The following is a 278,785-nucleotide window of genomic DNA, read 5'->3' as shown; positions in this document are numbered from 1 at the left end:
AAAGATGAATTTCACTGCCCTCAACCCAGTGATACATATACATATACTCAGTCGTTAGATCACATTTACTGCGTATGGTTTATCAAATTATGTCGTCAAACCGTGTCAACAACTTTTAAAATTAAATTTCCAAACTGTGAAAACAAACGTTATAGCATTTTAAACATACTAATTTAACTTGAATACCCATTTCAAATTCATAGATTGTGGCGAAAATGTCGTCAGCCGTCACTCTGTCTAGGTGTGCCACCATGCCTATACAAGGTGTTTAAACACGATGATGAGATTATTTATATTTGGTATAGAGTGGACATTAGATTAGTGTCAGTTTATGTTCTAATAATCACAACCCAGTACCTAATAAGGTCAATTACGTCAATGAAGGAATAACATACGCAAAAACCTGTTTTCATTTCAGTAAACATCATCACCTATTTCTGTCAACGACACAAATTAACATCAAGTACCATGGGATGTAGATGCTCTACCAAAGGAAGTAAGTTAAGGAGAAAAAAGTTGACGACCGATATTATTATAAGCCATACAAGGACTATTGCAAAAATAATGCGGTCGATTAGAGGACACGAAGACTCGCCATCAGCCCTAGTTCCAGGACGTAGTTGAAACTGTGACATATACGCGCGTTGTTGTTCCTACGACTGGATATTTACCCTAATTTCCTTGTCCCCAGACTGGAATGTCATCGAGCAACAAACAACTTCCTTCAGGTCCAGCCTTTTTGTCTATATTGATAAACATTAAAAAGATAAATGATAAATTGATAAATGATATCATATTTATTTTTAACAGCATGTCGACGACAAAGCCAAAGCACTAATTACGGGATCTTCAAATATGTTATTTCGAGTATGTCAGTGTATAAATCAATAACCGGACTTCCGATTGCCATGCTGTTTTATGATATTTAATAAAATAATAAGGGAGTATATCCATGAGTAATGAGTTTTTAATGTGATATGTAGTTAAGTAATAACAAGCATAAAATACAACGCTGAAAAGGTTGATAATTGATGTCGCTTGTGAGGAATAATTAGAATTAAAAAAGTGAAATACAACTGTTTGTTTACACATATGACCATTTTGACAGTAAGAAAACCATAGAGCTAACCTATACTACAGGACGTACATCGGTGTGACATGAACATATTTGCTATACAAACGGAGACTATTCTTTGCGAAAAAATTATACAATATATTTCAAATTTACTTATGCAAATTCTGATTCAAATTTACTTATGCAAATTCTGATTTTTCACTGCAATCCCACTGTGTAGCTTTACCAAACACAATTGACGTTCGTCAGTACGTAAACTGCCGTCTGCTTTATTTTGACACCATTATATACGTCAACATGGTAGTACACGTGATCACGGGAAATGGTTGTTTAAATGGCTGTTCCATTTTTGATGATAATGAATTGTTTATTGGTTATATATGGAAAATCCCTTGCAATGTTATTGTGATATTGTTATTAGATTTAAATATAAGAATTGAACTGCATTCATTTGGTAATTATGAGTGTATGGATGGCAAATAGACAGCGACAAATTCAACAGGAATCGCTTCATTAAATTTGCTGCTGTCCAGTTGGCATTCACACTCCCGTAATTGCTGAATGAAGTACAATGCTTAAAAGTACAGATCAAACCTGATATCCATGATGGTATCGTTTGTGGTATGTTCTACTCACCTTTAGATAGAAGTGTTGCCCTGCCATAAAGTACAGTGAGAAAATCACGACAGGGACAGATGGATCTGAGAATTAGTTACATGTTATATAATCATCGACCCACCAGAGTGCCATTAGACCATTTTAAGAAGTTTTAAAGTTCTAGATCAAAAAACGATAAATATCATAATCTACAACTCACAGACTCAAAATTTCTAACTCGCTTACATCTGGTGGCTATAAAAACACATTTCTAGTTCATCGTCATAAAAACCGCTACTACCGTTAGAAAGAGCGATAATTTCCCTTTCAAAATCATCCTACACATCTATACAAAGTGCCGTCATCATGACGATTTAAGCCGTAAAGATATACGAGAGAGAGAGAGACCGTTATTTCAAGCACGTATGGTGTATTTCGAGTTTCATAATTTGTACAGTATGTTTATTAAAGCATTGAGCTGCATTCAGTTGGCAATTATGGGAGTATGGAAGCCAACTGTACAGCGGCAAATTTAATGAAGCGTGCTAGCCCTTCTTGTTGAGTTTGCCGTTGTCCAGTTGGCATTTATACTCGCATAATTATAGATTAAATGCAAGTCAATGATAATATTTACATAGACAACTATGTTTGGTAAGGTTACATAGTGGGGTTAAAATAAAAATGTAAAATATATCAAATGACGCTGCAATATACCGATTATCTTACCCAGTTTTGCGTTTTATTATTAAATGCAGATTTTACTTATGCGTGCCTTATGAAATATTTATGGCATGCAACATACATGACACCTTATATAAAATGACAAAACAGTGGTGGGATGAAGTGTAAGAATGTGTTTGTAGTCTCATATGTAACTGAAATAAACGTACCGTATTTTCAATGTCATTTAGTTTAAGGTTTTCTATTTACACACAACGTAATTACTAAGGTTTACTAAAGAAGAAAAATCTTGGTGGTAAGTACCTGATATTTGTTATTTGATCTTGAAAGTCCTTATAAAGCCCCACAAGAAGAGAGTAAATCTTTTAGCTATCGGACATGTCAAAGTGTCGACACCTCAGTTGCTTTAATCAAACACATAGCTCAATGTTACGACAGTCCCCCTGGCATGGCTTACCTCTGATTGTGCTATGAGGTCGTGGTCGGCATTGCGGTGCAATTTTACGTTGTACTTTTAAGCTCCAGAGTAAGTCGCATTTGTTTATAGTACAAAATATGTAAGTGCATTGACATCTAAAGTTCATAACTGTTTTGAAATAATCATGACAGGTATAGAACAAGGTACTCAAAGTATGACATATTTTACGGCATATTAATGTAATAAGTTTCTCTCGATGTTTTTTTCATACATATTGTGACACAAGTATTAGTAAAAAGGCGTTAAACAATCATACAATACTTCAAAACAAATTATAGCTCAAAATGGGATTTTAATTTTAATTAGCTATTGTGTTAAGATAACCATACTTTCCACGATGGTATCCATGTTGCACAAGCTTGCAACAAATTAACTGATTACCAAAAGGCCATGGTACACTTAGTTTACATAACGATTACACTCCAATGTCTGTAAGTTCTAAACAAACACTTTCCTGTATAAAATCAACAAGCATTCAGGTTTGTTGAAAGCATTTGTTTAATCTAAATCTGAAACTGTTTTAAAGGAACACGTGCTAGCTACACACAGATTAACGTCGTTACGTTATTCAACACTCAAAACTGTACTTGTGATCTATAATACCTAATTCTGAAAGGTTTCCTACTCTAGAATAAAGTAGTGGCATTGATTCATTGGTGATAGAATGGTGACGCCACTTAAAAATGTTTATATTTACACGACATTTCTCTTCAAACTGGTAACAACCCCCTCTCTCTCTCTCTTTTGGATACACCATTTAAGGATTAGCTGAGAGACTAAGTATCTGACTGATATTGTTCAATCATTGAAATACTCTAAAATAGAACGACTTATAAAAATAAATGTATAAATGAAATGTATTAAATACTTCATACTTTCTTCTATAGACCTCCTGTGAAAATGTACATATCTGAAAAGACATCTTGCAATTAGTAACTAAAACAGTAAAATCCATTTAAAAAGTAAAGCGAAAACCAAGATCATTTTGCGTGATCAAGGAAGTTATGCTGGTATTTAATTTACTCTGGCATATATCTATTAGAAAATCTATTGTTCAGGAATTATGATAATTGCACTTCCTAGCTTTCAACAATAATAAAAGAAACACAAATATTCTATTGATACATTTTCTGAATACTACCAGGAAGACAAAGCTTATATATAAATTAAAGTGTTTCAACCAATAACTATGTTCCTAATCACTTCACAATTTATGGGAACGATAATTTATTGATCATCGGATTTATTTTAAAGTAAATCTTATAAAACCGTAATGTCATTATAGTTGTATTATACGTTTTAATATTGTTAAAGTAAAATTAAAAATGAATCGAAGAAAAATCATTTTTAACGCTTTAACTGTACCCCATTTATTTGATATTATCTAACGCAAACAGCATATAAAACTTTGTACATAACACAGCATTCCAATCAAGATAAAGAAAGTATGTATGAACTGTGCAATCTAATACAATACAAACGCATAGGACGGTGTTGAATAATAATGTCTTTCAGAGTCATAAAAACAGTGTTATATCTTGCAAAAAAACAGTTTACAGAAGGAATATTTTTTCTAACAAGAAAAATTCGATTGATCTCTGTCTGTGATATTGCTTACACTGTGGCATTAAAACAGCTCTAGACTGATGACACGCTTTCCCACGAGTAGACGTCGTAAAAACTAGGACTACAAAAACCTTGAGGAACCGGAATCATTGGATAATGGAATTCGATAGAGAAGACAGGTAATGTCCCCAGTAACTATCCGATAGATAAAGACAGTTTGGATTCCATTGTGACGGTTGTCATGTCAACACGAAGTATCTTGGTACCATGTATTGGTGATGTAAGTCTCAACCTTCGATTACACACGGCCTGATTACCGGCTGATCTATCTGTATTACATACCTATGTTTATCGGTACATCGATGCATCAATGTGAATTGAAGTGTGGCGCCTTCGTCTTCTTGTCATCTTATATGTACTAATGACTGAGCAGAAAAAAACACGAGTAGCTCATGATTCACCTTTATAGACACACAATGTAAAGGTAAGTGGATGCTTCTGTAGGGAATGTCTTGAGTCTTGCATAATCTAACACCTCGAAATCACCTAAAATATCTGAATAATAAAACTTTATTTAAAGAAAATTCACATCAAAGATTAGAACTAGATTTTATTTATTCCCTTTCATTTGTAGTATTTTCATTGTTTTAACCAAGCTTTATCTTGCTACGGATTCGATTTAAATCTATATAAATGGATTTGAATTCCTAAGAGCTTTGGAAGTGTATCTATTTACGTTTGTAATCATGCAAGCTAGCTATTGGCTTTTAATTCTAAAACAGTAATGGCATATAGACAACCACACGTGACAGACCGCTAATTGCTTGTTAATATGTTTCTGTATTGATTTCTTATTAACTACATTCTGTATACAGTAGTCATTATACAAATGCGAATCACTGCTATGTATTTGCATCAGTGTTCCTGGAACACGTACATGTTCAATTTCTATACATGTAGATGCATATGCAATCCGAAATTATGGATAATTTTATTCGCTAAGGGCAATTTTATTTCGTAATAGTTGTTCAAGTTTCGCTATTCAACTTAAGTGTGGTATAGTATAACTCAGGTATTCTCTGACCCATGCAATTGAAATGTTTGTTTTTTTCTTCAAATTTCTCGTATTCGTGTTGCAGACTTGAGACAAGCTGATTAACAGATTTCTGGATATGAATCAAATTTCGTCTTTGTGGGATATCTGTGCATTTAGACCCCTTTCTAAACTTAACACAGATGGAATTTTACTTAGATTTTAATGTATACATCTAACAAAAACATCTATCTAGCACTCCTTAGTGTTTTTTCATCATTTTCAGTTCTGATTACAGTTTCATTATTATGCCATTAGTTTTGTGTTTACCAGCTGAAAAACTACTAAGTCAAGAATTCTCGTTGTTCAGGCTGATATGCTATTATTTCTTTTGAATATAAAGAATGATTTGTTCTTCAACGTAATATGAGGTCAGCTTTGCTTACAGTTTCTTCTAAATATGTGTTTTGGACCTGTTATCGTGATCTTGTAGATATTTCCTGTATTTCCTAGGAGATGCCGATTGATGAGAGAACACTAACTACATGTACTTACGAACACCGGGTGATTTACCTTGTTCTTCACAGCAGTCTCTCATCACATATATACAATGATTATATTTAACCCTCGTATAATACACTTATATTGTGCAGTAGAATTATCGGTTTTGTTCTTATATCGTCATTGACAGTTAAATAACATATTTAGTCACCCTCATACACATTCGTACATTAATTTTCAGTATCATCCTGGCAGTGGTTTAAAATAAATTTGTAGAAACCAGAGTAAATGAAATCGAAAACATCAGCATATTCAAGATCTCAAAAAGGAAAAAAGTTTTCAACAAATTTCAAAACAAAGAAACAATTTATCAAATTTCGAAACAAAGACATGCTTTAAGTTAACTATCCATAAGAAGCTAACTTAAAAACACAAAACCGCTGTAACCGACACTGAAAGGATCGTCATTCCAACCTGATTGTCCCTTAATGAGTCTCCGGCCAGTCGTTATGTAATAGTCAATATCGGGCGTGTTGTTATCTGATTAAGGCTTTGATCTCTCTCGTCTGCGTCATTGTCATATCAATTGACGTCTTATCAACAAGACCACATTGCATATTTGTATGCCTATATAAGACTTCTAATTAACTTCCAGTCCATTTCAATCATGACAATGCAAAACATCAAATAATGCGTTACGAGGATTTACGAAGCTGTGTTCTTGCAAGAATATACTTCCTGATTCCCTGAGAGAAGTAAGGCGGGTAGTATAAGGTACTGTAAACGAGATAATATTGTTCACAGTAAGAGAAACATTAACCTTCGCCGGCGGTGTAGCATATGTATTGTATGTCGTTAGTATGACAATAAAAACCTCAAAAAGTCAATTATGCGCTAAAATGTGATTTTGTCAAAACAGGTGTGAACTATGTCTGACTAACTGTTCTATTTGATTCTCTGATGAACTAAAAGGTGAAGGACTACTGGTAGAGTGTTGGAGGTATTAACCAGACGAGTGCAACAGCCCAAAGCTACTATAGCTACAAATCATGTACCTGTTAGTGTTTACAAAAGAATGTTCAATCCTAACGTACCTGTTTATTTCATCGATCAATATGTCTACATGATCTGTAATCATGAAGGAATTAAACCGTTGGAATTGAAACTCCCACACAGATGTTCTCGGTAACACCAGAATCAATTTCTTTGTTTCAATTAATCAGCATTGTTAGATTGATCTACGATTACACCACAAACATGGCATTAAGCAATAACTCAACTGAAGGTTAATGAAACCGTAATCAACTATTCGGTCTTACTTTGTACTATATTGTTGAGATAAACGTCAGATAGAAATTCAGAATACAAACAGTGATTATAAACATACTTCTTGTCGGGTATCACATGGAAGTTCATCATTAGTCGATCCTTGTCTTGTCTACACACGTGTCGGGTATCACATGGAAGTTCATCATTAGTCGATCCTTGTCTTGTCTACACACGTGTCGGGTATCACATGGAAGTTCATCATTAGTCGATCCTTGTCTTCACACGTGTCGGGTATCACATGGAAGTTCATCATTAGTCGATCCTTGTCTTCACACGTGTCGGGTATCACATGGAAGTTCATCATTAGTCGATCCTTGTCTTCACACGTATCGGGTATCACATGGAAGTTCATCATTAGTCGATCCTTGTCTACACACGTGTCGGGTATCACATGGAAGTTCATCATTAGTCGATCCTTGTCTTGTCTACACACGTGTCGGGTATCACATGGAAGTTCATCATTAGTCGATCCTTGTCTTGTCTACAAACGTGTCGGGTATCACATGGAAGTTCATCATTAGTCGATCCTTGTCTACACACGTGTCGGGTATCACATGGAAGTTCATCATTAGTCGATCCTTGTCTACACACGTGTCGGGTATCACATGGAAGTTCATCATTAGTCGATCCTTGTCTACACACGTGTCGGGTATCACATGGAAGTTCATCATTAGTCGATCCTTGTCTACACACGTGTCGGGTATCACATGGAAGTTCATCATTAGTCGATCCTTGTCTACACACGTGTCGGGTATCACATGGAAGTTCATCATTAGTCGATCCTTGTCTTGTCTACACACGTGTCGGGTATCACATGGAAGTTCATCATTAGTCGATCCTTGTCTTGTCTACACACGTGTCGGGTATCACATGGAAGTTCATCATTAGTCGATCCTTGTCTTCACACGTGTCGGGTATCACATGGAAGTTCATCATTAGTCGATCCTTGTCTTCACACGTGTCGGGTATCACATGGAAGTTCATCATTAGTCGATCCTTGTATGTCTTCACACGTATCGGGTATCACATGGAAGTTCATCATTAGTCGATCCTTGTCTACACACGTGTCGGGTATCACATGGAAGTTCATCATTAGTCGATCCTTGTCTTGTCTACACACGTGTCGGGTATCACATGGAAGTTCATCATTAGTCGATCCTTGTCTTCACACGTGTCGGGTATCACATGGAAGTTCATCATTAGTCGATCCTTGTCTACACACGTGTCGGGTATCACATGGAAGTTCATCATTAGTCGATCCTTGTCCACATGGAAGTTCATCATTAGTCGATCCTTGTCTACACACGTGTCGGGTATCACATGGAAGTTCATCATTAGTCGATCCTTGTCTTCACACGTGTCGGGTATCACATGGAAGTTCATCATAAGTCGATCCTTGTCTACACACGTGTCGGGTATCACATGGAAGTTCATCATTAGTCGATCCTTGTCTATCCACGTTTCGGGTATCACATGGAAGTTCATCATTAGTCGATCCTTGTCTACACATGTGTTGGGTATCACAGGGAAGTTCATCATTAGTCGATCCTTGACTACACACGTGTCGGGTATCACATGGAAGTTCATCATTAGTCGATCCTTGTCTACACACGTGTCGGGTATCACATGGAAGTTCATCATTAGTCGATCCTTGTCTTCACACGTGTCGGGTATCACATGGAAGTTCATCATTAGTCGATCCTTGTCTACACACGTGTCGGGTATCACATGGAAGTTCATCATTAGTCGATCCTTGGCTTCACACGTGTCGGGTATCACATGGAAGTTCATCATTAGTCGATCCTTGTCTACACACGTGTCGGGTATCACATGGAAGTTCATCATTAGTCGATCCTTGTCTACACACGTGTCGGGTATCACATGGAAGTTCATCATTAGTCGATCCTTGTCTACACACGTGTCGGGTATCACATGGAAGTTCATCATTAGTCGATCCTTGTCTACATACGTGTCGGGTATCACATGGAAGTTCATCATTAGTCGATCCTTGTCTTCACACGTATCGGGTATCACATGGAAGTTCATCATTAGTCGATCCTTGTCTACACACGTGTCGGGTATCACATGGAAGTTCATCATTAGTCCGATCCTTGTCTACACACGTGTCGGGTATCACATGGAAGTTCATCATTAGTCGATCCTTGTCTTCACACGTGTCGGGTATCACATGGAAGTTCATCATTAGTCGATCCTTGTCTTCACACGTATCGGGTATCACATGGAAGTTCATCATTAGTCGATCCTTGTCTTGTCTACACACGTGTCGGGTATCACATGGAAGTTCATCATTAGTCGATCCTTGTCTTGTCTACACACGTGTCGGGTATCACATGGAAGTTCATCATTAGTCGATCCTTGTCTTCACACGTGTCGGGTATCACATGGAAGTTCATCATTAGTCGATCCTTGTCTTCACACACGTGTCGGGTATCACATGGAAGTTCATCATTAGTCGATCCTTGTCTTCACACGTGTCGGGTATCACATGGAAGTTCATCATTAGTCGATCCTTGTCTACACACGTGTCGGGTATCACATGGACGTTCATCATTAGTCGATCCTTGTCTTCACACGTATCGGGTATCACATGGAAGTTCATCATTAGTCGATCCTTGTCTACACACGTGTCGGGTATCACATGGAATGTGGAAGTTCATCATTAGTCGATCCTTGTCTACATACGTGTCGGGTATCACATGGAAGTTCATCATTAGTCGATCCTTGTCTTCACACGTGTCGGGTATCACATGGAAGTTCATCATTAGTCGATCCTTGTCTTCACACGTGTCGGGTATCACATGGAAGTTCATCATTAGTCGATCCTTGTCTTCACACGTGTCGGGTATCACATGGAAGTTCATCATTAGTCGATCCTTGTCTTCACACGTGTCGGGTATCACATGGAAGTTCATCATTAGTCGATCCTTGTCTTCACACGTGTCGGGTATCACATGGAAGTTCATCATCATTAGTCGATCCTTGTCTTGTCTACACACGTGTCGGGTATCACATGGAAGTTCATCATTAGTCGATCCTTGTCTTGTCTACACACGTGTCGGGTATCACATGGAAGTTCATCATTAGTCGATCCTTGTCTTGTCTACACACGTGTCGGGTATCACATGGAAGTTCATCATTAGTCGATCCTTGTCTTCACACGTGTCGGGTATCACATGGAAGTTCATCATTAGTCGATCCTTGTCTACACACGTGTCGGGTATCACATGGAAGTTCATCATTAGTCGATCCTTGTCTACACACGTGTCGGGTATCACATGGAAGTTCATCATTAGTCGACGTTCATCATTAGTCGATCCTTGTCTTCACACGTGTCGGGTATCACATGGAAGTTCATCATTAGTCGATCCTTGTCTACACACGTGTCGGGTATCACATGGAAGTTCATCATTAGTCGATCCTTGTCTACACACGTGTCGGGTATCACATGGAAGTTCATCATTAGTCGATCCTTGTCTACACACGTGTCGGGTATCACAGGGAAGTTCATCATTAGTCAATCCTTGACTACACACGTGTCGGGTATCACATGGAAGTTCATCATTAGTCGATCCTTGTCTACACACGTGTCGGGTATCACATGGAAGTTCATCATTAGTCGATCCTTGTCTTCACACGTGTCGGGTATCACATGGAAGTTCATCATTAGTCGATCCTTGTCTTCACACGTGTCGGGTATCACATGGAAGTTCATCATTAGTCGATCTTTGTCTTCACACGTGTCGGGTATCACATGGAAGTTCAGCATTAGTCGATCCTTGTCTTCACACGTGTCGGGTATCACATGGAAGTTCATCATTAGCCGATCCTTGTCTTCACACGTGTCGGGTATCACATGGAAGTTCATCATTAGTCGATCATTGTCTACACACGTATCGGGTATCACATGGAAGTTCATCATTAGTCGATCCTTGTCTTCACACGTGTCGGGTATCACATGGAAGTTCATCATTAGTCAATCCTTGTCTACACACGTGTCGGGTCTCTGTGGTTGTGGGACAAAGCAGAACTGTATCAATTGGTCTGCGTGGTAGGTTTTGGGTAAAATCTATAAGGTATACTAGAATATGATCTGATAATGTTTATGTACAGTTTTAGAAATGATTCTGTTATCGTTTAAAATGAAAAAAGTATTATATTTCGATTTAGATATGCAATAACATTCATTTTTAATAAAATGCAGTATAATATTTCTAAAATTATAACACAATGTCTAATTTTAATGAGGACGCAATTATCAAACTATTTAACATAATCAACTTTTCAAAGTTTGACGTAACTCGTAAACACCTTAAATTAAATATTATATCATATTAGGTGAATTTTTGAATCATTGTCAGATTTTTGGCCTGTAACTATGTATAAACAGGCATGCTTCAGGCAGGGCAATTTTAGAAAATATGTAATACAACATTGTCATTGATATGTGGTATATAGTATTAAAAATCAAAAGAAAAGTAATCACCGTAATGAGAAAATGAGAATAAAACACAGCATCAGCTATGCAAATTATATAAATATGTAATATGCATTTGTATGTATGTATGTATGTATGTATGTATGTATGTATGTATGTATGTATGTATGTATGTATGTATGTATGTATGTATGTATGTATGTATGTATGTATGTATGTATGTGAGGGTGAGGGTGTGTAAGGGTGTATGCACGTATGTATGTATGAATGTATGTATGTATGAATTATGTATGTCTGTATGTATGTATATACAGTGTTTATTGCATGTTTGCTTGCATGTAAACGTATAATTAATAAGTGTGTACTGTATGCATTTGTTAAAAGTGTATATTGTATATTGTGTAGGTGAATATGTAGAATAAAAAAAAATCAGTTTAAAAAAAAAAGAAAATTTGCTGTTGGCTGGTGGCTAAGTGATTCTCTGCTGCTCTGGGTGAAAAATAAACTAAAAAAAAACCCAAATTTTTCAAAGTTTTATAAAAATATGAAAGAAGAAACACAAATGGCTTATAAATACCCATATGAATATAACCCAGGCTTTATACTTAATATATTTCAATTAAACGTTTGGGACGTGCTTAATTGGCCCTCAACATTTCATCCTTCATGAGTTCTGTAAACAAACAATTACTCAAACCCAGGTAGCCATCACAGACACAAATACAGATATACATTCTATCGTATCGAACGGACGTCCCTTGTTGACCTGTTTATCAACAGCCATTCATAAAATGATTAAGCCTGTCGATTTCCATTAATGATGTGAAAGCAAAAACGTTTTTCATTAACCTATAACTTAGTAGTTGACATTGATATCTGATATGTGGACCGGCTACTTCGGATTCTATGATTCGTTATGTCTCTTTGAGTGATGTAAATGGAGTCCAAGAAGCAATTAGCCGGATGTTAGAGAACTAATGATGGACGTCTATCCGGGTTTTTCTCTCTAAGTGACTTTTCATGTTATAACGATCTCGTAAAGTGACAGGAAAACCGGGAAATACAATCGTTTAGAAATAAATGGAGTATCTTAGCAAGGTCATTTGAAGGTAGTTGGGTATGACGGCATCAATATAAGGTGTGGTGAAGGCAATGTGTGTTGTGGTCATCTTAGGGAATATGAATAGTTTATAGCGTCTAACACCCTCTAGCCTTTGTAAGGTAACCAACGGTTTTGTCTTACATATCTTTTTTAAGTTTGCATGGTTAAGTTGCTATGTATACCTCAGTTCACAACTGTTTATATTCTACTATTTGAAACGTTTGATGTGATACAGGAAAGTCGGAGTTCTCGGCGAGCTTCGCCCTGCTTTGTACAGAATGTTGTAACTGTGGAATAGGGGGCCTCAAAACCGCAACTCAGGGCCAGGGCTGGGGAGTGTTACAAGGAGAGAATCGTAGTGAATACCCTTGGCTAGCGTAGTTGGTTTGGAGAGTATTGATAGAATGTCTGACCTTTCATCACACCTGCGTATCTAAGGATATCATTGGATATTTTAATTAGTATAAATTAAAAATAAAGATGAAACTTGAATGAAATAAAATCTGACACTTGTTATATAAGAAATTGTTCAGTCAAACAAAAATATCATGTTTCGAATGTTTGTGGTTCTTATTTTTCTTTTGGAAACACACTTGACCTTGAGTCGATATTCATTCATGATAACTTAGTCTGGCGATAATATTAGTAGCCATTTTAGTACATTAAGTCATTCATATAGATTGCAAACGCGTTTTATTATGATTACATGTTAAGGCCGGTACATGTAATTAATCAAGACAAAAACAACGAGATATTGACTTTTAATATTACCCGGTGATTATCCCTGTGGATAAATATAAAACAATGTATGTCTACTCCGTAAACAAGGTTCCGTCTCTAAATCCCTTATCTATATCATACCATTAATGTGTAAACCAGCGTCATGTCATTTTATGTCTAGATCTAAAGGAGAACGAGCGTGGTCTTTGTGAAATATTAGATATTTATATAAAAAAACAAAACCATGATACATGAATTTGCATATATCATGCCAGTGATATCTATCCAGTTTGCATGATTTTAACTCACATTAAATTTAATATGATTTACAAATCAAGCCGTTTAATACTCGCAGATTTCTCAAAGTAATTAGGTTATATATTATCATTGTGTTGGGAGATTCGTTATGGAAATCACAAATATGAATTGTGAATTTGGTTTGATTACGTCCTGTTATAAACCTCTTCTAATAAATATTATAGTGCTTATATATTGAATCCATATGTCTTTACCTGCAGTATACTAGTGTATGTACACTTGTTCCCATAAAACTTGAGGAAAGTCTATCAAAATAACAATAGTACGAATGAAAGTGTTTAAAATATTGATATGAATGGCTGAATCGATACCTAGGTACCTGTTGGAATCTCGTTTCTCTTTCTATAAAAGTCAATGTCGGCTTTCAACATCATTGACTCTGCAATAAAGGTGTGTACGTGCTATGGGACACTTAGGACTAGTTAGCTATGGTGGAACTTTCGCACTGGATTCACACTCATAACATGGTCACAAGATTAAAGTACTCAGGTGATATAGACCAGCTTAAAGCACTAGGTCACAGCCTGCTATAACGATAATCCCGTCTCTATAGGGTATCGATCCCACGTACAGTTATTAGGGAGGAAATCGGATGAGCATAATAAGTTTATTTAACGAGGTATAAGAAGACATGCTCTGATTTGATGTTGGTGAGAATTCTGATCTGGTAGACGACACAGCAGAGACACTGAAACACCGGAACTCTAACTTAACCCGCCACGATGTTGGAGGTCCAAGGTATTGATATACTTTATTTTGTCAATTTAATGTATCAGTCTTAAAAAACTTACAGTACGTACACTAAGGACAACTCCCATCAAAATGTTAAACATTGTTTGGTGAAAACGCGGCATGGATAGTCAAAAATCTTGTTCTTAAAACTGTAACTTAGGTAGAATGTATGTATATGCATCTAGTTAGGTTTTTGATTATTTTGACATAGTGAAAGATATTTCTTAGCATTTGAATCTGATTTATGTATTTAAAATGATAAATTATGTGGACAAATGTTACTTCTATCAAATTTACGCGCCGCACTAAGCCATAACAGGAGTGATGGTAGCATTCTTATAACAGAAAACAGGGAAGTTAAACCGCGGTAAAAAGGTGCAAGGCACTATAAATACGTTTATGTACAGTACACGTGGAAAATAAGGCATATATCACACAATATGTATTTAGAGCCTAATAGTACTTTAGATCTAGATTTGTGTCTGAAATGCAGCTGTTGTTTTCAGATATTATTCCCGTTTCGATTTTTGTAAAAGTTATTTGTGACAAAGACATACGCTGTGGTAAACATTATAATGTTCTACATAAACGATCAGTATTATTACAATTATTGAATAATTTGGCCAGGGTGTTTACAATACATGTACGATACAACATTACATGTATATGATATTTAATTTTGTTATATATACCCACACTGCCGTCCTAACCTAATACAGTATAATTTATTATACCATGCTATAAAGACAGCATAAACAAATTCCTAATACGATGTAATACATTGAATGAAAATGTACCAATATTCAGTAATTCCTAAATCCAGGTTGAGTAAAAGACCATAACTTTGAACAATTTATAAAAATTAATACTATTATATATATACAGTTAAGCCAGAGATTTATTGTTGACAGATGGGTTCTTGAGTTTTGTACACATAGTCGGGTAAGATAAAAACTTTCGACCTTTTAAAACATTATTCCCAACCAGTCGATGTAATCTTCTCGTGAACTGTAAGAAATGGAAATCTCCATATCGGGTCCTAATTAAGGATAATTTATAAAGTTGGAGTTTTTCTCCATAATGTATACTTTGGAAGAGATATATGGCACCAATTCATAACACTTTTAAGACGAGGATTGTAATATGTTGTCGATGCTAAGTTAACCAATGTTCTACTAAATTTTGAGTTGTGATCAGTACATCGTGGTATTATTATTTATTATCAATTTTCGTCGACCACCCCATAGATTTCCAAAAGTTAGATTTAGTACAATTTGAATGGCGAAATAGTGAACATGTAGACACGGCTATGTACTAATATAGAGCAATTTAAATAGAACAATACACATCTCGTGGGTTCATCTTGATAAGGTATTATATGTAGTCATTACCTGAGTATTGGAAGCATGGTTAGCTTAATCGAACATTTGTGGAGATATGTAGTTACTTCAAAATCGAATTGTAAAATTAAAACCAAATGCATGATTTTCAGAATTTACTAACAACCCTTAACATCTTATTCATTGTCTTCAAACTGCTTTTAGTTAAGTTATTTAATTGTGATTCTGTTTGATTAATAAAGCTTATATAACATTGATATCAAACCATACAATTTGGCAAAGCACAGATGCGTTACTTAATGTCATTGTTAATAATTTCACATAATGCGCTGATCATACTTAATCATATTCATATGGGAAGTAGATAATTCCAATAAAACCGTGGGACAAAATATCTAGGCACAATGCGTAATCTGTGAAAACGTGAGTATTTACACTTAACCCGGAGTTTAAACACTAAAATCTGAACTATTTAAACTAAAATCGGATATTTTTACACCAAAACCGTGAGTATTAACACTAAAACCAACAATTTTAACACAAGTGGAAATATTTACATAAACACGGGTATTTCATATCATAAGCGCGAGTATTTATACGAAATCGGGATATCTTAAATCAATATTGTAGTATTCTTGATATCTTTATTGAATTTCAGTTTAAGATTTATCGATTAACATACCTATTAATGTTTTACACGCGTGATGTTGATTATATCGGTCTGTTAATGGGGGCATATCTACAAAGGTAATAGATTAAAATAGCTCCATAATACCAGCATTCAAAGTTATCTCATCATACATGGTATAATGTGATTTGCTTAATAACAATGGCAAATTAATTATCTTTTTTAAAGAGATTATTGAAGACGTCATAATAATAAATTAATTGGGAGATTTAACGATTTGAAAACTTTTTATAAATGAAATAATGCTCTTACTACAGCATTGTGTGTATTCCGAACATTATTATATTTTCAATCACAAACTCATCTAACGAAGTTGAGTTTATAATATAAGCGGAGAATGCGGTCAAAAGGAGATTTTTAGGATGAACGTAACAAGCAACAGTTCATGTGATGCTCAAAAAAAGACCAAACATGTTGGAGGTCAGATAATTTATCTGCAATAATATATTATTTAAAAAATCAAATAAATAATTACAGCAAGGATTTATTATCAGTACATTATTCAAAGGTACATATCCAATATCCTATTTATTTATTTATTTTGTTTATGTAGCGTAGCAGAAGTTACATCAAAAGTCAAAATACACTATATCAATTGACATCTTCTTTAAATCCATTGATCTAATATAACATTATAAACCAAATATGGAGGAAGTTTGTTGCCCAGCGATGACAGTATACCGTAAAACAAAACAGAAACAAAAGATAGTTATTGACGTTTGGTTTTGTTGATTAGATGACTCATCCTATTAACAACCAGTGTCATTTAAGGACTGTCCCATCTGTATGTAATATGTGGCGTGTGTGCATGTCTGATGTTTTGGGAGGCTGTGGTATATCAATATAAATATATTGTTACCTCACTCTCTATTTAAATGTAAGTAAAATATTTTTGACTGTTTTCACAAGAATTGAAATTAGTTACAGGAAAACAAAACCTCACATGCTATTGAAAAGTAAAGAGTCTGACTGTTGATTGAAGAAGATTCATTTTCACGCGTTTAAACGTTGAAGTCATAAACACCGGTGCGTCAGACCCAAACATGCTTTTGACGACCGCCATTCTGACCGGAAGCTCATACAGGTTTAAGATTGCGTTACAGTGATCTGATGAAATTCTCCGGCCGAGGATATTTTGGTTGTTATTGAAAGACATGGAAAATAGAATTTTGCAAGGCATTTATACAAACCTATTGAATGTTCAAGTCCACTATTTGTTTTACTGAACACCGAATCATTATGGTTCTGGGTTATTCAAGTAACAAAACAGTTTTTTTCATGCCTATCAGTCAACGGTCAAAACTCTTTCCTCTCAGCGTTGGGACCAACCACTCGAGAAAATAGCTTTGACTGTTGATTTCTACACCTGATTTTTTTTAAACAATTGGATAATATAGTCATAGGTCAGGCGATACCTCTATCGCTTTATGCTTTATTGAAATTTTTAGCTATAATGCATAGCCGTATATGGTGTTTGTATTGTTTTAATTTTGCTGCTTTTAAATTAATAAAACAAAACTATGTCCGTATAATTTAGGAATAAGACGATTTTAACCGTCAATAATTACCTGAAGTGGGTCTATACTTAGAAAAATCAAATATCTATGAAAACAATAAACACTATTTTTTTTATTGACAATGGAAAACTATAAGTGAGTTATAAGTACAAACATAATGTAAGCCTACTGAAAGACTGTTGTGTACTGATATATATTAGTCTACCTCAATTTACCAGGTCCCGCCAATTAAGTTCAATTACCATATTTGGTTGAAGTAATTAGTTGTAACGATTGAGGTCATTGTAAGTTTACCTGTGATAATTCATGCCCCTCAACAGCCCTATAACCGATCGAGGGCTATTAATGGTTTATCTTAATCTTCGTAAACCTTAAAGCGTGCTGCATTTAACCGGTGATATCTAGATTGGGTCGGTAATGTCGAGGCTTTCTCGTACCAATAACACAATAATAATTGAGCTAATCGGGGGCTAATCATAAGGTAGCATTTGTGGAAACCTATATTCATTTCATGGCATTATTCCAACACTTTGAGATATACATGTAATGACTTTTCTTACTATCCTGCAAAGTATTGAATTTATAAAGTGCTGCTCTTAGTGGATGGAGTTGTGAGGAGGTTTCAGATAGACAGTGTAAAGGTAGTCGGATGCTCATCGAATGTGATATGACTGTGATATATAGCAAGCACATGATCACTGTGCGCTGAACTGAAGACGCTTTATATGATTTGCCTACTAGAAAAGAGAATACAAACGGTTTTTAAATTTTAAATTTGGGACACTTGTAGATTAACTGCATCCAATCCTCACGACACAGATATGGAAGTTTTAACTTTAAATACAGGTATGTCAACCATTGATGATAAAAAAACAGACTGCTTTTAAATTCACAAACAAACGACGAAATTTTAACTACAATTCGTCTATTTCGGTTATTTTTCATTGGCCATTTTTCACATTTTCACAAATATCGACATAAGAGAACCTGATGTCGACTTAATAAAGGGAAAGTCATATCTGTCTTTTGTACTGACTAAAATAACCCCTAACCCTGAGATATGATGATAGGTTCTTTAATTATTTCATTTATTTTTATTGTCTTAAATAAGACATTTTAAATGCATCGTCAGAGAAATAACAAAAATAACTAAAACATTTCCCCTGGCTCTAAAATATTGTGATTTTTTTTCATTTATTTTTATTGTTATGTTGGAGTTTCTTTAATAAGACATTTAAGATGCTCTGTCAAAGTAATTTAAATATTTAGTTATTATTTTTCCAAAGTATACAAACATCAACTACTTCTGTATATATTTATACCGTTGCGTCACTAAGGACAGAATACCGTGACGACCAGACTGGTTTATTGAAGTAACCATAGCAACATGTGGATAAAAAGTAATTGCGTACCAAGTTTGACCTGCATACAATCCCACACATTGGGTATAATATCGAAATTCCATAAAGTATATGGTATGACGTTACGTGTGACCTCAACCGAAGCATTAAGCTATTTATTACATATCATTAGATACTAATTTCTATACGTACCACCATTAACACTATTATGGGATAACCAGGATGACACATGGTTGATCATAGTTTCTCTAGTAGGTCGGTTATATTCATTTGTTTTTCGATTTTAACAAGATTTTAATGATACTGTGTTCATCAAAAGAATCGGACAGAATTTATTTTATTTATTCATATGCATGGTGTAGCTTCTTCGCTAAGTACTACATATTAAAATTGCAAGGACCTAGTTGCATGAGCATTAATATTTTTCTATAGTTGGTCATTTATTGAAATAACCTGTAAATAAAAAGTAGTTTTATTTTATTAGCTAGAAATATGTGTCCGATATTGTCCGATCAACAGGCCGTTTGTAGCCACGTCTCGTGCTCGCACGTAATCCCATTCATGTCGGAGCAAACATAGGATACACAATACAAAATGCAAAGTCACGTGCTGTCTGATTGACGAATGTTATTATTATTATTATATATAGTAAATATAGAAATAACTAATTGTCGACAGTAAACGTATATTTATTCACCTAAAGAACAAACGACACAAAACGGCATTCATTTCATGTCTTCAGAAATTAGAGTTCCTGTTAAGGACATTTCTTGATATGGCATTAAGCTATAGAGTGATATTCATTATACACACACCATTAAAATCAAGGACAACGAAATCAGGTCTTAAATTTCCAGATTTCCAGCATAATGTCAAGTTTTGTGTTTTCCATGATCGGTGTGTAAATAAGAAGCAGTTTGTCAAACAAATATACCGTGAATTACGTAAATGGCATACGGGACATTCTGTCTGAGCTAAAATGCTCGACATGAATGAAAATCCATGCGTTCACTCGATTTATGTCGATCTGTATAGCATAACAAAGACAACAGTGATACTACACACAAAAGGAGACACTGTTTATTGTTCCGGCACAATCAGTGCGAACTTATTGTAAAAAAAAAATAAAAAAATAACGAAATTTAAAAATAACAAAAATGTACAGATATATAAACGAATAGGTAATGTCAATATGAATAACTGAAGATTCTTCTAACCACAACACACATGTAGTGAATTACAGCACACATGTAGTGAATTACAACACACATATAGTGAATTACAGAATCTATTGTCTTTGAAGTTTAAGCCGAGTTATTTTTAAGCTATTCGATAAGTTCACCAATCGGGTACTGCCTCCGCAATACTAACTAAGCCGTGCGCCATTACGCATCGGGGTCATAAATACAAAAGGTTAAGGATGAGGCATTGTCAAGCTAATGCAAGGCTTTGACGTAATAGCTCTTAAAATTAGTTTCATCCAAAGAGTGTTATGCATATAGAATATAAAGATAGCGGCTTGAGATTCATATTACGTATAGTGTAAAAACGGTTGTGACATAACAATTTTTATTCACTGATATATTCTGTATATAAACCCTGTGTAACACATCCGATATGAGTTCTGTTTACGTATATAATGTAATCATTCTTTTTCATCCGTCTAATTGCCATCCTGTCTAAATGGAACTTTGTTATCGGTTTAAAGTCATAGGACATTAACAAAAGAATTTGCTATCAGTGTATTGGCATTCTACCTCCACAGTTACTACTTTAGATGCTTTATTTGATTTCATTTTATTGCATTTAGTGTTTACATATATATTAGATAATTTATAGCAGTAAAAGCTTTCATTTTCACAATTAAAGGATACTGGAACTTAATATATCAAAGCCTACATGTATGTTCTTCAAAGTTTGTATAAGTGTTGGGATTCCTGATCGTTTGAATAGAGATCAATACATCTTTAAGGGTTTGCTGATAACACGCGATTTTGATTAATATCAAACGCAGTAACACCGCCGATTATAGGGTACATTGGATTTCTATTATTGACAGCCATGCACAGCCAATATACGCGAGCTGGTCACGAGAACTCGCTCAGCATGAATATGTATACGAATGTGCCCATTGTGTTTCAGTCAGATCACAGATGGGCATCGCTCCATCAACATAGTTAGTGAGGCTAGATGGGTGAACGCTTACAGACAAAGACAACTGTACACTATTTGATATGCGTCAGTCCACTTAATATACTGATAGACTGACAATTCTTACAAGATATAACAATAACTTTTGTGTAACACTTTGTCAATTATTCAATATGGATGACTTTGGTTATTCTTTCAGACTGGCGTGGTGGAAACGCAGAACCAGCTATAAGCATGGATGGGTCATTGCCTCCCATTGGCAATCTAATGCATGTATCAAAGGAATCTAAGAGGACAAACGGTGATTCGCTGGCACTCAAATTTCCTGCACTGAACGTGTCTGAGAAAGTCTCAAACGGAAACAATACGCTGATCTCTCCCAAAGGTCCGACACAAAGCATCGTCAAGACCACAGCTCAAGACACGCCAACACGCGTAAAAATCAACTACCTTGCACGTGATAAAGCCCTATCAATTTTACAACAATACAATTCTATTGTGTCAGATGACACGTCTCTCGCAGTAAGAAATCTACCACCTGTTAAGGTATCCATTCGCGGCAAAGGATCCAAGGCGGGCAAACGTCCATCGGATAAGGCGACGGCCGCCAACAAACCTACAGCCCCCGTTTTCACAGAGGGTATAAGCTCAATAAGTACTCGACAGGGACCGTCATTTCTGGTTTCAAAGGAGAGTGTGCTTCGTGCAAATCTTCCTGACGACATTTCAGTGGCTCAGCATAACAATCAATTTGCATTCAACATCAAACAGAAGCGGCGGAAGCCAGTAGCTAAGGATGGAGTGGGCTCATCCCAATACAAACAGTTGAAAATGCTAGGATTTGACAGTCTGCCTCCTGTTGATCTTGGAGAATACATGAAGAAACAACTTCTACAGAAAAGGGGAAAGAAAAGTGAAGGCAAACCGAGTGATATGTCTGGTAGGTCAAGTTACGGTACTACGCCAATACGTAGAAGTGACAGACCAAGTGTAGCGTCATCGGTCGGTACTACTCCGGATATGTATCATAGTGGACGACAAGCCCTTAAAACGTCTTTAAAAGCTAAAGTGGACACGAGACTGAAGCGTAAAACGCCTACAAATGCGAGCCCATCCTATCCCGGAAGTAACTATCGCGGCAATCGACTAAACGTTGTGTCTTTAGGACAGAATCAGTCGAGCCTCCAAGATAATCCAAGTCCAAGACGCTTCGTACCGGGAACTTATCCCCAGTACGACTGGCGGACGCGTGTCCACGAGGAGTACAGAAGGTTAAAATTTGTGCCCATGGATCCATCTATTAACGGTGTTTGTTCATTAGCCCCTATCAAGGTGGGGCTGCATTATCAGGAGCTTCCTCCCCTTAACTTTACTGATGATGTTCCCAAACGTTTCACCACATATGATGGGGTAAGGCGAATATTTCGCGACGATGTGATTGGTGATCGACTCAATCCATTGAATTACAGAAGGAATCCGTACAACAGGGGCATGGGTAGGGTACCTTCAGCTAATAGTACGAGTACTAGTACTAGTAACTCTAATAATGTGATGAATCCACCACCTTCATTTGTGTCTAGCAGCGATGAAGAAGCATGGCCGAAACCTGTTGAAACGGTTCGTGAAATGCAGCCTTTGAAAGAAGAGAATCCTTCCGTCGTAAGTGAACAGGCGGCAAGTACAACGCCGACTGTTAAACCTACAGATTCCTTGAAAAAGAAAAAGGAACAAGTATTGACTCCACGGGAAATAGTAGAGAAAAACAGAGTTGTAAGGCCGAAAAAGCAACCCTCTGTTGGAAATGTAGTTAACTTAGGGACGGAACTTGTACCTAACAGTTCAGAGAATAAAGGTCTTGGAATACCACCAGCGGCTGGAGCTGGCTACCTTTCACCTTCAGGGGGAAATGGTTTCCTATCTCTTCCCGTCGTACATATGGCGAGCGAAGCACGACCTCCAATGATAGGAGACGGTGAGGCAAAGCAAAAACAGAACAGAGAAGAGGAAGACTCTATGTTTAGTGACCCTTCTGGTGATTCTGGCTCACAGAAAGTGACAGTACATACTGTCCAGCTGACACCCGACCAGATCCCTCCCAGACCCAATGTGACATCCGTGACTCCTGTTATCAGTGTCACCAGTGATTCCGGTGTTAACGAGCCTGTTGTGTTCAGAGATTCAGACTCAGAGGATTCATTCGGCGCGTACAACCGCAAAATGGCTCTGGCCAGTAAAAACATGCAATTCGTATCTCCTCTAGATCCCAGTGCAGGAGATGCTAAAAGACAATAACAATGTGTCAGTTTATATATATATTACCTACATGATTAAATTCCTAATTAATTGCATGGCAATAATTTGACTTTGATGTTGATAACGGTGATAATATTCAGTGGAGTTATCCCTCTATAGGTAAGGCTAATCTACAACACTGTATACATTGTCCATTTTCAGTGATCTTATTTTAGTGGGTTTGCATACACTGTACTAATGTACAGTAATCGTACTTATACTGGCGCGATAAAAGTGTTGTGCGAAAGTGATAAATTCGCGGATGCAATAAGTGCAATCTTATTTTTAAAAATTTCTGTCTCTGGAAACATCAAAACCAAAAGTTCCGCTAAAACAAGTTCATTTACAGTACTGCAGCCTGGCTTGACTACACGATATATGTGAATTCGCAACTTTACTTATATTTACTTCTGTAATATAGTCGGAACACGTTTCATGATTTGATGAGAAAATAATTCATATTTCTAGATGATAACTTAATATATCACTTTATCTATCTGAAATAACCTAAAACAATTTTTATAAAACTCTATGAAAAATAAAACTATCAATTTTACAATATATCCATCAAAGGTTCAGAAATATTTTTGCTCATTATTTGTGGGTATGACTATGGACCTATAAAATAGCCTAACTCGCTGCTAATGTTAAAATAGTTACATGGTACCAAGATATATCTGATTGACTGGGATTTTTGAAATAAACATGTTTATTGTTTTATCAAAGTTTATCATCGAAGTCAGTTGATACTAACCTCGGTATTTAGTCTTTATCAATCCCTTTCTGTCCGCGTGTGTTCATCTCATCTTTTATAATTATCATTTCATCATCATATCCTTAACAAGAACTTTGGTATAAGTTTATAATCGTTAAGCCCATGTATTGTTATGATAGGTTTTGACCTAAATAGATCCGGAATCATATTACACTATTTAATACATATATCTTTACATCTGGTGACCACAAATCGCATTATGTTGATCGTCCACTCGGTGATTATAGAAGGGTCTACCGTAGGATATTTGCCACAGTGCACTTTAAATCGAGTTGGCACTGTTCTGTGACAGAACAATGTACAGGTAGCGTATTAGTTAACCAATACTGCGGTTAATTGTACGTAAAAACTTGAACAAACAATGAAATATACTCCATTCTATCGGTATTATATATCATAGTTATCATACAACAGAATTTCTTTTAGTGACACTTCCAAAAAGTTTATTCTGATCCTTTTCTTCTAAGAATATTCTGAATGATATTTATATTATTTGATGAATTCTACCATCTTCATACAAAGAAATGAAGAAATCATGCACATAATTAAAATACACCACATGCATTGTTTTGGATACTTCTGTTTAGTTACTTTACAAGTACTATATTTTTACTTGCGTTGCGGACGATTAGAAACCTCTAATAAAGATCGTCTCAAAATTTCACATAATAGTTAAAATAGAACATGTACAAACCTAAATCGCGACATTAAATCTGCAAAAAGTTGCAAGTAATAATATTAAGCCACAACAAATACCATTGCGTCACTTCATTGTTGTGACGTAAAACATACTCAGTTCTGATATAATATTACAGTGTGGTTCCCATGACGATAGATACCCCCGTTTTAGACTTCAGGGCCTTGACTCTAAGGAATTCAATAACTTAGAAATCTTCATATACAAATTTAGCAAGAAATCAAGAAGGCCTCTTAACTTAAAATGTTTTCCTGAACTTGTGTAATGGTTTCCTTTCTTTCCTATGGGAAATTATAAGTTAAAGAATTCTTTAAATTTAAGGAAAGTTCGCGACACTGGGTCTGATCATTCTGTAAGTATGGTACTCCTGTTGTTGATTCCATGAGGATTAGTAAAAACATCACGCACCTTGTAGTTTGAAATGAAATTTTAAATCATGTCATATTGTTTATGTTGATAATTTATCATCATGTTGATATCCTGTTTAGCTGTTTAATTTGATTATTATAAAATAAAGTTGTTTTAAAATTTTGTGTTTTCTCGATTTTTGTAACTATTTCAAGTAGAAACAAAATTATGAATTGGTAATTTAAAATCTTCCGACATTTTGGAAGATATCATTCTTAATTTAATAGACAAATTGAATAGTCATTCTCAAATATTTCAGATGAAGGTTCTAGTCCAATTATAATAGAAAGTACGCTATAAAAGGATATTTTGGTATATACTGTGCCATTTTAGAACAGAGTTGTGCCTGGTCTACAATTAAAAATTAATGATATATTGTGTATTGGATATAAATAGAGCCAGTATTCCCCAGAGGAGACGCAACGTTGTGAAAATTACCTCCACAAGGTCACAACCATGTCTGGTAAATACTGATAATGTTACAAAAATAGAACATTGACGGTTTTGCACGATCTCGAAAAAATATAAATGTTTGTTGAGCGCTGATTTGTGATTGAAGATTTTGCGTGTTGAACGTTACACATCCTTTTAGTAGTTTATCCACAGTATGTACTGCGGTGCTATGGAAACGTATACGTCATATCGATCGGTTCCTTCTATAGTTGTACACAACAAAAGTCGCTTCGTAAATCTATACATGACCAAGACATTAAAGGTTGATTAGGTCTTTTAATCATTCATTAATATTTTAATTAATTGATCCACATTCAGATGTGAAATGTCAAATAGTTCTAGGCAACCTGCGAAATAAACAATGCATAACGGGCTTTCCTTTTCGTTAAAATTGATTCATGAATTTAGAAATGTTTTTACCAATGACGTTACAGACGCACATATAGTTGAACTTACTGATACAACGACGTCTTCCGTGATTTAAGTCCGATATTTTCAATCGTACACGTTTTTCATTAACTCAAATACAACCTAAAATAATGTCTACCTTTAGATGCGATACTGATAACATCTCTCGATTTTCAAATTTTATCGCACTGCACAATATTTAGTTTCCTCCATATTCCATGAAATATTGATGAAAACACGATAATACATATCAAATATATCTTAAAAAGTATATATATTGAGCGCGTTGCGCTCTCTCATTTTACTGTTGTATTAGTATCACAATAATTTGATCTAAAAGAAGACTAGTTACGTCGAAAAAAAAAAAAATCAATATCCTGAGATAGTATGATTGAGTTACTTATCAGTTAAAACGAACCCCTACAATCACACTTCGACAGACGGTGGCATACAGATTAGCCATTATACACGTCACACATATACAGAAACAATAGCATTAAGATACACACTACTTGTTATCAATCAATTAATCAGGAATCCTACAATCACCACATGACACCTATGGTTTGGTCTTATCTCTGTATTTATGGTATCGTACGTTTGAACAAAAGATAATTTCGTATGTTTAAAAAGGTTTCTTCTGCGGTTGTGACAGCAACATATAGTTTCTTATAAAGGTTTTTTTTGTACATTACAAAAATGAATGGAGCAATGCACAATGAAAACAAAGTGACTCGGAACTGGTTCTGAGTTCCGTTTAGCTTGTACGGAACTTGGAACTCGGAACCAACTTCAGCCTCCCGAACAAAGTCTGTATGCTGTTTTTTTTCAATTTTTTTTTATTGACAACAATGCAAATTACTTGAATATATCTGTCTATGCATGATGCAAACAGAGCATAATTACTTTGACGGTTCCTAGTCTCCAATTGGCAGAAATTTTCCAAAAAAAATCTGGTCAGTGGCTTTTGATTTGTAAATATATGTTGCAAGAAACACCTTAATAATGATTGATTTAATGATCACATTGAACGAAATTTAAATCATCATAATTGTTATGAATTGTATCAAAAATTCTAAAATAAAATTGACGAAAATTTATTCTTAACCTAATTATCTTTTTTAAAACCGTAACGCTTATCATCGCTTATCGACAACAGTTGTGCACACATATACATAACTTATATTTTCAAATAATCCAACTACTCACCAGGTGCTATTTCTGATGTAACCAATGCAATACCTACAAAATGTATTATAAATTGGAGACATTTCGAGAGGTAGAAATGTATATATCATACTAGCGCTTAAATATCAAGCTTATTATTCTTTAATCAAACAATAAGGACATCAAAAATTAATAAAAAGATATTCATAATCAACAATAATTGGTAAAAGGATGTGCCCTTAGAAAGAAATACGAATCAATATTACTGAATATTATCAAACCCACACACCTAGATAGTACCACCATGGGTAGATTTGGATTATTTTAAGTTGTGTAAAGTTACCTGTCCATTTCTGATCAACTATCTGGCCTAATATTGACTGAGACAGACGTCATGCCCAGACGGGATATGTACTTTAGCTAACCACGCGTGTGGCAATCATATATCGCTAGGTGTCAAACACGCAAAGCATGTGCATATGGTCAATACTGATATCGACAGACAAACGCTTCCATCTCAAACAACCTTACAGCACTTATAGGTATTGCGATTCATTTTTAATTCGTAACCTTTAGAGCAATTTCACGAAAGGGGGAGGTGATCATAACACTTTTTGGTTCTTAGTTTCATTTCGAGTTATCTAGAGAAGTCGACCTGGTTAGGGGAGATATCCACTTATTGAACGTAAAACTCGTGCGTTTGTACTTTTTCCTTTCGGGAAATTTTGCTTTCTTAAATTACAAAGCTTACAGCTGAATAGTATCGCTTATCATTTTTACCGATTAATTTGTATGATCTAGATGAATTTCTTTCGTGTATTAATTAATAAGTATAATACATTTTAGCCGATGTTTCTTTATATAATTGAATTATTTGACATCAATGGAATCGTGTTTCTTTTCTTTCTCAATTTCGCACTTGCTATTGCAATTATGACTTCTTGATATAAACTTAAGTAAATAACTGAATTAAATCATCAAAAGCAGTCATTACTGTTATCCTTTGGAAATGTACGTCACAAGGAGATGACGCCATATTTATACTTCAATCAGTTTTCCTTACTCTTAATATCACTTTTCAAAATTGACATTACTTTGTAATCATGGACACTTTGAATTGTTACTTCTGAGTATCAAAATATGGCAAATAGATATTTTTACTAAATTTTGCAAATATCGTTCGTCTTGTACCAGGGGAGTTAACTCATGTTTCCTTACACTGATATTCTTTTCTTTGCAATCAATGTCCTAGCACAGCAATGTACTAAGGGTGAATGAACCAGTTGACATGTAGGTTCATTACTATCGCTGAATCAGTACTGTTTCCAGTTTCATAATCGAAGCATCTTAAAAGAGTTGAAAAGTTGTAATCTATCTTTTTTTCTGACATCTGAGGCGCTAATATTTGTCATAAGAGATCTAAGAGAACTCCTCTGCAGTTTAATATCATTAAAAAAGCCTCGCAAAAATAGAAAGGACTTCCTTCATACTTTAAACCAACATTCTATCATGTGCAATTTACTTTCTCAAATTATGCTATCCTGGTTAATTCGCGAATGTTTATCTCCACGAATTAAGAAAGGAATTGCCATTTAATGTTTTAATCCGCGAATGTTTATCTTCGCATACATGTTTTGAAATGGAAATCGCTAAACATGTTACAGGAATTAAACCTCATTTTAAAAAGAGATGCTTTACGATATTTATGATATGTATGTGAGCTATAGAATGACTGAAATTAGAAAAACTCAATGTAGAACAGCTGTAATTATTTCTATTAATTTTCGGTCGATATCCGTAAATACGGTGGCTGGGAGCAGACATAAAATAAATAAAATTATTGCGTTCGAACGAAATATTATTGCGTGGGAACGAAATACTATTGCGTTCGAACGCAATATTATTGCGAGGGAACGATCGTTCGAACGAAATATTATTGCGTTCGAATGAAATAATTATTGTGTTCGAACGAAATAGTTATTGCGTGCGAACGAAATAATTATTGGGTTCAAACGAAATAACTATCAAGCTCATTATCATACATGGATGATATGACAGTAATCATGCCACCGTAGTAATATGATATGGCCTACAACTTATGAAACGGCACCTTATCTAAAAAAGATGTTTTCCTTATTTTTAACGATTTCAAGTTTTGTTTATTCAAAAAAATATTTGTAATGTATCTATCTCGTATGATAATAATTTGTACGTACAAGATACTGTAATAACTTGTACATACTTGTAAGATATGAAGTAATACGTACAAGATAACAACATATATACAAGATACAGTACAAGAAACAACAATAACGTACAAGATAACAACATATACACAAGATAACAAATATACAACACTATACGTACAAGATAACAACATATACAAAATAAACATACGTACAAGATAACAACATATACGTACAAGATAACAACATATACGTACAAGATAACAACATATACGTACAAGATAACAACATATACGTACAAGATAACAACATATACGTACAAGATAACAACATATACGTACAAGATAACAACATATACGTACAAGATAACAACATATACGTACAAGAAACAACATATACGTACAAGATAACAACATATACGTACAAGATAAAACATATACGTACAAGATAACAACAAATACGTACAAGATAACAACTATACGTACAACATATAGACAATAACAACATATACGTACAAGATAACAACATATACAACAAATATACGTACAAGATAACAACATATACGTACAAGATAACAACATTATACGTACAAGAAACAACATATACGTACAAGATAACAACATATACGTACAAGAGATAACAACATATACGTACAAGAAACAAATACGTACAAGATAACAACATATACTACAAGATACAATACGTACAAGAAACACATATACGTACAAGATAACAACATATACGTACAAGATAACAACATATACGTACAAGATAACAACATATACGTACAAGATAACAACATATACGTACAAGATAACAACATATACGTACAAGATAACAACATATACGTACAAGATAACAACATATACGTACAAGATAACAACATATACGTACAAGATAACAACATATACGTACAAGATAACAACATATACGTACGTACATAAGATAACAACATATACGTACAAGATAACAACATATACGTACAAGATAACAACATATACGTACAAGATAACAACATATACGTACAAGATAACAACATATACGTACAAGATAACAACATATACTACAGTACAACATATACGTACAAGATAACAACATATACGTACAAGATAACAACATATACTACGATAACAAGTACAAGATAACAACATATACGTACAAGATACAACATATACGTACAAGATAACAACATATACGTACAAGATAACAACATATACGTACAAGATAACAACATATACGTACAAGATAACAACATATACGTACAAGATAACAACATATACGTACAAGATAACAACATATACGTACAAGATAACAACATATACGTACAAGATAACAACATATACGTACAAGATAACAACATATACGTACAAGATAACAACACATATACGTACAAGAAACAACATATACGTACAAGATAACAACATATACGTACAAGATAACAACATATACGTACAAGATAACAACATATACGTACAAGATAACAACATAACGTACAAATAACAACATATACGTACAAGATAACAACATATACTACAAGATAACAACATATACGTACAAGATAACAACATATACGTACAAGATAACAACATATACGTACAAGATAACAACATATACGTACAAGATAACAACATATACGTACAAGATAACAACATATACGTACAAGATAACAACATATACGTACAAGATAACAACATATACGTACAAGATAACAACATATACGTACAAGATAACAACATATCGTACAAGATAACAACATATACGTACAAGATAACAACATATACGTACAAGATAACAACATATACAACTATGTACAACATAGTACATAACAACATATACGTACAAGATAACAATAACGTACAAGATAACAACATATACGTACAAGATAACAACATATACGTACAAGATAACAACATATACGTATAACAACATATACGTACAAGATAACAACATATACGTACAAGATAACAACATATACGTACAAGATAACAACATATACGTACAAGATAACAACATATACGTACAAGATAAAAATTAGTCATAACAACATATACGTACAAGATAACAATGTACAAGATAACAACATATACGTACAAGATAACAACATATACTACATACATACAAATACAAGATAAAAACAAGAAACAACATATACGTACAAGATAACAACATATACGTACAAGATAACAACATATACGTACAAGACAACAACATATACGTACAAGATAACAACATATACGTACAAGATAACAACATATACGTACAAGATAACAACATATACGTACAAGATAACAACATATACGTACAAGATAACAACATATACGTACAAGATAACAACATATACGTACAAGATAACAACATATACGTACAAGATAACAACATATACGTACAAGATAACAACATATACGTACAAGATAACAACATATACGTACAAGATAACAACATATACATACAAGATAACAACATATACGTACAAGATAACAACATATACGTACAAGATAACAACATATACGTACAAGATAACAACATATACGTACAAGATAACAACATATACGTACAAGATAACAACATATACGTACAAGATAACAACATATACGTACAAGATAACAACATATACGTACAAGATAACAACATATACGTACAAGATAACAACATATACGTACAAGATAACAGCATATACGTACAAGACAACAACATATACGTACAAGATAACAACATATACGTACAAGACAACAACATATACGTACAAGATAACAACATATACGTACAAGATAACAACATATACGTACAAGATAACAACATATACGACAAGATAACAACATATACGTACAAGATAACAACATATACGACAAGATAACAACATATACGTACAAGATAACAACATATACGTACAAGATAACAACATATACGTACAAGATAACAACATATACGTACAAGATAACAACATATACGTACAAGATAACAACATATACGTACAAGATAACAACATATAACATACACAGATAACAACATATACGTACAAGATAACAACATATACGTACAAGATAACAACATATACGTAAATACAACATATACGTACAAGATAACAACATATACGTACAAGATAACAACATATACGTACAAGATACAACCATATACGTACAAGATAACAACATATCACGTACAAGATAACAACATATACGTACAAGATAACAACATATACGTACAAGATAACAACATATAACAACATATACGTACAAGATAACAACATATACGTACAAGATAACAACATATACGTACAAGATAACAACATATACGTACAAGATAACAACATATACGTACTAAAACTTGTACAAGATAACAACATATACGTACAAGATAACAACATATACAGTACAAGATAACAACATATACGTACAAGATAACAACATATACGTACAAGATAACAACATATACGTACAAGATAACAACATATACGTACAAGATAACAACATATACATACAAGATAACAACAACATATACGTACAAGATAACAACATATACGTACAAGATAACAAACAACATATACGTACAAGATAACAAACAACATATACGTACAAGATAACAACATATACGTACAAGATAACAACATATACTACAAGATAACAACATATACGTACAAGATAACAACATATACGTACAAGATAACAACACTATACTACAAGATACAAGATAACAACATATACGTACAAGATAACAACATATACGTACAAGATAACAACATATATACGTACAAGATAACAACATATACATACAAGATAACAACATATACGTACAAGATAACAACATATACGTACAAGACAACAACATATACGTACAAGATAACAACATATACGTACAAGATAACAACATATACGTACAAGATAACAACATATACGTACAAGATAACAACATATACGTACAAGATAACAACAACACACTATACGTACAAGATAACAACATATACGTACAAGATAACAACATATACGTACAAGATAACAACATATACGTACAAGATAACAACATATACGTACAAGATAACAACATATACGTACAAGATAACAACATATACGTACAAGATAACAACATAACTACAAGATAACAAACATATACGTACAAGATACAACATATACGTACAAGATAACAACATATACGTACAAGATAAACAACATATACGTACAAGATAACAACATATACGTACAAGATAACAACATATACGTACAAGATAACAACATATACGTACAAGATAACAACATATACGTACAAGATAACAACATATACGTACAAGATAACAACATATACGTACAAGATAACAACATATACGTACAAGATAACAACATATACGTACAAGATAACAACATATACGTACAAGATAACAACATATACGTACAAGATAACAACATATACGTACAAGATAACAACATATACGTACAAGATAACAACATATACGTACAAGATAACAACATATACGTACAAGATAACAACATATACGTACAAGATAACAACATATACGTACAAGATAACAACATAAGTACAAGATAACAACATATACGTACAAGATAACAACATATACGTACAAGATAACAACATATACGTACAAGATAACAACATATACGTACAAGATAACAACATATACGTACAAGATAACAACATATACGTACAAGATAACAACATATACGTACAAGATAACAACATATACGTACAAGATAACAACATATACGTACAAGATAACAACATATACGTACAAGATAACAACATATACGTACAAGATAACAAACATATACGTACAAGATAACAACATATACGTACAAGATAACAACATATACGTACAAGATAACAACATATACGTACAAGATAACAACATATACGTACAAGATAACAACATATACGTACAAGATAACAACATATACGTACAAGAAGACAACAACATATACGTACAAGATAACAACATATACGTACAAGATAACAACATATACATACAAGATAACAACATATACATACAAGATAACAACATATACGTACAAGATAACAACATATACGTACAAGATAACAAAACATATACGTACAAGATAACAACATATACGTACAAGATAACAACATATACGTACAAGATAACAACATATACGTACAAGATAACAACATATACGTACAAGATAACAACATATATACGTACAAGATAACAACATATACGTACAAGATAACAACATATACGTACAAGATAACAACATATACGTACAAGATAACAACATATACGTACAAGATAACAACATATACGTACAAGATAACAACATATACGTACAAGATAACAACATATATACAAGATAACAAATATACGTACAAGATAACAACATATACGTACAAGATAACAACATATACGTACAAGATAACAAACAATACGTACAAGATAACAACATATACGTACAAGATAACAACATATACGTACAAGATAACAACATATACGTACAAGATACAACATTACGTACAAAACAACATATACGTACAAGATAACAACATATACGTACAAGATAACAACATATACAAGATACAAGATAACAACATATACGTACAAGATAACAACATATACGTACAAGATAACAACATATACGTACAAGATAACAACATATACGTACAAGATAACAACATACGTACAAGATAACAACATATACGTACAAGATAACAACATATACGTACAAGATAACAACATATATACGTACAAGATAACAACATATACGTACAAGATAACAACATATACGTACAAGATAACAATATACGTATAGAACAACATATACGTACAAGATAACAACATATACGTACAAGATACAACATATACGTACAAGAAACAACATATACGTACAAGATAACAACATATACGTACAAGATAACAACATATACACAAGATAACAAATATACGTACAAGATAACAACATATACGTACAAGATAACAACATATACGTACAAGATACAACATATACGTACAAGATAACAACATATAGTACAAAAACATATACTAAAGATAACAACATATACGTACAAGATAACAACATATACGTACAAGATAAACAACATATACGTACAAGATAACAACATATACGTACAAGATAACAACATATACGTACAAGATAACAACATATACGTACAAGAAAAAACATATACGTACAAGATAACAACATATACTACAAGATAACAACATATACGTACAAGAACAACATACATATACGTACAAGATAACAACATATACGTACAAGATAACAACATATACGTACAAGATAACAACATATACGTACAAGATAACAACATATACGTACAAGATAACAACAATACGTACAAGATAACAACATATACGTACAAGATAACAAATTAACGTACAAGATAACAACATATACGTACAAGATAACAACATATACGTACAAGATAACAACATTACGTACAAATAACAACATATACGTACAAGATAACAACATATACGTACAAGATAACAACATATACGTACAAGATAACAACATATTACGTACAAGATAACAACATATACGTACAAGATAACAACATATACGTACAAGATAACAACATATACGTACAAGATAACAACATATACGTACAAGATAACAACATATACGTACAAGATAACAACATATACGTACAAGATAACAACATATACGTACAAGATAACAACATATACGTACAAGATAACAACATATACGTACAAGATAACAACATATACGTACAAGATAACAACATATAATAACGGACATGACAAACAAAATTATGTATTGGTCCTTATACGCTGTAGTAAATAAAAGCATTATATGTGCTTTTATATTACTGTATATATAACTTTAATACATCGGGTTATTATGTTTCAATATTTCCATTTAAATGTGTGCAAATTGTGTTACAACGAACATTATTTTGTGTCAATACTTAGTCAACTAATTTTAAAAAGTAAAACAATGAATTTCCATGACTTTTTTCTATAATCTTAATGTAAATCATTGAAGGCAAATACTGAAATAAAATACAAAACAAATAATATATGCAATAAACTTCAAATTAATGGTTTTAAAGCAAAATATACTATATGAATTACACTTTATTAAGAAGATTTACACAAAACCACTTTAAATGACCAATTACAAAGAATATTGATATGAAATTGAAGACTGACACATTTGAAATAGCTACAGGTGAACCGTTTATATTTCGTTGGAATGCAATAACTATTTCGTTCCCACGAAATAATAATTTCGTTCGAACGCAATAATATTTCGTCCTCACGCCATACTCTTTCATTCCCGCGCAATAATATTTCGTTCGCATGCAATAATATTTCGTTCGAACGCAATAATATTTCGATTGAACGCATTAATGTTTCGTTGGAACGTAATAATATTTCGTTCGAACGCAATAATTTTATTTATTCCATGTCCGCTCCCAGCCACGGGATATTAATCTAGCACCAAACAACATTTCGGTCTATGAACTTTTTTCCTCAAAAGCTCGGCGAGAATGTAGTGTCTGACATGCTGTACGCGGGTGCGTCAGCAAATCGGTAAAAGTATTAATCATACAATCGTGTTTTCACAAGGTCACCCTACAGTCTGTATCATCACGTCGGGGCAGCGGTGGCCGAGGGATTATGATGTACCGACATATTTCCACATGCCCCCAACCTCTGTGATGCGGGTTCGAATCCAATGTGGCTCAGTTGCCAGGTACTGACCGCTGGATGGTGGTTTTTCTCCGGGTACTCCGGCTTTCCTCCACCAACAAACCTGGCACGTCCTTACATGACCCTGGCTGTTAATAGGACGTAAAACTAAACAAACCAAACCAAATCATCACGTCTGACTGCAATACATTTAATATTGTAGACAGAGTATATTCTTGCTGGTGTTTAATTTTTTAGCTATATGTATATGTATATTTCGGGACATTTCTATTTTCGTGATAGATATTATATTACTGTTAAAGCGACTAATACTTTAAATTTCACCGTTGAAAACAGAAACAAAGCGTTATGGAACTGATCATATTTTCTAAAACTTACACTTTCTCTCAATTACAAGATTTAAAATTATAGAAAAGAAATATGTTTAACGTTTAAAGTCGGTAAAATATTTGCTATCAGCTGAACGGAGAAAGCCGAAGATATACCACGTGTAAAGGAGAAGATCGAGCTTAAACAACTTTCGCGTAATTAATGCTAAATGTTCTTTCCTCTCGCGTGTGAATTTCCACGCTTACCGTACATGTGTCATTAGAGTCGGTTCTACAAAGTTCAACACTTGAAAATTAACTATTTTTTATATTCATATATGGTATTGCAGATATATTCAAAGAATTTCGAATGATTGCAGACGATATCTTTAAATTATCAGCTTCGTGTCATAAGCTGTCTGCATAATAATTCAATATTCAAATAACAGTTTATCACATTAAGAACGACACCGGATTTAAGTATCAGTAGTAGTAAAATGTTGCATTAGTATGTTTCAAAGTTTACGTAGCTGATTTCGCCGGTACCACGAGATATGATTATTTTACCGATCAATAAATATATCTTGCCCTACCTACGTATTTTATAAAATCATTAGGTAAAATATGTAAAGTATAGAAAATATGGGATAGTACATGTATTATCGCCACTATCTCTCTTCGCCTGGTACCTATATTCGATTCAGTTGTTGAAATGAATAACCTTCACTGTCATTCATTTTTGAAACGAAAATGAAAATACATTTTCATGTTTATGTTTTAATGATTTAATGTGGATTTATTTCCAGAGCAAATTAATACATATGAACATTGTTGATGTTGTGACGTATTGTTTCGAGTCATTTACAATTTGACTTCTAGGATATTACAGAAAAGCTCCTTTAGCAGGGAGAAAATTAATTATAAAGTACATGTATGTATCTTTAGCTTGTTTAAATTAATAATTTAAAAAAAAAATCTAAAAATAATTACTTTTATTAGACACCGTTGATAAATGACATCCACCTACCGTAAATTGGGATGTTTTGGATGTGGTCATATTTTGACTTACTTGGCGTTTGGCATGAAAGCGCCAAAATTAACACAACAAAATTTGGCTACGTATTTATTTGTTTGTATATAAAAACCAATACATCTACGTGTCATGTATTAGGTATGTGAACACATACTCTCGGGTAAATTACTTTATCATGTTACATAAACATACATTTAAGGTATGTGCTGTCAACCGGGAAAATAATGTACAGTATGTCAATGTACATTACATGTGCGAGTCTCCTTTGTGCAAACATGTATATAATTAGTATGTGTGATTAATAACAACTTTTATAGAAGACTAATGTTTCAAAGGGCCGTCTTTGTATCGATAAGGCTTCAAAACTAATTACGTCCATTTTTCATTGTCGCGGGATCTATATGACAGAAAAAGTAAATCTTCATAATTATTTTCTTATATCAAACCAAGTTATGCGCCAAAAAATTACATAGCATAGGGAAACGCAAAATTTAAACGCACCAAAATTAAACCATCCTATTTTGATACAAAAACGCCAATTTTTCCCGACACCAAAATATCCCAATTTACGGTATTTGATCGATTTTCAATTTACCCAGCCATAATTTAATATACCGTTCTTGGACCAAAACGTACACAAATCTTTTGGATATTGGCTGACAAACGATATATTCTCAGACCAAAGAGCAGTCACCCCACGAGAATATGGCTGCCAGCCTGTGGTGTAAGGCCTACCCGTTCGGACAAATGATAGTACTTCTCGTGTCACCATCTTTTGAAAATTTTGATCAGATGGAGCCAGTGGTTTAATGTAGTCTTTAATGGTATCCAGATATGCAAAAGAGTCCCACATGTGGAAAGAATACACTGAAGGAAAGGGCAGTCCGAATATATGAACAGGTTTCGAGGGCCGCGACGTCACAATATATCGATATACTGGTGATTTCATACCCGAACTGATGACTCTGGACATTTCATCATTTGGACATCCCACGCGGATGTCTGCACCCATTCGTGTGTACTCATATTCTGCTGACGTTACATTTACGGGGTATAACTTCAGAGCTTCCTCGGCTAAACTTGCACCAAACGTTCCTATGTGGGATTTCACTTGTCGTTGATAGTCAGTCCAATTCCATGTCTTCATTGCCAAATGGGATGAACCATAGTCGATTTCATTAGCTGTAGTACCTGACAAAGTAACAAAAAATATAATCAGCGAATAGCTGATCAGAAACTCTGAGATTTCGTACATCTTATGTGATTTCGAAAAATCAATACAATTATACAAGCATATTTATTGAGGAAAAAAACCCATTATAGTTAGTATGTGAAGTAACTGATCGTATGTAAACTTCCAAACCTTTGCTAAACTGTATCTACTGCATATTCCAGTGTCTAATATTGGCTTTGGTGAAGCCGAAAAATTACATAAATTCTTCCAAATCTCGTAGCAAAACTCTGGTGGAAACTAAAAGGCAAACAGGGCATAGTATGATTCACATATCGCTCCAACCTCTAAAACATCGGTAACATGTCGTCACATTTACCTGTTTGTACATTTTCTATTCAAAATATTATTTTGAATTGAGTTTAATAAATCTATTTTCGATAAAGCATAGTTTCTGAACCATCGCCAAATGCCTCTGTTGCATCCTGGACTGACTTTCACCATCATGTAAAATAGCAGCAGACTTTAACTTGAAATGTTATTATTTCTCGGATTGCAATAAGGTATAAAGGCTAAAAAAAATAAAAGGCCACACTATACTTAAATTCTTTTGTATCTAGAAAGGAAAATATTCTTTAAGTACAAAAAACAATAACCTTTAACCACTATATATAAGTGCACACTCACCTATCATTAACGGGACATCTATGGCTATACCTTTCTCCCAGGCCTGATATGGCTGGTAAGTAACAACATATCCTAGACACAAACACAGGAAAGAAATTTAAATTTCATTCTTTACAAACAGAATTATATTTGGTTGTGACGCGATGATGTAGATGAGAGCATTGTATTACAATGGCGGATACATGTTATGGTTCATCGCCTCCTAATATTTTAACTGGCTATATCATATAATTATTGCAAACATTTAGGGAATGTTGTGTTTTAAGAGAACTTCGAATAGTCATTTGGAAACATGTAATGCATCATAATGTACTGTATTGACAAGCATTCTATTAATAGGACTAATTCGCGTACCACGTGATACCCGATAACGTTTGTGCGGTACCAGTACATGTATCTCCAGTGTTGATGGAACGTAACTAGTTGTAAGCTTCCCGCTGAAATGACGTTATCGCAGGATATCATCTTTTGACGTCATTTCATTACCAATAGAAACAATAGTCCCGCAAAAACGTAATCGGGTATCACGTGGCACATGGATTGAACGGTATGGTTTTTGGCTAAAACAAAATATATTAATGTGACTTGAGTATTTATTGCGAAATAAAACTATATATTTATAAAACGTAAAGAAACTATTCGCACCATCAACAACACATATTGCGCCGTCGAATATATTCTTTGTTGGAAGGCTACTCTGCTCCGCCATTCCCCAATAGGGGTAAACGTCCCATGGCACAGCTTTGACGATTTCTGGAGCCGGAAGTTCATACAGACAACTTAGATTTGTACACCCGGTGTTTTTCAAGAAGACAGTATTGGCAATGGAGGCGTCCTGAGCTGTTTTGTTGAAGACTGCTGAGGCACTTAGCATCCAAGCCTTATGGAATAACCCTCTGGCTTGCTCTGAAGCCAGCAAACCAACTATACTTGTTCCTCCAGAACTCTGTCCAAATAGCGTCACCTGGTGGATTTATAAAATACACAGATTTTAGATGTTGGTACAGGTATGATGTTAATCATTATGGGAAGGCTTCGTTTGTGCTATTATATACTGAGTAATGTTACATTCTTTAATATTTTGTTATTCTATCATCAAAACATCTTTTAAAACTGAATGTATTAAGATAATTAAAATTCCTTATCTTCCCTGGAGGTTACATTAACATAGTTATAATTGTTTTGTATCTGGGGTATTATCGTTAAAGTTGGAATTACAACCTAGACATTCTAGTAGTTTACTTGTGCTATTATCTAAAGGATAAGGCTGCAACTTTAAGTATTAAAAACAAAAGTCTTTATAACAGGCTTTAACAGAATCATGGTCAATTCGAATTGTAAGACTTTAAAACATGTAACTTACTGAATTTGGATTTCCACCAAAATTCTTGATATTATCCCGAACCCATCTCAGAGCCAATATTTGGTCCATGAATCCATAGTTTCCGGATGTATTGGTCGGTGAATTTTCTGATAACAATGTCAAGGCCATAAAACCAAACGCATGTAGACGGTAGTTCATACTAACATACACTATGTTGGTGTCATGTGCTAGCTGTTCTGAGGGACAGTAAGTAGGCCAGTTCCCATTGGATTCCTGTAAACTTCCTCCATGGATCCAGACCATCACATGCAGGTTAGCACTGCTGTTAGAAGTTGGCGTCCATACATTTAGGTAAAGGCAATCCTCATGTCCAATAATCAATGTATGATTTGAAGGATTCCTCTGCATACATGTATTGCCATAGTCATAAGCTTTGAATGTGCCATTCCAACAGTTTTTAACAGACCGGCTGATCGGAATAGGGTATTTCCATCTTGGTGCATCACCGTATTGAATACCACGAAATGCATATCCAACACCATTAAATTTCCCTTCCACGGGTCCACATTGTGTCTCGACTACTGTTGACGACTGTCCGTAGACAAATTTAGTAATTATAGCAAGCATAATCGGATACAATGACGACGAAACTCGAGACATGCTGATGTGCACTATATCACGACTAATATCCGTATAACTTATACAGTTTGAAACTATTGTATGCTCTTATCACCAGCTTGTTATCTACATACTAACATCTTTTCGGCAAAGTGAGACACTTGCTGATATACATGAACTTTAATCTGATTTTTTGCTATCCTTTAACTGTGGCAAAACTTATCGAAATTCAAGTTCAATCATCAGCTTTTATACAGATTTGAGATTTTGTAACTTCTAAGAACAGCATAAGAGAGAACACAACATTTTTTTGTTATATCAACAAGGGGTTTGGAATAGAATAATGTGACACTGCGACAAAATAACTTACAAATGCGACGTAGTATTTTAGCTATTTTCATATCTTTTTGTCGATAACGCAAGTAGCGACAGTGCCTCTACTCAAGGAGCCTCGCCAATGAGATAAAATTACATGACAGTGTGACATTAAAATTGTTGTGCTTTGTTTTATTGGCTACAGTGGCTAATTTTAGCCATTTCTTACTGTCGCTTACCAGAGTCGCCAATGAGCGAAGCAAAAAGCGACAAAGCGACAATGCACCATGCGACAATGCACAATAAAAAGAACAGTTTGTTTGTCGTATAGTATACTGTCGCCCTGCTCTTTGCGAATTGTCCCATTTCGCATGGCCGTCATCAGCCACCATGTTGGCGGGATATTTTGTCGCTACACGTGCATGTAGTGTCATTCTACGCATTGTCACACTGTCGATCCAGGCATTGTCTAAGCCTAGTAGACAGGAATTTCCTACGTGTTGATATTATCAAATTATCTTATAGATATGGTGGTCGATTTGGGACATCTTTATTCGCGGTGCGACAATTGAAGTAACGAAAATGTGAGAGGCAACAGTGTAACTATACGCGGAGCGACCATACGTCTCCACATTGTGTCCCAACTACAGATGGCGTCTGACTGTGGACATATGCACGTACGGACCATACGTCTCCACATTGTGTCCCAACTACCGATGGCGTCTGACTGTGGACATATGCACGTACGGACCATACGTCTCCACATTGTGTCCCAACTACAGATGGCGTCTGACTGTGGACATATGCACGTACGGACCATACGTCTCCACATTGTGTCCAAACTACAGATGGCGTCTGACTGTGGACATATGCACATATGGAACATACGTCTCCACATTGTGTCTCAACTACAGATGGCGTTTGACTGTGGACATATGCACGTACGGACCATACGTCTCCACATCGTGTCCCGACTACAGATGGCGTCTGACTGTGGACATATGCACGTACGGACCATACGTCTCCACATTGTGTCCCAACTACAGATGGCGTCTGACTGTGGACATATGCACGTACGGACCATACGTCTCCACATTGTGTCCAAACTACAGATGGCGTCTGACTGTGGACATATTTAGTATGGATAGCAAACTAAATGGAAATAATGAATACGACTTGCTAATGTGCAGTTATCATAGTTAATGTCCTAATTACATATGTAGTTTGAAACAATGCCCTTATTACTTGCTTGTTATCTGCATACATATACAATGTACACACTCATGTGACTCTTTACGGCCGAGACACTTGCTGATACACATGACCTTAATCTATTTTATTTATCAAAATTAAAGTTGATTCATCAGCTGAATATGTTTGTGCTTTGTCATCTTATTAAAACTAAAATTGCAAATGTCAGAGAGGGCAGTTTTTGGTAAGTTTGAAAAGAGAATTAGAACGAACATTAATATATGTTTATTTTTTACTTGGTTTGACCTCCATTGATGCAGATATAGGCACTAAGAAAATGTCACCTACTACTAGACTCCATCTATTTCGTTTAAGTGAAGCTTTACCAAAAGGCAAAATAATTTAACTACAAATGTTTATAAGCTTGAAGCTTGTTTTGTAATCCAAAGTATTCAATATTTTCTGTGTACATGTAATGAAAGAGGAATGAAATGCTTTTTCAACAAACATGAATAAAGTTCAGTGGCGTAGGAAGATGAAACGTAATGGGGTGGCAAAGGTCCTCAATATTTTGTACCCCCACCGCACCTACAGGAGGAGATTAATTCAACACACAACCATATATACTTTATATACTTTTTTCATATATCATTAAATATAATCCTTGTACACATTTATAGACAGTGGGGTCGCTAAAAGGAAATTAACGAAAACTGGCCAAATTAGCGTGTGAGATTTTGGGGTCTGGGGGTCGACCCCGGGAAAAATATTACGATTTAGAATGGCTGAGATGAATTTTACAGTGTATTTTGATGATTTTGCGAGCGCCCGAAAGCGCGAGATTTTGGTGTTATGGGGGTTCGGGGGTCTTTCCCGGGAAAAAATATTACGATTTAGAATGGCTAAGATGAGTTTTACAATGCATTTTGATGAATTTGCGAGCGTCCGAAGGCGCGAGATTTTGGAGTTTGGGGGGTCCGCGGGTCTCCCCCGGGAAAATTTTTTTAGAATGTTTAACGATGTATTTTAATGATATTAAAGCGTTCTTACCATGGTAATTTTTCGATTTAAAGTAACCTGCATTTAAAAATGATAATTGTGATAATTGTGTCGTCATATCATTGTGCAGCCCTGCTCGATCTGAACATACCGGCTTCACACCATCGGCACATTGTTTTGTAACTCAAAATAATAATGAATTAATTGTCTTGCTAAGACATATAAACAAAGTAATCTTTTAAGAGACATTTTTGAAATACAAATGCAGTACGTAGAATCCCTTAATGGACATTTTTAGTGTAGTTCATGTGTATTGAATTACTACCATTAAAGGTTTGAACATTATGTGCTTGAACGTTTTAGGAAATGCGCCGCGCAGCGGAAATTTTTTTAGAATGAAGTACGAAAATTGTGCACGAGGACTCTTTTTTCTTTCAAATATGCATTTTTAGAACATTTCAGTCGGCGAAAATGGGGGGGGGGGGCAAAAAGACATGTTTGCCCCCCCCCGTCCTGGGGAACGGGGGGGGGGGGGGCAGTTGCCCCCCCCCCCTGCCCCCCGCTTCCTACGCCCCTGAAGTTCATTCATTGCAAAACAAAAAATCAGTAGATGACTGCGAATGCGGATGCATCATGGTGAGATTTGCGAGAGTTGGTTAGTATTTTTCCAAATTAATATCCAGTTTCAAACGCATGAAAGGCCTTACTTTTACTATCTATAGTTCTCTTTATTCAATGCAGTAAAATATCGATTAATCATATTCCTAAAACGTGGACCTCCTATGCAATTGTACCGAAAATGATATTAACGTAGTTGATAAAATATTTTATTTCTAATATCGGCTAGACTAGACTGCCTATGAATAAGAATCAGAATGCTACCCAGTGTTTACGGTGCGTATCTCTCATCTGGTTGAGCGACCGCAAACTTGTCGGACGGTTCAGTGTTCGATTTGCCACTATGTCAAAGTATCACGTTTTTGACAAGTAATAAAATTCTCCCTTTTTAACCATTTTGTTCTTTTTAAGTGAAAGTTGTTTTTTTCGTTTAAATGTATCGTCATCTTGGTATTTTGGAATATAAACGGGATGCAAAGGTTTTTCTGTGATTCGCTTTATCTCCTTCATTTCCTATTACATCAATGCACATAAAGATGTTTTCAGCGATATATAATATAACGTAACTAGATGAAAAGTGAGGAAAACCGAATATGCGTTAAGTAACGGATACCAATCAACCAATCATTTATGTGTACAATGTTCGAATGTATTCTCAGACGGGTTATAGGTCAGCTCGAAAGGTTACGGTGATAATTCTATGATGAAAACAGTCATTTAAAATATAAAGTGAAACGTAACGATGTCAAAATGTAAATACATTATAGAAAAGAAATTTCTGGAAATGCATATCCAAGTGTTTTGCTGCATGTCGCATTTTCTAAGTCTTTACATGAAGAATTATATTTTACAATAATTACTTAATCATCTGTTAACTGTCATAAATGAAATGAACTAATACAATTCATCTATAAAATACTAATATAAATTTACGAACTGCCACTGTCTGACAATCACATATTTAATTGATATTCAATTTATCCATCCATAATCTAGTATGCCATTCTCGGACCAAAACGCACACAATTCATTTTGATACTGGCTGACAACCGTCATATTCTCGGACCAAAGCGCAGTTACCCCACGAGAATACGGCTGCCAGCCTGCGGTATATGGCCTTCCTGTCTTGACAAATGATAATACTTCTCGTGTCACCATCTTTTGAAAATTTTGATCAGATGGAGCCGGTGGTTTGATGTAGTCTTTAATGGTATCCAGATAAGCAAACGCGTCCCACATATGGAAAGAATACGACGAAGGAAAAGGTATTCCTAGTACAAAAACAGGTTCCGAGGGCTGTGACGTCACAACATATCTATATACTGGTGATTTCATACCCAAACTGATGACTCTGGACATTTCATCATTTGGGCATCCCACGCGAATGTCTGCACCCATTCGTGTGTACTCATATTCCGCTGACGTTTCATTTACCGGATAAAGCTTCAATGCTTCGTTAGCTAAATTGGCGTCAAACGTCCCTAAGTGTTTTTTCACCTGTGTCTGATAATCAGCCCAATTCCAGGTATTCATTGTAAGGTAAGTTGGATTAAAGTCAATCTCATTAGCTGTAGTACCTGACAAAAACAAAAATAAAAAATCATTCACCATAAACATACTCATAAATTATGAAATACACCCCTTGAATTATTAACAACTTATTATTTCGAATTTTGTGTATCTATCGATCAGTTTTTGATAATGAGTTATATCAGTAGATTATACACAGAATGATAATGTACTTTAATTATCTAAATATGTGAAGTACTTGATAAGTTACATGGTGATATAAAAATGATGTGCCCTATTTTCTGTTGACATCGATACTTTATTGTCTGTCGTCCTAGCCGTCTGTGTAGCATGAATTGTTTCATTGCCGTTTGCTTGCCAATTATAATAAAATAATCCTCACATAGGTGATAAGCGAAAACAAGACTAGAGCCGTTATTTAGACGTGTCAGATATGAATAAGATACTAGATAGTCTGCTTAGTAATTAATGAAAATATTCTTTAAGTAGGTTCTATAATTATGTAATGGTGACAGGTTTTTTTTTTATTTTCAATTACACTGTTTCTAAGATAACAATAATGATGACAGATAGAAAGCATTCGTTTTCGTCTCGAGATTAAATCTATCGTATCCATAGACTGATACATTTAAAATGTCATATTAAAACATACGTCGTTATTTGCTAATGGTTATCTTAAAGTACTTTTTTAGGAATATAGGTGCGTTTCTTATATTCAAACAGCATGACTTTTACTTGAAATTTAATTATTTCTCATGTTGCAAAAATGTATTAAGGCAAAAAATTAAATACCAAAAGGCCGTAATATGCTTTAATCTTTTGATATCTAGAATGGAAAATATTACAAAGCAATAACCTTTAAGCACTCTATATTAGTTCACACTCACCTATCATTAGCGGGACATCTATGGCTATACCTTTCTGCCAGGCTTGATATGGCTTGGAGGTCACAACATACCCTAGACACAAACACAGGAAGGAAACTTCATTATTCACAGGCATATTTGCATGAAAAGTAAGAGCCGGTGAAATCGATGAGACGATTTTATCACTGTTTATTCCAATGTTCATACCGACGATGATATAATCATTGTTAGTTATTGTACAAAGTTGTCTTTAAAATACATCGAAAAGTTATTTGGAAAAATGTAATGTGACATTTTTCGCGACAACATATACTTTTCAATTATTATCGGAAAATGAAAGACTTAAATAGTGAAACGATTACGTACCATCAACAACACATATTGCGCCATCAAAGTGATTTTTAGTTGGAATGTCTCCTTGGTCCGTCATTTCCCAATAAGGGTACACGTCCCATGGCACGGCTTTGACAATTTCTGATGCCGGAAGTTCATACAGACAACTTAGATTTGTACATCCGGTGTTTTTCAAAAAGACAACATTGTCATTGGAGGCGTCTTGTGCTGTTTTGTTGAAGATTGCTGAGGCACTTAGCATCCAAGCCTTATGGAATAACCCTTTGGCTTGTTCTGAAGCCAGCAAACCAACTATACTTGTTCCTCCAGAACTCTGTCCAAATAGCGTCACCTGGTGGATTTATAAAATACACAGATTAAGATAACATAAACAGCCCATTTTAAGTAAGAAAATGATTTTTAATCGACGTTTTACTGCATCGAGTGCTCGTACCCGCAACAGCATATCAATATTTTTTTATATTCCCAACAAATGTATTAGTAGTGTTTCGGCCATCTTTAATACTATGAATACACCCGGAAATTTACTATACTTCAAAACTAACAATTGGCGGTATTTTTTCTTCTCTTTTTTTTAGCACTCAAAGATGAGACATCGTCAGACGTTTTCAATGTCAGCATCGTATTTGTCCAAACCCTAAGTGGCAATACATTCACTCTCGTCCGTCATTCGCATCCTTTTTGCGTATGATTAAGACTCTTCTCCCGTCACTTTCAGATCTAACAAACTATTTAACTCAAACTTTTTTTATTGGTATCAGCAATCACATAAATCAAATATTCTTTCTTTCACTACTATTTTTTCTTCTTTTCACTTGAACCCTTTCATCAGCAATTACGTCATACAAATATTCTTCTTTTCAATATTATCTTTTTTCACTTTCAATCGTGTTTTCCCTCTCACGTTTATATCCAGAGTTCATGCAACGTACGTATAATTAGTAACACATATTCCTTCATACCTACTCATACATAAACACATTCTTCCATGCTTAAAACCAACGAAGTTATGCTATACATAAATATGTACCTTACATAAAATATATCCACTATTTATTATCATTTTTCTTTCCTTTTTGTTTTTTTCTCATTTATCCCCCTTTTGTATTGTTAAAGGTTTCGATGTGTTGACCTTGAAAGTTTGCTTTTCTGTCTTTAGTCTCTTTTCATCATATTACTTTTCGTCGTTCTTTGATTTCATTTCTATGTGACATTTTTATACAATGTGACCAATGATAGATCTTGCCATATTCTGCTAATATGATATGAAAAGTATGATTACGGAGAAAATCATCCAGTAAAAATGATGGGCGAAGTGCAAGAGTGATTGGACGATCCCCTACCGACAGATTGCACTTCCCTCAACATTCTGCTCATGACATATTAATTTGTGATACATATAACATTACATTGTATACGTATGTACATACACTGTATGTACCAAAGTATAATATTATGATATAGTTTCCATCTAAATGTTTTATGTTGATTATCTTTCAATTGGCTGAAAATAAATTTCATCAGATCTAAACATGGTTGTGTATATTCAATATTAAAGTCTCTTTTCCATAATTCATTAGTTATAGGGAGAATGAATGTGTTTGAAATGCCTATCTCATATATTTCTTTATTATTAGACATAAAATTTCGATTAGCATGGGTATTTTTTTTTTTTGAAACAGGGTATATTTTGCTTGCTGATTTACCGCTGTATTTTCCAGAGTTTTCACTGATTAATTTTCTTTTCCATTTCGCTGGGATTGCTTTCTTTATTTTGGTTATTTCACTAATCCAGTTTCGTTTATCCAATAATTTTGTGTAAATAATAACTTCGTCTATCCTCATTTCTTCATTAATCACATTGTCAACTGTTTTAAGTTCACTATCTGCCCAATTTTTTTTTAACTATGACTTTATTATTTAATTTGATATTTTTGTTCCCCCAGATAATCAGAATATCTGCATAGTTTAAGAACTGTTTTTACTATCTCCTCCTAATTTCAACCACGAATTCAATTTTGACTGATAGAAGTCAGGAATATTCATATGTTCAAGAATATTATTTATGTTTCCCATATTCATCTTAAATATGAGTAAGTTTCGTCCGAATGAGTTATAAATTGCTTTGGGAATAAGTTTCCAGTTTTCGTTAGAGTTACTTATTAATCGTTTAACCCACTTAACGTTTAACATATCGATGTGCGATTCAATATCACGAATACTCAACCCTCCCTATTCATGTTTTCCTATTAATGTTTTCCTTTTTACTCTCCTCCTTTTTCCCATATAAATTCAAATAAAGCCTGTTCTAATTGCTTTAATAAGCCTATACTTATTACTTGTACGTTTGCAAGATATGTGATTTTTTGGATTGATAGCGACTTTATTACTCCTAGTTTTACGAGTAAAGCTAATTTTCTTTTTTTCCCCAGTTTTTAATTATTTCATCGATTGGAGTTTGTTTGCTTTCCCAATTCAGATGATTACATACCTTTCTGTTAGTTCCAAAGTAAATACCAAATCTATTTGTTTGTTTCCCCTTATTTCTGCCCAACCACAATTCTTCTGTTTTACTTTTGTTGAGTTTTAGGTCAGATAATATCCCAAAAACGCTCTATTTTCTGAATTGCCTTAGTTACTTTATTATGCTGTAAAAAGAGTGTAGAGTCATCCGCAAGTGGGGCAATCTTAATGTGTCTGTTTTTAATGTTGAATCCGCTAATATTGTTATAATTTCTTATCTGGATCGCCATTATTTCGACTGCTATTACAAAGAGTAGGCAGGATGAAGGGCATCCTTGTCTAACTCCTCTATGGATCGGATATTCGGCAGCTAACCAGTTATTGTTTTTAATGACACCCCTAATATTTGTATAAATAGTTGAAATCCAGTGTGAGAAAGCGTTTCCGAAACAATTGGCGGTATTTACATTGACCAAAACATAACATTATTTTGAAAATAATCGGTTTTCCGGAAAGTGTAGAATTTTACTGAGGGTACGGTGTACCAAACAAACATTACATTTTCCTAGCCGGTCATGTGAGATATCATTTAATCACGTGGTTTGTCACTCTGAGTTTAGTTTGTCAAGGAATAAATAGAGTGGGAAATCTTTTTTATGCAATATATAGTGTAATGTCATATAGTTTAGAAGTTGGTTATAAATGATCACCATACCCTTTAAAACGCATATAATCGCTGCCACTTTCTCCGAGTTTAGAGAAGCGTTGGCGGGTGGCTCAGACGTCACGACATATTAACACAAACCCTTCACTTCTAGGTCGCAAGAGTTCGAATGCCATGTGGTGTAGCAGCCAGCCATGTGATAATTTAATAAGATGGTTACAGGTTTAGCACACCATATTAAGAATAACCAACTTACTGAATCTGGATTTCCACCAAAATTCTTGATATTGTCCTGAACCCATCTCAGAGCCAATATTTGGTCCATGAATCCATAGTTACCCGAGGTATTGGTCGGTGAATTTTCAGATAACAATGTCAAGGCCATAAAACCAAACGCATGTAGACGGTAGTTCATACTAACATACACTATGTTGGTGTCATGTGCTAGCTGTTCTGAGGGACAGTAAGTAGGCCAGTTCCCATTGGATTCCTGTAAACTTCCGCCATGGATCCAGACCATCACATGTAGGTTAGCACTGCTTTTAGTAGTTGGCGTCCATACATTTAGGTAAAGGCAATCCTCTTGTCCAATAATCAATGTATGATTTGAAGGATTCCTCTGCATACATGTATTGCCATAGTCATAAGCTTTGAATGTGCCACTCCAACAGTTTTTAGCAGACCGGCTGATCGGAACAGGGTATTTCCATCGTGGTGCATCACCGTATGGAATACCACGAAATGCATATCCAACACCATTAAATTTCCCTTCCACGGGTCCACATTGTGTCTCTACTACTGTTGGCGTCTGACAGTAGACATATGTACAAACAATAGCAATAAAAGCAAGATGAAATAGAGTCTGAGCACACGACATATTTATGTCAACGCTTTCACGTTAGATATCGACGACCGTGTGTACTTTGTAACATCAGCGATATAAACAAGCCCTTATCGCTTGTTTGTGGCTACATTACAGTAACACAATCTTGTGACTCTACCTGGATGATGTATAGTCAGTAACTATAATACATATGGCACCGATTTCTCTAAACAAAAGTGAAGACTTCAGTCAAATCTAATGTTGTTATCCTTATGCAACATAGTGTAAAAAACTTTTCTGATCAGTACAATTTCATAAATATAAGAAATGGTGGCCTGCATCCATGCCCATTGTAGTCGATTCCGTACTAAATATGAATAATCTGTGTCCTGACTATCTAAACAGTAATATCCTAGTACATCACATTCAAACGTGGTTTTGAAGCTTTTGACCAATCGGAATGCAGTATTGACCATGAAAATATCATTGTGATTGTTATGGCATTGGTTTCTGCACAAAATGACGTCATAATGTTTGTAGAAATAAGACGTTATGCTCACAAAATTACGACGCAGTAATCGCAAGGTCAAATATCTTTTGTACAATATACTGTAATAGTGGAATAACCTTTGGCGGAACTAGTAGTGATGGTCTTCTGTAAATGGAAGCGAGAAAACAAATGGAATAAATATAATATTCCTTGTTTCTTAATGAAGTTTCCACCCCAATGAAATATAACTGGTATTCATCAAAAAACAAGGAATATCCTCTTTACATTTCAAATATTCGACCACATGTAAGAAAGGATTGTCTTAATGTGAAATCGAATGAAAATAAATACCATTTTTATAATATAATTTTAGGCATTTTTTATCTGAGAATGCAGCAGTTAATTCATTCTTTTTTGATGTTTTTTTAACTGTTACTAACTAGAAATGTATCATTGCTATGAATGCAGTTAACAAAAGATTTTACAGTGGATTTCAGATAAATAAAGGATTCCTATCGGCGAAATAGTTATCTCTCCTAACCCATCAGGCTTATCGATGTCAAGAAATATGTTTTGCTCTTATTGCTTATTTTGTGCATTGAGTTCATACTGCTAGAAACCATTTATGTAATTATTAATTATTAGAATCATAGCTTTCCTACATTATAAGCATCGAGTTTATAACAAGAAAAACAATATTTAGCATATAATATATGTGACTGTGGCTACAAAATATATCTCAATGTCATTCTCCATTGCCAGGCGGAAAATTCTAAAGTAAATGGTCACGTAAAACGGTTTTTAAGTTAAGATTCATGGCAAAATGTAATTCTTGTGGATCCTGTTGTGATTTCCGTTTCCGGTTAACGAAAATTTTTTCCAACTTTACATATATGGATGATTTACATAGATTAACGTTACCGAAACACCACTATCGCAAGGGCTCGCTGCGCTCTCTAATATAATTTTACGCAAAGCCTATCGGAGAGCGCAGCAGTTAATCCGTTATTTCGGTTTTTTTAACTGTTACTAAATAGAAATATGCCAGGTTCCGTAAATAAAGGATTTCTAACGGGAAAGAGTAATCTCCTCTGACGCATCAGTCTTATCGATGTCGACATGTGTTTTGTTCTTATTACTTATTGTGTGCGGTGAATAACTGTACATAATGCTAGTATTCCTGGAAAGAGTTATTTTCTCGAGACATAGGGACATAATTATTTCATTATACCGAACAAAATTCAAATGAATTCATAAACTTGTTGTTTGTCTGGTTAAAGAACTCGTAAAGATGTTTCCCAACAACGTTGCTAAATTCGTCGGACTACAAAAATAATCATATGACCTATTTCGCTCATCAAGCGTCACATTGTCGCACTCCAATTTATGGTTTTATATGGTGACATTTGAAGAACGATTGAATGTTGTTAATGCAAGAACAGCAATCTGGTCTGTCACAACGCGATGGTATTATATATAAATGCTACCTGCATTAGACGGTGAAAGTGATATCCCGAGGGGTGACACTAGGCACTGTCACCCTCTAATGCAGGTAGTATTATCTTATTATACCAAATGTCTAGAAACAAAACTAGTTTTCAAGTATTTGTATTCTATTGAAATATTTAAGTTAATTAGGCAAAGTCGAAAACTCACCGTAGGCAGAAATATAACAATCACATTCCATAACGCTTATAACTAGCTGTACAATGTAAATAACAAACTCAAAGTTAACATTTGAAAGTATATTCTTGTTGTCGTATAAGATGCTATCTATCACACGTTTTGACAACTCATGAAGTTTCTCCACTTTTATTTATTATGAAAGATCGCATAAAATTGCTAATTTAAAGATATATTTTTATATATTCCGTAAATCGGCGATCAATTTGAAACCGTAGCAGTTATAGATTTAATTAAGATAGTACCTTGAAGGGATGATACCTCTATCCGGGGAAAGTTTCCAGGTCATCGAAATCAGTGATAAATCATTGACCTCGGAACACTTAAAACACTACAGTGTATAACATCTTAACAAACCCGTCGATACTTGGTTGATAATTCCTGTGAAACCTCGCTAATTCGCCAGAGACCTCAACTATTTTAAGAATGTGTGGTATGCAATATCTAGCTTTCGTCAATATATAGCGCCTAAGGATTAAGCTGCTACGGTGTTTGGGAATATATAAAAAAATTACAGGAACAATAGCCTATTGTTGGTTTTTTTTTTTTTAGTTTTTTTTTTGTTTTTTTTTATGTTGTGTTTTGAAGAATAACAATATTTCGATGTCGCAAAATTATAAAGTATACTTGGTGATTAACAACTAAACTTTTCTGGCGTTTTTCCAGAAACATGTCCATAAGTTGAGAATTTCTTCCATATTTTGAAACTTATGCTGACATTGCTTTACTTTGACCTTATTATATTGATCATGTTTGTTTTTGGTTTTGGTTGGAATTGTTTGCACATTAGATTTGTTTGCTATTCACCCTGATATTTTTCAAGCCATTACGTCATTTAGTTATCTAGAGATTATATTTCATTCTCGAAACTAAACTTCATGTAACACTGTTTAGTAAAGGTAATAACAATGTGAAACAAATAACAAGGGGATATGTGTTAACACTTTCTAATTTCATATACGTTAGGAAATGCTCAGTTACCGTCATTACAAATTACGTGGATAACATTTGGTTAGAAACATCGTTAAGATTCATAGGACACAATGTATAAAACGAAAGTGGGTCAAAAGAATAGTTATGCTCATTAACTATACATAATTCGAATTATACTTTTTGCCTTGAATAGACAAACTTTCTTATCTGTCTGCAAAGTCTGAGACTTCCTGAATTCAAATAATTCTAACAATGTATGCCGAGGGGTACTGAGCCATTCTAGGTGCGCCAGGTATTCACCAGTTCGCGCTCCCTTGATGGGATTAGTGTAGAGAACATCTGAGACAACTGCTTATGAATGTGATTTAGCGAGGTCAGGTACAATGAAGATTAGACAATTAGATATCTCTGGTAGATACCGATGATTACAGGCAGGAGAGGAGGAGGAGGGTTGAACTGTGTATGTAGGTGTATATACTGGGGGAACGAGCCTCAGTGTATCGGCACCTGGTCGGCAAGGGAGTATAAATAGTGCAGAGTGCGAAAGAGAATATAATGGCATCGTCAAAGCTTCAAGAACAGCCAGAGGTGTGTATTGTCCATTAGTATCCGTGTACTTCCCATTCCATGGAGTTGTAAGGTTTTAGGATTTTTGGACAGAGATGGTGCTATAACTGCCTATCGAAATTGTGTCGTTACTTGTGTGACTTATTCGTGTCGCACCTGTGCCGAGCTCTGGAGACATCATGAGTGGTGGGGGCGGGCTCAGTGACTCTCCCACGGGCACAGGGGCGGGACTACGGCCGTACCTGAAGAGGAAAAAATCATCATTTGGCGATACGAAGATCGCTGTTCTTGGTCATGAAGGAACTGGAAAAAGTGGTAAGTCGTGATATATACATTTCTGATCAACTTTAATAATTTATTACATCGGGTATAAAATTATTTTTTTCCTTTAAAAAACTGCCAAGTGTTAATGAAAGGATGTATTTTTTGGTTTATTCTCTGTGAATAACTAATAAAACACAATAAACCAAACACCTAAACTTTGTACCTTTACTACTGAACCATGCATCCACTTTCCATCTTGTGCATCTTTCTTTCACACAACCGTATCATTACAGGGGCATTAAACTGCCAAGTGCCATATTGATAATTACATATACTGGCCCATAAGAGAACAAATAAGTGGTTTGTTAAGTCCCTTCTGATCACTTGCTAACCATGTAACCCAGCTCTTCGTCCTTATATCCATGGATGACGAGTACCTTATGAACTTTAGCTATAGAGCTCTATAACAATGTTTTTCATTTACCCGCCACATATAATATGCAGCGCACATTTGCTTACAATTAATTTGTGATTATTTGAAACTGTGAAGCTGGGAAGCGATCCAAAGCATGTTCAGCAATCATGGTGAGAGTGTAGAGAGAATGAGAGATAATTACCTGTCCCCGGTGTCTTACTACATGCACGAACTAAACCTCGCACCAGGAAGCTCCTCCTGTATATTACCCTCCCAAGGTACAGTTTGGCATCGGTCGATCTTGGCATTGTCATTCTGCCTTCGGTTAATTACAAACAATTCAGGAATTTATTAGTTAATTCAGTCTCGTATGTGTTTTAATTTACAAAATCATTTTCCAATATAGCTTGTTTCCTAGCTATTTGAACCTGAAACACGAATGCGTGTCCAGACCCGGCCTCCAGTTGTTTAACTATCTAAATACACAGACCATAAAACAGAACTCTCCAGTGCACGTGCCAGGTAGCGTTCTATTACTAAATAATCCTCCTTGACCAAAGAGTTCTGAGGTGAAAGGTCACCACCTCAGTGTGCCTTGTGGTCCAGATTGTGATTGTATATAAACATATACTTCCTTTCCGGCTATTATCTGCTTCGTGATCTGGCTGTTACTTACATTTTAATGTCTCAGGCACGTGGCCGAATGACAATAAGTTCAGAACCTGTTCGTGTAAAATATAGACCGCACGTGTAGATTATTGCATGTTATTTGCATAATATTAAAAAAAAATATATTGAGCAAATGTTGCGACATAATTTCTATCAATGAATACAAACTGTTTCAATAACTAACAGTCATCTAATATTCAGTCATAGCTTGATAGGGTTACTTATGAAACATGCTAGTTTATATTTCCACATGCGTCTAACATAAAGCTTCATGATATTGTTTTTGTTTCCTGCTTGTAGTTATGTTTCCATTTCATATGTATTTAAGGTAAGTAAACAAATATCTAAATCATACTTGTATCTCAAGTTGTAGACATTTCGGCGCAGTTTTTCACCTTAGTTCCGTTTGTAACATTCGAGTACTTTTATATTGCCACTTAACACGAGCCTGCCTTCAATTTTAAGACCTTTTTTTTCTACTTCTGATACGCCGGCAACACATGTTTAAAAGTTATCATTTAATCATAATGTCGGGTGTAGCAAACGGATTTGTATAGAGTCCCCATGATACCAGAAGGTGTTAAATCATATTATATGTAAAGTTATAACACTAACAGAATTTACATAGACACATCAAACAGGCGTCTACTTTGAGAGTTTACGTGAAAAGCGGATAAAATTCTTAATACAAAAAGGAAACCATGTTTTGTTACGGAAGCAATTCTATTACGAAATCAGCCTTGGTAAAGTTGTTTTATCATTAACCAAAAATTACTAGTTGGCTATCGCGACCTCTGTCGAAATTGCGGGAGACTAACAAGATGATATTTTTTATTTTTCCTATCGTTATTTGAATTTTTTCTGCATACGTTACCGAGTGTTCGCGTTCGTACCGGTGATTATATTCTGTTTATCCTCTGACAGACGTTGCGATACAGTAACTCATTAATAGAAAGCTGAATAACAGCTGTCGAAAGGAGGGAGGGGTGTTAAGTAAAGAAAATGGCTGTATGAATCCTCTCTATATATTTGTATTATTTATGTCACACTTAACTATTTCTATAATTAGGAACATTTATTTTAATTGACATAGGTCCGCCATTAGCACCCGCTGTTCCCGTACTTGCGGCAAGAATAGACAGCAGGTCCTTACAATTTTCCGCTAAATTGTTTAGATTGTTAAAGAAAACATATGCGAAACTGTCGATGAAGTATAGTCTAACTGCTGACATATACTCAGGGGTATGTAGGCAGATATAGCAGACAACGGTCGAGGTCGGCGATCATAGCATCATTACGGCACCCGCACGCATCCTTATCAACCGCATGTACTGAATGCTAGAAATGATTTCGTCCAATGAATATTTTCAAGGTTATTAAAATAAATCATTTGTTTACTTTTGTTCGGAAGAACGAAATCAACCCTTTGGAAGTTAAACGAAATAATCTCGTATAACCAAAAAACATATTTTTAGATGACTATAAAATTATTTTTATATTGCTATGTAAATAGGAGCGGGTCGGCGTGACTAAATAGCGTTAAATACGGTCTCTGTCACTCAGCTGACGGAGCATGCTTCTTTGGCTTAGTCGGTAGAGCCGTAGATTTCCACGCCGGAGACCCGGGTTCGATTCCTGGTCGGGGCACTCGACAGGAATGTTATTTTCCCTGTCTTCTACATTGGCGCCCAACTAAATAACCCATGGAAGGTGGTTAAAGAGTCTCGGGTTGAGATTTAGGAAATATCAAGAAAAACAGGAGGAGTAGTGTAAAAGGAGCGGGTTGGTGTGACTTGTACATAGTGTTATATACGGTCTCTGTCACTAAGATGACGGAGCATGCTTCTTTGGCTCAGTCGGTAGAGTCGTAGATTTCCACGACGGAGACCCGGGTTCGATTTCTGGTCGGAGCACTCGACAGGAATGTGTATATTCCTTGTTCTTCTACAGCTATAACAACAGAAACTAGGATAACGTGAAAAATACTGTCACTCGTCAATAGAAATACACGTGTTCTACCACAGACTGGTTGGTTGGATTTGTTAAATGCTCGTAAAACAACAGGGACATTGTTGCTGTATGATAAAACAAATAACCGAGCTCGACAACATATTCTTGTAGACAGCAGAATTATATCCCCGCTTAATCAACGAAATTCACTTATGAACAACAGAAATACTGCCACACGATCACAGATTATCTGTCCCTCGATTCCGACCCCGTCGACAACAGCATGTACAGCTACAATAAGAATAACAATAACAATGAAAGGAAATACACCGATACGACCGTGAGATACGCTCGCACAACCACAAAATACTCTCTTTGACATTAGAAGAAATATAGTGAGTACCGAAATACTCACGTGCAAGAAGAATAGGTCGTCAACCTACACCGACGAGCGGCATCGTCAATCTAATCCATTCACCAAACATGTGGTCTCAAGTAAGGTACAGCCTTAATTACACAAGAGTCAAGGCTAATTACAATCCCGTTTTAACGTTGATGGGGTCTCAGTCCCTCTATGTGCCTGTACGCTTTAAGATAAATGGCTATATGCAATCCGTTGTGATACTGTATTTTGTTTTTAGACAAACAATCACCAAATACATTTTACACTGTCGGGAATCACATGACCACATATTTGGGCTTTCTTTGAATCCAATATGACTGAATCAATATGCAAAATGTTAGAATCAAGATTTACGTCACTTTCGTCTGTTCTTTGATATGTTTTATATGATAATGTTTTGCGATTTTAGCTTTGGTATTTTGCTTTTGAACATCTGTAGTTCAGACAATTGAAAATATTTTGTTTAACTGGACAGTAACTAGAAATCATCACCGTAGCACGTTTTATTTTAAATCATTGTTATGTGTGTGAAAATGTGATATTATAATTGTCGTTAAATATATGAAACGTGATTTGAGATATATTTATAAAATATAGAATATAAATCAAAAGTAGAACACTGGAGTTAATATATGATATGTCTAACATATCATGATGTTAAGGTAAGCATGATTGAATTGCCCATTTAAATGCGAGTATGTTTCTTCATATGTCACTATCACACCTAATTGTACATTTATAACTGTAGTTGACATTACCAATACAAATTCAGTGTAGATGCTAATGCTAGAAAATAAAACAATATACAAAGAAGTGACAATGTCATTTAGGCAAATATCCTTTGCACCTAGTTGCTAATGTTAGATATGTTCGTGGAATACATGTGGACAAATTATTTAGTTTCTTATTTATTGATAAATTCTTCAAAAATATGATAAGGAAGTAGCCGGGAGTGAAAAAAATAAGGAAAATCAAATGATTTTTGCGAAAACGTTTGACTTTTGTCATGAAGGTTATTCCTACATTTAGTATTTAGTGAATGATCATGGTATCTGGTATTGTTTAACATTTTATCGGTTTGTAAAACAACATCAAATTACGTTCAAGTTCTATGCTATATGCATGAACATAAAAAATAGTCAATTGTGTTTTGTGATTTTGTTTTCTGCATATCAAAATACATTACTAAGACCAAGATTAGATATATATTGGTATGACTACTTAAGTCGATGTCCAATTGCCGTGTTTACCTCGTAATTTTAAGTAAAATTACACGGTACGTTTTGTATAATCTGATCTTTACATATCATTTTTCTTGTTTAAAAAGTAGACAGGTATGCTGAGGAGAAAGTGCATATATTCTCTTATAATGTAAAACTCCATTTAGCATAAGGCATTTAATGTATTCACATAATGTCAACAATAACAAATATCAGACACTCGATATTTTATAGGGCTACTTATTAATAAGTTATTCAACGTTCAAAAACATAATCGTATAATTTTCTTTCGGCAAAATGAATGATTTGATTTTCGATGTTGTGTTCTATACCCAACAGGTATTAATGAACAAGAAGTGAACAGGTATAAAAGTGATTCCTAGAGTAGAAAAATCCGTTTGAAGTCCAGGTTATAACTTACGTTTATTGGAATACAAACATAGTTTGTTGTTTACTCTATGAGTCTGGTATTTTCGATCTTTGAGTGGATTTATAACGATATAAACTAACAAGCATCATATGTAATCGATCATGTAACCAATGGTTCTATTTAGGAACACTGGTAACTGTTCCAACTCAGACAAAGCGTGCACGTGGAGTGGTTCTCATTAGGATGAACAACATATCATTACGTGTACTTGAGTTTATTTGTATTATTAGGGTTTAAAGAGCTATTTTAGTATTCTCAGAGTGTATATTGAGTTTCACTCTACCGGGTTCATCGTCAGCAATACGCGAAGTCCGTTGTATCAAAGGTTGGACCACAATAGGATTACAAGAGGAATGCATCCTGTGTTATGCAATTTATCCTAGACTGAGTCTGGTGTCTATCAGTTCAGACAGAAAAAAATCCTCATCTAGATAATCAGCCATCAGGTATCGTCTTTATGGAACTACGTCTTGTCTAGGAAATAGCTTATGGAAATGAACTTATGGACTTACATAATCTAGACTGTAGACTTACCAGGTATAAGGAGAAATTGACGGATTATCTGAGAAACATGCATGGGAATTTGTCAATCTGATATAAAAGCAAATCATCACGAAGACCTGACGTTGGCCGATACGAAGTAACATGCATTGAGTAATATATTTGTTTTGCCGTTGAAAGCAAAACTATACTACGGAACATGCCATGAGCAGTTACACTACCAAATAACAAGTCACATTTATGGGTGTCATGACCAGTCGGTTTCAATTTTTTTTTAATTTCAGTTTAGACACCCTTCAAAACTGCTATTCGCCAATTTTCTAACTCTTTAAGGCGTTAACAAGGAAACACAATGACAAAATGTCACTTTCATAATTTGATAAGCTGCATTTGGATAGCTAAATGTTATTTTTTGTCATCATCACCGTCTTTATTGATGTAATGTAACGTAAGGGATAATGCATGTCTGTATTTCATTAATATAATTTTTAGCAAGGGTCTTATGTCTAATTATGAATAATGTATTTATGAATGTCTTCATCATTTTGCTATCAGAATTCCTTTTGCTAAACTGCTTCGCAACTCGGTTTTCGGTTCAATCATAGATCTTTATACTTAATTATATTGGAATCAATTCAATATTTTTATGAAACAAAATCTTATGACAATATGTATAATCCATATATATTGATATATAACATCAGAAGGTCATTAACAGTTTACTGTGTTCATTATATTCTCATACTGCCATAGATAAGTCCTAACAAAATCTGTTTTAAGTGATACACAGCAATCAATTTCATAATTCATTCCAAGTTAATTACTATTTGTCGAAAATAAACCTATAGTTGTAAAGCATGATAGTTTATATGGACAATTTAATTCAATAACATTTGACAAAATTTCACAAACCAATATCTATGCCTAATCACTATAGCAATATCAATGTGCAACAATTTCATGTTGAAAAAGAACTGCAGATATATCAAAACTTACTGAAAGTGTTCATATGTGCTCAAAGAAATCCAAGAATGGAATATTGCGTTCATTAATGTGCCATAACTCCCATTTTAAGATGAATAATGTTTCCCCTTCCACATGCCAGCAGATACAGCAGCCATTTTGGATTGTGACTGTTTTGGCCCTGCAGGTAGGGCGTTAGAATTGTACCTGCTGCCCCTATTTGTATAATCGTAAAAGGCGACTAAATTTAGGATCTTATATTTTCTCTTCCTAACTGGCTTTATGTTTCCTAATGCCTCCCTTGGCACCGCCTCACTTTTGGTCTTGAGTTGAGCGTTTGCCCCGGTGAGGAAGGCTCTGGGTTCTGTCCCCTGGCCGAGACACACCAAAGTCTAGAAAAGTGGTAGTTTCTGCTCCTGCTTAGCGCTCAGCAAAAAGGGAGTGGGACGACTGGTTCGCCCGTTGTCAGTTAAGTGTGACAGGGTGGGGTGTGTTGTTTGTTGTCTTCGGCGGCATACTTTAGTGATATAGCACTATAAAAAGGACAACAGTGTTTTGGCGGGAAATATATATAGAAGCCATGTGACTCATGTGGTCATGTGACAAGTCATGTGAATTCAGTGGATATTCATTAATATTCATCAAAATGATTGAAATAGCATGCCGAGAATCATTCATGAAGTTTTATGCATAACTAATGTTCATTAAAATTCTTAAAAGTGAATGAAACATTTTCATTCATTTTGAAGAATTTTAATGAAAATTAGTCATGCATGAAGCTTCATGGATAATTCTTGACACATTGATTATTAACAATCATGAATGTTTCATGGATTCATAAAACTTCATGAATAGTTCATGAGAGTCATTTGATGAATATTCATGAACTTTTTTCATGAATCACAATCTGCTAATATTCTTTTCGTGAGTTCATGAATCATTAAAGAATGTTCATGATGTCATGAATACCATCTCGCAGGGGTAACAATAGACAGCCATATAAATAAGCAATGCATGATCTTTGACAAAAGTAAATACTTATAGATAATCGTCAGCATGTAGTTTAATTAAATATACAAAATTACTCGAAATTAGACATGAACATTCCTTAAAATCAAATTTCAAGATTGAAAAATCAAGACGTATCATCAATAAATCGAGTTTTACCAAAACAGCAATCTATACAGTATCAAAATACTATTTAAGATTCCTTTGCGATTTAACTCCTTCAAAATCCAATGTTTTGAGTTGTTTTACTATGACCGAGAAATGCAGTCAAAACATGTTATCTGACGGTGAACTTGAAATTGTAAAAACAAACAAAAACATATTTGAAATCAGGCGTTCTTTACATTTGATGCATTCTTTAACTTTCAAACTGTAGTTGTTCAAAATAGCTCAGCGGATTTGTGCACAAATATATAAGAAATGTGCTATTTTGGTTACAAGCATGAAACTTAGTATGCTTCTAGATAAATATATTATAGGTAAATTAAGATTAGGAGCCACCTGAAATCATGTCTATTTTTAGTTTAATGCACCATTCAAGATGGCTGCCATTCAGTATTTTCGCTAAAATAGAAAAATCGATATAGGATTGTCAAATATCAGTTAAATGCTACAAAAGAGTTTCCAAAATGCAGGAAATGATGCGTGTGGTATGATAGATTCCAAATGATTAAATTTCAATACCACCAGAAATCAAAATGGCTGCCAAAAAAGGTGAATTAATTGCATTTCCCAGAATCAGTGTCCAATTTTCAACATAACTTATTTTTTCAATTCTTGGTGGCTTATCGTTTTCAACATGATCCCAGTACCATTCCACAATAGGCAAGACTTTTTTCTAATATTGGACGCACTTCAGGTTGTGCCATAGTCAAAATGGACGCCATATTGTATTATACCGGTTTCATGTAAGTTTGAGGGTGTTAACTGTAATGCGAACTGAAGTATTATTACCTACGAGTGGTCTTCAGAGTAAGTGAAGACAGATATATTAACATTTAACTTATAGACAGACAGAAAATGTTTGCATTGTGGTATTTGGAAGCGTGATTGGTATTCTGCGGTCGCCTGTCACCCTTCAAATTCCACAATGATTCGCATTTCTGTGACAAGAATGCTACTCCAATAACAAAACCAAACGCAAATCCTTTCACGACTGGGAGTTTCCGTTTGTGATGTCGAATTAAGTTGAATTAAGCCTCATTACTACTATCAGATTCGAACTATACAATCGTTTCTTGGATGTGCAATATGCAACTGATGAAGTCAGCTAACTTTTAACAGACAGACTGGCAGTAAATGCTTAAATTAATGTATTTGGATACTTGATCTGCTGTCGCCTTTTCCCCTTCATAAACCACAATGATTCCTATAAATTACTCTATGAAAAATCTGCTAGAAATCTCTAATACCACCATACATATAAAATGATATCTGATACATTTCCACCAAAAATTGAAAACAGGAGTTGTTTTTTTGTGAAGTAGATGACCCTATCTGAGTGTCTGAGTCCATTCTTTGCATTAACTCGGACATGATCCATATGGGTCCATTATATTTGACGAATATTCTAATCAAAAGTAAAGACATAATTCTTGTGAATATGTCATACAATCGTTATTTATCAGTTCATAACCTAAAATGTAAAATATGGTCCCATATTGCGTTTTGCTGACTCAGCATTTTGTTGTTTTGATGACAATAATGCAAATTCTTACTTAATAACATATTTTCGGTGTACACTAATACGTCATTCTACCATTGTTTGGTATTTTCAGTGAAAACGACAATGAAAAGGTTCATATATTTGAAGGAAATTGATATTTTTAGTGTATATAGAGGCCATTTTGAAAAATCGCCGCCATATTTGTCTAGGAATTTTTTTTCAAGTGGATCCTAATCAAAATTCACTCAGAATATGTTTTTGACATATATGCCAAGTTTCATGCTTGTAACCATAATAGCACAATTGTGTCACCAATCCGCCAGGATAAAATTGTAAAATTAGGCGAACACAAGTGGTTTGTGTTCAATGAAGCGAGTGCATGTATCCTACTTGACGAAATACATCCCATCCCCCACAGGATGTTTACATTTTCGGATGTTTATAATACATAAACAGTAGGCCCGAATATTTACACCGCCACTTTCTGGGGTCATGACCTCACCACGTTTGAAAGGTCACTCCGTTCCGGCGTTTCTACAACTATCTCTTGACCGTTCTGGCATGGTTTCTGGATATGTATTGCTGGAATGTGTTTATCTAAACAATCGCTGTTTTTATGATTAGTTTTCCCCTATGCTAGTTACAATAATTGTATACAATCTTAATACAATTTCTAACATATGAGATCATTTTGGCGGAAAAGATCGTTTTGTGTTTAGCCTAATCAACGTTAACACAATTCCATTTACAATTATTCATAGATATCATTCTTTAGAAAGTATCAGTATCAATATTGTTTTCAAACGAAAGCTTTCGCAAAAAGACAAGAAGAAACGATGTTCTATGCTCGCTTATTATCATCAAAATACGATTTAAGGATGGATGTGTAACATAAATGGAGAAAATGAAACGCAGATATACAGTGCTGAAGATCAATTAAATTTTGGGAGGAGAATATTTGTTTTACGCTTTATAACATCTGAGCGACAAGATGATTAACTGTTAATGCGATATATGGTAACACATGACAAATCCTCTCAGGCCCCCCTCTCTGTCTTTCTCTATCTTTATTATAAATTGGCAATACATTTTCTATTTTATCAAGAAATACAGAATATACCAAGTGTTATAATATGGTATGTAAGTGTTATAATATGGTATGTAAGGTCACTGAAGATTGTTTAGCAATGACTCTAATTGAATGGTTGTTTCCGGAATATTGCTCAGCACTTACGACATGCATTTTATCAAAGTGGCTAGCATATTATTCCAATCATACGCCGCGTTATCCATTGCTGTATATGCACTTGCTGTAACATTGCCTTCGGTACAGTTTTAACAACCCATTCATTGAATAAACATTGTATACTAGTATTTTTCTCTAATTAATCGGATGGAAATAAAGAGTGTTTATCTTTTACTTTAATGTCTGAATTGGAACATTCTTTTTTATGTATTTGATAAAAGGAAAATATTTTATATATGCCTATTTTAGCATATGTATAAGTGTACTTATAACATGTTATCTCTATTGTTTGATATATTATAAAAGCCGCACGTGTTCTTGTTTTATTAAACCAACATGATTTTAGCATTGAGTCAGAATCTATCTACAACGTGCTCAGTGGCCAATTTGCGCCAAGCTATAGGTGCAATGCTAATGGTAGTACACACGAATCTTTCAGGGAAAACTGTTTTCTTGATCTTCTGAAACAATAACATTTACTGTACGATTATTGGATATTACAATACACACTTGTTGGATTACGTGAATAATGTCGAACAAGAGTTTGTTTATTTCCTTGGACATAGTCACATATGCTACCGGCTTTCTTGGAATCCAAATGATGCCGCCATATTGTCTGCCTATATATATATATATTCTGTCGCGGCATTGTGTGTATTTTGTCTGATATCCAAATCACACTCCAATCGACCATTCATACACATCACACGTGCACCGCCTGATGTCAAACCCCAGCTTGATGATGGTCGTTATTGACCCGATGCTAGGTGTGAGTAGGTATTGAGGTCCGTGATGACGCACGTTTGTTTGTATACGTATATTAAAGTAAATAGATACATGTGTTTATATACAGAAAACAAGTACATATATCTGATTTGTGCAGTGATGAACACATACAAATACTTAATGGCATAGCTGGCTAATAATAAGAGCATGATTCTGGGCATCTTCAAGGCGCTCTGGTACTGTACCTGTTCTCTCCGTTCCTTAAGTTGTGGGGAGCGATCAAACTAACGCCTTTTTATTTTCTTTCATATTATGTTCTATTTGTCTCTTCATTGACCATTAACCCTCTTTAGTAATACCATATGTTTTAACATTAAATCTGAATGTTTACCAACCTACATGTAAATAAGCTAAACCTCTATCCCACCACATTCATGGTGTTGTAGTTGCAACCATCGACAAAGTTCGTATATCTAAACCAATGGCATTTTAGATAAATAACCCATGAAGATACATTTGGGCTCTTCTTAATAAACCCCCCCCAGACCTGTCCATTCTGAAATATCAGGGGTGGTTGAAATGGGTTACAATGGAACTATAACGGCAAATGGTCAATTAACGCAATTATATGTTGCAAAATATTAATTTACGTGTTTATGCTAATATTTACGCTATTTTAATCTTTGAAGTGAAAATCAATTTTCTATTTTGTTTTCTAGCCCTGTCAGTAAGGTTCCTGACCAAGCGATTTATTGGAGAATATGACCAGACAATCGGTATGTATCACATGTTGTGTACAGCTTTCTCATGTGTATTACTGATGTAGATAAAAACTGGTAGGACAGAGGTTTACATATCTCAATATTTATATTAAAGTATAAAGCGAAGGTTTACGTATGCATTCCAATTAAAGATGTTTCATACGGCTCCATTGTAATTCATTCAGTCTGCAGAATATCTACTTACTTACTTCCAAGGACGTATCTACAGAAAAAAGCAATTATCTGTCTATAAAATGCGGTTTCAATGCTATCACGACTATTTAGAGGATACGATGATCATCCTGATATCACACAAACTACTATATGATGCAGATGGTTTTTAAGACATCATTAGAGAAACAAAAAAATATTTCCCCAGTACATAATCTTTATTATTTTCCGGAAAGTAATGAAAGCAGAACCTTAAATAAGATTGGTTCAGTGGAGATTTAGCAGTATTTGTTTTGTTAACTATCATAAAATTGTTCAACACATTACGATAGGGATCGACTAACTTTTTGGAAATATTTTACAATGAATATGTTTTAATTTGCAAGTCTGTTCCGAACATAAAATATAATGTACAGTTATAAGCATGGTAATGTTTCTAAACATTTATGAGAGCTACATTTGCATTTTTCTTTCAGTTTCTTCTTACCATACAATTGTCCTACTTAAAATATAGATTGGTATGCCAGACATACAAGGTACATGTATAGTGGAGCGAGATGTTATGATGTGTTACACATATATCGTACTTGACTGAACGCGCATTTACACGTTTACCATCTGTCAGAAAGTGTAGGCGGTACGTCCATGTACGTGCATTGCACGTGTGGCGCGCATATATAGACTTTTAACACCTTTATACCCCTAACTTTACTCTCGTCGATCGCGTAACATGCACAATTTGCAGCTATATGTATGGTTCTCGCATGAGATAAAGCGATAAATCTCACTATATTTTGACACCTATAAGAGAATGAACAAATCCGAGGCAGGTCAACTTTTCGGCATATCCTATCACACTTGTACAGATCCTGTTAGCAAGTGCCAAGTAGATCAGGGACTGATCATCGCTTGGTTTCAAAAATTCCCTTTGAAGTTCTGGTATTAGCACGTAATCAAACTCCGCTCAGAGCACGCAAACTATGCACTTTGCTTTATCCAACGTTGTTCTTAGCCAAGAACGAACAAAAATAATTGCCCCTCAAGCTTCAAAAGATGAATATTAACGTCGTTTTCTTCAAAATGTGAAACCTGTATGGTATTTAGATAGAAACCTAGGAAGCATCTTCACATTATCACAAGGCAGAGGGAAATCATCCATTCAATGGTGGAATTAATGTTTAAAGAGTAGGACTAATTATGTATATATTGGCGTTAAGCGTTCGTTATTGTTCTATCATTAAATGGCAAGGACCCAAAATCATACAATGTAGGAGGTGTCAACATAGATAGGAGACTCGAAAACGAGGCTATCAGGAATAACAAAACAAAATCCAACAAGATGCCGAAATAGTGATGAAACCAATGACTTATGTCTTTGATTAACATTTGTTTTTAATTCCAATTTCATTAACATTTGTTCTTAATTCCTAAAGCAACTGTATTTCCCTACGTTTAACTTAAAGCTTTTTATCCGGGTCCGTAAAGGGAACATTTTCTGGATACGTTTTATTTCTTGAGTATGTTTGATAGTATTTGTTGATTGATATTTTCCCTTTGTTGCTGTTTTCTTTCAGAATCCAAATACAAGTACACAACAGTGGTCGATACAGAATCTATTACATTCGAAATTCTTGACACTATTTCAAACGTAAGTGGCCAGATTAATGTAATACATTGTAACCGCTATAGTTAAAAGTGAACTTTGGAAGAACAAGATATTTTCGACCTCCTTGATTTCTGTTATTGCCTTTCTTTTTTAAGTTATATTTTTGTAACGTATGTACAAAATTCTTTATCAAATGCATGACTGATGAACTTCGTGTGAAAATAAGTTAAGATGATACTTTGAGTAAATCTTTGTGGGAAGATCCCCAAACAAAGGTACAATGCTGCTGTTCCGTAGGGAGTTTCCAACAGTCTTTACCACAGTTGACGCTATTTCAGTAAGGACGTCCCACCTCAGGGTTTAGAAATTAGTGTCTAGACTATATTTAATATGTTCCTGCCTTTTTCCTTAATACATGTTAATCCTTAATTACAGAAACGTAAAATTAATCAGTAACAATACATCTCTGAGACTTCAATTAAGTTTTGAAATACTTTAGAGTTTACGTTTTTGAAATAATACTTAGTCACCTTATTTCGATGAAGTTGAGAACATACGAATTATTGCTAGATTTATTAATATAATCACGGTCTAGTCCTACATTTATAGGTTAGATATTTGAGTACATAGTGTATAAGATGTTTATCTAATAAGATTATTGTTCTTGAAAATACAATATAAATGATAATTCAGGTAGTGTTATTATCATTTGTATTGAAAATTCTTTTTTATTTTATCAATTGATTAATTAATTGGTTTATGTTGATTAGAGAGAGGACTGTGGTGCTCGTGATGACGTGTTGCGTTGGGGTGACGGGTTCATGTTGGTCTACTCCGTCGTCAGCCGGAAGTCTTTTGATGCCTTACAGGAAGTGAAACGGAAAATTGAGGAAGCCAAAAAGGGTTCCCCTGCACCAATTCTGATGGTTGGCAACAAATGTGATTTAGCTCACATGCGACAAGTAACAAAAGATGAAGGTTTGTGAATATGTTTTGCTTTCGATATTTAACGATTAACTTGAATAGATTTTTATGTTATCGAAATATACCACAAAAATCTGAGTGTACTCTTAATAAACCGCGAAATCTCCATAACATAAAAAAAATCTATTCAGATTAATCCTTATAATTCAATTTACTAAACATAATCTCTTCAATATTCAAAATTCATTTTGGGGCTCTTATGTCTATGAAATCATTACGCCGTCATCTCAGCCAATCAGAAGCAACGTTACAAACGTTTCCTTTATGGTCTGATAAAATAAATTTTTAAACCAATGAAAATGGTCGTAGCAAGCAAAATTGAATTTTCTAAAAATAATGACGCACATGTATGGATTCAACAATAGTTTAGATAGCAAAGATAATTGAAATAGCATGATTAATGACGAATAAAATGAATGTTACTTTCGGTTTAAGCATGATTGCACAATTCATATCAAAGATAGCCGCCTCGCGTAATAATTACAACCATGCTCGATCCTTAATATCCAAATCAGTAACCATGACTTTGCACTTCAACAGAAAGTTTAGATAACTCTTACCCATGTTTATATTTCTCCATCTTTGACCGACAGTTGTATGTGACTTTGTTATTTACCCTACTCTATACAAAATGTGCTCAGCAGGTGACCATCGTAAAACCATCAGGAATGATTAACTGCAACAAATGTTTCTTTAACTGTCTGGCCTAACAAAACCATCCGCCCATAACTTGTATCTCATTGTTTGCTTTCTAATCAGAAACAATAGTCTTGCGGGTAATTGGTTGTTAGGCACGCGTCATCGTGTGTTACTTTACTCATTATGTAAATTAAATTCTATTTCTGGATAGGAAGGTCATAATATGGGACATAAAACAACAGACAAACATAACAATGACGTCCTTGCTTTCAATAAGGTCCGTTTCTAGCAGTACAAAATTTCTAAGTCAATCAATCTTACATACAATGTAGACTATGATATTTTGATATATATTTTATACTAATACCATGTTTTAGTTAAATTCAAATATCAGCTGTACAAAATAGTTAAGTGCAACAATTTATAATTGTATTGATTTTTTCAAAACGTATGTTGAAATTCGATACTAGTGTTACATTAACATAGTAAACATGCAAATGAACAAAAAGGGAAGGTTTGGTAATACTAAGACCCTCTATTTACATGTGATATTAAAATGAGGCAACATGCTGTCTTATGAATTAGCATTTGATGTGTTCTGGTAATGCGTAATATGATAATATCGTAGAATCATAATTAAAAATCGATGTCATTACGAAGGTGTTAGCTATACGAAAATTGATTGCATATATATTACTTCAAAATATATCTTGAACACCTGTAGTTCAAATAAACTGATCTGGTTGACATAAGTTTAAAAGCCAACATAGAATAAATTGTACTATTTCTAATATCTTCATAGTATTTTGTTTCTTTATAGGTGGCTAGATGTCATAGATTTTTTTTTAATTTCACAAATAATACACTATAGAAACATTACATGTATCTCTGTCTAAGGCTTAAAATACTACTTGAAATGTATTATTTATTGTACCAAAAGTGAACCTTTTATCTAAGTTAATGTTACATATATCAGTTAGATCTCGATTCTTCTATTCCTCAGTAGACTTAATAATACCTTGTTTATATTTAGCATTGATAGTTTTCGTTACCTTTCTAATGACAGTATGAATTGGTTTGTATCTATATCAAATCTTTTAGTCAAATAAATGCTCGTTCATCATAAAACGAAGGATTTAATTATTTTTGTTATTTCTGTATGCTTGTTATCACGCTGAGGAGACATTTATTTTGATATATATTATAATTGGATTTTTGTATTAAATAGACGATGGTAGAAGTAACAAATAACCTTCAGATCTACGGAATTCGGTTATCTGAAATATTTGGGAAAACAATACATATGACTTACAATCAGCTTAAATTGAAGTTTGTCTACCGCTTCAGTATATTGCCCGATTTGACTGCTGGCAAAAGTAGCATACATACATGTATGTACATGTGTTACAAAGGCGCTCATTGGTGAAGCTTAATGAAAACTTTAGACATCTTGTTTACCTTTATTTCGTTACTTTGAAAACTAATGCACTTCATGGCGGGGTATTATACTATTTGTACATGTATATGTTAATCATTCGGTTTTGTCTCTAAGCTTTTTTCTTTATTTATTATACAGGTGAGAAGTTGGCTCTAGAATTTGGATGTACGTTTGTGGAGGTTTCTGCTTCAGAGGATGTCAGTCTGGTGACAGAAGCCTTCCACGCCCTCTGTCGGGAAGTTATCGAATTCAAGAGAAGGTCTAGGACATTTTTAGATCGTGTATTTGGTGCATTTGGAAGAGAAAAAGCATCTTCCTGACACGGATCAATCATATTCAAGAGTCGAATGGACACAATGTCTAATGTCGTTCCGTTGTACATGTGCAGATATTAGATTGTGACGAGAAAATTGTTTATGGGTTGATAACTGAAATGTTTGATATAGGCAACGCTTCAGCTCCCGCGGTGTTCGCCATTGCGCGTGAGCAGACTGGTCTGTATCGTGATAAAGTTATCAGGAGTGAAGAGTGCTTTACAAACATTACTGTGATTAAGACAAAGCAATGTCACTACAGTCGGGAGATTACACATTGCAGATAACGTTTTATTATCATCTTGTTTGAAATCATATGTATATATTCAAATACATTCTGTTAATATTATCATTAACTGTGTTTCATATTGTTAATAAATAAAATGTTGTGTTGTTTCGCATTGGTGACAGATACGTTTTGAAGGATCAAATTCACTGTGGCTGAGACTGTTGAAATAAAAATATGAGTATAAATAATGATGAAAAATAGTTTTAGTACAACAATATTTCAGGTTTTATAGGGGTACAATATCCCTTCAAGAAGAGTTATCGATTACTAATGTTACTAGTTCATATGTTCTCTACGTTTAGCAGAGTTTGTCCTTGCAATTCCGGATAAATTAGAAAACCATTAAACAAAGTTCAACAAAATACGCACAATACACACGTTCAGTATGCAGATTTGTAGGGAATAACATTTGTTTTCAAATGTTGACATGATTTACAATGAACATGTAGCTATAATTTAAGGATGAATGTGAAGTACGAATAACTAGACAAGGACTTCCATTAAAAATAAAAGCTGTTTGATAAAATTATCTTAACATTTTCTAGTGAAAATCATTTAAGTTGTAATGTATAAAAAATGTCCTCAGAAAATAGTAGTAAAATGATTGGAATATACATAGTGGGGTTGATAACATCATTGAGCTTGTAAAATATGCTGACAAAGAAGACAAAAACAACAGATCACTAATTTTCAAACTATCTACAAAGCGAAAATATTCCTTGTCATACATTATATGATAGAGGGCATTTCGCAGATTCTCGCCTACGCGTTTTGGTACATAATGTTTGATACTCAAATATCCCACCTTACTGAACTTCCTCCTTAAGGTCGAAATAATTGGAACATTGATTATGGCTAAATTAACTCGGACTAAAAGTAAGATGTTTACATATGTAATTAATTCCGGCTTGCCTTCCTGTTATATATCAGCACCCATATTCTAGGTTCATTACCCTTCCTTCGAACGACATGCTGCATTACTATTTAAAAAGTTTTGCAGATGTTCGAACACGGAGGGTATCATTCTGTCCCATGCATGATGGAAGCCCAATCTGCTAACGATTATGTATAGTTTGGAGGAATCTTGGAATTCACCAGTTGAACGATTTCTGGAATTCTCTTTGATAAACAGTAAATATGAGTGGGAGTTTCTAGGACCATTCGAATTATCGCGTGCAAGCACATGTATTACATTTTTCGCCAAGTATACTATTAATGGATATTTCTGTATATTGTTGGTTCATAGATATGCAGTCGAAATCTCAAGAAAGTGGACACAAAATACGAAATGAAATTCTATGTTCATAATTTTCGGGATTAATTTAACATCCAATCTGATTAAAATCAGATCTTTGATTTCACTCCGATAAACATAAAGTACCGGTAAGTAATTGAATATCTGGTTTTAATATGATTGCAAAACCATCACTCTCAGCATACATGAAACAAGATGTTTCTTCTTCCTCATTTTCTCATGTTTGGCTCTAAATTATATTATGGCATCATATCACAAAGCATACTTGTTAAACAAAATGTTAATGGACTTGCTTCATGTCAAGGTTGATGACATCTGTCCTTATCATTAGATGCTTGTGCTAATGGGACGTAGTAAAACAACCGAATTAATTGCATATGGTCTCAAAAAATACATTAAAAAATGAAAATAAATAATATTAATAAAAAAAATAGAAAAAAACAATAACATGTTTATCATAAGTGTCATTTGTTATTATGTCATATGACTATGCTCTATGCCAGCCTGGCACAAATCCCGTCTTTGTATATGGTGTATGGTAATATAACTCGTGTGGCATTAGTGTTTACATATACTTCTTCTAGTCTGACGCTCTGATATGTAATGGTTACCGCGGTACTCTGACACTACTGTGAAACTAAACCAATGAAGAGTTTGGCGTAATGAATAGGTTCCTCATTGTGAATGAAAAATGTAAATACACATTGCTGTTTTTGCCATTTCCTTGTAAATTCACACAGACGAAGGCGGTATTTAACAATTTAATCATTCTCATGGAAACTATGTAGACACTTACACAACATGCATAAATAAAAGAGATTTTTTTTGCTTTAATGCAACGTTATATATATCAATGTGCTTTTCACTACGGCTTAAAATATCAGTTAAAGAAGGAACTAAAAACGGCATGTTATACTCACTGAACGTCTGCATTTAAAGTCTTAAATTTTCTTTTACAAATGCTAAGTTATGAAACAGAAGTGGCACCAAAATCACATTTAACAACAAACACCATACTTTATGTATAGTGTATTACAGCAATGGAATGTGTGAAAAGACAAACAATACAAATTTGAACTTAACTTATCATACAGAACACAGATCTATAATACACATCTGTATGTATCCTGTCTGTAGGTGTACCGCAGTTACCTCCCCTAACATTGTACTATGTTCTCTTTTCTTCACATCTGACCTTACAGCACTTTAAAAAAGTAGTCACCAATACATCTATATGAAAGACAGTTAATATAATTACATAGTTAATTTATTATAGTTATAGTTATTTAATCACATATAATCACATAGTCTTCGGTGTCCGCTCTAAAGTACGGAATAAGGAGAATGATTAATGGGATCAGAGATATACGTACCCTTTTAGACACGTCTATCGGAGTCATTCCCCTCTTATTTTATCACTCGTTAATAGCAAGCAATAACCTTTACATATGTGACTCTAATATAAGACAGTCACTTATAAGACAGTAAAAAGGTAGCATATAAAGAGAGTTACACAACACGGGTGAGTATGTGTATGCATAATCCTATCCCAGTGGGCACATAACGTCCGGACAACATTATGGCAACGTTTTATTTAGGTTGCGACGTCGGGGACATTCTGACAATGTTGTGAGAACGTTTTTCTCCAAACGTCCTCACGACATTAGCACTTGACGTCCTGAGAATGTTTTTATATGGTTAGGAAAACTACTTTGACAATAATTTAATATATTTCAAAAAGTATTATTGTCGGAAACAACTTTTAAAGGAAGCGAATGAATCTATTCAAATAATGATACATACAAGTAGGCCTTATATTTAAAATATAAAAAAATAATTAATCATTTTTTGTACTTTTAAATAGTTTTATTTTTTTAATTACAGATACTATAGGTATTAATTGAATAGATGAAAACGAAACAAAAAGTATAATTATAAATATCAAGTTTACATACCGATTATTACGTCAAATATGTAAACTACCGAGTTATGATAAAAGAGTTGTGTTACCTCCCTTTCATTTTAAAGTTTATTCGCTAGGGGTCGGTATTAACTATTTAAAACAAAAAATTAAAATCATTAGAATAAAGCGTCTTTTTATACCAATAAATTGTGATTTTATTTATATGACATTTTACATATTTTCCCCGCACACTACAGAAACTAGGAGTGGAAACTCGTAAAGATTTGTTTGGTGTTTGCGCGTTTATTTTCACTTCCGGTTCTTTGTTCATTCAAACTTTGTGTACACACGTGCTTCACACCGATAACATTTCTTAGCCTCGACAGCATCCAAACAGGATATATAACTTCCAGATATCGACAGATATTTCAAGGTAAGTCTTTGTTGATTCGTATACAAACTTGTTTTTAAAAAGAATGTGTTTATTATATTTTATCGCGGTAAGTTATTTTATCTATATGTGTAGTCAGTATTTTGAGTATGTATACACATATACATTGACTTATACAAATTCCCTGATGTGCCTGTATCCTATTTGTGTTTTTATTAATGTAATAACGTACCGGCACATAAAAAATATATCGTCTAAATCATTATATAGATGCTTAATGTTTTATTCTGTTTTCTTTTGCAGATGAGAATGCTTATATAAGTACACACGGAAGTACGTGAAATGGCTCCTACACAAACAGTCTAGGTGGAAGTTGTTGCACCTATTTCATGCAGGATGAGCAGAAGACATTAAAATATTATATAAACACTATATTTTGTTGTTATTGTACTTCAAAATACTAGAATAATGAAAATAAACAACGTAACATACAAACGTTGTGAAAACATTATATAAAAACATTCGGCAGACGTTGTCAAAAAACGTTCCCCAAACTTTCATTTGCAACCTTTTTGCAACCTAAATGCAACGTTGCGATCGGACCTAATAAAAACGTCCTCCGGATGTTGTGTGCCCACTGGGATATGTTAACACACAAAACACAACCTGCCGGAATATTCCATTATTTTTTAATCCAAATTACGAAAAAAATCCCACACAATGAATACGAAGAGAATTTAATCCTTTATTGATGCGGAATTGAACACATCGACAGAATTTCTGTATATATCCCAGACAGAGTTTTCCTTCTTATTATGAGTTTTACGCTTATCTACAGCATTAACTCCAATTTCCGCTTTCTGAAACCCTGTTGTTTTTTGTACACCACTTTGGTTTTAAATTTCAAAATCATCTACACTGTAGTTGTAGTTTCACACTTATTTTGGTGTTGTTTCAATAGTATTTCAGAATTTCACCTACATCCCAATGGCTTGTTGAATGAAATTGCACATGGTATAAATAAATCCAATTTTTTTCTCTAGAGAAGTCGAAATTTTAAATCCTCTGAATTCAATGAAAGTTCTGGGGGCACCGACTGTTTTGAACTGGCCTGAAAATCACTGTTATATGCGATCAGTTTAGCAAGACGCTTTTAAACAAACGCCTAAATTGCAAGTCTAGCTTCATATGTCATTTCTTTACCACATCAGACATTGGAAAGAAATGTCCTTTTAGCAATAAAAGTCACTAAAGCCACGTTAATATATCGCTTAAATTGAGAAAGTAGTATCCCTCCATCACTGTTTGCAGACACGATGAAAATGAATTTACAGATAGTTGTCAAACCCAAAAGCATGCTTCATGCATTCCGTGCATGAATTCTATTCATCACATATAACACAGGCAAAGGTAATTCTATGTTGCCATTGTCTATATCGGATTTGTCATGGTTAAATGCACATTGGTAGAGTTACCTGAGCTCATAGAAAAGGCAAACAACTGGCTTATAATAGATATAAAAGTGTACTTTATTAACACAAAAGACGTGCTGTTTTAAGTTAGAGATAAGCCACAAACTGTACAATATGTGGCTCTGGCGGGCCTCAATACAGTTATCTCTCCCATATATTGTACAGTTTTCGGCTTATCTCGATAACAAAGCTTTACAAACTGTACCTGTTCATATATAATCTTTATTTCACAGATGAGTGACTCTATTTGTTTTAAATGTTCACCGTGGTGAATATATTATACATTTAAATGTGAGTTTATGGTATATTCATCATTTAGCAAGAAATATATATATATATAAAAAATGAGCAACATAGTTTAAATTTGAAACTGCATGATATCAGACTGTGCAGCGTTAAATCTGTCAACAATTATGAAAATAGGGCATTGTCATCTTTCACATTAAGTGATAGCCAAAGGGTAACATATATTGTTACTATAGTAGCTTAGGCAATGGGTTGATTGTGCTATTAATATGTTGTTGTTGTTTGTTTTTGTTTTTTTTACAAAATACTGCTTTCCCAATTCTGCAAGCACATTCATAATTTCCAGGCAGTCAACTGGGGAAATATAGCTGTCCTTGATTCCCAAAAGCTCAAAATCAAGCACACCATCATATGATTTTTTTAATTCTATTTTCAACTTTGGTATAAACTTTCTTTCCAAAATCTATAAAAGAAAAAAGTCAATCTTCAGAGGAATTAGACTTAACACCAGGGTAGATCCTTAGATATTTGATTTATAAAGTCTTACACCCACCCTTACTATCCAAGTTATCCGAGAAAAATGAATGAAGAGTTAACAAATGTACAAAGTACTCAAACTGTTATTCCATTAGGAAATTTCAAGTTTGAATATGGGACTAGTTTTGTAATTAGTCTTGCAACTGACATCTTCAAAGCGATGACGTTCCATAGTCTAGCACAGAGTTGAAACCTCATTGAGGAGCAAAACAATAATAAATTACACCATGTCACAGAATACCTTTTGATAGATGTATTCTTGCACCAGTGTTGTCGAGGATATCACAGACACAGGGGAAACAACTCCATCAGCCATAGGCATGTAATGTAGTCACAAATATTGCACTTGATTACCAGTTACTCTAGATAACCAGTTACTTTTAGTAAAACATCTGAAGAAGAACATGCTCATACAGTGTCAGACGAATACAAAAGTGTAAACATTGAATAAAAAACAACAAATGATGACACACAAATTACATGATCCGATGTCGAGTGATATAACGTTGCCATTAACCCCCATTTCCCTGATAGGTTTTTTGTCAGTTCCCTTCTAGACAATGACGTCATTTCGATCCCTGGGATGATACTTTATATATATGACCCCAAGTGTCTTGTACATAGGTAATGCACTTAGCGAACCCAGGTGTTGTAATTATCCCCACTCGAGAGAGGCAATTAACAATTAAAACCTCATTTAGCATTGAACTGGTTCTCTCAACTGTGTGATCATTATAAGGATATCTTCCTGTTGCTGAGACCCACCTGGTCTGACGCCATCTTGTACCTCCGTAACTCGATGGTGACCCCAGCTTTTGGAAATTTACAGAAAATATATGTTGTAAGAACAGAATGTCATGTCCAGCTGTCATCTGGCGACATTCATTGGAAATTCTAACTAGTAACGAAAACTGGTACACTCAGTCATCTTTATAATTTGATTCTATCTTTTGTCATCACATTGCGATTTTGTATCAGATAGATCTTGACTCTCTACCTATTTCTGAATGTTCTATATTCTCTCGTTGGAAATGCATTTTTATCTTAACCTGTTAACATGCATTGAAAGGTGTCTGTGAATGGTGTACTCCTGTGATTGTGAGAACACGATGTACATCATTTACAGCAAACCCAATAGAGAAATAAAGTCTAGTTGTAGAGTTATTTCGTATTGAGAAATAAATGAATATTTGCAATTGTCTTCTAGACGAATGAAAATCATTTCGAAGATATTATAATAAGATAACAAATAGATAGAAATGGAAATTATATTGAAACGGAGTAGATGTAAAAAGTGCTGCCATCAGCTCACCTCTCTTTTACTCATACTAACGTTTATTTATCAAGCAGTATCTATACCGTCTATCACATATTTGAGATCCAGGTAGTTGCATCCGGTTTGGAACTAGCTTTGTCAAGGAACTGGTATATTCTGAAGTACGTTGTATACTTCGAGGTGTATATTTTTGGCATTCTGTGTCCAGTTTCGGACCGAATGACCAGTACTACGTCAGAGGAGCGGAATGTCCAGCCCAAACCACAAAGATGTTGAGTTTGTTTGTTTTTGTTTCTAAAAATACCACCAGTACTCCTAAATAGATCGACTACGAGCTGGCACACATGCTAAAGCTTGTGTACGGCAGCCTTAAGAGAGTCTCAGCAAGGACCGCATATCTATCTTCTACTTAATTCTGTATCACTTTAATGCATGTTATCAGTGCTAAGTAAAATTTAAACCAAAAACGAAAACAAATATTATAAAACTTAACTGCTTCAGTATAAGAAATGAAGACAAACTACTGATAAACGGTTGCACATGCTGAGGTTTGCCGTCAGAAAGTATTTTGTAACAGAACACGTACATTTTTCTATACAATAATTATTTTAGGTTTGTAAACATTCATATATTACTCAAACATAACAATGAATCAGATCACGTTATATTTTAACTGGCAATCTAACTTAACCAATGTTTTGTTGACCATCAACTATAAAAATGTAGTTTAACACCAATGTTATTGTACTTTACAATCTTTGAAAACAAATTGAAAAAAAAACGAAGTAAAAAGGCAATGACCATTCTCTGGATATCTATATGTTAACACAAATCATTTCATCTTTTACTAAAGCTGTAAGGGTATAAAAGGTAGCACTGGTAAACTGTGCAATTTTAGTTATATCATTCTATGAGCACAGAATTACAGAAAGAATTAAAAAACATCGTTGAAATAATGACTTTTGTACTGTTGTTTACACATATCAACATCTGCATGGTAAGCAGGTGTACAATTACCCCCCCCCCCCCCCCCCCCAAAAAAAAAAAAAAAAAAAAAGTGGTTTGGGATTCACTTGTTGTGTGATATACGGGAAAACCAGTCTAGATACTGTTCAGGTGTTTGGACGACATTTGATCTCTGGTCCAATTGTATATCACCATAGGCCAGTTGTATGCCACAAGTAGCACTTCCTCGTAAACAGATTAACATACCCTTACTCGGTGACCCTAGTGATAATGTAAACACGTTGGGTCGCAAAATACCTTAGAGTGTTCTAGCTAAAATCAAATTTATTGTAAAATCACTATGATGAAAGTACCCAATATTGGTAGCTTATCACTCAGTAGCACAGTGGAACACTTGTTATTTGACATTGCAGCTGAGATGTCCATATCCATATATCATCCTACTACTTCCTCAACGAGGTGTAATCAGCAAAACTAACTGTTCTTTAGTTGTTAAGTTGTGTCGCCTCTTGTCTGGATCTCTTTCGTCTCTTAAAAGTCTTCATGTACATTTTGTTACCCATGTTGACAGAGGGCGCCACAAAGGAGGATAGGATATGCCCCACCGTTGTCAACAAATATCCATACGTTTGAGGCCGCGGTGACCGAGTAGTTAAGATGTCGCGACATATCACAAGTCCAACACCCATGTGGGGCAGGTGCCAGGTACCGACCACTGCTCGATGGTTTTTCTCCGGGTACTTCGACTTTCCTCCACTAACAAACCAGGCACGTCCTGACATGACCCTGCCTGTTAATAGGACGTTAAAATAATAAAACCCCAACCCACAAAAAGCAGGTAACTTCACTCGACTTTTTAGATAATACATATAGACACGGCATTCAAACACATTCACAAAAAATCCTATCGTCAAGGAGAAAATGCATCGTATACAAGAATCAAATATTTCTTTCACTTTGAAATGCTCATAATCTTAATTATATATATATTCATCTTTCAACTGCAATACCACTATGCAACCCTACCAAACGCAGTTAAAGTTCTGCAGCGCATGAACTGCTAACCGCTTATTTTGGCGTCATTATCATTGTGATGTGATATTTGTCGTCCAGCAAACACAGCGATTGCCATTGAAATGACTGTTCACTCCTTGACGATGAACGATTTGATTTGTATATTGATTTTAGATGTGAAATGTTTCGATTTTTTTTTATAAAATTGTTGTTAAAATTAAACATAAGCATTAAACTTTGAGGGCATCATTAAATTTGCCGTTGTCCAGTTGGCATTCATAATCAGATAATTGTAAACTGACTGTAGTTAAATGTTTTAATGAATGACACACATGTTCAATGTAACATATTTTAATTTGCATATTGATTACAATTTAATAGTAAATATATAAATTAGAACGCTTTATATGTTGATAAATAGAACCTATAATCGATTGATTTTTAAATTAGTTGTTATTCGACAATATTCGCAGTCATTCAACAGTTCTACGTAATAGCTATGCATAATGCACGTTCCTATGACCATTTCTGCAGACTTGGATACTCATAAAGATTGATGTCAGCATGAACCAGACATCTCATGTCAGAGGTTTATAGTCTGGTTATAGCAAGGTGAAGTTTGATTGATCCACAGAGAACCAGATATCCCTAAATGAATCCAAGATTAGTCTACTATATATATACTATGTCAATCTGTAACGGAAGTGACATTACCGACATCTTCCTTTTCTCTGAGAATTTGTTTTAGCTACAGATACAAATCGACATGGCCTATATCTCCCTCTATAACAAGGAGAACAAACACGTGTACAGAAGGAACAGTGACTCGCCCCGAGATGTGGAGGATAAACAGTGTGTGGACCCTGCTGGATTCCGACAGGTGGTACCTACCTTTCGGTTCGAACATCTTTCTGGAATGTAGAGTATCCCCGGTCTGTCAATACATTTGTGTGATAAAACACACAAGTTTGTGAAAGAAAGCAATGGTCATTTAGGACATTGAAAGCCACCTGATCATAACCCATTCTTACTTGAAAGCAATGCACTGTGCATGGGAAATTCACAAGTAACAATGTCAGAAATCGTTATGCCCTGCTTGAGGTCTTAATTCGCTCATTCTCACGTTTCACAAATGAAAAACCAAACCCCATGTTTCTTGAAAAGCATTTATACACATAATTAGGACAGGTACAAACATTACAGTATGTATTGTTGAATCGTAAAATGGCAATATTTAAATAACTTTATATTCAATGTAAGTAAACAATTCTTAATAAAAATGCTGAGAAAGCGTTTGAAACATGGATGATAAAAAGTTCCGTCCAGTGCTCCATGGGATAATAACCCCAACAGGCGATATATACTTCCACATGTAATATCCCTACCGACATCAGATGTTCGCGCACGTTCGCGTGTTCAGACGGGGTGACAGACACACCATACGTGTTCGCTCATCCATGTAACATCAACATGCATCTGACATATCATGTTTTACACGTGCCCGTATCAGACTCGACTTTCAGGCTCACGTGTATGTCCGTCTTAACAGAGTTGTCTTATAGACAGGATAGCTTATCAGCGACAAATACAACAGATACCCTGTTCCCTAAAACTCGACACCGAACATTATAACCTTGCAGATGTCCAGTTTCTTTTCAAAAAGAAGTTTTTTACTGATGTTAATATACAAGAATATATCAAACGCTGTGATATTGTGTTTAAGTATTATATCTTGACACCTTTCGATATTTTTTTTCAGAAACTACTTTAGAGTTCTGTGGTATTTATATATTATTATCTCTAAAGAAAATGCAATGTCGAAAATAAAGAAAGATAAGGTAAATGAAAATAAAAATTAAAACCGAAAAAACAAGAACCAAAAAACCAAGACAACAAACAAAACAAAAAAGCACAGAAAAAAATGCACGAATCGGTACCATGATTTAAATTCATGTACACTTATTTGCATATTGAAATATACCGTAACTTTATGAATATCCTTTATCAGATTAGATTAAATGCACTGTGCGATACCTGTATTTTGTGATGTACGGAATGTGATTGTCTGATATGGTGTGATGCGTAGATGTGTACTCCCGAGCTTACTTACTGACATCAGGGTACATTACGTACCATGACACAGCGTCAAAAGAACTGGGTGGGCAATGTACTTCAGTTGGTACAGCACGTATTCAAAAAGCCTAGTAATAAATAAAGAGGATTAAACAGAATGAAAAAAAAAACAAAAAAAAACAAAAACAAATACTGAGCATGACTTTCTGTAGTGCTAGGAATATATATATAAATTGAGTTTTTGGTAAATGATGAACGTATATCGGATAGCGTTAATATAAGTAATATCAAATTGTTCAAGTGTTTATTCAAGTTGAAAATAAAACTGGGATCAACATTGCGTGATGATTTGTTTGTTATGACGGGTTAGAATACAGACTTTACCAAGACAATACCATGTAAGTACATGTCAGGAAGGGAATACTCTCTGACCCTTCGAGGAAACATTATAAGTAGTCGTCTGCTCTTGTCACACCCCTCGACTGTTGTGTGGGTGACAGGCTATGTTGACAAACTGATAATATCAATCAGTACTACTATCAATAGAAAAGCAGTCGAGGAGAAAACTGCCACCCGGGGTACTGAGCCAGTGAAGGAGAACTAGCCGACGTACGGCCCTGTTGGATGTCCTTTGTTTTCTGTATTGCATAGCATACTTCAATTTTACTCAGCACGATTGTTTACAAACCATTTTAGAAATCCTAACACACCTTCGACCCCCTGTAAAGTGAAAAATGAAAAATAATGATAACCTTGATCTATCAATTACTGTAACAAAATTCATGTACATTAACCTCACTATTGTTTAATTATATCTAAAGCTTTAAAGTATCTAAATAAAGGGGAACTACGCTTAGAAATAAAACCCTTCTGACAGAGAGAAAAAATAATAATAAGATCATTAAGAACAAACACCTCTTCTGCATAGACACTCTTATGTCAGTGTTATGGTGGTGAGAAGTGACAAACATGTCTGATGATTTAACAGGCAGCATTCTTTTTTTGTTAATTTTTCCCCCAATTTTATTAAAACAAAAGGAACACAATTAAAAGTGCAGTCTCTTAATCACACACACGCACAAGAACTATTCTATTGAATGGGTACATGCAAATTATTTTTACACATGTATACTTAAACACTCATTACGCGTTTATTTTTGTCTGAAATCTTCTTTTGAATCCAACACTTGGCAGCTGTTATTCTTCTTATTACTTTTTTCCTTGGACTTTCATTGTACTAACTAATTCGGGTTATAAATCAAAATATCACTTCATTTTTATTGAAAACATTCATTTTCGCTACCGTTCATCACTAGACTAAGAATAATACAAAAGGACATAAACTTGACTTTAATCATACAGCACAATTCATGTCCGTTATGGACAGGTGTCCGCTATATAAAGGTTTCCGCTATTGCAGGTTTGACTGTAGTAGTACGCATGTATAAACGATATCAAGATTATATAACAAGTATGCCATTTCAATATTCAAACTTTCATCTCGGTAGTGTTGTTGATATTTCATATTTATGAAACAACAAAATCATATACCGTTAACTGCATCGAAAATGAGCTTTTATTTGACACAATATGTCATTGTTTATTTTGGTTTTCACTTAAATTACAACGTAAACACAAATGTAGCCAATGTTACTATTGTGGCCTACGTATTCAGTCATCATCTAATTGTGGTTTGTTATCTGTGTTATTATGATGACGTTATCTGTTCATTATGTCATTAATTTGTCGGTTTTAGAAACTGACCGTTTTCATTGTTCAATTTTGCTTAATTTAATAGTTTAATTTAGTAGTTTAATATGACTGCAGTCAGACAATATATGATCATTTTTGTATTTTTAGGGATTAATTTTAAAATAATTGTTAGCAAAATAGAATTTCGTGCATTATTATTCCCTCCCTTTTTGTGAATACAATTTCCACGACAACGCCAAAGCGACAATGCGAAATAAATATAATCCTAAAATAAAGATCCTGCTATAATGTATGTAGTATTGTAAGATACACACACTGCAGATTTAAAGCATACTTGCATAGTATCATGCAATATACCTGAATATATGTCTGTATATGAGCGTTCGTACCGAAACATGCTGGTCAAGCGGCATGTCGCTCTCGCCCACTCTCGGTACGAAATGACCTCTCTGTACATGTTTTATAGTCAGGGTGGACACAAACATATAGCTGTACCATTATCATAAGTAACTCTAGGTAGGCAATGTATCAAGTACCTTACAGCTGTAAATCAAAACCTTCTATCACGTCAGTTATATGGTGTCGATGTTGTAAGGAATGTCGACTATTCAATGAATTCGATTTGTCATTTAACATTGTATTTTATCTATAGTTGTTGTGTTGTAGGTATCACCAGATGTGGATGGTATTAAGGTGAGTACGTTTAAAGTATTTCTATATGGTACTTTCTGTCAATGATATTCACATTGTGTTTTTTGTTGAGAAGGTTTGAATACACATGTTGAAAATAAAGGATGACGAACATGTAGTCAGACATACATATGTAGAATATAACGAGGCTATCGATAGAACTTCATTTGGACATTATTGCCCGAATTTCGAAAATTAAACTACAGTTACATTTAAACCAGCAGATTGCCATGAAATGATTCAGAAATGAGATTTATAATCATGTTTAAAACTTATCAACCTGATATAAAATCCTTTCTATATGTAGAAACCATCATGGAGTTACGGAAGGAGACGGTTAATACGTTCGTATGTTGTGTCAAATCACATTTGTATGTATGCAAATGAGATATGTTTAAATAAAACAACTATCACGGATAATATATATTATTTTGGAAAAATAACATTCAGATTTGGTTTCAGAAATTGATAGATAAAAACAAAAAAGCGACTTACAAAAGAAAACGAATTATAGGTCAAACGTAAACAAAAAAAGAAATCAGCAACATATTGTATTTAAAGCTGATTTTCATGTCAAAACTACATCATTTAGGGGTAAGTGTGATTAGTTGTTAGACGAAATGATGTAGCATTTAAGGTTTGGCGTACTGGGATGACGTTGCATTGCTGTTACTTCCACAAACGGTTCACGTCACTCTTCTTAGTAAGTTGTTACTAAATCGGTTCTACTATACTCTCGCCTTATGAGTATGTACTCTGATAGTGTTATCCCGTCGTTCTGATCAAATAAATGAATAGCTACGTCAGAGTGGGGGAGCGTATCGGAAACCTATTGATACATACATCTTTATGCTTCTTTAATTCGATAGAGGCAAACTCGGTTCTTCCTCTGTGTCTGCGTGTGTGTAGGCCATATTGAGGGGCGTCGGGGTATACCTTTTCTGGCACTGTTAGTATAACACAATACCATTATGTTGTCAATATGCAATTGTTGTTCATTACCAATTGAAAATCAAATATTTTGTTAAGTTCGTTACTGCAACAAGTGTATCATATTTACATTACGAATTTACTTTGTGGTACATTTATTTGAGTATATGCCAGATACTGGAATCAAAGAATAGATTTTCTCTGTTGTTATGCTAACACAGCTCATTTGCACTTTGGCACATACAGTACACAAATAGATTGACTCTGTTATTATTGACTTCAATCAGACTAAAGCTGCCTGTTGACATATTAAGTGTACGTCTATATTACAAAGTAACGTGCAAACGAGAGAAAAGGTAGAACCACTAAGGTTAATTAAAATACCGGTCAGGAAATTAGTTTTCTTATAAATAAACATAGTCTTTGATTGGTATGTTTACCTTCCTTGTTAATAAACAGATATATTAATGTACAGAATGGCTAATACGTGGGAGCGTTTAAAGGACAAAGAACGAGCTCTCTGAGATCTGAAATTATACCGACAACGTTGTGATACGATTGGTAGTAACGCTTTATCGTTTTATATTATAATGAATTGCCTTACTGAATTCGTATGAAATATATAGGATATAACGCTGATGTATGTATCTGGATCATGGAACAGTCTAAAGTCCAAAACAGTCTGAAGTTAAGGCTTCGCTAATAAAAAAAAATGACGTTATAAAATTACGTCATATTTGATTGGCTTTTAAAGTGTATAAAACTGAGGTCTAAGATTCTTTCATGATCCTGGCCTCATGCTATAAAGCTGAAATGAGCGTACAATTTACTTATCCTCAAGATTTAGTTAAGAGTCAAGGAACTAGCTCATCTATTTTTGTAATTATTGTAATTACCTGTACCGGAACGTTAAATATGAATGCCATTAAAAATGCCATTCTGTTATTACAATAATAATAGACATAAATGAGTTAAAATGAACAAAATATAAAATCAAATTTAATTAAAGCAAGTTCTACTTTTTTTGTTCTATCAGAAACAAGAAATACATTGTAGTTGTTGTTTTTAAACCTTTAACCCCACAGCAGGGGTCAAGTTTACCTAATTTCACACCATGTAGCGCATGAACGCCTAAATTGAATTAAGATATTAAAGGTTAATTAATATCAGAGGGTCCGCGAATCAATGCGAAGCCGAAGTCGAGATATCAAGATGTAATCGTCGAGGTAACACGCAGGTTACATGTTTATCTCCCGATGTTTACGTGCCACCAAGGGCGAACACCTTACCTGTACTTTTTACCTGAGAGACAGGTATGCCAACCAACCCTCCAGGATGTGTAACATTACCTTCATTTCTTATCAAACTTCTTGCATTCTTGTACAGGTGATAAACCACTGAATAGTGCTATTGTTAGGAGAATTGGGGAGTATATAAGGGATTAATGTTAGGTCCTGTGGTTAGTCGGGTACCTGAAGACGGAAATTAACACAGGGATATAATAACTATCACAGGAACAGTGAATTATTAAATACAATAGACATTCAAAACGAAAAATATAATTATCTCAAATTGTAAGTATTACTTTTGAGGTTGCGAATTCCAATAGCTATTTAAATTATCTCTACTGCACTCTGTTAGGGTCACAAACCAATGGAAAAGGGGCATGTTCCTAAAATAAGGATGTGCATAGGTGATATATAGATAAGATACTACATCATATATACATGTAACGCAAATTAGCTTTGTTTTTAATTTATAATTAACATTCATTTTCCACCAGTATCTTCAAAAAATGATTATACAACATGGATGTGATACATGTGATATCTTTATCGAAAGTGGTTTATCTCCATAGAAACAATTTCACCACCTAGTTCATACAGGGTTGTGTAAAAAATTAAGTGTGAACGATGGACGTTGATAGCGAATAGTTTTTAGGAGTCGTAGTTTCCTTTCAAGACCTAATTATTTGAGATAAACTTTGCGAGCATCTTGACAAAAAAATTCTGATGATTTGGAATGTTTGTTACATCTTTTTTTTCTCGCTTAGAGTGAAACGAGTGTAGATTTGATAAGAATTTTTAATGATTACAGGTGTACGCAGTGCTATGCGAGTTTACCATCATGAGGAACGACGGGCTGCGATATCAACTGTAAGTATATTTAAGTTATTAAAAATAAGTCTAAGTAAAGTATATCACAGCAGTAAAACGGAACCCACACAGTCTGACTAAACCTTAATGTGTCACTGTCTGGTTTATCTGGGCTTGTATTCATATCACAGTCAGGACGTTTATTAACACTTAAAGATTGAAAGATAAGTATTTTAAGCTGGATATATTCATATAGCTTTTGAAATAGGTTTTTCTTCTTTCCTGAAGAACATAGCAGTAACTTTTAACGGATGATTCTTATGTAACATGCAACATCATCTCATATTTTAGATTTCAGAAATTAAAAAAATATCTTTTCGTGTTTTTCAAACAAAGAAAATAAAAATGGTACTAGTATCACATGCAACCACATAGACCTTTTATCCGGTAAGCCACAACTAGCTATAACTCTATCTTTGTAAATGATCCTTTTGCTTAAGTTTCCTTTAGCATTTTCATAATGTCTGTGGAATAATACATAAAGTTTTGTTGATATGTTACATTATCTGTTCGTTAACCTCCACTCCACCACACCCTGAAAAAATAGGCCATTTATTATGATTTAACTGATCCAAGGCCAGTCTTAAATCGGACAAGATACATTTAAGATTACTGTTAATGCAACATACTTAAGTCAATCAAGGTTTTTTTATAAAAAAAAAATCTGGAAGTACCGATAACCTCGGTGCACTAAGTGAACCCGTGCTGTGGTTTTAGTCTGTGTCAGTATCGTCAAAGCTTTGATTCGCCTCTGCATGAAGTCATTTTCGCTCTTTCTAGATTGAGAAAACATATGTGTACTGCGGGTACCGCATGTGGTGCTGTTACTTCATTCTTGTAATATTTAGGAGGTGGCGAAGTGGCACTACTTTGTAACAAGGTGTTAAGTAGGAAGGCTTATTCGTGTCTAGCGCTTTTATTACCAGTGTAAATCAGAATTCCCTAACTACTTTGTAGTTATTTTATTGACAATCGCTATGGTTACATCCGGTTATGAGGTACTCCTATGCCAATTTCCGGTTTGTTCTAGTGGCTGGGTTCTTCTATGAACTTACAATGTGTCTCATGATCCTTATAGTTTGTCAGTTTAAAAAATCCCTACCTCGCTGTACTCTCAGGAAGTATTTAAGTTGACTTGTATCAATATACTACAATTTGTCTCATGAGCCATTCCTAGCCTTCTAAACGGGCCCAATGCATGGCATTCAACGGGAACATTTACGAATACTTAATAGCCACTTTCCGCTTTGTTTTATGTTTCAACTCCTGATACGTTACAGTTCAATACACCGTAAAAAACATTTATGAAATATAATAATCGGCTTTCGGCAGGATTGACCTTATGCGGTTGGGCCAGGTGACCTGGCTTTGTGACGCTTTAAGTATTTAGAATTTAAGTTGTCGACAATGTAACCACCCTTCCGAAGCTTGCACCTGTTATGTCTACACGATGGCGAACCAGTGAAATACAGCAGTCCCTATCGAACTGCATTAGTGATACTTACTACTGTATAGAGTAGATTCTCACACCAGCTCTGAAGTATTAGTGTTGTATGGATATGCATGTGTCGCGTATTTCTTTGTATTGTGGTTAATGTTTGTAAGAAATACTTAACGTCAGTGGTGCATTTTATAATTTATCAAGAAGAGGAAAAAATGTGAAATCTTAACTTCGTGGATGTAAAGTTACTTTTATCTGTGATATTGACAGCGGGCAAAGAGAAGACGGATTAGGTTGTTTATAGCATATCTAGACAATATCCATGCGTGTGATTACTTTGAATGAATGATAGACGGTTGAATTGATGGTCAAGCACTGACCCCGTCAATTACATCTCTTGACGAGAACTAGAGTAATCCCCCTATCAATGTACGTCAGTGTATATATACGTACGTACTGCTCACAGAGTGAGAGTGGGGTAGGGAGACCTCCGGTTGTGTGTCAGTTGGTATCTAAGTCACACTCGTCTGGAAACCAATAGAACTGTGGGAACTGCGGGATTTTTGGCATCGTTTAGAAACAGAAGCATTATGTTTGTGTAATGCAATGTGCCCTGATACATTAGGGATTGTTATTGTGGTGAAAAAACATTCCACTTTGAGCAATTTATAAACAAAATCTGAAAATGTGCAGCGGAAGCTTTAAAACAACTGTGTCGTCCATAGATGTATGAGGTGTAAGTTTGTATAACCTGTGTGTCAATTAGTATGATGACAGATATTACCTCTATACACAGGGAGAAACTCAAAGAGAATATGAGAAATATGTCATCCCCCAACCTTCTCCGCAAGATTTCTATGTCGTCAAAGCAACGCCCATTCCGTGTGGTTATTCTTGGACAAAATGGAGTGGGTAAATCAGGTCAGTAATTTGTTGCATTATTACGCATTTTCTTGTGTGTTAATTTTGGTAAAAAGAATTATGAAAAAAACTAGAATTCTAAGCAATCAATACGAAGTGCATGCATTGCAAAATTAAGTGTTAATAAAGCTTCTAGAATTATTTTATTAACCTAAATGATATTCTTTCACTTTGCCAAGCCAAAATCAACTAAACTTTATGCACCCAACAAGAATCTTTAACTATACACAGTAAATTAATTAGTGAACAAAGATTCTTACTTTAAAAGTTCTAAATATTATATAACTTGTTTTGGCTATGTTGATGACGATTTGACATTAATGATAAATGATATTTGTTATAAAATGTTATGTATGGGGAGATTCCAGACAATGTGTTGTAGGGACCGTATAATGTACATAATCAAGCACTATAATGGACAAGTCTGAAGGTTTGATAAACTCTCCAAAGGCACATGGTTATCGCACGGTTGGTGGAACAAATATTGGATCTGTTTGTTCTAAATAACAATACAAACAATACGTGTTATAAATCATTGGGTTGTTGCCTCGCTGACATTTCACGCTTAATGTCCATGTAACATACTTTAAATGTGACATGCGAGGTAAATCAACATAGTAAAAGTTATTTGTTTATAACGCTTTGCAAATGTTAACAACTTGACTAGTGTTGTAAAATGTCTAAAACGGCATATTTATTTATCACTTCTTACAGGAATGTTTCGCCGGTTTTGTAAAGGGATAATATAAATCGTGGTCGTGTATCATGAAGGTTATCGTATATTCCTCATCTAATCACATTTTGCACAACGGCATTATTAAATGTTATCGAAGAACAGAGCAATTTGGTTGTCGGTTAAATGTCAACATTTTCCATCTGCTTCAAATATGCTACACTATAGTGTATAATGAAAGATGTTCTTCGAAAAATTTAAACGTTGTTTTCCTCTTTTCAATTATCGTAAGAGAAATACTTCCACCAAAAGTGTATGTTTCATTGTGCTCGTGGATTCTGGTATAAGTCAGTTCTGATATTCTGTTTTTACCCCTTCATGTACGATCCCTGAGTGCGGTATATAAACAAAGTTTATCTAGTCGCGATGCGGAACACATATGTATACAAGCTGCAGCAATTAATATGGATGCGTATGATCAGCTCATAGATCTGACATTTTAATAAATGATATATGTTTTTTATAGTCTTTATCTTATATATGCTATAGAAAAGAGTTTCAGCTGGGTCTTCAACATAGTTTTATCTAGAAAAATACACTTTTACGTATTACAATGCAATAAAAGGTAAAAATGTGCATGCATGACGCCACATTATCCAGGACATGCTTTCTGTAGTTAACACTGAAACCATCTACCATAAATATCTCAGGCAAATTAGATTTACTGTCGACGTGATGGCTGAAGGTCTTTCAGCGTGAAATCGTGAGGTTATTTCTTGTGATGTGTAAATTCTCCAAATAAAAATATGTGTTTCTCAATGACACTGCGTGCACCACTGCTGAAGTAATAGACGGCGACAACGGTAATCCATCCTTCCTAGAAAATGTCGTTCTTTTTACCCTTTATTTTCTCTGGTCGTCCCCTCTACTGCCAAAAAAACGAAACTGTCAAGGCTTTGTTAACCTTCCATGAACGTCTTACTCTAAATGCATTTGCAAAAGTGTCTCTTGTTGTATTTATTTTTATATTTCATCCTTAAACTTTGACCAAATTGTATTAATTTGTTGTACAGTATGAGTGTTTGTTCTATATCGTTTCAAACTTAAAAACATCTTTATAAACTATATAACCCGCCGATGAACTTTCTACGCAATGGACATTGTTTTACTACCGCGTCCCACAATGTTTATCTTAATGGCTTGATATTGAAGAGTGTCAAATGTTCAGGGGAAATATTTTAACAATACACTAGCACACGCCCCACGGAGGTAATTTCACGGCAGATTTGTAAATCGGTCTACGTTGACCACTTATTTCACAGTATCTACCGGATTTTGAAAAGAATGGTCACCTTGATATTTCGTTCGTTTTTGCTCTCTTCAATTTTAACGATTCATTAAACATCCTGTGCGAAATTTGTTACCATAACATTAAATTAACCTCTGTCAAAAATCAATTTTATCATTATTTTTAAGTTGGCATTGCGTTTGACAAAATTAAACATAAAACTTAAACTAAATATTAGTCCAGAAAAGCAGGTTCACATGTAAAACTCCAGGTGTAATGGACGGAAATCAATTTGCGGTTTTTTGTGTGATATGGAGGTCGACGACTCGTGGATGCTGGTATATGGTCAGCTAAAGCTATAACATATCTGGTACAAACACATTAAAGGTTCCAGATACTTATATTAAACGGCTGTTAAACCTAGTTAACAACATCCCCTTGGTCTTTGAGGATTCAATTTAAACACTGTTTACGTAAAACCTTCGCAGGCTACACGACAATTTTATGTAAAATTCGCGTGTTTGACATCTGCATTACCCAGTGGAACGACCTTCAACTGTGTAATGCTTGACCTTTACCTGTCAAACTTTTCTGCTGACGATGCATAAAAGCTGACCTAGCACCAGAGTAAAGCACAGATTCACGTGTTTTCTGACAGTCAGATAAATTATCCTATCTTTGTTAAAACTATAGGTTACTTTAATGTTATTTTTATGTAGATTTCTATAAAAAATGTTATTGCTATGGTATCCAATTATAGAAAAGAAGGACAAGGCTAACTCAATTAAGTATAAGCATTGTTATAATTATCAGTTTCCTTAAGATATTTCAATAGTTTTGTTAATGTTCAGAAATCCAAATGAATAACATTCCTTACTTTATAAATCCCATGTTATGGTTACTAGAATTGTTCAAGTTTAGTTATTGTTGTGTTTCTTAAAACATTATATTAGAGCATGTGAAATTATGTTATTGAACATCACTATCCATTAAATGAACTGATATATTTGAGATTTAATGCTGAAAATATTGCCACAGTACATAACTATGCACTGCCGACTTGTTAATCGTGTGTCAAATAATGAATACGTGATTTTCATTTAATCCCTTTTCAATCCTTGTATTAACATACATAGTTCCAAGAGTATAACCTCTAACGTACAGTGACTTTCAGTTGTCTGTATGAATTCTAACAAAAACACATGGTAGATTAGGCAACGAAATATTTCGTGTAGATCATGAGATTACAATAACCCACTTCAATGTCCAGCTGGTTACCTCTAATCAAACCGGACTTGTCAATTATAGGTCAGCAAGGTGTCGTATTGTCCACACTCTGCATAATCAATTCTTATCAGCTAAGCCATTTTTCGTTGATTTTGACAACACCAGGTAATACCCGTCTAAGCTTGGTTAATGATCGCTCCCTTCTATACTAGTAGGTACCTAACTATTGTGTGTCGGAGGGGAGCGGTCATTATTTGTGATGTAATCTCGGTATTTATCAGAGTATTACAGGTGACATTTGTAGTCGCTTTCGCTTAATTTGTAATCCAGATGTTGATACACATGCTATTTCTGACATATAATCCTGTTTTCGGTTAAGGGTTTCGGCTGTTTGTCTAAGCGTTATTGACTACTGTTGTGTTGGTATTACCAGTATACTCGGGAATGTCTACATGATTAAGGGGTTTAAATAATGAAAATATTTTGATAAAGGCGACAAAAGACTCCAGATTACCATCATCTTGATGTAAATGGATATAATTACATATTAATGTTGTAGTAATTCTAATAATGTATTTTATCGTACGTTTCATATAGAAAGTATGTCAGTTTACTAGTATTTAAATATGTTTCGTGTTTGAGCTGTAGCTTACAGTTAGAGAAACGTTTAAAATGCATTTATTATATATTTGATGTTTTGGCTTCCAAGATGAATACACCCATGAGCAATTTTAACCACAAGTTTCTACTTAAAAATGATATTTGTTAGAAATACTGTACTGTCACAACTTCAATGCTTAAAACTTAAGATTTATTCATTATCTCGAGGACTAGATATGTTCCCTCGCAAAGAAGGATATTATCCTTGTAAAGACTATATAGGTTCAAGGGAGGTCTATTGCGCTATTGACATAATATACTCGTGGGTTATTTCTTCTAGTAGGCAATGATTAAGATTGATATTAACATTATTATGTTTTGAGCCAATATGGTGGTCACCTTGAAATCACGTTGACCTCGGATATATTTGTGATGTGCGTTTTATAAGATTCTGTTATAATAATGATTTATCACACCTGTAGATAAACCTAAACCCTCGAAACTTGTCTGTTAAGAGCTTTACAAACACCGTTATTGAGAAAAGGCCTCGTCTTTACTTCAGCGTAGTGTAACGTTGTATATAATGTAGTATGCCAAGTTTACTATATTTACTTACTGTGTATCAGGTTTATAAAGTCTGTGTTAGTCTTAAAGTATCCTTCCGAAAAGCATTACAGATTTATTACAATGCGTAATTACTGCAAATTTAATGATAATCGCATGGATTACATGGATATATTTCTCATATCTTTATATCATTAGATAATTGTCCTATTGTGTCCTGAAGAATGCATTAATTTGCATATGCTGTACATGTATCTAAATCGAATGAGGATTCTTGCGTTATTTCAAAGATAGCTGTCTTGAAAAATCAACTGTACATGTGAATAGTTAGGCAAAAACTTCAAAATGGTGTTCCATATTTTCTAAAAGACAGATGTATAGTGTCATAGCAGTTACTATCAATCTTTCAAGGATTGTATTTCTCTGGCTGCAAAATGTATGACATTATATTTTTATTGTCTGTTTTGTACTTTGTAAATGTGCTGTTGGAACAAATTTCAGCAATTTGAAATTCACATTGCTATCACATAACGTGATTCAGTCATTTAAGAAATGTCTTTAAGCTGTATAAGCGATATAAATGTTTTGACTTTCTATTGTCTAGTTACGGTAGAGACGCGAGGCATAATGATGGCACAAGACGGATCATCTATATAAAGATCCTTTACTTGGGCGGTCTAGCAATAATCTGGGGTAACAGTGAAGACAACCATTACCTCCTGACATGTTTCTGATGTTATCAATATTTAGCGCTAACTCATTGACTGTCTACATGGTAATCTTTGACACATACTTTCTTTTAAATTGATATTTACTAAAGATATAGAAAACATTTGACAAGTTAAAAATTTAAAGACAGGTTTTAATTCATGCGAGAAACTCATCAATGTCTAATTTATCCATACGGCATTAGTGTCAAATCTGCTGGACTAGTCATTGACAAGTAAAAACACATCATATAGCTTTTGATTTCCGTAGCAGTTTATTTAACAGTCCAACTGTAAACATTGATTATCTAGAAATCTCAATACGCATTGTAATAGCACTGATAATATAGAACGGTGTATTTCAAGCTCTTTAAACGAACTATTTTGGTCGAAATGTAGCGCAAAATCAACTCTCAGAAAGATATTAAAAACGCTCCAAAATAAAACTTTATGAACATTTTGTGGCGTGTTATCGAAATATCATACTACACGACAGATGCATAAGAACCGTAGCCAGCGTCTTGTAGTGTGTTGATGAGCTTAAGTAACATTACTTATAGAAATGGATGCCTAGGTGTGCGTTTAGTTATAGACAAAGTCCAGTACTAATTGTACAAATGTGTATGTTGTAGGTCATGTGTACCTCTGTTAGTTTTCCCATAGTGTAACGATAATTTGCTAATTGCTGAACTAATTGGACAGGATTAGGAGAAATGGGTATAGTATGCAGATGTCAGTGGTATGTGACATGGTCAATTGGTATTCGGAATACCTTAAAGCGATAATTAGGCAATATCGATATTTATATGATACAGGTGATAAAAAAATTGGATTAAAAGTAACTTTCCGATTTCTGCTCATAAACATTGGACGCCAACACGGTCGACAGCCTGACTTTAATGTTAAACTAACATCGGTGACCTTTTGCTAAAACAATACTGAATTTATGGAAAATCGGATGGTTTTATTCGACCTAATTGGACATAATTGGGAGAAAATTGGTCCTGAATCAGGCGAGAAATGCCTTTCTATGTACTCAGGTCACTGTATAGTACTATATTTCTATGTTCACGCTTATGTTATTTGACCCACACTATTAATTGTGTTTTTGTTACAATCTGTCACCAGTACACCACAAAATAGGACATGACTAGACGAAACCTGGTCTTTTAGACAGGAAGAAGTTGAATACTCAAGAAGTATTCATCTAAATTCAAAGAGTACCTTCAGGTTACTACGATAGTGGCTTGTATTGTATGTAGACTTTCAGTCCGGAAACGACCTCATATGACATATCAAATTAGTGCAAAATGTGCAAAGTCACGTAGGGAAGGGACATATGGGAAAATGAATAACTTTACACGATATGCTGCATAGCTTCTAGCATTGTTTACTTCGTTATGAGGTCAGTCATTGGAGAAAGTGCGTGTATGTTATGCTGCTGAAGAAAACGTAAGAATCCAGGAGCAGAACTACTGACTATGTACACGTAGCTAGTCTACTAGTATCAGACTGTCAGTCAATTTAAACAATGGCTCATATTCAAGTCAACACTAAAGTTGTTAATTAAACATTCAAAGACAATGGTAATAGAACAGATGATTTGTTTAACATTATCATCGATAAGTCTATTTTCAACCGATATGTATCGGATAGATGATAAAAAAACTAGCTGCTGACTCCGAAAAAAACCATAGCGCTGTTTTGACTCAGTATAACTGTGACATTATTGACTCATACCTGACATTTAAGTCAATGCCGGGAAAGGTCAATACTCTGGTATCTTTACTTCCATCGTTTTTTAATGTCAGTGCATGTTTCAATTTGAAAACCAAATGGTATTATATGTTAAGTGAAGTATTCTGACATTCTTCGCAAAGTCTCTCCGATCTAACAATTCACTTTGAGTTACCCCCACTTAAATAGATTAGATTGGGATCCCCCGTTTCCTCTCGACACGCACAATTTAACTATGACATGACCCTCAGATGAAGAGTAAACAACAAGTTCACAGACACTCGTTAGAAGAGCCATTTCTCTTTCTGATTTGAAGTTTGATTAACAAGAATTCGCCTGTGGTATTCACCTACCTGGCAACGAGAAAGCACTTGTTAGCTACTAACGTTTACGTCTTGGTAGCGTGAGATTATCTTGTAACATTCTTTATCTCTGTCCGATAAAAACAAGCAATGGTTACGTTGCTTATCTGCAATGTAACGGTAAACAAGACACGAAACATGAAATCGGCACGGAACAACAAACTAAAACTTAAGTTATAGTACAATAATGAAGAAAAATGGGATACACATCAATAACCTAAACATCATTTTCTTGCCATAATGAAGGAGTTTCTGTTTCTGAGTCATTTTGTCAATGCGAACATCAAAAGTTTTGGCATCAACGGAGACACTACTAAGATGAGAGGTTGTATATAAATTCGGGAGTCGCAAAACTGACAGAAGACATTGTATTACGTAAGATATGTTAATGAATGTCTGTCACTAAACGAAGGCAGATATGTCCAATCGGCATACCACATGCATGCATTGTTTCAGAAAATACCTCTCGTCTATAACTAATTACCTCATAATGGACATTAACATAATTAGCGTGGAAACCACATGTTTTATGATACGTGTCTGTGACAGATATCACATCATCACAGGAATACTGCAGGTAATCAGAATAACACATTATACACATATAGTTACTAATCATAGCTTAACGTTTGTGTCATGCAATGCAGCATGCGCGCATGTCAAGGAAACCGTCGGCTATTATATAAGCACCATAAAGAATACATCACTCAAGGATGCGTTGACTAACGCCAATTTCCCCCTGTTGACTTATTTCTGGCTTTGGAATATTTCATTATAGTACTGGCAAATATCCGCGAGTAACAATGTAGCATGTCTATCAACAGTAACTTAGTGCTCCTACATCAGAGGAAATATGTCCGTTTTCATTTCTCACATGCAGATACATATAAGTTTGTCCTTATCATGAAATGAAAGCTATGGTCTGCTTGATGGAATCATACTGATACTACTTAAACTGAGCGAATCTAAACTATTATTTCTCCTGGATAACTTACCTTCTTGTCTGATATCAAATGTATTGGCTTTTTTTGAACTTGGGAATGCTCTAGCCTCAGAAATATAGGAGAATGGTTTGGGTGATTCATTAAGTACTCTTTACTAGCAATAGCAGTAGGACGTGAAGTAATATATAATGGAATGAATGCAATAGTCTACTTTGCTGCTAAAGACAGTGTTATGTGAAAGCTGCAGGTACTGAATCAACAATATATAGATTGTCATAAGATAATTTTGAATACTCGTGTGTCAACAATCAGTCCAATTTTTATATAATGTTTGGCGGCGTTAAATCTTAAAAGAACGCCATATATATCTCGTAGAAGTCTCCAACTCGGCGTGTTAGCAACATTTAGTACTGGATTCATTAAACTTCTGTTGTGGGTCACTTGTTTACAAGACGGAATCAATCATAAACAGCACATCATCTGTCTTCAATACACACCGTGTTTATAATCTCTAACCAAATAACGTCCGGTCACATGTCGGGGTGAGCATGATAATATAGAACAAGTCAATCAGGAAAGAGGACATTTCCCCTTCTATACGGTCATTGTCACATAGAATTCATCAGGAATCTATCCTTTTAATAATGTAATCTCCTGTAGGAATCCCAGTCACGCCGATTAATAGTGGGGTCAACATCATTACATACTACCTAGAGGACCGGTCCTGTCGTTATACCAGTTGAAATTAGATTTCACTTGTCGTCGTTAGTTGGCGGTAGCTGAACTCTTTATCATGTTTACTTGTTTACTGACATTTGAAATTTATGTGCACAGGACAAGATTTTATGTTTTACACATCCGAAATTTAAATTGACATGGACTCAACAAATTATTCATGTGTAGAAATTCCGATTGATTTTCGCGATTACCAAATTATAGAAAAGAATTAAGCTTTGTTTACTGCAAACCAACTTCTTTTCACGGCAACTTATGGTTTTACGAACAATGACTTTTTCATGGCGATTTAATTGTGCGATTTAGAGTCATGTAGTTTACCTTTTGATTAGAACTGTTTCGCGACAACTTTTCGCGGTATCTTATTGTTCTAGAAATTTGCGAACTTTAATCGCACGTTGAAGTTCGTTTACAGTGTATGCTTATAACGGTCTTAATATAGAACTGAAGTCTCCAATGTTACAAAATAATTGATTCAAAATAATTTTGTAACGTAACGTTATAACGTCGATGTTAAATGAATTGCATTGCCAATGATATGCCCCTGATCTGAACATAACCATGTTGATCTTTGAGGAAACCCTGTTCGTTAACAAGACGTGTGTGCTGTACGTATACACCGAATTCCTACTGTAAGTCACAGTTCATTAAATGTTAAGCTGATACTATACGTAAGCCTGCACACACTACGTCATATACATTGTAGTAGGTTAATAGCATTAATTGGATATGGAGCATCACAACAGAACGTTGGAGAACTGAGACGTTGTTATGATGGCTTAAATACACTCAATGATGCGTTCTTATTACGTTTATAATGTGAACTTAATTCGGGATAAGTGTTGAAAGCCTAAACAAACATCGAAACTTTTATTGATGATATTATTTTTGTTTTGTTTTGTTCAATTCCGGAATAATTCTATTACGGCTGGTTTTTTACAACACGAAATATCTACCTTTTTCCGTATTTAAAAAACAAAAACTAATTACGTTTGAATTAATTTTTCAAGCAATAAGATTTTCAAGTATCGGTGAGATTAAGGCAAGCATATCACCAGTATCTAATAAATCAGCATGCTATGCTGTGGTTTTAAGCTCTAATCTAAGTCAAATAAATTTGCTATTTTCATATCAGAAAACATACCTCGTTCATATACAGATAGATCTAACACAATGTCTTCATGGGTCCAATTCATAGGGATTGGACTCCAGATATTGTTTATAGCACCCCATGACAAATTTGTTTTTATCTAGGTCGGTAAATCCGGACACAGCACGTAGTTACACTATGATATAACATTACCCTACTAATAAATTGCCTTTGTACTTTTCAGCCCTGACCGTGAGATTCCTGACGAGGAGATTCATAGGAGAATACGACCCTAACTTAGGTAGGTACCACATTCCATCTCATCATCAGCATATCATTCCAGCACCCCAAGACCCTCCTCACCCTTTGTATCTATCACGGCACCAGATGTAGGCCCACGTTTTGTCCCAGGCCGTACCACCAAATCTTTGATTCCGTCAGTGCCAATCTTAGCGGCATCAAAGTGATGGCCTGGTTTAGGGTATTACGTGAAGGAACCACAGGTTATGTTAACAGTAACTGATATAACACATAGTGAAAGGAGACTTGTTTCCTAGCGATTTTGTTTTAACTTTAATAAAAAATTAAGTCAATGAACTATAAAATAGCAACAAAATAGCTGGTTACCCTCCGATGTGTCATGCGTTATATATAGAAAGCATCTGAAGAAATAGATTTATCTTGGCAAAGGTATCTTATGGACGAAGACGAATATTATCTTTTTCGGATCTATTTTGAATAAAGAAATAGCCGCTGTTGGTGACTTTATATTATCATAGTAACTGATATTATTATGTTTGCTTTTATTCATTTTTTTTTAATTCTGAAATTAAAAGTGTTGGAGTTTACAAAATAGTCAGTCTAATCGTACTGGTATTTAACATAACATATTCACTTCATATTTTATATGCCCGAAATATCTTATGTCTTTCCGGCAGCAAGTTGGGTCTGATAAAGAAACTATTAAGTTTATGTAGTTGTTATACTAGGCAGCCGATAAAAACACAAGCAGTCTGCCCCCATGTACATGTATATGACAAAATGGTGATAAATTAGAAACTGTGGCGTAATTGCTTAGTGTAAATTTACAATACCTTTCTCATATTGACAAAATAAATAAAGTATGTGATAAGTTTCAACCAAATACATACGGCATATATGAATAATTCAGTGGTGATATGTACATGTAATCAAATTTATCTATTTGATACTCATTCCAAAAAATATTTACATTGACGCGACAATACGGTAGCTATATAGGATTTCAAGTAAATACGCAAGTGTTTGGAGATAAAGGGAGCTATTTGCGCTTTGTACTATTGAGAAAATCGTTCGAATTTAATGTCTTATTCATTGCTATGAAAGTGAACTTTACTCGTCTGGCTGCATGTTAAATGTAACTTAAAACTGAAGCTATTGTAATCCGTGCAACTTTTTTATTACAGAGAAAACGTACAGCTGTAACAAATGTATAGACGGAGACAACGTCACCATAGAAGTCCTAGACACAGCAATACAGGTGAGCCAAGTCCACTTTGGAGAATAATTGGATGAAAAATAAAATTCGTACCTTAGTAGGATTACACAAAAATATTATTATCAAAATACTGACATACGCAAATACCACTATCATTGTTAAGCCACAAAAAAAACATAGATCGTTACTGAAGGAGTACATTATGGCTAATGGCTGAACACTATTTTATTTGGCTTTGTATGACAGATATAATAATAAAACGAAAAAGGTTAACTTTCCGAAACAGCTGACAACAATTCTAATCTTTTCTTCATGGGTTTCTCCGTTCTTATTTTACAGACTCAGGGTTTTTGCTTATGTAGGCACTTTTTTACCTGATGACAAATGTTATGAAAATAGTAAAATACTTCGTCTACAACAATGCTTTCCCTTTGTTCTTTGTGCGTCATTCATTATTTTAGTGGTTCTATATCTGTTCCTCGCCGTAAAACTGACAGTCATAAACTATGTTTTTTATTGCTAGAAATAGCTACGTTCGTTATAATTCAGGAGCATTTTGGAAGCAACGCATATAAAGTGACATTGCCGTTAGGTGAACGGTTACTTTGTTATTGATAACACATGGCAATAATCTGTAAACAGGCAACATACATTGATAAAATTCGAAGATTTAACGAGTGTTAGGAAATCGCAAAAATAGATCGCCGCAAAACTGTTTCAAATAATAGTAAATTAGAACTTCAGAAATCTAGATCGCGAATTTGAAAAATATAAAAGGGTAAAACGCGAAATAAAAACATCACGAAAAAAAAACAGATTTAGAGTATTCTTTGTTAACAACAACAAAGTGATGCTCACATGCTCGTCATTTGAATTTAATTCATAATGCCAGACTCTGAACTATCTAAATGGGTGCATATATATACATTACAACTTATTAAATTAAAAAAAAAAAAAAAAAAAAAAAAAACTCGTAAAGGCAATTAAAGCGTTAATGCATACAAAATGAATTCATCATAATAATGTACATTTGGAAATATTCAATCAACCAGGAATCCAGATCAAATCTAGATGTAAAAAAATCGTTTTGTAATGCAATTTTCTGATAACATCGTGATCTATGGGCGGATAGACATAATGTCTTTTTATCATTAACTGGGCTGAATGGCCTGTAACCTACACTTTAATGTGTATCCTTCTCTCAGTGCGTGCACCATCGCATGTGTGACATAATGTTATAAGACGTTTGCCAAACCCATCAATTGAAGACAAAGGATAGGTTCAATGATAAAGTAAATTGCAGTTACGGCGTAAAATATAGGGAGCATTTAGCCTCATATATATAGCCTCAAATATATGCTATTACGTTTGTAGTTACACTGTCAACACCCAAATGCAAATCAAACGCAAATGGAATTCCGTAAATTGGTGTATATACTCACTGTATAAACAGGATATTCGATCTATTCTTAAAAGTGCAACAAGGTGCATACTTATTTAATTATTTCACATTCAACAGGGAAAATATTTTTTTCTAATTATGTTGTAGGGTGAAAAAAATAAAACGGAGGAGAACATCAAGTGGGCCGATGCTTATGTGTTAGTGTACTCAGTCACTGACAGTTGTAGTTTCAACGAGTGCAGTCGAATCAAATTCCTCATAAACTCTTACTGCAAACGGGTTCGTAAGATGAGCATGGCGATGGAAAATGGCCCACCAGGGGCACCATGTGTGTTGGTTGGAAACCAAAATGACAGATTACACGACCGAATGGTAACAGAGGAAGAGGGTAAATCACGTGCAATAGAACTTGGCTGTTCTGCCTTCTATGAAATATCAGTGCGAGAGTCAGTGGACAGCGTTTTAAAAATATTCGAAGATATGTATATTTATCACCGGAAAACGAAGAAGTCAAAACCTTTCCTATACAAGCAACAATCTATGCCAAGTATTGTGTTGGAACAGACTGATTCTGGTGAAAGTTCGGAGGGAGAATCGAGAGTCAGAGGACTATCTCGAAGGCGGCAAGCTCTTTACACCATCAGCTAGTTAACGTACATTTTATGACAGACTAGGCAAAAATATGAGGGTACTGACTCAATGATCACTTGGAGAACAAAACAGAACACTCAATAGGTTTAATGTATGGTTCGTGAAGCTAATTAGTTCTTCTTTCCAGAATGTTTATTGCTATCAAGCACTGTGTGTTGTACTTATACCATATTGAAGTAGTAGTGGTGGAACAATGTCTATAAGTTCTAGTGGTTACAGTACATACAGGCACTTTATACAATGACATATCGAACTAAGAATAACCTGATGTTTCCTCGTAAGAGAGGTAAGGGTAACCAGAATACAAAAGTAAGAGAAGAACAGGCCTGAACTTAGGTTTTTGTATAATTGTTTGAGTTCCATTACGAATTAATTCAGTTCTAACTTAAAATCAGTTTCCGCAATCATAAAACAACATATGTATTAAACCCGAATTGTCGTGATATAGTTTGGTCGATCTGTATATCTGGATATATGTAAGTCACAGAATAGTTTCGAGGTATTCTAAATCTCTACAATAGAAATTGAAAAAAACTACTAAAGAAATGATGATCAATGGAGTTTTATCATCTTTGGACTTTGTAGTTCGTACAATACTGTGGCATTAATTGAACGATTGTTGTATAATTCATTTTAACACAATTGTTCGGTAGCCAGCTGTCCCGCTTTTGATTGTCTCTTAGGCACGGAAGTTGACATGCTTGTGTAAGTGTTATTGTTAAAGAAACAAATTCCATATTTGATACAGAATTTTGTATGCATCTCTAGTGCAATGAAGATTAGAATGAATACGAATCCTAACTTCATTAGTTGTATATCATATATTTAAGGTTAGGGTGAGTTTGGACGAATATCACATTACGTAACTAATGTGAGATTTTACAAATAAAGAATGTAAGTTTGTATGTCCGTGAGTTTTCGAGAAGTTTAATGTAATAGTAATTTAATTGTTATATCATGTTGAAATATTAAATTGTTATATAACTTCATTGTTTTCTACTCGTTGTTGTTTTTTTCGAAGTACACCGTACAATGCTATAGAAGTAATAAAAATAGAACGTTAATTATAAATGAAATAATGTTATTGCCAAACTTTATCACATAGCATTCTATAGATGATCTTATATATTTGTAAACATCATTTTCACAGGATAGATTTTCATCATTTTGTTTCTTGAATTAGTATACATAAACATAATACGTATACACGCAATGTATTAAAACATTCGATTAGCTTTATCGTTGTAATTTTATTAAACGTACGATATAATGACAGCTCCCATTCCTATTAAACATACGATATACTGATAGCTCCTATTCCTATTAAAGGTACGATATAATGATAGCTCCCATTCCTATTAAACGTACGATATACTGATAGCTCCCATTCCTATTAAAGGTACGATATAATGATAGCTCCCATTCCTATTTAAACGTACGATATACTGATAGCTCCCATACCTATTAAAGGTACGATATAATGATAGCTCCCATTCCTATTAAACGTACGATATACTGATAGCTCCCATTCCTATTAAAGGTACGATATAATGATAGCTCCCATTCCTATTAAAGGTACGATATAATGATAGCTCCCATTCCTATTAAACGTACGATAAACTGATAGCTCCCATTCCTATTAAAGGTACGATATAATGATAGCTCCCATTCCTATTTAAACGTACGACCTTTATACTGATAGCTCCCATTCCTATTTAAACGTACGACCTTTATACTGATAGCTCCCATTCCTATTTAAACGTACGACCTTTATACTGATAGCTCCCATTCCTATTTAAACGTACGACCTTTATACTGATAGCTCCCATTCCTATTTAAACGTACGAACTTTATACTGATAGCTCCCATTCTATTTAAACGTACGACTTATACTGATAGCTCCCATTCCTATTTAAACGTACGACCTTTATACTGATAGCTCCCATTCCTATTTAAACGTACGACCTTTATACTGATAGCTCCCATTCCTATTTAAACGTACGAACTTTATACTGATAGCTCCCATTCCTATTTAAACGTACGACCTTTATACTGATAGCTCCCATTCCTATTTAAACGTACGAACTTTATACTGATAGCTCCCATTCCCGTACGAACTTTATACTGATAGCTCCCATTCCTATTTAAACGTACGACCTTTATACTGATAGCTCCCATTCCTATTTAAACGTACGAACTTTATACTGATAGCCCCATTCCTATTTAAACGTACGACCTTTATACTGATAGCTCCATTCCTATTAAACGTACAACCTTTATACTGATAGCTCCCATTCCTATTCGCCTTGATATAAATTATGCAGGACCTGCGTCTGCCTAAGTTTTGCTTTAATGATAAGCATATAGATAGATTGATAAACAGTATCTTTTCAGAGTAGCATACATGTACAATGTATCGCAAAATATGGCGTCAGACACAATAAATACGGACAGCAACATAAACCTAGTGTATGTCTCCCATACATAATGGTATACATAGCTAACATAGAGCAATAGCGATAACCTTGCACCATGTTTTGATTGTGTATTATAAATTATTCGATATGTGTCATATTTATTTCGGTAAAAGGTGAGACATAGGTGAAAGCGGCCGTTTTCGTTTATTTTGTCTAATTTGCAGTCCCATACCGGTCCTTTAGCCTCACACATTTATGAGAGGTATCTGTCCAAATGATTTAAAAACATTTCTTGCAAAGTTTTCCATCATAAAATAGTGGTACTTGTGTCACAAATCCTGATACAAATCATAGCACATCTTTACATACATAAATACTACCGGTACGTACCAGCTGCTGGTCTTATATGCAGACTATACTTTAATTTAGGAAGATTTTGTCACATGTGAAAGGACTAACGGTAACAAAAATGGCTGTACGACGTTGCCAGATACAGTGTGTAACCTTTTTGAAAAGAAACTTCTCTGAACCAAGTTCCTCAGTGATATTCGCTTGAATAATGTTTCCCATGATTTCAATTTTGTCTCCAATGGACTTACAGTAGGTTTTCAGAACATAACCTATTAACCCCATTTTCCCCTCCACATATATCTAGAAATTTAATTAATCATATTGTGGAAATTATATTTTCCCCAGTCTTTTTCAGGCACAGCCATTGCGTTTTAAAATGATTCATTTCACAATTTTGTATTTGTTGATAAGGAATGAAATCCAATAACATGACTGATACAAGCCATCTTCAAACAGTTCAAGGAGATGCTGGTCTTTTAATGAACAAACTTTCAAGCTTCTCCAAAGGTACTGTATGACTTGCAAAGCCCTCTTCAGACTATATACTGACGGGCCGCAGCGTCTAGCATATTGTGGAAGAGCTTTACACCGGGAACTGTGTCCGGCTTCATATTCAATATATCCAAATATCATTATGTGCCATCAGTTGTTTATCCAGCAGAGGATCTGGTATTATTAATTTGAACAAGTCTATTCTAAAAACAACAAACCAGCTGACAGCTTTCAGTATAGGATCTGATTCAGAAACCTATGAACTCTTTAACTTACAGTATTGTTTGTTCTTGTGATATAAGAATGTCTCTTGTTTTTAACACAATTATTATCCTTCTTCCTTTGCACTCTTGTGATCAGTCTGAACAATGCAGGTCACAGACCCCAAAACTCCTTAGCTAATTTCATTTCTCACAATACTTGCATTAAGTCATTGGATTCAATGCTATCATATCGGTCTGTCGGACTACAAATTCTAATTTATAAATACTCTTCTTCAGGCAATTGCAGAACATTAATAATGAACCCTATTTGCCATCCTCGTTATGACAAACGTTTAGGGATGCAACTCTTCTCCAGACTATTGACTCTTGGCTACAGAATTGTGCTGAAATGTCATTATACAAGAAGTAGCATGTGCCAAAGCAAGGTACGTACATGTAGTATGTGGTTGCAAGTGCTAAAGAACATTTTCCTACATTACGATTCATGGTGCAATATTGACCCTATATAGGGTTCATCATGTGTATCATGTTCAACAGTAAGTTGGGGCAGAGCCACTTTGGAAATAGTTGTCAAAACCACTGGTAGAAGACTACATACGATACATTTGTGAAATATACACAATTTATCTGGTTTGGTTGGTTTGGTTTATTTATTTTTACGTCCTATTAACAGCCAGGGTCATGTAAGGACGTGTCAGGTTTGTTGGTGGAGGAGAGCCGGACTACCCGGAGAAAAACCACCGACCAGCGGTCAGTACCTGGCAACTGCCCCACATGGGATTCGAACCCGCATCCCAGAGGTGGAGGGCTTGTGGTAATATGTCGGGACATCTTAACCCCTCGGCCACCGCGGCCCCTAAAATTTATCTGACACCCGATTCATGTGTCTATACTTGTCTAGAAGGATATTTTGTTTCATGAATTTGAATGCTAGCTTTGTGAGGAAGGCTCCGGATTCTGCCCTTTAGTCAAGACACATCATAGTTCATGCTCCTGTTTAGTGCTCAACACACACATTGTATATGCGTGGGATGACTGGTTTGTAACGCTATTGACACTAGAATGTGTAATACACAGGAATTTAGCAGGGTGTGCTGTCCGGCGTCTTTGATATAATAGGCTTCAGTAAAATAGCACTATATACAATATGTAACATGGCCGAGTAAGAGTTACCTTTTCCTCCCACAAGGAGCAAAACCATTAAAACGTATTTTATGTTTTTTTCAAATGCATGCACTGACCATATGCATCGCAATCTATCGGATATTAAACCTGATACCTGAGTATAACCAAATAAATTTGGTACAAAAGAATTGAAAAGGCAATAAGTAATACAGACCTATTTAATCTATAAGCTCATCATCTGGAACTCATATACATATACATGTATATTGCTACGTTTTGTCTGTAGCAGAAAAAAATGCAATGAAATCAGTAGATCGCTCTGTCAGGAAATTCTGCATTTACTACAGTTTGCGGTCAAACGTTTTATAAATCATTAAGAAAGGGACAAATGAGTTAACGACATTTGATCTGTACTGTTCGGAATTCGGAAATTGATAGTGGAACATTGGAAACATGAATGGATTTTCAATTTACTCCATTCTTGACAATAAAGATGTCTTGGAACGCAAAGTTTTTACAACCCTTACAGTAATATAAGTGCGATCATAAGTTTTTTCTCCAGGTACTCGGCTTTACTTCATTTTCGAATCCTGTCGTGAACTTCATTGATCATAAATAACAACCAATAACCTAGCCAGTGGTTCAAACTTGTAATCTTAATGGCTGTGTGCGGCATAATCGCATTCAGATATTACATAGTATCCTGAGGATTTAAGAGATGTTACATGTACCTGGGATGCACGTGTACAAAATATTAATTCGTGACATGTCAGCTTCGATTTGTTTATCCATTCGAAGTCCGCCTGTGAAAATACCTCTAGAAATTCCCACTTGGACAAGATATTTTTGAAGGCAAATTTTTTGACATTGATTTCAAATTAATTGATAATTAAAAGTAATTAACATGAATTGATTAAGTGATGTACTGATGTTCATGACTTTTTGTATATTATACATATATAATATTCAAAGGGAAGGTGGAAGGGAAGTAACTCTCATTTTGTACAAGAAAAACATGGCGGCCATCAGTAGGACGACACGATGTTTACATTCGTTATTTTCAAAAGTAAAGCGGGTAGTGACTTCTCAGAGACGTGGCATTGGTGACACCTGGGTTGACGGAAGCTGCATTGATCGTAAGTTGTCAATAAACTGTTTGGGACTCAATTACCTCCTCAGAAAGTGCTATTCGAAAACTTGTCCTTCAAAACAAGCACCTGTCAGATAAATGATCAAAGTACTGAAAGTACTAACATGATTATCATGATTATATAATTAGTCTCCAGCAAGCTCAAGACAATATCAAGCCAGAGAAAACATGTTCACAATACTTTTCTGTTTAATTCCCACAAAATGTGTATCATATCATGAATTTGCTGACAAAAGTAATGATTCTCTGCAGTGCATGCACACTTGCAACTTCACATACATTATATAAGTTGGTGACCCTTTTAGTATATTCGCCTGAGTACAAGTGTGCGTTATGATATTTTGTCGCAGTTTGACTTATTATTTAAAATGAAAATGTTATGCAAAACATATTTAGGTATATGTGAATAAGATACTTCCTTAAATAAATAAAATTTAGAATAAAGAAGTACAGTACGTATGTTATCACAACAACATTGTGATAACATACTGTACTTTTTTTTATTCTAAATTGATTTGCAAAATGCATATTACATTGTATATGGTTGTTGCACGCCCACTAATTGCGTCTTAATGTACTGAAAGCTTACATTTGCTTTGACATATCATATCACAGAGCAAAGATATGTGTTTTCCAATATCACAAAAAGATTTGTATATACATGTAACTCATTGTAAACTTATTTCAAAACAATGTATAAAAGAGCGAGTCCAACACGGTATAGTTCCTTCCAGCAAGCTGATTATTTAATCAGATAGGTGTTGACATGTTTCGACTCGAAAGTTCAGAGTCGAAACATGTCAACAACTATCTGATTAAAAAATCAGCATACTGGAAGGAACTGCATGCCGTGTTGGACTCGCTCTTTTATACATTTACCTGGATTACAAGTGAGGCCTCTGTATTCTTTTGAATCCATGGCCGGTAATTTCTACATTTTCCATAACCAAGGACATTGCGCCTCCCCCCCCCCCCCCCCCCCCCCCCCTCCGTAGTGATTATTTCAAAACAGTTTTTGAATGACAGATTAAAAAATGGTACTGGAGTAATATGATCAGAGTTAAGAACTGTCAAGCACCTATCATACTAATGAAAAATTAAATAAAGCAATGATTAGGTGCAATGGTCACTGTTTTAGTACTGATTTATTTTCTTCTATATTTAGCCTGTACTGGACTGAGTGAAGATCAAAGAGAGATGCACAGAGTTGCATTAGACTTTGCCAAGAAAGAATTATTCCCCAATATGGCTAAATGGGACCAAGAGGTTTGTAAATGTGTTGAACATGCATGCATTTACAATTCATATCTTTTTAGAAATTTGATCATTGGTGTTTACTGCATGTTTACATAAATAAAAAAAATAGTAATAAACATTACACATTGTAGTATGTAATACATTAATGCATGTACAATATTTGTGCACTTTATCTTATTTGAAAATATTTTGTTGATAACTAATAACTGCCCACTGATTGCAATCCTTTACATTTTATTCAGGAGATTTTCCCCGTCGATACACTGAAGCGTTGTGCTGCCCTCGGATTCGGTGCTGTATACTGTAAGGAGGACTATGGTGGTACCGGATTAACAAGACAAGATGCCTCAATGATATTTGAGGCTCTGTCCCAAGGATGTGTTAGTACTACAGCCTATCTAAGTATACACAAGTAAGTCATACATACATACATTTAATATAGTTTTTATCTAAGGGGATATAATCTTGATTAAGTATTATTTAAATATTGACATGTAGATAGCTAGGTATAGGCCAACAGCCTCTTTATTTGAGCTAGATATCCACAAAAAAGAAAGCTTTATACCTGTTGTCAGGAAGTGTTATTACTATGTAATGCCTGCCTACCTAAGTACTTATTACACCAGTAATAAGACTGACTAAGGGGAGACAATCTTGGTTGAGTTTACACAGGTAAGTAAGTAAGGCTAACTTAGATGTATGTGTACTCTACTAGCTTTCATCAACATATACAATGTTCAACATTCTCTTTGATATAAAAATTATCCAAAACAATTAAGCTTTATAGTTTTGTTCACTATCAAATTTATGTGTGATTCATAGTTCCAAGTGAGGGGGAATAATATACACATATATGAATTTAATTTCATATTTTATACTCATTTCTATTGGTAAGATCTTTGAGGTTATTTTTCCATAGACCAAAAGAATTGTACGTCATGTATTATGATGATACATACAGAACATTTTCGCGGGAAATTTTAAATGCAGGACAGTCATTGTTTAAACTGAATTGGATAAGATATTAATGTGCCACAATTCAATTTGTTTTATTGTAAAAGAAATTAAAATCACAGAAACTCATGCCCTTTTAGTACCTGATTGAGTTATCTGAGTGAAATTAGAAGCATTATTCTCAATATCTTTTGAGTTTATAAAGTCATAGACAAAAAACGGATGGACATTCGCGTCGATGAAGAATGTCCTTCCATTTATGATCTATGGCTTCATAAACCCAAAAGATATTGAGAATAATGATTTAATAATCTAAAAATGGAATACATCTTAGAAATTTCAAAACTTAAATGAATGTGATTGCAACTGGCTTGGCTATAGTTTAACTTATAATGATCTATACCTATTTTCAGTATGTGTACTTGGATGATCGACGAGTTTGGTTGTGATGAATTGAGACAGAGGTTTATTCCACATTTAGCAACTCTTGACAAATTTGCTTCTTACTGTCTCACAGAACCAGGTAAGTTAATTTTAAAATGATTTTTTTAGCAATTTAAAATCTTACAAATTGAAATAAACTGACCTAAGTCTTCAAAGCAAAGTGCCTTTCATTCATATTTCCAAAAGTTTTATCAAAAGTCTTTAGACAAAGAAATTAAATTACAGAGTATACTGTGAAATCATTTATTTTCGTTGGGCTCAATTTTCGTGGATTCTATAATTTTTACAATTTCGTTGGCACTTACATTCGTGGAGAAGACCTTACACATTACCGTTAAAATACATAGTCGACACTGACACTTGTATTGTTTGATCTCTCAAGTGTGTTAAGCTCTACCACACAACACAGTTATAATCACAATCTAGAGTCGGTACTCAGCCAGTGTTTTACAGATGTGTCCAACAAACAATTATCGTGTCACATTGATAGAGTCATGATACTCTCAATCCATTATTTGTTGGTACATGTGGATTAAGTCTATGAAATTCTGAACACAATCTTTGTTTGAACAATATTTTCCAACTTTGAACTTGTCATGCTTGTCCCCGAAATAGACCTTATTTAGTGAGGAAATAATCATCCTACAATGTATGAACGCATAAACTTACATTACATTGGCCTATATGGGTATATATATTTTCGTCGGGATGTAAATTAGTTGATTTTGGTCAAAAAACGAAATCCACGAAAATTAAACCCCCACGAAAATTAATGATTTCACAGTATATTATTTTTATGTGAATACAATTGACTTTTATTGATAGATCATGGGAGTGATGCAGCCAATATTAGAACAACAGCTGTTGCCAAGGGGGACCACTTTATTCTAAATGGATCAAAGGTGAAACAATTTACCATGCGCTTGAAAATAAAATTTAGAATTTTTTACATTTATATTTTCAAAAATACTCCTGCAAATCCTTCCTTTAAATTGATGTCTGATTAAGAGAGCTAAAATCAAAGTTTAATTAAAGGAACTTAAAAGATATTTCATGAACACACTTCTTCAGCAGTAGGTATGGAAAGACATTAAAAATGTACATAATGTAAGTGGTGTTTTTAGGGTTTCTTGCTGTATGCTATACTCTCTTTTTATTACCATATTTAATAAAACATATTTTTGTCTATCTTTAACATGTTTTGATTTCCAGTCCTTTATAAGTGGGGGAGGTGAGAGTGATGTGTATGTCGTGATGTGTCGGACTGGAGAACCAGGGGCCAAGGGAATCTCCTGTCTGGTGGTGGAGAAGGGTTCTCAAGGACTGTCGTTTGGACAAAAGGAGAAAAAGGTATGCATGAATGAGTTGTCCCCCTTTATAGCTTATCGTGACTAAATGAAGAACTCAAAATAGTATGAACATAGTGAATACTCCACTGCCATACTGAGTACTACATGTAACTAGATCAAACAAAATTCTCAGAAAGACAATACTATTAATAAATCAAGTTTATTGACATGAAGTTATGATTTTGCTAAGTTAAAACTTTACTTTTATATGTCAAAATAAAGCTTTCAGGAATAGCAAACTTTTCATGAAATCTGAGAATAATTTTGTCTTAAAGAGGCATTTTGAAAAAAATAAAAGCAGTCAACAATGAGATACATGTAGTTGTTATCTCCCTTAGATGGGGTGGAACTCACAGCCAACTCGTCAGGTGATATTTGAGGACTGTGTGGTTCCTGTAGAGAATCTGGTAGGACAACTAGGGGATGGCTTCAAGATCGCTATGAGAGGTCTCAACGGAGGTAGAATTAATGTTGGTGAGGATTTTAGATTATTTTAGATTATTTCTTCAAATTGTATATCATTCTCCAAAACATATATAGTATTAAAGTTGGTCTTGATCTTGAATACTTTCCCATTCAGATCTGATATCATCAATAATTTTCTTGAAAGAAAACATTACACAATTGAAGTAGAAATATTAAATTCTGTAATGTTTTGTATTTAGCAACTTTGAATCCAGATATTTCTCTATATAATGATGGTTCTTGAATCAGAGGTAACTTGGATGTGAAATAAATTTTAGTTTGTAATTTTGGTTAAACTACATGATGTCCTCCATTTGGAATGTGTTACTGTTAGTCATGTAACTCACAATAGACTATCACCCCTTTGTTTTGTTACAGCATCCTGTTCACTAGGAGCTGCCCAGTCTAGTATAGAACTTTGTAGAGATTATTTAAAAGTGAGGAAGCAATTTGGAATATCATTGGACAATTTTCAGGTAAATGTTTATGGGATTTGCTTTGTAAAAATGTGCTAATCATTCTACTTTGATATTATAACTATATACAACTTAAATGTGGTTATGTTATCTTATATGACAGAGGAATCTAATTTCTAATTTGTTATCAAAATATTCTGATAATGTTTATCAAGGAAGGCTCACTAATAGTCCTTTTTGATTGTTTATTTATTACTCTGCTTGCTTAGATGTTTGAACTCTTGTATTTTCCTTTTACAAGGGTTCACTTGATTGTTACTAATACTATCAAAAACAAAATTAGCATTTTCAAACAGATTTTCAATTTTTTTTTCTTTGTTAAAAGTATTTACAGTTTCGGCTTGCTGAGATGGCTACAAAGCTGGTTGTGTCTAGGAACATGGTACGGACAGCGGCCCAATCACTGGACGAAAACTGGCCAGAAAGGGTCATACTGTGTTCTATGGCCAAACTGTTTGCCACAGAGGAGTGTTCAAAGGTATTTTTAAAAAAGATTTTAAAAATAATTAGCAGATATCTCTAGGATGTAGTCCTATGAAAAATTTATCATTTTGGTTCCGTCTTTCTATATTACAGAATTATCTGCCCTTAAAAGGTAGGTATCAGTTGTGAAATAATAAGTTTTGGACAAAAATTATGTTTATTTTTGTTTTGCAAAAAAATATGACATTACACCCACATGCATTTGTAACAATTAATACCTCATTGCAAGGGCAGATAACTCTGTAATACATGCAAATATTTAAGAGATGTGGAGACTGCATTATTTTAACTTTAATATAGATAGAAAACAAATTACAATATTACAAGTAATTGTTTTGTTACCTTTTAAAATTACAAATTTTCATGGCCACATTTTCATGCCTTTAATTAGATTTAATGCAAGAGGAATATAGAAAATTTATTATAAAATATATGAGATATATTGGTATTCCTTTTTAAACAGTTTCCATCTAGGCAGTTCAAGGTTAGAGGTCATGTTTTTATACCTTTTCTCTCCAAAAAATTCATTGTTGATGCTATATTAGACTCGGTCTCAATTTCTGTCTGAATCCTTTATTCCTGACAAACTTTAAAGCAGAGTTATCCTTCCTGACAGATATGCAATGATGCAATACAGCTTCACGGGGGCTATGGGTATCTGAAGGACTATCCTGTTCAACAGTACACAAGGGATACAAGAGTGCACGAGATTCTAGAAGGTAATTTCATTTATTGTATTGCTAATTGATTTATTTTGTACCAGTAAATATAAATGTATCAGTATGTTATTAAATGACAGTTTTTGTTCTGGGAGGAATTGAAGTAAGTGAATGACTTTTGGGAGGAAGTAATATGTATTTTCCTGTATAATATGTGTCACCATAGCCATTATTTATTAAGTTTATAGTGCTATCTCACTGAACTGAACTGATTTCTAAGACAGCCCTCTTTATTATATGGACATATACTAGCTGACTTCAGCTGAAGCAGTCACCAGTTTTGATCTTACAATAGCTTATTTGATAGATAGTTATAGATATATGTGCATGGTACCTGTACCAATGTATGATGAAATTGTGTTATTATATTTGGGTATATATTGTCATTTTTCTATTGACCAGGTACAAATGAAGTGATGAGGATGCTAATATCAAGAGATTTACTCACAGACAACGAGAGGAAATATGTGTAAGGGAGTTGAACACCCGTAATACTATTTTGATATAGGTAACTATTCTGTGATATCAGAATGTCTTCTGCCATACCGGTAGATTCTACATATAGCAGCTACATAAACATGGTATTTTATAAATGTTAGCTGCTATTCCAGTAATGTTTTGTGCTGTCAGTAGAAGTATGAACATCAATCTTTTATTGACTATGACTTTCTCTGTACCACTGAACAATTGGTAACAGATTTTACCGTGACAGGGAAAGTGCAACATGAAATTTAACCAGTATAAGGTAAAGAGTTGACATCAGTGTCTGCTGGGTCATGTGATATTATTCTTTGACAGTTCTGTCATGCACCCTTTTTCAGATAACGTAAAGCTTTCGGCTTCTAGATATTTCTTGTTTTATGTTGAATTTGAACACTTATACTGTTGAAATACCTAACATACATGTATATATGCTATTGTTTTAAGTTTTGTATCTACATACACAATTTTTTTATTTATAAATGGAATCATTCAGAACTCTGTGTTAAAAGTTTCTGCCTTGATTACTGATTTTTGCTTTGAAATGGTAAAAAGAATTAAAATTGCATTTGAAGGTTTACTCAAATAATATTTTAAATATGTACCTTCACCCAAATCTGTGAAAACTCTGGTGTAGAGGAACAAACATTTGCTGTTTTCCACCACATAACAGGCCTTTTTAGAATAAATCGCATGGCTATTAAGTAGATCTTTATGTTACCCACTTTGTTTAAGTTTGACTTGTAAATCATCCCTGTTGACTTAAAGCCTAGTGTTTGTTAAATCTTGGTTCTCCAGTTGGTGTGTATGGTATTACCCTAGTTCTAGTGGTTATACACACGCTAATCTGGAGGATGAAGAGCTATTGTGTATTGTTCATGTCTGTAATATGAATTTGTTTTGAATTCAAATGGGTTTGTGTATTCTATTTGGATAGAATCAACAAATGTATTTTACTTTGTACAATGCATAATGGTATTTTTATCACATTTATGCACACTTTATCTCCCTCATAAAAAAAAATCAAATCAAATTCCTGTGTTTGTTTATTTAATCTTATTATATGAAAGTGTGACCCAATGTCCTTGTGTTGAAATGTTTGAAATATTTCCAATATGTGGAAAAAAGTCTGTATCATAAACGAAAATATTACGCTGAAACCCCCAAAAGACACCTCTTTCAGTTGATTTCCGTTTTTCTGCCTCTCTAATTAATTCGATTTTGTGTCTACTGTATAGTTCTTTTTCGCGATTTTTTCGCGCGGGATTAAACTTTAAAAGGTCGAAAGATAAACAAAGTGCACAGGTGTAAGTCAGGGTGATACAATTTTGGTCCCTATTTTTGCCTTGTACAAGGACAGAACTGTATTAGTAAGTCCTCTACCGTGATATATTATAGAGGTATGAATGATACATGTATCTACCGTAGAAAAATGAAATAGGCATACGTATTGCGTGACCGAAATATGTTTGGCAATTTTAAAATTACATGGTAGTATCGATCGTGATATTTACCAGTTACAGGAGCAGGCCATTTCACATTTACAAGATGACGCCAATATTGCAACATGACGCAAACTGTTCAAAATATTGTACGTTTTTGTTCATATTATGATATGAGCTGTTCCGTGTTCTCCCTTAGGATACTCTCCAGCTGGTCATAAAGACCGGCTGATCCTAAAATGTAAGGTCCTGACTGGTCCTCACAAAGTTACAATTTATCCTCGTAGTTTATATATTTGCAAAGAAATAGTTTTATTAACAAAAACATCCACATATGTGTTTTAGTATCGTGCGCTCTCAACAAAGCTGACTGAAAACCAGAATATTACGAAAATTTGTTTTGTAAAATTTGATCTTCAACCTTTCTACAATGCTACTGCTATTTTTGTTTTGTATATCTATAGTGCTCTATCAGAAATGGACCAAAAAGTTGCCGGTCAAGGACCAGTTGAATGTCAAAAATTGTCTGCCCGTCTATAAATTTGCCGGTCACGGGCAGACGGACAGGCGTTAATTTCGAACGCTGCAGTCAACTGTTCCTTGGAGATATTTTTGCTGGTTTTGCATTTACAGATGTACATGTATTTCAAATAAGGATTAATACATTACTTTTTTAAGTTTCAAGAATTCATTAATTTGACACGACGTACTGTCTGTTATTTTTAATGTTTTGACGGATATTTGGCCTATGCATTGCTTTCCTTCTTCGTTAAACCAATCTGTTAGAACTACCTATAAGGCTGTTAATAGTCCGTAAAATAAAACCATACTGGAGTATTTGATAGAGACATTACCAGTACGACAATATTACTACAATGGGAGATGTTATCGACACTACATATATATCTACTCCCTGAAGTAACTAACTTTGATGCATTCTGTAGATGTAATCAACAATGTGTCTGTAGACGTAATTAGTAATGTTGTGTAACCTGATCACTCCAACTTAAAACCGCCTTACAGATACACACTATACCCAGCACAGGGACATGAGAACTGGTTCTAAACTGTCGATTTTCAGACCTATTTAAAATCGTGAAAAACTCGACATTAGGTCTTCGATGAAGATGCGAATGTCAGCAATTTCTAGCTCGCCTATAAAGACCCTGAATATATAATTTTCCATTTATTTGTAATTGGACATAACGTGAAACAAATGTTCAGTGCGCAGTGTAATAAAGCTTATTCGCATGCCCCTGTGTATCTGGCATGGGCCCAATGTACAGACAGTAATTATATACTCGGTATACATGTTGATAACACCAAAGTCTAATTGTAATGTCTTTCTATAATTCAATCCGATTTCATTATAATAGTTGAGTGATGAGATAAGGTGTTAAATCCATTTGTGTGGTTATCATCATATATATGAGGGATAGTACGTTCGGTGTGGTATGAACATGAATGCTAATGATAGGACTGCACATGAATTAGACACGAAGAAATTACGTTTAGGTCAAAGATACTATTTATGAGTCTATCTGTGATTCAGGATTTATTCGCAAGAATTATTCATGTGAGAAAATGTACACAGTTATATTAAATTACAAGGTTAATTGTCATTTTGTATTTTTATCAGAATAAGCGGTTTTCCCATTGGTACATTGTACGTATGTTCCACTGAGTCATTAAATAAAACCAACTGCAATGTTTTACCTGTCACAAACGACTGGTCAAGGACTCTCTTTTTCTGATATTTCGAGAATTCACATATTTCCTCAAGGATCTGTAAGTCCTCGGTTTCCCATAGACAATGCATTGCGTGAACTGTTCCATATAGTTATATGATCAGATGCATGTATAACGTTCTTCGACCTGTGTAATTGTCCAGGACCGGAACAGTAATATGTTAATAGAAATCTCTGAAGATGTTAAAAAGGACGTGAAACAGATTGAAACCAAACCCCAAAAAAAGTTTGACCTATCTTGGTAGTGTAATTATAATTTACATTTGTACTAACATTTCCCAGCAGTCCGTAAAAATAGATGTAAAGATCACACTCCGATATTTGGACAAATGGCACACCGCCTCACCCTTTCTTACATGTAGTAGGTTATTGGATCAGATGTACTTTAATACCCGCTGTTTGAAACAATGATGTAGAATTTCCTGTCGGTTTAATTGCATCCTGAATTCCGAGATATTCTTTTATTGTGAGAAAAAATCCTAATACTCCATATGCTTACTCAAAATCCATGAACTACAAGTTACGTAGTAAGTTATTTGTACTTGGACTATTTGTTTGAACCCCAGACGTGATATATCCAATGGAACGATATTGATTGTCGAATTGTGTCTATATACTTATCTGGTAAATGTTGTTGATATGTATAAAATTATCGACCTGGCAAAAGCGATGTATCTTACTAATTATCATTAACGATTTCTCGCGTACAAGTTGTGCTGAATTTCCTGTTCGAAAAACATATGAACATGTCAGAATATACTGATGGAGAACGAAAATTGAGCGCAAACTCAAGGGAAACAAATGTTTTCATATCGTAATAAACATATTTGAAAATCGCCATATAACAATATTTCTTCATTACCGAAACTCGATACACCGAAAATGTCTTGGACACAAATATAAATGTCCATAAAGAAAAACGAAAATGGATTTTTGAAATTATCATTTGATCATAAGTGAGAGTGAAGATGTACATTAGTTTGTCTGGTCTGATAACGTTGATCAACTAACCAGTATCATCTTCCATATGGATTGTAAAATTATGCGCACATGTATTGTCTTCTATATTTTGGAAAGTTTAACTTCTTCAAAGTCTAATTTGTAAATCATCAACTGATTGCAAGACAACATGGTTGATTTAGTGGCAAATTTATCGATTATTGATTATTGATTGATTGATTGATTAATCGGAGATTGATTAGTTGAAAATATACAAGCGAGCATGCTCGTGATTTATTTCGCGACCACATTGATGTTCGGTGATATGCAAATAACACCCCCTCGAAAACTCAGAAATAATAATTCCATCACTGCATAATTGCTTGACTATATGATGTATTATGACATAATTCAGCTTATTGTGACATAACATTTTAATTTTCTATGCATAAATATCATCTGTTATACGTTTATTTCAACAAGTGTGTTAAGGGCATTATAGAGTTCATGCAGCCATTCTACACAAGGAAAAAAAAAAAAAAAAAAAGCGGAGCACGTACTGCAATGGCGACAACATTAGATTTTTATTTACACATATTTAATCAAGAGGTTTTAGTTTTTAAGGTAAAAATACGGATGATTTTCAATTAAAACATTAAAACATTCCTAAAATGCATGTTTGTTTATTAAAACGCGTAAGCCTATTTCAATTTACATGCAACATCTTGGTGTACTTTTAAGGTGCATTACATACAAAGAGATTGATAGATGTGTATATGTGTATATAGGGAAGATGTTTCCCTAACTAGGGACGTAAAACTTTGTTAACTGAAGAAAAACAAAACACGTGGCCAAACTCGGCCATCAGAGTTACTCCGTTACTGCTGTCGTCTGGTGATTGCGCGGGAAGCAATGCGTGCTATGCGACGACGTTCGGAAGTCTCCAGGTGATGACTTCTTGATGACGTCATCAATCTTCCAGGTTTGGTCGACCTCAGCAGCAGGAATGTTTAAATGTTGACGTTAATTATATTTTAGACGATAAGTTTTCATCTACATCCGGTTATATAAGGCAGTTTTACGTCCAAAAGTATACCTTTGTGATGTATTTGAGCAAAATCTTTAGAAAAAAGTTGAGAGTTAAGGCACAGGTGCGCGCATATAGAGTTTGACAGTTGAAGATTGATAATTTGCCTGAAGCTGCATAAAGGAGAGCTTATAACTGAAATAACGTGAGTACTTGTGCGTTTTGTAAATAAGTAAATATATTGTATACGCAAGAAATTTGTTTAGAATTTCTCGCATTGAGAAAATTATAGATTTATGAACATCTGGCTTTATAAATGCATGTACTGTAACCGTGAATGGTTAATCAATTTATTTATACGTTTTGCACACAATATTGAAGTTGTGTTTTAAAATGCACTAATCTAACGTTGAATGGAAATCCCTTGATTTATTATGTTAAGATCATGTGTTATTGTTCAATTATATAACATAAATACTAAACATATAAACATATAAAGTTTCCATGGAGTGTTACGATGAGCCGGGACCACAGTTATGATTGATGAGTGACTTTATGTGAAGGATACAGGCTGATACACATTAATACGGAACTACACATGTTTCCACATCATGCTGATTACATACATATTTATATGTGTGTAACATGATGTAAAGCTAGTCAGCCTGTAACGCTAAATGTCAATTAGACGGACCCACTTGTTAACAAATGCAGATTTTAAGTGCTTCTGGCTTCTGACGCAATTTGTTAATTAAGCTTTACACGACGGTCGTGTTGACAAGTGTACCGTCACACTAAGACACTTGGACATGTTGGCTATATTTTTAACAATGTCTCCTTGGTTTTGGAGAGGAAATAGTTACATAATATGTCAAGTGAGAAAGTGTTTTTCAATAGCGTCATCAACATTTTTTTCTAATACAAACGAAACACGTATACACATATGACAATCATATATATTATATAATTTTGAGTGCTAGAATGAATCAGTGCTGTATAATGGCTATGAAATGGTGTATGGTGCGAGAAAAGCATTGGAAAGCGAAAATAGAAATGAAAAAAAGCTAACAGAATCCAATTATGCAATGGCAATTTGGCAAGGCAGCCAATGGGACCACATGTATTTTGTAAGAAAATGGTCAGATTATCTACATTTCCGACAAATTGCAATGGAATGTGAAGTTGATTGCTGTAGAACCACTCGACCACCTCCGAAAATCACACTTTATCTAGGTCTTCCAACCATTGAAAATGCCAGCTGCACCACCTGCAAGCGAAAGATACAAAAAAAAACTATGTGCTGTAATTATCTTGAGAAAGAAAGAATTTTACTCTTAATTGTTAACTGTGTTAAAATTAATGATATTGTACACCTGTTGTTAGGAAGGAGTTAGCGAGTTAATTTAAGCTATAATTAACGCTGACGAATAAGTAAAAAGTAATGACCATTTTCAGTGATTTTTTTTTCTCGCCATAGACTTTACTGAAAAGACATTTAATACGTCTGTTATATATTCGTAGTACTTGTACCAAATGACGTTTATTTTTGCATATTTTATTATGGTATCTAAATTGAATGTTCGTGCAAATGAGTTAAATTTGGACTCAACGTCCATCCAAACAGTATTGCTGCTACTTGACGCATCTTAATAGAAGAGCAAAACTTGGTGAAACCGTTGCCAATGCAGTATATTAACAGTTCTTTTCCATTGCACTATAAGGGAATGATTCAGTTCAGTATTATAACACTTTAAACGTTAGTTTTTAGAAGTCTTGTCCGTGTCTTCTTGTGTACGCTTTAGCAAGCTTCGTCCCTGAGCAATTTATATCACTACCGTAGAATAAATTATATTCATTTTGTTAATGCAGTTAGTAATATTACTAGTACGCTTTAGTAATTTTGTTGATAGTATATTACAGAATGTTATTTATTTATTTAAATTGTTTGTGTTCAGTAAGATGACGTTATATGAAAAGGGCCTTGATTGCTATGCTTGGATGTGTTGCTTTTGTATTTACCACTGAAGCTATCTACAGCAGCAGTATTTAAATCAGGAGTGATCCGAAAGGTCTAATAAATACCTACCAACAAATGTTGAACAATGTCTCATTCTCAAAAGTTTGCCATTTGTGTCTTATAGTTATCTAGCATAGAGATCCACTTTACGAAATCTTCATTTTGAAATAAGTTATGGTATTCACTTGTCTATAGACAATTGCTATGTCCTTTTTCAATTCTGCTCCCTTTTCTGGATGGTATTTCAAAATCATTTGATTAAAATTTTAAACATCCGAAAAGATCATTTTGCTTCAATAGGGTATACAAGTCCGATTGCATTTATATTTTACTTCTATTACTATTAAAGGTAAATTTAGAGGTTTTAGGGTTATTCAACTGTTTATAAACAACTCAATATTATTTGTTTGAAGCTACACTTATAGTAAAGAGTGAATATTGTAAATTATTAATGTGATTGAAAGCATGCTAGCATGAATAATGTATCGTGATTCGATGATTTTATGTCTGTGTTCAAAAAAGATCTGGCAAAACTTCCTACCGCAACCTATGTATTATACATGTAGTATCTTAATATACGTACAGTCGGAACATGTGCATGCATTAAACCTCCCTAGTCTCTTTTTCAAATACCTTATTTCAAGTACCGCCTGTTTGAGTTACACTAATAACAAATAACGTTAAGGCTAATGGTAACGATGATATGCTTTTAGATACTCGCATCTTGACATTTAATTATCACGTATTTGTTTGCTATAAAAACGCCTTTTAATCTTCATGTCTAAATACGATTTATATACTACAATATATTTTAAATTTTACGTTTTCTAGGCAACAATGATCTCTACCTGTCAGATTGTTAACCTCATGCTGTCATGGGATTCCCTAGAGCCAAACTTAACTGACTTTTTATGTCCTAATTTATTGAGTCCCTCGGGGGATATAGGATAACATTGGTATTCACGGAGAATGTGAACTCATGTGAAACGTCTTCTTCAATTCAGATATCTCTCACACAGTCGTAGTGGCATGTTTATGGAAATTGTAATTGTTTTTACAGAAATATTTTGATGTAATTGAAATGTCGGTAACTTGTTATCATGTCACGATAGTTATATTGGATACAGAAAAATGATAATAGAATACGTCACAATACTGTTTCAGTGGTAATAAAATTATCATATCGATAGGTAAACACGGAGAAATATCCGTCACTTGACAGATTATTTTTTTTTACTTCTAACCACAAAAAAGAACCTAGTCAAGGGACTCAAGTTACGGTTTTCTAAAGGTTTCCTCATTACACAGTACGGGAATTCTTTGTTTTGTCTAAAACCCAAACATTTTTCTGTAGTTTCTAATAAAAAACTTACATCACTGCAAAGTATACGTTGTTTATTTACGCCTAAAACTTTTTTGATACAATCACCTCACGAAGTCCCCTTCCACGACAAGAAGATGGGATCGAGGTTGACCTATATGTCAGCCTCTACCGGTGTTGTATTTTCCGTGATTACTCTGAGTTATGAATTGTTCATGGATATTTTATAATGGTTAACTGTGATATTACGGACAATTATGTAGAAGAAAAAAAGAAATTAGCAATAACTAATGTTGGATTCATATTCAGTATTCATTGAGGCAATCGCCAATTTTTTCGTGAATACATACAAGGATTTTTCAAAAAGTAAACTGTCTTATTAAAGACAACCTGAATCCATATTGTAAAGCTGTTGTTCCTCTGGTTATGACCCCAGGATTTGAATCGAGTCTTTTAACCTTTAACCTTTTAAGCTCTAAACAAGTCCTGGAGTTTTGAATTGATGACGAAACTTTGATACATGTACATCAAGCGGTACTTATAGGATATTTTCATAATGCATATTGCAGGCTGCATATTTTGTCATTATTTTTGTGAAAGGGACCATTCATTAATGCTGTAAAGAATGATGTGATAAATATTACCGATTCAACATTATAACTACATTTAATGTAGATGGTTACATCGACAGATCAACATCACCAAAGATCATTTAGAAAATGTCGGAAAGTTACCGTAAGGATATTTATGATACACAACATTAAACAAGGTCATTTCAAATACCAAATGAATATCGTTAGAAATCATTTGGGAGGTTCCGGCAATTTTTAACATTGGTTACTTATTTTATATTAAATACGGCCATTTTAATCCCAAATCTATTTCAAGCTATCACTACTGTAGATACTCATCACAACATTTACATAAATGATTGTTCTTTTTAATGTTATCAAGAATTATTTACAATGAGTAGATATTTTTCTCGAATAGAATCTTTATTATATCCAATGCTGGACCACCCGTGCCCATTACCCCTGCGTGCCTACTATAAATCCACACCTGCACTAGAGGGTTCGGTTGATATCGTCTGGAGTGAGACTACTTAAATGGAAATCTCCGTCATAAGTCGTTGTTTTGACATAGTTTATAATTTATGTATTCAGAATTAGCACTGTCGCTGTAAGCGAATCGTCACTCTCCAGGCACAGTCTTTCATGACGAACCTTTTCAAGTGACAGTAAACTCTCTTGTTATGTGTGCTGGACGAGGTGTTTTATATTCAAGAATAAAAACATATCAGGCATATTTTCAATTACGTCAGGAAATACTTATCTGTTGATATTCTTACCAGAATAAATGTTGTACATGTTGCGTTTAGTTAATTAAATATTAATTATAACAACACAACTGACGAAGGAAGACACTTTCGTGACTCGCATACGAAATCGGTTTGTGCTTACCTGTTTTAATTCATATCCAGTTTTGTTACTTTGTATGCAATGTGTAAGATTTCTTAGAAACTTAAAAGAAAAAAAAACACACATGACCATGTCAACCAGATTTGTGATAATCAAGAATAATTAGGTGGATTAATATGTAACATTTTGAAATTGCCTTTTTATTTAATTGACTTTTGCCACCAACTTCAAACTTTCATTTCCCGGAAGTTATTCACATTGCATACAAATATGTAAAACTTAATGATAAATTGCATACCATAAGCTCATATCTTGTGCCTTTTGTACTGGCCGTTGCATTGTAATTTGCCACAATAGTCTATCATTGCAATAATATCCCCGAAATACTTTGATTATTTCTGCCAATCTAAATGCGCCAAATATTTAATGCATTTCATTATACAATGGAAGATGACAGCATACAACTGCGCTATGTAAACAGACGTAGCTGGTGCGGTCATATTGTTCAAGGTACTGAATTATAAAGCTTCTCAATTCTGAAAAAAATAATCGTCCACAGGATCTTAATATAATGGGCAATATGGAACGACTATTCTATTACTGGCAGCCTTCGACTCTATTACCTCGAGGAAATGCTCCCTATATCTAACTCATTAACATATATATTTGTTCAATTGTTTAGATATATTGTGTTATAATTTTTTTTTTTATTTTTTTTTTTTGTGTCTCGTTTTGGGATTTGGGATATTTAACTATCAGGATTCTGAATAATTAATCTCGCTGATATAATAAAGCTTTTATTAACATTTCATATCATTCATAAAACGATTAATTATTCATTGAAAATGAAGATTTACCTAGATCCCGGTGAATATACCTTTTATAGGGTAATAAATAATTGCATCACCCTTAAAAGAAGTCAATATCTGCATACTGTAATACATATAGATACCGAATCAAATTAAAACAAATCACCAATATATAACCCCAATTTTTAAAACAACCTGAACATATGTTTCCTTGGCAATCCTCACAGACTACTACACAAAACAACAACTGGTTAGGTAGATAAACCAACAATACACAATAAAGGGTAATCTTCCTATCTATTGATTTTACCGTGGGATCATGGACATATCGACCGCAGATTCACCACAGAAAGATATGCGATAAACACTCTCAACAACACATAATAATGGACGGAAGATATCCGTTTTGTGTAGGAATACGGATTTCATTAGTCTTTTGTGCGTGCTTTTCAGTATCAAATGAGAATCCAATATAGAGGTTAATATCGGCGGACATTTCGCAGATGCCGTGTGTTTAAAGAACCTTTACCATGTCTGTTGCTATCGCTGCAGGCCGAGAAGTATTGAATAATAAAACATATACCTATCTTTGGATTTAATCAGCAAATATCCCTAGGGCTGACCAGTATCAGTTTGTTTCGTGACGTCACAATATTGTTCTCGATATCTGAGGAATTTATGGCATCTTTGTCTGGTGATGACTCTGTTACATACACTGGTTCACCATTTAACTTAATGCATCAATGCTTTATAATTAAGAGACATTTGACCCGATTTAAAGACTTAATCATATATTTATATATTGTATCATTGTAAGAATAGTATTTCAACAAAAATACACTAAATGCTGATAAAATTAATGGGTTCTCTCATTGATGGATGTGTGTAGGGTTGTTCCCACGCTATATTTATACCACAGCTATTTTATGTGTGTTCCATTGTGTGAACTGTTTATAGATGATTCAGCATCGGAAATGTTGCGCTCTGTTGGCCCTAGTGAAAATATGAAATATGCACGTCGATAAGTAATGAATTGCATGGTTTATACTGTAATACTTGAGTAAAGCCACAAACAAACTTGAAATATTTGCCCAATGATTATGTAGGATTTGTTTAACTAGATGATGATAAATCATTCAACATCGCTGGACGAACTTCAATATAGAGTGATTTATTCCAAGCGGTAGTAAAAACTACACGGATTCTAAGGGAATACACCAATTACACCCAAAGACCCCCTACTTCGCACACAGGCAAAAAGTAGCCCTTGTAAATAACAGTGTAAACATATATTACTGATTTGACAATTGACGGGTTGACTGTGTCAGCCCGTTTATCACGTGAGTGAGATTTCATATCGAATTGTGACTTAAAATGCCTTTAAATCTGGGGTACAGTTGTTAGTTTATAGCGTTAAAAGTGCAGTGTGATTGTAGTCTACAACGTAGAACGACTCTAGACAAAGTCTAGGCTAGAGGTCGTTATATATAATTCATTGAACACTTCTTGCTGTTTCACGGCTCTTTTGTGTTTGTAGGAACCGTCATCTGTGGGACTTGAACCAAAAGCTCAGGTAACTTTTGTTTTCTATTTTCAATGTGATGTTTTATCTAGGATTACTTATTATATTTGCATGTGCTTTTCTCATGTTTCTGTGTCAATAGTTTGTAAATAATTAGAACATCATCACTTCGAAGATGGATAATGATGAAATCGGTCCTATAATTATTGGTGCATTTACTATTTATGTATGTCTTGCTTCAATGAACCGTCAGAAAGTAGTTCGTTATGACTGACTGGTCATTGTGTATTGATTGGATGATCTCGATGGGATACCTTTGAAATCTTTTAATCAGCAATGATAACTATTTATACAACTGGCGAATTCTGATTGGACATTTTCGCTATAGAACATCAAAGAGAGAACCGTTTGATAGTTTTACTTCAATAATTACTGTTTCAATTAGAAGAATATACGTACTGGGCACTGCAAATATGCTCTCACGCATATCAGATAGGTAAGGTGCACGCTAGAATAGATATGTACGCTGTGTATCGATTTGTTGATATTTACTTATTTATATGCCGAAATGTCCCTCAGGGCTTAATCTATCGTCAATAGTGTGTGGCCAGGCATATCGCTACAGATGACCGAGTTGGCGACAACTCGTCCCCATCAATCACTTCGCTCTGTCCGTGGCTCCTTTAGCATCACACCTAGATTTCACGTATACTTGCAAATGATCACACGAGAGTACTGGTGATTGGAGCGTCGGAGATGTTTGATATCTCCCATTAACCTTTGAGTCTGGATAATACCTACCTGTGTTTATGTAACTATTAATGCATTGGAGTATACCATTGTGTAAATGCTTGAAATCCCATTTCCCTGCAGAATGAATCAGTTTGTGGACAGTCTAAGACAGATTTACTGAGAGGAGAAAGTTGACTATTACGTTAGACAAGCATCGTTATCAATTGTGCAGACATCGCCATCAGTAAAGTAAGTACGCCATTTGTAAACAACCCGTGCTGTTTACAAAGGAAATTGTGATTTTGGGATCTAACAAATGCTGATACATCTTCTGAAATAGATGAAGGGTCGCCATGATATATTTCCACTTCACTATGCATATATTCAATTTATGATTTTGAATATATCATGCTTGTAATACTATATGTATATATATATAATCACAGTACAATTAGCTATCAGTAAAACATTACATGTACAGCTTTAGAATAGAATATCATTTTCGAAGTTTCCCAGCAATTCGATTTTTTTGACAATAATTGGAAGTGTTTGTCCTAGATTATGATTCTACCTGTTTCGTGTAGCTGTGTAATATTATCTTAACACTGGTTCTCACCTTAACAGCGGACGAATTTGAATCACTACAAACTACACATATATCGTACAATTTCCTTCCTTCTTGTCTGCACTCACACTACATACCTTCATACACTCGGTGAAGGTATACTTACAGGTGGAAAAACATTCAGAGCTCTGAAGTACTGCACTAATTAGCATTAACTGGTAATTCTTCTGCATATCCGCCCACTCAGTTGGTGATCCTGTAGAAAAAATAGTGAACAAGTTTAAAACCGACGTTTGCACCATTGCTGTATGGTTGCATGTAATTTGATACCTTGTTAATGTTGTTCAAAATATTTTTTTTCTGCAAAATACACCATGTCATGTGAATGACGTTTTCAAATGCTACACTTTTACAAATGTGATTGGCAAAACTAAACCTCCGAGAATAAGTTCCAATCATTTATTCCCGAGCTTTTACATCCGTGTTTTTTTAAATATATGTACAATTAGGTATAGACGAAGCGATGAGATGGGTATTACTTTGGTCAATTTACATCACTAATATAATATTTCATTGAAATACAAAACTGTTTTGTAATGCACTCTGTTTATTATACAGTCACACAGATAAGGTACTGGATGTTTTTTATATTTTGTACACTCACTAGTAACACTAGTACGATAAAATCAGGTGCCTAGTTCCTGGTCCTAATTTATTTTGAAGAAAGCAAAGTTTCATCACATGTACATACAGTGTAATATGTGACCTTTATGGAGTCAAGATATCAAGACATTTGTAACCTAGCCACCACTCATAAATATGCACAATTACCATATTGTTTCATTTTTTGATTTTTGATTTAGTGTCGCTACTTATCTTAAAACCTACGCCGAGAAGTGTGCCTACGTAATATATACAGAAGAGCTAGTGTTTTATCGCCGTGGATATTACACAAGCTTTCTCACGTTAGACAGTGTATACATTATTTTCTATTGCAGGGTTACACACTGACGTGGGGCTATACACCGCTATGGGGAACGGTAAGTGAATACATATTCTGTAATTATTTACAGTGTCACACAGTAATCATTTAACCATAGTCATTATTATTCAAAAAATAATTAACAGTACAATAATAGAATATTTAAACATACGAGACTGTCACAGGTTTGGGAATAATATAGATTATAGGATTTTTTTTCTTACGTTATCATTGCATGTTTAACAGATGATTTCCTCATATTTTGACTTTTTATAAAAACTTAGGGTATTGAATCAGTTGAATTAACGAATATGTGGAATCAATCAGGTGGTTGAAATGACATTTGGAGTAGATAAAATATTGCGTCGACTGAATTGATGAGGCGGATATGACTATTTGACATGGATTAAAAATGAAAGTCAGGATAGGTATATACTGTATGACTTTGTGGTTTTAAATTTGACACGGATTAAAAATGAAGTGGAGGCAGGTAGATATTACCTTGCTAAGGCAAATCGTTTATCTTAAAGGTAAATAGTATTGAGTAGAGTAGCTATGGATGAATGACATAAATTTGAAGTCGATTTGATATGGGGACATGTGGTCATTTCGACAATGTGACGAATGAAAATTTTGCGATGCATAAGAACTATTGATTTACGTCTGTAAAATTGTACATGCATATGCCTTTTGTTAAAAAATGACCGTTGATTTGTGTAGGTGGTGTGACTTTTTGATTACGTTTGACAGTTATAGTCGATATGACCGTAAAGATAGATCATATACATGTATATTACAAATGACATTTGTCAAAGCCATGAACCCTTTGACTAATATACCACAGTATGAGCTGACAAACCTTATACATATGATATTGGGTATGTCTGATGTTAAAAGTGTACTGAATATATATAAATATATTTTAGACTGATACCTTACATGACATGGATTGTTATATTTGTTCTAAAATTTATTTTAGATCATCAAATTAATGTATTCTTACTGTCCTTACGTGACTATAAATTTGATAGAAATATTGTATTAATTAGCGTAATCTGTGATGTGAAGGATCCCAAATCACGTTATTAACTATTAACGTCTGCTACTATATAGGTTTCTACAAAGACATGCTCAAGGTTATTCGTATACCTTGTCGTCATTTCAATATTGTTTGATGACTAAGACATTTCGAAGCAATTGTGCGCATATAGAACTCGTTTACATTTTATTTTTAAAACTGAGAAGGAAAATTAATAAGAACAAACGGTTTAATGTATGCATCTCAAAAGACAATGATGGCGGTTGTGAAATGAAATAACGTCGACTTAAATCAAATGCGTTATTAATACAGAATAGCTTGAACAACACAATCTAATTCTACAAGAACATTTGGGGAAATGGTCATTCAGAATTTGTTATCACCTCCCAACTCCTAACCTCAACGCCTTTTAACTATTCACATTAAAATAGAACTCATTAAATCATGCGTTTTAATAAATGTTTTATAAAATTCAAATAGGTTATACCCTAGGGCATCAGAGATCATACAGATCCGGGACAATATAACATGTATACCAAACCTAAAGGTTCACATATCGCCCCAAGCTCTCAACAATTCATTTATTTTATCATCGGTTAATATTGAGCAGATTAAATTCCGTGTTCTATTGAAGAAAGAATATCGCCGTGCGGTATTCTACTTTGATCCAACACGATCTCTATATACCAATAGATCACAGTCCATCGTTACTCCGTGAACCTCGGTCTTGTTTTAGCATGTAAATAAGTTGGATGACAACTGCCCATATCCAGAATTCGGTATCTGATCACTGCACTAAACGTACCAGTCAGTCTTATGTACCAACCATTAGAAAATCCAATGTAGGTATATATGCATGGCGATAATTCTATCAGACATCCTTTAACTCTAAGTGCCGTAGGCAACTTTTCCCGAGACAGTCCGATGCGACTGGCACATTAAACTATTAAATAGACTCACTAGTGTAAATAACATATCAATTAGGACATAAAGGGCATAAAATTGACCATCCGTGTCTCTCACAGTAATTAGCGAACCTTTACATACTGACAAGGCATGAACAGTTAACTCCTTTTATTCCTACCATTGTGATTTGGATAGTCATATAACATCTACAGATATATAAATGTTTAGTACATGTTAATGCCTCAATACTTATATATAACCATGACCTAATATATAAAGTCTGGGTTTGACGTATAAAATTCGTACTCTATGCGACCAAGTCTAAGCGGTTGCAACGAATACAAAAACATAGAGTAAAAGCAGTCTAAAAGGAATACATACCTAGCCTATTTGAACTGCTTGATTTATCATTTATTAGGCTACAGGTGCTTGTAACCATTCAGCCGTGGTGTTGATAAAATAGACATTATCACCGTTACGGATCATTTAACACAAATCTACAAATACTCGCTGAAATGACGGATTTGTTGACTTAAGTGATCAATTAAACTATCAGAAATAGACCAGATACATCATTTTCTCAACATAGCATCAATGTGTCACTTTGATACACATATTATCAAGAAACATAAGCCATATGTGTATAGGATGAAGGAACACTTGTATATGTCTAACTGTGTTATATTATATGTGGATATGAAGGATAGGGATATTCTACCCGAGGGTCACAAAATGTAGTAAAACCCGAGGCTTGCCAAGGGTTTTGCAACATTTTGTGATCCCGAGGGTAGAATATCCCTATCCTTAATATTCACTTACGAAGGAGTATTTTTCTTTCATACCTCGACGTTTTATCGCAATTTTACCACTATGATATCCCGCCATTTCGAAATAAATTCGCAAAAATCCACGGATGAAAGTCAATTTTTCACACATGAAAAATAACGTGATATTTTCAACAAAAATTCCTTTGTTTGCATCTTTTATAGTAATACCAGTCAGTAAAACCAGTCAAGTTTGTGAAAAAAATGTTAATTTTTTTTCCAAGTAAATAGAAATTTTGTGTATTGCCCTAGACCAGCCAGTATTACACACGTATGTATGAAAGAAAATACTTTGTTTTGTATTTGAAGGTAAGCTTCTATATCAGGTTATAAATGTCAATCTTCTACCATCAGCAGTAAAATGTCGCCAAGGTTCTCATTTCTGAAATACATTAATATTCAACTTAGTCTTGCTTAGTTTTGAATCATAGATATCCTTACAAAGGTGATAGTGTTTAACGAAATTTAACTTTAAAAAAATGAATCTGTTGCACTTTTCCGTCTCGGACCGATTAGACGATAGACGACAACTCTAATTCGGTCTAATTTCCATACATACTACAATATTAATGAATGTTGGTTGGTATTGTCACCTACATTCATGTACATTCCAACCAAATTGTCTACTCTAATAGAAATTCAATTTTCATCAGTGTCTATATTTGTACATTGTAGTTTTAATGTGTTGAAAACAGTACCCGGTTCCACTCCTCGAGTACAATGCATATTATCACTCTCCGTATCAACTCGTGTGACTTTGGCAGTATTGATAGTAATCTCCTATTTGTATTTTTATTCGAATGTGGTTTATTCTTGATTGATCTGTTTTTTTCAGTATAAATATATATTGTAAGATGATTATGTTTATAAACATAACAATTTCAGAACACTCCAAACGAACAGCGTCGAAGACAGGGATTCACGATGTACCCTCTAGTAACGGCCAAAAAGTCCATAAGATATCACGGGCAGAATCAACGGATCTGTCCGGTCTCCATGGTGACCACGAAGATTTAGGAAAGATAGGTATAATTTATTAGTGATATGGATACAACGTCACATCAAATACTTGTAACACAGAAGAAATCATAATTCATCATTTTGAAATGTTATACACCGTTGTTATACAATTTTATTCATAATAAGATGATCTCCCGTTTGTCTTTATAAATAATTAAGTGTCGACAATGAGCTACAGTGAATATCGTTCTGGGCAATGTCCTCATTTGACCTAAACTCCTACAAGGGCGTACACCTGTATAAAACAATTATACATTGACGTTTCACATTTCTATTATTGTGACAAATAAGAATCAGAACACTGAACGAAACATAGTTGTAACATTGCTGACATTCGTGTTCTCTTATCACTGTACCTAAACCACATTTTTTATTACGCAGATATTTTACAGTCGGACACAGAAAACAATTCAGCGATGGTGAAAACGTTATTAGAAGTCGCTAATGGCCTTCACGTCACAGACAATGTAAGCAGTATAACCGAGACCATAAACAGTTCAGCATTACAGCTACAGGATAACGAAGTATCGAGTAGTGTCATCACTGGTGATGTTAGAGAATCCTCAACCGATAGTCAGACACACAGGCATCCGTCCGCTAGTGGGGACGTTGATGATGAGACAAACACACCATCGGTAACTCCACGAAAAGACCCGTCAACCCCAGGTAGGGACGACAGTGGTGTGGAAAGTTCTAGTGACATTGTGCAGGTCAGCGGATCTGGGTCAAAGAATTCGGGCTCTAAACTGAAGGGTAATAAGAAGTCAAAGAAATCTGACAATAATAAGAAAACAAATAAGCCGAAGGAAAATGCCATCAACGTTTCAGTGGAGGACGAAGTAATATCGGTGAAAAAGGACAAGAAAAAGAAACTAAAGAAAAAACTTTCTAAACAAAGTAGTTCTGTAAGTGATGTCGGTATGACGTCAACTGTTTCGATGTCATCTGGACTCAATGTCAGTGGCGTCAGTTTGGACGCTGGACGTGGAACACTTGAACGTTCTGCAAGCTCCATTGAAACAGGATTTGTAGCAATAGATTCCAAAGAAAACAAAACTTCTCGTCGTCCTCTCAGCAAATCGTTTAGTGACATGGAACCACAGAAAGACAAGAAAAAGAAAAAGAAGACTGATAAGAAAAAATCCAGTATTATCGCCCCTATTCCAGAACCGGTTGAGAACACAAATAAGGAAAAACGTAGAAGTAAGTAGATTGTGTGATTATCAATTATCAGTTTTGGTAATGTTAATTATTGCAAACGTGATATTTGGTTTCTGTTTAAAGTTATCTGTGCCGTATTTTTCATAGTCACGAATCTAGAAGAGCTTTTAATATGTTATTCAACTCCAAAAGTTACCAACATTTTGAGAAATACAATACTTTCAGTGTATAGGTTTTAACTTTACAAGTACAAGAAAGAGCTGAAAATGATTTTTGGCAGTACTGCCAAAAATCATTATATTAACATCTTCAATGTAGTGAAATGAGTACATACGGTCAGACCATGAAGCTTTATTGGTGTCCATAATTTCGTTGCACATTTTTACAGTATCATTAGTAATTGTAAAGTGATTTCTGAAGGTATGTTTCCATCTAAACATGTACAAGGCATAAATACAAAAAATTCATAGTGCATAACCTATGTATTCAAACTAACGTTTATAATGCATTACATATGTGTGTCTGTCCATTTGAATGGTTTTTCACAACTTTATTCATTAAAACTTATGGTTTTAAATAGATAATTGAAGAAATAATAACATGTCCAAATTTTCGGCCAGGTACGGCACATATAACTTTAAATGACATATCGGCCTGTTGCAAATAAATTAAGGATTTAGTTACGATTGATTGTATTCTGAATTAATGAAACGTAAAATCGTAGTCTATTAATATCTCGATATTTTTTGAAAATTGTGTAAACATTGTTAACAGTGTCAAATTATTTGTATATAGCAAACATAAACTTATAGTCAACTATTTGCCAAAGGGAGATAAATCAATGTTACTTACCGATAAAAATATCTCAGCCATAAGAATTGACTCGGTATACTTGTAGTGCTAATTCATATGACTATAACTACTGGAATTGTATAGGCTTTCAAGTAGACTGATAAAGCTGACGTGAACATATACATATGTAAATATCATTATTCTCCAATTATTGCAATAAAATGGAAAAAAAAATTAATTAATGGCGTCTTTGGTTTATAAAAATCGTTATCGTCCAGTGTCCAGTTTCATGACCATTCCTTAACCTTATCGAATTCCTGATTGTTCCCGCAGAAAAGCTTTACAAAAGATAAGGGAAAAATCTTAAGTTAAGGAGCCTTCCTTAAAATATGTAATGCTTTGCTATGGAGAACGTTAGTTAAGGGGTTCTTTAAATTTAAGGAATATTCATGAAACTGGGCCCAGTTTTCACGAGAAGAAATCATGTTGATAATCAACTTGGATATATATCTTACACCTTTATTTTATCACAAATTAATTAGGCCGCATAAAATAAGAATTCTGATTTCATTGGATTTCTCAAATCAGTTGAAAGTACATTTGAAAATTATTGCAAAGTGTCTAATCTAAAAAGAAGTTATCCTAGTTACATGTATATATTAATTTTAATAAAAAAAATTAGCAGTGTCATATTTTGTGTTTTGGCATATCGTTCCATATTTGAATAACAACGCATCTAAGGACTTTGTAGCTTGGTATATTTGTTATAAGTTTGATGCAAATAATAATGTGAATCATAATGATAGTCTTAGATCAGATAGGGATAACATTGACCTAGTATTACAATTCATACATGATCCGAAATGTAAAGTTACAAGTACTTAGACTTAAAGCAAATAGAAAACGATTCGATATCGATTGATCTATGCACATATATGTTCACTTTGAAATCGATTGGTGTCAAAATATGTACCCATTACTATCCGTAAGTAAATGACATTGTCAAACTATCTCGTTATATGAATACGCCGATCCAAGGTAGCATATGTCTTTTGAAGTAGGTGTCAACTCTTTTGGACGGCATTTCTTTGTGTCGACACTTCGCTGATGAACTAGCGCGTACCTATTTAAACTGGGCGTGAGATCTATGTAGGGTCTATCAAGCTCAATTGTAACGTGGTAATAGTAGATATTTAGATACCAATACAGGTGTAAATACCATATCAATGTGTGTCTCGTATTTATACAGTTGTGAGATACGAATTTAGGCAGTGTGTTTACAGGGTATTTACAGGCGTTATTAATGCTAAAAATATGCGAATATCAAAAGCACCTTACGTAGGACTGTTACCTGTAGTAAAGTTTCCTTTTTGAATATCTAATCTAATCAAGACACGCTGGAAAATGTTACGAGTCTTCCTTATAATTAGTTCTAAGATTAATTGAACTGGGAACTGATTTAAGATAAATGCAAGTAATTCGTAAACTCGCTTTATTGAACGAAACTCGAAAGAAATCCCATGTTCCCTCATGTCAATTGAAGAAAATCCTTTTGACAATCATTATAGTAATAAAAGTGATACTACGAAAGTTGAAGTGATAATTTTGTAAAACAAAGTATTCCAGATAAAATGTACATGTACTGTACATGCATTGTTATGTAAGAATTGTTGAAGTTCAGAGTGTTAAATGTTCAATCTTATATTAATTGAGTACCTAAAAACAATTATTGGATTGATATTACAGGTATATTTGAGGAGGATTTTACTGTAGAATTGGGACTTGGTGAAGATAATCTAGACGTCGTATCTCTGTCCTCGCTATCTTCTGGTGAGTCTCTGTGCTCTCCGTGTCCGGTGAAGACGGTGGCGACTTGAGTGACCATATACGGACACGGAATATTATTGTTGGTGCTGGCTTTGTGTTGTTGACTAACACTTCCTGGTTAATGTGTTGCCATGGATATGACATGACATCTGTCACATGTGAAATTCAAATTTGCGCGTTCGGACATCCATGTGACCAATTGTTTTGGGGAATAATGGTTCATGTATTTGTTGACTAACCCTTGTGCACCTGTTTTTGTCACGTGGTAGAATGTGTTTGTGTCAGGTGACCTCATATTATAATCAATTGACCTAAAATATCGCAGTTCTTGCCGAAATGCAGCCAGTGTATCCGCCATCATATGGTAATAGACTAATCCAATGCACACAAATTACCAGTCACGGGTGAAGTGATCGTAATGTTAAACTTTACTAACAACGTTACACAATCATTGCGTCAATGTGCCAATGTGTGTTACAAGCTGCAAATACTGAATAGACACAAAAGAGGAGTGCTATACAACTGTGCTACTGTGCTGACTTTTAGTGGAGATAGTTATAGCTGCATGCCATTTGTGGGGATTATGTTTTAGTTTTGTGATATTTGATAAGAGGCAAATATGATATATAGGTAATTTATGGTAAGATTCTGTAAGATGAATATTATTCGTGGTATTTTGAAAAAGGAAAAAACTAACATTACAGTGATGAGTGAATCAGTAAATAACAAAATTACTTTGTATTCTTATTTATCTTTTGATAAAAATTCTGGTGATATCTATTGTTCCGCATTCATCAGTAACTACTGCAAATCTTCAATTCAAAACTTAGCAATTTATGATTGAGGAATGTGAGAAATATAAGATCGTTGCTTTCAGAATTTTTAATATTAAGTTTTATTGAAATAAATAATGTGGTATTCACGTGTAAAGTGTCATAGGATTTTTATTTTATTAGATATGTTGCTATTATAAAATCATACACCATCTTGTGTAACAGTGGATGGAGTTATCAAAGAGGAAATTGATGTCAGCAAAGAAAAGCTAGAGACTGTTAATGAAGATGAAAGCTACGAAGATATTGTAAAAACAACATCTCGAAAAGTGTCGGAAATCAACGTCATTTTGAGAGATTCGTCATTTGATGGAGACGAATCAGTCTCAAGTCCAGACAGTCAGGGTGTGTACGAAAGAAAAATTACAGTTATCACGCGCGACCCTGTTTTATCAGAAAATACCGGTACCGAGAAAGTTGAGCCAAACAACAACACAGAGACGAAAACAGAACTGGAGAGTCCTCTCCAAAATACCTCTGAACTCGAAAATACCAAAACGGACGCATTAAATCAAATCAGCCTTAATTATAGTAGCGGGGATGATGAGGCTGACGAGACTGTCAATGAAATGCTAGGTAATTTTTCATTGGTTGATCATATTGTTGCCAAAGTCTCACGAGAGTATGAATGCACTCCACAGGAGATCCTCACAGACAGAAATAAAAATGGTGTACGACGCATAGGGCATTCTCATTCAATGTCGCCCACAGAGGCAGGGAAGCTGCATCGCCCCGTCCGGAGAATGTGTTCTGAGGATGTCACAAGGTCACGACTTTCCGTCAGTAACCAAGAATCTCAGGACGACGACCTTCCCAGGCGGGTCATACTTACAAGGCCGTTATCATTCGATAATCCTTCACCTACATCTACACTTACATCCAAACCATCCAAAAGACGACAAAATTCATTTTCCGAAATGTTGAAAAAGTCTACGAATGCTTTAACTCATCATCGACGAAAATCGGAACACAAAGGTATTTATTTACCTGTAATTTCACTTAATTTGGGGTACTTTTTTCTCTCGGAAATTATTACACGGTCGTATATATCAAATGAATTTCAATGTTATAAACGTTGACGTCATTTTTTACGTTATGGACTGATAACATAATTTTTAAGTCAATGAAAATGCTTGTAAGAGTTATATTTTATTATTATACCAGGAAGAATATATTATTACAGGTTGACATTTTTGCTTATTCATAACAATAACATTACGACTTTGTTATCGTATTAAATCAATTTAATACAGGTCAAATGCATAGTTACATCAGAATACACTTAATCGGACTAATTAAAGTGTAATAAAAACGCTGTTATCTGCAAAATAATGTCATACATGTTCACCGAGTTGCTTTTCATACCTGATAGATGCATGACCAGTTAGCACAAAAAGACAATAGGTTGTGCATTTGACGTAAATATATAACATTCAGTATTGACCGTAAAATACATTATCAGGCGATTTAAATCTCTCATTGCTGTACCCCAATCACCAATCGTTGATGTTTATTCAAAAGTCAACATGTAGACTTATATACAATGTTAATTTAGAATCTGGCCTGTTTAATCCGATCAACTGAGCTTTAGCATAATTAATTGGATCTGTGGCATTTAAATATCAGCAATGATTCGCCAAAGGTGTAACGATCATCTCATAAACCCTTTTTACAGAATTTTCTGATATGCCTCATTAGGTTCTAATGACATACAGTTATAATTGTTTTGACGCTTTAGTTATACTATTCTTATATCCGCTTTCCAATGTACGTCCTTTAACGTAAATCTTTAAATGTCCCCTCCTTGGTGTTATATTCCTTTATCACATTAGTTTGAAATATATATACATTGATTTGACGTGTGGAAAGGACGTCACCATGCTCCGATATTGCCTTGTACGTCAACAATACAATTATTCAATGCCAACTATGATACGATATCCGCATTGAGAAGAAGCCTGATTACTGTGATCTATTTATTTCAAAATACACTTGTTACCTCTATCTACCTGTCTTCAAAGTAATAATATATATTATAGTTCATATTTATCTAACCTTTTTTTCTGATTTGTTTTGTAAATATATAGTTTACTTTCGAGATGTAAAACAATTTTGTCTACTGCCCTTCCAACATTTTATACGGATTTTCTGTTATAGGTGAATCATTGAAAGAACAGAGTGTCGGGAAAGCTGACGACGGCCAGACTACAACTATTGTTTACATGTGAACATGGAGATGTGCTTTTGTTAATTACATGTTTAATCAGAAAAAAACAGTGGTCTATATATGACGTGTATAATTAAACTAATTACTTTATTTCATTACTAATGGAATCAAGATCATATAAATATGTAAAGATAAAGAACAAAGAAATACATGTATTGAGCAATACATACTGCTGGGTTTCTCATAATTGTTTTCAGATTATGTTATTATTACACAATGTTTAAACAGTTATCTAATAATATTATTTGAGATTAACATCTGTATCGTTACCAACCAGGAGATTCTGTTTCACGTTAATTTGAAGGAGTAATTACAACACTGCACATTCATTAAACGACAGATGGCTCGTGCTTCTCCCTTCCTGTTTCTATGAAAAATACCAGACCGTAAATTTACATTCGTTAGATCTAAATCATTACATGAGCAGAAATACTGCATGAAACATATAACTCACGTGACTGTAATATGACTTATTTTTTTTACCTTTATAATTGCATTAATCTGTCATTGATTACGTTCACTTCTCTTATCTTTGATCTATTTTAAGAAAAAATACATATTTTGATTTTTCGGCTTTTCGAGCATTCACTGAAACATTTGATTGAACCCCATACTTTATACTACACTGATTGATTTCTGCTTAATCATATGGATCTCACTGTCACATAAGAGTTCTACAAAGGTTAAGTCGGTACTAATTCCATTCATACCATTCGCTGTATAGGGCACAGTCCGATAGTTAGGAACTTTAATCGAAACAACCAAAGTCGCGATTTTACTGCCAGTGTCTCAACAAAGCGTGTTACACTTTAGCTTTAAAACTGTTTTGTTTACGTTGATATCTGATTTCATTTTCAATTCTAGCTGTATGTATTTAAGGTTTATAACATAAATTCATAACCTAGATAACACTTTTATACATGTATGAAAAAAGTCTATCGATTCAGTCTTGAATAATTAATACAATTTAACACCATTCAAAATATTGAAATGATTTTTTTTAAAAGCAGTGTTTGATCAACTGGATTGTATTACAAATACCAGCGCCATCCGTTCAACACAGTATCAATTGGAATTCGTTACCCATCTACGCAATATTACCCGTGCCCCTCTTTACGGACGAAGTTATATTCTGTTGAAGTGCTTGGTATTTTTTTATTGTTTGAATGCCATTTGAAGTAGTGAGTGACTACACATTTTATTGATTCATAAGTTACCTTGTAATAACTTAATAGCTTGTAATAACTTGTAATGCTTAGCTCACGTGTCAAAAGTTTGCTATCTGAGTGGTACATCTGTAGGATAGCACTAGGACTACGTGTCATAACTCTTGTTTTTTATTTAGTTTTTAAAATAAAACTATTTGAAATAAAGCTGGAAAATTGCGTTTTTATCAAAATCAATACGTTTTCTAAAAAGATTGATGTCAATGACAATTCGATGTATAATGGATATTGTTTGCTTAAGTGGTAACAATTATAACAATATAAATATTTATAACAACTCCATGAATTGATAAAACGACTCATTGAAGTTAAATTCCTATGGTTCCGTGAACAAAATTGATGCATTTGATTAAGTAATAAACTATAGAGAACAATCATGATATTTGAAGGTTTTGAAAGACATTTCGTTACTGTATAACAGGATTCAAAAGCAAAAGGACATAATCATAAAGTTATTGGAAATGTCATTTACCACATTTTTAAAGAACGATCTATCAATGATATTGAATAGAAAGTAACATCCGCGTTGATGAAATGAAAACGAAAACAACTTTCCTGTTTGAATGAAAATAACTTTTTCGCGGTAGATAGGACTGGTAGAACCGCGAAATATCGGAACTGTAACATTAAGAATGTTAAAACAAATATGTATTTTATATAAGTTCTTTATGCATTTTTTTATCGATTTACATCGACGCACAATTGAAAACCACGCGTGCGATGGCCATTTTTCTCTGATAAGCGGGAATACTGTATAAATGAAAATATTATTCTGTTTCTGTGTTGATTTGGATCGTTACCTTTTAATGAAGATAACAACATGTACATCACGCAAGGATAGCCCATTCCCGAAAGACAACAGCTCATGACCTTACCAAAAATAACAAAATGTACAGAGTAATGACAACCATGATAATAAAAAGGTGTGTGTATCACTCAACCAATCAACCCTTACTCTGTCTGATAACAATAGAAACATATTATCATGTGAAATACAACAAAGACACCTGTTCTTCCTCAATAGGTAACAACAATAGCCGAACAGGAACCAATTATGCAGGTAAATGCCTTGACACGGACTACGGATTAGCCGATTAGATTTTAATATTTCATGTAAAAAAATTGAATACCATATTGTTCTAAGCGGATACTTTATTTAGGTTGTTTCTGTGAACGATACGACAGTACATAAGTGCGCACAAACTGATAAATACGTTAGCAACACACCGACATATCAAATAAGAGCATATAACTGAGCTATATAAACATGTATAATATTTCTTTACGTGAATTTCATGTGAAGTTCACGCGAAGAAACATTGCCTGTGTTTTAATTACATGTAGATATCAATTGCACTGTATTCAGTACGAAGTTGCGAGCTGTCATCATTTAGATACTATGATACAGATATATTTAATGCAAGAATGCATAAAACGAAGATGGCCTTTATTGAACGAAGGCAAATGTAAAACATAGTTGGATACCATTGTACTTTTTGTTGTATAGTATAGTACCACGTCAGGTACAACTGTATCCATAGGTTCACGGATGGTCGAAGCTAACGTAGATACATATGTATATATATAGTGGAGAAAGGACCGCTGATTTACACGTGCTTTGCATAAAATTGTTATGAATAGAAAAAATTAATAGGATTCAAACTAGTGTCAGATATACACAGACAGACAGACCATTGTAAGTCAATGTCTACACAGATATTTGGACTCCAATCACCAAGCTTTCCTATTTCTCATTATCAAAACACAACATCAATATGAAGCACCCATCGTCGACATTGATCGCACTAGTCTACTATGTAGAGAGCAGTTGTCTTAGAACCAGGAGGACGTGTGATACTGTTTTAGTAATGGACAAACGAACTTATTTGAAGACTGTTCGATATCACTCTGTTATATCGTCCAAACCGGTTATATTAATACCAATAAGAGTTTACATGTATTGCTCTCCAAGCATCTGAGCGGTCAATACCTAAAGTGCTGTCTCATTAGGATGACTATAAACTACCCATTGACCCGTACACCCAGAAGAAAACACATCTAAGTGGGTATTAACTGGCGGCGTGCTGTGCTGTGGCGCAGGTCAAACCTGCCAATGGGAGAACTTCTTATTAATCCGTTATGTAGCAGTTGACTGAACACATTGGTGATCGGCGTATAATAAGGCCTACCTGTACGGCGTGCCGATGAACAGTGTATTGGTAGCTGTGTTAAGCTCTGTGTGTTTACCGTCGGTATCCCAGGTGTATGTTGGCACATGTCTCATACAGGAGGTGCGAGATGATGGAACACAGGTGACAAACGGAATACCGAGGTGGATAAATAGGAATTAAAACATGGGGCCCCGGGCCAGTATCCCGTTAGTGTCCCTCCCCAGGGAGTATGTTGTGATCGTGACGGGAGGGGACACAGGTGAGTCCATTTACTAGCTATTGTTGTTGCCTGTTAAACGAACCATGACATTTACTTATAACAATATTAAGGTGTCAAAATGGTTGAACATCAAATGAAATGTTAGGTTAGCCTAAAAAGAATTCTTGCATATATCGAAACATGATTCAATCTATATTTTCGTTTGTTTGTTATGATAAAACAAGTGCAATGATAAGATCAAGACATCGCCTTGTTCTCTTGACACGACTTGTCAAGCTTATGACTATTTAATTGGTAGAACCCAAATACCCATGAACATTTCAATGCCGTCCAATGTCCTTCTATCTGGTGTGTTGTAACAATCCAAATATAACCCCTTAGTCTATACACAAACCTACCGAACGAAAGACGGAACACATGGCTAGATGTAAAGTGGTTTCTGACATATGGAATGGGAATTAGAATGTGGAGTGCATTAGTCTACAATTCTTAAATATGTTAAGTCTTTTATTGTCCATCGCCTATGGCCTGATTTTTGTGACACGTGCTTATACAACGATCAACGAGTCCTCAATAGCTATGTGACATACACACAAACGTTAATAGAAAAAACAATATGTACATTATTAAATGTTGACCAGCGTTAAAATATTTCATTTCAAATGAATAGTTAAATGATTTATGCATTCCACAGTTAAAACATTTTTACTTATTTTACAAAGTCGAATGTGCATGTCAATGTATAGTCACAAAGCTAAGATAGCACCAAAGTTTATAAGAATCTTATCGGGCGGAAAACCAATGAACATCATTAACTTGTAGCTTTGAACAAATCTATATACGGTATCTAACGAGAAGGTTGGAGATTGACACTTAATTTTGATAAGAATATTACATTTGTATGAAGGACTTAGTTTGAAATGTACTTTTTATTCATATCTACTTTCATGATAGAGCAGACCTTGTCTTTGTATTATTTCTGCTACTGTTTCGAAATAAAATATTTTCGTAATCAAAAAAAGGAAATCGTTAACGGTTTTAAAAAGAGTTCGTACAGAAGGCGGCAATCTAAAATGTTCAAAAGACAACAAATCGTAAAAATGTCGATACCAAAGAAGGTGTATAGCCTTGTATCCTTTGTTCTCAAAACATTGATATGGAATAATAGATAAAAAACACAAATAGCTAATTCAATGAATGATTAAAAGAGCAATGACATTGATGAACATAGTTGTTCTCAGCACAAGACGTGGAAGTAAATTTAGACCTGTAAGCTGCAGAACACAATGCTTTCATAACTCCTTTCAAACTTCAGTCAATATTTTGTATGACACAAAATAAGCACATACAACAAAACAACAAACAAGCAAAATTAAAAAGATGTATCGAATGTTAGAAGGTCATGGAATATGTGTATAAGAATCAACGTTTGAGGAGGATACACATGCTATAGCAATAACAACACTTTGGATCACTACATACAATGTACAATGTATTGGGACCATATCATAGAAAAGCCGGGAATAGTTTAGTACATGCAAATAATATCATTTTATTAGTAATATCTACATACAAACCGGTATGCCGGTAGTTTTAGGGATTACACAACGTATCATATAGCAGTTTCAGCTTCATTAATTGTAGAGTACAGAGGATAACTTCATTTTTAATTGGTAAATTAATCATTTTCACACTGATTCCAAACAAAGTACGCTTTTATACTGTTCCAGACAACCGTATACAAATATCATTACCTGTAAATGTGTACACGAACTAAGCAGTTGTCATTGCTTTCGATCCTTCCTTCATAGCAGAGGGTGATGAAATATGAACTTAATCCATCGTCAAAACCATTAACTATTTTCATATAACTCAAGTGGGCTTTAAAGTACTTACATTCGAATAGCACTTGCTAAGCTTGTGGTAATTCTACCCTTTTATGGCAAATTTCCATTTGATTGTTTGCATCCAGTACACCTGACACCTTCTGTCAGCGGTTTTGTAAAATAATACTTGGTAAAACTATAGGTTATTCATGTATGTGAAAGAATTTTCATGTATTCGTGATTTATCGAAAGTTCTTTTAAAGCAATACATGCTGAACCATCGTACTTTTCTAATACAATAACTGAAACCACACACTAAAATGATATTAAACAGTAATTTACATATAAAGTCATCCATTTGTTAGATTATTCAATATACTACATCCAAACATTGGAGTATTTTTAAACACATAAGAAGCAGATATCGGTACCCCTATTTCTATAACTTTGGTTGTTCAACCTGTTTAAGAGCAGCTACACATATATCGGCCATGTGTAATTTATTTTATTGGTAAGGCATTCCATATTTTGTTAATGAATGCAAACTAAATGGTATTACCAAATGCATGTTATTCAATTTATCAGAAAACCCCGTGTCAATATTTTGAATCATATACATGTAATCCAAATCATATAACAGAAAAAGCTACAATCTATTCATACAATGAAAAATTGCATGCCGACCCGATTTGAGCCAGGCATATTTACTTGCATGTCATGACTGAGATAGATGTTTTTATTCAGAAACTATATTTAGATTATATTGGTACAATAATATGTTTGACACGTGTTGTCGCAAACAGCGTAGTTTCATGGCTGTTCTGAAAACGACATTTCACCACACATACCTGGTATATAGAAGCATTGTGCATTGGTATAAGGTTGCTGTCAAATAGTAGGTCTATATATTATATATTATACAAATTTTATTCACACGCCAAGAAAACGTTTATTTTAAACAGTATTTATTTATATATTTGTACATATACATACAAAACATGAAATATTTGGGAATTGGAAAACAAGCTTAAAGGTGATACGAATTTCTTTCCCAAGAAAAAATTTCGGTTTTCGATGCTTTGGAGGAAGTCATCAATTCGTTAGACCTTTAACATATTGGTTAATGTCCTATAAAAGCAATGATCATTTAAGGAGGAGCGATATTTAGAAGTTGGGGCAAAAAGTTGGAGAAAGAAATTAAATGTGATTATCACTTGGAAATTGTAGGAAAACCTCACTACTCGCCTACGCGACCTCTAAACACGAGTACTCGAGAGGAAAGGAACGGTGTACGTCGTACCGCACACTCAGTGAATGGATGCACTGAAAACGTTTGAAAACTGGTTACTAATGAGATGGAAATAGCATTCAACCATTGTGCTTCGCAGCCAAAAAAAACTACCTTATTCCTGTGACACAAATTCCCTCTGGATTTACTCCCTGTTTTATTAGATCAATAGCTAGGTTGACATACGTCGTGTCGGAAACTAAACGGTAGTATTGATTTCGGAGAACAAGCTAATTCTATCAACATGCTTTGGTGATGATGTTTTTGAAGTGTTTTGATAAGCTCAATTTATGAAGCGGATACACGATGCTGCATGACTCAGCTAATGATGGAAATTATAAATGATGTATCAATTCGAAGCTATTGAAACACGTGTATACGTACTTCTTATGACCAATCACAATTCACTGTCATCATTTATTTGATTATCTTAATATATCTATAAATATCAAAAATCTGCCATTGGTAGCCGTGGCATACAAAGCACAGATTGAATACCACAACTAGCCTATTATAAACAGTTAAACAATGCTTCTCTCGAATTTGTCTGAGGAATTTTCTCATTTCAGATTGGTACATAAATAATAGAATACATAGAGGGTATTCCTTGTTTCTTAATGAATAGAAGTTATATTTCATTTTGTGGGGTGGAAACTTTGATATCGTTAATGAGTACAAAGAAGCACGAGTGAAAAATATCAAATTGTCCACCTTACGATATGAAATATAATAGTTATTCGAGGAACGAGGAATATTCTATTTCTTACATTTTACGTCTATATATATTATAGATCTTAACTAGGTCAAGTAATAGCAAAACATGTATTTCATTCAGCCGCGATTGTACCCTTACTAATTTATCTTCACACATAGGATGCTCTAACAATTAAAAATGGGGAAAAATAATAGTAAAGATGCACGTATTCCCGACAAAACAATATTTTCAGCGTAAATACTTTTATCGATCTGATAGGTCAATATTGAGTGAAAATATCAAAAAGTTATATGTTGACTCGGATGAAAAACACCACATATAGTTTTGTAAAAAAAACTTATATTTCACTTTAATGAAAATAATGTGAGATATTGCATAGTTACATTTTATCATAACGTGAATTTTACTCAGAGCTAATGTTCAATTTACCGTTTTTCTTTGTATCCATTCATAAGCAAGAACATATTTTCAGCATGTATTAATTGCTATGTTTACTTTTTCTTCAGTGCAATAAATTGACAGACGTGATTGCTTAATACCTTCATTGATAATGACAAATGTTAAATGGTGAGTCAGTTATATTAAGAAATACATTTTTTATTGGCAGGTATAGGCTATGAGACTGCCAAGTTTATCGCCATGATGGGTCCAACTGTTATTGTAGCCTGTCGTTCAAAGGAGAAGGCTGAACGGGTAAATGTCCTATGAGCATTGTGCATTTCGGAAAACAATAACTTGTTTAACTCATCCTCTATCAGAAGCATATTGTTGTTTTCATATCAAGTCATTTGCATTTATTAGCGTAAAAAACAATTGGTTCGCTTTGTATTGAAGTCGCCACATTGTTTCACGCGATTACAATATAAAAAGGGTAACATGCTAATTGCGTAACACATCAAATTCCGCTCTGTTTTATTGTCTTGTGTGTGTCGTGTAGATAACCATTCGGGGCATTGTCCGGAAGGGTACATGTAAAATGCATTTTAACGGTTTTAATAAATAATGAATGGTGATGACAATACATGAAATTCGACTACATCCCGGATACCATATGGTGTTAGCTCAGTCATTCTGATATCACTAGTCTATTAAATCATATACTTTTTTCCGTGGCAGTCTTACGTGCAACATAAAGGTTTAATAATCAAAGATCTAAATTATGACACAAAACCAATAGAAGTATCGTAGATATAATTAGTGTGCTGATCTGCCGATATGTCTTACCTCGAACGCGCCCTATTTATTAACAATTATGATATTACAGATACATGGAATGACTTTAGTGACTTGTGTCAAAATATCGAGCTTGTATTACCAATGCTTGTAAAGATAGTAAATCGAGGCTATGAAGTATTATTTCGAATAAAGAGTTAGATGTCCATTTTGGTCGTCCATATACAGAAGCTCTTGATAGTTAGAATTTCAATTTCAACAAATTTTATTGTAAAAAGCCTATTTACCATCTCCAAACCAATTTGGTATAGTGCAATTTAAATTTTGATAGATAAAAAAGCCGTATTTGATTTTTCGGCAAAACTCATGTTAATTTATTGAAATATTTATCTTAATATGTATGTCCAATGACATCATTACAAATGGTTAATGACACATAATGTTGTTGCATCTTTGATAAATTCCAAAGTACATAATGTAGGTACATTAAATCAACGTCAATGTATAAGTTGTTTATATGTTTACTTAATTTTTATGATTTAGCTTTATTTCCATTCTGACTTTATGTTCTTGCTTAGACAATCATAAACATTCATGTACAACACTACACTATTATTATGCAGGCTTTCGAACAAATGAACGAAGAATTCCAACAAGAAAAAGAACAGGGGACACAGAATATCATCAGCGATGACCGCCTCCGCTTAGAGTTTGCTAAGCTAGACTTAGCTAGTCTAAAGTCAACTATGGATTTTGTGGAAGGTTTTAAAGCCTCTAGTCGAAAACTACACGTTCTCATCTGCAATGCTGGTGTTATGATGTCAGATGAGAGTAAGTAAACAAGCAGTAATGGTCAATAAGTATTTCCAGTAATTGATGATCACTTTTTAGGAGTCATTATTTGAGAATAGATATAATACATATATGAATGATTCAAATTAACACATGAACCTTTTATTATAATAAGCAAGAAACAAATACAGTAACACTTTTTTTACGGTTTTCAGTTTTTCCTGATTTAAGTCCGAATGCTTACTAGATTGGCGTTACGTGTTTACACCAGTTACGAGTATATAAAGCGAGGACATATGTGAATGACGTGAATGGTATTATGATTTTTTAAAACAAAATAAGGCGTAAAACGAAATCTGATAGCATTTAAAAACGAACATTTACGTACTTAGTAATAAAATGCTGCATCACTCATAAATATGTTCGCATTATAACGACTTTATAATCGTCTTAACGTACAACATGCCATGTTTATGATCATAAACTACCCAGAAATCGCAACAATGCACGTGTACTAAACAGTTTTATGAGTAAACACAAAGATGCCATGGTGTGAATGTATCTTTGTTTGTCGATGTTAATTGTTAAACATTCTAGAACAGATGTTGACTGATATTCAGGAAATTATTGACATGGACCAATCCAACAACAGTTATACAATAAGTGAACGGTGATATAAAATTGTTCTATTTTAAAACCAACATGCTTGACGTGACACGGGAAATATATTGACAAAACTAAATAATTCAGATATCGGTGGCGAAATTGATCACAAAACTGAATTGTTAAGTCCATGAATATTACATATGCCTGGCATTATCTCTGATACCAAATGACTACGCATACGCTTACGTGCCAAAGCTTATTCTGCCTTTAACATTGTGTCATTATAAGGAGAGATACAGTCAGGAAAGGATGTCCATCATTACATATTTTAATATCATCCCAAATGAAACAAAAAATAATAGATATAATGAAAGTCTACAGACACCTCAACTGAGGAAGAAGAAAAACGAATCGTATATATCACCTTCTTAGTATGGCTTTATTACAATACCATAGTTTATATATGTTAGTGATGACGTTATCATAACAAGCTGATTACACAACGTATCCCGATAGCTAAAGGCTGTTTATAACTGTAGATAAGTAATGAAATCGGCATTCATGAGGAAAATAGACAAGATTCAAATTTCAAAGTAAAATATTCTGTCAAAGTAAAATTGCTGAGTGAATGTGTGACTAGATTTCGATCCTATTCTTGTTGCAAATTTTGCTGAATATCTTTTCATAATACCTAATGAGAAGATATTCAGTACAATTTGCAATAAGTATAGGACTAACATGCGGGTCGCAAATTCACCCAGCAATTTTACATTGACAGGATATTTTACTTATTTAATGCAGAAGGTAGGAAATATGTTTGATTGGGTATTTGTGTTGAAACTAATTGTGCCGTTTATTACGTTACTACACAAATGATACGAACAATGTGACGATTCAAAATCAAACAGTTATCGTCCAATTTTATACTACATGAGAATGTTTTGTTTTGCAGTTATTACAGAAGATAAATATGAACTCACATATCAGGTAAGATATTTCTTTAGTTCTTTAGGATATCAATTAACACGGGTATACGTCATGGCAGAAAACACAGAAGAGCGATGGTATATAGATAAATTCGAGATATGTTCTATTCTATCTTATTCCTTTTTCTAGCATATTGGTTCGCTAAATTTATACTATTCAGAGAAAAAGGTCAAGAGTTGAATAAATTGTTTAAATTCAATAACGATATAACATTAACGTTATATATTATTTGTATCATTTTTTGTAAATGTTTACTTTGATTCAAACAGTCTAAAACACTATTTGATACAATATTGTTAAAGATGAAATTAAACTTACGCATTTTTTTATCCATTTATTTATTTTTTTAAATTTCAGGTCAATTACCTTAGTCAATTTCTTATTATGGCTCATTTTCTTCCGATCATGAAAACGTCCGGAAATGACGTAAGAATCGTCCTTGTGTCGAGTGCTGCACACAAGCACTGTCATTATGATCCGAACTACGCGGCAGGTGAACGGATGAAGAAACATGACCCTCTACAATGTTACAGTAACACAAAGTTATATCAGGTATATAATTCAATGACGATGAAATGGATGAAGATTGCAATATATTGATATAGACCTTGCCTTCATAGTTATATTGCATATAATAATCCCTCTAGAACTTGTTAGCTGTTAAAGTTCTGTAACGCAGTGAAATCTGTATCATATTGTTATGAATTCCTTCAAATATTTGAGAGCTTTCTTATAATTTGATTCCATCTCTTCCATCTCTTTCATCTCTAGAAGAAGCTACTTCTACTTACAATAACGATTGTCATAATAATAAAATGAAGGAATCTTTTGAAGGAATCCATTTGGTCAAAAATGAGAGATCCCAGGAAATGAAATGTTCTAATGAATCAAACTATTGATATGGTTTCTTTAAGCAAAGCCTGTGAGGCATGCAAAATACAATGATGATATTTATTGGAGCATTTAAGGCATTAGTCTGGAGTGGCCTCAGTATTTAATAAGAATTTTGTATTTTGTCAAGACTTTTTGGCTTCGGTCTTCATTAGTTTTACTGTCATCCGTACGATTAAATATATTCATACAGATCATGCAGATGTACAGCATAGACCGGATGTTGGAAAAGACGCATGTCGAGTTGTATAGTGTACATCCGGGATATGTCTCAAAAGACCTCTATCGACGGAATCGTCATTTTGGGAAACGATTCAACTGTTTCCGGTGTTGCCTTAAATGTTTATGTAAGTTCTCAAATCTTAAGGCTCACGACGTCACCACAATGTAACGTTGCACTTTGCTTCTCAGATGGCTGTCAGTAAATGTTTTCCTGGCGTCATTTCTGACATTGTCACAACGTTATCTTGCAGCATTTTCCCAAAGTATCCTGACATTACCCCAACGTATCCTTAATCTAGATTAACGATGTTTTCATTTAAACAAGCTCTAAATTCCTTAACACTAACTATTGAGTAAAGATTAGTCTTAAATAGTAAAGCTACCGTCGCTAAAGAGATATATATCAATTGATAACAAATATACTTTCCCTATTTCAATTTATGTTTAGAAGTACCGGTTTCACCCCAATTCTACTAATTCCCCCATCTAACACAAAAAAAATCCCCATCTAACCTTAATTGAAATGTAACTGTTGTTTATTTAGGTATGATAAAGACTCCCAGAAAAGGATCCGCCACATCAATATACGCCGCCGTCAGTCCAGAGCTAAAGGGGCTGAGTCGGGCCTACTTCACCCACTCACGTGACGCGGCCGAGTTTCCTAGTAACACTGCCAGGTACGTTATAAACATGAATCAGCAGAATACCATACACTTGCGTCAGATTAATGTTAAGGACATTGATGACCAAGATCCAACTCAACACTTTCACAATTGGTGATTAAATTTTTAGTGGTTGAATAGACTAATAATGTAATACTATTGGTAAAACATGGAGGACGCAGAGAAACTGATTTGTCTGTTGCCTGTTTGATATACTACTTGGAATGTTTTACCTGATACTTTAAGCGGTATGATTCAATGAGATAGAACAGGGCAATAGTTATATTGAAGGGAGACAACTTCGCATTCTTACTAATATTTTTTCAATACTGGAGAATGAAAACTTGACTAATTTGACTCAAAGTGATTAACGTTGTTTTGTGATACTGTCAGTTTACGATTAATGGTGATTAAAGATTCAATGTAAAACGTCACTGATCGAATAACCGTCACGGCTTTCTGCATAGAACACCAAGTTCAAAATAGAAATTAACCAAATACAATAAATGCTTTTTTTGAATCCTAGAATTGCTATATGTCAATAATATTACATGAATCTCGTGTTGTTTTTCTTTCAAACATTGTCCTCAGTTTATTAATGATAACAATCCTTTTCAGGGACAGAGAATTACAGGACTACCTTCTTCAGTGTACGATAGACAACCTTAGGGATCTGCTTCCTCAGGAATTTATTCAAGAAGCCTTAAATACAGTAAAAAGGACGAGCACAAAAGCGGGGTCATCAAATCACTAGATTTTATTATTACTTCATTGGCACGAGGAGTGCATCGCCGCACTAAAAATATCTATATGACTTCCATATGGCTTACTTAACGCAATGAACGTTTTCGAAGTACCATTTTCATTGATATTGAAGTTGAAATTATCACTTTTCAACAAACAATGTATGCTGAAAAACTAAACATTTCTGATAAGTAAAACATGATGCTTTGACAGTTTGCCGTACAAGTATTTGCATTGAATTTCGCTGTCACTTAACTGTTTGTGATTTTAACAGGGACAGAAAGATTCTCTTCTTAACGAAGAGCATTAAACTGAATACAGAAATACAAGGAAGGTCTTCGAATTTGCTGCATTTTTATGTATTGACTGAACATTTTAACAATGATTGCATGTCAATTCATCATTTCGTTAATCAATATCATATTATCTCGTGATTTAACCATCGAATTCATCGCTTTCTACCGACAATCACAAGATAATAACAGAATATAATTAAACTGTAACTTTTGATACACCGCACCATTATATATATATAATATTACTTTATCTTTTTGAAGATGTGGCTTGTGGAACAAAAAATCATCATATATGATTCAATTTAATGTAAAATGCATTTCATTGGGGCATGTGACTTAAATAAATCGAAGAACACATATTATGACATATGACATTTATATATTGTATCATCATCAACAATTTCTAATTTAAATCGAACATACATGTATTCTGCTTATGATCTTCATTTTTCAACCTCTTGAACAATATGCATGAATCACCTATCCCAGGTTATGGTTAATACATTTATATGTTGTTATACTTTTCAACAAAAGCTTTTTTTAATATTAAGATTGATTACACTCAGTAAATAAAACCAATAAATTGCCTCTATTATAACTGTATGTACGATAATGCAGCCCTTATCTTTTACAAACCAATTGTTGAGAAGATCCAGTATTTTCGAACTAATTTTCAAAACAGGTTTGAATTGTATAATATTGAAATAGACACTGTATACAATTTATAAAGTCCGACAGCATAATATCTGTAAAGCATGATACTTTCATTTCATTCTAGTTTTAGTCATATCTTGTCATATTAACTGTATAACAGAATGTCTTGAATATCTGTTTGTTTGTCATTGTGTAGCTTAATACACTATGCAGTGTAGTGGAAGAAACATCAAATAAAATGGCTGTGATTTTTCAAACGTTGTGAAATGCAAATACAAATGTATTTTACAGAGTCAATAAAACTGCTGAATGCACTGGCCGCGTGTTTCTGATCTTTAAACGCAAACATAATTTGAATACACATACAATTACAGTATCAGATTATTACATAACTATTAGATGTTTTGTAAACTGATCCTAATCCAACTCATACAAAATGGGTCATACACAAAAGTCGTTATAGAAAACTAATATCATAGAAACATAATTTTATCAACCGGATAGTCAGGTGAAAATCGCGGTATCTTAAAGAAAATACTAAGGTACTTAAAACGAAATAGAATCATCGGCAATATCAGTCAGCAGGTTGGTTATGTAGAACAAAAACTGATGCTTTCATTTTGACAATAAACTATAAAAAAAACCGTGTGGAATCAAACAGGAACTGGATTGAATTTTTTTCACTTTTCTCTTACATTGTTGAATAGGATAAGCGACTCAAATGCAGAACTTTATTTAACTGTGACAGACAGTACTTCAGACCAGTTGTCAGTATTCCGATTGATGAAATAAAGACTTCGTGAGGTCCCTGTTACTAAATGGTCATGTGATCTCGTAGGTACTCAGTTGTTAGTAACAAAACAACTTCAAGTCATACATTACCATACTGAAATTCACACAAAATTATATATATTGACTAGGAAATATATACTTTAATTCTTAACGATAATTATCATAGAAAGCATCAGCTTTGTATGGGAATGTTTTAGCTTCTTCAACAGAAAATCAATCAGAGCGTACACTGGAATAGCCAAATGCAAAGTTTGTGTTCAAAGGAAATTAAACGGAATCATTTCAATACGTCCTTCGAGATTTCTAATAAAAGGGATATAACTCGTACAAATATCAACTTTAAAAGTATTTATGATGTATTATTTTCCTAACATCACTCAACTAAAACAAAAACCAGAAATCCAAAGTGAATTGAAAATTGGCCGTTTAATTACCACAAGACCGACTTGAAGAAAGTATATAAAAACATACATTACATAACGATGACCCATAACAAAAAAGTCATCAAGCAAAAAAACATTCACAAATATGCAGGTGGTGTGCAAACTTTATGCCACATGGCGGAGGAAGTTAGCATGGAAACATGAGAAACATTTCTGTGTCCAAGCCATAAACTCCGCCAAACCCCCAAAGCATTCGTTTTGATCGACACAAAGATTTTAGGTAATTGAAAATAAAAAGCAAAATAAGTTGACAACAGTTCTATATAAATTTTCGTTATGAAAGCCAAATTAATGTCACGTAGTTTGACAGTGGACACTGTTGATCACATGACTGATTATTGTTGATATGATAGCCTACAAACGGATAATAATAATAGCGATAATAAAATACCTTAGTTAAATCAAACATCGAGTTGTTCTATTTACATCCTGTCGCTTCTATACATAAACAGGTAGCCCCTGTTATCAGGTATATACGGGTCGTGGATTAGGAATAGTAGAGTATGTAAGGTACGCAACTTTACATGGTACACAACTACCGAGTATGGGAATTCACCATTCTTTCCCCAGGGTAATTATCCCCAAGGAGAGGGTTGTCGTAGTAACCGGTGCCAACACAGGTAGGTGATGCTGTCATATAAACCAAACTTCCACCAGTTGTACTGTCATTTTATCTGTAACATTGCATGGAGCAACTACCTCCAAAGGCAAGTGGGTAAGCTGTCTGTAAACAAACATGAAAGGAAATGCATGGTATACCTTATACATGACAGTGGGCTTCATATCTAGGCTCAACTAAAACTTATTCCACGCAGAAAATAATGTCTTCTGAAAATACCATTGAAATAGCATGCCTCTATGTATATGAATCTCGTGACACTGATGGCGCTTTTCATTCGTTGAAAGTATCATTGTTTGAGACTTACATTTTTGTTTTTTAAATTTAGTGACATATGACCCTGACATAGCTGCATTAGTGTATCTTAGAGCCCTAACTTGTTATGTTAAAGCCTTATAGGTTACTTTGTTAGAGCCCTCAGAAAGATATTGTGGGCCCTAGGTAACAACATTGTAAACAAAGCTATTTGTATAGCTATAATCAGCCACCGTATATTTTTCAAGTTTGTTCATCATATAAAAAAAAATTCTCTTTTATGCAATGCTCTGCTTTATACGAATTAATTTTCTGACATGGCATAAAAATGAAAGTTATTTTCCCGTCAAATAGTAAAAGGTCACTGAAACCTTGAAATTATCCATTTCTACACATCACTACCGAGTCAATTCTTTAACGAAAAATATCAGAGCGTCGAATCAAAACTTAATGGCATACTGCAGCTTACGCTATTGTATGTATGTGTCCACGAATGTTGCAACTTTATATATAATCTTAACATTGACGTCTTTCATACACATATACCCGTAATACGATGCCAAATAGTTCAGCTGAATTGTTATATCATTTAGACTCCATTTTTCCTATTCATATTGAAGAATTAAATTTAAGATAAATGTTAAACATTTGAATATAACATCGATTCCATGCATATTGAATTAAAATACTTTTTTATAAATGAAATGAAAGTTTAAATTCAGCATGCTTTTTTAATAGGCATTGGGTATGAAACAGCAAAATGTATAGCCGAGATGGGAGCTACGGTTATATTGGCATGTCGGTCAGAGGAGAAGGCGAAACAGGTAAAAACGTCGATACCCAGAAATAAACTTGTTCTTGGGATAAGTGTCATACGATAAATATGGATAAATTGCTGTGATAAGATACTGAAAATGTACAAGGTAAAGAAAGACTATAAGGACTCTGGTAGACTAATTATCTTCCCTTTTTAAAAATAACACTTCGTGATACAAAGAACAATGCGGATCTAGACAGAACCCATAGTACATTGTATTAATGACATGTAAGATAGACGATTAACAACATAGTATTAACTATTAATATTAGGATCCATGAAGAGTGTTTGTGGTGTCTGGTAATATCTCATTTAAATATTTTCAAGATTATCATAAGGAATCCTTAATAATATTCATGGAAATTTTAATTTAATTTGGAACAAATACATATCAGCTTCATTGTATTTATCTATAGCTCATTTTATTTAAATCTTTATTGGTCAAGGCAATGGTAAAAATGAATGCGGAATTCCAGGCAGAGAAGGACAAGAAGAATCCTCGTATCGTAGACTATCCGGAACTGAGTCTAGAGTTTATGAAATTAGACTGTTCCAGTCTACAGTCGGTGATGGACTTTGCTAAGGAATTCAAACTTTCTGGTCGGCAACTACATGTCCTCGTCTGCAACGCTGGGATAGGAATGAGCAAACAGGGTAATGTTCCTGTATCTCTTTATAAATCTGGATCCAGTGGATCGCCTCAAGCAACGTATTGAGTTTATATTGATATTAATTTGATGATAAATATTTTGTTTCGTACTTTATGACCGAGTGATGATATTTTGTAATGATTTTTGTCCGACAGCCTACACAGAAGATGGATATGAACTCATGTTTCAGGTAAGCAACTGTCATAAAATAAGTAGATAAGTAAAAAGTTGTCGCCTCAATCAACACGAAAAAAGCTCTGCGTTGCATTGCTTTACATTGCTAGTGTAACTTTTACATGATTTTGGTTCTGAGTTTAAAATCAAAGTTACGTTGAACATGCTAATCACGCTCAAAATGCACACACTCGCTAAATGCATGGATATTGCATGGCTGTTATCCCTCTTCATTTCAATACTAGTAAATGATTAATATTAACTTGTATCAGCAATGTCTCCTAACTTTGATTGTATCTTAGTGTGAACCTTACTAGTACTATGTTATGTCTATACAGGTTAATTACCTGAGTCAGTACCTTCTGACGGCACACCTGCTACCTATAATGAAGACATCAGGTGAGGACTGCCGTATCATAATGGTGTCCAGTGAGGTCCATCGCTACTCAGAGTTCAACTTGGACAGAATACAGGGCAAACAATATAATGAACGAAACTTTAAACGGACGTTGTACTACGGAAATTCAAAAGCATTCCAGGTAGTACAGTGTGTATTCAAACTTGCACTTCCGCGATCGAAGCAATGTCAGTTTTAAATTTTTAATGGTTGTTTCCATGAGACATAATGTGAAAAAAATGCTATAAAAGAAGTTTTAATATAGATAGAGGTCCCACAACAAAGGAATGTTTATCATGTTTCTCAATCTTGTGTTTAACATATGCTTTTATCATTGTGAAAAAAGCATAGTTATGGAATGATTTTATTTCATTTCGTGTTTACTATGCAATGGATTATAAATTACAATGTAGCGTCAAGTATCAACAAGAAAGATAATTGATATGAAAACAAGTTCAAAACCATAAATAAGCTGATTTATTTCTATGACACAATACTATTATTGCTTTCAATCATCTTGAACTGAACTTTTAAAAAGTTTAAACATATTTTATAAAGAATTGGGCAAAAGTAACTAAAACATGCCTACAGGACGGGTGGGTTAAGGTATCCCTGCGAGATTGTATTCATGACATCTTGAATATTCATGAACTTGAGTCGTTTTCATGAAGTTTAATTGATGCATTTGGAGTCAGCGGCATCTAAATTTCATGAACTCTACTGGGGGTCCAGAATTGAAATTATCTATCAAACCAATGACAATTCTATTGGGATCAATTCAATATTTGATGAAACCAATTCTTATGACTATAAGTGTAATCCATATATTAATATATAACATCAGAAGATCACCAAGAATTCACTGTGTTCATTATATTTTCATACTGCCACAGATAAGTGCTAAAAAATCTGTTTTCAGTGATACACATCAATCAATTTCATTATAAATTCCAAGTTACAGATGTAGTTAGTATTTGTCCAAAATACACCTAAAGTTGTAAAGTATGGTAGTTTAAATGGACAATTTAATTCAATAACATTTGACAACATTTCACAAACCAATATCTATGCATAATCACAATAGCAATATCAGTTTGCAACAATTTCATGTTGAAAAAGAACTGAAGATAAATCAAAACTTTCTGAAAGTGTTCATGTGTGCTTGAAGAAATCTAGCAATGGAATAATCCGTTCAATGTGCCAAAACTTCCGTTTTAAGATAAATAATGTTTCCCCTTCCACATGCCAGCAGATACAGCAGCCATTTTGGATTGTGACATTTTTGGCGGGAAATATATATATGTATTGGAGTCACGTGACTCATGTGGTCATGTGACTTCAGTGGATATTCATTAAAATTCATCAAAATGAATGAAATAACATGTCAAGAATCATTCATGAAGTTTTATGCATAACTGATATTTATTAAAATTCATAAAAATGAATGAAACAGTTTCATTTATTTTGAAGAATTTTAATGAAAATTTAATAAGAATAGTCATGCATAAAACTTCATGGATAATTCTTGACACATTGATCATGAACAATCATTTAAGTTGCATGGATTCATAAAACTTCATGAAAAGTTCTTGAGAGTCATTTGATCATGACTTTTTCAAGTTTATGAAGTTTCATGAATACTCATGAATTGATTGTGTAAGTTGTAGTTCATGAATAACTCATGAATTAAAACGAATAAGCATTCATTATCATTCGTGATGATTTTAAGTTCATGAATATTCTTTAAACATTCATGAACTTTTTACGAATTTTCATGAATCGGTTGTTCATAATGTTCGTGATTTTATGAATAAAATATATCCGTGAAGGTTCATGAATTCATTGAAAGGATTCATGAATGTTCATGAAACATTTTTTTCCTAAATTGTGCATGAAGTTTTATGTTCATGAATTGCATGAAAATATTCATGAAGAATTGAAGAATATTCATAAATAATCCATGAATTATTCATGAATGTTCATGAATTATTTATCAACGTCTCGCAGGGGTTACAGCTCTGGATTTAATTATTTTTCATTTTTAAGGAATTCAATAATATCAATTCTTGTCACTTAAATTAACATGTTCTACTTCTTGACTTTATTTTATATTTCCCTAGATTATGCAGATGTTCAGTATGAATCGACGACTTCAAAACTCAAACGTTACAGTAACAAGTTTACATCCGGGTGTGGTACAAACGGAAGTGACGAGAAACTTCACCGACTTGGCGCCATGGGCGTTATTGTTTGGTGTATCAAAATTGTTAGGTAGGTACTGATGTATTTTTATATTGTCCTTCTCGGCCGAAACTGGCATTCCACTTGAGAATACAGGATTAGCTTGAAGTTTGATTGAAATTTGTTTGGGCCAAGATAAAAAAAAAGGAGTATGAATGAATTCAAAGTGACAGAATGACTGCTTTATTTTAATATTAAATGTTACAAACATTATAACTGGCGAATAGAAATAGAGTTTAATCAAGAAAACTTATAATTGTAAACAAAAAGCAAATTAATATGCCGCAAAACATTGGTACAGCTTCGGATAATTTTTATCACATAAAATTCAACATTTGTCAATATAATTCCAATCTAGATGATAGGGTATCGAAATTGGTTTGTTCTATGCTACTGATACTGCTACACGATTCCTCGTTATTTTGATTTCCTGTGACAGGTGCATCTAAAACACCCTTTGAGGGAGCTGAGACCACCATTAATGCAGCTGTGAACCCGGCCCTGAAAGGTGTCCGTGATGTCTATTTCAACAACTGTAAACCAGACAGCATCGCCAGCATGGCAAGGTATGGACTGGGGACATGTGGGGATTACGCTTTAATAGTAACACTACACTGACCTAAGTATAATAGCTAAAATGGATCTACATTTACGTTAAACATGTTTATGCTTTAACTTATTTGAATATCAAACAATAAGACATAAATCGGATCTTAGGAGATAAACATTTTGAGGCTTAACATTCTTATATATTCTGAAATGTTTAATGTAAATTATTGAATAGTATAGAATATTTGAGTGAGATGAAATCAAAATTTGCATTCTGTCTATCGATTTACCTTTAACTTTTACAGAAAGAAACATAACCAAGAAGGTTTATGGGCATACACACAGGAATGCCTAAAGAAAGGAGGTTTTCTCCCAGAGGATGTCATCAAATGTCTAGAAGGAGAATAAGTCTATAAATGGACACATAATTGAAGCAGGGACTTTACAGTACCTTGACATTACTAATAACACATGTAGCAAAGCAGTTTAACCGGCTTGGTATTGTTCTAACCAAAAGTTGGTTTTAGCATGTTCATTCATTAGGAATTTACATAGTACTATCATCCAAATGTGACTGGCGTAGATTCCTTTTCAACCATTCATAACCTATCATATAAATCAAATCTCGAGAAATAGAGTGTCAAGGTGAGGAGAAGATGTCTAATTGTGTTCGAATAGTCTAGCTGTAAACTATTCATCCTCTCCTTCTAGCTAAGGTCTAGGCAGCGTCTAGGTTGTGAACATATGGAAAATGTTGGTGAAAAGTGTTTCTCTGTTTCTAACCTTTATAATTACTGGAATAAAGTGATGAAATAACTGGTTCTGAAACAATCGGACTTGTCTATCAGAATCAGAACATAAGAAGAACATTAGTATATTGATCGTTTGGCTATATCTGATTAGTATCAATGTCAAATATTAAACGACAGTGGAACCGGGCCTTCACCCAGACCATTGACAATGCACAATCAATGTTATTGTTATACTCGCATTTTTCTGGATTATTTTCAGTCATCAAATATTGCTTCCTGACTATAAATATAAAAAAAAGTGTAACCTGAATCCCTGATACTTTGATATGTTTTGGAGGACTTATATGGTTTATAATTTATTCAACAAAATGTTGATATTATATGCATGTATATCCTCTGCAATATACGATGGGGCGATTTGGTTTTTATGTCTGCTTCAAGTAATCAGACTACAATTGTATTGATGTGTCTAATTATTAAATGTAGCCTGCGGACAACCATACCGATTATCTAGTCATGATATTGTGGATAAATATGCATGAACATGTATGTTTTTGTGTTTTCGTTCTATTATCTATTTCGCGGCGAGGTCGCGGTTGCTAAAAACATCACATGTGGATTGCATGCCCGACACAGAACATACACTTATAGAAAACACAATTTAATCTGAATTTTTTTTGAGCATTTGAAACAGAAAGAGAGCTAGCTGAATCGAACCAGGTGTGGCGGTATACTGAAACAAACTCATTTAGAATTCGTATATATCATATGATTACCTATCACACCTGTTTAAATAGGTAATGCTTACCATAGAGTTGTTGGCCTATACACTGTAGCCCCGCAACCCCTACCCCCACCCATACCTTTTATTTCTATACATGTATCTAAAGACATACCCAACATACAGACAATATACTTTGCAAACTATCAAAAATATGTAATACATTGCCGAAAATAATGTCTGTTGCAAAGTACCTTTTCATTATTGCAATCAGGGACTATAAAATACATGTATACTTTTTCGTTTCAAATTGTAGATGAACATTGACAGTGTACAAGTTGCCTCCCTTAGTATGTACACATTCATGTATGTAAAACTTGTTATCTTGACAATGATAGGTCTACATTATATGACTAAAACTTGTAAATATACTTTTTTGTTTTGTAATTAATGAAAAAGTAAAAAAAAATATATAAAAAAAAAAACAAACTTTGAAAACAGAAATCCATGTCAATGTATTTACAAGTGTGGGACGCTAGCTATACACAGTTCACTCCCTTGAAAATTAAACTATGTTCATCAACAAATAATTTTAACGAGTATTTTTGAAAACAAATATTATATTGCGTAGATTGAGTTTCTATAACATATAATTTTCAATTTAAATTGGTGCAGTGTAGTACACGTGCTTTATTCATTTACTGTAAAAAAGAAATATATATTTATCACAGCGTTTTATGTAATAAATAATAAAATACATATCTATGAAATTTCACTGAAGCTATCGATAGTTGAAGTTTGAAAAAAATCGCTGTTTTTGAAAATCATGCAGGCAAGATGCTTTGCATGTTTAAAAGAAAATGATTGAAACGTTGATAATTAACTTATGACGTAGTTGCGCAATCGTATATCAGCAGGTCTTGATGCTATGTTGAGATAGAGTTATGTCCCCTTAACTACAAAACATCATTCGATGCATATTTCATCTGGCTTCTGATCAACTATTTTAGAATATATTTTTGGCATGCAATGATATATTTAAACTTATATAAAGACGTATCAATTGAATTGTCGCTTGTATGCATGTGTACCATTTTCTCGTCTAGTTTTAATTCGTCAGAGTTGTGGAGAAGAGTTCTAGAGATAACCGGTAAATACCCTATTCCTAACCATTTCGTGTTCTCCAACTCCTTAAACTGTACTGAAGTATCCTTATCCATGCCGAGTCTGTTTTCACCAGCTCGAAGCCATTTATTAGCGGACGTGTCGCATGTCTTTAAAATGTGTTTCTTAGTGAACTTGTTTGAATTTTGTTTATTCTCGTTCCGTGTGGTCTAAATAAAATGCAACAACGTAAGGCAGAAGGCCTCTATGCTAATTTGAATATGTGTAGCTAAGGTCGGCACAATAAATATACACACGCATGGCAAATAAACTATACTAATTGTTCATAATAAAACATAAACGGCATTTATACCAACTGCGTATTTGTATTTCTCTATGCTACACAGCACTTTAGGATCAATATGATTTTGTCATTATTCGAGGTAAAATCCCTCATTATACATAATGACACCTAGACTCATTGTTTTAGTGTTTTGTGTGTATAATGATATATAATTACCTTTGTAACGAGAAAAATAGATCAATCACTTATATGGATATATAAACAAAATGTATGAATTCCCCGACAGATTGGTTAGCTTAACGTATTAACGTCAAATTAAATCTCTAATCGCTTTTTCTATAGATAAGGAGAAGTTAATGTAGCTTAACGTAGATTTTGTGGGGATTGTTTTAGATACATAAAACTCCCCTAATGAGAAAAAGTATGTGAAAATTTATATTATGTATAATATGCAAAACAACCCCACAAAATCTGCACTCTTGATAGGGAATACGTTTAAAGCCTCCCTACTTGAATACTATAGTAGAAAACACTCGGACGGGATATTATTGTATTTCCTTGCGCTAACATTTACCGAATGGGAAGATCGAAAATTAATTAGAGAATGTTATCGACAAACAGTGCAAAAAGCAAATAGAAAATCTCTGTACAGATCCATGGGCAATCTATTTAATGATCGCCAAGTCTGTATTTGTAGTCTGGATGGCATATTGAACACATGGAATCGATAACAGTGATTCAGAATGTTCACTTTACTGAAAAGATCGCACGGAGAATTAGTCGATGGGACATCCTCTTTTCCATAACCTACCTGTAAAATAGACGGAGAAACTATGCAAATTTCAATATACTAATGTCTTTTGGCATTTTAACCATAGCTCTAAATATATCAAATGCCACGGTCATTTTTTTATCGCAACTTTAACCATCTAGTGAATATTTTATAGGCATTTGTTAATAATAGTAACCTAGAGTATTTTGCCAAGATGATTGTTTTGAATCAGGTAAATGGTATTTGCTAAGCATTTAAATAAATATAGCATTGATGACACGACAGTCGTATCTTGGTATAATCTGAATTAATCTGAAACACTGTGTACATAGATAGTAAAGAACAGGTTTGACCACATTTCGTAAAGAGAAATAAAATACAGAGAGGATATCAACCATAATACTTCCACGCAGTCCTCATCCATCTGCATCTTCCGAACGCCGTTGTTGTCACTTTCTTCGTTAACTTAATTAGCCGTCGGTATTAAAGATAATAAACATCACTCATTTTGATATAATTGCACAATACATGTGTTTAAGAAAAACCAAATATTCAAAAAGATTTACTTTCATCTCAAATCATCGCCAAACACAAAAAGACAGTGAGGACAGATTTGTGATACCACCATGTGTACACACCATTCGATCAAATGTGAATAAAATCACAAAAGGAGATTTAGTGAAATCAATGTAATGTTCAGATGAATCTTGCAATAACCAATTGAATCTACAAAGATAGTATTTCTGTAAACTAATGAGATCATATTGAAAATCGTGGATATCTATGGAACGCCATGACTGTCTCGTATGGTTCGAATTATTATGTGAATTTGTGTTTTCATTATATCATATGGTTTTATCATTACACTGTACATGTATATGATTTGATCTTTGGAAATAATACCATGACAAATGAAAATAAAATGATATAAGAAGTAAATGATACATAGGTCGATTGAAATCAAATATTGATAAAACGATATCATATATTAATATGATGAAATAATGTAATGAATAAATCATATATAATAATAATGAAAACACAAATTCATATTGTATATTTGAACCAGACGAGACAGCTATGGCGTTCCATACATATTCCCACTTCTACACATACTTATGGTATCTACTATATCAAGTATTCAATTATTTTGATAAATATCACTTCGTTATTAAATATACAGTAATTTTAGCGTGATCAAAACCAATAAATATTTCCAATACAACTTGTCAGCAGGATGCGATATAAATCATATGATATGAACGTTTACATAATTGGTCTATTAATTTAATGCCCTACAAAGGAAACGAATATTTAAACTCCAGCACGCTTAATAAATAACAAGTAGCAGATTATATCAACATAAACATTTCAAACTTTTTATGTGGAATTTAAGCCACATGTAACGTGAAACATAGCAACACACCTGGTGTTTTTATACAGCTATCTGAAGATGAGTTATATCAAAGGGCTTTATTGAAATCTGCAGTTGCTAGGAAATACTTGATTTAGTAATACCACAATAATTTGGGCTTGGTTATTGAATACCTTTAATGTAGTTTTTACGTTCTGCTATTGAATATCTCACATAAAGGTTTGTTTTGTAACGCTTAGCCTCAGAATCGCAATAACAATAAGCAATTTAGGAAAGCTGAAGTGAACAATTGATTAGCAATGTATGGTTGGTAAAACATCTACCTGTCTATTATTACTGTCAGAGATAAACCCTTCCGCGATTGTCGAGCTATAGAGCTCTAAATGGGTAATAGTTGTTACGTAACATCATATTGATAAATTGCTTTTACAGCGAAGTTTATGAGTCACATTTTACATCACTCCCGCTTAGACTGACAATTTAATCAATGATGTAAGCGAACCTGCTGTCTCGTAAGCCATGATGTCATTCTGATGAATTAATGCGTTTTTAGATGTGTAACCCAAGTAAGTACATTGTCAAGTATATGGTCGTATCAATTTGGAACAAGATCAAAGTACAAGTTAAGACTACACTCTATTAAATATGTTTATGATGTTACCACTATGGCGATAGAACTTGAGCAGCTGTCTTTGGTGTTTTATCAGGACATTATACATATTTATCCCGAGGAAGAAAACTGTTTAAAGAAGGTACATTGTCGATAGAGGTAAAATCTGAATAGGTAATCCTTTATATTAGGCTCAGATGTAAAAAAAATAAAAAAAATAAAAAAAAAAAAAAAAACAATAATAACACCATAATACAGAGAAGATTTAAAACCTTATTGTTATCTTAGGGACAGTAATCTCCCAGTGTCAAGTTTCAAAAACATCACTTATCTTTAAGGAATTCATTATAGGAACTTTGAATACTCCATAGGGAAGCACTACATATTTTAAAGAAGGCTCCTTAACTTTTCCTTAACTTCTGTAATGCTTTCCTATGGGGATTTCTTAAGTAGTTCGTGAAACTGTGCCCTGTTAATGTTGTAGCAACTCGTCTTTCCTTCTGATTTATTACGGTCACTTATTTATATAATTTTTCCCGTGACTTTTATACACGGTATTGTCTTTTTTTATTCTCAAAATAATCCATAAGATTTTGTTGTTTAACCTTATAAAGGTCAGCAACCTAATACAGTTAATACGTTATATAACTTTTTTCCACTCTAGCATGGATGATGGACTTTTGAATTATATTTAATAATTTTTTTCCACCTTTCCTTGAGGTAAATGGATAACAATAAATGAATGATTTATCGCTGATTACGCAACTACTAACCTTTCAATAACTGTAGAATCGGGTTGTGGGATTAATCAAGTCAGGAACAATTATTATGAATGCAAACTAAATTTCATTATGCGTCTATTTATCGTTCAATTACTTGGTTTCATGGATGAAATATAATATGTTGGCAAAGAATGTTACTCAGGCTCACATCCACGTATTTGGGTGACATATTACCCAATTGCTAAAACTTCCAAACGTGGATGATATAATGTAGCCTTATGTAACTCTCGCAACTCTAACTGAAAACGTGTTAGAATGATTATTAAAATCTCTTGTTAAGTCCGAGCTTTTGCTCTGAATAAAGAATTATTAGTAATGAAGTATGTGTAAGGTAAAACGATCTTGACCTATATATCGACATGCATATATTTTCATTGACATCCGTTCATATTGATTTTAACTGAGTTGGAAACACTCGTGAAAAATAAATTGTATTACACGTGTAGATACATAAGAAACATATCAATAAAATGTACCTAAATATCATGTCCCGTTTACCTAATAACACTTACCAAATGACAAATCATATCGGAATTTTGGACAAAATCAGATTTTACTATTTGAAAAAATAACGATATGAATTTCAACCCAATAAGAATATGTAAATAGTAAAATCTGTCCAAAATCCTATATGTTTTGTTATAAGTTCATAATGTATGCCATTATTTCGTTATCGTTATCAATGAAAGCCTCATATGGCTGAAATTAGTTACAAATCAGTATATGATGGAAATCAGAAATATCATCATTATCACGACATCATATTGAATTACATCGTCACTTTATCAGGAAATAAGGTATCGATAACGCTTCCTTACTATGTTTATCTACATTGTTTTTCATTACATACATGGCATTACATATCCCTCTCAATTTAAGAGAAACTTGTGAGATACATGTTCTCTATAAGATATCCATTGATGTCCCTTGCGAGAAGGTATTCATGACATCATGAATATTCATGAATGATTCATGAACTTTCAAGAATATTAGCAGAATGTGGTTCATGAAAAAATGTTCATGAATATTCATCAAATGACTCTCATGAACTCTTCATGAAGTTTAATGAATCCATGAAACAATCATGATTGTTCATGATCAATGTGTCAAGAAATATCCATGAATTTTATGCATGACTGATATTCATTAAAATTCTTCAAAATGAATGAAAATGTTTCAATCATTTTTAAGAATTTTAATGAATATCAGTTATGCATAAAACTTCATGAATGATTCTTGACATGCTATTTCATTCATTTTGATGAATTTTAATGAATATCCACTAAAGCCACATGACTTGTCACATGACCAGATGAGTCACATGACTTCTATATACATTTCCCGCCAAAACAGTCACAATCCAAAATGGCTGCTATATCTGCTGACGTGTGGAAGGGGAAACATTATTCATCTTAAAATGGACGTTTTGGCACATATATGAACGGATTATTCCATTTATAGATTTCTTTAAAATCAAATGAACACTTTTCAGTAAGTTTTGATTTATATGCAGTTCCTTTCTAACATGAAATTGTTGCACACTGATATTGCTTTAATAAACTATCATGCTTTACAACTATATGTTTATTTTGGTCATATACTAATTAACTTCGAATGCATTATGAAATTCATTGCTGTGTATCACTGAAAACAGATTTTGATAGCACTTATCCGTGGAAGTAGGGAAATATAATGAACACAGTAAACTGTTGGTGTTTCATGTTAAAAACTCTTTTGATGTTTTATATTATTATATATTATACCTATTGTCATAAGAATTTGTTTCATCAAATATTGAATTGATTCCAATAGAATTGTCATTGGTTTGATAGAAAATTACAATTCTGGACCCTCAGTAGAGATTATGAAATTCAGATGCTGCTGACTCCAACTTGCATTCATTAAACTTCATGAACACGACTCATGTTCATTAAAATATTCATGAATTGTTTCAGTTCATTAAGTTTCATGAATATCCATGAATTGTTTGTGCATACTGCTGCAAGTTGTAGTTTATGAATTAACGTTCATGATAATTCATGATGGTTTTAAGTTAATTAATATTCCTAAAATATTCTATTATCATTATTAACTTTTATGAATTTTCATTAATGGGTTGTTCATGAATTCATGAATAAAAGAGATTCATGAAATTTCATGAATTCATGAATAAAAGGATTCAAGCAATTTTTACTAAATTATTCATGAAGTTTTAAGTTCATGAATTGCATGAAAATATTCATGATTAATTGAAGAATATTCATTAATTTTATTCATAATTATTCATGAATGTTCATGAATTATTCATCAACGACTCGCAGAGGGTATTGCAATTCAAAGCATGACCTCGATTTTAATGTAGGATCGCCTTGTTTGTAAAAGTGCATTTTATCTATCAATAAGATTATCTTGCTTCATCTCTTACATGTCAAAAAACAAATTTAGGTAGCCATTTAAAGTTTATCTTGCCAAAGGCCTGTACCTATTATTAAGAAATATGTACCCTTGAACATAATTTGTTTCACTATAAGTTTAGACTAACCAATCCTGTTTAGCTATTTTGTTGTGGAATTTCTTTTAAGTCTATAATTATAAAATGATTAATATTGATATTCCTGTGCTGGCTACAACTTATGACCAATGCATACATGTAAATAAGACAGGGTTAAATAGTTCATATACATTATGTATTATTGTGGGGTTTGGTGAATAGTGTTATGATCAAGAATTTCTAATGTAAGAGATCATAACATGATTTCATATACTGGTAATATTTCCCATTACCATATAATTCGATATTACAATCCACGCTTAATTAGCAAGGTTTTTGTGATACAAGGATGGTAGCGAACTTGAATACTAGTATATATCGACCTTGCAAAATAGTAATCCTTCAATCCTAGTCAACACGACATCTCCTTAATGTGATAATGACATTGTACTTATATTTCATAATTTGTGGACATTAGAATGGATTGATGAAGGTATGTGCTCTGTTTTAAAATATGATAACTGCCATGGTAAGCATAGTAATCAGTACTTTACTAATAGCTACAAAGAATAGCATAGCATTAATACAAATATCAAATTTGGATACAAAGAAATAATGTATAAATTTGGTCAACATTTTGAGCCACGCTTCTTTAATATATAAATTTAAATAAAAGGTGAAAAGGTATCACCCTAATGGTGATCAGAAAATAATAATGAAAGATTATACCTTGACATCAAATCCACTTATTTAACATTATCTATAGATAGTTTACCTTTTGGAATGTGACAACATCTGTCATATTTCAAATGCATATGATGATGGTGCTATGGTAAACAATCTATATTTAAAGTAACTTTCACGTTTTTGGTTTGAAATGCAATACTTCGATTTAATTTTCGAATGTTACATTACTGGGTGGATATCTGAGTGTTTCTTTGTACACCCCTTAAATCCCTGGCGGCCGACAACAGGTACATTTACCGCAGAACAGAACATCAATCATGTTTATGAGATAGGTCAAATGCAATTACCAAAGTCGCGGTATCAATGTAATCCATAATCAAATAAATTTTACAATTCAATGTCTTTTTTTGTACCAGAGCAGGTCGTCATTTTAAATCAATGTCACCGTGTAATATACGTTTACCGCGATTTATCTATGCGAAAGACTAAAGCACGTGCGGTTTTATCGGCTGGATGTTTTACTCTTTTTATATTTACATTGTACAAATAATATGACATTTTTTTGTTAGGTTATTGTTGGAAAGATGTATTTCAAAGTAATCTTTATTGATAGTACCATTTACTTCAAATGACTTCAATTCAAAACTATATACATGAAATTGCCTTTATTTCTGATTTACATGTTTTCATGTAAATTGGTATTTTCGGAACATATATTTGAAAAAGAAATTAAAAAATACTCAACAAACGGACAGAGTAAAACAAACATCAGGTTTGCTTTCTCTAATATAAAGTATTTAAAACAATCTTTATGTTAAAATACCCTTGTCGTCCAGGCTATGGATGTCTTAAAAATAGAAAAAAAGGAAAAGACTGTTTAAAATACAGTAGAATACAGCAGTACAAGAAATTTGATACAGGAGAATTATCTGTGGATTGGTAAACTGGGCAACATATGTGAGTTGTTCAACGCAAAGAGTTAGTAAATATATGAATTATGTCCATTGGACTTACAGGAATATACTTCAGGCCCTAGGATTTACTAGCTACACACAATACAAAAGGATTTTTAATGTTGCTGAGGTTTCATATAAATGGCGGTGATAGTAACGCCATTTCTTGTGCCTTAATTAGTTTGTCGGGTGGAGGGAAGGTCAAGGAGAGATTAGACTATAGAGACAATACCCTAATCTGTACCAGATGTGTCGAGGGTGGATTATCGTTCTTACTCTACTGATATTTTTGTATTGTTAATCCTTAGTCGTCTAATAAGTGACGTTCTGTACAAGGCCATGAACCTGGACACATACACTAAGGTATATATACTCTAGGTATTTCGTCATGCTCGGGTTATTTAAGCGTGGTTTCTATTTCGTTAACCCTTGATACTTGATCTTAATACAGGCATAGTGGTGTATTATGAAAGGGATTATAGTGTTTATATATCACCAATATCAACAGGTAATTATGAATGAAACTTTAGATCAAAAGCCAATTCACACATGTAAATTCTGAAATATATCCGGATTCACTTCAAAATCGCTTTATTTAATTTTAGCCTAGAAAGATATCAAAGCCCTCAAACAGCTTATGTTTCAAATTTCAAATAACAATAGATTTACATTTGATATAAAACACTAAAATGTATTACTCTTGAAAATGAACTTGATTTTTCAACCCTTCATTGACACGGTTCCGTACGCCATTTATGTTCCATTCTAGAGGAGACTAGTTCAGTAGTCGCCAGGTTAAAGGTCAGAACAAATCAACTCAGCCAGACAACGTATACAATCGTTTTGTATATGTCAGCAAATGATCAAGCATCACTGATTGTGATTCCAACACCCTATTTCTGTATTTCGTTAATTCAGCTATTGAACTCTCAATAGCGTGACAATGTTAGTATTTCATTACAATCAGTGAGTAAGATAAAGCATGGTCAAATGTCTTTTTACGCAATTCGTATGTTTTAAGACTAATTATTCTGTTTGGGTATTAGTTCTCTAAAAGATCAATACACGTAAGAGGATTCCGTTACTTGGTTCGCGTAGACTGCTCCTTCGGTCTAAATAGGATTTACCTAGTCCAAGGAAACCTACAGGGATTTACCGACCCGCAGTTGACCTAGTGACCTTGCTGCTGACTAAGTCCACATATCCTTATATGAAATATTCAGTAATTAAATATTTTCATTATTGCTATTATTTGACATTGTACAAGGTCAAAGTGACATATAATGATGTTCTATAGGTGAAATTCTATACAGTTTAATGGTAATAAGTTAAGACTTTAAATGTTCTTCATTTTTAAGCTTTTTACATGTGACATTGAACACTGGAAATGGCAACAGATACAGACTCAAGTTATACAAATCTATTCGTGTTGAAAGAAAACATCTCCATTCTCCTCCTCTCTTTATGACATTTTCAAAATCAATGCCGTGTTCCTTTTCGTTTTATTCTGTACCTAATTACTTATCTAAAATGTCTATAATAGATCACGCATCTCGAATCCATTAGTAATAGATATACCTCTTATACTTTATTCAGCAGATATTTTGGCTCTGAGTGATATATTAAAGATTAAAAGACAATATAACAAGGAAAACAACTACTACAGCAGTCTTTGTAGTTAATAAAGGGTTGAAATCTAATCCCGGTATTTATAAAACATTCTATTGTGGTTCTTCAACGTTTCACATTTAAACTATAATTGACAATGCCTCACAATGCCTCAGAGAGACCATACTTTGTGATAGATATGCCTTAGTTAGCTGTAGTATAAAAAAAAAACTCATATATAATTGTGTGAAGCAGACGCTTTCGTCAACAATCAACCAATGCTACCTTTTGTTGTACATTCTGCAAAACAAATGTGTATACACATTGATCAAATCATTTTTTTTCTTCATTTATTTCAGTTACAGGCAATTTTTTTTCATTTTCTGCATGTGACGTCTATTTATATGTAAAATGCCATCTGACGGATAGGTAAGGATATTTGTTACTATCTCAGCATGTCAATAAATTACGGGTCTGTTTTTATTTGAGTCGGTACAATACAAATTGTACTTATCTGAAGCTTCCATATTTGATATGAATTTAGGTCTATGTATGTACCGGGGTATGTGTTTATTTATTCACGCCAATGAAACGGATTAAAACACTTGAGTTGTCTATTGTATAATAGTGAATATAATATTTGCAGGGATTAGTGATCTAAATCAATTGTATTCAGTAAATGAGAACAAGTAATAATATTTTCCTTACAGGCTATGTACTGCCTTACTGTACGTGTTGATGACCAGATAATACAGTAAAAGATTGTATAGTTTTTATGTTGAACCCAATGGAAACTTTCTGTACACCCCTCCAGAGCCAGCCTTCAATGGCAGAAATAGACAATAGCGACACAAAACACAACGGACTAGCAGACAAAACACAGAAATAGACGATGTTACCAAATTCAGAGAATCTGAATGTAATCACATCATTATTGTTCTGATGACGATGATTCTGGATATAATGTAAAAAGGAACAGACTACATTTTAACATGATAGATTCGCGTTACATGATTTGCACAGTATAGCATTGCTATTGTGTACATTGCCATTGTCTCTGATACCAAAGTGAATCTGTCTGATCCGAGTATCGATGTCTATCTGGTATTGCACCCCCTCTTTGAGCGATCCAAGACCTTACAAATTTGCCATTCTTCTTGGCTTCGGTCAACATTATGGTTGCTGGCCTCATATTCCCAAGGCCGGATTGACTGACGTAAAAAGCATTTGTTACCGATTAAACGTTAATCAAAACATCTCAGTCCATTCAGTTTTCTCTGTGAATTGTCTGTAAAGATTGACGACACTTCAGTGTGTTTGACCAGGCTTCGTTGTCGACTGAAGTACCTACCCATTGAATTTTAATCAAATTCGTCAAGTTGGAGTGTTTTTGTTGAATTCACAGTGGTGTGAAAATATGCACTTATCGACTGATAATTATTTGGTAAGCATGTACAAAGTTATTCTATATTGAAACGTTATTGATACACTGGTTTAAATCTGTCCTGAATTGACATGTTTGTTTATTGATTTCACTTGGCGATGAACAAATAATAATACACACGTAGTTGTATCCATGTTCAAGTAAAGTATTCCCCTTTTGTGTTGACAGGCACACGAAAGTACAAAGGGGCAATATTAGGGAACCCCAGCAGGACAACTCTCCTGCATGTAGCAACATGACACTTTATCAAAAGGTTTGTTATGTATTCTAGGGCACCCCTTAACCAAACGTGTCACGTTTTGTTGCCAGGGACATGCAATTTTAAACAAACTATGCACAACAGGTCGTATATTCATTGAGTCAAGATAGTCAATTTGAAATTTAGTAGACTTTCTGTTACATATATATAGCTAATTTTGATATCCCAGGACTTTTTGCAAATTTCTGTTGCCGACTATGAATTTAGTTAATTTCAAAGACTTTAAAGCCTTTTTCAAAATTGTTTAATTTTTCACTCTAATATGATATCCTTTTGAATAATTAGAGTGCATACAATTCCGTCATACGTGCATGGTGTACTCAAATTACATACAAAACACCTTATTATTTTAACACTTTAATGTGATTAGAGTACAGTCATTTCAAATTTTAGCAATCTTGGAAATATTATCTCTTTACCGTTACGTATCTAATTATAAAAGAAACACCGTTAGCTGATATGAACACTTCAAATATTTCTATAAAATCCTCTTAACATAATCGATATTAAATCAATGTTCGTGTATAGAGGTGTATCACAACCTCGTCCCATGTGATAATCGAACATATCTTAAATACCTTATCAAATTCATAGTTGTGCGCTATTGCTCCTCCAACTATCCATTTGTAGATTAAAATATGTTATTTCGTAGTTTATGCCTTCTTAAATATTTTTGTTAAGATAACTATAATAGAAGAACAAGGTCTCATTAAATATCTAAGTAACAAAATACACTGGTTATGTAAATCAGCATTCTTCATAGACTTAATATTCCTAAAATAAACTTGTTTAAGTTAACAACACAACACCGGTAAATTATATATCAGAAATTAATATATAAATTGAGCATCACTTCAAGATTGCGTCTTATTGTGTACTCCAACATATCAGACGCACACTGCCGATAAATCCTCCCTTCGATAGGCAGATATCACATTGAACATAAGAAGAAATCCAAAACACTAAAAGGTCACAATCATTCATAATAAATACCAAAGCAGGCTGCCACAGCAAACACGTTTTCATTTTTGTAATTGGCACAAGCATAATTATCATTATTTTTATCCCAAAGACACCTGCTTCCAAACTGAACGCTCTGTTCTGAGTCCTGACCTACTAAGACCTGTACAACGACCTTGTGACGTGACCACTTGAGGTCCTTCACCTTCAGTTTGATTTCAGCAGATAGTTCTTTTGCTATGATACCACATTGAGGCCCATCGTAAGAAACTCCTTCCAACCTCTGCTTCAGCATGTCCTTCATTAAATTTTCTACTTTGTATGTCCTAAACCGTTGTTCATCATCCGGAATCATTTTATACGTATTTTCAAGTCGTTGATGATCGTGCAAAATCTGTTTACCTCCAGCATCTCCTGAAATTTCTGATCGCGTATCTAAAACTCTTTTTTCATATGATTCTTTTTGAGTGGATTTCTGTCCACCTCCAGTCATTTTAGGTGGAGCCAATTTCTTTGATTTTAGAATATTCTTAGTATCACTCATCTTGAGGCTGTAATCCTTGTAGTAGAGCAAAATTTGTCTGAATGTCGACACTATTTGGGTAAGTTTGTCTTCGCCGACTCTGAAATGTAAAACGTAGTAAATTAAACAATTTGCGTTCTTTCTGTTGAACAATCTGGATAAACTTAGAATACTCATGCAACTAGCTAGAGTCTGGAATCGCATCTACAACGATACAACAAGCATTTAATGTTTTCGGCATTAAGGAAATAAAAATGAAAGCAAAGACGTATTACTGGTGACAATGCACATGAGGTGTCTCATGAAGAAGAGATACTGGTACCATGAATTTATATTTCCGCACGAAGAGACCAGGTTTTGTTAAAATGGCACTTAAGAAACAAACCATATAAAAAGCAGACAATATCAACCTCAACACAATTTTGACAATGATTATAAAGCAAAACCGAGCAAATGCAATCAGTGTTGAATCCATTTCTATATTTGACATTTCGGCATCCTGGTGCTCCAGGCTCGTAATACCAAACTAGAGAGAGAAGACAAAGACTGCGTTTTATAGTTTTCAATGGAGACCTAGCGACGATTGATTTCTGTCATACAATTAACATATCCAGGTCAGCAACAAAATCAAAACACAAATATGAGAATGCCTTTATGAAGACAACGGTTATTAAACGATCACAATAATGTATCAAAATATGTCGTCAAAATTAGTCTAAAGTCGTCGAGTCTCGAATCAAAAATAAATTCGCTTTTTAATTTTTATGCTAGGTCTGTTCGCCAAAACCAAAGTATGAAAGACACGAAAGAAATGTGCCAGTATTAAAACTCCCATCAAACAGAGCTTAAAGTATTATATATGGATGTTATCTTGCCTTACATCCTTACAATGCTAAATTTCATTCCCCGCTAATGGGATCATAATAGCACATGATACACTGTGTACAATAATATTTACATTGTACTTATAAATACATTCTACTTATAAAAAATGGATGTATGGCGCTGAAAGATACATTGTGAAATCTATTAGCATTAGATGCATGAGAATATGAATGTGCGAGTGAATATCACGAGATTCTCCTTTTAAATTAACAAAAGAATAAATAAACTAATCAATTGTCAGTTTCGTCTTTTTTCATCTGTATTCATTTTAAATCCTTTTGGCATAAATGATTTCGATTATTGCACCAAATCTAAAATATTATATATATGATCCTTGAGTAAAATAAAGGAGGAAAATTAATCTTACCTTAAAATCCTTTAAAACAACTATATTCAGTCCGACAGTCCCAACCTGGTGAGATAACAGATCTCGTCATAAATCAGAATTACACAGTATAAATGAATAAGTATACTTAAAAGCCATGGATAACATAGATCAAGCCGTAAATCAACCTCCTAGCAACGTTTTACATTGTAAAACGGACTGCCGTCTGTGTATGTCCGTCTCTAGCAGCTAACTCTTTTGAGTGGACTAGGAATTGGCACAGCGATCAAGTCCTACTAATACCACTAATCCACCTATCCCATACAATACACATCGCGGGTATCGATCGTACTCTAGGCTAACAAACAACATTGTATCGTACGTTCTAGTCGCTTACCTGTTGCTTATATACCAGGTGAGACTATAAATGCAATTTATTACATCCTGAATTTTTGTGAAATGTTAATTTCGTGCTGAGAGGAAATATACTTTTTGTGTACTTTAAGAGTTACCCCACCAATTGCGTATTAATCGGAGGTCATGTTTTGCTAATGTTAAATAAAATGCTGATTCTATCCTTACATCACAATCGCTTTATGTTATTTTAATCGTCCATCTTGTCAGCGCGTAGTATGGCGGACATTGATATTCATGAAAACCAAATTCATTCAATACTATTTCATTATCTTATGGTATATCAAGTCTGTAATTACGTCTCTACTAAATAACAATTAATATTGCAATTCAATGAATTGGATACCAAATGGGCATTTAATGATTTGGAGTTTGTGTGGACATGCGTGCAATGAGCGTGTTTTGTCACTCTTACGATATATGCAATATTGTTGAACATGATTTAAATAAAATTGCGAACAAATTTTATTTCGTGCCCTATATGACAAAGGAATCTTAATGACAGTAGCTGTTCAGTAGTGTGTACCAATGTGATGTGGAGTAAAACGAAATACAACCTCAAACGTATTACCGCAAACAGTCAAGCACAAATATTGTTTTCCCTTGAAAGATATTACAAATGATAAAAAGGTGTAAACTTTCTTGTAATATAGTTTTTTCGTTTTTTCAGTTTTACAAAAATAGGGATCAGTGTGCGAGTGAAAACTTATTTTGCATATCAACCATCATGTATCATTTAAACTACACTACACCCATACGGGTTTCAAACTCGCCATCCAGAGGTGGAGCGCTTTAGGATAATCTATCAGAACATCATATATCAACTCACGACCCTTAATTTCAAGACATTTTCTGTCATTGACTCAAACAAACCAGAGACTCCTAAAATCTACTTTCACCAATATCCCTTAATTAGTCCTTAAATTTCGATTTAAAGTAACAGTGTGAGTGTCGTGATATGAATGATGGCATATCAAGCTGACAGTGGTTTTAGGGAAAGGAGCAAATACGTGTATTTTATGTAACAAACTCTTGGATACCAGTACAATTGACACTAGGTCATCTGTTGAGTCAGACTGACGAAGGATGTCGTCTTAAAGGGTCGTCTGTAGAATGTCTATGTGACTGGAAATCATATAACAGATAATACAAAGATAAAGGACACCACTTACATACATCATACCTGTCGAGGATTAGCTATAGTGATGAATACAATCTTTTTAATGGTGACCTTCGATGATGATTGACTTTCGCTTTGAAAATTTATTATATTAATTTACAGTAGAGGGAGGTATATAATGTGCTTCATCTTTAGAAACCGTTTTCACCAAGCATCAGAAATTCATGCAAACCTCATGTCTGCAATCAATCAATGGATTTAACTGCATTTTATCCATACATTATTCTTTAAACAGATTATACCCTATACGGGTCAATATCTCAATAGGGGACAATTTTGAAATAGCAATTGGTATGTCACCCGGATGACATAAATATGTAAACAAATCAAAATATCAGACAAAAATACACTTTGTAAATCTTACACAAGTAACAAATCATGAACAAAAACGGATTCGGATAAAAATTTTAAAATGCGTATTCCTGTTTTTTGTTGTTGTTATTTTTAACACTTGTTCTTCCTTTAATAAAAGTCATTGTTTTGTTCTGCCTTTTCTTTTCTTTTTTCTTCACAACCGGTATCTTACAATATACCACAAAGTGTTGGACGGATAATCGGTTAGCATATAGTTTAATTTATCTACTGCGTGTGCTCCTGTGATTATATAGCCCGACTTCTAATTTGTATGCTTCCATTTTATTGTAAACACAAAAGGATCAGGCATAAGTTCTTTCAACTTAAAAAAACATCTCCTATCATATACAATCAACATATTCGTGATTACTCAGATATCTGTATATCAAAGAATTTTATTTTAATTAAATGTAATGAAAATTCTTAGACTACAATAAAAGCGTTGCATGTTTAAAGTTTATACGTGTTTTCAGATTTTCTCGATGGATTTAATATAAGATTACACATGTGTTCATATTTGAATTGTTTTACTTCTTTTTTCGTAGTATCGCTTAAATGCTTAAAATGTGGAGGGGCATAAGTGAAGAAACATGGAACAGTTAGAAGGAAGGATTTCCCTTATTAAAAGGGCAGCATAAAGGATGTTTCCTATTTGAAATGAGCCTCCTTCATATTATTTATTAAACGATAATCTGAAATATAAATATAATAAAAGTTGATTAATAACAGGAAGGTTCTTTGGCCAAATGTTACTCGATATGTATCTAATACCTCTTCAGAGACGGCAATCGGTAGTTGATATCAGCTAATTCTGGTGCGTTTTGTGTTAATAACTTACTGTTATCTGGTTGCACAGAATAAAAACTAGGATAAACCTAAAAAGGTATTTTACACTAACGCTTGTTCCAGCGATTTGAAAAAAAATTAAAGTTGGGGATTTAGGAGCTTCACAGATCCACCACTCGCCGACTTAACATCCTTTATGTTACCCAAAAATATTTTCTTGTCTTTACTTAGAACTCTCGTCCAGGTTTTTAACGTGTTTTAACATCATTAATGTTGTTTTTTAATTGTGTTAGAGACGTCAGAGTTACTCCCCTTGATAATGATCCGGACCCAATACATAAAAAATAGGATTCAGGAAAAATCAGATTTTTTAGAATTTCCATGAACGATAATGATATTGTTTAAAGCGCTAATCGAACGCACCGGATGTACAACGCTACGTTACCAAGGAAAACAGCAATGGCGGCTCCAGAACAGAAAGTTGAGATCTACGGATTGCTGAACGATGTTTCTTACCAGAGAGCTCGATATTGTCTCGAGGTAATATTTGCTAGAATAACAAAACAAGTTTGTGATCAGAAGAAGCATTATATGCAGGGATAATGACCTCCAATACGTTAATTTCATCTAAATTAAACCCGTGTGACTCTCTCATTATTGTTGTTTATTCAAGTACGGCACTCGGTACTGTATACTGTATTTACGTTTTGTTTGTCACAATGGATGCTTATAATACAGTGTGAATATAGTAATATGATATAATTTCTTAAATAAACAATCTGATATGAAAATGTAAGGTATACAATTATACAATATTAGATTAATTAATTAATTTTCATGTAATCCACCGTACTGTAACGTTACTGTTGTCACCATGCATCTGCATATAATGAATGAACTTGATGAAGTTACATGTAGGCCTAGGTCATTGAGTGATAGATGTAGAATACAACGGTGTAAAATGTGAACCGAGCAGATTAAACGTACACTGTGTTGTAAATATAGTCACGTGTACTGATTGTTACAGTAATTAGACTTTAATTTAATACAGCTTATATAGCTGTATACATACAGTATGTATACATATATATAGTATCATGATAATTAAAACTATATGCCTATCTTGGATGTGTCTGCTTGAATGTAAATATATGCATGCAGCAATAGCAAAATCAAAGTATTACCTTGTTAAATTTTATTCAGTTTTTGGATCAATATTGAATAATAAAGCCATCAATCTCTGGGTCACAATATTTATAACAAACGGAAACAACAGATTAAGTATAATTCATAAAAGTTAGTACAAACACAAGATATGTTGTTCTGTACATAAAAATAGGATATTACTATGATTTACTATGAAGATTGCTAAATATGATGAAAATGAATTGGAGCTATTTAAATATTCCGAGCTCAGAGGCTGTTGTGATGGTATACAGTGTACATGTTGTACCTTCTTAATCATATTGATCAACAATTTGGAATTTCAACGGTGTCAATCAAAATAGTTGACAATGTCGTGAAATTTGTCATTATTTATTGTTATATGTTTCATGAGGAATGTAGAACAATACATTTACAGTATGTCATATTTTACTTGTGGTTATGTAACAGAATTAGCCTCATTGAATCTTCCCTTTGCTTTAAGCTTTATAGATTAACTTAAAGCTGTAAACAAAAAACTGTCAAAAGAAAACAAATTATATATAATGTATTTTTACAAACATTTTATACATGTATTTTTGATAACCTGTATATTAAGACATCAGTCTAATAAGACACATTTGTGTCTTTCCCTTGGGCTTCGGGTGTCTAATTACACAGGTTTGATCGACTGTACATGGATATTGTCAAGTGAATTTATGGGTCCTTTGCTCTATTCATGTCATTTACACAACAAATGTTCAATATAAGTACATCAAAAATATAACATCTTTCCTGTGCTTTACTTTTTAGGACCTCATCAGCAAATACAGTAGTGATGTATTTGTGGAACCTGTCATGAATGGAATGCTGGAGTTTGAATGGGACCTGTTCATTGACGCAAAGAAAAAGGTATTATTGATGTAATGACATCAATCAATCTGTCAATATATAAATATTGAGATTGTTTGAAAAAGATAACTGAAATAATAGTTTGATTGTTATAGAGAGAAGAAATTATAATGGGAATAATTCACATACCCTGTGATACACAATAACGTTTGTGTGGGACTAAATCTCTATTGGTGATGGAATGACATGAAATGATGCTATCCTGCACTAACCTCATTTCAGCGGGAAGATTACAATATACAGTTGCACATGTTGACTGGGGTTGAGGGCAACAGATGATTTGTTGGACCCGAAGACAAACAGTTGCCCGAAAAAACAGTCGATATCTTTTGTTGTTAATACCTATTTCTGATGTCACTCCGGTCCAAAAGTACATTTTAACAGTTCTTTGGACCGCACGACGCAACAGTTCATTTATCGGCATTTTTGTCATTAGAGTTTATATAGGAATTATTTCATAGGGTATAACAAAACTATTTGTAATCTTCCTGCTGAAATGAAGTTAGTGCAGGATATCATTATTTTATGTCATTCCATCACCATTTGAGATTTAGTCCCACACAAACCACTGGAGATACACCACATGGTACGTGAATTAGTCCCTTTTGCATTAATATAAATTTACTTTGTTCCTCCTTCATCACTCTGCAATTAATTTATGTATTTCTACCAATATCTCATCGGCCAGGAATTGCGAAAAGTCTTTCAGGTAATTTTCATTGCATTCTTTCTTTTATGAATTATTATTATCATTATCTTTTTTCATACCCGTTATCTCATTATGTATAATCATGGTTACAGATGTACACATGACTTATCATAATCACCAAATTGTAGATTTTATCATCTTGTACTGTATAGTGTTTGTTTTATATGGCAGGTTGTGGGTGTTTTTGGAATTTCTGTATGATGCTGCATTTAGCAATACAGCAATGGTTTTATTTTATCTTCTTAGTTAAACAATAAAATGTGGTTGTAGCCCTTTATCATATATTTTGAAATTTTCTGTAGAGCTTTTACTGCATGCCTTCTTCAGTGTTTGGTATATCTTAGAGTACATATCAATCCATAGTGTATATGTATAATATATATACCAAGTATACAATTGTTACTTGAGAAAAAAGGGAAATATTCTTTACAAAGTATGAAGAAGGTTAATTACATGGACTTGTACCACATTTTTTATTTTTTCCCTATTGAATGAATTTCATAGTCAGTTATGCAATCCCACTGGTGATTGGCATTATAACTACACACAATGCATGCTACATGTAATAGGAAAACAAGGGCTTGTTAAAAGATGATATCCAATGCCACGGAATAAGCTCTTAATATGGGTTAATTTGTTAAATCAAAATGGAAATTAAATACACTTGTATGTTATATTAATATATTCTAATTGTATTTAATTTCATTATCAGTCATATGTACTATATAAAAGTTAATTAAATTACTAAATTCAAATGCAGATTTGTTTTAATTTTTTATTTCTTTTTATTGCCTACAGCAGATGTTTAATTGTAATGTATATATTGAAAAATGAAGTGTTTTATGGACTGATTAGAGAAACTTCAATGTCTATGACACTGCACTAGCTGCCTCTCTAATCCACATTGTATTTAACCCAATTACCCCTGATATTTCAAAATAGACTGGTCTATCTTTGATTCAGAAGAAAGTAAATGTGTCTTCAAGGGTGAATGAGTTAAGGACAATAGCAAGGTTTTTCACCAATTGTTTTTATTGAAACTATTTTAGGAATTGAGAGGAGAAACATGGACATTTGAGGAGAAAGCTATCTGTTTTGTGAATGGACAATTGTTGGGAGGACCAGAAAAATTCATTCTCTGGGCTGAGGAGAATTTTGGGTTTGAGGAGTTCAGACCACTTCCATTGTACTCAACACTGACAGAAGAATCCTACAAAGATTATCTCAACTCCAAAAATGTAATAACACATAAAGCATAAACATTCTCAAGCTTCTGATGTAAGCAACATAATTTTTACTTAAAAGGAGAGTATCGCATTTTCTAAGCAGATTTTGAAATTATATTTAAATAATGATTTAAGCCTGAATATTGTTTTTGTCAGATATTTCATATCATTTGAATTCCAAATATGCATCACTTCTCTTTGAAAAAAAAATCAGTTCATTAGGTTGTTTTTCTTATCTAAATACTGTTATCCTACTTAGATATGTATTATAGTATCTATTACACTAAAATATTTACAGTATCTATTGTTTATTTTTTGTTATTGTTCACCAATGCTTTATTTTTGTGATTTAAATTTTCAGCATGAATATGTTTACATGGACATATCAATTGGTGACAAACCTGCAGGTCGTCTGGTAATAGAGGTGGGTTATAATCTTAATTTAAAAAGGAATCCGGTCTTTCTATATGCCTTTACAGATAATTTAATCCTTTTTTAAATCCCAAATAATAATTTGATATATTATTTCAGAACGTTTATTTATATTTTGATGTAAATAAATATTCATTAAATATATTTAATATTTGTACATAACAAGGTCATTAAGTGGAAACACCAAATTACTTGATGCTTAGATTTTTTTCTGTAACTGTTAATTTTCAAGTATCTATAGAAGAATGAAAATACAATCAGAATAAAGTGCCTTTAAAACAATACTTCAAACTCATCATATCTTTTTCTGTTTGAAGCTATTTACAGACAAGGTTCCGAGAACATGTGAAAACTTCAAGGCACTTTGTACAGGAGAGAAGGGAACATCACCAGAAACTGACTACAAGCTACACTTCAAAAACTCCCTTTTCCACAGAATAGTTAGAAACGGCTGGATACAGGGAGGAGGTAAACAACTAGGGCTGAATCTAGCATTTTTACAGCCATTTAAATCTCTTGTCCATTTTGTTTCGTAGGAAACATTCAAAATTTTATGTCAAAAGCAATTTCTGTCGGCAATCATGATGATTTGAGTGGATCTTTAATTATAGTGTTATTGATCAGTAACATTTTAATGACAATTAAAAGTCTGTTTCATGTTGAAAAAAGTATTCAATCGTTATTTGTCTGATCTAAATTTAGTTAATAATTATTTCTTTTATTTGCCACAGATATATACCATAGTCGAGGAAATGGCGGAGAATCTATATATGGCCCAGTGTTTGAAGGTGAGTCATTTAGAAACTGGTTAACATAATCATCAAGATATGCATGTAGTTGGTAACTGATTTTTTTCTTTCACATAATGTAAGCAATGTATTGGCGCTTAAACATATAGATATTCATTTTTTTTTTATATTTTTCAAAAAAATACCTCATATAATCTAAAAGTTATTTTAAATCTGCCCTTTCAGATGAAAACTTTGCAGTGTCACATTCCAAGAGAGGAATGCTTGGGATGGCCAGCAGGGGGCGCCACACCAATGGTTCACAGTTCTACATTACGTTACAACCAACAAAGTGGATGGACACCAAATATGTGGCATTCGGGTAAGTAAAATATAAAAAATGACGTCGTCCACATTTCTTCATCAGACGACTCATCTTTTACACTTATGACAAATGTCAATCCAATTGGATAAATGTAGTAGCGATGCTAGGTGCTTTGGTAACAGTTCACTAGCAGTTAATATTGTAAATTTATCAACTTGGAAAGTAGTTGTAATGACATTACAAATACTACAAATAACCCCCTGGTATTATGATGGGACAGTTAAAGTGCACATCATATTATCTTTAGTTCTACTAAACAAATTGCAACATATTAACACAAAAATGTAGTCAGTATCCTTTTATTCTTAATTTTTTTTAATATTGCTGAAGTTTCTGTTCACTAAAGTGTAAGTTGTATTTCAAAGAAAATTAGAAGTGTATTTTGAAAAGTCTTCGTTTAGAATGATCAATTCATACAATACAAAAATGGATAATAGAAATATCTAATTCCTACGTGTGATAGTATATTATGATGCTTTATACATTTTGCATAGTCATTTGTTGAGAGAGGTTGAAAAGATATAAAGTTATACTTAAACCAGATAAAGAAATCGTTTCATTTGTTTAGAATAAAAACAAAATTTTAAAAAAGATCTATACGCTAAGTATTAATCCAATGAGTTGATTTCACAGGCAAATCATTGAAGGCACAGCAACACTAAGGGAGATGGAGGCACAAGAAACAATGAATGAACGACCAAACACAGACATTAAGGTGACAGACTGTGGTGTGTGTACCTACGAGTTCTAAAACAACAACATTCTATAAGGTGGAAAACATCCAGATAAAAACATCCAGATAAAAACATCCATAACGTAAATTTAAGAATAACATAGAAAATATCATGTGAGAAATTATCAGGGGGATTGTCAAAGACGAGGAAGAAATATCTGGATAAAAGACAACCAGTTAAAAAAGTTACAAATGAAGATAATGGAGAAATTTCAGGATAAAGAGTGTTACTATTTGATTGGTGAGTCTTCCGAGAGAAGGAGGAAAATTTAGAAAATGTTTGAAAGTAAGCCACTATGTTTACATAATTTAAAATCCATAAGTATTCTATGTAAGTAATGTTAAGGAAAAAAAGAAAAATTTAAATTTTACTATCACCGCTAAAATAAGGTATGTAAAAAGTGGTAACTGTTAAATAGAAATAAATCATTCGAATCATCATAATTCAAAGTTATTTGCTGTCCATGAAAATGTACAAAACATGTCTTGTATTTATATAGTACAATGTAAATATTATTTGATAATAAAAATATACATATATAAACAGAAGTTATTTTCTCATAGACAACCTGTTGGAGTCGCTTTGCCACCTGAATTCGTATGACCCTTTCTGTCTGAATGTCCGTGATACTGGTTCTCGTGTATATAGCCCTGGCTGTTTTAGTTTCCTTAACACCCCTCCTTATACGACATTGCGTGGGTGTCATTTGTTGACTTAAGTATTGATACCCATTCTTATTGCGGTGTCAGTGTTGAAGTGTCTGATAAACACTGACACCTACTATTGGAACATGCAACTATTTCAAGAGTATTTAAGGTTTTAAAATGCTAATATACACTAGAACGATCAACAATTTTTCCAAAATTTCGGGAGTTAATTTCAAGGCAGATATTGGACTTGGACAAAATCCAACGTTATATCGGCCAGTTTCTGAGACAAACTACAAATGATAGAGCTATCAAACATAATTATTGATTGTATTGTACAAACGAGTATTTTTTTAAGGTTTTGTTTTTAATCAAAACTTAACATAATAAAGACTTTGCGTTAAGGTTTATAGACATGGTATAAAAAACGAAAACGTTGGCCAATGTTGTATGGTGATTTGTATTGTTTTATTACGCAAGTGTTTTAAGGGCTTGTATTTTTTCGGTAAAGAAGTCTCAGTGGAATTCTAAAATTTAAAGAATGATGTTTTGCTTCTTGGTCATATACTGTCCAAGAACACTTATTTTTTGTGCCAAATACCAAAGTCATTGACAAAGTGGATGCGTTGATTCTTTTTGTGTCCATTAATCGTTAACCTATCCTTTTTATGACCATGTCCTAGTTGTTAGTTACTCTTTTCATTAATGACCGTTTTTCGTGTGCATGGCCACTTCCCTCTTATGTGTCTTCGTTTTGATACTTCTTTTCGTGTGCTTAAATTGCCACATGACATTTTATGTTTCTATGTACCTAGTTGTCCTCAGGATACCCGTTTTCATATATGACCATTACTATTGTCGTCTTCATGTCGTTCCTTCTCATATGAACCTTGGTTGTTGGTACCCTCTAGACTGCTGCTATCGTTATGGACAATGTGGTGGTTTCTTAAAACAGCAAAGGTAAAAAAGTAAGGCTCTATACAAAGTATTCGTTGATTTTACTGTAATATGATATAGTATTAATCATAATACATTTCAGAGTGAAAATCAAGATATTGATTCACACGACATCGTAGATCCTATATATTTATCCCAAAAAATAAATTCAAAATCAATCACTTTCACTTAATGGTAATGGCATGGTCATCGCAGGTGTCTTCAATCTTATTCGAATTCGACCATTATTACATATTTAGTATTTTAGCCATATGCTTCTAATTTATTTTTTTTATTTTGATCAATGATCGCATCATTTACTTGGAGAAGTACAACGTACAACCGTATAAAAGTACATATATAGATATGACAAATTAAAGTGATGCCTATACTTATCTACAAATCATGTTAACTGTCGTTACATTTTCTAGATAAAACAGTCTACAACTTCCTGTCAAGGTTACTATATGACGCGACACGACTAATCAGGTCACACACATGGACTAATACTGATGATTGGATACATGTATGCAATGCTTAAAGGATTACCAAGTACATGTACGCCATGGTATATGGTACTTACAACTCCTTCTCGAGGTCACTAAATGACACGACACAACTGATCAGGTAACACAGATGTAATACTGGTTATTGGATATGTATGCTCAAGGGATTACCAAGTACGCCATACTCCTTCTCAAGGTTACTTCAAATTTCAGATTATATTCTACTCTCAAACATACAAGTACATGTTTATGTAACAGGAGGTCACTATACATAATATAGAAATGCATGTATGACAGTGCATTACAATATCTATTAGTGATGAACATGCTCTATCAATAGTTTTTTTTTTCAACATGTACATGTAAATGAAGCGACACGACTAATCAGGGCACATATATGGACAAATACTGATGATTGAATATGTAAAGCTTAAAGATGCTCCACCGCCGACAAATGGTATTTTTCACTATCGAAATTAGGAGAAGACGATTTAGTATTTTTCTTCAGTTACAAAAGTTACTTACTTTACACCATTACCAACATTGAAAAGTTTGAGCTTCTAATTTTACTTCAAGTTAAAGATATGAAAAATAATTAATTGCATCCCGAAAAAATTCCGTGGCACTATATCCTATATGGAATGAAGTACTGATTGCGCATGCACCAAAGGCAAAATAAATTATTTTATATTATTTTTGTGTTAATTAGACATATATATACACGATAATACAACAATTATTGTTCAAATAATGAATATCATTTATGCTCTATGTCGGCGGTGGAGCATCTTGAGGATGATCAAGTATGCTACAGTATCTGATAATTACGACTAGTTTTTTTTTCAAATGGATTTAATTATGCTAATAGTCAGACATGTTGAGAATGATATTAGTCAAACTTACAAATAAGATATTGTAGACTTGCACAATATTTGGATCGCGAATACTAGTCGCTAATAGCGATACTTCATAATCTATCCTAGCTAAATGTATAAGTATAATACTATATTCAATATCCCAACAAATTCACCGTCATATTAATCACCGGGGTGTATAACGAATCTTATTGCAATTACCGTCCAGACGATAATGTTTGTTTTTTTCGTTTATGCTATTACATCAACATTTTTCTTTACGTGTTTCAGATAGGTTTTGTTTTGAAAATGATAGATTTTTCAATTGTCTTACAAAATAATTCACAAAAGTAAATTATCACTATATGCAATGATCAATGAAGACAACCATTGAGTTTATAGAGTATGCCAGTTGGTTTAGATAACAGTATTCTTGTTATATTAGTATTTTGATTTGGCACCCTCATAATAGATCAGTTTGGTCTACCAAGGATTACGATACTCTGACTCAATCCCTATATCCTCGGTACACTCTATATCATCCATCCCCATATGATTTCAATCCTAGTAGTATCATATTAAAGATTTATAAACATTAAAAATTTGTACAACAAACTACTACTCAACTATGTATTTTTGTACTGAAGTTTTGCTCCGTCCATACAACATCCATTTTACACTAAATACAAATTAACTATTAGTGTAATACTAATGATATGGGAGCATTTGTTAAAGATGAAAGATGAAACGTATAACCAAGTCGTGTTTGGTAAGTATCATGTCAGATTTGAAATTCATGAAAAGGAAGGTAACTGGAGTAACAATATTTATAGTGATAAGATAGGCAAGACTGCGTAAAACTCTTCATTGATACTAAAGGCAGATCGCCAAACATAAAACAACGAAATTACATTGATTTCCCAAAACAACTAGCATGCAGACGATCATTTCTTTCGAATTGAAAACAAATTTTACAACCCATTTACGGCGATGATCACCCATTAAGTGACAGACATATGTGCTTCGACGATAAGATATTGCGATGTCACGACCCTATCACGTAATCTGTAGCCACACTCCCACAAGTATACTATGTACTATACCCGGGTACACTCCAATTATGATCGAGGTCACTATTGTTAGGCCGTTGTCTGTGACAATCAATGACATTCCCATCAATTGTCTATTAAATAATATATTTTGTGATTATGCTTATATCGGGCATGTCAAACAAAGAAGGTATTGGTTTTATCACAGTGCTAGTATAAGTCATTTTGTTGAAAATAAAACTTCGACAAAACCTATATCTCACTTATAAATCCTTGCTGATATCAAATCTGTTTTACAAATATCTGTCATGGATAGCAAAGATTTAGTCATATTATACCGTTCACTGGGGTATTTTTAACCTGATAACATATTTCGTAATTTTTTCGAAATGGTTATAAAATAATGTTTTATCGATTTTGAGTTTTGAATTAAGTTTTGTGGTTCGCCATGTTGATCTTCGTTATTGCAGTCGAAAGACAAAGGTAGTCTACATCTAATTATCTTTAGGCTAAATACAAATATTGTACATTAACACACGTTGAATAATTTAATAAACAAATTACCAATTCAATGCCCGTCTCTGTGACACAACCGTATTGTAAAATGTACACGTATACTAAAATAACAAAGTGCCGTCATTATAGCGTCAAATCAACAATTAATCGTACCAAAGACATTAACTAAAGTTGACTGTAGTGTAAATATGAAGAACTTACTGATTTATATGGAAATCACTGATAAAAAGGAAAGAAACATGCTCCGGAATAATGAGTATCGTTTGTTACATCGAGAATGTCATCTATACAATTCTAAGTTATATTCGAATCAAGTCAAAATTTCAAATTACAACTGTTTTGAGATGGGAAGACTGATCTAACAGATCAAGGCATAATATCGAAACGTCTAGATGTTAAAAAATGTCTTCTCGCATGAAACATGTTCAAGATTTACCAACAAAATCCTCGCAGAGGCAGTGATTAAAATGATCATCAAACCATGTGCTCCGTTACTATGGCGCCCAACTAAATAACCATTAGAAGGTGGTTATAAGGTCTCGGGCTGAGATTTAGGAAATCTCAAGTAGTGTAAAAGGAGCAGGTCAATGTGGTTTGTACTTAGTGTCAATTAAGGTCTCTGTCAATTAGCTGACGGAGCATGCTTATTTTTCACATCGGAGACCCGGGTTCGATCCCGGTTCGAGGCACTGACAGGAATCATATGTGTATTTTTCCCTGTTTTCCTACAAAATTTTGCAATGGAATTGTCAGTCAATTAAAACAATCACTGATAATTTACCGACTAAATACTCTGTTCTTTTATTATCGATATGCTCTGTTTCCTTTCGATTTTGTTTCTCGTTATAATATGAATTATCATTAATCACCTCTATCCTACCAACAAGTCACCCAATAGCCACAATGAAGTAATTACATGTACCAATATAGCTTGTCTTACACAAATACCACTACATAGACAAAAATCCATAACCTGAAATTGACCAGAATTTCTTGTTAAAATCCTGTCCTGAACTTTACCTAAAAGAGCAGAATAGTAAATTTCAGATTAAAAAAACTAAACTGAATTTCACGTGACAATTCATAAATTCTGGACAATTTATTGTAAAACTAATATAGAATTCGGGTCAATTTCAGCCAAATTTCAGGTCAAGTTTTCTGAAACTCAGGTTAGGAAATATTGCTAGTACACAAAATACTGATGTTGATGCAGAATAACAATTATAATGCCTATTTTGGACACCACATGTGAAATGACTGCAGTGTCATCATACGTGAACTACAACCGTATTGTTATACATGAAAGCATACCTTTTGCTGGTTGAAATCAAAGTTGACAGACAATTGTTACCTAGAAATCATTCCATAGAATGTATTAGATCGCCTGTCGCTGTTCTATTGAGTAGACTAAGATAAAGAGGCAGACACAGGTGTGGTACACAAGTAACGACTAGTTGTCTGTACGCGATATCTTATGTCATATAGGTTTATAATATAATTAAATTATGCTTACACTGTTACCCTAGGATCATATCATACACGGAGTATAGATGTCAAACGACTGTGCAATACTGATATAAGTCAGACACGATAAAACAGGTCACAGTACATATAAGATTAGCATTGAACAATTATGTGTAAGACCGATAACAGTACTGACTGGGCTAGGCATTGCGGCCGATTCAGATGCAAGCCTGCCGTCGTTATCAGTCCGGCTCTGCAGCATTGTAATCAGGATCTTGACCGACAAGGTATATGACCAATGTACCCCACCTCGTGACAGTGACTGCTCGATGACCGACAGCTACATTTCACAACTACCCTCTGCCGAGTAGTGAGCAAGTATTTAAAGCCTGGTGAGGTGACGGGTCCAGCAGTGAGGATTAATCTCGTCTAAAGACTCTACTGAGAACATTACTGTTTATTACTTTGTACATAACGAGGCAACATGAATAGTTTAAAAACTATTGGAGTATTTTTGCTGGTAACTGTTCTGTCTAGGCATGTTCAGGGGGCGTCTCTTACAACAGGTAAGCTGATTTTTCATAAACAATGTGTCCACTTTGGAGTTCATTATAATGCAAATTGATTATACCAGTACTTTTTATCATTATCATTAACTAATTTTATTCAAAAGGTTTTGTAATATATGAACACTTATTGAAACCTCCGTGGCAGGAACAAATTATTTATCTACAATTATCCCAACCGGTGTAGAAGTACTCAAGAAACGACTTTTAGTTATGGTTAGCATGTAATATCACAACATACACACTAAAACACAAGCTAAAACTGTAAATTATTTTGTCTTGTATATATATTTCTGACATCACTGATCTTTATCGTTTGTATTTATGGACATTTTCTACTTTTTAGATGCAGCTACTACAGCACAGGGAATGACTTCCGGGTCATCTGCTGGTATGTATACTATTTGATACTGTACTGTCTAGTCTGCATTTTATTTTGATTAAGCTGAACCATACAAATATTTTGTAAGATATAATACGAAGTTAAATCTTAGGGACGCTTTTATATCAGGTGTCAACATCTATCCGTTCGAAGTCAAATGAACATATCGGAGTATAATGTCTTAGTTTGGTATAAATTTAAAAACAAACACGTTTTTGTGAGCAACTTCAACAACTTGCTCTTCAACTTAATTTTCATTACATTTAGGAATGGTGTCTATTTTTGTCCAATAAAACATGAAAAAGAAATAGTTGAAACATAAAACCAAATTAAGCCATTAATGATTTAAATACCTCAACGCGATTATAACGAACTAATAATTTTACATACTATTATCAGTAATTTAGTAGGCAAAAATCAGTACGATATGACATACAGGTCTTTTTGATTCAGGCCACTTCTTGTATCACTTGACCTGAACCTGATTTGGCATGACCTGATTTAGTCTATCAGCACAATAACCGACTTACACTTGGGACCGAGTATGATTACCATATGCTTATGTACTAGCTTTTACTCTCGTTTTACATGGTCGAAATGTACTAGCTTTTACTCTCGTTTTGCTTGGTCGCTATGTCAATACTTAATACTAGTTTAATGCACCAAGACTGCTTCTCATATGGCTAATTATATCTATAATTTCGAATAGTTTGAAATTGTTAGAACCTTTTTATGAGTAACCGTAAGTCAACAGTTCACAGACTTAACCATATTTTTTTCCTTTTGCAATTCAGCTTTATCGACAGCAACAGCAGATGTGACGACAGCAACAAACGCTATGACGACAGCAACAAAAGATATGACGACAGCAACAAAAGACATGACGACAGCAACAAAAGATATGACGACAGCAACAAAAGATATGACGACAGCAACTAATGCCATGACCTCCGAAAGTATGACGACGGCAAATGGAAGCATCACGACACCAAGTGAAAATGGTACCACATCAAGTCATAATGGCACTTCTAATATGTCAACGGTAACAATGATGCCAGAAATGAATGGAACTACGGTTACAATGTCTCCAGAAAACGGAACAACAATGTCCAGCCACATAACATCACCAGGACATCCCACTTCGATGAAGCCTACACCAGCCCCATCACCAAAGCCAACGTCTACTCAATCTCCATCTAAGGGTGGTTTTAGCGGCTCATCTTTTGGTGGTGGTATCGCACTGGGAGCTGGACTTATCCTCCTAAGTGGTCTTGCTTATTGGTTATACGCAAAAAGAGCTGCTGGTAGAAGACCATATTCTCAAGTGCAATGACAATCATAGATGATAGCAGTTCCATTCGCACAGTATTTATATTCGGTTTGGAAAAGAAATGACGATTTTATTATGATAAGTATATACAGATCCGAATGTTTCCATCTGAAGGACTAGATAATATCCTAGCTGGTCAAGCCCTTCTGAATTGTTTTATAATAGTGCCCAGAGTTATTTTTCCACAATAGAACAATGACAATAATAAAACAGTTTTTGTTTCGTATAATATTGTTGACTGCATGTTAAATGCTAAGTTGAAAAATTGTATATTTGTTAAACCATGAATGAATGATACTTGGATCTATGTATCTAACTATTTATTCGTTCTCTCATTGTACACACTATCATTTTGGATGAGCCTGGATTACCTGTACACGTTATAATGAGCAATATATGGGTGATTTTTCTAATAATTGTATAAAAACCTGATAACGAATGGTAGCCATTTTGCACATATGTCAATTTCTCAGATATCAAAAAAAAAGAGAAAAGGTAAAGAAAAGATCTATTTACAACAATTTCGTGACTCAGGGGCTACGATTCCAGCAACATTTATTTTTTAGAATGGATGAATTTCGATTTTTAAACAAAATAAATACGTACATTCAACATAGTAAGTAAACTTTATGAATGCTGTGATCGTTTACTATTAACAAGGATTTTTTTATCGTTAGGTTGCTCATTTACTTCCGACGTGCATTTTAGTGCTAACTATATTTTAGTGGTAAGGAGCATTCCATTTAAATGCATGTATGAGTATGATTTATATGTCTGTTATGGTATGTTAAATACAGACTCTGTCTCAATTGACCATATCATTTCAAACCTTTTTCTTTGTTTTATGAATTAATGATATCATAAATTAATACATGTACTTCACATCATTTGATTTCATCATATTTTCTATTTTCATGTGAAATGAGAGAAAGTAGGAGATAACTGTCAACGGTATACATGTTGTATTAGAAAAAATGTGAAACAGAGAGCAACAGGAAATCTGAGTGAAGCATATGTGCTGGGAGAGAGGGAGAAAGAAAGAGAGAGGAAAGGGAGTGGCAAGATACAAATATGTAAAACCAAAAGCGAGTCATTGCAACAAATAAATATTGTAAAATAAAAGAAATAAATGTTAATATATTTGTAACGGCAGTTTTATATTGTTTATTATGTAAGGAGTTCTCAATTAGAAAACAAGCAGTTTGTCTGCTGCATCTACCAAACTATAACATCTACATAACAGCTGAACTTTTGAAAATACTTCTGCGTCTTGACCAGACACAATGCTACTTTTATATATAAATGAGAGGACTGGATACAATAAATGAAAAACAAGATTTGTTACATTACAAGTATTACAAGATTGAAGCGTGATGGTTCTGTAAAGGTAATATTACCTCCACAAGACCTCAACAGAAATGTTCGCGTTTTCATGTCCAATATTATTCACGGCAATTTTAACTCCTATACTAGGCCTATGTGTTTGTAAAATTGTCGCGGCGATTATTTTTACGACTCCATCAGTGAAATAGCCGTAGTTGAATCGCACACGAAAATAATTATAAGCTTGTTTTCAAAAGGCCGCATATTTTGAAAGATGCTCAACCGCTGAAATACATGTATGGTGTTTCTTTCGCTATCAACACTAGGAGCAGACGATTTAGTAATTTTCTTCAGTTACAAAAGTTACTTACTTTACACCAATACCACCATTGAAAAAATTGAACTTCTGATTTAAATTCAAGGTAAAAATATTAAAAATAACTAATTGCATCCCCAAAAAAATCCGTGGCACTATGTCCTATATTGAATGAAGTACTGATAGCACATGCACCAAAAGCAAAACACATTATTTTATATTATTTTTTTTGTGTTAATTAGACATATATACACACGATTAAACACAAATTATTGTTCAAGTGATGAGTACCGTTTATGCTCTGGCGGCGGTGGAGTATATTGTACCCATTACGTTATTTATTTACTGAGTATAATTTATTAGTTTTACTACAATTGAACGAACACGTTTTATTAGCTCATATGGTATGGCTGATAAAAGTGCACGGTGGAACTCATGTGAGGCTCATGTCATTATTATCATCACTGTTATTATATGATTTGTTAGAAACTTCCTTACACATGTGACATAAAGGTGGATGAGTGGAAGTCTCAAAAGAAGTTCGGTAAAGTCTCAATCGAGTATAAAACATTCCTTACACGTATCTAGATCTGTGGATGTATATTGGCATATGTAAGAGGCTGCGTCGTGAATTCCAGTGAATAAATACAAGTCCAACACAATAGACTCGGATTTTGAGTAAAAAGTACCCGAGTATATTGTATAGGACCAATCAAATATAATTTTCCATATACATAGTAATGGCATTGACGTTATGATAACCAGAGCCATTTTCTCATAGTTTACAATTTCCTGGAATAAGGTCGTACAGACGTAACACTTATTATTCACTTTGAGTACATGTGATAAAAATCAGAAAGCCATTCATCTTTACGGAGAAAAAAAGACCAGAGCGATATATACAGGACATTTCTGGCTTATTGGGAAACTTTTCAGTCGGAATGTTCGATCACTAATTAACATTTTTGGGTTGTCGTGGATTTAGTTCGGAATATTTAACTTTACCTATTTACACAATTTGCAAGTCGAGAAACTAGTCATTTTCATTTATTTAAAGACAGTTTAAAATTATTAGAGTAATTAATTTAAATGTCCCTTTTTTAAGAAACTATATAATTATGTACATTATGTATATTAATACATTTTTGCATACAGAAAATATAGATATACCTATCTTCCTTTCTACAAACCTCTTTTATTTGCCTTTTTTTCTCTACACTTCTACAAACCTTATATAATGTATCTTGTTTTCTGTCTTACTTTCACAAACCTCTTTTATATGTCTTAGTTTCTGTCGTTAATTCTATAAACCTTTTATTTCTTTCACTTTTACAAATCACTTTTAATTGTCTTGCTCCTTCTTCTACAAACCCTTTTCGTTGCATGATCTCTATTATATATTCATGTTAGAATGATACCTAACCATAGCATTATCTTTCTTATTGTCCAACTTATGGAAGTTCCCCTCCCCCTACCCCATCCTCGGGAAATCAACATTTTGTATATATAGGCGGTGCTATAAATGACCCCATACAAATGTGTGTGGATTTCCTAGAAGGTTGGCTAATCTAAAATTATCCGGGAAAGTCCATTGTATCCAAAAAACAACACCAATCTTTGCCAGCTTTGGTGTCCATAAATCTGAAAAAGGGGCTTTGGCTCCCAAATTACATAATTCTCCTCTTTACTTACACAGCCTCTCTTTTATGTTATATGTTCACGTCACATCTTCACTTTGACATACTTCTGCTATCAGTTTCTATTTACATTTATATTTCTATAAAGTTTATATTTATCTGCATTTAGTGTTCCATTACAGATATCGATATGCAATTCAGAAGAACCTCTTTAAATGAACGCTGAGTATTAAGAATACAATTCCATTTGTAGTAAATATGTCATCTATATTTTTTCTCCAGTTTCAAGTTTCAAGAAAATTTAAGTGAAATAGTGAAATAAAAACAATCGAAGTCCCTAGTGGTATTTGAATATCTAAGTATTCGACAAATTATCTGTCTAATTTCATTTATTTATCAATATGTAAAATTTCATTTTGAGTAAAAGAAAAAAAAATGAAAGAAAAAAAAAGAAAAAAGTACATCATACATTTACCTGTGATTTTCCTGGTAAAATCAGCCTTATGATATGTGTATAGTAGAAATTTAATGAATATTTCGGGAAAACCAATAGGTGAGGTATTCAATGCTAATCAATATCATATCACCTTGAGCTGATAACCACTGATAAAGGAGGAGAGGGGTGAGCCATGTTAGTGTAGATACGTCCTATGTGTTATAATGGGACATCTAATGCACACTTTATCTTATCTCAAACTGCGATGTTAATACCTTAATATTAAAGGCTACGGTACAATGCTGTATAAAATTTAAATGGAGTAATACAGCATGAATGTGTTATCGATATTTCTCCGTTAATTTCATTAAACGTTTTATATCCTGATGTTGCGCACCAGTGTAATAGGAAGAATCTAAACCCAAACCATTATAGCATACTATTGGCTTGGGCAAACTCTTTGAATGATAGCCATCGTAATGCGTAATAACTTAATAAAGTTGGAGAGGATTTCATTGTACTTCAGCATGATATCAAGTTTCTCAAATTGGATATCTATAAGAAACAAAAAATAAACACAGGATGCGAGCTCATACATATGAAAGAAACTGTATTTGCAATACGTTCTGAGTCAAAACTTTATTAATACGAAGTTTAACCAACTTTACAGTATTTAATTAACTGTCATATTTGATATTGAGTTATATCTACTGGTACTGAGATCCAGCAGACCAAGTGGTGATGCATGTTGATTGTAGATAACGTTTTCATCTCGTACCAACATGTCCAGATAGAGATGGGGCGTGATTGTAACACGTGATTATAGAATTTACATTTGTCATCGTATCACAAGACATACCAGGATAACGACTATACATTATAAGTGTCGGAATAAGGGTTTGAACAATAGAATCTCTTAAAACGTTGGACACTTACCTTGCCAACATAAATACGACGAAATGAAAATGGATTACCGACTTATGTTTGCTGTTGTTTTCTTAAATTTCACGATATCTGCTGTTTTATCCGCATCAACAACGCCTAATTACGGTGAGTGTTGTAGTAACAACAAGAGTCGAGATTTAACAAAGGTTTTAAACTTACTTATGGAATAAAGGCCATGCAGTGATGGCTGTGTGTGTTCGTTTGAAATAGTGTAAGTGAATTTACTATTTTCTCCTTCAAATTGTTATATATTCCAAATTAGTTTAATATTGCTGACAAATACCTTAAAAGTTCTTATGATGATTCTTATCACTAATAATTTATTATTCATGTGCATTTTATAAAGAAACAATATATAAAATCTACACACGGCTAAGTATTTATTCGGGGTCGGTCTCTGTACCTTGGCCCCAGATGTGATGACACATAGTAAATATTATCAGCAAAAACATCTCCAATCATTTAATTTGCAACTTATAACTTTCAATAGTTACAGAATATCTGAATTATTGTACTTCCTCTGCTGAAAATGTGATATCAACAATTAAAACAGAGGATAAATTCATGATGGTCTGTCAGAGTTGTTTCATTTTGCATCATCTAAGGCTCAGACATTATTAGTATGTAATTGTTGCTGGTTGTTTTATTACAACGAAGAAACTTTACAGACACATGCCATTATCGCATCTCTTATCCCAATAAATGCTCTATTATATATCAGAGGATCATGAAATGTATTCTTTGATAAAACATCATATTGCACCTTTACACATTACGGTCATGCGTTCGGAAGTTGTTCAACTTCCGGTGTTTCCCAAACCCTATACATCGCAACCGAACACCTTGTAATTGCAATTCGATGTTTTATTACCATCATATATTGCAATGTAATACAAAATGTATTGTTATTGTTGTACTTCCACGTATCTGATAAAACACATGGAAATAAAATTGACATATTTGTTCTTTTTTTCGAATTTCAGATAATAATACGAGTATTACTACTGACAGTTCGACGATAATTCCTATAAATAACGAAACCTCGACACTTCCGCCCAATGATAATGGCACCACTGTAACACTTCCGCCCAATGATAATGGCACCACTGTAACACTTCCGCCCAATGATAATGGTACCACAGTGACACTTCCAGTGGACAACAGCACGATACCGATGACGATAGAACCTTCTAACAACTTCACTGGATCTACGATTACCCCCGGGGAAATGACGTCATCGAAGATCATCTCAATACACACCACAGTGCCACTGCCTAAGACGACGGCTGCGGCGCCGTCCTCGGGTTTTGACGGCGGATCGTTTGCCGGTGGGATCGTCCTTGGAGCTTTCCTCATACTGACAATGTTCGGAGTATTATGGTACTGTCGTCGGCGCACAGGGTACAGCAATTTGTCATCCTAGATTGTAAACTTTCTCAATGCATCCAGGTACATGAAAAGATACATATGGATTCATAATTTCCAAAAAACAAATATGTAACGGCATATTTGAACTTGTGCTAAACATTGATGCATTGCATGCATAAGTTCAAGTAAAACGAGATAGCTATCATAGATATTCCAATCTTTGCTTTTTAAAATTCGCTAAATATCAATTTACTCCGATTTCATGTACTCCGAAACAAAAGATATGCGATGAAGATCAGAATTATATTATCAAACATCAATGGGTGTTTGCCAAGGTGATGTCAAATGACACTATCTATTTAACAATGGAGGGTTTGAGATACATATCGTTTTATCGTTCTTTCATTATTCCTGTACGAAGATATAAAACTATAGATTATCGGTAAGGTACGTGTTTTTGCTTTCAGTTATAGTAAAGCTAGAGTTAGCTTCCTTTAATATATGATTCCTAATTAATATCCTTTTCTGTTTGTATGCATAAAAAACTTTCCAACTTATTTCCCTCATTTCGTTTCACAGGTCGGGAAGCTTGGTTACAAATTCCGTTGAGTATTGAGACTCTTCGAGGTATCTACCAAGACGTTTGACTATTGTTGTGCATTTACAGTAAGAAGAAAAAGATAGTGTCTGAATGGATACATATTTTATCTGTACGTACATGGTTTCCGAGAGACACGCACACAATGGTAGAACTGCAAGCTGTCTGTGAAACATATTGAAGTTACAAGGAAACTTTTGAAATATCGAGTTTATTTGAGATAGACATGGGTGACTTTATCAATAATTTTTTCTCGCGATGCTCAATAAAATGTTCGATTCTATGTATAGAAGTTTTAAATAAAAAAATCGGTTATCTTTATATACATACATCTATAAAATGTATTGGATGGAGAGGTTTTTGTGTGCAATATCATTCTCGATAGTCTTCTAATTAGCATACATGTGTATATATTAATTATATACATGTAGTCTTTTATATGCGCCGTCGACGGAACATAGTGCATTGTACAAAGAGGAGGAACTTCTGATAGATAAGAATGGTTTATGAACAATCATTTGTATTAAAAACATTTCGATATTATTTTTTTCTCTCTTTCATTTCATACCAAAGCATACCAAATCCGACTTTCTTATCGGTCGATTCTTTTTTCCGCTACCTCTATGAAGGATAAATCCTAGAATGGTGTGAAACCCGACGTTTTGATGACGTCACAATAGAGACTCAATTATCAAGCAGACCTAGTGAGAACAGTTAGAATAACCAAATTATAATGATTGTGCAACAGGCTTAGTCCGCTTAACCTGCCTATATAATTTTTATAGTAAGTGGTTTTTTTATTTAAATTTCCTAATATACAGTATATCAGGCATTTAAAAAAGCCTAATAATATAGGCAGGTTTAGTGGACTACAACAGGCTATGTCTACAATTTGTATGTACAATATATAAATTAAACTTCTCAGGCAAAAAATGTCTGTTTAGGGTTACCCGACCTACATGTACCTTAAATAAGTAAATTAGGGTATTTTTTACACCCGACCCTACGAAAAAAAATAAGTCGGGGTTTCGATCTCAGACTCCGGTTCCGCCCTTACTCTAGAGTGATCCGACCTACCGACCCTGTTCTTTTTGCCAATGAACCCTAAACAGACATTTTTTCCTCGCATATATATTGCCAGTACTAATTTAAAACCACTCTCTGGTAGACGTGCTTCACAAAATACGTTGTATATTTATGTTTCAAAATGACAGTAAAGTCTCATTGTCGAGAATAACAAAATTTCAATTAATGAAGTTTCAAAAAACCTTTTTTCGCTGCTTTACTTTTTCCCAGGGAGAAAATGCTTTCAGAACGAAATTTTACTGCTGATGGAAACAAGTTTGGATTGGATCGTAAGTGATCATGGCTTGAAGCGAACGCACCGGAACCCGAACGCACCTAGCAGTCATGATCAGCTGGTTGAAATATGATGTTTATAAATATATCTGCTATGGCTTAGATAAGGTTTACACTGGTTGTTACATGTAATCTAATAAAAACACATAAAATAATTGATGCAAACAATATGATTAAAACGATTTTTTAATCTAACCAAAGGGAGATAACATATTTAGTATTTAACAACTTCCTGTTTAATTTTTTGTGCATACGTACTTCCTGTTTCGTAAGGAAAATAACCTGTTGCTGCAAACTCAAAAAACACTTGTTTCAACAATGAATCAACTTGTCTTGGTGCATGTTTTTGCTTTTGCAAGCATTCTTTTGTTGTCGGGTAAGTCCTGGTCGTCAAACTAAGCCTTGCCATCTAGATTTCTCGCTAACCTTTCCTGTCGCATTTACATGTACTGACGTCGTCTGTGATCATGTGGTCATGACATGATCAGATTATTTGATAAATCAACACTTCATATTTTATAGGCCTACCGTCTTCTTAAATGTCTTATGGCGGCATTTATACGTAATTGAAATATATTTGACAATAATTATAGCATAGATACTGCATTCTTAGAATCAAGTGTGTAGTTCAGCACAAACCGAAACTAAATATAAGTAGGCTACATAACTGCATAAGCTTACACCAGGTTGGGCACATGTAAATTTATCGCTATTATAGCGATATATACTTACGGTAAAAAACATTTTTGAAGATAAAAATGCTTCCCTCAAAACCGACTCCTGAAACTTGCAGTGGTTATTATAACGATCATTCAAACATATTGAAAGCAGTTTTGATGAGGTATAATTGAAGATGCTCCACCGCTGACAAATGGTATTTTTTTACTATTAAAAACAGGATCAGAAGATTTAGTATTTTTATTCGGTTACAAAGTTACTTAATTTACACCATTACCACCATTGAAAAGTTTGAGCTTCTAATTTTACTTCAAGTTGAAAATATAAAAAAAAATAATTAATTGCATCTCGAAAAAATCCTGTGGCACTATATCCTATATGGAATTAAGTACTGATTGCTCATGCACCAAAGGCAAAATAAATTATTTTGTATTATTTTTTGTGTTAATAAGACATATATATACACCATTAAACACCAATTATTGTTCAAATGATGAATATCATTTATGCTCTGTCGGTGGTGGAGCATCTTCATACATGCCATATTTTTCTAGGGGTGGAAAGGGAGATTGATAACCATTTTAAGGGATTTTGGCCTCAAAAGAGGGAGGTATACGCGCGACATATATGAATAAATTAAATATCTTTTTTTTTTATGATGAAATTCTGCATTCAATTTTACTGAAATAAAGGAATGTGTGGTTTTGCAAAAGTAGTCATATCCCTATATACACCCAGTTCTGGAGCAGTTTTATTGTTCGAAATATTAGACTGGGCTTTTTAATAATCTTTCACAATAACGGATAATTAACTTACATAAAGTTCTTAAAGATGCTCCACCGCCGACAGAGCATAAATGATATTCATCACTTTAACAATAATTGGTGTTTAATCATGTATATACGTGTCTAATTAACACAAAAAATAATGTAAAATAATTTATTTTGCATTTGGTGCATGCGCAATCCGTACTTCATTCCATATAGAATATAGTGCCACGAGATTTTTTCGGGATGCAATTAATTATTTTTTGTAATTTTAACTTATAGTAAAATTCAAAGCTCAAACTTTCCAGAGGTGGTAATGGTGTAAAGTAAGTAACTTGTGTAACTGAAGAAAAATACTAAATCGTCTGCTGCTGTTTTTTAAAGTGAAAAAATACCATTAGTCAGCGGTGGAGCATCTTTAAATTTACAAGCACTAAATTTAAAAAAAAAAAAACAGAATCGTTACAGTAGTATTCAAAATGTAATTTAATCTGAGAGAGAAAAAAAGTAAATTTCTTTTTAATTTTATTTATTTAAATTCAGTTACTACTGATAATTTTTTATTATTAATATAATTTTTTTTTCTAAAAATAAATTCACACAGAAATTCTAAAAAAATAATACTTTTTCCATATTTAAAAACGTGGTTATTAATAAATCCGGAAATTCTATAAAATCCGGATCATCTATTACAATTACCCAAAATGGCGGTCATTACGATTGCAAAGTTAATGACATCCATCAAATACAGATAGGCCTATTAAACATTAAAAACGTGAGTAAATCATTCACAGTTGTAAGGAGTATTTGTTTTGTTGTAATGCTCACTAGCTGTAGTAATAAACTTTATTGAAAGGCCAGCTGATTGTTTTCTAGGCGGCCGATCGGCTGCTTGACTTCAGTTTACGTAATACACAGACGTGAGTGAAAGTGACACCACAAGCCAAGGTGGAAATAGCCTAAGGCTGCTAATTAGGGCCACTTGGGTGTTGGTCAGGGGGCCAGGGAGTGGTTACTCTCGTGCTAAAATTAACCTAGCATGTACACAAATGTGGCAACGAAAATAAAACGGAGGGGTTTATAGAAATCGGAAAATTTGACTCTCCTGCCGGGAGACAATAAAAGGCTTTAAAATATGGGAGGTTTTGTCTCACGCCGGGAGGTATGGCATGTATGCATCTTTAAGCTAATTAAGTTAATTATTGCTCTATTGTTTCGAACGAAAACTGTTTGGTACATGAACGTACTCCAATGATAAAAAAAAATGACATTTTCTAGTACATTATATATATTATGTACTAGAACATGTCATTTTTAGCTCACCTGGCCTGAAGGGCCGGTGAGCTTATGTCATGGCGCGGCGTCCGTTGTCCGTCCGTCCGTCAACATTTCCTTTAAATCGCTACTAGTCATAGAGTTCTGCATGGATTGTAACCGAATTTGGCCAAAAGCATCCTTTGGGGAGGGGAACAGAACTTGTATAAATTTTGGCTCTGACCCCCCAGGGGCAGGAGGGGCGGGGCCCAATAGGGGAAATAGAGGTAAATCCTTTAAATCGCTACTTGTCCTAGAGTTCTGCATGGAATGTAACCAAATTTGGCCACAAATATCCTTTGGGGAGGGGGAATAGAACTTGTATATTTTTGGCTCTGACCCCCCGGGGGCAGGAGGGGCAGGGCCCAATAGGGGAAATAGAGGTAAATTCTTTAAATCGTTACTTGTCCTAGAGTTCTGCATGGATTGTAACCAAAATTAGCCACAAACATCCTTGGGGGAGGGGGAACAGAACTTGTATAAATTTTGGCTCTGACCCCCCGGGGGCAGGAGGGGCGGGGCCCAATAGGGGAAATAGAGGTAAATCCTTTAAATCGCTACTTGTCCTAGAGTTCTGAATGGATTGTAACCAAAATTAGCCACAAACATCCTTGGGGGAAGGGGAACAGAACTTGTATAAATTTTGGCTCTGATCCCCTAGGGGCAGAAGGGGCGGGGCCCAATAGGGGAAATAGAGGTAAATCCTTTAAATCACTACTAGTCATAGAGTTCTGATTGGAATATAACCTAATTTGGCCACAAACATCCTTGGGGGAAGGGAAACAGAACTTGTATAAATTTTGGCTCTGGTCCCACGGGGGCAGGAGGGGCGGGGCCCAATAGGGGAAATAGAGGTAAATCCTTTAAATCGCTACTAGTCATAGAGTTCTACATGGATTGTAACCAAATTTGGCCACAAACATCCTTGGGGGAAGGGGAACAGAACTTGTATAAATTTTGGCTCTGGCCCCCCGGGCTGGAGGGGTGGGGCCCAATAGGGGAATTAAAGGTAAATCCTATAAATCGGTACTTGTCCTAGAGTTCTGCATGGACTGTAACCAAACTTGGCCATAAATATCCTTGTGGGTAGGAGAACAGAACTTGTATAAATTTTGGCTCTGACCCTCCGGGGACAGAAGGGGCGGGGCCCAATAGGGGAAATATAGGTAAATTCTATAAATCGCTTCTTGTCCTAGAGTTCTGCATGGATTGTAACCAAATTTGGCCACAAACATCCTTTGGGAAGGGGAACAGAACTTGTATAAATTTTTGCTCTGACACCCTGGGGGCAGAAGAGGTGGGGCCCAATAGAGGAAATAGAGGTAAATCCTTTAAATCGCTACTAGTCATAGAGTTCTGCATGGAATGTAACCAAATTTGGCCACAAACATCCTTGGGGGAAGGTGAACAGAACTTGTATAAATTTTGGCTCTGGCCCCCCGGGGGCAGGACGGGTGGGGCCCAATAGGGGAAATAGAGGTAAATCCTATATATCACTACTTGTCCTAGAGTTTTGTTTGGATTGTGACCAAATTTGGCCATAAACATTCTTGGGGGAAGGAGAACAGAACTTTTGCTCTGACCCCCTGGGGGCAGGAGGGATGGGGCCCAATAGGGGACTTAGAGGTTAATATTAAAATTCCTTCAGAAAAGAAACAATGAACCTGTATTCAGAACATTACTTTGCATTACAAACCAGGTGAGCGATACAGACCCTCTGGGCCTCTTGTTTTATAAAACGAGCCAGGTTACATATGTAAATGTACCTGTGAATGATATCAAATGTTCGAATTTGAGAAACTTCTGATGTATTCTAATATATTGTATGCCTGTGACTGTCAAAAAGTTCTCTCAGTGATAAATCAAACATTGATGGATTATATTAGTAATAAATATCTTTTGTAAGGGGATTAGACTTGGTTGATCATCAGTGACCAGGTATATTTAGCTCAGTCGGTTTGAGCATTTGGCTAGTGTTTGGAGGTCCTTGTTCAAACCCTGGTCTGGACACTATATTTTTCCTCTCCTGTTACATAATTATCAACATGTATGAGGGTCTTGTATGTCTTTGAGGGAGAAGACTTTTAAAAAGATGGAAGGAATGTAGCAGAATTGCACTGGGTCGATCTTCGGTGACTATATATAGGTACATTTAAATGTAGCTCAATCAGTTAGAGCAGTCATGGCTAATAATCGGAGGTCCTTGGTTCAAATCCGGCTCTGGTCAGATAGGTCGCTACATTTTCTCCTCTCCTAGCTTATAGCTGTTACATTGTGTACATATACCAATCTGATGAAATTAAAACTTCTATCTATATCACATACTCTCCTATGAGAGGACAGTTTGTGGGGAGCAACAAAGAAGATGTAATTTTAATTTGATTGTATTGTACGTATAATACATGGACACACATGCATACAAATGTGTATACGGTTTAAATATCATCTCTTTAATTCAAAACATGTATGTACACACATTTAAAAATATTGTATTCTGTTTGGGAACAAACAACAGCCCTTTACTTACTTGTGTATCAATGCATGTAAGCTTGCATGTGTACATATCCTAAAATAAAGCATAGATGAAAATAAGAAACACATATTTCATATTATATGATAGTCCTTTATTTAGTCCTTTGTACTAGTTTTGGTTATATCAGCATAAGAAATCACTGGCAATCACTGGAAACATAAAAGGAATCTTTTTATTTTATGATGTTTTTCCATCGTAAAAGTATGGACAAATTGATGCTAATGTTAACAGAAATACATTTATGGAAAACTCGAAAATTGTACTGCAAATAATTAGGAAGTAATCTATAAGTGCAGTTTTTGCCTGGATGTACAAGGTAATTATATAGATATATTTCTGCAGCATTAATTTGTAGTCATTGTCCCGGATGATTGCCACATATAAGGAAATAAAACTAGAGCTCCTGATCAAATGACATTCTTCCAGTCAAGGCCATGTACTGAAATGTATGTTTTTGAGAAAAAAAATTCGTAATTTGATCTCTAGCAGACAATGACATTGAATTTATTCTCGTAAACATACCAACAGTAGTGTAGAGAATATATAAACAGGACATGTACATATAAACAATTTCAATAATAAAATATAGTGCAGTACATATTACATATCTACTATAATATACATAGGATAAACTGAATATATAAATGAACTGAATTAAGTCTGTTGTATAATAATTATAAACTTTGGAAGTGAACTGCAGAATTAAAAAGAGTAAGTATTTGGTCTTTGATAATAGTATCTTGATATATTTTTCTATAGATGCACTAACTACAGTACATGCATGTACATGTATATTTACAGCAATTTATGTAGGATTTTTAAGGACAGCCCAGAACACTATTTAATTTTTAAATTAAGATGAATCCCTTTACAATAAATATGCAGTGTTCATAAAATGTTAGAGAGTCCCACAGGAAAATCATGAGAGTTCTGTAAATCGTGGAGTTATAGAATTACATGTGATCTATTTATGGTATATGCCCTCTTCTTCCTCGATCTCTCTTAATCGGACGTGTATTATATGTGTTGTAAATTGTAATGGTGAGGGTGTTTGTAAGATAGAATTAACTTGCGCCCGATCCTGTTGCTAATATATGGCAATAAAATATGTTTAAACTAAAATACTCCAAGCATATAGTATAGTATTAAAGCTAGGTATTCATTTTGTTTTTGTTGTTTTTCAGCTCCAATTGCTGTTGACACAGCAGGTAAGTTGCAAAATTTATATGTTTATAATGTTAGCCTTTAATGCCAATTATATGAATTTTAGAAAATGAATGTCACAAAATATATGTGTAAATGCATTTTTTTCATGCTTTTGCTTTTGCAAATTTATTTTTAAAACAAAAAATTATATTGATTATTCAATTAGCAGTTACTGATTAAGTCTTAAATATTGAAATCTTGTGAAAATTGCCTCTATTAGAGTGATATAGTTACATGTACATTGACCGCATATTTTGATTTTTTTCAGAAACTTGCAGCACAAATGCAAACTCTACAAGTTGCTGTTCTGCAAATTGTGGATGGTTTGAATGTACTGGCAATGATACAAACGCTATTAAAGGTAATTATACTACATGTACAACTGGCAAAAGCCAAATCAACAAGCTCAGCAAAGCATGCAATCATAGATCTACGTGTTACAAAACTTTCTGATTCCAGTCAAAATTCAGGGAACACTTGTCACTACGTTAATTTTTACTTGAATTCAATTTAAGCAAAATGTTCACTCTTTATATTGTATTGATGCATTAATGAACTTTTGGAACAGATGACACACATTTCATTTTCAATCAAAAATAAAGAAAGTTGCTGTTATTTTCTTTTCCTGCACAACACCTCTGATTTAGTGATGTTGGATCTATTATCATTTTATGTCATTGAATAATTTCATATCTGCTTCATTTTAGCATGCATGAACCTGACTGACACAGACACCATAAATAAGACGTGCTCTGGTAGTACAAACCAAACAGACTTACAGAGTAAATGTAAGTACTCAATACTAATATAATCATTTAAAGATCATATGCATTTAATATGGGAATGTGAAAATTGCTGCTAGGGGTGAAGTGTCCCGACATATTAGTACAACTAGCATATAGCCCTTCATCTCTGAGTAACGATTTGGAAACCCTGCTATGCCATGGGGCAGTCGCCAGGAACTTATCATTGGCGGGTGGTTTTACTCCAGGTACCCTGATTTTCCTCTACTGCCTAAATCTCACTTGTCCTTATGTCTTTGGCTGTTATATCAATAGGGTATAAAATAGAATACCTTGTCCATGCAGACTACATATTGTTTATTTCCTGTATTATAAGGAAAATAATAGTTCCTAACTAATAAGTTTGACAATTCATATTTTTTTATGTATGGCTCCACTTGGTTAGGCAGCGGGTCACAGCACAATCTCCATTTTGATTTTAATTTTGATCGCTACTAAACAGGTATGAGGCATAAAATACCATTATCTCACTTTGTTCATGCATGAGTCCATATAGGCAAAGGAAATACAACCTTATGGCACACACAATGGAGAACTTCTAATTGTGGAATTTATTTTAATCTTTACTATCTTATGAAAAACATAAAAAATAAAATTGCTTTTCCTGGAAATATAAATCATTATTAATATTGACTAAAAAGTGTTAATTTTCTATTTCAGGTCCTGCAGCCTGTAAGTGCAAAGAAACATTCAGTCATACAATCACTGCTATTTTCTTCCATTATTAATAAAAGATGTGATTGCTTAACTTGATTTAATGATAAGAGGATAGATGATTACATGTACATACAGACTACTAGATGCTCTTCTGAAGTCTTTGTGAAATACATGACTAAATGTATAGTTTGTTGCTTATGATTGACTTAATGGAATTAGTTATTATGTGTTTTATATATACGAGAACAATGTTCAAATGATGAAACCTTATTGTCTTTTTGTCCCTATGTTGTCCATATACATTTCCTAGTATTACTGACTACCATGCTGCTAGCATATATTCTTAGTATTAAGTCATTGACATACATTGTGCTTCATGTTGAAGTGACTGGCTGTGCTGCTCTGAATGAGTCTACTTGTTGTTCATTGACTGGATGTGGGTTGTATAAATGTAATGCAACAGCAGGCAAGTATTACTATGATTATTATATAAAATCAAATAATAATTTTGACAATTAATACATTTGCTTTTCAACTTGTAAGTTTTCCATCTTTCAATATATACTTTTTCTGCAATTGGGCTCTGTACATTTGGCATGAAGCGTCCCACTGAAGTGTAGCTGGCACAAATCTAGTATTAAAGAGGTTTTGGGAAGGGGGGAGGGGGGCGCAAAGAAAATATGCATTATAAATTAATACATTCTTTATACTTTTTATCTTTAGTTATGAGTCTGAATGATTTGGAGGGGGGGGGGGGGTTGGTTGCAAAGAAGAATTCAATATTTGAAGAAGAACAAAGTACAAATTTGTTTATAACAACTATCTACATTGTATATAGGTTACCCTTAGATCTTTGAACTGCCAAACACAAGTGTGTAGGTACATGTTTAGATTCTTGATACATTTGAGACTTTTACATTCCAATTACCTAGTAGTTAATGTTTTGAATGGTGGTGAAATGAAACACAACTATACATCAATGATTTACAAATCCATTTAACCATACCTTATACTATCTACTTTTCAATTTTCTTGATAGGATGCTGGAACTCTTCTGATGTTGACACATTTAAGACTAATTGTGAAAGCAGCAGCAAAATCGCCGACATGAATGATACATGTATGTATAATAATCTGGTAGACCTTTATTAGGTCATCTGACCTATAGTCATCATGCACCTTCCGTCGTCGTCCGCCGTGCGCCAACCGTCGTGCACCGTGCGTAAACTTTTCATTCAAACAACTTCTTCTCAATAACTGTAAGGCCCAAAGTACTCATATTTGGCCTGTAGCATGCTGGGATGAAGGGCTATCAAAGTTGTGAAAATAAATGACCTTGACCTACTTTCAAGGTCACAGGGGTCAAATAGGCTAAAATCTTTGAACGACTTCTTCTAACTAACCGAAAGGTCCAGGGTACTCATATTTGGCATGTAGAATGCTGGGATGAAGTGCTACCAAAGTTGTGAAAATAAATGACCTTGACCTACTTTCAAGGTCACAGGGGTCAAATAGGCTAAAATCTTTGAACAACTTCTTCTAACTAAACAAAAAGTCCAGGGTACTCATATTTGACCTGTAGCATGCTGGGATGAAGGGCTACAAAAGTTGTGAAAATTAATGACCTTGACGTATTGTCAAGGTCACGGGGGTCAAATAGGCTAAAATCTTTGAACGACTTCTTCTAACTAACCAAAAGGTCCAGGGTACTCATATTTGGCCTGTAGCATGCTGGGATGAAGGGCTACCAAAGTTGTGAAAATGAATGACCTTGACCTACTTTCAAGGTCATAGGATTCAAATAAACTGAAATCTTTGAATGACTTTTTCGAACTAACCGAAAGGTTCAGGGTACTCATATTTAGCCTGCAGCATGCTGGGATGAAGGGCTACCAAAGTTGTGAAAATTGATGACCTTGACGTTCTTTCAAGGGCACAGGGGTCAAATAGGCTAAATTCTTTGAACAATTTTTGTTAACTAACCAAAAGTCCAGGATACTCATATTTTGCTGGTGGCATGCTGGGATGAAGGGTTACCATAGTTATAAAAATGAATGACCTTGACCTTCTTTCAAGGTCACAGGAGTCAATTAAGCTAAAATCTTTTAACTACACCTTTTAATTAGACGAAAGGTCCAGGGTATTCATATTTAGTCAATAGCATGCTGAGATAAAGGGCTATCAAAGTTGTGGAAATGAATGACCTTGACCTAAGGTCACGAGAGTCAAATATTCCAAAATCTTGAATTTTTAACTTCTTCTCAAGTTCTACCAGTGTGATTAAGCTGAAACCTGCATGAAATGATCCTGACATGGTCCCGACCAAGTGTTGTTATATTTTATGTCGATCCAAAATCCAAGATGGCTGCCACAGATGCCATCTTGAAAACACATTTGAACTTCTTCTCAAGTTCTACCAGTGCAATTTAACTGAAACTTGAAACATGAAATGCGACTGATATGATCTTGTCAAAGTGTTGTTATATCTCTGGTTGATCCCAGATTGAAGATGGCTACCATGACACCATATCTAATTATTTTCCTATACAGCTATTGCCAAGATAGTCAGATGACCATTAAGGCCCTTGGGCCTCTTGTCTTGTTATAGATATAGTTTTATTTAATATCTGTATGCAATTCATAAGCTACATTTTTCTGTAAGTTATAGTGTTACTGGCATTTACATTTAACATTTACTTCATTAAACTACTTTGAATTATTGTCAATAACAGAATAAGAATGTATTAATTTTTAAATTACTAACATTTTAATTATATACCAGCTCTTTGTTAGAAAAAAAACATTATTTTTTTCTTGTTTAACAGGTGCTGTACCTACAGGTAAGCTGATTATCTTTGGGATATATCACAAGATACAATGCATTGAAATCAGTGTGTTTATATATTCTCAATGACCATTTTAATTGTTTAGGATATATATATAACCTTACTGATCTCATCCAAAAAAGTATACTTGATTTATTAGATATTCCATAACCATCACCCCCATCCATAAATTGTTTCTTGTCCATATTATACATGCACACAATAATTTATATATTTAATTTCAACAATCTATATTATGTACAGCTATATGCTGTACAGCATCTCTGTTAGCTATTACATGTAATATCTGTTGTTTTAAAACAAAAACATTTTGAAAAAACTGCAGTTAAAGCAGAGATATAATTCAATGCTAACTAGTGTAATTTTTTTTATATATATATATAATTATAATAAAAAAATTAAGAATTGACATTTTACATGCCCAGTAGTATTTCAGAGCATTGACTATGTGCTTTTTATGTAGCTTTGAAATAAATGCATGTTTACAGATGTTGTGTCAAAGTGAAAAATACATACCATATTTGTAACCAGTTATTTCAACTGGTGAAACATTTTTACTTAAAACAAGAAAATCAAATCTAAGTGGTTGAAATCGCTGCAACCTGGATGTATGAGCATATAATTGTATTCATGATTTACTAATTTTGTTCACTATTTCACAAATCATAAATGTTCCTGTTAGCCATTACATGTTTATATAGAATAATATATTAAATACATATTTCCTTCAGATCACTCTAAATACCAACCTCACTCTATTCACATACTATATGTATGCTCCTTATAATATGTAATACCATATTATGCATTATGCTCTCAGGAATAACAGCTACTGATGGTTTGTATACAGACAAAGTAATACCTTAATCTACAAGATCCTTTCTGTTTTCTGATTGGTTTTGTTATTCTCACTCTTTTTTTTTTTTAATTGCTCCCAATAATTTGATTTACTTAGTAACAGTTAAATATTGTAATCATTTATTGAGCAAGCTGTTTGGTCTTTTGTTATTCATTGTGTGGATTGATTTGTTCAAAATTAATGTTAAGTAATTTAACTCCTGATCAGTGGTAATGATCAATAAACCTGATGTGAGTGTCTTCATCAATCACATATGTCTTCAAGTTAACATTTTGAAATCCTTATTTAGATTACTAATAAAATTGTTATCATTTACCATAATACCAGAATTGGAAAAAATAAAAAATTGGAAAAAAAATAAAAAATTATAAAAAAAAAAAAAAAAAAAAAAATAAGATAAAATTTACCATAATGGAGTATTGAACAACCAGATTATATTGTCAATCAAAACAACTTTTAATAGAATTTCCACTTAAAAATAGAATTTTGATTAGTGTCATTAGCCTAATGTTTAAATAAATTTTGGGATATTCTTTTCGTATATTTTTTTCTTAGTTCTCCATACATGCTTTATAGCAATGCAATATTGAAAGGGAACTGTTGATACATAACACTCATACTGATCAGAAACACTATGAAAAAAAAACTATGAGATCATTTCTTAATTAAAGATGCTCCATCGCCGACAGAGCATAAATGATGTTCATCACTTGAACAATAATTGGTGTTACTCGTGTATATATGTGTCTAATTAACACAAAAAAAAAAAAAATTTGAAATAATTTATTTTGTCTTTGGTGCATGTGCTATCAGTTCTTTATTCCATATAGGCCATGGAATTTTTTCAGGATGCAATTAATTGTTTTTTTGTAATTTCAACTTGAAGTAAAATGAGAAGCTCAAACTTTCCAATGTGGCAATGGTGTGAAATAAGTAACTTTTGTAACTGAAGAAAAAAACTAATTCGTCTGCTCCTGTTTTTGATAGTACTGTGAAAAAATACCATTTGTCAGCGGTGGATCATCTTTAATAATTTGATCAATTCAATGGACACTTGTTTTGATCAAATGGCATACACCAAAATATCCATTGTTAGAACTGAAAGGTGTAGGGACTTAGGTTGTTTAAGTTGTGCTTTGCTCTATTTCTCAGTAAGTTGTTGTGCTTTCCCATCTAAACTCCCATTGTATAGAGATGTTTTATGGTATGGAATCTGAATTCTAGTTCTATCGTTTATACCAATGCTATCTTGATCTGTATGTATGGTGGAAGTTGAGCTTATTCATGATGTTTCTAAGGATCTAATTGATTCTTAATAAACATATTTTCAATATTATTGACATATTCACCTCACAATATGTATATTAGTTATTAAATAGCAATTGAGGAAAGTGAAAGATTATAGTTTTAAAAGGTAATGATTTATAGCAAAATCAGTTCTGGACTGAAAATGCTTGTAAGTCAGTCATTATATATTAAGTACAGTGTACATATTAGACTTTAATAGCATGACCGCCAAAGTTGTTTTCAAAACTGATGTTTGAAAACACTTGAAAGGGAAATTATCCCTTTTTAACTGCATAACATTTGAACATGCCTTAAATTTAGTAGGAAAGGGTATTCAAGAAGGTTTCAAAATTTATCATGATTATAAATATTACTGGTAAAAAATATATAATAATGACCTTTCAAAAGGCTGTGACCAGATATCCTAGGCTTATTCCTCTGGTAATAAGAAAAAGGTTTTACAGGGGGAGGGACACATCAAGATTGAAGGATACTTTGAGTGGGACAGTAAAATTATCCTGATTGAAGGATTTTATATTCAATGGTAACAAATTAATTTCCTTATAGCTGTAATATCTTGTTCACAACAGATAAGTTTTAATTCTGTTCACTTCCCAGAGGAAGTTAAGATAAACTACAATGTATTTTAATTACAATAAATACTTAGAGAAAACCTAAGTAAATAAGGAAAATGTACTTGTGAATATATACATCAGTATTAAATGCAAGATTTATGAAGAAACCAAATATGTTTTTACAGAATAGTTTTTGTCTTGAGTGAAAAAATAGCAATTCTTCTTGTTTGAATAAGTGAATTTATGAGACTTTTTTTTTTATTAATGATAAAAAATCTTAACTGTCTCTGTTGTAATTACGTTTTAAATTAATTTGTTTTTAGATACCTGCACACCTATTACAGTAGACACCGACTGTTGTAATACGTCTGGATGTGGATGGTTTATGTGTAAAGACGCTGATGATAAACTGACAGGGAATGGTAAGTAAGATTCAGGGGTTGTTAGTAAATCACTTCCGTGGTACGGACATCTCTAGATACATTTGAACTCTTAATTCTACCTCCTCTTAGCCGAGTCGCGAATTGTTCATTATTTAGATAATGATTACGTACTCATGATCTATAAAGTAAATATTAGGTAAAATAAGATAACTTTAAAACGGTTTGAATTGAAAATTTGTCTATGATTTAATTTATATACAATGTACATAATTAGGCATTATAAACAACTGACAAAAGATTTTGTTCCAGTATAATGTATAGCTTTTGTTGACCGTATAAAAGGCCATACCATGTTTTATTGCAAACTGTCATTATTTTATAATATGTTTGGTGGCACTTGGAGCCTTCAGATTCTTTTTATTCTTTAGTTTAAACGCAATAATACAATCTATACTTCAACAAACTATTTTAATTTCAGGAACGTGTGCAAATAACTCTACTGATGTTCCAATCAGCTGTATATCTCCAGCTACTGTACAGGACAAATGTAAGTCAGAACTTATAAACATTCTCCTAAGACAGACATTTGAATAAAATGTTAAAAGACAGACTTAATTTTTGTATTAACTTTTATGCATAATTTATAATATGTTTTCAGTTAAATATTATATAATGAATCCTGGATTTTCTAAAAAGAAATTGTTTCAAAACATGAACGTTTAGGTATACCGTACAATAAATGAAAAACCAGCTGGTACAGCTACACACTGCATGGTTGAAATTATAAAGTTGCATAATGAATACCTGTCTATAGGAATATCTAATGAGAGAGGAAAGCAGAGTATTGAGGTATAAAAAACCACCTGGACAGACTGTGATCCCTACCAGTAATTTAAAGGTTTATGATGAATTCAGCCTATTTTAGATTTTTTTAAAGGCCGATTCAATATCAGAAACCGTTGGATTACTCACCTCTGATAGAGGGAGTAAGTCTTAAGAAGTCTCGGTAAAAAATAAGTTATTAGTGTGTTTACTACTCTGCTTCCCAGAAGTTATTGTTTCTATTTTTTCATTGTTATAGGTACATTGCCACCAACCCCAACTCCTACTCCAAGTAAGTGTCACATTGTGTGTAACTTATTGATTCTCAAATTCAGTCCTCGGTTAAATAGCAGATTGTACATCATGATCAGTGGCTATGTGGCCACTCATATTCTGATAGATAAAACTTTTGATTTTGTTACTATATATGAGTGGCGATATCCAGCTTGGATTTGAAGTTCCTGTCTACTGAGACAATCATGTGACATCATAATTTGATGACTAAATTGGTCATTTGATATATAATACCATGGGTATTAAGTGTTTAGATGCATTGTTTTTCACTTGTGTTTGTCCAACATTCTTCCTTCGGATTTTGAATGACAGAATCAAAAATTTCAATAGGATTTTCAGAATCGGTAATCTTTTGCAAAAATATGTAGCTGCTCACAATGTATGATAATGATTTCTTTATTTCCAAACCAATATTAGGATATCTGCATTGACTGTATAGATTAATATGTGATTGGGTTACTCATAGTATAATAATAGTTAAAGAGTATTTAGTCATGATTATAATGCTATTTTTTAGTCACTTGCCAGAGTAAAAAAGACAAAGATGCTTGCTGTAACACTACTGGAACTGGAATTTCTTGTCAGTGGCTCAACTGTACAGGCTTAGCAAGTAAGTTTGAATTAAACAGAATGTTAGGCATGAATTACAAGAAACACACTTTATTTAATATGTTCGTTTCTCATATTTTATTATTAAAATATGGCTTGAAAATTTTTATTTCAATTTTATGGAGCCATTGTTAATATAGTTGAATGATATAAACAAATCGTATAACTTTTTGATTGAACTTGTGATTTTACAACTGTATATCTATGATTGTAATTTAAAAGTATGTATTTGATATAAATGTTTTAATATTGTACATGTACGTATTATCTATTTTTGAACTTATGATATTATCTAGTTTATCAAGTCACTAGATTTCTAGATGTTTTTCAATGTATAGTTAATATAACCTCTTCAAAAAATAACAGAAATCTCTTATTGCACCAAGTTCTTTTATGTTCTGCCATAACTATATCCATGTTTAAGATCCATTGACAATGTTGGAGATAAGTAATTGTGATATTGATAGCAGTTAAAATTATCAGTATATTCTATGTCATTTTGTTTCAACAGTGGAGTGTAGGGATGTGAGTGCCTCAACAGAAGATTGTAAAGTAAAAGACAATGTTTGTAAGTGAGATTATGACTTTTGCATCATAATCAATAAACAAGTTGCAATTAAATGTGACAACATTTTTAATCTGTGAAAAAAAAATGGATGTCACCTAGCATGTGCAAGCTAGGTACATGGAATATATGTATCTTAAAGTTATATGTGCCATATTTTTCATACTCACGAATCAAGATGAGCTTTTGATATGCTATTTATTACTAAAAGTTACCAACATTTTGAGAATTACAGTATTTTCAATGCTTACCTTTTAATTTTACGAGTACATAATAAGAGCTAAAATGATTTTTGGCAGTACTGCCAAAAATCATTATATGTACATCTATAGTGAAATGAAATGAGTACATATGGTCGGACCATAAAGCCAAATCGTGGTCTACAATTTCATTTAGCATTTTTATAATGTTATTAGTCATTGTAAAGTGATTTCTGCAGGTATGTTTCCATATAAACATACATAAGGCATAAAAACCAACAATTTTACAGTACTTAAATTCTGTGTTGCAACTAACGTTTGTCAGACATCTGGAACCATTTGAATGATTTTCACGGCTTAATTCATCAAACCTTACGGTTTTCAATAGATTAATGAAGAAAAAATAACATGTCAAAATTTTCGTCCAGTTACGGCACATATAACTTTAAGACTTTAAATAAAGTAATAAAATATATATGTATACTGTATGCTAATTATAATTTGTTAATAATAATTATGCCTTGTGTGATACATGTATGCTAGACTATAGCATTGTCATAAAATACCTACCTAAATACCTTGAATAAATCGTTATGAATTGGATAATTATGTAAAATCCATTTCATTTCCACAAATGTTGTTAAGTTTAGTTTAATTTCTTCAACCATTGTTCATGATCGATGTAGACTTATGTAATACAACTCCTGACTTTTTCTTTGTTTCTTTGTTAAGATTAATTTCACATATTAATTTTTTTCCTATTTTTTTCCCTTCCAGGCACAGCCCCAACACGTAAGTGTGTGTTAGCGTCCATTTTTACTGACTCGATCCTTATATCTAATAACATAATACATATATTGTGCTAAAATATAAAGTCATACCATAACTCAAAAAATCTATAGCATATGAAGTTAAATTTTGTTATTAAATAAAAGTGATTTTGCGACAATATGGGTTAGATTAGGCATTTTGATTTGAAGTAGGATACTTATATATATAATTAATGTATTGCACTGTAAATAGTTAATATTGTAATAATGTTCAAACAATTATGTATCAGTTGGTAAAGCAATTACAATGTTTTCTAGACAACTTAATAAATGTTTTTATTATTATTAGTAGTAATAGACAGTTTGTACAAAACATTACTTTTTGACAATTTGATTATTTATTCGGTTGAATCTTCTTACAAAGGTACAGAAGTATGTATGATTTGTGCCCATTTTTGGCACCAAAATCTGTCAAATTTTCGATTTCGTTTCCTAGATTTCAAATACGGAGTACATCCTTGATACAATTACTACATGTGTGATGGTTATGTACCATTGGAGTTGCAGTTGCTTTGACAGCCATCTTAAACATACAATTTGTTACTAAATGTATACAAATAATGCTAAATAATGTATTTGACATTGAATGGTTATACCTTAAGCTTAAATTTATGGTTCGAGCTATGATGCATACATGTTACACTATAAAAAGTTGTAATATTGGTTCATACAGTAATAAAAAGCAATTTATGTACTTAAAAGCTATTTATTATCTTGATGGTTTTTATTTTAAAGCAACACCTACTCCTGGACCCACCCCAGCTCCTACCACTCAGGCCCCAACGACTCAGGCCCCTACAGCAGCTCCTCCGGCCAGTAACACAGGCATGCAACATTTTGACGGTGCTTCATTTGTCGGTGGAATCATCCTTGCTGTAGGTGTGATTGCCATAGCATTCTTTGGCTGCAAATTTTACAAAGCACGAAAAGAACGCAATTACCACACTCTATAGAAATGTAATGTTCTGGCCAAAGGAGACGAAACCATGGAGGTATGGAGGGACGTAAAATATTCCACAAAATAACTGTGATGATAATTTGTTTTTTTTAGTTATTGGAGATAAGTGTATGTGAGTCTACTTAAATGTGTCTTGTCTCTGTCAAACCTAAGCCGGTCCCAATTTCATCAACATTCCGATATACAAAGGGATTCCTTAAATTAAAGTGAACAGTCGGGCAAGGATGGCTAAAGTCGGTAAAAATGGTGTGACTGTATCCAGTATAATTTCTGATGAAATGGAAAAATAAAATCTCTCGTCAAAATCTGTCTGCGTACGAAGAAATTAATTTAAAGTATGGAAATTCTAAAACGTCCTCCCGGCTCACTATGTCCGTGGTTACATTTCCACGCAGCCTCACTTTCAATGCTTTCAACTTTTCTTTACTTTAATGGTCAGAACTGGGAAACTAAGCAGAACTTGACCGTCATATCAATATGTGAGAACTTTTGGAAGGCCAATGAATGCATTTAGACTGGTTTTCTTTGCCCGACTATTCACTTTAAAGATCTCCATTTGAACATATTACAAAAGTTAAGGAAACAATCTCAAGAAAATGAATTTTACATAACAATAGGTATTTAATAATGCTTATTCTATCACATTATGAAATTTTCCTTAAGTCAAAGAATGTTCATGAAATTGTGGCATGGTAAATATCTGTCAAATGATATGTAGGAATGCTTTTCTACAGTCTAGAGTTTAGGACAGAGGAAATTTCTTGATAACTTCATAAATTAAGAGACAGGTTTTGGGAATTAACACAGTTTTTAGATATAGTTGAATTTATGTTTAAAACTCCTTGTTACATTGAATTCCAATTTTCTATGGAAGTATCATACACAGTCTATTTATTTCTTATTAATAACAATCTAGGTTGAATTTTCTTACAGTTAAAAAGAATACCAAATATTACCACAAAATAAACTCATGAATAATTATGATATTGTGCAGTCTGGATTATCCAGTGGCCTGGATTTCATCATTTTATGTCCACTTTATTACTTCCCTTGGACAAAGGACAAAGTTCTTGTTCATAAACATTTGTTCATAAATGTGTTGATGCAGTCTTGTTAATTGTTCTTATGTATTGTCGTGGTTGATCCTGAAATCATTTTACACTACAGGTACATCTAAAATATGAACTTTTGATTGAATAATGCTTTATGCTAACAATTTTACTTTGGAATGTTAACTTGGGAAATTAATAAAACAAATATTCAAATATTTTTTCTTAATCCATACTTTTTGTTTAAAATGTGTGATCAAATTATATCACTGATATGATATGTGGAATGAAACCTAGTAATAGTTTCTATTATGTAGATGGTAATTATAAGCGGTAATTAAATAAGATCAAAGATGTTAAATTGGTGTACTCTCAATTTTGTTTTCATTTTAAAGCTCAATCTGCGTTATGAAGGGGCATGATGCTGTGTGCCTTCATATCTCTATCGATGGTGCCTATTTTAGAACATACAGCATTCCGGAAGTATTTTTGAGAGTTTATTTTCGTATGATGAATGGGGAAGGTTTGAAATGTCATAGCTTGTGGCAATGATGAGACAACTATTTAAAATTATTTTTCAAACTCACGACCTATATTTGTGTCATCAAATCAGCTTACTTGCCATTTCTCTCTATTTTATATCTATTACATGTAATCATATTCATATTTTTTCATTATCAGATTAATGTGCCACAATTTGCAGAATATTTTGCAATTATGATTACGAAAAGTCTCGTGCTTTAATACAGTTAACAATCTATTTTTATATTACAAAACTTGCAATATAATGTTGGTGTAACACAAAGATGTCTTTTCTTGTATGTAAAGAGGTTATGTTATGTAATATAGATTCGGATTCATTGGAAAATTACACTTTAATGATATTACCAGGTACATCATTATTCGTTTAGAAAAGCACCTCACTGCGTATCATTTGAAAACATAAAAGTATAAAAGCTTACATATAATTATATGTACAGTGTATTTATGTACCAATATTATGACTTTTTTCCTTTAAAGACAAAACATCTTTTTATGTCAACTTTATGAGTGAAAAATGGATATGTAATATTTTTTGTATTTGCACAGATACTAATTTAATTCAGTTCTGTATGGAAAAAAGTATAGATTATACAATGCGGTTTTTAAGGATAATTGTCTCATAATACTTATTTCTGAACAAATTAAAATTTTAATGTTACTTTTAGAGGATTATTGGTAGGTTTTGTTTTAACTGAAACAAAAGGTGACTTTTGCTCAAATCCATATGATTACAGTATTTAAAATAATTATTTTTGGAAAAGTTTTCATCAAAATTATGAATGTCTTCCATACAGACTTAAGTCCTGTTTGTAGAATTTTGGTGAAATTGTGTTTAGGAGAAAGATGACATTTCTCTGTGTGCATTAATAAAGTCTTTAAGTATCTGTGTAAATGATCTGTGGTTAAGTTCCAAATTGAATCTCCAATTTTGTTTATTATGGTTTTATTTCTTGCATTTGGAATGTTTTTTTAATATACAGCGAGTATCAAAATCATGTATAACAAGCATTAGATATAAAGCTGATGGTTGAAAATGACCGTAGAATCAAAGGGTTTTTGCACTGATTTTGCTTTCAAACCGCTTAAATTCAAAATTTATTCCTTTCTATTTTACTTAAACCTTTCATTTGGCATTTTATTGCTTGTTTTCGCATAAATGATTGCTGCTTCGATAATATAGAAAAAAATATGTGTATGATGGTGTGGTTGGAGATTTTAATACACTTGTGTCAATATCCAGTTAATAAATGAGTTCATGTTATTACTGAAAGTATATGACTATTGCCTATAAAAAATGCTGTCATGACATGTTGGAGTATGGGAAGTTATGGAAATTTGAAAGTAGCCAACCAATGAGAAGAAAGAAGTCAACCAAATTTATTTTTTTTAAATAATTAAACACCCATGAATAAACACACGACACACGTTTTCTGATGGGATAAAATGAGATTGGACCAAGGATAATATACCAAGCTAGCTTAATGCCAGAAGGAAATTATGTTATACTTTGCTATCTTGTAATAATAATATGTTATATCACTCTATATTGCAATTTTTGGGAATCAAAACCTTAAGAATTGGGGTTTGGGAAATCCGTGCTTAAATTTTACTCGCTAGTATTCGTGATGGAATTAAGTTGACAACTTATAAAAATAGCAATGAACATATTGATTTGCATGTTATGCAAGTTTCAACATGAGATTATTTAAGTTTGGTGAATAATGCAGTTATAGAAAGCCAAATTGAGTTGCCATAAGTTTTGATAGGTTATCATATGGGTTTAAATTGAAATTTGAAAGTGTGAAATGAACATTCATTATTTGAAATGGTTTTCCAGTTTTCTTTTTGACCATTTTTTCGGTTTTGTTTTTATGTGCTTCATTGAATTGCTATCTCGTTACTTTCATTTTGTTTGGAGTCTTATGATAGAGTTTGAACAGAACCATATAATACAGACATGTAGGGTGAGTGTGAAATGTTTGAGCTTTCACATATTTTGAGTATTCTGTAAAATATAGGTTGGTTAATGCCAGATTAGACTTGCGTGTGCAGATTAACTGGTACCTATAAATAATGCAAACTTTATACGATGCATCATCTTGTTTTTTATGCGTCGAAAGTTTCATCAACATTTTGTGTTCACTTAACAGTGACATTACTTCACTGTCTGTTTTCATTTATTTGATTTTTATAAAGTTTGCTTTACTTTCAAAATGCATGTCATATTCAGAATTAATTGTGATTTTTTGAACTGTAACTTCTTGTTAGTTTATATTACTCTGACTTTTGTAAGGGTTGTTACACCCTCAATATTCCAGTGGTTACTATCACTGTTGTTATATCTACCTCAGAACTATGTCATAATACAATTTCTATGCCCAACTTCAAAGCGATACAGTGTACCGTTATTCGATTCTTTTGAGATATATATATTGATGGACAAAACTACCTGTATCATCTGTTGTCGCACACATAGCCTTCAGTTTTGATAGTCCAAGGTGGATATAACAAGAGTGGTAGTAACCCCTTGAATATCGAGGATTGGGTTGTTAGGCCTATTTGTTATGTTATTGGTCTTTGGGTGGGTTTAAGTATTGTTACATGTATTATTTGTATATAATTGTACTGGTATACATATATAGTGCTGTCCATGAAATGGATATTCAGAATTACAGCAATCATTATCAATGCGCTAGTGTGTAATGTATGTATAATCTTGTTTGTTGTGCCAGTGCTTAGATTCATAATCATTATGCTGTAATTCTTTTACCTTAAAAGTAAAAGGGAACATATTACAATAGTTTTCACAAATGATAAACAACATATACTATTTAATCAACAGAAATTCTGATCAGTAGATTGAATACTTCAAATATGAGGTCTAACATAAAATTCATAATAGGAACTGTGAAGTAATTGTCAAATTATTCAGAAAAATACTCACAACGTCCCTTATGTCCACATTTTTGACATCAGCGGTCTTTGTCAAGGTGCAATATGGTGCCTCTTTTACCAAATTTAATAGCTTCAAAATGATAAAAGCAAAACTAAGGTTTAAGTTTTTTATTTAACCTCTGGATCAAGAGTTAAAACAATGGGTTATCCTCATAGGGAGTTAAACAGTTATTTTTATCAACATATAGCGTCCGTGATAGTGTTCTGTAGCTTGGAATTGGGTAACACACAGGTAATAGTTGAGTATGACCATATGTGGTCATATAATAAGTTAGAATTTATGCTTCTATATGTATATTCATGTCTAGAAAACGTCTTTTATGAATGAGTCTATGAAGAAGGGCTGAGCCCAGTATACTATACGGTGAGTTTTATATTTCAATTACCTATTTCTTTGATGAACTACTGGTGATCTGAGTTCTGTTTTCGTTAACTATACAAGTTTAATGTGATTTTCTTGCATTCCTTGATGAGACACCACAGAATGGGTATAATGTAAAAGGTATAGGATTATGTCTATGATAAATATGTAGAATAGGTAAGAGGGATTTCAGTTTGTGGTTGAGGAAAGTAGATAATAACACTTTATGTTATTCTATAGTCGTGTTTCTCACTTGATATTTACCGTGTATTTCTTCTTTCAAATGTTACTGATTTTCAGTGATGAAACAAACAATCACATTATATTGAAATCATACTTTGATTTAGGTACCTTATTATTAAAATATTACCGGTCTTCGATTTCAAATTTACATTATATATGAACACAAACCCAGAACCTCTTTTTGGAACGGAATTAAGAGAAATTGGCAATTTGTTCTTTAACATTAAACATGATTTTGAAATATGAAGGCTACCAGACAAAATTTACAAGATTTTATGATTTGTACGATTCAAAGCAGATTTCAGGAAATCTTTGAATTCATTAAAAGTTTGTACAAATTACAGCGTAATTCTAGTGTGACTGCATTGTTTTCAGTGTAACATGCACAATTGGATACTATAATAAAAGGAATCACCAATCTTTATTTCTGTATACATATATACACAATCGTATGGTATGCCATGTATTGTCATGAGATATGACCTGCCACAACTGATTAAGAAATATTATAAAAGATACAATGTGTGTCATGATGTACATTTACAATATAGTCATTGCTTTCTTGCTTGTTCTCATTTAATTTGTCATTTAATCTCATTCGAAGATCTCGATATTCATTCCTTGAATAAGTCCATCTATCATTGTATGTTTACGTATTTTATGTTGCTCATTCTATATTTTTGTGATCTAATATTCGATATGCCGGAGAAGGAGAAATCATAGACCTTTTCTTACAGTGACAGTAAAACTAACTCTGTATGTAATGTGCTTTTGTTGTGTCAATGATTATGGTTTTAAACCGCCATAGTGCTTACAGAATCTTAAGATAATGACTCCTTTGGACTCGGTCTTTATTTAAGATTCTTCTAGGGTGGTGTAACACCATATTGACCTAATCAAAAGGACTTAAATCTAATTTTATATTAGATATGGTGTTGATTTAAAACAAATAACCATAACATCATGTGCGTATTTGATATGCATGCTTATTAATTGAAGAGCGAATGTCTTAGGACACCACCCTGTGTATCTCAACGTTTGAACGTCACAGTAACATTAATATCGACTCGGTGTCACTAGAATTGAAACATCGAGTCGATATGCTAAATATCAACTTTGAGGTGACCAGGTGTGTTAGCCAATGAGATAGATAACTGAAAAATCACAGCATATCTTATATAACAAAATACGGAAACATTTTACGAATTCAAACGTAATACAGAGAGTGATAACGATGGAACATATCCTTTATATTTATTGATGGTATGATCAGTTTGACATTCACTGTAACTGTAGAAATCTGTGATACTCTAATTTTAGCGTACACTGTTCTATAAGATAGGAAATCTCATATTAAAATAAATGGTATATCAATATTTGTGTTGATTTATTAATTCATTTTAAATCTTGACTTCATTAATTCTGAAATTTATACTATCGTTAGTTATTACTGAATGAGAAAGAAAGTATTGTGCAAATGCTTTTGGTTTTTGGTTACATGTACAGTAGAAGATGGGCCAAATATGATGCAAAATCTGCCATGCAAGACTGATATTGAGCTTAATAACATTATTGAATGAAAGGTTATCAAAAATGTTGTAATGAACAAGTTTGGGCTTCAAACAGGAAATAATCTTAAAATGATTTGGTTAAAATAATTGTATACGTCCGAGAATGCCTATGATTGTTTGAATTAATTGCATTTATCTTCATTCGAAGTCGCACATTTGGATAAGTTTCCATGATCTAAATAACATATATATCCTCTACGGTATATTAGGATATAGAATTTACTATTCAATAATAAATAGGTTTGTCTGATACTGTGGAGACTTACCTGATCTTCTGTCCACATGGGCATTACTACTTCTTGTTCCCCATAACTTCGATTTGCAGCATATTAAACTTTTTTGTTAGGCAAGGAAGTTGAAAATGTCCACACTCTTGAATTGCAGTACAAATGTAAAATGAAAGCTGTCCAAACTTACAACTTGTGATTATTGTCCAAATACTATATAATCCACCCATTATTGAAAGTTTGGTTTGATGTGTCCATGCACTAGACACACAGACTGTTACATATATCATTAGCAATCAAAACTTAACTCTAAAGGATGAATGTGCTATTTCAGCGTATACAAAAGTTTCTGGAAGGCTCTTCCATACATTCACAACACATGTTACAGAGGAGTTAGTTCTACACATCAGCCTGATCTGTATTTTAGACCCATTGTTTTGCTGTACTTAACAAGCCGTCTGGGTGTTACATTTGTTTTGTCAAATCCAGTAAGTATCCGGACTACCTGAATCATGTCATATCGAATTATGTACTGTACACTTGGGATATCGAGTATTTTCACTCTTCTGTTATACGTACATATATTATTTGGCATGAAAGTCTTCATTCTGTTGCCATTCTTTGTACATTTTTACATTCCTCTATGTCTTTTCTGTAACTATGTATTCGAGTTGCAGCCTAAGTATTGATTCATAAATTAGTATTTCCATTTCCTTAATTGTAATGTTGTTGATACCTAACATCATCAACTGTATTTCCCCGAGTTTAAAGAGGGAGAAAAGAAAATATTTGGTACATCAGGATGTCATCGCGATAAAGAAATTAAAAAGATTAACTTTCACATTCGCGCGAATCTTTCCAAATAGTTGCCATTCTATATTTTTAGCCTACAGCACATGATACATCGAGCAGATCTTCATCAAAAAGTGTATATGGCCTGTATTATGTATCCGGTCTCATAAGACCCGATGGAAGTTTTCGCAGTCATTTCGTTCTACAAAATTTAGTGTAAGTGCATTGGTGTACAAAACATGACTTCAGCAGGTGAAAATTACAATTATAAACCGAGAGTGTCAGATTCTGAAAATAAGAGTAAAATTGTCAGTTTTTATAAATGATAGAAAGTCCATGTCGCCAAAGCGTTATCAGCGGATGAATAATATAAAACATGCCAAACAAAACAAAATGTGGAGGCCTACAAAGTCTTCTTTAGTAGAGAGCGATGCCCAACTTCGAAGCCAAATAGGTAGACACCCACATATGTAGCGTGATCCGATGCTTCTGCTGTTGCTGTCAGAATCTAAATTTTTGCTATAACATAGTCTAGCAGTGGATATCACGAAGACGTTACCAGTAAGTAAAGTGAAAGTGTATCATTCACCTTTAAAAGGATGCAAATTATGGCAGTAGCAGTTAACACACACAAAAAATCAAAATTAGAATTTTAAATTAGTATTTATTTGATTTGATGTGCAGTTAGTAGAAAATCCTTTAAGCGCTCATTTTTAGGTCACCAGAGACGAAGTCTCAAGTGACCTATTCTAATCGCATTTTGTCCGTCGTCGTGCGTCGTCCGTCGTCCGTCGTGTGTTCGTAAACAATTTACATTTTCGACTTCTTCTCAAAAACCGCTGAAGCAATTTCAATGAACTTTTGCACAAACCTCCTAAGGCATAAGGCCAATCAAAATTGTGAATTATATGACCCCCCCCCCCCCGAAGGGAGCTGTTGGAGGGGCCAAAAGGGGTAAAATTGACTAAAATTTCAAAAATCTTCTTCTCCACTCACAGATGTGGTAGAATCAAATACTCTTCATAGATAGAAAGTTCTCAAGGCCCTCTACAAAAATTGTGAATTATATGACCCTGGGGTCTCAGGTTTCCCCCTGGGGAGGGGGTTAAGTTTACTATAGTTTATAGTTTATATAGTGAAAACACATTTTGAAGCATTATTTGGTCATTTATGATAGGAAATTAGTCAAATGTTGTCAGAATTATCCCTATAAGATGGCCATTGAATCCTATTAACATGGCTGACCGCCAGGGGCCTTAGGGGCGGGGCCAAAAGGGGTCAAATAGGCTAAAACTTCAAAAATCTTGGAAATTCTGGAACTGGAAGAATCAAATACTCTTCATAGATGGAAAGGTCTTAAGGTCCTTTACAAAAATTGTGAATTATATGACCCTGGGGTCTCATGTTTCCCCCTGGGGAGAGGGTCAAGTTTACTATAACTTATATAGGAAAAACACATTTATGAACGTTATTTGCTTATTTTTCATAGGAAATTAGTCAAACTGGGTTAGAATTATTAGCCTGAGATAACATTTTATCGTCATATCCATATTGGTCCTGGCTGACCCCCAGGGGCCTTAGGGGCGGGGCCAAAAGAGGTCAAATAGGCTAACTTTTCAAAAATCTTTCTTCTGAATTCACAGATTCAATGGAAACAAATACTCTTCACAGATTGAAAGGTCTTAAGGCCCTTTACAAAAATTGTGAATTTCATGGTCCTGGGATCTTGGATTTTCTCCTGTGGAGGGAGTCAAATTTACTATAGTTTATATAGGAAAAACACATTTATGAACATGATTTTCTTAGTTTTAATGGGAAATGAGTCAAACTAGGTTTGAATTATTAGCCTGAAATAGCATTTTAACTACACATCCATATTGGTCCTGGCTGACCCCCAGGGACCAGAGGGGCGGGGCCAAAATGGGTCAAATAGGCTAAAATTTCAAAAATCTTCTGATTTCACAGGTTTGATGGAACCAATCTTCATAGATTAAAAAGTGAAATTTATAAAATCACTGACACTGACTGACTTCTACTTTGGTTTTGTTGTTTAACGTTGGCAAAGCAAATTGGAATTTTAAGCATAAGGTTCGGTAACATAATACACTAACTATCAAAATGAAAAACAAAAAATAAAAATTCTAATACGAAGGTTCAACTTTCGTTTATTCTAATTCGTAAATACTTTTTACAGATTTGAACCAACTTTGCAATGCTCTTTCTATATCTGCACTTAGGTGACCGTCAAGGCCTCTTGGGCCTCTTGTTGAGCAGATACAAACAGACGTATGAAAATGTGAAACGTTAAGATAATAATAAAATAACGTGTTCTCCCTTGCATTGTCACTGGCATGGAACTAATTACCAGATAACATTTTGAAATAAAATTTAAGGGTACTATGAATTAAGAAAGTTTGTTACAAATGTAGCAATGGTACAGAAGGTGCGTTGTAGGGAATTTGAGCTTCCTCATTGAGGTCATTGGTTGTCGTCTCATTGAATTGGGGGGCGTTTTCTTATTGATACGCACAACTGAACACAAAGACTCAGGCAATTGGCTAGAATCTATTTATAAAAATACATGTAGACGGATATCCCGGACGTCAGTGTTAAACTATGTAAGCTGTTACACCTGGATAGGAACCACCCAAGTTCACGGTATTTCCCACGCTGTTTATTATCGACTTGCGGGTATGTGCTGAAGACATTTAGTTCTATTCCATTTGTGATGTTTTGATTTGACACATCATGGCGCACGTTTATATTGCTGGACTACTGATACTTCATTGTTACTATCAAGGTGAGAATTCTATCGTTTAGTTGGTATTATGTATTATCAAAAGCTTTACATTTTAAAAAACTGTTTGGCAACTACAAATGAAAGAAATTTATTAGTGTGCACTACATATTCTACATTGGATTTTAGAGTTACCATGTGCGTTAATGTGTAATTGAGTTTACGGACACACAGGTAAGAATTACCTTTACCAGAAGTTTTGATAGCTGTACAAGTCATGTTTTCCGCAAGTTACAATTTCGCTGTTTTCAAAGTGCCATACTGAATGAACAGATGTTTAGTATCAATGCTCTGTGATATATATAATATTTTCTATAGATTTTTACAGATTATTTTTGTGAATTATATGTCTAGATAACCAATAATTAATCTGAATTTAAATCAATGATATATTGTTGATCATATGCATGTATCAACTTTCAAATGTCGTCAAAAGATTGTAGATTTTATATTATATGTTGGTGGTTGAAGCATTGGACATATACATCCTTGGTTGATTATATAGACTACAGGTTATGGCAATGCTATGTAATTCTCATTTAAAACCCCGTAATTAAAGTATTTGAAATGTTCGTCAATAAATTTTGTGAACGTGAAAATAACACATTTTTATTTACCCACCTTTTCATTTTAATTGAAGGTGTACGTGGTCGGACGACGGTTTGCTCAGAAGCTGCAGCTTCAGCGAACACCGATGGTAAATATACATACAATGCTTTTGTTGTGTTCTACTTAATTTTTCAAGCGTGTCTTATAGCCGATAGTAGTATGTTGTATACGTGTGATATGACATGTACATATAGTATACCTATCCCAATTTTTTTTACGATACAATATTAACGATATAATGAAACCGAGGGCATGTTTTATGAACATGGTATTCATTTCAAATAGACACAACAGGTGTATTAGTCAGAATAGTACAAGAGAGATTGTATAAATATACTTATAATGACGGAATTCTTTCACATTCGCGAAATCCATTCTCAAAGAATGCTAAACACACTTGTAACAAAACCTGTGGCTTGTCAATACATTGTATTTCGCTATATAAGAAAAAAGATATTAAAAAATCAACATAAAGGACAAAGGTTCTGAATCTAATATCTTTGTTGTTTTGTTCATTATAGTTATTCGGATGTGCGAGAGCGGAAGCAGAATTACAAACAGTATTGTCATAGATACATTCGACACGGGAGACCCGGATGTATACAGTTGTAGCTGTGTCGTAACACCATATAAGGCAATCAGCAGTTTTGTTAATTTTGGACGGGCATATCAAGTGGAGCAAAACAAATTATGTGGCAGTCGACTTAGTGTGGAATCGCCCGAGAAAGACACTATCGGATTCGAATGTGTTTGGCCAGACCAGGTTTATTCTGGCGAAAGGAAATTAATAGAAATTGTATTGTCTAGGACGGATAGGAGCAATCCATGGCAACATGGTTATTGCTTGCAATTGGACATAGGTAAGATAAAGCGTTATATTATCTCCATGTTCAAGATACAATTATAGACTGTTTTAATTAAAATAAAACAATCGAATGCTATAATTCACACTCTATCAATACAGTCTTTACTATCATTGAACTTGAATCACTTTGTATCTCTTTGGGGCAAGATGTTTTTATTTCATTTTTAAAAATATTACCGAATTCGATTTTTTTATTTGTGCTTACACTTTAGCTAATGATAGGTGGAATTTCACCTGTCTTCCACCTGTAAAGGTAACGACAAAACCATTGGTAACTACCGCCTTGAACCCACCGTCCACTACCCAGCTGACTACCGCCATGAACCCACCGTCCACTACCCAGCTGACTACCACCACGACCCAACCGTCATCCACCAGCACAGCAACATCTGTGTCGGTCACACAGACACCACCGTCCATGGATACCAACAGAATATGTTCAACACAAACAGTTGAAGTGTTTTCGACAGGTATTGTATTAAATGTTATAATCATGCTAAATGACAGGTTATTGTTCTCCCGTGGATAAATACCATGACATAGCTGAATTCATAGTGATATCCTATGGATATGTATAGCAAAACATCGACATATTCATACACTAGGAGCACTTGCATCATGAAGACCATACTCGCATTTTAGTTTGCTTTCATTTGATGAAAATTACCATAATAGAATCGTATTGGTAATATTTAAAAAAAAAATCATTTTGACAATTATTATGTTGTTTTTTAGGTCATCTAACGGGTCAGGATGACCTATAGTCGTCATGTTTCGTCCGTCGTCGCCCGCCGTCCGCCGTGCGCCGTGCGTTAACTTTTCACATTTTGAACTTCTTCTCAAGTTCTACCAGTGCGATTTGGCTGAAACTTGCATGAAATGATCCTGACATGGTCCCGACAAAGTGTTGTTATTTTTCGGGTCGATCCGATATCCAAGATGGCCGCCACAGCCGCCATCTTGAAAACACATTTTGAAATTCTTCTCAAGTTCTATCGGTGCGATTAGGCTGAAATTTGCATGAAATGTTCCTAACATAGTCCCGACAAAGTGTTGTTATTTTTCGGGTTGATCCGAAATCCAAGATGGCCGCCACAGCCGCCATCTTGAAAACAAATTTTGAACTTCTTCTCAAGTTCTACCGGTGCGATTTGGCTGAAACTTGCATGAAATGATCCTGACATGGTCCCGACAATTGTTCTTATTTTTCAGGTCGATCCGAAATCCAAGATGGCCACCACAGCTGCCATCTTGAAAACACATTTTGAATTTCTTCTCAAGTTCTACCAGTGCGATTTGGCTGAAACTTGCATGAAATGATCCTGACATGGTCCCGACAAAGTGTTGTTATTTTTCGTGTTGATCCAAAATCCAAGATGGTCGCCACAGCCGCCATCCTGAAAATACATTTTGAACTTCTTCCCTTGGGCCTCTTGTTTGAAATAAATTGTTGAAAGAAGTTGAAAATGATCCTGACATGGTCCTGACAAAGTAACACCATATATAATTAATTTTACTATTGATCGTCAAGGCCCTTTGGGCCTCTTGTTTTTATCTAACTTTTATTTGACGAGGATTGTAAACAGCCCCTAGGGCCACTAGATGCTTTCATCCACACCAATGACAATACATTATAAATACAAAACAAGTTAGTTTTTTATGAATTAATTTGTATAAGATATGGGCAGATATTGCTATACACATATACGGGTTAGGATCTGAGGTGTGTATTGTTTGTTACAGCTACGGTGGTGATACCTATTGTGGTCGTTGTCTTGATTGCAACAGTGGCTACGATTGCTAACGTCATCCTTTATCGACGGTAGGTGGTGACATTTTTTAACATGGAAATAATCAACATTTCGTTGAGTTAAAACGAAATATCCGTAGTAGATCAATATATGATATTAGAACTAATAGATACTAAGATATATCTAGACACGCGTTGATGGTCCCTTGATTGCCCTAAATATCCTGTTGCGCCCTTGGTATGGTTTGGAAGGATATGACCAGGTGCTAGACAAAAACCAAATCAGTTTAGCATTAAGATTAATATTCCGTATAATATAGTAATATGGACTTCCTTGACAGTTAAACATTTTCTGTCATTTGATGTCGATTGCAGTTCGCTTGTACAATAACGGGTTTTTTTTTCTTTCATTATGACAGGCGTTTGTCACTTGAAAAAGAACTTAAGAACAAAGAACATGTCCTGAAGCCAGCTGCTTCAGTTGTTTACGATAGCATTGACACAGAACGAATGGAACCTCCACATACATACGCCGACATGGGTGCTGGTAGGACGTACGTTAATACAACTCCCGGTGCCACTCTGTCTTAGTCCAGATTTAACGTGGAATCTAGAGCCGCTATAGGAGATATACTTACGCATGTTCCCGGAACTACCTGGAGAAATGTTCCCCATGGTACTTCAGTTTGTGAAGAATATATTGACATGTGTACCTTACGACCACGAGACATGTGGCAGAGGAAGCATTTTACACTTATTTTTATAATATGTTTGATTGAGTCTTGTCATTTTGTAATATCATTGTTTCATGTGTTGTTAAATAAAAAAAATGTAATATAACATTTACTTGGTGTCATTAGTTGATAGTATTATTTTTATGAGAACTATCTTATTGTTGAGAAAACAAATCGAGAGCAAACTAAATAGACAATATGGATAATAAGAATAAGGTACACTTTCCATACAAATGTCGACCAGGGTAAATGGCCTGATCCGTTTCTTGTTGATATAATACCTTATAAGAGGCATAAGTATGGACCAAAAGATTAACTGCAGTTGTCCTGAAGCTGTTTCGGAAATTGACTTCTGTTGACTGATTTGATGTTGTTCGTTAGTGTACAGTGTTTATCAAGAAGTATAGGCTAATATGATGTATATTTTAATGTCTTCGTGTCAAAACTAATATAAAGCGAAGTTAACCGTATTTTAAAACTTAACATTACGAGACAAGCGTGACATCTCGATCGACGTGCCTTATTGTGTCACCATCACATAAAACCAACGGACACTTCACATCCACTTTCTTAACAAACATTAACATACATTTACAAAATATACTCATATCATCATAAGCAAGGCCTATTGCAAACTGGTATCCTTTTATTTATACACATCGTAGATTTTGTTAATGAAATGGAAGTTACATCAATAAATTAATTGTTCCCTTTTATGGCAATATAATATTTGTACATGTCACTAAATATTTCGCAAATCTTCTTAAAGTTGATGCATTTTACTTAGGAAGAATGATTTCATGGCAGTGAAGCTTTGCTCGTATGAAAATAACAGGTACAAACATCAAAGAGACCTGATATACTTCATGGCATCTTAATAACAGCAGTAATTGCTGATTTATTACTCCAGATTTCCATTGGGAAACGAAAGTTGTACATACATAGTTCTCTAGGCTTTTTGCTACTCACATTGTACATAATAATAATACACGTTTTATACAGATGGCCATTAGCTTTAGAACTACAAACGGTTCAATCGTTATTAAACACCGTTGCTTATAAGTCCATTTTATGTGTGAAATTACACTTCGTGCATCTAAATGGACAGGTGTGAGCTATGCATCCGAAGTCAGTCTAAAAAATTGAGAGACTGGCCACTATTTTTACGGACATTGTGTAGATGTTTCGTGCCAGCCATCGTTAAAGTCAAAGATGTCCAAAAATATTGATAAGCATCGATGTCACTATGTGATTCCATCGGGTTAACGTTATGAACTAAATTTTGTTGCAAACTTTTGTGTTTGTCTGCTACGCAGATTAATATCGTTTGCAAACAAAATTTCTTTCATACCACGATAAGAATAAATCAGTGACTAATTGCTGAATTAAACAGGGTCAAAGAATTAACAACATTTCCACAAAACTTCACAAAGAGTAAACGAGGGGAAACGTGTTAAAAGTGCTTTTGTCTCGTAGAATACAGTTGTTTGTATGATGATAAACGTGTTAAAAGTGCTTTTGTCTCGTAGAATACAGTTGTTTGTATGATGATATTTATCTTTTTGTACTTAAATTTAGGGTTATTGAAAAAAGGGATTGATACTGAGTAACCGCGGCTAACAGTAGGTTTTATTGATAGGATAGAGAAAAAGAGGAAAGAAAACCGATGTTACATTTAATCGAAAAATGATAATGTATATATATTAATGTATACTTACAAACTAGAGTACACATGAAATAATGACCATCAGTGGTCTACTTCAATTAATATCATATGTAAACAAAATGATACTGAATGACGATGTTTATGGCGAAATTAATCAACATCCTATAGGCCTACACTATAATAATTTATCGAGCTATTAAGTTAAACAAGCTTAAGAAATTGATATAATCCCACTCGTAGTTTAACACTTTCAAGTTTGGAGACTGTATATTACGGAAGTTGACCAATCCAATTCAGCCCCAGCCAAAGGGCATATGACTGTCCAACAAAGGAAGTTAATACACATTGTGATACGCTCTGTTAAACAGACAGGGATCTTAAAATCACATCACCCACTACAAACTATAAGTTAGTCCAGTTGTCGATTGACCAGGTATACATATCAAATATGACCTGAGTCTAATGATAGGATATCGGTTTTCACCCTGTTTCCTATGCCATTTAGTATTATACCGAGTGTTTTCAAAATGTTCCAGTGGATATTTGTTTTTATTTGGACACTTCTTTGTTTACACAAAGGTGAGTATAATGTTTTGTATTTGATCTTTGAAAGTATCGTGAATTGCGATGTTAAAGAAAAATCGCACTTGTGACTAAGAAAGTTTGTCAAGGTCACACACAATAACAAATTTTAAGTTGGGGGCGTGTCTAATCAGAGGTTAGTTGGTGTATGAACCAAAAAAGTTCAGAAGAAAAGGCTACACTAACTGATAATAGTTTTCAAAGAAAATGTAATTTAATAAGCATAGGCAGACCAAAGAATATTATTATATGTATGTAACAATGTTTGGTTATTTCATTTGCAGTTCGAACCATGCATAAATTGTACTATAATTTGGACACATTATATAAATACAATAAATCAAATTTATTTATTGATTGATGATGTTATATAAAGGATGTTACTTACTCTCCGTAATATCTCCTAACACATGTGGAATCGTTAAGTCTTGTCTTTATTGTCACTGTTAATTAAAATATTTTATAAAGGCTTGTAGATCATCTAAATAGTTGATATGATTACGATTTCAAAGCAAATAGTCTGGGAAACGCATTATAAACGTTACGTACAACTAGCTTATTTCTGTAGTGAATGAAGTGGGGCTTCTTAAAATCTCATATATTACATTTTTATTCCTAATTCTATGGTTATAATTCAAACACTTGATTCATTAGATCGCATTTGTAGCGTAGCAAAAAGTTATCACCATCATATATTGTTATAGATATAGTCTTACGACACCAGACAAACATTAAGCGTCTATTTTTCCATGTTACAATCTTCACTTTTTGTTGATGGACAATTGTCACCTAGACATACATGTTACTAGCGGTATATACACATACGAAGGTTGTAAAACAGAAAAATAAACTATTTCGGTAGTATGACATCTCTATGACTATCTAAATATTTAGGTCAAAGCTTCAATGCGCTTTTTATTGTGTGTCATAACATAGGAACGTGTAGGATTTCTAGACATACCGTAGTGAAAGAGAGACAGATAGAAATGAATAGGAAAAGGAAATGAAATGAGTGGAAGATGGAAGATATAATGCGAATATTAAGAATATGAATATATGGTGAAACCCTAAAGGAGTGAAACAGAAATTTATATGGATACATACCAGCAGAAGGACGACACTTAGATACATACCAGCAGAAGGACGACACTTAGAATATTTTTAATAATGTTATGTTTACTTTTCCAGGTATACATTGTACGATATGTTCAGAAGCTGCGGCATCGGATACCACAAGAGGTAATTATAAGTTTTGGTGATCCGTTTGGTTTTGAAAACATATTTTCAGTCCTGTGAATCACAATGTCTTACGACGATCTGATTTTATATGTTGTAATGCTCTTATGCGACTTGACAATTAGTAATGCTCACGAAACATATGGGTTAACAGTCGTTAATCAAAAATCGGTTCAGTTGTACATTGATATTATACCATGAAGCATATGTATCGTTACGACATAGATCTACGGTGAAGATAGTTACATGTATATAGTATTCTTTGGGCGGTGCGAAAGTACCATTACTTCATGTGTGAACCAAACATTGATGTACATTGTACGATAAACGGAAGCATCAGTTTAAAGTTATTATACAAAAAGATGTTTTGTAATTTTAATTGGAATATACTATATCTATAATATCTTGTATATAGATAAATAATATCAAATATATAACATTTTGGGAAAATACTATCCATTAGTCGTCTGGAATATATATATATATATATATATAGATTAACCTGATTTAAAAACATAAAATAATGTATACAATATAAAGAAAGTCTTACATGTATGATCATTTATCGTTTTTTGTAGTAATACGGATGTGCGAGAGCGGAAGTGTGAAAACTGATCGTGTTGTTATAGACACCTATGGTACTGGTGCCCCGGATATACATATTTGTACCTGCACAGCAACTCGCTATATAACATCAAGTTACCTCGTCAGCTTCGGTATAGCCTATAACTTAAAGCAAAATGAAGACTGTGGAAGTACACTAACTGTAGAGTCGCCGAATAAAGACCCTGTAGTTTTTAAATGTGTGTCGCCGACCATCGAATATTATGAGAAAAGAAGTTCGCTGGAATTCACGTTGTCAAGGACAATTCAAAGCAACCCTTGGCGATATGGTCACTGTATTTTACTGGAAACAGGTTGGTATTTGTTTGTTTATCACTAATGTGTCTTTAGGAGCGCTTTCAGGAATCTTGAAAAATTAGATATAATTAATAAACCTTTTCTTATTGGGATTTTATTTCGATTAAGAAAGTTTTATAAATGTCTTCATCCCCTCCCTTTCCATCGGAGACATGTGATCAGCTATCTAATATATATTTCAAAGGAAAACACATTGCTGCTGTAGGTAAACTGTTTATTAGTGTTCCTCGGAATATAACTTGACGGAATAATAAACGATCATGTTGATCGCTGAGGACCAACTCTCATTGTGATGTCTCGTGTATGACGGCACCCATATTTGACCTATTATTTCCATGCAGATCTTAGTTTTACAGACAAATCCAAATCTCAATTGTTCTACAATAGCCAAATCGTAATAAAAATGTTTACCCATGTATCTTTGACCGGAATTTGAATAAAAAATAAGTATGTGTATTTAAAATATGGCATTTTAATTTTAGTTACAGTAGGTGTTTTAAAGGTGTTTTTATTGACCACATAACCATTCCTTGACTGTCACGTCTACAGATACTACAAAATGGAATATCACATGTCTCCCGCCGGTCAAATTAAACACATCATTTTCAACGACTTCTCTACAGACGTCAGCGATAACTACAGCATTCCCAACATCTGTATCGGCCAAACAGACAACTTTGTTCACGAGTTCGGAAGTTAATACTGGGAATGTTTGTGCGACACAAACCATTGAAGTTTTTTCCATAGGTAAGTTTTGTCAGTAAGGTTATTCTTGGCACAAATTATAGTGAAAATCCAACTTAGATATTGATTGCATTTCTATATAGATATACATATATTCATTATATGGTATGTGTTCTTACGCGTTGCTGTGTCAGCAGTTTAAGGATAAATGCATTGAAAAGCGGACTCAGATTATACGTTACCAGTTGACTGTATTTCAAGGAAATATCCCATTAGACCTGAACAGTACCCGCTTTTGCCAGAATTTACCGTGTATCTGCATGATAAACCTATATGGCGCGCGTAAAATACATTTTTTTATTTCCTTGATCACTTGATTTATTACTTTTAATTCTTATTTCTGCTTTGTAGGTATTTTTTTCTGATTTGCCATGAATCATATTTTGTTAATAAGAAATCAAGATTTGTTTTACATTTCACTAAAACTTGGTAAGTCTCAAGCCCCGCCATTCATCTTTATAATTCACACGGGGTGTATACTATGACGTTTAGGCATTTCAGATATTTTTTTTTATTTTATTATGTATTTGGTTTGATACAGAGACCGTGGTTATTCCGATAGTGGTTGTGGTCTTGATTGCAGCAGTGGCAACGATTGCTAACGTCATCCTCTATCGAAGGTAAGTAGATATAACGGTCATATATTGAGAGAAATGACTTTTTATTTGACGTGCTGGTGATATTATATATCTCATAAATGAATAATATTAAAATATACTGGAAAGACTTTCTGTGTTACCTTATCATGTTTTAATTATAAAGGTATGAATTCCCAGGACTCTATTGTCTCATGTTACATACATTATCACTAAACTTCTGAAAGCTAAACCTAAATTGCATTGACGTTTGAAAGTTATTGTCTTTTTATTAGGGCAATATCTAGATTTAGAGGTTCTTGGTGTAATAGTCACGTGACAGTAGGGTAATATGAAGGAAAATAATAACACGTTTACAGACTTATTCTTCAATATTGATAACACTAACTGTTGTCTTTGTTGATATTACAGGCGTTTATCTCTAGGGAAGAACACTGAGAAGAAAGATCTACGTACACCACGGCCAATGTCGCTAGTTTACGATACCATTGATACAGACCGTCTGGAAGCTCCACATATATACGATGATACAACTACCGGAAGAATGTACGTCAATACAGCAGCAGGTATTAATGCATCTTAGTCTAAATGGAATCAATTGGTGCCGTGACCAGGATACAGATCGTTTTCTTCTAAGGAAGGCTCATCTTTTCTATGACGTAATCCATTTGTTCTATATGCGAATGTTTAAAACTTGCACTACAAAGTCACAAATTGTCTGCTTAGATTGGTACAATTAGGTGTAGGTGTAGGTATATTTTTCAACACTATCTTAATCCAAATTATAAAATTCATAGTTTATATCAATGGTGATTCGATTAAGAATTTGCATGAATTTCACTGAATGTTTCATTGTCCAAACAAAGACAGAAAAGTAATACAAAGCCAATGTCGTCACTACTCGCAACCAATGAAAGTAATTGCGTTGCGTTATGATATGCAACTCAAACGGGTTCTTGAACTTTAAGAATAACCTTGTAATCGTTTTTGTTAGTTTTTTTTTCAATTGCATTAAAATTGAATTGCAAAAACAAAATGTGTGAAACTTGTTTTTGTTTACTTGTATTTTTTGTACTCTTTTCCTGTCTAGGTCTGTACATTATCTTAAACGATAGACATGTACATCACTAAGACTTTGATTTAAACGCATTATTTTTCCATTTGCTCAAGACTATACTACTATATTACCTTAAACAAAAGGGAATTTATGAGATCTTTTTCCTATAACTCCCGTTTGTGTAGTGATATGTTTCGTGGCGTTTTTCTTACCAGACGTCATGACGTTATGATGCAATGCGTATTTTTTGTGTTACTTGTGTGCTATCGTAATGAAAAAAATGTTCTATGTTATTCGCGACAATGTATGTAATTAAGATTATAAGATATTGAATATCGTACAGATGGAACATAATTTTTTTCAATTTTACTAATGATTCAATGTTTATTTATTTCCATGGAAATAATGCTTATAAATAGATCGAATATACGAACAGTTACAGTGTCTGAAAATTTATCCTTATAGGCCTCGAACTTGTGAGTAGGAGATGACCAGAGAATGGTTACAAATGTCGTACAAATTAATCGTTTGACTACAACATTTACTAATTGTTGAGTCGTGCAATTTTAGCAGATAGATATTAGATAACCGCACTCCATTTAAACTAATGTAAATATTACACGTGTAGTAAAACAAATACATTGTAAGACAAAGTTATAGTCGATTCGTAATGTTTTCTCGCCAGAACACTCGTATAGATTAACACAATTATCGATATGATCGTTTCTAGTTTACCCAAACCAAACGTTTGTGAAAAAAATGCACTGTATCAAGGGAGGCCACTCGCTGTATAAACCCTCAACTATACGTTGTATACATAATATGTATAACACTAAACCAAAATATGACAGTTCTACAACGTCAAGCAATATTGACGTGATGCTAGTATTTGAACATTGCGTGATAAAATCACTGCCTCCACAGGACACCATATTGACTTTCAAATCTTTTAGATTTCAGGTTTATTAAGTGAATAAAGGGTGTTAACAACATTGCGTTCGTTTCATGTCAGGTTTTTTGGCTGGAACTCATTAATCGTATTAATTATTGCTCGGAAAGACTGGCAAAACTAAACACCTCTTACAACCCATTTCATGTTCATTAAACATATACAATGGGGCTCTGTTGATGTTTTTTATAAGGAAATAATTCACGTACACACTATACAGCTAGTATTGTTAAATTCGAAAGCGAAAGTACTTTTGACATCACCATCCGATAATATAACCACCCACGTGAATACTCCGTCCCATTATTAGGACTCATACAATAGGATTTTATTTGATCGATGATGACACTCGAACCAGACGACAGACTAGTAATAGTGATAAAGGTCGTTTTATCTTTATACTTTTTTAAGCACATGTATGACACACAGACATGAACACATTCAGTGAAGTATTGTTTTCAAGCATAACGTGGATTGTTTAAAAAATTGGGTGAATTTCACAATTCTTTTTAAAATCCTAAATACGCTACGATAATTAAAGTTCAAAAACCGACTTTCTTTCACTATGAAAAATAAATCCTAGAATGGCCTGAAAACCCGACGTCATCGTAACGTCACAATAGATACACTGACGTTGCAAATTGATTTAGAAAATCAATCCCTTGAAAGTCGTTGAATAGTGTTTTATCTAATCAAACAGTCTCAAATACAGTTTGCAAACATTTGGGGTTTTTTTCAAATTCATAACCATAATGTTGATTTGCGACACAATGTTAGAAAGGAAGGACAGCACAGATGCTTGGTTTTGATGTAAATCTATATAAACCTAAAGGATAAGCATCTTTTGTGTCATTGAAGGTACTCGTCCTAGAACTTGATTATAATACATGTATATTTTTAACAAAAATCCTATTGTGCTTTTGTGTTTTGTTACAATGGAATTTTATCACCAAATTATTGTGGTCTCTTGCCTGATAATATTAATCGCTGATTTCAATTGAAATGACAAGTTAATTATCTTATGATTATAATGTTTATATCAGGGATAGAATAGGTGACATGAAAATCTGCTATAGTGGGTTGGCGGGATACTATTGTCATGATGGGTAATATCAAAGGTTAACGATTTGAACTCTATTCCTATTGGGGAAAAACAAATGGTAATTTAATTGTAATTGCTTTTCTGTTTTATATTTAAGTTAATATCTTTCTAACCTCAGTTCCAAACCTCGACTTTAACTCAGTTTACAAGCATTGAATGTATGTCGATTTTAAGATTGACTGGGTATGCCTGGTTAAGAATGCTTTATCATTCATTAGCAAGTCAAACATGAAACATAATACGCTGCTTGAAATATGGGTTATTGATGTGTTTTACCTTATCTTATAATCAAACCATATCTATTTAATGCACAATATAAAATTGATTATCTTTGCTGCTTTTAACATTACGAATTTAGAAACAACTTACGAACTTGTTTGAGACATCAATCGTGGGTCTTCGACGATTACTGAAGGCCATTTGGTAATAAAAAAAATGGAGCTATACCGAATGAGGATTATCCGTGGGATTTAAAACTAGTATAACTTTGCATTTCAAAACTTCTTCAAACTAAAGAATCATTTCTTCAAAGAGTATATTTGAAATAGCGACCTTCATAATCAAGAAATGAAACGGTTTGAAGAATGGAATTATTTCTAAAAAGATCTAGAATATGTTATGAATCACACAAATACTTCCTATTCCGGCATAGTCACGATCAACTACAGCCACCCATACAGTTTATGATGAACCCTAGCTGACATCACCATGGATCAGTTAGCGTGGATCTTCATTTCCTTTTTTAGTAAGGGATTACAAACAACCTGATATATAAATAAAAGTTTCTAATTTTATTGAATATCCGTATCCATATTACATACGCACGCGACGTTCGTAGGTTTTAAATAGTGAGAGGGTTCAGAGGTCCAAACTAATATAATTTCATTTCTAGTGGTAATGACGGTGTCCAGAAGTTTGGTTTGACTTTTTTTCCATTAATAGCCAGGTACATTAAAGGTTGTGCCAAGAAATCGATACACTCACCATGTCAAAGCATTCTTTGTCTATACTTGGCATAATTTTTATATCAAGTATTTAATATTTTGGTTATAAGGATATTATCAATTTGTAACAGACAAGTTGCAAGTGACCTAATTAAGATGACGGTTAGCAGCAATGGATGCTTCAACACTTAAAGATGCTCTACCGCCGACAGAACGTAAATGATACCCATCATTTGAGCAATAATTGGTGTTTAATCGTGTATATATATGTCTAATTAACACAAAAAGTAATTCAAAATAATTTGTTTTGCTTTTGGTGCATGCGCAATCAGTAATGCATTCTATATAGGACATATATAGTGCCACCGAATTTTTTCGGGTTGCCTTTAATTATTTTTGATATTTGTATCTTGAAGTAAAATTTGAAGGTCAAACTTTTCAATGTTGGTAATGGTGTAAAGTGAGTAACTTTTGTAACTGAAGAAAAATACTAAATCGTCTGGTTCTGTTTTTGATAAAGAAAAAATATCATTTGTCAGTGATGGAGCATCTTTAAAAATTCAGATATGTAATAAAATTATTAAAGATTCTCCACCGCTGACAAATGGTATTTTTTCACTATCAAAAACACGAGCAGACGATTTAGTATTTTTCTTCAGTTACAAAAGTTACTTACTTTACACCATTACCACCATTGGAAAGTTTGAGCTTCTAATTTTACTTCAAGTTAAAGTTACAAAAAATAATTAATTGCATCCCGAAAAAATTCCGTGGCACTATATCCTATATGGAATTAAGTACTGATTGCGCATGTACTAAGGCAAAATAAATTATTTTATATTATGTTTTGTGTTAATTAAACATATATTTACACGATTAAACACCAATTATTGTTCAAGTGATTAATATCATTTATGCTCTGTCGGCGGTGGAGCATCTTTAAAGGTTAGCTTATATAAGCTGTTTATATTTAGAATAAGTTCTTAGTTTTTCAATCAATTATCCACGTACATGTATTTAACTTATGCTATCTATGTGAATTATTTCCAGCTGTTAAATAGCCTTCCCACCGAGAACCCCAGATCCCCGACCCATTATATTTATAGCTTGAAGTACTGAAACTAAAAATAGCATGGAAACCTCATAGGCTATATAAGCGTGGTTGCTAGTCGTTCCGTTTGCTGTGTTACCGGGTCGGGCGCTGAGGTAAGTCACGCTAGAACTGATAATAGTGTATAAACCACGGTCTGTGTGAACGTATGTGTTGAAATGAATGAAGACTGAACGTATATTGCTAAATGTCAATATAAACAGAATTAAGATAATTTATATATTTTAATGCAGCAGTGCTTGTATAGAGAATTATTAGCTTGCATTAAGTATTAATTAATAATAATTTCATTCCACTTTTCAGCCTTGCTACTCATCTTCATTGTAAATAACATCATCGAACATGCTATTTGAAAGAACGACAGAACTTCCATCAGAACAACACCAGGGCCTTCAGAGCTGTACAGCACAGTACAAACACAGGGAAAACAAATCTCATAAGACATCTATTAATCTAGATGATCGCAACCCCGAGGATAAGACCATGTATACCAGCCAGATGTTAAGTCACCTAAAGGAACGTGAAAGCCCCTTCTGCTCGCAACCACCGCTAACCGACAATGTCCATCATTACAAAGAAATAGATAACTCAGGAATTAGACCTCCTACACATCCACAGTTTTCACTGCTTTGTAACAGACTTAGGACCTTCAATTCCTGGCCCCGGAACCTTCATCAGAAACCAAACGATTTGGCCGCAGCCGGGTTCTTTTATCCAGGTACATATCACAGTATGTCTCGGTAGTATGGAAAGAGGAAATACAACTGTTGCAAAACAACTGTAATAAAAAAGATGATTGGAAGAAAAGTATTGATGAAATAAATAATGATGTTACATAAAGATGTGATTTCAAAGTTAAATCAAGGCACCTTTATAATTTATTACTAAAATAAAGGGATTGGTGTCTTCTCTATCAATTAAACTATGTAAATAATTTAAATTTCTTTCATTCAGGGACGGCAGATATCGTGACATGTTTCTCCTGTGGCGGGAGTCTGAAGGAATGGGAACCAGAGGATGACCCCCTCATAGAGCATGCGCACTGGTTTCCAAGCTGCAGTTTTCTTCTTCAAACAAAGGGCGAGAACTTCATACGACAGGCACAGCTCAAAAATCAAGATGATGATGCAATCGAAAAGGTATAATAGATATAAGAATATGAAATAGGACACATATTTTGGGGGCGTTACTCTGACATCAATATATTGCATTCGATTTAGTAAATGCAGACTACGCATGATTATCTTACATTAATGTTTAAATATTTAATAAACACTAACCAAAATGGCTGTTGATAGGGTATTCTCTACAGCTATTCGCGATAACTGCTAAAATCAGTTAGTCGTAGTATAAAGCATTTTGTAGTTATCATCATATACTGAATTATAATGCGATCTCTTCAGTAACTAGGTTGAATGACAAAATCACCTTAAAAATCAATATACAAGCATGTATTCTAGTACAATATCCAATGCGTGGGTACCAAATGAAACTATAGTTACTGGTATATAGGACTTTCTAAACTTATGATGACATTTCTTATCTTAACAATACATATGATAATTATCTCTCACTAAATACGTCATAGAAATTTTAGATTACCGAGTTTTCTAAATAGATATGTTGAATTCATTTCATTACGTTAGCTTTATTTTTATATCTTCTAAATAAAGTAATTCTAGGATTAACACTACTACAGGAATATAGAATTCACGAATACCGTGCATGATCGTACAAAGATTAAGGTCATCCTTAAAGGAAGGGGATCAATAGCCAAGTGGAAATTACACAAGTTTCTAAAAATAGCTGGGATTTTCTGTAAAATTCCAAATCTATAAATAAATTTGAGGTCTATGTGTCAACATTCTAGTGTTTATATAGCATATGTGTGATTCATTATTAAAAAAACATTTAGTTCAAGGAAGCGTTTACAGCATATTTGCATATTTGCATATAGGTATCTTATATATATAGGCTCATGTATATTTTGGTATACAGCCTAACTGGTTGACCTATACATAGCGAATCAATTCCTATCTTACAATCATGTACGTGGTCGTTTTATGACGTCATACACGAAGAAAAATAAATTATGGAAATTTAAAAGCGGCACATTCATTGGCCAAACTCAACTATAGGCTAAGATATATTTATGATATTTCTTTCGCGTCTATGAAAATTGTTCTTCCATTTTTTTCTATGACTTCATAAACCCAAAAGATATTGATAATATTGCTCCAACAAATAAATGATCGTTGTATGAAACAGGCCACGTACTCAGATCTTTTCCGTGGATATTTAATATAAAACTAAGTAAAACATAATAACAATATCGAAATATTTTGATGGTATTTAGTTCAGTATAGTATTATCATATATATATATTGATTTGCAATCTCTGCTGTTTGACTCACCATTCAAAACATAATATAAGAAAAATACCCTTATAAATCACTGTTTCGTATTCAAATTATTTTAGTTCAATTTCGTAGTTTCAAGTTTCGCGATAGCAATGTGAAATTCCTGTTTTTGGTTTACTTAGATTTCTTAAAGACCTGTGGTAATATCGAGGAAAAACCAAATACAATGTGGTTATTTCTAATCAATTTCCGTGATGAGTAACTAATTTTGGTTCCGGTATCGGTAGATAGATTGATATCGTGACAGAATAAACAAAACTCTTAAAACTTATCATACGGCCTGAGGAAACAAGCAAATAGTTTCGAATGAGTAGTTCCCGGATATTCATCCGTAGAATAGACAACAAACATCTAAATTTTCCATCAAATCAAATAGTAGTCAGAAATCCCCTTTAATGAAAATATAAAAGTTTAATTAACAAATAATAGCTAGTTTTTTTCTGATATGCTTTTTTTGTAGTGGGGTTTTATCAGTTAGTCGATCAGAACACAATTTTTTTTTAAAGTATTTGATAAGATATCATATTTAGTTTTAGAATCCGTTCAAATTACAATTCATCGTGGTAGACTAGTAGGTTATTCTCGGATATAACATTTTTAGTTAAAATTGTAGAAGATCAAAACTCTCCCTTTCATCCTGTATAGACTCGCGATCATTGTTCCAATTGTTTACTGTATAAAACCAAATGATGCAAATATTCATGTATATATATCTTTGAATATTCCAGACTGACAACTTTAATGCCGCTGATAATGTCGCCTGCTGTGAGCCTCAGACACAATCGCCTCCTCTCTTGAAAACCAACACGAAAAACGATACTATTGACGTCGTTCTGGAAACGCCAGCCGCCCAAAGTGTGATGATGATGGGATACACAAGGGAGATAACCAAACAGGCAATAGAGAAATGCCTTCATGCAGGTGAGAAAAGATCTGTTTATGAATAACAGATTATAGTTTAATTAAGGTTGAATAGATGTAGTTCCCTAAAAAGAAAGAAAAATAGTAATTGAAAAAGACTATATAAAAGTCTACAGTAAAACACGTAACACGCTCACAACGAATTAATGGTTATAACATAATGATTATGGTTCCCGTCAATGTTCCTATAACATACCTGGATTATAAAGTGATTTGGTTGGTTCACAGAGATTCGTCTTAACCGCATTTTACTACGTGTAATTTGTTCAGAAATACGCTTTACAAATACTTTACAAATATGACATTTTGATATCTTTTTATAGATTTACCGTTTTTTTCATTAGAATAACTTTTTACCTCGAATTTTAAAAATAGGGAAAAGCAAACCTTCGGCTGTGGATATAATGCAGATATTATTTGATATGGAAGAAGAAGAAGAATCAGAAAACGATGAAGACGAAAAAGTCCCGACAGAGACAGAGAACATAAAAGGTGAGACAGGGAACAGATACCAATCTACACTGGAAGGTGGGGATGAAGAAAACAACAACACATATTCCCAATGCACAGAGGAGCCTTTGACAGCCAATACTGTGTATAGGTCTCTATCGCCAGTCTCAGCCTGTGACCTACCACGTCCAATTGAAGAAAATTTAAAATCCTTATCTATCCAACAAGAGCCAATACCGCAGTCCTTCTCACAGTTAGAGCTCAACCAAATGAATGGTAAGTCACCCATTTGCACATTTTGGATGCACTGTTATTGTTGGTCATACAGAATGTGAAATACATTACTTAATGGCGAAACAGAACGAATTGTTAAAATGATCCGTTATAATAGGTATTGGCCAGAGAAAAATACGAATAAAGTCCATGCAAATAAAAAGTTACCGTTTTCAAATACATATATTTAATGATAATCTGGATTATGATAATGGTTATAGTCTCGTTATCCCTGTACCAAGAGCACTGTGCTGTTTTGTAATGTGCTTCCTTCCGTTTCTTTCACAGACCTTATGGAGGAAAACAGAAAGTTGAGAGAAAGTAATAAGTGTAAAGTGTGTCTGGACAAGGACTCCAACACTGTCTTCCTTCCCTGCGGCCACCTCGCTACGTGTGCGGAGTGTGCAACGTCGTTGATAAAGTGCCCACTATGCCGACAACACATCCACGGTACCGTTAGGGTATACCTAGCATAGTCAGTTCCACCCTATTGCTTCTTCACTGTTTAAAATTTACCAGAAATAATAGCCACAGTGATGAGAGTTTATTTGGTTTTGATGTAATTCCATTGTTATCTAATTCAAACAGTATCTTAATTGTTCCTGTGTGAACGTGATTATATCAGTTAGATGATTGAATTCGAAGTAATGCTTTCATTTATTATTACAAGAACATACATAGGTATAAGGGCACTTTATCAACTTTGCGTAACTCCGCCGTAGCTGGTCCCAAGCCCATGTTGAGAAAGGAGGAGGGCATAGAAGCAAAAAATTCTGTCCGACTTAATTCTGTCCGACTTAATTTCAGGAAACCGTTAAGGATCCAGTTGAATGTGACTGTTAGTATTATACAAGATGTTACTACTTGCTATATCTGTGACATTTACAAGGTATTTTAAGCATTTAATGATGATGTGTAAAAGTACCCCCTGAAATTGCAATTGTACCGCCTTTCCCGAATATTAATGAAACCCCTGATTACGCGATTAACATTATCTAATGACGTGTAAAATTTATTGGTATTAATATCTGTATGTATGTATTCTTTATACTGATACAAAATGACATTTAAGTGGACAGTCATTAAATGACGATGCATTATAAACTGAAATCGACGTCTTCCATATTTACCAAAGACTGAAAATATCCTTGGAGGCAGCAATGATACCTGGGATATGCTTGTGATGTGTGATTTGTGTGCTTATTAAAATTGTAAATTGACGTTATAAATTTATCGACATGCATTCATATTTGATTATCAATGAAAATATACGTGGAGGCAGCAATGATAATTGGTTTATATCTGTGATGTGTGATTTGTGTACTTATTTAAATTGTAAATTGATATTCATATTCGATTATCATTGTAGATAAAATTGTGTTATGTGAAGTGTGTAACGTGTAATATGAAGTAATACATGAAATATGTATTTTAAATTAAATCAATAAAATATTAAAATAACCGGACAAAAACAATTTCATTCGTACAGAGTGTGAGATCTAGGACCACACGTTATACAATGAAGAAACTTACACAATATACCAGTCAATATCGACACGTATATATATTGTTTAGCCGTCCTCAACTTAACAATATGATGAGGAACATGTGCGAAATTCTTTTTACAATCTATAGTATTCAGATAATTATGCAGTAGTTGACAAGTGAATTATATAAATTGTTACGGAAAAATAATTGTGTTAGGTTATTATGTTGATATGAACCATGGTTATGAGATAAACAGTGGTCTAATGTGTCTCAATTGCTGATAGGAGGAATAATTAAGGAATGCATGTTGTTCTTCTAATGTCGACATAGAGAATACGTTATAAAGAATATTCAGAAGATACGATGTAAGTTTTTGAATTTTATGGGAGATCAATAACTATAACATATCGATATACGTATGGGGTATTTAATGTTGACGTGATATGGCAGGATGTACGGAGTCTACAATTTCAACATTCTGATTGCAGGGTGTCTGCGTAGCATAAAATGTCTATCTATACGCAGTTATCTAAAAATGCCATATTAAATGACTAGCATGTCATGAGCGGTACGTAATGCGGCATATGAAAGCTGATGGGATGCGCGATGTAAGGAGATGGCGCCATAATGAAGAACAAGCTTAAGTGTTAATTGTAACAAGTGACCATTACAGTAGCCTCCTCCCTCCCCCAAACTCCATTACAATCGTACCATTATATTCAGTATCCTTCAATAGTCTACCTTTACATTTTAATTTCCACCACAATCTGATAGCATTAAAAATTCAACCAATCGAAAGCCTATATTTCATTACTTCATGTATGACAACGCAGGTTTTTTAATGTACGTAATTAAAATCGGACGATATATAGATATTTTACAAATCTGAAGAAGACGCAAAGTAAAACCAATACGTTTGGGGACATACAGATATATGTAAATAAACCAGGGAATCAAATGCTAAATACTGTCAATTTCATCTTTCATATGTCCTTTCAGATTTCTTTATCATTTTCAGATAGATTTTAATGTAAAAACACCAACAAAAAGTACATATTTGATCTCCCGGTGATTTTAGATGTCGATTGATTAGATAATTTTTAAGTAAAGTATAGATATAGAACAAACCAAATACGAAGTTAAACATTTACGATTGATTACGGAATGAGTGATTCTCATATCTTCTATAATTGTTTATAGTCATCAATATTCTCTTTAGGGTGTCAAGAAAGACTACTTCCTTTGAAAAAAATACTCAATATATTATTCATAAGTTCAGCATGTGTCCAAAATTCCTATTTAGCATTGAACGTCATGCATTTGGCAATTATCTGAGTATGAACACCAACTGAACAGCGACAAGTTTAATGACGTGCGCTAGCATTTCATGTTGAAATTGCCGTTGTCCATTTGGCATTGATACACCCATACATGTAATTGCCAAATGAATGAAGTTCAATGCTTAATTCACATGTCATGATAAAATTTCTGATATTTTGAGTCTATAATGAATAAAGAATTGATTATCATCAATGTTTGCTAGCATGACAACTGTGACGTCACAATGATAATGATGTCATAATATAAGCGGATGAAAGTTCATAGACTGATAAATGTCTTCATTTAGGCATTTTATTCATTATCATATCTCTGATCCGCTTCTATAATTAAAAAAAAATAATAAAAACCAATCAACTTAATAACTGAAGTTCGAATGATTGCTCATCAAAAACGTGGGGAATATAGGGCATAACCTATCAATATTAGTCAGATATCATTCCAAGGCAAGGACATACACACACTTCGGAAATTGGAGAATGATTATGACAGTGCAGTTTTAGATATGCTTAGTCATTCCAGTAGAACATGAGAGCTGTCCTGACACAAATTGTAGTAGCAATAACACAGCATCAGACAGCAAAGACTACGATCAAAGGTATGTAAAATTATTTATGCAGTTTTAAAATAAATATTGATCAAGTGTATGCTAAATCTATATCGAACAGAGAAATAACAAAATGGAATCATTGGATAAACAACATTTCATCTAAATATTATGAAATTAGTTCATAGTTCAAGAACCTTATTTTCATATTTTTTTTAATTATTCAGTGTTTGATATAGTATCATATTTTCTTATCAAATTACAATTATTTCACTTTCATCAATCTAATTTACTAACAGGGAAATAACAATAACTTATTGCTTCCTTGGCGGTAAGTATTATGCAAGTTTTAAAAGTCCCATTATGTTTTATCATATACGTTTTGCATTGGTTTAGTTAATATTATGAAAAAATATTAGCGATATAATATGATACAAGTAAGTACTTTAATTTGAACTATAACCAAACTTGATGCGGAAATAGTGAAGTTACAGGTTACACGTAACCGCCAACATACCAGGGAATAGATTATAATACCTAATTGCAACTGCATGCATATGCTGTTATATGTTTCTATTTGTGGTAGTCTCTGTGCACGTGGCGTTTGTCATGATGATCTCAGAAATAACTTAAGAGTTACCTATTTATAATTTGCATATAAATGTTTCTGTTATTGAATAATTTATTCATGTATTCACGTGTTAACTTCATGTACAGTGCATGCTTCTTTATTTAAAATCTATACTTAGTAGACAAGCTTATAACAAATCGGAAGTAAATAACAAAACATCATAACATTCCCTGATATAGTACACGAACTTCCGTAAATAATCATTATCTAACTGAAGCGAGACCTAACAAGATCGAAGGTAATGATTTGTTTTGTTTTAATTACTGTTACTTTCTACGATTTGATTTTGAATTAAGGTCGCGTATTTTTTGTAATATACATATATAAGTGGCTGATTTATTTAAATCAGCGATAATTCATATTGATCACAAGGAAGGATGTATTCACGAGATAAAAACTTACTTCAATGTTAACACATGTATAAGATACTGGTGTGACAGGCCCTTACCACAGTTACGTATACTATTCAAATATAATTATTTCTCTATATTTTCTGCAAATTACATTGTTTGTCTGTAACTGAGACAAAATCTATTTTGAAACGTCTTACTTTACCACGCTACACAACTAGGTCATGTGTGTAGTGCGTGCATGACAATAGAAAAACCCACATGTATAAATAGCTTTGTAATTTCCATATGTGTATATTTACCACTGTAAAAGAGGGTCAGTTGGGGACACAGATAAATCGGCACTGTTTGTTGGCAAAACACTGCTGTACATGGTAAGACATGTATTCTGTTTTATATATGTACATTTGTTAAGTTATTTTAAACGTTCAAGGCTTATTCGTGTTTAGAATTTCAATCAACCTTTTCAACGCACCTACCAAAGAGAATATTGATAAACTGAGAGAGATAATACGTGTAGATGTCGAGTTTGTTATGCTTTAAACAATTGGTTTAATATATACACAAAAAAGTTTTAATCACAGAAAATATGCATATGTCATATGAATAGTAGAACTGTTCTGAAATCGAATAAAGGGGGATGCGTCAGACACGAAAACACGATATTATTGAAGATAATAGAAAAATACTCAATAAGAAATAATAATAAACGTATGTATTAATATAGATATGATAGATCATTATAGATAGATAACATAGATATTAAATATAACTATTGTGATGTGGGTTTTATGTTCATATCCTTCTGTAATATAAAGGATGTTATGTAATAAATTAAGTTGTGTTCTGCTTGGCTCTAAAATGGTGTTCGATATATTTCAGGTAATTGCTATTAAAAGTCTCCATCTTCCACTGATTAACACAATTCGTATCATCATTCCTCTGCGGTAAGTTGAGATCCCTTCTATTGTCGTGTAACTATATCTGGTGAATGTTTTCAAATATCAGTAAACATCTGTTTCTTGGATCACATTCTTAGTTTCGTCTGCGGTTTATTCTGCAATGTATAACATTAAATTTTATAATGTATAACATTAACTTTACGTGGGTTTTTTTTCAGAAATGAAAATAATTTGAATTATTTATTAAAACAAATAATGTGTAGCTACAGTGATTATTTTAGCATTGTATCATTTATGCAATATTTTACATATGTCTTTTATTTTACGGGACAACGATTTTGATTTGTTTGTTACCTTGCGGTTGCTTTATGAGAATGTGTTTTCAAGAATATAGATTTATTTATTCAAGCAGATAGCGTTTTATCTTTGAATTCCTCGCTTGACATTTTAGGCATTACATGTTAGTGTGAAATATATTTGCATTAGACAATAACGAGTTTATGTACAGCCCCTTTAAACAAACACATTTAATTATGTGTACATCAATTTGAAATATATATGTGTGTTATGATATAATATCCAGAGCGCAATATATGAGTTAGAATAAAAGGAGTATCCCTTTAGCATATCCTAACTGCGCAATATGCGCGGCGTATATTAATAGATACTCTATCCGATGTATTGCATGTGTTTATTTATAGGTTGGTTCTATAAACAGTAACTTACTCATAACAATGTGATGTCTCAAAATAACTCTTTCTTCTTCTACAATGTACTTGACAAACAATTCAGGATCATCAATTTGTGTAGATAGCAATGTTCTTGATCGATTGTTATTTCAAATGAAGTAAAATATGTATTAGATGTTTCGCGGTAACTACCAAACTTTTACTAAAGATAAAGTTTTATTACATAAAATGCATATGCATGTATAAACATATCTACAGTACCGTAAGATATTTGTGAAAAGAACGACGCTGCTTGTACTACCTGTTGACCACAACGGTTAATTTTATTTTAAGCATTTATAATGTCATATTTTGTGAATTGTTTTCAGATAATAATAAGACTTTTTCATATGTGGATATGGAGGATAGGGATATTCTACCCAAGGGTTACAAAATGTTGTAAAACCCGAGACTTGCCGAGGGTTTTTCAAGATTTTATGATCCCGAGGTTTGTTGACGTTGTGACGTCACGAGAATTTATTGCATGGATAGCCATGCAATATAGCCTCAGGCGACGCGTATTGCCCTAGACCAGCCAGTATTACACGTGTAGGTATGAGAGAAAATAATGATAATGATCGCCTTTCACACCGTTTTTGGAATACACTATACCTTAATTTCCACATTATTAAGGCGCTTACAACCTTACATGAACGATGCTACAGAGGTTACTATCACCGATGTAATATCCAACCCTGGACTTTATCATAGTAAAGCTGAAGGCACCGGATGACACAGATAATCCTTTGATCTACATCAAATAAATTGCATAATAATAGACTGTGGTTGGCTGTGTTGCTTTGAAGTTGGGTGTCGCTCTCTCTATGTTCTTAAGACTTGTGATTTGTCTTTTTTATCACTTCAACTGCCTTCAGATTAACTATGAGATCGTCCAGGGGTGGATATAATGTAAGTGAAAATAACTTCTGGAGTATCGAGGATTACGAGTTTAAAATATACTGGTATATGTTATTTTGTGAAACCAAATGGAATTCCTTGCATATGCAAAAAAAAAAAACCCATTTTGTTATGTCGTTTCAGAAATGGTTACTTTTTACGATGTCAGGAAGGCACAGTAAAACGGGAAAACGTAACCTTAAACAAATCTATGAACAATCAGCCGCTAATGTCAAACATCACCACACTGGACAGAGCAAAGAATTTCAAACCAAGTTGATTGAGTTCTGCGTTTGCGTTTTTTCAAGTTATCCTCAACTCCGTCTAATCAGATGTAAAGGCAAGCACAGGTGTTTGCTTGGACGGTCATCTTTCTACGGTATCTGGGCAAGTGCTGACCACGGACTCGCAAATGATTGCCTTGACGAGTAAAGTGTTTACATAAAATATTCACAAGAAATTGTATTTCTTTGTGTCACGTTAACATATTTTATTGTCAGTTTATACTTTTTGCATGACGACTCCAACTTTAGAACAAAGTTTGTTGAGGCGTGATTCTGATCGCAGTTGTGAAGACAACAATGGTGAATATCTGCCGGTAATTGACATTGCAGCCGGTGTGAGAGGAACACCACCTACAATAGACACTACATTGGACTGTATTATTGAGAACGGGGGACGTCGTGTCACGGACGCAGGATATGAGAAATTTTGCCAAGAGAGTGCTGCCGAACCGTATGTCAATTTGACATACTCTAAATTCCCTCGTAGAATGGAGACTTTTGGCAACAAATCCAACTTTCGTGGAATTGCCAGAGCAGGATTTTACAAGATAGACAGAGGTAGGTTTATATGGGTACCGATGTTGTTAAACGTTAATCGTTGATATATGGTAGGAGGATTGTGTTAAGCCTGACAATTTAATCATTAATATATTATTACTAGACCCTTCCATTTACACGCATATATATAGTACCTTTTCCCAATGTAAGCAACGTGTAAAGCTTCTGGCGGTTGGTACAATGGTCACAGTACAATATGCATTGTCATTTCTGCTTTGCACTTAGAGCAAATGCGACTGAATTGGGATTTTATCTTTTCTCTCTTTAATAGCCTACTTTGTTCTTACTAATGTCTCGATTGATATCGCTTCTGGTTTGACCAAGAGTTAAGCGTCCGTCCCTAAGAGGAAAGCTCCGAGTCCTGTCCCCTGGTTGGGACACACCATAGCCTATAAAAGTGATATATCTGCCTCTGCTTAGCGCTCAGCACAAACAGGGTTGATCGACTGGTTTTCCCGTTGTCAGTATAATGTCACCAATTGGCTGTGCTGTTTTGTGACACATTATATAACACATTACTAGGAGACACGACAGGAATACGCCGCAGCGTATCAAAACATACAGACATACATTAAAAACAAAGGATAACATCCTTAAATGTTCACCGTAGCTTTTAGTATGATGTTTCACACCAAATATGGATGAAATTCATCCAAGGATGGAGGAGAAATAGAATTTTAAAGCTTAAATTAAGAAAATCCCCCTTTTGTTGCCCCGCCCTTCTGTCCTAGGGGTCGGTCCTAACTCATTTATATAAAATATGGTTGTCCTTCTCCTATGACACCTTGTTAGGTAAAGAATTTGCCTATGATTTCTCAAACAGTGCTTTAGAGGAGTTTGGATTAGGAAATGTATCTTTTTTTTGGTATAGACTCCTGAAAGTATGCAATCTTTATTGCTTTGATTAATCTCAACTAATTACTAATTATTAGACTTGAACTTGTACATATTTTGTAAATATTTATTTGCTGTTTTTGTTTCGTTTCTTGTTTTCATGTTAAATGTCATTCTTTATGTAATCTTCAATTTTAGAGGAAATAAAGATAAAGACAAAAATAATAAGGTCATTCGGTCAGATGACCTAATAAAAACCAGACCATTGTCATTTCCTGCTTGAGCGCTCCCTCTGCTGCATTATAAATCCCCAATGTCCTCTAACGCACAGGTCTAGTATGCTGCTGCTGCCGATTCGAACCAAGATTTGAAGCCGGTACCACATACCAGGAAGCTATAAAAGAGCATATTATGTGGTTCCGCCATTGTCGTTTCGTCAAGCAAAAGGAACACGAACAAGTCAGAATATCTGTCCAACAGGTATCAATATATCTACGCTTTGTCTCACATTTATATTCATTTAATACAATCGATCCCGAAATAAATGTGTTTCTTTAAGCTGGAGAATAATCATAGTCGTCATGATAATTTCATGATTATTATGCAGGCAGACAATACTTCTTCCATTAAAATTTTCTTCAGATCTTCAAATTGACCTTGATTTATATTAAAGAAAACAATGTCAAATATAAAGTGATGATAATTGATTTATGTAAATTGTATTCCTACATGTTGAAAGAAAAGGTTCATGCTGTAAATAATAATTTATGTTATTTGTGAATTGATAAATGATTTTGAATAACCAATATTGAAAATTACCGAGAATATACATAAAGTTAATAAGGTAAAAGGAAGTTACTCTATGATTAGTATGACTATAAAGTCCAATATTATTCATAATGAAATTATTTTATCGTCTCATAAGCGGTCTATACTTTTTATCTATTTAAAGTTATATGTGCCGTATTTTTCATATTCACGAATCAAGATGAGCTTTTAATATGTTATTCATCACCAAAAATTACCAACTTTTAGAAAATTACAGTGCTTTCAATGCGTAGGTTTTGATTTTACATGTACAAATAAGAGCTGAAAATGATTTTTGGCAGTACTGCCAAAAATCATTTATTTACATCAATAGTGAAGTGAAATGAGTACATACGGTGAAACCATGAAGCCAGATTGTGGTCTACAATTTCATTACACATTTTTACAATGTTTTTAGTAATTATAAAGTGACTTCTACATGTATGTTTTTATTTAAACATATTTAAGGCATTAAAACAACAATTTTTCATCTGAAGCCATTTGTATGGTTTTTACAGCTTTATTCATCAAACCTTATGGTTTTTAATAAATTAATGTTGAAAACATAGCATGTCAAAATTATCGCCCAGTTACGGCACATATAACTTTAAGTTATTTTGAATTTTTTTTTAAGTTATTAGAGCGCTTCATTTTTCCTCTTTATCACCACACAATAAAACGTTTCTTCCTGTTAATAATAAACATTCGGTTTAATGGCAGAAATAGTTTGTTTTATTGATTTTATTTTGAAGCAAAATGTTCCCCATAGCAGATTGTCTTTTTAATGTATACATACATGGGTAGAAAATAAAGTAAAACAGTAGTTCAAATCATTCAAAACTTTGATCATAGATGATTAGAATGCCTAGAATTATAAGTTTATTTTCAACAATATTGATATATAATTAAGTCGTTTGTTTCCATTGTTAATGTCTTCTTTGATTATGTAACTTGACTTCAATTGGAGCCAGATGAGGACAGTCGCCATTGTAATTTTTATACTTTCACCGCATTGTTTATTAAAACTTGTTAAATGAACGCTTCTTTAATTTTATTTGAATACTGCTTCATTCGTTACTAAATATTGTAACATACGTATACTAAAATGCATTCATATTGTCTTCGGCTATCATGAAATATCTGTCTTAAAACCTACACATCTAGCTCCGCCATCTTGCAATCCTGACGTCACCATTGACCGTTATGATCAGTATATATTTACAGTTTGCACTGACATGGACTCAATAACCATGCTTTCTAGTATTATCATTATTCGTGTATAATGATAGCACAACAAGTGCGGCGATACTGTTGTTACGTGAATAGCCAATGGCGTTCAAATGCGGCGGGAAAGGCGGGGTCATGGCCCCACTTTTGGTGGGAACATATGAATGACTCGATTACAATCAGCTGTGCAATAGTATTCGTTGACGATGACGAGAGATGAAAAATATGGATATTTAAAAAGAAATATGCAATTGTGGCGAGAATAAATACTATTCGTTTTCGTGAAAAACTGTAAATATAAGGAATAGGTTATTATTTTGTTGATGTTATGATGTCCATTATCATTATACCCTTATAACCTCAACAAAATCAAAAGCTTTTCCTTAAATATTGATCACAATAATTATATTCGCAAAGCATTCCATAGGTGAAAGAAGCGAATTTAATATAACTTAAAAGGCAAACAAAAACAAATAAAAAATGACTTGAATTTACAGGAGATGGACGCAATGGAGCAGAGCTCACCAGGTATCCACCCCAGGCGGAGAACCACGTTACATACAGATGACATAATTGACCTTTTTGATAACGGCTATCAAAAGTCTAAAATAATGTCTGCAGTCATCAACTATTTTATGAGAAATGGTTAGTAAGTCGTAAAAGTTAATAACCAGTTTGTATTTCATTTTAGAGAAAACATAAAAAAATAAACGAATGTTTGTCTAATATCGGGTCTGACAAAGGGTATTGTACTTAACTCAAGTTTTAGCACAAACACGTGTATTATAATATTAAGAGTAAATAGCGTATTCCGAAATCTTTGCTCAAGTAAATACGAGTGTTTTAAAGATATTATCGATTCATATTTATCAATCATAGCTCAGCGTTCAGTTACACTTTCCTTAAGTTTACTTTTCGTCGTGACAACTGCTATTTCTATATCTTATATTAAACAGGTAACAAAGAACACTTGATGTGATGATTTGGATTGTATTTTATCTATTTTTTCAAATGCAGGAGCATTTCCAAACGTGGAACACCTTCGCAGGGAAATTAATGGAGAAGATGGATAATTGAGACGAGAGTTTCCCCGGTAGATTGAGACTTTTGTGTTGGTAGAGTGTACCAAATTAACTTTATTTTCACTGTGTACACTACCAGATACACATTTCCGTTGTATTCCATAAAGACTATAGCTCCCATCCATATATGCATTTTATTTGTATTTCTATGCACAAACAGTTTGTACCCGTACACAAAAGGTTGTCATTGTTTATCATAGGTTTCATGATAAGTTGAAAACGGGTGAACTGGTCTTATTTTAGGCTTGCAAAATTATATTTAAAGAATAACTGGTCATATCAGACCATTATATAATGTTTAAACTTGATATTCATGCGAAAATAAAATATTTAAGCTAGTATACTTCAAAATAGTTTTTGATGGATATACACAAGTTTTAAAGGATAGTCGTTCTGTTGATAGGTGATATTGCTTTCATAATATTTTAGTTTGCATCAGCATCATCTGAGTGGCGCTAACCGTCAAGGTATGCATAGTACTGAAATGGCATGTGACATCTTTTTGTGTACTGGTATAACAGGAAATGCAAATATGTTCAAGGATTTCACTGGACATCTGCAGAAGTATACTAATACGTTACTAACCTTTAGTTTAACACATGGTTTATGTCCAGTTGAGTTGTAAATCGCACTGTAAACATTTACTGCTAGATTTTACTACGGGATTTTATCATGATTGGAATATCCTGTTTACACCTATATCTAATTAGTTCTAAACAAGGAAATCAAAAGTAATAAGTTTGTTAACTAGGCCAGAAGATTACAAAGGATGAATATAAATTATGTCATGGAGATTAAAATGTTCAAAATATAAGTTTATTTCTACATGTTATCATACATGTAGTAGTATCTTGCTACAGTTTTTTGGGGGAATGTATTCTGTACTCATAGTACAATAAATAGTAAGATAAACGGGACATTTCAAATTTTTACTATATAATAAATGGCATTGAGCGTTTAATACTGTAAACATACTTATTTTATGGTAGTTTTATTTTAGCGCTTTTTGTACTCTTTGAAGCGCTAATTCCTGTACAGCGTTAAATCTTGTAACAGGTCAAAAGGGTATTTCCGGTATTGAACCACTGAATTTATATTCGAGCTGAAAACTAATAATTCACAGGTGATTTTCGCATTTGCGCTAGAATCTGACTGCTCTAAAAATGAGTATATTTACAGTAGTCTAAGATTACCTCGTTATGTCATATAATTATAAACAGGATCTGAATCTAAATACTTTTGCAGAGATATTTTTAACTGTATCTTAATAATGTTTAACTTGTTATATTATTTTATCCTGCAACTGTCCCACATACTGACCGATAACTACTGCCAGATAAACTTGTGCTTTATCCGTCAATACGATATGCTTTATCCGTCAATACGATCACGTGAATTTGTTCCATATCTGACGGAACTTTTTCTAACATGACCCAGAACTTGAACCTTCCGGTGAATGAAACGTCAGTCAGTCCCGCTAAAACGTGACGTCACATTCACCGAAATGACGTCATTTTTACGATATCGAAAATCTCTTATGGCGGTGTCGTCTTTTTCTTGGCTCATGACAAAGGTATGTATTGTTAAGTAATTCTTTAATGGGTATTTATTGTTATTTGAGTATTTTCATTTCATTTCAGTGATATATCACACTGAATAGAATTACGGTTACTGATTGTGAATGCGCTTCTTTATTTCCCACGGCAGTAAAAAGGAGTACACTCTCATTCGCTTAAGTGAATGAATCTTTACCTCCGCATCAAAGAAGCGTCTCGCTTCGAGCGAAACAAAGTAAGGAACTGTCAATTTGCTTTCGTTTTGAATGCCATAATGGTTGCAGGATAAACAGAATACACGGTTAGTATCTTACAATACAAGTTTTATTTTGGTGCTCGACACGGAAAGCCGAGATGACTCGGCAAAGCCTCGTCATCTCGGCTTTCCTAAGTCTCGCACCAAAATAAACCTTGTATTGTAAGATACTAACCATGTATTCTCTATGTATATGGTTTACGCTGTAGCATTTCCATTTGCTGTTTATTGTTTAATTGCATATTTATCTGTATTGTGTGTATTTTTTGTAGCTCAAACATGTAATGATTTTAACACTTTTATTTCAAAGTATTTGTCATGCATATATAGTATTAAGGTATAGTACATTATTTTTCAGTATTTTAGTGAGAAATAAACTTTCTATTTTCAATTTATGAAGATAGCTTTAAAAACACACATTTTACTTTTTTGGAAATAGGCAATGTCAAATGGAAATATGTTTTTCCTGAACAGTGAAAAGTATGATATAAATACTTTATGAATACGCTCAGGTCAGCCTCATCGAACATTTCTTATAATTGATAAATTCGAGACTTAGGTATTAGTGAAATCTTCATAAATGATAATTTAATAACCGATTATATCTAAACACATATTAAAGATACTGTAATAGACAGGAGTACAATCAACCCTCTAGCGTTCATTTAAGTTTTATCAGCAGTTTTCCAAAATGAAGAAATATTATATTAGATTAGTGATAAAGACTGCAGGAAATGGTTTGTTGGTTTGTTATCATGACATCATATGTCTATACATCGCATTTTGTATTTTCATTTTTTTTTTTATCTTAATTTTGTGTCATTATTTATCATTATTTTTCATTTTATTGACAACTAACATTTTGCCTTATATGGTTCCATGCTCAGAAGCTACTAATTCCGCGCTTAAATTATTTCATATTAATATTATATTATATTCATTGTAGCTATTTCAATTTTGAAATCCTATACCTTCCGGTGTTTTGTAGGTTTATACTGACTGAGATTTTTTTTATAAATATTTTACACAGCTTTTACTGGAATTTGTCATACCACCTTAAATTGTTGTAACTATTCTAAATATTTTTGTCTGACTATATTATACAATTAAGGCTCAATGTTTTTGTGGATACATATACATGCCATCGATACCGGTGTCGTTTTACGTTCACTGAAGTCAATAAAAGTTGGTGTGCTGAATAGATATTAAATATAGAAGTTAGAAAAGGGCATAAATATTTTCTTATAAAACAGTCCCAGTATTTATTGTACGCGCGCTATGTTATTTGTTTACTAGCGGTATGTTTTATAAAGTGCAAATGCAAAGCATATTGGATTACAGTGGAAAGGTTTTTTTTACGTTTTTGATAATTATAATGATAAGAGATCGTTTTACAAAAGTTGCATAAATATAACTAAAATAATTACCAATGTGTTATGAAATTACATGTAAAAATAAGCATCAAAATCAAACAACAATCTTGCAGAATACAGAGTCAATTTACATGAAAAGAAAATGTAAAAATCACCTATAAAATACATTCTAATTTAAATGGAATTTTAATATCCCGTCACAAATAAAGATATATATAAATATATGTTTTGCATAGATTAACACAGCATATATAGTTGCCTCTTTTGCTTCATAAAACATAACAAAGTATATAATCAACTATATATCAATCTAAAATGTGACACCCCATGATATCCATTAGATGTTTCAAACAAGAGGGTTTTTTTTAATTATTATAAATAGAATTAAAATATCTAATTATTTCGATCGATTCTTTCTACAATTGACCTGTAATTTTGTTTAACATTCGCCACTGTTGACTGGTGTAAATAGAGAAACTTTTTCCTAAGAAATTACAAAAAAAAAAAAAAAAAAAAAAAACATTGTAGATGTCAGACAATAGAAAAATGATAATAGCTTGAAACAACACAATATATTGTTAATAAAATGGTGGTATCATACAAATGTTTTATGTTATCTATTTACTACCCGGACTCTAGGATGACAACCTGATTGCAAATACCTTTCATTTGATCGTCTTGTTAATAAGTGATTATCTCCATTATCCGTTCTTAAATTACATACCATCTCAACATGATGTCAAATCAAGTAGAAATACTGTATATATCTTTATGAGTTCGTGGGATAATGTGATGGTCGGGGTATTTAATTTCTGAAAATAATTCAAACGTAAAGGCTAACTTATGCATATACACCCTGACAGGTGGCGAAATTTTACATGTAGTCAATGGAAATTGAAATCACGAACTCTTTTACCGCAATAACAACCAGCTATATACTATTTACTTATTCTATTGGAACACATATATGTAGTACAGAGAATGGGTTGTTGTTTAATGAAGTCTGCATATAAATAATGGGATGTTAGACAGCATAAAAATAGAAATAATCACAGTAAACAGAAATAATAGGAGATTAATAAGTATAATATACAGATGGTAATGCTCAGCATTTAGAAATATTAGAAATGTAGTGATAAATAGAGCCAATGTTGTATTTCAGATTACTTATTTTTTTCCGGACCACAAAATTCGTGATTTTGAATAAAAATTAGAAAATTTCTAATTAAAATCTTGCAACCTGGCTATACGAATATTCAAATTTATCATAAACATCACGAACCAAATCACGCAAGTCACGCAAATCACGAAAATGTCATCTCCGCGAAAATTGCAGGTTACACTGGTAAGTAATAACGGTAATGAATGTTTCACTGCAAATAAAGCAAGATTTATTGTGACGAAAAGCCAGTAAAACCCATTTCAAGAATAGAGTTATGCATGGTGGTAAATTGCTATATGTTTATTTTATTGACATTGTGCATACTGTATTATTATCATAGTGGCATGCTAGAGACAACAAAAGAGTTCAATATAAAATCCATCATGATCTTTTATTAGACTAACTCCAAATAATACCCTATGTTGAAAATACTGATAATGAGAATATCTAGCCTCCCTTAGTATTTAGTCACTGGAATAGTATAGTAGCAAAATATCTCAGATTTATAATAAAGCATCAGCCTGAAACAGATCGCTAACGCAACAAAGAAGAATTAACAAGTTAAATGACATATCCAATTAACTTTTTTTCGGTAAGGGTATCTATCACTTGGAAATAGTCGAACAGTTCTAAATTCCAATGCTGATGCAACTAGATATTTTTTTTATAATTTTGCTTAAACTGTCGGTCTAGTTTTCGACTCCGGAAACGAACGCATGGGTTTTACATTTAGCACCAACACTTCCGTTATTGGGTGACACTCGTAAATATATACACCCTGTGCTCAGCGATAACAAAGCAGTACGGAGAACGGTGTTTGGGGAGTTAATATGTAAGTATGCATAATACCTCAAATTTTTATATGAACCATGTTACACGAAACTTCCATATCCATCATTAAAACTTTTTATATATGTATAAATAATAGTACTAATGCTTGCGGTGACTTTAAGTTTGTAATATGATCTTTATTTTAACAAATTCTAACTATTACTGATTATCTGATGTAAATATGCGACAAAATCATACCTGGTATTATCTCAGGATAACTGTACCCATGTGTAGGAAACAGTTGATTGAAACTACATGCACGTTCTCGTTAGCGCCTGGTGATCTGTTTCTCAAAATATATCCTATTGTAAATCCCCACGGCTTTATATAGGCTAATGCTGGAAATACCCCTGCTATTAATAATCTCCATTGGGTGAAAATACGTGGTTCTATATATAAAATACAGCGTCACAATCGCTAGATGACAAGGTTTATGCCAACTGCATTGTTAAATTAAGGCAATTTAAAAACTTAAATGTATACACTTATAAGGAGTAACCATACCTTTGTTTAATATTCATTTTATTATTATGTTGCTTCAGAATTAAGACGCTTACCGAAATATTCCTATTCTCTTTCAGTACATTATAGTACAACGCATCTATCTATATGGCTATGGTGTGCAATATTACATGAACAAAACAACATCGTTCCATTTCCTACAGTGGATGTAATATACTGGAAATAAAAACAAAACAACATGAATTTTATCTCAAAAAAAAGCGAAAACACTGAAGTATACTGTTGAAGCCTAGTCGATTTAATGCATCAATTCAAGCAGCATATATCTGAGGATTGTCACCTGTAATTCTAGCTGTTTATCTTAATATTAGTAAGCAAGATAAAGTTGATCGAGGATTTTTGAAAAAAAATATCGTTCGGGACAAAACAAGATACATGACCATCTCGAGAAAAATGTATATGTTTTCTCGTGTACATCTTAAATAAGAAAACCTAATAGATATGCTGATAGGCCTATAAACAGTAATAATGAGGCTGGATATTTAGTTACAGTGTCGTTTCTGGTATTAAACGTGGGCTACTTGGAGATAAAATCTTCCAAATGCCTTCGCGAGTACAAAACAGGTTCATATGATCTCTTATAAAATAGTTTACACTGATTGTGTATACGTTGTCATATACACTGTATGTGGTATCGTTCCTATACTCCGAAAAACATGAAAAAATAACTTCCTTGTTCACTATTGTTTTTAAAGGCGTGGCATCTATATATATCAATTATACAAACACTAGCCTAGATGAAGAAACACAGCGTCTGTTGAGGAAAAGGTAAATATTTCGATAAATTTATTTAGTCTCACAATGTTCAAATAATAAGAAAGAAAATGTGAAAGTAGGATTAGTGATATACCGGTATTTCCAATGACTCATGCTACATGACGTATGTAAAGGGGTGGTACGGACTGTTTTATTTGTCAGGACTTCAACTTAAAGTGAATTCTGAATCGTTCAGCGTAAGTAAAATCATAGTATTATATTTTTGAAGAAATTATATGTTTTAATAATAAACTTGTCACCATTCAATGATTCAGAAATAAAAATACTAACATTATGTAAAAATGATACATATACAACGTATATGCGTGTTTTTCTCTGTATATAATGTATGTTTTCATTTTCAGTAAATCTTTAGTATTTTTAAAATCTTCAATTTGAAGACATCTTTTGTTGTTGAGTATTATTTTATAAATAAGTGTATAAACAACTATTTGGTTGAATATATGCTATTTGATTTCACATTGATACAATTTTTTGAGTTATAAATATGATTTTTACTATCCATGATAGATATACGTACACCTACCATAATATACAAGAAGGTACATAACATAAAATATAACGCCTAGCATATATGTTGTTGGTATTCTGTTTCAATATACGTTAAACCATGGTTTACTCGCCTTATCAAAGTCATTATTGCTAGCTAATCATACTTCATTATTTAGTTTATGAGTAATAATATATTTTTGATAACCAAATATATTAATAATTTGAAATCTAAAACTTTCCTTCCAAACAATGGATTATGAAGTGTGTTTTTTTTTAAATAATATAAAATGTTGATACATATGTTTTCAGTGTGTATAAAAAACGCTTCATTTTGATATGTATATACATATATCGGCATATTTAGTAATTAACTTTATACGACAGAGGTGGAACGCCGTGTTGAATACAGTAAATACCGCGGTATTTTGTTCAAACCTAGTATACCATATCAAACATGACAGTAAATGAAAATAAATGTAATAATCTTATTCGTTAATGAGATTTTAGAAGTATTTTATAATAGGAAAATCAAGGAAAGGGCAAAACGTTCGATACATAGGCGTTTGACCTATATATCCCCTTATTGGACCCCGTCCAATCCCGCCTGTCGGGGGGAGGTTGTCTGAACAAAAATTTGTACAAACTCTTCCTCCAAGGATGTTTCTGTCCAAAATGGTGACAATCTAAGCAGAACTTTAAATATAACTAGTAGCGGTTGATATATCTATTTCTATTTCCTCATGAGTTCCCTCCTGTCCAAGCGGATTCAGGGCCAGGATTTATAAAACATTGTTTTATAAAAAATTGTTCCTTATCCCCAAAGATATTTCTATCCAATTATGGTTAGAATTCAATCAGAACTACATGGAAAGTAGAAATAAAGATTTACCTAGCCTCTATATTCCCCTATTGGGCCTCTCCCCTCCTGCCTGAGGGGGTTAGAGTCAAGACTGATACAAAATTCCCCTTCCCCAAGGATGTTTCTGGTCAAATTTGGTTAAAATTATTCGTCCGGTCAAATGTGTCTTTGATAGTAGAATGACATCAGTCTATTTCTAAAAACTGATTCAAGTTTGAGCATTACCTCATAAACAGATACACACAATTATATGAAATACCGTTCCGACCGACTACACATCGGCCTATGATGAATCATTGCTGTACAGAATTTAAAACTCCTTGTAGTGTAAACATTGAATTTGTAGCAAGAAGTTTAGTCGTATTGTAAATAGGTAAGTATGCATAGTGTGCCGTTTTGATATGTATTTTATGTGTAACATTTCGATAAAAACGTCAACTTTACATAAAAAAGATAGCGCTTATTACAAAATCCGTATGATGTGTAACTCAAAAATTAACTTTAAAAGAAATATCAAAACATTGTATAATAATTGTTGTATTATCTTGAACGAAATTATTCTCAGGTTTTGCATGCTGCTTCAAAAGACAGATGTTAAATAAATAATATATGCATGAACTATATTGATCAAGTCAATCATTATTTTAGAAACTGGGCAAAAAGCAAACACATTGAAGGCCCATTTACATCACTGTAGTTAAATCAACTGAAAATTACGTGCAAAATTGAAAAATCATTACTTGGTAAAATAGTATACGTTGGAATCAACTATTCCAAATCCCAATCATAATGTAACTGATTGTATAAACGCTAAAATGTGAGTTTTTACCTTGAGTGGGTCAACAGTTGTTTTACCACAGCAAACAAGCGAATCACTTATTGACACAATATTACAGGTGCTACAATCTAGATATCATACACCTCACATTAAACAACATAACAAATAGAGGAAAGCGCCGGTCGTTGTATAACTTGATTTTCATTAAAGAAAAAATGGAGAAAATGATTATTTGAAAGTTATTGAAATTAGCAAACTTTAATCAATATGCTTTTTGAAGGAAGGGAAATTTTGACCGATTGTTTGCTGGTAATTTAAGTAATAATTGTTTTCTGAGCGATAAATTCCTACCTGATCCAGTTTGATGCTATCTCAAAAATGATTACACAGACTTACCCGGCCAACAACACTTGGTCGCGCGGTGACCTGTTCCTAAAATTAACTACAACACCGCTGTAAATTTCCACTACTTAGAAAACGACAAGACTGGATACCTGTGCTATTTATAATCTCATTTCCACGAAAGGTAGAAAAAAGTCAATTACGTCATATGAGATCATTACGATACTAGCTGCTACTAAGTGATTCACCGTTGTCAGTGGTATTATTTGAGATTATATAAAGGTTTCTAGGTGACACTTTTATTTTACCAGCGTAAGTATAATGCAGAATCCGTTCGATCACATATTGCTAAAACGCATATTTTTACCAATCATTTCGATACAAAACATCGTCTTAATCAGATTATTTATGTAACTACATTCAACATCAGTTTATTACAAAGTTAGTTATCTGCAGTTGATATACTCTTTTTTGTACATTAGTTATTATCTAATTTTAATAATATTTTTTATATGAAAAACGATCAAAGCATAATACCATTATACATAGTTTTTTTTGGAGAAAATATGGAATAATTATATTATACACATGAATCTATAATACTTGTACATATCAATCTACACACAATTATAAGGAACAAATAGGGTTTCCCCAGATAAATATTCAAACGAATATGGTTTATAGCATTTTTAAAACAACAGTATATGTATATTTATAAAGTCAGTTACTTATTTGCCCTGCATATTTATAAGGAAATATATTATTCATGGCAGCAGTTACAATTATGCAGAACCTAAAACGAAATTGACTGGAGTCTTTAGATGGAATATCTAAAAAGTAAGCAAAATAAACACCACACTTTGACTTATCGTGCCCAGAATTCTGTATTTTTTCCATCGCAGATATTATTAAAGTCCAGTTATAATATTTTTAAATGGAGGGTGACAAATGCAGCTCTAGTAATAGTCACGGGTTTGTTATCTGTCTACTGGGTATGTTTATTTTATCAGTATACACATAGTAAGGGTATGATAATGAACCTCTACCTATTTGTAAATTTCTATTGTTATTTGTAATTATTATGCAATTTAATCTAAATAATGCATGCACTTTTACATGAAAAATGTCGAGACCTAATCAGAATAGGACAGGGAATAAACGTCATCTTTCAACAATCAATGATATATCAGAGAGCAGAGCTCACAGAACTACAACTACATGTATAATCAAATATTGACTCTCAAAACTGGTCTTAAGGTAGATCATTAGTTTGATGAATATGAACACAAAGCTTTAATGAAATTGACACGTTTGTCACGTTAAAAGAGAGAGAGAAAAAGAGAAAATATAATAACCTCTGCAGTAAAATTAATGTATCAATATTAATAATTTGTGTAATTACATAGCATTAGATTTGAACAGAAATGTAAGAAAATCTGTTTTTATTCAAAGTAAATAAGTAACGTACCTTTAAGACAGACACTACGCCTGACTACTACCATAGTTTTACTTCCCTGATCGTTAAATTACATTACAGCCCGTGCTTTTCCTAGAAAGAAACATTACCGTGAATAGAATGTGTTCAGTGTAAATATGGACCTGGCGTAACTACACCACGTCATGAAACCGCCCACATCCTGTATAGATATCTAGGCTCATGTATGCTGAACAGTGTTCTAAGGTATATAATCTCTAGCACTAACATTCAAAATGGAAGGTGAATTGAAGATATAATCATAAGATTTTTATTTCTAAAACAAATCAAACCATCATGGTAGTATAACCCCGCTACCTCGAACCCGCATTCCTCAAATACACCCTTTCGTCAAACTGATCACACCTATATATAATTCATGTAATTATTCCCTGGATAGCCTGAACAGCTATTCGTCGAATACCACTTATTCCTCGAACAGAAATATATCCTTGTTTCATCAAATGCATATTATAAAACCATCATCATCGAACAGGTGTTCGGTCCTTGCGAAATTTTCAAAAGCTCATTTTATGTAATACTGATAACATTTTTGTTTTCAATTTGATATTGCTATCAAACACCACTTTCATAAAAATGTAAAATGCTGAAAATCACGGTAATTAGCATGCATTGTTTGTCATAGTTTGAGATCTGACACTTTGAATGTTGATAATACCCTGTATTCCTCCAACTTTTGTCTGGTTCCCTGCTGTTCGAGTTATAGGGGTTTTACTGGATGTCATTTAAACAGGATATTGGTTGCTAAATTGGGTAACTACGGTAGTCAGGATGACCGAAGAGATAGTTCCGCTTGTTGAATGTTATGTCTGTCGTTAGGTTAGAAATATAGCATTGACACTTTTCAAATATTTTCAAAATATTTTTTGTCAATTTCGAAAATTGATCCTAAATCAATAATGTACATTTCGAAAACAAAAAGATGGATGTAGCGAAGGCAGATCGAAGTATTGTTGTCAGAGAAGTGATGCGGTCCGATCCATGTATGTAATGAATGTATTGGCCTGCCAACGTGATTTAGATCCTAAAACTAAATTCTTCATAGTCATAACTTTCATTTTCATTCACGGAGTCTTAATAGACAAGTGTTTGCATGATATGTGCGGATAATGTTTTTTTTTTTATTTTTTTTTTTTTTTTTTGGGGGGGGGGGGTCCAGTATATTGGGATGAGTCGATCGACCGTACGCGCATACTGTCGTAAACTATGGAATTCTCCGAACGTTCTAAGAGAAAGTCCCGTCCAGCGATTCATTTTGTTGTTTGTTACCATAGCAATGCTTGAACACATACAAATGTATTATGTTTTGATGTCAAACACATATCTAAATTGGAATTAATAACAGCTATTTCTTATGACTTTGAAATCTGTTAATTTACGACATTTTGTTTGCATTATAAGATGGCTTTATATTTTAGATAGTATACCATTATTATTAATCTTAAAGAGGAACAAATAAGAGAGAATATAGAGATAGAGAGACAAAGAGAGAGGAAAGAAAGTGGATATACACATGTAAAATCAATAGTTTACATCTTATTTACAATCATTTGAGATATGTTTTATATGCACAATGTAGTTAAAAACTGTGCGGAATTCAATAACGCCGTCACTTAAAATACTAATAGCAATCCAAATCTTTCAACTTTTCTAACTGTTCGTCACATCCCGTGCTTTTGGTGACTTTCTCCTTATACATCCAATGCTTACATATATGTAACTAGACCTTAGGTCCAACTGTAGCAGGAAGACACACGCAATGATACATGGATGTTATTTATTCTCGCGACTGTTGCATATTAAAAAAAACCTCTGTTTTCTCTCTCCGTCATCGTCAACGAATTCG

At 33.6% G+C, this 278,785-nt stretch overlaps 16 protein-coding genes and 2 long non-coding RNA genes across 26 annotated transcripts; 14 read left to right on the top strand and 4 right to left on the bottom strand.

Moving 5' to 3' along the window:
* The first annotated feature begins 14,339 nt into the window (after positions 1-14,339).
* LOC138331868 (uncharacterized) lies at positions 14,340-25,920 on the top strand. Of its 3 annotated transcripts, none has more exons than XM_069279709.1 (2): positions 14,340-14,594; positions 21,845-25,920. In XM_069279709.1, exons 1-2 carry the CDS (start codon positions 14,579-14,581, stop codon positions 23,935-23,937), a joined length of 2,109 nt encoding a protein of 702 aa, XP_069135810.1. In that variant the 5' UTR covers positions 14,340-14,578; the 3' UTR covers positions 23,938-25,920. The 3 variants fall into 3 exon arrangements, with proteins under 3 accessions (XP_069135810.1, XP_069135818.1, XP_069135802.1); XM_069279717.1 differs by lacking the exon at positions 14,340-14,594 and adding an exon at positions 16,260-16,351; XM_069279701.1 differs by lacking the exon at positions 14,340-14,594 and adding an exon at positions 18,593-18,979.
* A 12,878-nt stretch (positions 25,921-38,798) lies between these two features.
* On the bottom strand, positions 38,799-45,800 carry LOC138331859 (para-nitrobenzyl esterase-like). The gene is made up of 4 exons (XM_069279689.1): positions 42,254-45,800; positions 41,536-41,854; positions 40,891-40,962; positions 38,799-40,223 (listed from the first exon to the last, which is right to left on the bottom strand). The coding sequence occupies exons 1-4, from the start codon at positions 42,872-42,874 to the stop codon at positions 39,619-39,621; spliced, it is 1,617 nt and encodes a 538-aa protein (XP_069135790.1). The 5' UTR covers positions 42,875-45,800; the 3' UTR covers positions 38,799-39,618.
* A 116-nt stretch (positions 45,801-45,916) lies between these two features.
* On the bottom strand, positions 45,917-52,754 carry LOC138331849 (para-nitrobenzyl esterase-like). The gene is made up of 4 exons (XM_069279678.1): positions 52,089-52,754; positions 48,718-49,036; positions 48,373-48,444; positions 45,917-47,532 (listed from the first exon to the last, which is right to left on the bottom strand). Exons 1-4 carry the CDS (start codon positions 52,707-52,709, stop codon positions 46,928-46,930), a joined length of 1,617 nt encoding a protein of 538 aa, XP_069135779.1. The 5' UTR covers positions 52,710-52,754; the 3' UTR covers positions 45,917-46,927.
* A 3,409-nt stretch (positions 52,755-56,163) lies between these two features.
* On the top strand, positions 56,164-74,054 carry LOC138331839 (ras-related and estrogen-regulated growth inhibitor-like). The gene is made up of 5 exons (XM_069279669.1): positions 56,164-56,643; positions 68,509-68,565; positions 70,296-70,369; positions 71,098-71,305; positions 73,527-74,054. The coding sequence occupies exons 1-5, from the start codon at positions 56,508-56,510 to the stop codon at positions 73,706-73,708; spliced, it is 657 nt and encodes a 218-aa protein (XP_069135770.1). The 5' UTR covers positions 56,164-56,507; the 3' UTR covers positions 73,709-74,054.
* A 15,856-nt stretch (positions 74,055-89,910) lies between these two features.
* LOC138331835 (ras-related and estrogen-regulated growth inhibitor-like) lies at positions 89,911-107,421 on the top strand. The gene is made up of 6 exons (XM_069279656.1): positions 89,911-90,031; positions 90,555-90,613; positions 92,851-92,975; positions 103,147-103,203; positions 104,348-104,421; positions 105,929-107,421. The coding sequence occupies exons 2-6, from the start codon at positions 90,585-90,587 to the stop codon at positions 106,427-106,429; spliced, it is 786 nt and encodes a 261-aa protein (XP_069135757.1). The 5' UTR covers positions 89,911-90,031; positions 90,555-90,584; the 3' UTR covers positions 106,430-107,421.
* Positions 107,422-112,027: 4,606 nt separating this feature from the next.
* Positions 112,028-145,370, top strand: LOC138331822 (isobutyryl-CoA dehydrogenase, mitochondrial-like). Of its 2 annotated transcripts, XM_069279648.1 has the most exons (14): positions 112,028-112,177; positions 113,357-113,457; positions 113,691-113,860; positions 114,816-114,925; positions 115,672-115,748; positions 116,059-116,196; positions 116,534-116,669; positions 117,039-117,136; positions 117,462-117,614; positions 118,236-118,338; positions 118,741-124,179; positions 131,077-131,112; positions 131,935-132,042; positions 133,357-133,398. In XM_069279648.1, exons 1-11 carry the CDS (start codon positions 112,057-112,059, stop codon positions 118,809-118,811), a joined length of 1,278 nt encoding a protein of 425 aa, XP_069135749.1. In that variant the 5' UTR covers positions 112,028-112,056; the 3' UTR covers positions 118,812-124,179; positions 131,077-131,112; positions 131,935-132,042; positions 133,357-133,398. The 2 variants fall into 2 exon arrangements, with proteins under 2 accessions (XP_069135749.1, XP_069135739.1); XM_069279638.1 differs by lacking the exons at positions 112,028-112,177; positions 113,357-113,457; positions 113,691-113,860; ... (5 more) ...; positions 117,462-117,614; positions 118,236-118,338 and adding exons at positions 136,995-137,135; positions 137,511-138,332; positions 140,829-140,912; positions 141,908-142,717; positions 143,900-145,370 and having other exon boundaries at positions 118,807-124,179.
* Positions 145,371-147,361: 1,991 nt separating this feature from the next.
* LOC138331817 (polyprenol dehydrogenase-like) lies at positions 147,362-158,756 on the top strand. 2 transcript variants are annotated; one of them, XM_069279613.1, is made up of 8 exons: positions 147,362-147,625; positions 152,023-152,108; positions 153,212-153,419; positions 154,939-154,973; positions 155,331-155,525; positions 156,058-156,211; positions 156,631-156,763; positions 157,367-158,756. In XM_069279613.1, exons 1-8 carry the CDS (start codon positions 147,550-147,552, stop codon positions 157,500-157,502), a joined length of 1,023 nt encoding a protein of 340 aa, XP_069135714.1. In that variant the 5' UTR covers positions 147,362-147,549; the 3' UTR covers positions 157,503-158,756. The 2 variants fall into 2 exon arrangements, with proteins under 2 accessions (XP_069135714.1, XP_069135725.1); XM_069279624.1 differs by lacking the exon at positions 152,023-152,108 and having other exon boundaries at positions 147,363-147,625.
* A 1,384-nt stretch (positions 158,757-160,140) lies between these two features.
* LOC138331810 (retinol dehydrogenase 14-like) lies at positions 160,141-166,678 on the top strand. Its single transcript, XM_069279601.1, has 8 exons — positions 160,141-160,297; positions 161,290-161,375; positions 161,815-162,022; positions 162,174-162,208; positions 162,531-162,731; positions 164,710-164,860; positions 165,270-165,396; positions 165,685-166,678. The coding sequence occupies exons 1-8, from the start codon at positions 160,222-160,224 to the stop codon at positions 165,785-165,787; spliced, it is 987 nt and encodes a 328-aa protein (XP_069135702.1). The 5' UTR covers positions 160,141-160,221; the 3' UTR covers positions 165,788-166,678.
* Positions 166,679-179,582: 12,904 nt separating this feature from the next.
* LOC138331805 (uncharacterized) lies at positions 179,583-182,566 on the bottom strand. Its single transcript, XR_011209725.1, has 2 exons — positions 181,977-182,566; positions 179,583-180,824 (listed from the first exon to the last, which is right to left on the bottom strand). It is a non-coding gene; the product is annotated as an uncharacterized lncRNA (long non-coding RNA).
* Positions 182,567-185,075: 2,509 nt separating this feature from the next.
* Positions 185,076-191,485, top strand: LOC138331790 (uncharacterized). Its single transcript, XM_069279570.1, has 8 exons — positions 185,076-185,208; positions 186,625-186,723; positions 188,482-188,670; positions 189,020-189,082; positions 189,408-189,558; positions 189,822-189,878; positions 190,065-190,200; positions 190,837-191,485. Exons 1-8 carry the CDS (start codon positions 185,095-185,097, stop codon positions 190,952-190,954), a joined length of 927 nt encoding a protein of 308 aa, XP_069135671.1. The 5' UTR covers positions 185,076-185,094; the 3' UTR covers positions 190,955-191,485.
* A 5,638-nt stretch (positions 191,486-197,123) lies between these two features.
* On the top strand, positions 197,124-200,334 carry LOC138331798 (uncharacterized). Its single transcript, XM_069279580.1, has 3 exons — positions 197,124-197,475; positions 197,822-197,866; positions 198,652-200,334. The coding sequence occupies exons 1-3, from the start codon at positions 197,394-197,396 to the stop codon at positions 199,188-199,190; spliced, it is 666 nt and encodes a 221-aa protein (XP_069135681.1). The 5' UTR covers positions 197,124-197,393; the 3' UTR covers positions 199,191-200,334.
* Positions 200,335-203,716: 3,382 nt separating this feature from the next.
* LOC138331779 (integumentary mucin A.1-like) lies at positions 203,717-206,353 on the top strand. 2 transcript variants are annotated; one of them, XM_069279547.1, is made up of 3 exons: positions 203,717-203,949; positions 204,828-205,245; positions 205,792-206,353. In XM_069279547.1, the coding sequence occupies exons 1-3, from the start codon at positions 203,859-203,861 to the stop codon at positions 205,826-205,828; spliced, it is 546 nt and encodes a 181-aa protein (XP_069135648.1). In that variant the 5' UTR covers positions 203,717-203,858; the 3' UTR covers positions 205,829-206,353. The 2 variants fall into 2 exon arrangements, with proteins under 2 accessions (XP_069135648.1, XP_069135657.1); XM_069279556.1 differs by having other exon boundaries at positions 203,720-203,949; positions 204,828-205,293.
* A 1,040-nt stretch (positions 206,354-207,393) lies between these two features.
* On the top strand, positions 207,394-231,882 carry LOC138331118 (uncharacterized). Its single transcript, XM_069278616.1, has 16 exons — positions 207,394-207,545; positions 213,646-213,669; positions 213,936-214,028; positions 214,375-214,455; positions 215,131-215,192; positions 215,347-215,593; positions 216,167-216,247; positions 217,953-217,967; positions 218,794-218,811; positions 221,018-221,116; positions 221,556-221,624; positions 222,159-222,191; positions 222,711-222,803; positions 223,314-223,370; positions 224,345-224,359; positions 225,133-231,882. The coding sequence occupies exons 1-16, from the start codon at positions 207,488-207,490 to the stop codon at positions 225,348-225,350; spliced, it is 1,263 nt and encodes a 420-aa protein (XP_069134717.1). The 5' UTR covers positions 207,394-207,487; the 3' UTR covers positions 225,351-231,882.
* Positions 231,883-235,704: 3,822 nt separating this feature from the next.
* Positions 235,705-239,963, top strand: LOC138331718 (uncharacterized). The gene is made up of 6 exons (XM_069279473.1): positions 235,705-235,896; positions 236,534-236,590; positions 237,024-237,362; positions 237,580-237,837; positions 239,111-239,189; positions 239,537-239,963. Exons 1-6 carry the CDS (start codon positions 235,845-235,847, stop codon positions 239,706-239,708), a joined length of 957 nt encoding a protein of 318 aa, XP_069135574.1. The 5' UTR covers positions 235,705-235,844; the 3' UTR covers positions 239,709-239,963.
* A 1,394-nt stretch (positions 239,964-241,357) lies between these two features.
* Positions 241,358-247,645, top strand: LOC138331727 (uncharacterized). The gene is made up of 6 exons (XM_069279485.1): positions 241,358-242,096; positions 243,288-243,338; positions 243,914-244,252; positions 244,806-245,003; positions 245,542-245,620; positions 246,008-247,645. The coding sequence occupies exons 1-6, from the start codon at positions 242,012-242,014 to the stop codon at positions 246,177-246,179; spliced, it is 924 nt and encodes a 307-aa protein (XP_069135586.1). The 5' UTR covers positions 241,358-242,011; the 3' UTR covers positions 246,180-247,645.
* A 3,063-nt stretch (positions 247,646-250,708) lies between these two features.
* Positions 250,709-256,285, top strand: LOC138331709 (baculoviral IAP repeat-containing protein 8-like). The gene is made up of 6 exons (XM_069279461.1): positions 250,709-250,854; positions 251,063-251,477; positions 251,714-251,898; positions 253,908-254,100; positions 254,476-254,826; positions 255,112-256,285. The coding sequence occupies exons 2-6, from the start codon at positions 251,102-251,104 to the stop codon at positions 255,297-255,299; spliced, it is 1,293 nt and encodes a 430-aa protein (XP_069135562.1). The 5' UTR covers positions 250,709-250,854; positions 251,063-251,101; the 3' UTR covers positions 255,300-256,285.
* Positions 256,286-259,462: 3,177 nt separating this feature from the next.
* LOC138331736 (uncharacterized) lies at positions 259,463-270,151 on the top strand. 4 transcript variants are annotated; one of them, XM_069279495.1, is made up of 6 exons: positions 259,463-259,551; positions 260,060-260,124; positions 261,849-262,546; positions 263,712-263,860; positions 265,912-266,059; positions 266,432-270,151. In XM_069279495.1, the coding sequence occupies exons 3-6, from the start codon at positions 262,219-262,221 to the stop codon at positions 266,485-266,487; spliced, it is 681 nt and encodes a 226-aa protein (XP_069135596.1). In that variant the 5' UTR covers positions 259,463-259,551; positions 260,060-260,124; positions 261,849-262,218; the 3' UTR covers positions 266,488-270,151. The 4 variants fall into 4 exon arrangements, with proteins under 4 accessions (XP_069135596.1, XP_069135612.1, XP_069135620.1 ...); XM_069279511.1 differs by lacking the exons at positions 259,463-259,551; positions 260,060-260,124 and adding an exon at positions 260,982-261,084; XM_069279519.1 differs by lacking the exons at positions 259,463-259,551; positions 260,060-260,124 and adding an exon at positions 261,143-261,356.
* Positions 259,738-273,997, bottom strand: LOC138331772 (uncharacterized). The gene is made up of 2 exons (XR_011209722.1): positions 271,873-273,997; positions 259,738-260,234 (listed from the first exon to the last, which is right to left on the bottom strand). It is a non-coding gene; the product is annotated as an uncharacterized lncRNA (long non-coding RNA).
* Positions 273,998-278,785: the final 4,788 nt, after the last annotated feature.

Source organism: Argopecten irradians, chromosome 1 (assembly GCF_041381155.1).
Source record: "Argopecten irradians isolate NY chromosome 1, Ai_NY, whole genome shotgun sequence".
Lineage (NCBI taxonomy): Eukaryota > Metazoa > Mollusca > Bivalvia > Pectinida > Pectinidae > Argopecten > Argopecten irradians.
This window is presented reverse-complemented; position numbering and strand designations above follow the sequence as displayed.

What these genes read in the sequence shown, in the direction of transcription:
- LOC138331810 (XM_069279601.1), top strand. Translation starts at nt 160,222, where the DNA reads ATGGGAATTCACCATTCTTTCCCCAGGGTAATTATCCCCAAGGAGAGG. An exon ending in AGTAACCGGTGCCAACACAG is followed by an intron (nt 160,298 to 161,289) that starts GTAGGTGATGCT and finishes CTTTTTTAATAG; the next exon opens with GCATTGGGTATGAAACAGCA. An exon ending in GATAGGAATGAGCAAACAGG is followed by an intron (nt 162,023 to 162,173) that starts GTAATGTTCCTG and finishes TTTGTCCGACAG; the next exon opens with CCTACACAGAAGATGGATAT.
- LOC138331779 (XM_069279547.1), top strand. Translation starts at nt 203,859, where the DNA reads ATGAAAATGGATTACCGACTTATGTTTGCTGTTGTTTTCTTAAATTTC. An exon ending in ATCAACAACGCCTAATTACG is followed by an intron (nt 203,950 to 204,827) that starts GTGAGTGTTGTA and finishes TTCGAATTTCAG; the next exon opens with ATAATAATACGAGTATTACT. An exon ending in TACTGTCGTCGGCGCACAGG is followed by an intron (nt 205,246 to 205,791) that starts GTACAGCAATTT and finishes TTCGTTTCACAG; the next exon opens with GTCGGGAAGCTTGGTTACAA.
- LOC138331859 (XM_069279689.1), bottom strand. Translation starts at nt 42,874, where the DNA reads ATGTCTCGAGTTTCGTCGTCATTGTATCCGATTATGCTTGCTATAATT. An exon ending in TTGGTGGAAATCCAAATTCA is followed by an intron (nt 41,855 to 42,253) that starts GTAAGTTACATG and finishes TAAATCCACCAG; the next exon opens with GTGACGCTATTTGGACAGAG. An exon ending in CGCAATATGTGTTGTTGATG is followed by an intron (nt 40,963 to 41,535) that starts GTGCGAATAGTT and finishes GTTTGTGTCTAG; the next exon opens with GATATGTTGTTACTTACCAG.
- LOC138331798 (XM_069279580.1), top strand. Translation starts at nt 197,394, where the DNA reads ATGAATAGTTTAAAAACTATTGGAGTATTTTTGCTGGTAACTGTTCTG. An exon ending in GGGGGCGTCTCTTACAACAG is followed by an intron (nt 197,476 to 197,821) that starts GTAAGCTGATTT and finishes TCTACTTTTTAG; the next exon opens with ATGCAGCTACTACAGCACAG. An exon ending in GACTTCCGGGTCATCTGCTG is followed by an intron (nt 197,867 to 198,651) that starts GTATGTATACTA and finishes TTTGCAATTCAG; the next exon opens with CTTTATCGACAGCAACAGCA.
- LOC138331835 (XM_069279656.1), top strand. Translation starts at nt 90,585, where the DNA reads ATGAGGAACGACGGGCTGCGATATCAACT. An exon ending in GACGGGCTGCGATATCAACT is followed by an intron (nt 90,614 to 92,850) that starts GTAAGTATATTT and finishes CTCTATACACAG; the next exon opens with GGAGAAACTCAAAGAGAATA. An exon ending in TCCTAGACACAGCAATACAG is followed by an intron (nt 104,422 to 105,928) that starts GTGAGCCAAGTC and finishes ATTATGTTGTAG; the next exon opens with GGTGAAAAAAATAAAACGGA.
- LOC138331849 (XM_069279678.1), bottom strand. Translation starts at nt 52,709, where the DNA reads ATGTCGTGTGCTCAGACTCTATTTCATCTTGCTTTTATTGCTATTGTT. An exon ending in TTGGTGGAAATCCAGATTCA is followed by an intron (nt 49,037 to 52,088) that starts GTAAGTTGGTTA and finishes TAAATCCACCAG; the next exon opens with GTGACGCTATTTGGACAGAG. An exon ending in CGCAATATGTGTTGTTGATG is followed by an intron (nt 48,445 to 48,717) that starts GTACGTAATCGT and finishes GTTTGTGTCTAG; the next exon opens with GGTATGTTGTGACCTCCAAG.
- LOC138331839 (XM_069279669.1), top strand. Translation starts at nt 56,508, where the DNA reads ATGAGTGGTGGGGGCGGGCTCAGTGACTCTCCCACGGGCACAGGGGCG. An exon ending in AGAATATGACCAGACAATCG is followed by an intron (nt 68,566 to 70,295) that starts GTATGTATCACA and finishes GTTTTCTTTCAG; the next exon opens with AATCCAAATACAAGTACACA. An exon ending in TTCTTGACACTATTTCAAAC is followed by an intron (nt 70,370 to 71,097) that starts GTAAGTGGCCAG and finishes TATGTTGATTAG; the next exon opens with AGAGAGGACTGTGGTGCTCG.
- LOC138331709 (XM_069279461.1), top strand. Translation starts at nt 251,102, where the DNA reads ATGCTATTTGAAAGAACGACAGAACTTCCATCAGAACAACACCAGGGC. An exon ending in AGCCGGGTTCTTTTATCCAG is followed by an intron (nt 251,478 to 251,713) that starts GTACATATCACA and finishes TCTTTCATTCAG; the next exon opens with GGACGGCAGATATCGTGACA. An exon ending in AGAGAAATGCCTTCATGCAG is followed by an intron (nt 254,101 to 254,475) that starts GTGAGAAAAGAT and finishes TTTTAAAAATAG; the next exon opens with GGAAAAGCAAACCTTCGGCT.
- LOC138331718 (XM_069279473.1), top strand. Translation starts at nt 235,845, where the DNA reads ATGGCGCACGTTTATATTGCTGGACTACTGATACTTCATTGTTACTAT. An exon ending in AGCTTCAGCGAACACCGATG is followed by an intron (nt 236,591 to 237,023) that starts GTAAATATACAT and finishes TGTTCATTATAG; the next exon opens with TTATTCGGATGTGCGAGAGC. An exon ending in AGTTGAAGTGTTTTCGACAG is followed by an intron (nt 237,838 to 239,110) that starts GTATTGTATTAA and finishes TGTTTGTTACAG; the next exon opens with CTACGGTGGTGATACCTATT.
- LOC138331736 (XM_069279495.1), top strand. Translation starts at nt 262,219, where the DNA reads ATGACGACTCCAACTTTAGAACAAAGTTTGTTGAGGCGTGATTCTGAT. An exon ending in TCAGAATATCTGTCCAACAG is followed by an intron (nt 263,861 to 265,911) that starts GTATCAATATAT and finishes TTGAATTTACAG; the next exon opens with GAGATGGACGCAATGGAGCA. An exon ending in CAACTATTTTATGAGAAATG is followed by an intron (nt 266,060 to 266,431) that starts GTTAGTAAGTCG and finishes TTTCAAATGCAG; the next exon opens with GAGCATTTCCAAACGTGGAA.
- LOC138331118 (XM_069278616.1), top strand. Translation starts at nt 207,488, where the DNA reads ATGAATCAACTTGTCTTGGTGCATGTTTTTGCTTTTGCAAGCATTCTT. An exon ending in AACCCCAACTCCTACTCCAA is followed by an intron (nt 222,192 to 222,710) that starts GTAAGTGTCACA and finishes GCTATTTTTTAG; the next exon opens with TCACTTGCCAGAGTAAAAAA. An exon ending in CAACTGTACAGGCTTAGCAA is followed by an intron (nt 222,804 to 223,313) that starts GTAAGTTTGAAT and finishes TTGTTTCAACAG; the next exon opens with TGGAGTGTAGGGATGTGAGT.
- LOC138331727 (XM_069279485.1), top strand. Translation starts at nt 242,012, where the DNA reads ATGCCATTTAGTATTATACCGAGTGTTTTCAAAATGTTCCAGTGGATA. An exon ending in ACTTCTTTGTTTACACAAAG is followed by an intron (nt 242,097 to 243,287) that starts GTGAGTATAATG and finishes TTACTTTTCCAG; the next exon opens with GTATACATTGTACGATATGT. An exon ending in AACGTCATCCTCTATCGAAG is followed by an intron (nt 245,621 to 246,007) that starts GTAAGTAGATAT and finishes TTGATATTACAG; the next exon opens with GCGTTTATCTCTAGGGAAGA.
- LOC138331822 (XM_069279638.1), top strand. An exon ending in CGAAGATTTAGGAAAGATAG is followed by an intron (nt 137,136 to 137,510) that starts GTATAATTTATT and finishes TTTATTACGCAG; the next exon opens with ATATTTTACAGTCGGACACA. An exon ending in ACGAAAATCGGAACACAAAG is followed by an intron (nt 142,718 to 143,899) that starts GTATTTATTTAC and finishes TTTCTGTTATAG; the next exon opens with GTGAATCATTGAAAGAACAG.
- LOC138331817 (XM_069279613.1), top strand. Translation starts at nt 147,550, where the DNA reads ATGGGGCCCCGGGCCAGTATCCCGTTAGTGTCCCTCCCCAGGGAGTAT. An exon ending in CAAAGGAGAAGGCTGAACGG is followed by an intron (nt 152,109 to 153,211) that starts GTAAATGTCCTA and finishes ATTATTATGCAG; the next exon opens with GCTTTCGAACAAATGAACGA. An exon ending in GTAACACAAAGTTATATCAG is followed by an intron (nt 155,526 to 156,057) that starts GTATATAATTCA and finishes ATATTCATACAG; the next exon opens with ATCATGCAGATGTACAGCAT.
- LOC138331790 (XM_069279570.1), top strand. Translation starts at nt 185,095, where the DNA reads ATGTACAACGCTACGTTACCAAGGAAAACAGCAATGGCGGCTCCAGAA. An exon ending in TCATTGACGCAAAGAAAAAG is followed by an intron (nt 186,724 to 188,481) that starts GTATTATTGATG and finishes AAACTATTTTAG; the next exon opens with GAATTGAGAGGAGAAACATG. An exon ending in CAGGTCGTCTGGTAATAGAG is followed by an intron (nt 189,083 to 189,407) that starts GTGGGTTATAAT and finishes TTCTGTTTGAAG; the next exon opens with CTATTTACAGACAAGGTTCC.
- LOC138331868 (XM_069279701.1), top strand. Translation starts at nt 18,955, where the DNA reads ATGGAAGTTTTAACTTTAAATACAG. An exon ending in AGTTTTAACTTTAAATACAG is followed by an intron (nt 18,980 to 21,844) that starts GTATGTCAACCA and finishes TTATTCTTTCAG; the next exon opens with ACTGGCGTGGTGGAAACGCA.